This window comes from Phasianus colchicus, chromosome 11 (genome assembly GCF_987193195.1).
Source record: "Phasianus colchicus chromosome 11, bPhaCol1.hap1.1, whole genome shotgun sequence".
NCBI lineage: Eukaryota > Metazoa > Chordata > Aves > Galliformes > Phasianidae > Phasianus > Phasianus colchicus.
Genome location: NC_143446.1, coordinates 7606166 through 7831465, shown reverse-complemented (window position 1 = coordinate 7831465; position 225300 = coordinate 7606166). Strand labels below are relative to the sequence as shown.

General features: G+C 42.3%; 2 protein-coding genes and 3 long non-coding RNA genes across 10 annotated transcripts; 2 read left to right on the top strand and 3 right to left on the bottom strand.

The window, feature by feature from the left end:
- Nucleotides 1-13176: 13176 nt before the first annotated feature.
- On the bottom strand, nucleotides 13177-19139 carry LOC149916424 (uncharacterized). Its single transcript, XR_016470224.1, has 3 exons — nucleotides 18330-19139; nucleotides 14599-14746; nucleotides 13177-14466 (listed from the first exon to the last, which is right to left on the bottom strand). It is a non-coding gene; the product is annotated as an uncharacterized LOC149916424 (long non-coding RNA).
- A 7509-nt stretch (nucleotides 19140-26648) lies between these two features.
- BICD2 (BICD cargo adaptor 2) lies at nucleotides 26649-105715 on the top strand. Of its 3 annotated transcripts, none has more exons than XM_031608443.2 (8): nucleotides 26649-27040; nucleotides 70371-70583; nucleotides 83838-83990; nucleotides 86322-86774; nucleotides 88018-89037; nucleotides 90034-90185; nucleotides 100216-100381; nucleotides 103575-105715. In XM_031608443.2, the coding sequence occupies exons 1-8, from the start codon at nucleotides 26801-26803 to the stop codon at nucleotides 103578-103580; spliced, it is 2403 nt and encodes an 800-aa protein (XP_031464303.2). In that variant the 5' UTR covers nucleotides 26649-26800; the 3' UTR covers nucleotides 103581-105715. The 3 variants fall into 3 exon arrangements, with proteins under 3 accessions (XP_031464303.2, XP_031464289.2, XP_031464297.2); XM_031608437.2 differs by having other exon boundaries at nucleotides 26650-27040; nucleotides 100216-100426; XM_031608429.2 differs by lacking the exon at nucleotides 103575-105715 and having other exon boundaries at nucleotides 100216-103568.
- An 11835-nt stretch (nucleotides 105716-117550) lies between these two features.
- Nucleotides 117551-118236, bottom strand: LOC149916423 (uncharacterized). Its single transcript, XR_016470100.1, has 2 exons — nucleotides 118015-118236; nucleotides 117551-117846 (listed from the first exon to the last, which is right to left on the bottom strand). It is a non-coding gene; the product is annotated as an uncharacterized LOC149916423 (long non-coding RNA).
- FGD3 (FYVE, RhoGEF and PH domain containing 3) lies at nucleotides 117756-218529 on the top strand. Of its 4 annotated transcripts, none has more exons than XM_090148148.1 (19): nucleotides 117756-117981; nucleotides 171067-171237; nucleotides 175957-176125; nucleotides 177075-177672; nucleotides 186436-186525; nucleotides 187213-187349; nucleotides 189166-189322; nucleotides 193288-193426; nucleotides 194257-194315; nucleotides 197430-197576; nucleotides 198150-198242; nucleotides 198704-198783; nucleotides 199232-199262; nucleotides 199789-199890; nucleotides 202620-202679; nucleotides 207167-207289; nucleotides 209137-209289; nucleotides 212138-212278; nucleotides 217189-218529. In XM_090148148.1, the coding sequence occupies exons 1-19, from the start codon at nucleotides 117756-117758 to the stop codon at nucleotides 217411-217413; spliced, it is 2901 nt and encodes a 966-aa protein (XP_090004274.1). In that variant the 3' UTR covers nucleotides 217414-218529. The 4 variants fall into 4 exon arrangements, with proteins under 4 accessions (XP_090004274.1, XP_031464315.1, XP_090004275.1 ...); XM_031608455.2 differs by lacking the exon at nucleotides 117756-117981 and adding an exon at nucleotides 118426-118632; XM_090148149.1 differs by lacking the exon at nucleotides 117756-117981 and adding an exon at nucleotides 147406-147657.
- On the bottom strand, nucleotides 149184-165139 carry LOC149916422 (uncharacterized). The gene is made up of 3 exons (XR_016470099.1): nucleotides 164803-165139; nucleotides 160158-160362; nucleotides 149184-156507 (listed from the first exon to the last, which is right to left on the bottom strand). It is a non-coding gene; the product is annotated as an uncharacterized LOC149916422 (long non-coding RNA).
- Nucleotides 218530-225300: the final 6771 nt, after the last annotated feature.

The following is a 225300-nucleotide window of genomic DNA, read 5'->3' as shown; positions in this document are numbered from 1 at the left end:
ATGTACTGTTTAATTTCTTTCTTTTCTCTGACAGTGAACAAATTAAATGATGTTCAAAGGCACACATAGCACTCAAAGGCACACAGTGTGTAATCTTCATTCCCACAGTGGCACGGGCACTGAGACTTAATGATCCACACCTTAAGAGCTTCTAGCTGACGGATGGATGCAAATAACATAGGCTGGAGAGAGGAGGAGAACTGAATTATTCCAACCCAGTTCCTGTAGTCATCACTAAATATAGTGCTTGTACTGATGCAGCACTTCTGGGGTGGTTATGAAATGTCTGGCATGCTCTGATGTTTAACAATCTTTACACATTTATATTAATAGATGCTGTAGCTGAGATTTAGCAGACAAAAGACGAGAGCAAAGGAAGCATGCTGCATTGCTGTCAGGCAGCAAGGCACTGGCCAGCTGTTTTGCTGAGCATCACAAGCCTGGATCTTGAGGCTTGCCATTGATAAACTGCCTGTTTTGATAATACTTCTTCCTACTTCTCAAGTGGAGGAATTTGTCAGAGGCCAGATTTAGCCACTGTGGTCTCAGGGGCATCTGATAATTACAGAAGTGCTGTTCCACATGCCTAATGAAGCAATGGAGGCTGTTAGTGGGTGTGAGCTCTGAAGAGAGATTGCACTGTGCATGTTTCTGTATTTCCTTTAATTTGCAGTCTCATTTTTTCTCAAATTAAATTTATGCAAGCATCACAGTGGGGGATTAGCTATTCATATAATTGAGAGTAGAAACAGAGATGATTATACAATGCCCAGGATTCATGCAATTGGACATTAGACACCTACAAGGCAGATATCTACATTCAGCACAGTTGTTTTGTCCCCTGCTTGTACTCAGTGAGTACTCATGTAGCTGTTTTAGGGCATGAGCATTGCCTTGTGGATGTGACTACCAATGGACATACAAGCACTGCAGCCCTTTAAAGCTGGGCTACCTGCATGCTAGCAACAAGTCCACGACAAATGGGGGGGATGTCCAGGATTGCATTTAAGAGCAAGGGAAGCGTGTGATAATTCCTGTGTGTGCCCCCTCTTGCCCCTGGGATCTACAGCACTGATGTCTTGAGCCAGAGGCAGTTTTATGTTTAATTATTTCTTGTAGACAAACTCCCGGAGCAAAAACTTAACAGCCTTTCAGCTGCTTGTGAATGCAGACAGTAGTGTCTTTGTAGTACCTATGGTCCTCACAGTGGGAACAGAAATGTAAAGTTCACAGTGTGAAGCCAGAAAGGTACTTTAAGCCAAATTGACTTTTATGACTATTTACATCTCTCAGTCAGATTCTATTTGTTCCAAGCAGCAGGCAAGCTCGGAAGCTTGTCTGAAACTCCCTCCTGAATGCAGGTATGAGTTAAACAGACACTAAAAATTCAGGGTGCTAATAAGGGCTGTTGATTTAAGAGTGGTAGAGATGGAGACTTATATTCAGAGCACAGGTTCATTACAAAGTACCCCAAAATTTCAGACAGCCTTATTGGAACACTGTGAAGCCCAGGCCCTCTTTTCTCTTTGCAGTATTTCCACCTTCAGAAAGGCCATAACACCTGCCTGGGGATTACCATTGTCCCAGGTGTATTACCAGGGTCAAGGCAGTGAATATTCATGTAAAGGTGTTCCTCAATTGCATTGACAGCCCTTCTGAGTGGAGAAGTGGCTGAGACGGTGTTAAAAATAAAACTGGTGACTGTTAGCCCCTTGCCCTCATCTTCTAAATGATTCTGCAACAAGGTGAGAGCTTTTAAGGAAAAACACAGTGAAGATGGAGCAGGTGGTGCTAATTTCACCTAAGAATGAGGCATTCTTAGAGGGAAAAAATTCCTGCTGTTCTGTTTTCTCTGTGGAAGGAGTTCACTTCTGCTCTTGGCTGACTGTATCTTGTTCCATGATGTGGATTTACTGGGACACTTCAGAAGTCAGAGCTGTGCTTCCAGCATACACCAAGACTTAGGGCAGGAGAGGAGCAGCACAGGTCCTGCTTACCAAATACAGTGCAGTAAAGGAGCTGTGGTGCATTGCTCTGGGATTTGGGTTATTTCCTGAGAAATTAACAAGGCAAATCTGAAGGAAAAAGAAAAGGAAAGGGCATAGATGTTCTTCAAGGTATTTGAGATGTAGTTCAGGATCCATCTCAGCAAAAGTGAATCGGAGCAAGAAGTACGAACCAGTATGATGATTCAATATCATTTATTCCTGTTTTTCTTTTTTAATCCTGAGAAAGACATCTGAGCCGTTGTTTCTTTTCCTATTTCTAAATGCATGCAAGGTAACAATGAGTCACTGACTAAAAATAAAAGTAAGCCTCTTATTTTTTTTGCATCCGTAAGTAGGAAGTGGGATGTGCTGCATTAATCAAGGCTTGTTTGGGAGCCCTGTGTGGGCTGGGTGTGCTGAAAAGGGTGACCTGATAAAGCATTCCGTTCTTGGATCATTTTCTATCTCTCAGGAATTCTTCAGTCAGAAATACAGGACTTCGATAAGAATCTTTTACAGTGAATATCGTTGGCTCTTACTTTGTATGTATGTAAGAGCTGGAGATGTGTTAAATTGGGATCTACCAGGGCTTCTTTGTGCCCGTTTCTAATTTTGTGGGTCCTAGTTGCCCTGTAGTGAAGCAACAAAGTTTAATTGCCCTTAAATATTTTCTGTTGTCTATATTTCATCATGAATGGCTCAGGTCAGGTACCAAAGCTTTGTCTCATTCAAGTTACTTTAATATTTTCAAACAGAGGAGATGCCAGGCTGGGTCATCTGCCTTGCAGCCCTCAAATCGGCCAGCTTAGGGGTCCTGCTGCTGGGATTTGTTTATGCCACATCAAAGAGCAGCAGGCCTCTAATGATTGGTAGAAAGCAAGCATGATTCCTGATTATCCACTGCCTTTTCTCCTCCTTTCCTTCAAATCTGTGTCAGTATCAACTGTGTACACAAAGCACCAAGATTAGGAGAGCTCTTGCATGCAATACATGTATACAGATTCACTCATCTGCATGCAGTGGTTTGTCTGTCAGCTAACGTTCAACAAAACTTTCTGTGAGATTGGTGTGGTACAGATGGAAAGCAACACTCACAGTTTCCACTTTTTAAAAATGCTTCCTGTGTCGGAGTTTAACAGATTGTTAAATGGAACTGGTATAACTTGATTTAATAGAGATCCTATGACTTAGTGAGATGCTCCAGTATCTTCTGACTTGGCAGTTTTGCAAGTAAGTATCACACCCTTTGTGGCCTAACTAGTAATTAATCTTAATGATGCATTGTCCCAGTAGTTTGAGTTGTTATTAATTAATGACAGTCTTTAGGTATACAGATCACTACATCTTCACACATAGCAAAGAGAGAACAAAGCAACGTGTGCATTATAAAATAGTGTTCCACTTTGTAAGTTACAGACTATAAACTCACAAATAACCTTGCAAAGGAGCAGCAGTTTCAGTACTTACAGATCAGCTTTCCATATCCTAGAAAAGGGGTATTTTATGTTATTTATATTCTAGCTGTGGTGGCTAATCATGTTAAGTAAGCAATGGGTAAGGGCAGAGTTAATATGAGGGTCATCCAAAACTGCCATTTTGACAACTGCTGTTTAGAAAGGCCTCAATTACATCTTTCAAATTTTCCAGAGTAACGAATTATGCTGGGCTTGAACTGCTTAATTCTGTGCCCAGCATAATGTACAGAGCACAGAATTAGGCAGAGCACGTCTGCTCTGTAGCAAGGGCTGAGATGTTTAGTGCTAGTGCAGCCCTTTTCCTACTCACTCCAGCCAACAACAGAGTGAGGTGCTGTATGTTTTGTTGTCTGTGCCTGTAATTAGATTCTTAGACCACATGCAGAGAGCAAGAACTGAATGGGAAGATCTTGCTTAGTATTCTTACATATGTTACAACACAAAGGAAATAGCACAAAACCAATGCTTTTACTACTTGAATAAAAAAAAAAAAAAAAAAGCTCCAGAACATTGTTTTCTCACTTGGAACATTTGTCACAAATTCATTTTAATGCTCTAAAAATACTCTTGGTGCCATTTAGGATGTTACCAGCACTCTGAGTGACAGGGATGACCAAGACGTAGTGGTCGAGATGTAAGAGGCAAGATACAAAATCTCTCCTGACAGAATCCAAAGAATTCATTAAATACATTGGGTTTGTGTTCTTAAACCAGAACAAAGAAAGATGTCAGAATTTGCTGTAATTTTCTGTGCCTGGTTGAATACTTACAGTTTGGTTCAGCCTACAAAGAACTGTGTGCAGAAAGCATCCATTTGAAACAAAGGAAATTTTTGGAGAGTTCAAATGTGGCCAGGCTGTCTCCCTGGGGTGGAGGAATGGAGGAACATTTTGGGTTCTTGTATTGATTTTTTCCCCCTTTCTCTTCTTCTACTTTTACTTCTAAAGACCTGCAGAAAACAATCAAAGATGAGGAAAAACTTCAATTAATGTAAGATTGAAAAATGATGGTTTCCATGTGTGTATAATCAAATATTATATTAAGCAGTGTCCAGCTAAATAGATGTGTGAAGGCTGTAAGTATAGAAAGATAGCAGTGCTGCTCCCCAAAAAAGCCCACAGAGCTGAAGAGCAAGATTAGGCATTACATCAACTTAAAAAGGTTCGTGCCTTGCTGCTTTGCTACCTTGCCACACAGTGGGCTGGGCCAGCAAACTAACTGTGCAGACAATGGGATGGCTTGCAGCCATTTAGCAGCCTTGACTAGTAAACAAGGGTCTGGTGGTAATAATGACAGCATGAGGAAGAAGACAGGCAGCATCTTCCCCTTCCTGAAGAAGTGATGGCACTGACTCCTGTGAAATGTGACTTGCCCCATGGTTAGCCTCAGGCTTGTGAAAATCCCAACCACCATTCCTCTGTCTCCAGTTTTCCTGTCTCTTTTCCCCCTTGTGTTCTTGTATTTTATTGAGTTAAACACAGCACTTGAAATGTTCGTGGCACTTGCCTAAGAGCATGGCTTGCAGTTTAAAGGGATGGAAATATGCACTTGTGTTATTGACAGTGTTATTTGGATCAGCAGATTTATAACTGATAACAAAACAATACTATTTGTGTTCAGTGAGAACACTTGGAGAAATAGAGCACAACAACAAGGGGTTTTGGTTAAGCCTTTAAGGGTTTTAGAACATACACTATGCGTCAAAGGAGACAATACTTAAGTGGCCCTATGGACATATGCCAAACACCCAGATTATCTGAGAACAAAAACTCTTAATAGCATGGACCATGGGATTTCCTGTGGAACTGGAGCAATTAGGAGTGGGAGATATGCAGCCCTATTTCAAATAAACCTGTTTTGCATATGGAAGGAACATTTCCCAAGAGAGCTGGCAACAGGAAAGCAATAATATCACTTTTGTTTTTGTCTTGGTGCTTTGAGAGGAGATTTTCATTGTTTTCTTTCCTGTCTGCTGTAATCACTTGAGGGCTATGGATTGGCAGTTGATGTCTGGGGTAGCTGTCCTGGAAGGGCTGCTTGTGGGCTTGGCTTTGTGCTGCTCAGAGCTCGGTAGAAGAAAGTTAAGAGGGAAAGGTCATTTGGGAAGAATGAAAGGCAACTTTGTTGAGAGAGCTTTCTGGGATTTCCACACCGCCCAATGGTGCAGATAAATGCTTTAATGTGAGGAGTGCTGGTCCTCACTTCCTGGGTCCAGCCTGCTCACATGTGAGCTTATCAGACATTGGGAATCACTTTCAGAAGACAAATGTGCTCAACGGTGTTTTTGGTAGCAGGGAAATACTGAAAACTCCTGACTTTCAAACACTTGAAACAATATATGTTTGCTTATCATAGAACCTACAACAATTTTTCACTGCCCACTGTCTGGGCAAATGCTTGTGAGAAAAGGGAGCAAATGGTGGTTGGAGAACAGCGTTAGTTGGATGTGATGTATTGACTTAAGATTTAGGTCAGTAAGTCGAGGCTGAAGGCAAACAATGAAAAAATACATATTTTACTAAATTCTAGATCTATTTAAAACATATCTGGCCACCTCTGCTGGGAAGAAAAAAAAAAAAAAAGGAAAACCTAGCTTGGTGTAGGGGATTTGCTTTAGTGTTATTTTTTATCATCACAGCAATTTGTTTTGTCAAATGACTATTGCTTCTGATCAGGCAGGAATGGACCTTGAAAATGTCACCCCTCCCAGCTGCTCATAACTTGAGCAAAGGTGAGTTTAAAGATACTGGGGAGAGTTTTTAATGCTCACATTGCTCTGCTGTGCTCACCTCACTGTGATGGAAATGGGTTTGTTCCATTTCCACATGCAGGTTTGGCAGGAACTTGGAGACAGGAGTTAATGGGGATGCTGAGAAGCCTTCTGGTGCCTTGCTTTTCACCCCAGCTGCAGGCTGCAGACACTGCTGCCTTTGTGCCTGTTCATGCAGCTCTCTGTGGGGTGAGGTGCCATTGCTGGGTACAGGGAGCAGTTCCCATTAGTCTGACCTGAACAAACTTGGCCCACAGAATGGGAAGTTCTTTGTTGTCTTCGGTGTGTTTTGCAGCTGTTTTGACTTTCAGTTCTTTAGAATGAAGCATGGTGAATTTTTTGAATCTTTTCTCCACACCCAGAGGGCAGGAGGGAAATAAGGGAACCATTCTGAGCGAAACCTTCCTTAGCTGGACTTGGCCAACAGAGGATTTGCTGAATGGCTTTCACAGATCTGCTTCAGGGCTCCTCTGTGCAGAGCCACAATAACAGCTCTGGCTGTGGGGAGGGCTGGGAGAAACACTTATTAAATAAATCTCTGAGTGACAAAATAGAAAACCATTTATTCTGATTTTTCAAAAAAACTTGGAAAATTGCCTTGCTGGAAGCAACTGAGGGACATAAAGTAATCAAGTAAAAAGCAATTTCAGGTTATCTCTGGAGAGTCCCTGCTGGGATGAACTAAATCAGAGTCTTGGTTAATACAGCAGGCAATGAACTAAGGCAGCTGAAAAGCCAGAGTGTATTCATTCCAGCTAATTCTATTATAAAAAGGGGAAGAGAAGGCCTAATCTGCAGCAGGACAGGAAGGGCAGCTGGGGAAGCTCATCTGTCCCTCTAAGCACCTCCAGAACTTATTTAGGGGATCCTAATGAAGTAGAGGAGCTCAGGACCAAAGGGAGAGCCAGCAGCTTTGTACTACGTGTTGTGTGCCAAAGCAGGGGCCCTCTAACAGCAGTCAGTCATGAGCTGGGGATGTAGGTACGAAAATACATAAAACTGAAATTAGTTCTAGATTAGAGAAGAAAGGAAAAGATAAACAGCTATGCTAAGAGGCAGATGACTTCCATCTGATGAATGCTTCTTAGTGTAGGTTGCATGTCTTGGGAGTTTCTATGAGACAGGCACATGGAAAAGACGTGTGCTTCAGTCTAAGTAGGTTGCCCCGTGAAAACTTTCATTTCTGAGTAAATGTGTAGAAAGTTCTTGGAGATGAAGTGGAAAAATGATTTATAAATAGGTTTAGAAATACATACACCAAAAGAAGTTAGAAGTAATACTGACTTTAAAAAGTAAGTGGGGGAATTTTGTCTTAGTTCAGAATTCAAGGTAAGGCAAAGAAGCAGAGAGAAAATGGTTGTAACTGTAAAGCCTATTTAAACCATGCCGAGCCACGCTGTATCCCTTGTCTTGCAAGACTGTAGCTACACGATAATCCAACAGTTCTGCTAGTTGCAAAATGTTCTCAGCTCCGTGGATGATGACACCAGTGTGCATTCTCATATATGTATAAAAATGTTGATGATATAAACCTTCCAATGGAACAGGCAGGACAGTCTCTCTATTTGGATGGGTTATCCTGCAATTCCCACTTTTTTTTTTTTTTTTTTTTTAAACATTTCTTGCTGGTGGGTATGGCAGGCAGAACTCTGAGCCATGTTGTGTTTTTGGTAATGTCAGCACAGCAGCTGCTTAGGAGCTGTAGGGGAGAACCTTTGTTTGAAAAACAAGTTAACTGATAGATATGATGAACTAAGTAGATTAAAACCTACTTGATATGTGAAAGTTTTATTCATCATTCAGACATTATTCTGAATGCTCTTGAAACCTTCTCACCAGTAATGGATTATCAGGTTTCTGGAAACCTCAAAGCTAGGTGCAAACTTCTATGGGCCCTGATGGAGTGGTTGGAACTGGCATTTGGCCCCTGGTCCAGCCTTACCCAGCAGCTCTTCTACTGACCTTGAGAAAGGACAAGCCCTAAACACTGATGATCAGGGTTTCCTAGGCCATCAGTTTCTTCCAGATGGTCACTAATGCTCAGAAAAATGTGTGCTGTACCTCAGTTGCTAATGCCTAATTAACCCCATAATAGCAACAGCTCTGCTACAGCTGCAGGTTTCATTTCCTCTATCCCAGCTGACTGTCTAGAAGACCTTGATGTTTTTCAATGAAGGTATATGCTTTCCAGGAGGCACAGCAGCCTGTAACCTATCAGTTGCATCTGGATTGCTGAAGAAAATATCCCTGTGCAGTATAAATATCACATGTCACTCCATATAGCTGAAGGAAATACGTTAGCTGTGAAAAAGAACCTGCTTCTCCCAGGATTGTAGATGTATTTTGGACTGCTGCATACAATGCTCCTCTAGAAACATAATGCAGAGAATATATATCAGCTTTAGTATTCTCTTTTGCAAAACATTCCTTCCCTGAATGCCCCTCAACTGTTGTGCATTGCATAGTGTGTGTTTCCAGGATTCCTGAGAGCTGTTGCTCTCCCACTTGGAGCAGAAATGAGCTTCTGTGACTCAATAGGTAACTATTTTTCTTCACAACCCTTACCTCCTGCATCCACAGTGACAACTGAGAACTTCCAAATCCTTCTGACTGTGGTTTTGGTGCTTCACATCTTATTTTCAGCCCCATGAGGAGAGGGGTTTATTAAGAAAGAAGGAGCTAGAGCAAAGAGGGAGGATTTAATTCACCCTTGCCTTGCGTGCCAAGATTAAGCTTCCCCTGACCAGAGTTCTCTGAACATGTGGCAGGATGTAGCTGTTCCTCCTGCTGAGGAAGGTGAACCCCCCATGCATCCACAAAAAGCTGATACCAGCTACTCCAGACCTTCTGGTCAGCTTTTCTGCCTCAGACAGCTCCTCTAGCATCTCCTCAGCCACACCTACTCTGTCATCAGCCTTCCTCCCATGCTAACCACTACTGTTTGTCAATGTGAAGTGCTGTTTGTCTCCTCTCCTCACCCACATCCTTTTTTTACAAGCCTATGCAGAAGGACTGAAGTGTGCTTGGCTTTATTATCATCTCTATTTTATTACTTCCTGGTCCTCTTGAGATCTATCAGGGATTGTTCCTTGCTTGCATGGGCTGACTGCACCCTGCCACCCTGACTGCATGTGCAGGACCTGGGAGCTGATGTGCTGCAGGAGGAGGCAGGACATGTTGCAATCATGCTGTAAAATGACTAGTTTCTGATTCTTCTTATTATTTTGTAAATAGCTTTCACATCATAATAGCCACCTCAAAATTTAAAGAGAAATGATCTCTCAGAGATACGGCAAATGTACGCAGTTTCTCTTTCCCGGGTATAGAAACTGGGGGTAAGCTAGTTCAAAACATCCAGAAAAGTTACTCTCGCCTCAGCCTAGGGGTAGTATTACCCCTAGTTGTTCTCAGGCTTTTCTGCTATGTTTCAAAGGTACAATAAGAAACTCCTAAACTCTGCTCAAGCCTGCAGGGACTTGCAGGTGAAAATTTACACATACCAAAGAAATCCTTTGCTATCACTACTTGCATCCGTTTATCCTATTTTTATGGTTTGATCCCTAGCTGGTACCAGCCCACCAGCCTGAAATTGTGGTGCAGTTATTTTAGCCATGGGAATCAGCCCTGTGCATCACATTACCTGCCACCGACTCAGACCTGTGAGCATGGCTCCAGCAGCTTGCTCGGGGTGTTTCCCTGCTTATAACATCATCTTTAAAACAAACGTTTGAAATATCAGAGTTCAAAATGCCAGAGGATAGCAGCTCTTTTGACTTTAATTTTGAGCGCTGCACGGACATATTTGCATAATGAAGTCAAGCTGAAGCCTGAAAATTTCTCTGTCACTCACCAGAGCAATCGGATCACTGGTGCCAACTCATCAGGTGATTCAGCTGTCTGTGCAGGAGTTCTCCTTGCAGGTGACAGAGGTCACCTTGAGTCAACTGTCACATGCACTCTGATAAAGCACTGCTTGGAGAGAAGAAGATGGGGATATTTATTCTCTTCAAGGGCTGGGATTTGGGTATTTTGTTTCCCTCAGTGACTGGGATTTAGGTATTTGTTGTTTGACACAGTGGGTTTGTTGTTTGGTTGGTTATTTTGTTTTGTGTTTTTCACTCATTTTCCTGAGTCTACTTGTTGATTTTAGCTTTGAATTAGCTTCAGTGAGGTGGAATTAGACTTAGAAACAGTCTGACTTAAGTTGAAAACATATTCAGATCTATCAGACCTGCCTAAACCCCACCCTAGGATTCCTGGATGAAATATTCTGCCTGGAAAATTCCAAGGCATTGTATCTTATCAAATCGATCTGTTTTAAACTTGGATACTGGCCCAGATAGAAATCTGAGCACTCTTCCTCCAGTTGAGCTCCTCACCACACTAAAGCAGAATTGGATACCACCCGTTTAAGCCTTGTCTAAATCAGTGAGAAGTCAAAGCTGGTGAGCCAAGGCTGGTACAGAACAGCACAGACCTGCCAGACTGTCCACTAGGTGGAAGTGTTACCCGGTCCTGCGTGGGGGATGCACCAAAAGTCCATTGCAGAGGGGACAGAAATGTCACAGAGATGTGGGAGCCCACAGACCTTCCCCAATGCCTTTGTCTGCACACCTGCCATCAACGTGTTCGGGTCCACCGACTAGAAAAGCACAGTAAAGGGACCAACACAGCATTTAAGGAACACATTTGCACGTGGCACACTGCAGTATGATGTGGATGTTTTTGTTCTAGTGCTGTGTTAAAAAAACTGCAGAGACTCAGGTAGTGCTGCATGAATAGCGAGGGCAGGGAATAGAAATGTCAGTGAAAACCCAACAGATAGGGGTAGGACAATGGGGAATGGCCTTAAACTAAAAGAGGGGAGATTTAGGTTGGATGTCAGGAGGAAGTTTTTCTCTGAAAGAGTGGTGAGGTGCTGAACAGGCTGCCCAGAGAGCTGGGAGTGCCCCGTCCCTGGAGGTGTTCAAGGCCTGGTGGCAGGGCCCAGGGCAGCCTGATGCAGTGCTTGATTTAGCAGTTGGTAATCCTGTCCATGCAGGAGTTGGAGCTGGATAGTCTTTGAGGTCCCTTCCAACCCAAGCCAGTATGTGATTTTATTCAGCTGTTGTTATTGCCTGGACTTTAAGAGACCCTTATATTCCTTTGGTCTGCTTCTGCCATCTTCTTCCCAATTATTTCTTTATTCCTTCCTTCGTTTAGTTTTTCTTTCTTGTTATTCACAAGATCAAGTTCTGTATAAACACTTTCTCCATTATCTTTCTTATCAATGCTTCCTTCCACTGGTATCGATCTTCTGAGCCAGCAAACTGGTTCTCAGGGAAAAATGCTCCTCAGGATAACCAGAAAGAGCAGCACTGCTGCAGTGCTTCTAGTTCATGGAGAAACTGTGAGCTCAGGGAGAAGGGGCAGAGAGACCTAACGCCCTGAGCTACATAAGTGTGCCTCATGCAGTGTCCTTGCAGCAGTGTTGTGATTAGCAGCAGGTAGGTCCTCAGCACATGTGCACACAGAAGGACTGACACATGCCACTGACTGGTTTCCAGCATGGGGCTTTGGACCTTTCCAGGGTTCTGTGCAATTGGACCTGGAAAACTGCCCTGTGCTTTCCTGGCATGTTCTGCGTTCCCACACTTCCATTATTTTTTGGGTTTGATAATCCTTCCAGATAAGCTTGACTCTTTGAGCAACTGCTTTTACCTTTGTCTCCTTGTTAATAGCCTCCGCACCCTCTTTTTTTTTCCTGTGCTCTTGTCTCAGGTCCCATCATGTTTAGCTCCAATTGGAAGTGCCCTGAGGCTAGGGAGTATGTGTAGTTATGAAAGGGATGATTAAATCTCATCATTCTGTAGAAATTACAGTTAATAACATTTTTAAAAAGCCAAGTGAATACGTATTGTATCAGTGACATTCTATGGAAAAGGAAGAATTATTATATGACATCTTTGCCTTTAAGGAATCAGTTTTAAATAAAGCTTACTTTAGGCCAAAACCTAGATAAGCCACTTATAATCTTATGCTGCCTTTATTTGTGAAAAAAATCTGCTTGTGGCAAGCTGCTGCCTCAGATTCTTTACCACAGCACTCCATGTACTGCTAAAACTGTGCTTGAAATAGCAAAATTTCAGCGGCGTGGCTTTAAAAAAAATGATTGGATCAAGAGTCATACCCACATACAACTAACGACATCATCAATCTAAGGCAGCTCTTGTTCTAAGCCACTATTTCCATAGTTATCAGCAGGACAGATGCAGTTGTCTGAGAGAGGAGTGTTAAGCAATAAGTCGAAAATATTAGCAAAACACTTTGAAGTCTCAGGGTGCACTGGCAAAAAAGGCTGGTCCTCATCACAGCTAGTGAGGATTAACATCAATTTTGCTGTAAAGTATCCTGTACTTGCCAACTTCTTAGATTATGTTTTTTAAGAGCTAAATTACTTGGAGGAATCATTTGGCACTTTAGTATATGATTAAGCACATTTGCTATGACACAAGGCTTACTTGCTTTCAACAGCGTAGGTGTGGAGGCATCTCTGTTCCAAAGCAGCTGTTGCTCACGTCCTCCCACTTCCATGATGCTTTGTCTCCATCTTTTCACCTGCATTTCCTAGGTGGTGTTGGGTCTCCCCGGGCTGCAGCAACTTCCCTGTCTGAGTGTGAAACACCAGCATCTGTCCTCTCGGACTTTTGTTTCTGCATGTTCCCATATTTTGGATGATGCTGAGGCTGACAGATGTGGGAGAGACAGAAACTGCAGTTGCTCTAAGAGCATCTCTGAGCATCATATTGAGTGCAACGCAGTGGTTTTTTTTCCCCTCTTTTCCTACTGTAATGAAAAGAGAAGACAGAGTGAAGAGTGGAAAGTGGCTGCTGTGTTATGTGGGGGGACAGCCACCTCCCAGGAGAGTAGAAGCCTTGAAAACATGACCTCATTCATATGCACAGGGTGAAAGGTCTGACTGCTTATGGCTCAGTTCTCCTATGCTTCCCAGATGAAGCACAGGATTGATTTAAAAGCTTATGGTGCCGTGGTGATCCAGCAGGAAGGCGTGCTGGGGTGTGTAACACTGCTTGCACAACCCCTCCTGCTGAACCAGTGACAGGGAAACTGAAAACATGTAAAAAAAGGTGTGCTCTGAGATATTTATGTAGCCTAGGTATGGTCACAAAGAGGGGGTCATGCAGTGAAGCACTTGAAGTGGGAACGTAAGGAATGTAAACATGTAGGAGAAAGAATGAGGGCAGGAATTGAACAAAGAGCTTTGATGACAAAGCTCTTGTAAAGGAGGCTGTGGTCAGCTGCTGGTGTTTAATCTCAAGGTGGGGCAGGGCCTGCCCAAAGTTTACTGGATGGCGCTCACATAAGAGGAGGGAAAGACAAACAGCGTGAGAGAATGGCAGAAGAAAGCTGAACAGGAGAGAAATTCAACCCAAGTATAGTTACACAGGATCACCTCGCTGTGAACGTAATAAATCTGCCAGGAGCGGAGAAGGAGGAAAGGGCAACCTCAGCATCCGTTTCTCAAAACACTCTGGTTCCACTCATTCTTAGTTTACATAAGCTGTAAATAATTTAGTAGAGTGCAGTCTCTTGAAGCAGGGGAAGAGGAGGCTGAGGTATAAAGTCTCATTAAGATTTCACCAAGGTACCACAGAAATCTCAGTCTTTTAATCGACTTTCTTATTTCTCACCTCAGTTCTCATCAGGAAATCACACTTTATTTAGGGCCTGCTACAGAACTGGGAGGAAAAGCCATGGAAAATATTTGCATTCTTTCACTCTTTATTTTATCAATATTAGGGGAAATGTGGAAGTTTCAGTTCTGTCCAAGCTGGCACAGAAAAATCTGTACTGGTGATGTGCAGACCTAGCAGTCCATAGATAGCACAGATCCTGCAGGGAGCTTGGAGCTGTTGGTCCATTGGTTTGTTTATGGAAGCACAAACCACTCTTCATTGCACCCTGCCAATGTCTTGTGTGCATGGAGAATAAGGCACACAGGAAGCATTAAGGCTATGTCATAGACACAGTTTACATTCCCAGTTTTGTATTTTATTCTAATGCTACATATAAAAGGTGTGAGTTTCATATTTTTAGTCAAAGCGTTTGTGAAACGACGACTTCTACCTCACCCTTCGGTGTTTCCTTTAGAGCAACACTGGTTTCAGGGATGAAGATGCTCATGATTCAGTCTCAGCTCTTTTCCAAAGGCAATAAATGCAAGCGTCTCTTCCTGCAAATCAGTCATTTTCTTGTAAGTCAGCACAGGAATTTGGGATATCTGATTACAGTTCCTGTATGCACTGGTTTGTTAAAAAATTCTATGACTGTTCTAAAAGTAGGAATCCTCCTGGCTTTGCCTTACCTCCCAGTGGCTGTGGTGAGGAATCCAGTCTCCAGTTTCTTTCTTGAACTGCCACTTAAGCACTACTTTTGTTTGCTTTGCTTGTGTCACAGTGTCAGGATAATAACCACAGCTGTGCAGCTCCGTTAGGGGATATCCTGGCTTTCTTCTGTTGGAAAGAGGTTGTGAAAAGCAAGATATGGAAATTGTATGGGCATCATTTCACATACCTGATGCTATTCACACTGTTTGCCATTTTTCAAGGGAGACTGTACAGAAACAAAAGAGAAGTCAAAAAACTGGTAACACAAGGGCTTGGGAAGAGCCTGAAGGACTAAGGACTGGGCTATTCATGTTGGCTGATCCCAGCTAAGCTACCAAAACTTCATTTCCTCAGACATGAGGAAGAGATAAGAAAAATACTGATAGAACACCAAGGAAAACAAACAAACAAGAATAACCCACAAACCTAGGAACTTGATAATAGAAGGGCAGACATCATGTCTTTTCCTCCTTCAGATGAAATCAGAGCCAACAAAGGGAAGGGTGAGTGCACTGTATTACATCTCTGAGGCTTTGAGGATAGAGCAGTAGGGGAGAGCCAGGTCAGGAAAATTTATTCTGTTTGCTCTTTTCTCTTGGGTCAGTAGGCAGTGGAGTTGGCTAGCAAGAGCTGTTGAAGCAAAGCTAGTTGTGAGCCTCCAGCCTGGAGTGCCTCTTTGTTGATGGCTAGGGTTCCCTGTGCACAGCTGTGGGATTCGCTTACCTTAGGGGCCAGGCTGGGGTGGTGGGCTGGCAGCTTCCTACACAGTGCAAGGGGAAGACATGAAACATACTGTCTGAGGGTGCTTTTAACAGGGGTGCAGATGTCAGCATCATGGTATGGCAACAAAAAAGAGGCTACTGTGGGAGATATTACCCAGAGAGGCATGGGATAGGTGGATTGAGCTATGGAAGACCTGACCTACTGCTGGGAGCAGCCTTGCTTCCAGTGGGATGCTGGGCATGGTCTCTGCAGGTATACCCTTCCAACCTGCCCTGCCCCTTGTACCTGTGGGATAGGCTGGAGGGGCAGCCAGTGCCCTCAGGATCCTCTGCCTGTCAAAGTCCTTGATCCCTGCACCAATCTTTGTATGCAGCAGTTTGGTGCTTTCTTTCGGCCAGAATTACTTAGGGAGGAATAATTCTGCCAGGGCACAACGTCTGCACTTGGCGACAAGCAAAGCTCTGTTAGAAGCTGTAAAACTGATGCATTGTCCAAGAAATTGGAGCAGCAGTTTGCCTCTGTGGGCAATGCCTGTTCTGTCCATTTTCTTCATTCTTTGGTGCTTATGGAAGAGAAGGAAATATATTTAGTTCCTGCTGCTGCAATCCATTAACTGCCTTCCATTTCACAGCGGGCGCTATTTTCCTCAGGGGAAAGAGATGCAGTAAACATGCTTCAAATAATGAAAACTCTCTGCCCCATTAATGGCTTTTTGAGTTATGCCTTTAGGGAAAGATTTTCAAAGGTACTGCATGAGGTCTGATTTCTTCCTCTCCTTTAGAAATCTTTCTTTCTGTACAGGCTCCAGGCACCCAGCACAAATCACAGCAGAACTGTGGCTTTGACCAGGTTTCCCCTCAGATAACCAGGCTGCAGTGTCCAAACAAGTGAGCTGTTGGTGGGCCACACCTGGAGTTACTGCTTGATTGTTTAGGCCAGACCAAATACATGGTGGGTGCAAAAGCTCTTCCCCAAGGGAGCTATGCTGTACAGAACGGAAAGGAGGTACTTGTTTTTCTCCAGAGAATAGTCATCCAACTAGTGCCGAGAACAAGGGATTTACTGTGTGAGAGGTTCAACAAAACAAAGTTTTATTTTCATTTCTGAAACAAGAAATTGTATTGTAGAGATTAGAAGAGGAAATTGTGATTTTTGGACCTCCTCTAGCTGAGTGACTTGTGACTACCTGCCAACCTCCAAGTGCATTCCACATACCCAGTGCATTACAGGTACATGTAATTGCTGGATTTACTCTAGATTGGTGGCTGCCACAGATGGACATCCAGCACTAGGGTGGAAACTCAGTGCATAAAGCACCCAGCACACAGAGCCAGCTCCATAAATTAATGTATACTTCTACGTGAAAAGTGTTATACTTTATAGTTATCACATAGCTACCATAGAGATATCAAGCTATATAAATAGTAGTTATCTACATCAAATATTCAGAAATCATTGTGTAGTTTTGTGAACCTTATCTGAAGGCTGTAACGCAAATGTCAAGCATTCCTTTCAGCAGTTTGTTTTCTGTGCTTTTTTACATGAGTCTGACTCACATTTTCCACAACAGACAAAATCTACTTACTGGCCACTCAAAAACAGATTTCCTATATGGCTTGAGGGATCTTTCATGCTCTTAGAGAAGCATAACCCCCACAAATATGTACCATATAGAAAAATGTACAGGATGTGCTCTGAAGAGCACAGAGTCGGCACCCAAACAATAAAAAGTCAGTCCAGCAGTGACAGTTCATTTGCCTGTGCTGTGTAATAGAAGAATGCACACCAGGTTATACAATTTCCTTTAGGCTAGATTAGTTGTAAGTTATATGCCATGATGAAGTCCAGTTAATGTGCTTTTATCTGGTTATGTTGCACTGGGAGAGAGTATCCCCTTCTTTACTGGACTAAAAATAGTAAAGCAATATAAAACACTTCTCCAGCCACGCTGGCTCCTGTCAGGAAGCGTGATCCTGCAGACAACTTAGGTGAGGAATTGTACTCATGTGAATAGGTTCTTTGAAGTGATGCAAATGAATGACTGTTTGCAGAAGTTGGCCTGTGGTTTTCTCAGTCAGTGCTGGAGTCTGAGACAGATAATGCTGGTCAAAACCCTGCTTTCTTTGGTCTGAACTTGGGCCTAATTTCTGACTTCTCATTGCTCCTAACGATGGGTTTAAAGACTGGTTTGATAACTCCCATTAGTTTATTTATTTTTCTGCATGTTTGTTTCCCTTGAATTGAATTATACTCTAGAATGTATTGCCATTTCACCAAAGTTGCAGGGCAGTATGTAATCAGATGGTCAGTGAAAACAGTTGGATTACTCTTCTTTCCATAGCAGTGTTTTCAGGAAGCGGTGTGCAATTACTTGCACATCTCAGAAAGGTCTACAGGAGCAGGAGTTCAGTATTTGTTGCTAACAGATAAAGACAAGGCTGATGGATGTGGAAGTGCTGAGTGGCACTGTGCTGTGCCTGAGATAAAGATGCACTTTCCTGGTGGCTACTGCAGCCTGATCCCCTTGTGCTGAGCTGAGCAGGGGAGGCTGGGAAAGCAAAGAAAGCTCAGGGAGACTGGAAAGAAACAGAAGGTGCAAGAGCAAAATATATCGATGAGCTAGCGGTAAATGATGTGCTCTTAAAAGCTAATGGCTACAATGACTTCAAGACCACAGTGCAGCTAGTTTTCCTGAACTAATAGGGTGTATCTTTGTTCAAGTATAATTATTGACAGATCTGGAACACACATGGGATATTTATGTATCAGCAGGCTAAAATGGAATCAGAACAATGCATGTTACATTCTGGGCATCAGATGTTACGTGGATTTTCATTTACAGTAACACTTCACTAGCAGACTTCATTGTAATGATGGGCTGTGATTACCATTTGAAGTCATTACCACCTATGAGAACAGCTGCTATTCTGTTCAAGCATATTTTTATACACATATATTTCATTTGTGCTACATAGAGTGACATTACCTGTATAATTCTGTGAGTTTGCTTCATAACAGGGTGATAGCAGGTTGTGGTTTCCCATTAGGCTGTCTCTGGCTTCAAGCTCTCCCATTCCAAATACAAGACTTCTTCCAGATAGATACAATTAAAGATGTGACTTTACACTTTGGCCAGCCCACAGTCTTTCCTGACAGAGGGAGAAAGCAAGACAATTCTTTTTAAGTTATCTTTTGACCTAGACATGCTCCATTTTAATCCTGTGTAGCTGAGCCTGCTTTATCTGATGCTGGTGGTTCCCCTGATACCTCTGTCTCATGTAAGTGAAGGAATGGCAGCCCCACTGGGGGGAGGAGGGAAAGGGGGAATGCAAAAAGAAGGGGGTACAAATGAATAGTGCAGCAGAATATTTGGACCTAACTCTCCCACCCTGACTGGTTTTCTTGTTTTCCTGTTTTATTTCCTTGCTATTCATCTTTCTCTCTCACACTCATGCTCTTTGCAAGACAGCTTGCCCAGAAAACCACGTTCATGCTTGCTTTATAAAAGCAGCATTTTTCTGTAAAAGGGAACTGACTCTTGGTGTCAGCCAGGAGCATCTCCAGTGAGGACAGAACAGCCCTGTATTCACATGGACAACTAACTTGAATAAAAGCAGACCCAGCCCCCTTCTAGGAAGCCTGTGTGCACACTCAGCAGGAACACACCCCCACCTCTGTTCTGCAGATACACAGAAGCCAGTTTGTAACTCAGACATATAGATCTGTGATGATGACAGAAAGCATCCCATTAAGGTTAACAAGGTGCAACTAACTTGGTGCTCTCCATCCTTGTTTTCCTGGACTCACCCATGGGGGCTCTGAACCGAGCAGAGAGGCATTTCAGTGCTGCCCATATCAATTCTTTACTGTCATCTTTATTAATTTTTAAATGTCTGATTTTTTTTTTTTTTTTTTTTTTTACTTGCCTGGGGTGGCCTTTATCTTTTTTTCTTTCTTTCTTTTTTTTTTTTTAATTTCAGGTTTTATCTGATTGTTGGTTTTTTTCTTTTGATAGCAGGTGTTTTTAGTCAGTTACGGAAGGGCAGCATTATCTGAGAGCTGGAGCACTGCAATATAGACATTAAAAAAAAAAAAAACAAAACAGACTAAGACACAAATCTATTTATTTCTAACCATACGTATCAAACAGAAACCTATTATTACAATATTCAATCCACATAATACTATTTCCAAAAATTTGAACCCCTCCTGAATTAGCAGGTGCAGAAATTGTGCATCATAATAAATATTGCTTGGGTAAAACATGTTAGTTATATTTAAAACAGCTCTATTGGAATTCCAGCTATTAGAAATTAATGGAAAAATATATATATAGCAGATGTCAGTGAATTCCTAAAATACATAAGTGGAAGCAACATTAAAAAAATAACCAAAACACCTACCTGCCTGTTCCTTAACTCGTAGCTCTGTGCTGAAAGCACTGATTAATTTAGTGCTGGATCTCACCCTGCCTCCTTTGCGATGCTCTCAGTGAGCTGCCTGTGCTGCAGCTACTTCCATGCATGCTGTGATCTCTGTCTGCCTCTACCAAGAAGCTGGTTCCTCTGTCCAAAATGAAATAACTTTGCTTCTGATTTTTATTTAAACTTGATGTTCTTGTAATTGATGCTTATATAACATACTTAGAAGAAAATGGCAATGAGCTCAGACTTTCTTTGAATTATTTTGTTGATGAGGTTTTTAATTAATGCAATTAAATCCATAGATTTTTTCCTTTATCTAACCTAGAGTGTTTGGTAACAAGGAACACTGTGTTTAGGAAAAAAAAAAAAAAAAAAAAAGCAAAATGAGTAGAGAAGGAACTGCAGTCATTTTGCACCTTGCTTATCTACCTAGCAGTGCAGTGGACACATCTCAGCAGGAGATGTAACTTACAGCATTGCTTTGATAACAGGGGGAAAGTGCTCTGCTTTAAAGTGTCTGTGTCACTTACTGAATGACACTCAGTCATTCACAATAGATCGAGTTCTGGCTGAGACCCGAGGTGCACAGAAGTGTGCTCACCCAGTAGAGAGAAACAGTTGAAAGTGACTTTCATGTGAGCCTTGTCTTGAACGGAAAGCAGATCTGATGCAATCCTTAGGCTCTGGGGCAGTAAACTGAGACTTCTGTGTTCTGTGTTAGGAAAACTGGCATTGCCAGGAAGATATTCTAGCAGTGAAGAAATCATTTGATTGCAGAAATGCTTCCTAGCTCTTTTTTCTAGATAAGCTCTTCAGGAAGAATGATGGAGCAGGAGGTGCCTATACCAGAGCTGGGGCTGTAGCACGAGGCAGGGGTGGCTTAGGTGTTCTTCAGCAGCACCAAATCTGCTGTGACTCACTGGTGTTATCACTGCATCCACTCTGGGGCCAACACACTGATTTTACCCATGGCACATAAATTAGGTGTAATTCAACTAACTGTGATGAAGTTCCTGCCGCTTCTGACTGCAGCCAAAAGCAAGCTCTGGCTGTGCCTGTCTCCTTCCAGAGCTTATGAGAAACATGTGAATGTCTTTTCTCACACTGTCAGAAGTAGAAATTTTTCTTATGCAGAGAAAAGCAAATCTGTACCAGCCAAGTCCACACTGCATACAGTATTACTGCTCCAGAACCTGAGACCCTTTCAAGTTACAACATGAAGATGGAGGGAAAAAGAGAAATAACATTGCAGTGGTTCTTTTTTTTTGTTCTTGTTGTAATTATACTGGTACACTGCTGTGTGGATTCTTGTTTTGCTTCAGTTTAAACATGTGCCTGGATGATTTATCTAAAATGAAATGGGTTTGGCTTAAATCCAAATGCAGGTGTGTTTACCTCATCAAAAGAGAGGGAGCAATGACAGCTCATTTACTGCTTGTCAATCAGGCATATGGACATGGTTTAAAAGGGAATGTTTTCCTCCAAACAGGCAGTGGGGTGAAGCACAAAGATGGTCCTTTCCCACAGGTGAGCTGAGAAGAGATAGCGAGGCTGTTTGGGCTGACACGGCCCTTTGCACTGACCTACAGGCCTGGTAAAGCCATGTCAGTCTGCTGCCTTGGCAGCCAGGTCTGCAGTGTTGGCACAGCAGCAGTTCCACACGCTCTGTGCAGCAGCCAGGCCATGAGCCCCTGGCCAGCCCTGAAGGCACTGTGCTTCCCAGCACCTCCATGCAGACCAAAAGACAAAGAGCTGTGGTCATGGAGAGTCTTTGGCTCTGGTTTACCTAAGCACATCTTTGTGCACTGGAAGAGGCTTTCTCGTTGAATGAGAGCAAAGAAGAGAAATGCTGAAAAGTAAGAGGTGCATCTCATGGTCATGAGAAGCTGTAGGTGATTGTGAGGGGTGATTCAGGCTAGCAAGGAGGAAAAAGGGAAATCTGGGGGAAAAAATCTCCCTTCCTCTCCAGCTTGTTCCATCATGGCAGAATAAGAAAGTAACTTGAGCATCTGGTCCCTGCTACACCTGGCAGATGGCGTGCCAGACATGTTGTTACTTGGACCCCCAGCCATCCCTCCTCTGCAGCTCCTGGCAGAAAGCCAGCACTCATAGGCCTGTGCATCTCAGCACTTGGGTCAGGGAACAGGCTGTGTGTGTGTCCTGTGCTCCCCACACCCAGCCAAGGCATTCTGTCAAATGTTGAAAGCTAAGTCACATTTTTTCTCCTTATGCTGAGACGTTCCAAAAATTTCATTTTGCGATAAGCATCTGTAATTCCTCTGCTTGTTCCTTGCATGCAGACATTCCCTCTGGCAGCTTTCTGCCAGCAGCTCACCTGCTTCTCCTCAGCTTATCAGCTACCAGTGAATATCTGAAGCTTTCAGTCCCTTTCAGGTTCTTATTTTAAAATGTCTTTTGGTTAAGAGAGGTCATTATTGTACCTCACACAAACGTTGATCCTGACCCAAAGTATTTTCTTTTTTGCTAAAGTCATTTTATTTTTTTCTTAGAAAATGGGAAGAAATAGGAGACAATGGTAATTTGTTACTTGTCCATACACGAAACTCGTGGACAAGCTGAATTGTGACCAGCCTCGTGTGAGCATCTTTGCACAGATGGAGTTTAGAGACTGTGAACTGATAACGAAATAGGCTGTGACCTCTGGCTGCACCCAGAGGAGGCCACGGGCACAGGCCAGGCTGTGCTCATTCAGTCATTTCAAATATTTGTTATGCTACATCATTACCTTGAATGATCACAAGAGCCTCAGCTTTGACAAGCCACTCTTGTTTCCTAGGCTGTCCAGAAATGCTTTTGAAATAGTGATATTTACAGTTATGCTGCACATTTTCCTTTGCATCTTGAGCAGTTTAAAACAATAACAAAGCATGAAACCTACAAACAAATCTTGGGTTTAATTTTCACTGGTGACAGGTAACAGGATGAGGGAAAATGGCCTCAAGTTGCACCAGGGGAGGTTTAGGTTGGATGTCAGGAAAAAGTTCTTTACTGGGATAGGCTGCCCGGGGAGGTGGTTGAGTCACCGTCCTGGGATGTGCTTAAAAACCGTTTGGATGTGGTACTCAGGGACATGATTTAGCAGAGGGTTGTTAGAGTTAGGGTAGTATGGTTGTTGTGGTTGGACTTGATGATCTTGCAGGCCTTTTCCAACCTGAGCGATTCTATGATTCTATGAATTACCAGGTTGTTTGAATTATTATCCCTATTAATCTCAAAAACTGGCTAGGTCTCACCATTTAACTGTAAGCCCAGCAGGTTTCAGGAGGTGAATTGAAGCCCCATGCCCTAAGAGCAAGTTGTTACAAGTAAATTTCAGCTTCTGAAGAGGACAAAAAGGTTAGGGCTTGTTTGAGTCCTGATTTACAGCGTAAAGCCTGAGAACAGTGAAGGCTCAGAACATATGAGGCAGAAGAAAACCCAGTATTTCTTATAAATGTGGACTAATCATCAATGCTACTGGTTAGGGGAAGACAAAAGAAAATGATAAAATGCCACAGATTTGAAAATACTTAAAAACAGTGGGCAGGAGAATGCAAGAGACAATGCTTCTATTTTTCTCACTTGGGAAAAATGCTCTGAGGTTTGATTTGGAAGATGGGAATTCTGTTGATTTACTTCTCCTATTTTTTTTAGCTTCACAGTCTGTGGGCTACAGCACTTTAATTCCTGGGGGCACCCAAATAGGGGGATTAAAAGTAACCCTGAGGAAACGTTACCAACTTGTAGAGAACCTCAGTGACACTCTACCTCTCTGCCTGTTGACTTTTTCTCATTATCAGACACACCTTATCCCACTGACGACACCTGTCAGAGGAACTTCTTTGCATCCAAATCTGCAAAGTTTGTTATGAAGTAACTACCTGGATATTAACGGATCCCTTTGGGGTGTAATACTAGAATTTGCCAACACAGCACATTCCTTAAAGAAAAAAAAAAAAAAGAAAAGAAAAAGAAAAAAGGCTTTTGGGTTTCTGTGGAAGATGGAAAATAGAGAGGTGAGGTGAGACAGACCCTGGAGGCAGTGAAGTGCCCACCGGCCTGCCCACAGTAAGGACAGTGCTGCCATGGGGGCTGCTGCAATGACAGCAGAGGGCATGTCGACAACATCACACAGAATGGGGCTGTGAAGGCCAACTAGATACTTAGCTGCCATTAAAAACAAACAAACAAAACCTTTCCCAAGGGATTTTGAAGATAAATAGGTGAAGGAATTTCACACACGTGCTGAGAACACACATGGGCTGAGAACATCAAACTGCTGCTTAGATCCAGGAAACTGTTTGCATGGGATAATTAGTGCTCCTGGGACAAATACATCCCTGCACATGAGGCACCAGGAGCTCCAGGTGCTGCCAAGGCCATGATGAAAAACAGACGAGGCAGCCACGTGGCTCAGAAGCAAAATTCAGCCATGGAGCAGATCACTGAAGGGATAATGGCTCATGTGTACCAGGACAGAGCATGATGAGCACAGACAGAAGTTGAAAGCACATTAAAAAAAACCCTGTGGCTACGAGCAAAGGTGGTGCTTTGTGTGCTAGACCTTGTGGAGTGCTCAAGCGTGTAATTGTTGTTACTGCGTTTGGCATTTGCTTGTCGGTTCACTATCAATTATTTTTGACTCTGGAAGAAACTCTGAACTCTGCTGAAGGGTTGAAGTAGCAGGGCAGTCAGGTGAAGCAGCCAGCTCCTCACCTGAGTATAAAGTGGGGCCCATTCACACTGATGTTATAGAGCTGTTCCCATGTACAGTGGTGCCACTAAGAGAGTTCTTTGGCTCAGTTCTGCCTTCAGCATGCTCTTGAAATGCCCACGGCTGAGGAATGAGGATCCCAGTTACTGTGCCTGCTTACTCTAACTTTGCCATTGTCTTTGCCTACCATTTGTGCAGTGGTATAACCTGCAGCAACATCCGATGGCTTTTTCCTAACAGTTTGGCAAATCCTTTTTTGAACAGTTGCACGAGTATTACTGCCTCACATCTATTTGTGCCAGCTGAAGTTGCCACAATACTTCTCACTACTTCTGTCAAGTAGTCCTGTGCTGCATGAGCATCTTGTCCCTCAGATATGCTCTTTTCAGAGTGATCACAGAACAACAGAATTGCTGGGGTTGGAAGAGATCTCTGGAGGTCACTCAGTCCAACCCCCTGCTCCAGCAATTCCCCACAGGAAAACATCCAGACAGGTTTTGAGTATGTTCAGAGAAGGAGACTGCACCTCTCTGGGCAGCCTGTGCCAGTGCTCTGTTATTCTTCAAGAGAAGTTTTTCCTTGTGTTTGTATAGAGCTTCCTGTGTTTGTGCCCACTGCCCCTTGTCCTGTTGCTGGGCACCACCAAAAAGAATCTGGCTCCATGCACTTCATTCCTGCTCTTTAGATAACTACATGCATTGATAAGATCCCCCCTTCAGCCTTCTCTTCTCCAGGCTGAACTGCCCCAGCGATCTCAGCCTTTCCTCGTATGGGAGATGCTCCAGGCCTCACATCATCGCTGTGACCCTCTGCTGGACTCTCTCAGCAGTTTCCTCTCTTTCTTGGCCTGGGGAGCCCAGAACTGGATCCAGTACTCCAGATATGGCCTCACCGGGGCAAAGCAGAGGGGCAGAATCACCTCCCTTGCCCCACTGGCCAGGCTCTTTCTAATGCTGTGGACCATAGTGCTTTTTTCTCCTGTTGGTGGATAGAGAACTCCTTGATGGACCAATTGCTCTAGAGGTGTGAAACCCTATAAACAAACAAGATATGTGCAGGTCACCTGTGCACATCAGGCATCAGCATTTTTCATGCTCACCTCGCATTCTTTCAATGCCGAGTGTTCCCCGCTGTACGTACATTCATTCTGGCAAGCTGGAACCACACCATGGTATCTGTGATCCTGTCCCAGCACTGCCTGCTATTGGATCTCCTTTAAGAAGGAACTTTTTTTTTTTAACTGCTTTTGAAGCCTTCTGGCTTCTACCCACCGTGCTTGCATGCGAGGAGCCAGACACCAGGGACATACGTGTGGTGGTGAATTTTCTGCTGCTATTGAGCTTGTTCTGGTTAGGTTTCATTTGTGCTGCTGCTTGGTGGGCTGGGCTGCTAATGGCTGCGTTTAGTCTTTTGTAGCACGACTGCTGCTGCAACTGCAAAGCAACCGTTAACTACCGATCTTTTATAGAACTCTAGAATACGAGGGCTGCTCTGAAAGTAACGCCTCTTATTTTACGATGTTGGCCCACGATATCAGAGGTGGATGTCGGTGGGACGGCAGCAGAGGCTGAATCTTCCCACCCATATTCCAGGCCGAGCCGTGTGACGGATGGCAGCAGAGGGGCGGTGTGACAGAACGGGGTCTGACACGGAAGCGTGCCCGAAGCCCCGGGCCCGGCCCTGCAGTCCCGGCTGCGGCTCCGCGCGCTGCCCTCCGTCAGCGGCCCCGTGCGGCGCTCCGCCCTGCGGGACGCACTGAGCGCGGCTGTTCGGAGCTCTGGGCGCCTTCCTGGAAGGAGAGCCGAGAGCCGGCCCCATCCATCGCACGCCGCCGAGACCTTCTGTTTCTCTTGCGCGGCTTCCCGTCAGCGACTGCAGCCCCGTACGAGCCCATCAGGGCGCGGCCGCCCCGAGCCCGGCAGAGGGCCGCTCTGCTCCGCTCGCTCCTTCCCGCCGCCCCTCCCCGCGGGCGGTGCCGCCGCGGTGCATTGTGGGGGACGTAGTCCCGCGGGCGGCGCATCCCCGCGGGGCGGCGGAGCGCGCGGACTACAGCTCCCAGCGCGCCGCGCGGCGCCGGGCCGGCCGTTCGCTTTGAATGATTTCACTGCGGTCGGCGCTCGGGGCGAGTTTCGCGGCGGCGGCGGCGCGGTGCGAGGGGCGCTCCGCAGCGCAGCGCCGCGCCCGTGGATGGCCGCCCGAGCGGGCTCTGCCGGCGGAGGGGGGGCCGTGGCCGGCCGCGGGCCGCGGCGCTGCTAGGAGCGGGGGACGGGCCGCGCGTTCGCCTTTCCGCCCGCCGGCTGCGGTGCCCCCGCCGCCGACATGTCGCTGGGCATGGAGGAGGAGGAGTACGCCCGGCTGGTGATGGAGTCGGAGCCCGAGTGGCTGCGGAGCGAGATCAAGCGGCTCTTCCAGGAGCTGGGCGAGACCACCCGCGAGAAGATCCAGGCGGCGGAGTACGGGCTGGCCGTGCTGGAGGAGAAGCAGCAGCTGAAGCAGCAGTACGAGGAGCTGGAGCTGGAGTACGAGACCATCCGCGCCGAGATGGAGCAGCTGAAGGAGGTGAGGCCGGCGGGGAGCGGCGGGCCGGGGCCGAGCCGGGGCCGCTCGGGGCCGGGGCCGAGCCTGGAGGCTGGATGCGGAGGAGGCTGCGTGCGGAGGAGGCTGCCCGCCTCTCCCGGCGTTGCGGCGGAGGGCCGGGGGGGGGCAGGGCTCGGTGCGGGCCGGCTGCGAGAACGGCCGAATCTGTGCCCCCGCCGAAATGCGGCGGGCTTCAGTTCGCTCACCTTCACGCGGTTCCGTGCTGGCCGGGTCTCGTCTCGCCGTCAGGTCTCCTGACGCGAGACGTTCGCCGCCCCAAGGACGGGCAGCCCGTGCCGGCTGGCTGTGCCGTGTCCCGGCCCGCAGGTACCCGCTGGGCGCTCCGAGCCGTGCGGAGCGATCCCGCGGGACTCGCTCGGCTGCCCCTGCCCCGCTTATTTTGGTGACTGTTTCTATGCAGGCGAACCACGCGCTGCTTTGCAGCTGATGTAGGCCTTGCCTTGTTTGCAAAAGATCTGATGCCGCCTGAAACGTGAAGCCGCGTGGTCGTGTTCGGCCAGTGTGATCCGTGTGCTGTTGGTGTTCGGTTGATGTGATTTGAAGTAACATCGCAATACGCTGTGTCAAAGGGGAAGTAAATACAAATGGATTCGTAGCAATTCAGCTGAACCTGCGAACGCCCTCACTTCCTGCATCCTGTGCGTCTGATTGACTCTGCTTAACATAATAAAAGCAAAATAAGCGTAAGCAGAGGAGGTTCATTATTTTGAGTTAAATATCTGTATTTTTACTAACCAAATGCAGGCTGAACCTCTCTATTCATTGCAGGGGAGTTGGATTAGATGACCCTTAGAGGTCCCTCCCAACTCAAACGGTTCTCTGGCTGATGCCACTTGGAACTGACTTGATTCTGGCAGTACAAATATCAGGGGTAACAAGTGTGTTGGCATCATCAGCCCTTGGAAGTAGAGGTGCTGTGTGAAAGATAAGGGAGTCAGAAGCAGTCTTGAAAAGAAAGAGTGATAGAGTTGTGCTGAAGGGGGAGGAAAATCAGTGAACCCGTTGGGATGTGGAAACGTGGTGAGGAGACTGGTGTGACCTTGCTGAGCTGGAGCCTGAATGCAGGGCGATGCTGGGGTGGCTCAGTCACAGGTGATACCTTACTCCCCTTGGTTGGCTGTGGGCCTCATGAATTTAGTCCTTAAGGCGAGAAAAGGCTGGAAGGCAGCTGCTGCGTGTTCTTTTAGAGCTACATTTCAGAGGCTTGAAGAAATTTGGGAAGAATTAAAAAAAAAAAAAAAAAAAAGATGAGCAATGATTCATTCTTTTTGCTTTGAATATTCTGGAGAATTTGCTTTGTGTGTGCATGTCCTGCTGTAATTAAGTCAAAACCTGGGAGGCAAACAATTCTGGGAACAATCTGAGGACTCTACTAGTCATACTACACAGGGCAAAACATTGCTCCTCTTGTGATGTTGGAGAGGAATCTGGTCTTCATTAGAATGTGTAAACCTTCAGCAGATACACGAGGTGTGTTGTTAAAGGAGGGGTTTATCTTTGCTGTTTATATAACTTCTTGCTTTTCCCAGGCACACTGAGAGGCACTTTGCACACAGGACTTGCTGTATAGCAGTTTGAAGGGATTGTGCCTTAGGTTGCATAGGGTTGCTCCTGGGGGAGGCAGCGGAATTGCTGTCTGGAAAAGGGGTGCTTTCTGTCTCTTGCTTCTTAAACTTAAACTTCATGCAGCCTTTTAAAATACAGACATTGCAGTCTCCTTAAATCTAGTTCTATTTCTCTCCACTACATCTAGAGACATCAATAGCATAAAGCCATGTTATGCATAGAAACACAGCAAAATTTCCTGTCTTGCTTGGTGTTGTAAATTTGGTTATACTTTAATTTGTTTAATGTTATGAAGCATCCCATATCACAGCCTGTTCATCCAAAGGTAAATGGGCTCTGAGCGTGGGAACTTTCTGATAGAGGCTGTTGAAAGTACAGGCTTTTCTGTTGCAGCTGTCAGATCTTGCACAACTTTCCGGCCAGCTTCTCCCTTATGCCCTTGTATCTGTGATTGTGGCAGAATTTCCTAGCAGTAACCTCCACTGTTTTATCCCTTTGATGAGTGTACATGCCATCCTTAGAGCTGGACCCTGTTTTGCAAACCCACCTGCATGTACACAGTATTTGCCATTCAGATCATCCTGGTGACAGTGCGTGGCTGTCCTGTCCTTGCACTGAGGCTCTCCACCTCACCAAACTCTTCATTTGGAGTCCTTGGAGAATTGTAGATTTTTCCCCAGATTTGTACTTCCACTGTTCACGTGCTGGCTTGCATCTTGTACCTCTCAGGGTAATTGTGCCACGTTTCTTCTATTGTTTCCATTTGAGATACCTAGACTGAAGTAGAAACTGTCTTCCCAGGTAAACTTGCTATTTCAGTTATTTCAGTCCCACACCTATTTTTGTGAAATGAAATTGATTTCAAACCTTGCTAAACAATATGGTTTAGAAATACATTGTCTTTTTTCCCCCAGTTTAAAGAAATCAGATACTGACTCTCACTGAAATAATACATCACGCTGTATGTTGATTGCTTTGATTGTTATTTGTCCCCTCTAGGAGATGAAGCAATAAAGAATTGTTTCTGTAGACTGTGTTCAACTAAGAAATCATCCTGTGAGCCTTTGTCTGTGAGGATGCTAATTGTATAAATTATAGGGCTGCCTACCTGCCTGAGCCAAGGTTGCTGTACTCACAGGGCAGGTATGTAGGATCAGCTCTTTGTATGCTGAAGCTCACAGAAGTGATGGGAATTCATTTATTGGCATCCTGATGATTTGTAGGACAGTGTGGCTTGGAAGGTTAGCTTGAAAAAGAGCTTATCTGCTTTGCTTAGTACTTTTGAGTTGCTTTTGAGATGCGAGTTGGATTTACAGCTGACTATTTGGTTAGATATGAAACTGGCTGCTGTCCAAAGCTCCTTTCAAATTAGGTGGTTATGCAGTATTGGTGATGGTAGACTTGCATTTAAATCCCTCAGAATGCAGGGGCATGATTATGTTATGAATTATTTATTTCTGTAGTAATGTAAAAGGGTGCTTGTAGATTGTGGCTGTCCTGAAATTCTAAAAGCATGTGTCAGTACATTGCAGTTAATGCCAAGGCCTTCTTTGCTGTGTATGTTTTAAGGGAAGGGGGTGGGTGGAAAGCTTACAAAGGCAGATAAGAGCACTGATACAACTGGGGTCCTACTTTTTTCTCTCATACTACTTGCCTTCATCAAAATATAGCCTGCCTTTTTTTTTTTAGTTTCCCAAAACCTTTTCCTGTTGTGTGTGATGACGTGAAGTTGTGCTCTTCAGAAAGCATCAAATGTACCTCATATCAAAAGCAGATGCATGGTAGGAGTGTTACATAGCAGTCAGAATGTCCAAGTGTCCTGTGATGAGCAAGCCAATGCAAAGGTATTGTGAACATTAAACACTTCAGAAGAGTACTGCAAGCAGTGTTTTGTTTTGTTTTCATGGGGAGGAGAAGACAAAGGGAACATGTTAACCAAATCTTTGGTTAACATAAAATATTCTTTGGAGATGACAAAGGAATGCCTGGAGAGAAAGCAGTGAGCTGTACGTGACTGTTCATTTCTCTGTAGGGTGGCAGTAGCTCTTGTTACTGTTTTTTTGCCTTTAAGGATCATGTATTGACTTTGTTCCATGACACAGACTCTCTGCAGAGGGCTCCTGGATAGGCTTAGAAGCTGTCTCCGAAAGAAACATGCAAATGAAATCTTGAGCTGCCTCATTTCTCATTAAGATGAAGTGGGGCATATTCTGGAGGCGATACGTGCCCAGGCTGTAATATTTGTGTAGCTTATTTGAATGTATTGCTTGAGTGGAGTGTGTAGTATCTGTGCTCACTCAGGGTGGTTCTGCTTTGGTTAATTCACTCACATACGTAACAATTAATGGGATACGTGATACTTGATCCGTGCTGTTTTAACACTTGTGTATATTCAAAAGTGAAGGAGAAATAGTTCTTTTTCCCATTGGAAAAAATGCAGTATACCTTACAGACGCATAAGATAGTTATCAGGTTTACTGACTTCATTTTACTGCTGTGCTGCTGTATTGCTGTGCTCGTTTACTGTATTGGAACAAAGGCGAAGGAAAGAGTTGGTTGGGATCGAGTGGTAACAAGCCAGTGCTAGGCTGGGATTCAGTCTTGAGTGCCCACAGTGCAACACCTGCTTGACCAGGCCTTTCCATGGTCGATGACAGTGGTCAGCAGCAATACTTCTATGGCCATGGGCATGCCTCTGCAGGCTCCTCCTGACAAATATTCAGTGGTTATATTGATCCCTGTTGAAAGGGAACCTTACTGTTACATCCAGCCATCTGTTAGAACAGAAGGAGGTAGTGCGTAATACACGTGTGATTTCTTTTTGTTTTGTTTTCCCAAATTGACCCTGATAGGCTGGCTGTCATTCTGTCTGTCTGCATGTAAATGTACAATAAGGGACAGCTACAAATTGTTGGGGAGCTCGTTATCAGTTTTGAACATACTGATGGAAAATAGGTAACACACGGACTAGACGATCTTGTAGGTTCTTTCCAACCTTGTGATTCTATGATTTCATGACATCAGTGGACTTGTGGCTTTGGTGGCGATTGTTACTCGGACAGACTTTAACACCTGCTCACTTGAAATGGAAGGAGAGACCAGAATTGCAGTCTCTGGTGTGAAGTTGGACAAACCTGTGGTTGTTGGGGTAAGCAAGGCACTCCCATGAAAACTCATGTGGTTTGGTTTTTTTGGTTATATTTTGATCGATAGCAATTGGTTTACACTAAGCATACAGCCACCTGAAATTTAAATCTGATGTCTGGAGCACTATGGGCACTTGCTGCTGTGCTTTGGAAAAGATACCTTTCTTACATATGACCAAAACAAAGCCTGAAAAGTTGAACATTCCAGTTTTTCCCGCTGTACTGGAAATGAGCAACCTGTACGGATTCATGTTTTCAGCTGCTTTTTCTTTGCCAATGCTGCTTGATTTGCTCTTGTTGAAAGCTTGAAGTTATTTCCTCATGAGAATCCCCAGCTCCTCCTTGTGCTTTCTGCAGTAAAATACAGGGCATGCTACTTTAAATAAAACATCAACGAATGTTTAGGTGAACACTTGAGAACTGTAGATGAAATAAAATTTAAAAAAGCTTGTTACAGAAGTAGTGGCTTTCCTGATGTTCCTGTAGGCTCAGCTGAGAGCTAGGCCTTGATAAACTGTGAAACTCATGTTTTATTTTTGTTTGTGATCCTTGTCTGTGCCTTGGCCAAGAATGAAGGCTGTCCCTGACCATCCAGCAAACATTCATTTGTTTTGAATTTTCTACAATCGATGAAATCCAAGGTTTCATGAGACAAAAGCTTGGCAGCAGCAATCCCATCTGCTATTTTTTCCCTGGAACAGCAGCAACATTTGGCATTAGCTGTGCTGGTGGAGGGCATGTGGTGAACTGCACTCAGGAACCGAGGCACATCAGAGCTGAGGCTCTGCAGATCTGGGGCTGTGCGCTGGGCTCAGGGCTGCCGAGTGGCTTTGCTAAGGGCTTGGGTGAACCCGAGGGGGCTGTGATGGGCACTGTGCCTGAGCAGGGCTGCGTGTTCTGCCATCCCTTTTTGTACCAGCGGAAGTTTGTTCATCCCTGCTGTGTCAGACCTCCTGCCTGCTGCTGGGAGCCTCCAACCCCGTCACAGCATTTTGCTTCGTAGCGGTTTTCTTCAAACCGCTGTGGCAATCCTTGCAGTTGGCCCATTTCAAATCGCAGCTCCTGCTTGCCATTTCAAACCCTGCTGGAACAAACTCACTAGTTTCAGGGGTGTTAATACCTAATTTATCCCTTTGAGTTGAAGAACATATTTCTTCTAATCTGAAAGAAAATTCTAATGATTTGGAAAATTGCCTGCTTTCCTGAGGAGGGGGCGAGGGGTGGGAACAGCAGCTACAGGGCTGTGCGCTGCCGTGGCGTTAATCGATTCACCATTTCCTCTTTCTCTCTACTGTATGTGAGGTTGTGACTAATCTGTAGCAGTGTGGGGCCGTAAGATGACTTCCAGAGGGTGATTCATCCTCCAGGCATTCATTTGCTCTCTTTCTCTGCGTTTGGCAGACTGCAGGGAATGGTTTGTTCGGGTCTGTAACTGAGCAACAGTGGAATATAGCATGGGTTTGAAAGATGATCCACAAAACCTTAGCAGGGGGGAAATGACATAAATAAATGTTGCCATCCAAATGAATGCAGGAGCCTCCATTTTGGAGAGTAGCTGGGTTTAGGTGTAATAGCTGAGAACTGGGACTTCTTATTTTCCTCTCATTCCAGCCCTTTCCTTCCTCGTGTCCATCTCATGCTTTTCCTCCATTCCATTCTCCCCCACTGTCTGCCATACCCGCTGGGACACCCTGTGTGGGTGCTGCCCCTGCACCCTTTCTATGATGAGCCCAGGGGGGACAGCTGGCACCCAGATCTGTCCCCTGCCCTGCCTTGAAGCGGGCAGGCTCGTCTCCAGAGCTCAGGAAGAGCAGTGAACTGGAGTCCTGCTCATGTACAGAAAGCTGTGCTCAGCTCTGTGTGCTGAGTGCCTGTCCGTGAGCTGAACTGGGAATTTTGACCCTATCCCAGCTGGAACCGAGTGCTGGGTTGGATCTGGCTTCTCCTCAGCCCGTGCCGTATTTGGCGCTTGGGCTGGGGAGCAGCCATGCCATATTAGGGCCTACCCAGCTTGTGCAGAAAGAGCGGCGTGTCCTGTGGGCCTGTGCTGTGCTGCAGTCCTTTGTGATCTTTGTTGTTACCCTTCAATTGGTGCCGGCACGCAGCCCGCGCCATAGCACGCTTGTGGAGCGGTGCAGCCGAGCTGTGCTGCGGGCACTGAGGTGTTGTTGCAGGAAATTCACCGGGAGTCTGTCTGCATGTCCTGCCCTGCAGTGCTGAGCAGCTGGCGGTGTCAGTTAGCTCTGTTTTCTAGGAGGAAAGTGTATTGCCTTGATAGATGGATAACCTTATTTCTCCGATACAGGCACCAACTAAACAGGCGTTTGAACTGCCCTCTCACCTACCAGGTTTTATTGCTTCCTACGCGCAGAGATTTTGTTGCGTTGATTTTTAGTCTCTTTTTGAGGTCAGTGCTCGGGGAAGGATGTTTGTTTGGAGCGTGTCCTGCTGCATGGAGGTGGGATACGCTGCAGCTCCATCCCAGGGTGTTTTCCTGCCAGCATTCCCGCTCAGCTCACTTTGGTGGCACTGCAAACAAGCATTTGTTTGTAACCAAGAAGGGGTTAAAACAAACAGCTGCTGTTTTAAAATCTGGAGATCATTTTTAACGCAAATCACCTCTCTTGAAGTGAGGAATGGTGACTGATTGATAAATCTGTCCAGCCCAGATTTTATCTCTCAGGTTTGTAGTCTTGTATATAATATAACATGTCATGTCAATAACAGTGATATAACGAGAGGTGTAACTTTTTCTCTCCTCAAATACTATTTTTTTTTTCCACGTGATTCTCTTTTCTCCTCCAACATCTGTGGTTCAGTCTTTGCCATTTCCCATTGCAGAAGTCCATTTCACACATTTGGTACTGGTTTTCATTGTGTCACTCAGCATTGTGGGGATATTCTCCTGCACCTTACAGCTGCGCTGGTAGCACAGGGCTTTAAAAACACAATTTGCATTGGGAATACAGCAACATTTTTAGTGTGACCAAATGTGTAAGAAAATGCAAACCTTTGTCCACCCTCTGAAGCGTCAGTGCTTTAAGAAGGCTTTGACCTGGCCTTGTCCTCCAGAAAATACCCTGGTTTTCTTTTCTCCCAATCACAATGGAGTGATAAGCTTTGTAATCTTAAATAAATCTGAGCACTCTGGCCTTTGCCAGCCAGCTTTCTGCTCCTCCCTAACAATATGGATGGTCGTTCTGAGATCTGAATGGCTGCTTGGCTTCCGAGATGAATGAGATCCTGTCATGTAAAAATCTGTCTCCTCTGTACGTAACAAGTAAGCCGGGTGTCAAAGTTGGATCTTTAGCATACTGTATAGCTACCTTAAATCGACATCTAAGTAGTGCAAATGAATTAACTCAAGTGTGTGAAAAGCAGAACATTTTGTTAAGTTGGATATCCCTTTGCTAAGCCAGGTTTATTTAGCATGGCTTGTGTTTGTGCGGAGCTTTTTTTTTTTCTGATGGGGAAAAAGTTAAGATAAAGAAGATTGTAGCTTGGATCATTACACTGCATTTATTTTTAGTTTTGTGACACAATTTATTTCCATCTGTATTTTGAATAAAAATTTTATTTTGAATCCAAACTTCTTGGATTGTTGTATCATTGATTCAATCCGTAATCACTTTGGCAAACATTGCTGTTTTTTTTTCCAGTCTACTTGTGCTAGGATATAATGGTTGTTTCCCTCCTGGCATTTCTGCAATGGGAGCTGATTCAAATGGGCACAAAGGCACTCATCTCTCCCCTCTTGTCAATTGCAGAGGTCACAATGAGCCAATGAGAGCAGAACTGTAATGCATTTTTTCTAATTATTAGTAAGATTTCTCCAACATCTGGTTATTCAGTTGTGACAAGATCCTCTGGGACCTCAGTGAGATTAGGGATCATTCCAGTAGGACTGACTCACAGGTGAATTAAGAAAGCACTGCCAGAAAAGCTGTCTGAAGCAAGAGGGAATTATTAGCACGCAGAGGACCTCTTTTCTGCCACGTGCTGGGCTTGTACTGGATGTGCAGAGCAGGTCTGTGCCCTTACTCGTGTAGGAAACCTGTTCAGGAAAGAGACAGCTCCTGGTGTAGTCTTGGAAACAGTTTTCCTTAGGCAAAATCTTGTCTTTCTGTGCTGAATATATACTGGCAGTATTGCCAGAGTTAAATGCCAAAGTAACAGGAATTGTGCCTATTAAGAAAGAAAATATATATATGCCTATAGTCTTTGGAAGCTCAGAGTAGAGGCAGGAGAAATCAAGAATTTGCTTGGTTTGTTTCTCTGTGCAGCCACAAAGGCTACAAAGTCCCTGAGCTGCCCCAGCATTTTCTCTTTTTATTTGGAATAGGAAAAATTCCACGACTCCAGTAGCAGGGTTGTAAGTGCCAGATAGTTTAAAACCTCTGATACTCCCAATATAGTTCTGTGTTTGCATGTATGAAGTGTTAACTGTGCATCTAACCTTGTACAGATGTTTCTAATCTTAAACCCCTAACACAAACAAATGTGTACGCAGCGTCGTGCCCTCAGCTCTGTAGCTGCTTTGAGTTTAACGCGAGTGAAGGCTTGTGCTTTCAAAGAGCCTTTGTTGCAACGATTCTGAAAACAGAAGAAAATATAGGCTGTGTTATAGTCTAATTACTTTCAACATGGGAGATTTAATGGCAGTGCAGACGGGCGCTGCAGTCTAATGACCAGCATGGCGGTGACCTTTCTGCCCTGGCAATGGGGAAATGATGTGCGAGCGTTTCCTTGGAGTTGTGCCGTGGTGTTTGGTGGGAGAGCAGTGCTGCAGCATGGAAGCTCAGTGAGACACCCTCAGGAATACTTGGATTTTGTTCTGCCGTTGCAGCATCAGATTTTTGTCTTGTTTTTCTCCCTCCTTTATTTTAAATGGGTTGGGAATGTTTTAATGGGCAGGAAGTGGGAATGGCTGTTCTGAGAACACAGCTGTTTTAAATAAATTTAAACCAGTGGAAGAGTGTTGAACTCTCTCCTTTAGGAAACAGCCTAAAGCCTCCTGGCACAGGAGTAAGTTGTTTGCTTTTTGAAACAGCAGACTTCATTTTTAAACCGTCCTCTTGCATCCTCAGTTTACAGCATCACAAGTTTCCTTACTGTGTCAATGTTTTCCTCATTAAATTTGCAAGAAAATAAGCTGAAGGGAAAGGATTTTAGATTTTATGCTTTACCGATGGAGTTTAATCTTGGATTAAAATTCATTCCTTCTTTAATTCTGTTTAGAGATTGAGTTCCTAATTCTTTTCACCCTCGTGAGAAAGGAAATGCACCCTGAAATTCCAAGAATCTATTTCCAAGCATACTTCATTCTTGACAAAACAGCCTTAAATACAGTCCTCAAGATGAGCACCTTCTCTCCTATTTGTGGTACAGTGCAGGGCTTTAAACACCAAACTGACAGACCTGGCTAAAATAACATGATTTGTTGAGTTGTGTTAAAACCCCTATTTGAGCATATCAGACCTAATCATCATGAATGCAAATTTCCCCATGGCACACAAGTAGCACAACACAGATTTTTGTTTTATGTGGGAAGTTCATAAAGAATAGATGTACCTCGAGTGGCTTGTGGTGGGAGGTGGACTCCTCTGTGTTTGTTACTTCTGTGTACATACACACGCTCTCCCCTTTTGCTGTGCATGCTGTGTATGAAAGAGCTGTGCTCTTACTTGACCTGTAACAGAGAAGGTGTGATGTGAGCTGGATGCTGTATGGGTGGCAGGCGGCTCTGTCCCTGCTCCTCACTCCCACCCATAACAAGGAGAAGCTGCAGTTGCTTGTTTTAAGGCTTCAGCCAGTTCCAGCTGCCTTCATCTTAGGTCATCTGTTCCTTCCTAAGCCCATGGGAGTTTGGATATGTTTTTTATTATTGTTGATTGTGAAATCACTGAAGTTGGAGAGCAGAGTACTTTATATAACCTTTAGAAAGTTTCCCCTTGCTCTTCTCATCAAGGATTTGTACAGAAAGATCTTCAAAAGTGAAAGTGTAGAATAAAATATGAAATACTGGGAGGTTTATTTGAAATTCAGTGTTACTACTCTAGTACAAGCCTGTCTTGTCTTTCCTAAAAGTTTATGAGTTGCTTTCATCTGTGTGTGTAGATCATTTTTTGGTGTGTGTGCATATATTCCTCCTCCTCTCTGGAATAGGAGACCCCCCCCTGTCGTCCCCCCCCCCCCTCAGAAAAACCCAATTAATGTAATGTAATTATTTACTGTGCTAACATTACAGCGATGCTACATGCAGAAGCATATACACCGCTGGCTTAGAAAATGCTGAGCCATGTCCCAGGCTGCTCTGAGGCACAGCACTAGCAGGAAGGTGTTCTTCCCGGGGTAAGTCGCATCCAAACTGTGGAGCTCTTCCATTTCTCCTTTGTGGATCCAGGAGTTGGACTCAGTGATCCGTATGTGTCCCTTCCAACTCAAGGCATTCTATGATTCCACTGTCTTGCAACTCTCCCTACCAGCATGGTACACATGGATGTTTATCTGTACAAGTCAGCCTCAGTTTGTCACTGGTGGAGAGATGACACTGGTCTTGCAGCAGATTAACCACTCAATGTTTGTGGATGCTTTTCTTGATCAAGTGGTGGTTTATCTGGGGTGACTCATGCTGGGTGCTGTGATGTGCTGGGTGCAGTATGACACATGACAGTGGTGCTGGAGGGATATTCCACTGGGTAACTGCTGTACAGCAGCATTTAGGTGGCCGAAGCTGCAGTGAGCACGTAGTACTTCCACTGTGAGAGAGTATCTCACAGTGGTGTCAAGCTCAGGATGTATGGCCTAGCAGTGATCTTTGACAGGACTGTGCTCATGTGTGTGACTCTTCTTGGCTCTTGTGGTCTGAGGGATGTGAGCATGACATCTGCTAGCTCCCACCTACAGCTTTGTGAGCGGCTTCGTTTCAGCTATGTTGGTTTCGGACCCAACAGGCAAAATATAAGGCAGCTATTTTTGTTGTTTCTTTTTTTGAAAGACAATTAGTACCTTTTTTGAACGAGTGCAGCCAATGTTCTTTATTGTGAGTCCACTTCAGGAAGTTATTTAAAGGTGGGCTGAAGCCAAAATATCTGAACTAATCCCTGGGAAATGAGATGGCTTGCACTTAACTGGCTAAATTAGAATGGTGTTTGGGGAGTGGGGGTGTTCAAAACTTTCCCCCTCCTCCCCAGCCTGGTTAGAATGGAGTCTTGTTCTAAGATCCTTCAGTAATTGTAGAAATATTTTAAGAGCACATTTGAGTCACTTGGAACAATTCCAGCTACGGAGTTGTTTAGTTCAGTCTCTAGTGTATTTGTGTTGCTACAGAACAGTCTATAAAAATTAAAGACCGAAGCGTAGCGCATACATAATTAACCACAAGCCCAACATGCCATGCTTAACTTATTTTCTAATTTTCTTTTCTTTGCTTAGAGGTGGTGATGGAGTCTCTATCTTTGGAACATTTGAAGCTGAACTGGACAGTGTCCTCTGCAACCTGCTGTTTTTGGCTATTTTGTAAGCTGGGGTTGTAATAGATGGTCTCCAGACTTGCCTTCCAGTCTCAACTATTCTGTGATTCTGCTATTCTGCTTCTTTTACTACTTTTTTGTTTGTTTGTTTTACATATTATGCTTAATAATATGTCCCATAGTTTGGGATACAGTTCTGAAAGCTGTATTCATTTTCATGATTCCCCTCCTTTTTTATTTTTAGGCAGTGTTGAAGGATTAAGTAGCTGAACCTAGATTTTAGCAAATGGAGCATGTGAGCTATGTAGTTGTTCGACTGGGTTTTGAGAGGACTGAAGGAATGCTGGCTGCTGTGACACTTGCAGCATTACCTCGTAGGAAAGGAATGCAGAGATGGGTCGTCTTCTGTCAGTGTCTGGCCTTTAACAGGCTTTGTGTGTTTATTCCCACACTTTTTTTCCCCCCCTTTCTTCAGCAATCCTGCTAATTACTCTTATTTTCAGCAGTTTTGAAGTCCATATCTCATGTGTATTCTGTGTTGTTTTACCTCTACCCTCGCATGCTGCTGGTTAAGTCCTTGGATGAGTTGAATGAATTATGGTCACCTTTAATGAGAGTTTGGTAACTTCTGTGGAGCAGGAGAAAATGTATTTTGCTATTGTGTTCCTGGATTAATTTTGACCATATGCAGTCATATGTTCTTGTCCTCATGGGTCCCCAGTGGAGGAGAGCACAGTGGAGGCTTGAAGAGAAAACGTGTACTCAGGATTGTCCATGTCCACTAGAATCAGGCTTGAAGTATGAATCTTGGCTTGTGATTCCTCCTTTCTGAGTTTTTAGGAAGGTAAGAGTGCCTCTGAGGGATGAGGTGTAAGCTGTGCATCAGAGCTGCAGGTACATCTGCACTGAATGAAAGCTGTTTGGATTTACATTAGCTACTGTACTGGTTTGTAGCTGGTGGTTCTAATCTAACCTGTGTGGCTGTCTGCTCTAAAATATAAGTGAGTTATTGGGACTGAAGCAAAAGGACCTCTTTAGCATAACATAAAGCCTGTTAACATCAAAATTGGTCTGATGTTCCCTCTGACCTTCCCACTGTTACCCTTTGCAGTGAACATAGTAAGGCATTGGTTCCTCTCATACCCCCGGCATGTGGGACTGCAGCTGGGGAAGTCTCTTGGAGTTTGGCTCATCTGGGGAGGCTTTCAGGGCCAGCAGAGCCCCTGTGGGGCAACTGTTTGGCTTTAAGGCTCTGAGAATTGAGAGCCAGCCTCAAAGAGTGTTTATCAGCCCTGTTTGCTGTGCCTCATCTTCATCAGGGGAGCTGTGTGTATCCTTACTGTCAGAACAGGCCTGTCCTGTATTTACTCTCAACAGGCCCGAAATAGTATGAAGGTTAACACTGTATCTCTGTGTGCTTCATAAGGAATGTATTTTCTTGTCCTGCTGCCATTGTGACAGGGTCATCTCCATAGAAAATGATGAATTTGGTGGAAATATTTCTCTTGCCCTGGATTTCTTTGTTACGTAGTACCAGGCTGTGTTAGTCATGTGTTAGCTTTGTACTGCTGCGCACAGAATTAGGCTTTGTATGAAGAATGTGCCCTTAATCTTTGGTAGGCGCTGATATACAAGGAAGTACAGCCTCCACAAGATGTGGAGCTTGTCCAGATCTGAGCTTTGTTCCGTTATATGTTAGCTCAGTAAGGCTCTAACACCATCTTTCACTTCTAAGAGATGGCAGGAGCTGTCAAGTGCAGGCCAGTGTGTGGAGTCTGCGTGTACGTGGGTGTTCTCCAGCGTACAGTATTGGATTAACTCTTCCTATTGTAAAATGAGTTTTGATTCTGCCTTGGGAACTGGTGTTGCAGCAGAGTGCAATTATAGTGGCTTCCCATTAGACTTACTGATCTAGTGATCTGAAATTCCCAGAGTGCAGAAAGCCATAATAATGGGAAAGCTACATTTGAGGATTAATATCTTTGGGGACAGCTAGAATACCCATTACTCCCTTTCTTGACCTCTTTGTCTTGGAGATCTTTGCCTGAAACCAGTTTTCATTTCTAATGCAGCAAATAGAACATTCCTTTTCAACTTACAGCTATGAATGTGAAATAAGCTCTTGGATGGATAGGCAGAGAATTCTTCCTTGTAGTCTTAAAAAATAAGACTGATCTGCCTCAGTATGTCACTGGGGGCAAAATAAGGCTCTCTGCTACTCTTGATAATGTGTTTAGATGGTAATTTGTTTTTGAATTAATTGTGCTTAACACATTGGTCCTGTAAAGACTTACCTGCTGTTGTGTTTGAGAATAAAGAGCAGAGCAGCAGTGGCAGTGAATGCACAGAAGAGTAATAATAATGGGGTAAGTAGCATGCTATTTATTTATTGTGCCCTTAGGAAGAGCCGTGTGTTTCCTTCTGAGAAATGGAAAAAGAAACCAAAAGTAGTGGCTGAAGAACATAGCTTTAATTCTTTCTTTGCTCCTCACATGTTCTTCATTATCAACTCTTGCTTGCTTTCCTAATATTGGGAAAGTATTCTTTAGAACAAATGCACCTTTATGTGACCAGAGTAGGGCACATGTGAACAGAGATGTGCTGCAACAAAACATGAAGCTGAACACAGAGGTGTAGCTTAATGCACCCCGTGGCACTGTAAACGTCTCAGTGTCTTTTGTGTCTGTGGTGTGGGGCTGCATTAAATATGTATGGAATATCCGGGGTCTGGTTTCCTTCCAGGCTCACTCTCCATCTGCACGTAACACGTCTCTTAGCACATTATATCTTAAATGCTGCTAGATACTTTCATTCAACTGTTGGCAGCAATTTGGCATCCAGGCCATTGCACCAGAGTGTAAGGAACTGCTTCTCATTCATGATAGAGTGATGAACTTTATCAGCATGCCAGGAATGTGGTACTTTGCAGTGGTGTGTTCAGATAGATAACATTACACAAGTACTCAGAATATGGAATTGCAAAATCTCCCTCATTTAAAAACAAACAAAAAAACCCACCAACAACAGGAACTAAGTTAGTCAAAATCCCAGTTGTTCTTGTAAGGTATCATTTTAGGTATTTTGAGAGCTCAGTGCAATGTGAGGCTACTTAATGTTTAAGGGAAATTAATTCTTTAGGGAAGAATGCTGTGCATAAATGACAATTTTTCAAGTTGGATATTGTTTTCAAATAACCCAGGATATTTCAAACTTATCTGCTTATTTTCTGAAACTTGAGTTTGGTCATCCGTTTGCTCTTCTGCAGCATCTGCCACAGCTGAAAGAAGGTCAGAAATGGGCTGCCTAGTTGCACATGCTGCTGAGTTTCAGATTGCAGTATTTCTTGTCCCAGGAGGGTGATTTCCCTGTCCTATGTAAAGACTTAAGTCCTGAATGCATTTGGTTAATGTGTGATATTCTTAAGGACTGTTATTGCAGGTCTCCTGGAGGCAACGCTTTTTAATCTTTACCTTGGAGACTGGCACAAGCTGAGATGTTGAAAGCAATTACCACACAAAGAGGGTAAGGACTGCTGACTGCCAGTTTGTACCTGAAGGCACGGCTGCAGTCGTAGCCCCTGGCTCCTGTCTTTTCTTCTGACTCCTGTTTCTTCGTACCCTTGATGTTGTTTCTCTCCACAGCTTGTGGTGTGTTCTCTCCTCGGCTGGGTTGCAGTCTCTGCCGTGCTGCTTCCATTGATCTACCAGGTGCAGTTACTCTGTCTCAGTGTCTTGACTTCCCTCTCTCATTTTTTCCAGTGGACACATCTCCCTCTTCAGAAGATTTGCTTTCTCCTTTGATGCTTGTAGTTCCTGTGGCTCCTCAGCAGCCCTTCCAGACCAGCTCTCTTCTCCAGCCTTCTTGCTTACAAGTCTTTCTCTGGTTCCCAGCACATTCTGGTGGCTCAGGCAGTGGCATCACCTTTCAGCTCTGAGATTGCCAGGGATGGTGGGCTGGGATAGAGGGGGAGGGAGGAAGGCTGAGCCTTGGCTTAAAGCCTTGTTTGCACACAGAAATTACCACTTTTCATTGATCTTTTAAAAAACAAAAATGGGTTGAATTAAACTCTGCAGTAGACTCTGGAATGCCTTATGCCAGCCTAAACTGGGGTTGTTCCAGTTTATTGTTTGAGTACAGATGTAAGCCAGGCCCATCTGCTTGAGCAAGATCTAAATTTTCCTGGAGCCTGTTCTGGAAGAGAGCTCGATTTGCTTCAATTAAGGTGGTATTTGCAACAGGCTCCTGCGTGGCTCTGAGCTACTGGATCTTGGCAGAGATCTGGCAGTCCTGCACCTCTTAACATGCTGTGCAGCTGCCCAAAAACTTGGCCCAAAGCCTGGGGCTCACTTCTATATCCAGAGATGAGCATGGAGAGCTGGTACCTGCTTACCTGTTGAGGCTGACACCAAGGTGGAAGAAATCAGCATCTCCTACATGTGATCTCTTCCTGACTAAGAAGAGCTATGCAATGAGCCAGCGCTGGTCTCGGCCCTCAGATTTCTTTACATCTGAGCCCCACGCAGGGCCATGGCTCCTCCCTGTGCATTGTAGCAGCTTCTCTGCCCCTCACCACCACAGGCTCTTCCTGATCTGCACGCTGATGAATGCAAGGTTTGTGTCTTTCCTCGGCCTCTGCTGACCGTGGAGCAGGCGGCAGCTGCAGGGGGACATGGCAGCATGGCTGCTTCCACCTCACTGCCACTGCGGGATCAGGGCTCTTCATGGCTGCCCATGGCTGCCAGCTCCTATTGTAATTAAAGGGTAATCTTTTCTAAATGGTGCTAAATTAAGGCTAAATCCCTCCCTCATGCCACATAAGAGGATGAATCCCCGGTTTTCTAAAAACAGCTTATTGTTTGGGCCGCTGTCCAACCAGTGTAACAATGGGCTGGGTGCTTTGTCCACTGAGGGAGCTCACAAACTTGTCTGTCTGTCTGTCTAAGTCCTACTCAGAAATCTCCTGTGAAGCACATGGAGAGGTAGTTGAATTGTTTACAAACTCCTTGTCAGGCTCTCAGTTTGAAACTTGGAAGAAGTTTTTGCTCGCTGGAGTCCAATAGCTGTGCTCCTGTTGGGGGATGTCTGGGAAAAGACTTTTCCTGCAATTGTGTGCACAGCATAAACATATGGTGAAGAAAACAGTCCTGGCAGCATGGTTGGATTTTTCTGTTTGTTTTAAGTCAGGACAACTGCATCAAACTGTTGCTTAAATCACTGATACTTGACGTGACACAGCCACTACAACATAAAGTGGTGGGTAGGGGGGTTAACTTTTGACCTCTCTTTTGGGATTGCTGATCTGGATTAATAAACATGATATGCAACCAATTTCACCCTCAGGGAAGGAGGAGGCTGCCTTCTGATCGCAGGCTAACACTAGGCTTTTATGTGACTCCTTAGGCAAAGGGTTTTGTCAGTAGTGCAAGCTTCAATCAAAAGTTTGTTTGCGTGTAAATGTGTGGTTTTGCTTTTAAAAGGTTTAGAGAGAAGCAAATGCATTTGAATAGTAGGGAGGGAGAGTGCAAGAATGGTGGCACAGTTTGGTGGCCAACTCCGTCACTGAGTGTACTCTTGTAATGGAAAAAAAAAAGTCTGGAAGCATGCTTTTATGTCTTGTTTTAAGACAGAAATTCCTTAGAGGGAAAAAAAAAATCATCAGGAAAATTCCAGCAGTAGGAAATGAACTTCTGTAATATTCAGCAGTACCATATGAAGGATGTTTTTCTCCTGTCTGTTAATGATTAGATGTACAAATGTCTGTAATACTGCAAATCTGTATTTTGGCTCTATGTGTATGTACAAGTTCCATGACCAGGTAACTCCTTACATAGTTGGGTCTTACCAGCATTTAGAACTGGTTCTTGTTGGGATGGTGGCAGATGGGTTCAAATGTGTCATCCCTTCATGCAGCGAAGCTTTTATAGAGATGTTGGGATGATGATTAATGGCTACAAATCCTGCGTTACATTCTTTCTAAAAGAGAGTTCAGAACTTCAGTTAAAAAATTTCTGGCTGAATTAAACTACGGTAAGTTTTCAGTTAGCAGCGTCCATCTGTAGCAAGTATTTGAAAAGCAGACTGTGTCCACATGGACAGCCTCTGGCTGAAGATATGCTAAAAATCTTTCAGCAGGCATCTCTTGTCCTGAAAAACAACAACACCAGCCCAACTGAGAGAGCTGGCTGACAGTGCTGAGAAGTGGCCTTTGAATTGGTCCTTGCAACAGTTAAAATTTGTTTTCTAACATGTCTGTAACCTAAAATAAAGTTGTACACGTTTTTAGAAGTTGATAATGACATTTGCTTCTTCTTAGTGGGTATGGAAGTCAGTGAGAGCGCTGCTTGGGAATGTAAACATTCCTCCATGCTTCCTGCTGCTCTGCTCTGCTGTCCTGCTGAAATCGGGGTCTGATGAGCTGAGAGCACAAGAAACTGAAATTAGATTCGCTCAGAGGGAAGGAAAATGCTCCCTTCTTATTTTTAAACAATATTTCACCATCCTTTCTTTACTAGTGTTTAAAAAGAGAGAGTATGAGTGTAGCCCTTTTCACTTTTATTGGAGTTCTTGTGTATACATTTCTGGCTTATATTGTTAAACAAGTAATCTGAGATCTGCCGTTTGTGGTCAGGACTTTTTATTTATCACCTTGGCTGTGCTTCCTTTCTGTCATGCAAACCATAGAGTTCTGCACACCTTTATAAAGGGGATGTATAAGCTCACCGAATTTGCATGAGTAGCACTTCCAATCTAAATGTATGGTTGGAGACCCATTACCCACAGGGTAGGGTAGCAAAAGTGGGATTCTTACCTTCTGAACTGATGGAAAGCATGTAATTATTTTTGAATTTGCCTGGAGGAGGGGTGGGAAATCAGTTCACTAAATCTATGTGTGAATTCTTGGTCTCTTTAGCTGGGAATTAACTCTTTTGTGGAGTAAAATTTATGTTTTTGTTTGGATTTAGCTATATATAGATGCATTCTGCCAGCTGTTTCAGGAGCTGGATCTGTGATCTGCTTTCAAAGACTCAAAACTTATGGACTTAATTTACTTTTCTTTAACTTCAGAATGTCTAGACCTCTGGAATGAAATGGCAATGTAGATTATTCAGGTTTCTTTGTCTTAGATAATCTTGAACAGATTGCAAAAGCTTGATCCCCTTCTTTTCTGTGCAGGGCTGGTTTTGGTGGTTGTTTCATTTCAGTTTAATGTGTGTAAATCCATCATGCTGCTTCAGCACCTCTCTTGCTTCTCGCATTCTTTAGTACCTGTGTCACTTCAGGTTTCAGAGCTGGACTTAGGATTTCCAAGGCAGAGGTTGTCAAAACACTCTTCTGGAACTTGCTGTAGTGATCTATGTGTTTATTTCTAACCGGAGTTAAATTGCTCTTTGCATGTATTGTATGTCTTCTGAACAGTTTTTGAAAGGTTTGGCAATTCCAGCTTTTTGTCTGTTATCATTCAAGTCATTTGCTTTAAACAGTGATGGTCGATCTTCAGATGTGCACAGTCACAGACTGCTAAGCTGTGGTCTGAAGGAAAGCTGTTTTGATGCTGCTGTTCATTGCTGCTGATTCACCAACAAGGGCATGCTACAGGCTCTCTTCCTGAAAAGGTTTTGTTCTGTTTTTAAATAACTGTTCCTCTAAGTTTTTTTTCTGAAGTCAGGAATAGAGCACGTTAACCTTTGGCTTTCTCACATTACTTGCAGTCTGCATGTATGCTGATTGCAGATGTTGGGCCTTGCTGTGGTACAGTGGCTCTACAGGGAGCCTCTGGTTTCTCTTAGCAGGTCTGCCTTGCAAGTCATGGGACTCATTTACTTCCTGTTATCTGGGCAAAGTTTAGATCTGTTGTGATGGAACTGAGACACTGCTGCATGAAAGCTCTGTATTTGAAATGGCTGTTTTTGCAAATTGTGAAGTACCTGAACAGGTTTCAGTTTCCTTAGGGCAGCAATTGCTCTCAGGTGGAAGCTTAGACTGTGCCTCACTTGTTATAAGAGAGGTTTACCATTCACTCCTCTTCCCTTCCACAATCTGTTGAAGCCAGGCTGTAATTCTGGGCATTCACACGTGTGGACTGGAGCACGTGAATGCACATCTGTCCTTAAATCACATTCTCATGGCTATCTGCTGTCAGCTTTGAGCAATGAAAGTGGCACTGTTTTGCCAGGAGTGGAAACAGCGATGTCATCCTTTCCAATCCCAGTGGCATTTGTTTGACATAGAAGCCCATCAAATGGAAGATGTGCTCAATCTTAGAAGCATAATCTGGCATTTACTTGCGTGAGTACAAACCTCTGCAATGTGTCCTTTGTGGAGTTGCTTCCTTATGGAGAAAATATGGTGAGTAAAATTTGGGACTTGAACTTGTAAGTGCATGGACAGTGCCCTGTCTTTTATTTAAAAACAAATAAGGAATCCTGAAGTCATAGAAAAGATTGGAAGTCTGTTCCAATGACATATTGCATGTGAAGGGGGGCAGTACCTAAAAAAAATGTAATTCTGCTATGCTACCTTCTCTTAATTGGTTGAGAAATAGAGCAGTTGTTCTAGAAATGGGATCTGTTTTTTCTTACCAGTTTTAGTTATGGCATTCAGTGCAGTTTGAGCATTGACCATTATTTCCAGCCAAAGTGTACGAAATCAATTCTGATTTTTGCTCTTTTGTATTTATGGAACTGAACCCGAGTGAGACGTGCAATCTTCTGCAAATATGAAGATCCAAAAAGTGGCTGCCAGGAATAATTAATTATAGCACTGGTTAACTTTGTACTGGCATGCACTATTTCATTCCTCCTATAATCAAGACTGTGTGGCCTCTCATGGAATTTCAATGAGTTAATTGCTTTTAATTTCCTTTTTCTTGTTTCCACGCTAACTTGTCTGTCACTTTTTTTTCTGTATATTAATAGAGGCTTAAGACTGCAGGACTGATGTGGAAAGGCTTTGTGTGTTTGTGATTGCCTTTGCAGGAGGTGATTTCTGCTGCAGTTATATTCATAAATAGAAATGCAATACTAATTAATAAAATCTTCCTTTTTGTGCATGCCGCACCTGTCTGTGTGTTGTTGTGTTTTGCAGTCTAGCTTATAGCTTCTCTGACTGCTCACCTGTGTTATTCTTACTCTAACCTGTTTTCTTTCCAGCAACCATTCCCTTGTAGCTCAGGCAGGATACGTAAGATAACAATAAGCTGTAATTCCTTAAAGTAATCCATTTGGGTCCATGCCATTTTGTTGTAGTGTCAGGCAGGAGGATGTACAGAAGTGGGGGGGCTGTCTTCTGGGCTATATTTGGCTGCTGATCTCATTGTGGTCAGCACAGACTCCTGTCCCAGGCTTCCTGCGTGCGGAGCACAGGCTGGACATTGTCTGTGGCAGATGACTTCACATTGCTTCAGCTTTGCTTCTGCTGCCAGCTTTGTGCTAGCGAAGGTTCCTTTGTATTTCCAATGGCAAAGTTTTTGTGTGTGCGTGTGTTAGAATAAAGCTTTGTCAGGAAGAGCTGTGCATGTTAGGCACAACAGATGCATTGAGCATTCCCAAGGCCCTGTAAAATGCAGAGTTAAGTAAAAAAAAAAAAAAAAAAAATCATTGGCCAATAACCTTAAGATTCTGTAAAGCAACATTTAGAGTTATTTGGAGACTCCTAATGTATGCTTGGTGTTTTAAACACAAGTAGAAGAGTGGTGAACACTAAAGAATGAATACTTACAATGGAGATCTGTAGTTCGTAGCCCCAGGACTCTGCCTTTGCAGCCTGCAAGTGGTAACTTTTCATAAAATACTTATGAAGTTTATTGAAATCACTAAGAGCTGAAGAATGAAGAACATATTTAATGAATTTTGGTTTTTAGGACTGACCATGGGAAAAAACAAGCTAGCATTTATATCGAGTGAAGCTTCCTGAATGTATTTAAGTTGTTTTACTGAAACTAGCAGCGGCCCAAAGAAGTGGCAACAAGTCACTGCCATCAGGGCACATTTGCAAATCTGGGAAGGATTTCAGAAGTGCTGAGTAGTTGTTTATTTCTATGATACAAATGGGATCTGCCTGTATTTCATGTGCTTGGCACTAGGTATCTTTTCTGATATTGTTTACTCTATGCTTATATTTATTGGTCTAAATCTTGATCATCTTCCACTTACGTTTCTGTAAATGAAAACAGAACATAAGCCCTTGATGCAAAAATTAATGCAGATAGTGGCAACAAGTTCTTAAGTTCTGTTTTTGAGCAGGCAATTATTACTGAGTTGGCAAGAATGGAGTTTGTCAATAGTTAACTACAGAGGCCTTTAAAGTATTCCAGAGACATTCTGGAGTTACTCTGTAAGCAGAGGAAAAATGCCTTTCTCTCATACTGTGGCACAGCTGGTTAATGTGTGGCTTTAACATCCATTAAGCCTTTACAAAGAATGAAAGCAGACTAGCCATGCTTTTAAAATGACATCAAGTTTTGTTTGCAAAAGTTAAGGTGGTTAATGTTATGGATGCCTTTTGTTCTGGCTTCATGTTGAATTTAGTATTGCCTTTCGATGCCCTGACATGTCAAGGCTGAAGCCTTGATGGTAGGGAAATAAGAGTGGGCTTGTGTTAATATTGATAAAAGCCAGATATTAATATCTTCTATTCTGCAGAATCCCAGAGAACTGCAGTTGTTTGTAATAACTCAAGAACCAAATGCTAGTCAGCCAAGCCCAGTGGTATAAGGTGTGGTTGGTTGGTTGTGTCTCACTGTGTGACACCAGAATTGGGTAACCTCCTCAGTCAGTGCAGAGTGTTGGATCTTTATCAGGGATTCCTCCTGAAGGACAGTCTGAGGTCTGCGTGCAGTGCGGGTGGGTGGCTGGTGACCGTTCCATACGGAGCAGTGATGTGTCACAGGATGGCTGGGCTGAGGTGCAGTCTCCTTGGGTACCTGGAGCAGAGCTTGGAGCAGGTCTGCGTGGAGGGGCTGCAGTGGCTGCACTGTGTGTTGTGTGCAGTGTGTCCTTGTGCTACAGCGTTTTAGCAAAATCTCGCGCTCTTTCTGTCTCCATATGTTACTTCTTTGGCAGGCATTCTGTGCTTCCATCTGCAGTGGATACTGTGGCAGTGGCTGTGCAAACATAGCAGCCGTGCATTCGGGATGTCAGTGAGGCTGCCGCTTCCTCCCTGCCTGCATGGCTGCCTGGTGGGACGGGGCTGCAAAGGAAGCCTTCGCTTCCTGTTTGCTTGTGTTTGTAAGTAACGCGCTGGAGCTTTGCTTCCTTCTGAACTTTGTAGTTCCTCTTTCCTAATCCTCCTGTTTGCTGCAGAACGCATCTTGTGGAGGTGTGCAGACTAAAATACATACGTACCCTCTCGTTTTAATTATGGAGAAAGCTTGTTGTTTGTGGCACTGCTATCAGTAGCAGCTAGACATCGGAGCGCTGTGTCAGCGCCCTGGCAGCCATCCCTGCAGCTGCAGGAGCAAGGGGTGAGCTGAGTGCTTTGGATGAATGGTGCACATGATTGACCTGGCTGTGCGTGCCATCTCCATCGTGCAATTGCTCTCTACTGCCTGATGATGGAAATTGTGTTAGGAGAAAGAAGCTATTCGTTTATTTTTCTGCCTTCCTTCTTACTTTTTAATTCGAGACTTCAAATAAAGACCTGAATGTGCTTGTGTCTCCCTTTTTTATTTTCAAACAATGCACAACCATAGGCAATGGTAACTGAGTATGCTGAAGCTCTGTGTAAAGCCTGCAGGTAGGTTGCAAGCAAAAATTGTGCAGTGCAATCAAGAGACTCACAGGGTGTCTGCTTTAATTACTACACTAGCCGGGCACTAAAAGTCTTGTCGCTGTAGGTGGATGAAGTTCAGTAGGCCTTTGTCAGATTCAAGGTAGAAACCTGTAATTCAGATGTGAGCAGTTTTTAATAAAAAGACCATTAAAATAGAGAATCCACTTTTGTAGTGTAGCAGTAGCTGCTAAATGCAGATCTGAATATATGCCTTGAGCTGTTTTCTGTGTCAGAATGATCGAAGACCGCTGAAAAGCTGTGCAGTAAGTTAGCTTTTTGTATGTAAGGTAAATGGGCAGCCAAGTTCACACAGCACAGGTAATTTTAACATTTGCTCTTATTATAGCTATTGGTCTTTCTTTTGCTACTTTGGTGATGAAAAATGTACCTAATAAGCGTGCCTAGGTATTTTATGTATTCATCTCAGACTTTCTTCCCCCTCCCGTCCCTCAAAGCACTTCATGGTTCATTCTGGTGCTGACAGCTCACAGATAACTGTTTGTGACACCTTGTGGGCCAGGGTTTGTTCACCAAGACAGCTCTTACTGCCACATCAGAGGAAGCCACCAGCCAGTTCAGCATGCAGCAGGGTAACGTGCTTTACATTATATATGCTTTGCAGGATGCGACTGACTTCCTCTTCTTGTGTCATGAGTGGGTGGTGCCCATTCAGCAGGAAAACACTGTTTAGTCAGGAGGATCTCATGCAATGAGATCCCATTTCACAGTGCATGTATGTGTATATGTATGTATGTAGAAACCTTGGTACTGAAGGGAGTGGAGCAAGGCTTTAGCTCTGAACTCAGTGCGTGGATAGTACTTGGGTTACCAGTAATTAAAGAGTGAGTGGAAGCTGCATCTTATCTTTAAATGCCCAAACCTGCTCCCTGTTAAAACAATAATCTTCTCACTTCTCTAATTATGAGTGCTGTGTTGGGGCAGAGGAGGTAAGAGGTCCAGTTTGACATCTTGGAACAGGGTGCTAAGCTAGGGAGCAGTTCCCTCTGTGCTGACTTGGATTCTTCATTGATCTCATAGCACTCTGCAATTAAGCACTGGTTATGTAAGCAGGTTGTGTTCATACTTAATAAATAATCTCTCTAGTGTGAGAGTGAGATCTTATTGTTACGTAAATCCATCACATTGAGGGATTCTGCAGTATTATGGGAATAGCTTAGTTGGATACTCAGAATTTCTGCAATATCAGTTGATTTCCTCCCAGTTACAAATCTCTTTGGTGACAGACATCTATCAAGAAGTGACCTCTGCTGCAGGTTTGTGCTGCTGTGATGCTCTAGAAAAACTATTCCTCCTCCATGCTCTCAAGTCTGCAAACTTAAACCACAGCTTTCTCTAATAAGACAATCCAGAATTATTTGTATATTTATTGATTTTTAAATCAAAGAAACAATAAAACATTTTAACAAAATTGAAGCCAAGACAAAGACTAGATTTCTCTTACTGGAGCACACCCAAAGCACATCCATTACATCACCTCTTGGAAGATGAGTTTGGTGACCATGTGTGGGGTGTGATAGGAAATGAATTGTTTTGAAAAGCCTTCTGACTTCCCCACAGATACCAGATCAATGGTGAATTGGTGTTTGTGAATCTCCTGCTGACTTCCTTCAGGTTTACATTAGGCCCTGGGGATATTTGGGTGTGGGAGAATAGGGCTGTTTCCAAACTTGTGGAGCTTTCACAATGGTGAGAAACAGATGGGGAGTTGAGGTCCCAGTGGCTGCACCAATACCCCTGCAGTGGCTGGCTGCAGTCTGGGCACGGGCTAAGCTTTGGAGGCAGCTGTGCTGGCCTGGAGATGGGAGGCTGCGCAGGGGATGAGCTGCTGGAGGCCAGTTGTGGCCACATGTTTGCACTGCATGTGCCCCAGGTTGCAGTTCAGACCACTTGCAGGTGTCCAAATATAGACAAAAAGATGGCTTGTTTTTTTTCTCATGTGAATATGTGGACAATTATTTTCATTCTAGCGTATGTGAAGTATGTAATGCATCTTCTTGCTGTGTCATTTAAGGATAACACCTCCTAAATTTAAAGATTAAATGCAATTGCACACATTTAGAGGTTCTAAATTCGTTTGATTTCCTTGCAAAAGGAAGTGTTTTGTGGTAACAAAAGCATGACTCCGGGAATAGTATAATGGTGGGATACTTAAGACTAAACATAAAGGAGTGAAAAGGTGCATGCAAGGAAGAAAAATGTTGTTCCTTGTGGTATTGAATTAATACTAATCTTCATGACAAGTTGTGTTTGTGGGCTGAATGCAATACCATGAGCAGCGGTACCTCTGTAACACATCTGCTCCATTTGCAGGGCCTCACTGATCAGTAGTTGTTAAGCATCCTCATGCTTAATGCACTTATTGAAAGTTATATCTTCCATGAATCTGTCCATTATGTTCATAACAAAGGCTCAGGCATGCGTTTATAAGCCTTGTATTGTCCTTGGTGAAGTGTGTAATTTCAGTATGATATTGTTAGCTTTTTACTTAAAACTAAACGTTATTAAGAAGATCTAAGGTTTTCCTCTCATTTCTGTTGTACATTACACCCTTTGGATATTTATCACATGTTTTCTCAGGACTCTTTAGTTGAGGCTTTAGTTACTACTTAAAGTTTGTGAGAGAATGTAGTATTTACAAATCACTGATCTTTTTTGGTGTACATGTATTGTTAATCATTATTATTCCATTGTAGGTGATACCTACATCATATTTCTGCACTGTTGTTTGAGATTTGAGTCCTAACAGTTGCTCAGCTCTTGAGTTCCTGCAGAAGAGTGACAGTCTAACAGAATGCTGGTTTTCATAATCTATTTGCTGTCACTTCTTGATTGATACATAGGGGAAGCTGTAGACACTGTGACCTGTTTAACGGGATCAAGCTGACGTTTTGCTGTGGCCTGTATGAGGAAAGCATTCATAGAACTTAATAGAAGATCATCAAAATTTCTGCAGTGTGACTTTTAGACTGAATTACAACAGTGCTTTTATTTTTTACTTTTCTTTTTCCCCTTTTCCCATCAGGCCTGAAATCCTCCTGAAAGGAGATTTGTGTGTTACTGCCCTTCGTCCTTCTACCTGCCCCATGCTCTCCTTTGCTTTGTTTAAAAGGAAGCACATACCCACTCCCCACAACCCCGTGATTTAAGCTCAGCAAAAAGCATTTGGGACCTTCTAATTTTCCTTCCCCACTACAGTTATGGTAATTTTTCTCCAAAAGAAAAAAAAAATCTTGGCTGGCTTCCCGATCCTATTGCTGAGAAGCACGGAGCAGCTGCTGGTTAGCTGCTTACTGCAGTCAGGCTTCACAAGTGGCAGCTTGCTGGGTGGTTTTAATGGTGGTGGAGGTTCTGATGTGGCTCTGATGGTGGGAGTGCTGTCCTGCTGATCCCCCTGGAGAGGAAGGAGGGAATGTGCATCCCTGGAGCAGAGCTGAGGAAATGTTCCACACTGTCAGTAAATGTGTTTTGATGTCAGTGGTTGGGTATGCATGAGTAACAGAGATTGTGTTTTGGAAAGATGTGTGTGCTGATTTGTGGCACCAGCTGCATAACGAAACTCTTTTGCCATTCCCATCTTCATGGCAGGGTGCTGTGGTGGGGTCACTCCCCCCTGTTGGAGGACACAGTGATGAATGAAGTGCCCTCTGGCTCACAGCCCCTGGCTTGTAACTCCCAGCTCTCCAGCCGCTCCATGTGGAAGTCAGAGGGCAGCAATGTGTGCGGGCAGGACTGGTGGCTCACTGACCCCATGGGAGAGGCCACCTACAAGATTCAGTGCTTGTATAGAAGAGTGGGACGTGTGCTGTTCCCTGGTGTGTTTGATACAGAGCCCTGAGCTGAGTTATTGTAAAGAACAACTGAGGAAAAATGCCGTGATGATTTTGGTCTAATGACATTTATCCTTTTTAAAAGAGAAAAGAAAATTGAAGACAAGCATATTGATTAACTGTTGGTTTTTTTTTTTTTTTAATCAGTGGCTTGGGTTTTATATAATTTTTGGTGGATAAAGCTCTTATAAAAGGAGTATCTAGTGATATTCCATTAGAAGGGGATCTTCTGCAAATGCTGCTTGATTTACATCAGACAAAGAGCTGGAATACAACCAGTAGAATGCTCTCAAGCTGCAAGCCAAGCATCCCTGTGGTGTGCTTAGCGACAGTCTGAACGTAATGCTGCTCTCCTATGGCATGCACACACGTCACTGCTCTTCAAACTGCTGAGAAAGGCAAGGGATTATTTCCAGCTAAGCTGTCTCTTAGATCACCTTTCTCCCATCTGTGCCTGCTTTCCTGCTTTTCAAGGAGTTCTCAACTAATTCCCCTTCTTTTTATTATGTCCCTCAGAGGAATACTAATGCCTGTTTCTTGTCTCTTCCACAGCGTGCCTGGGATGATGTGCACAGTGCTGAGCGAACGAAAGCAAGGGTTAATGCCTCATGTTGGCTCATCTTTTGAGTTCAATTAGCTTCATCTAGCAGCGGGTCACTGCAGGAAAAAAAGGGCAGCATGGCATTTCTTACAGGCTGCCCCTCGTTGCCTGACATTTCGGCACTGCGTTGCTGGATGTGCTGCCCAGGATGGAGGAGGAACACACGGCTGGGGTGGCTCGGTGCCTGAGGAGAGGCTTGCAGGCCCACGTGGGCTTCACTTGAGCAGAAATGAACATGAGAGACACTCGTGTCCTATTATAGAAAGGTTAAAGGAAGGAAATGTGCATGGGCATGTAGGCCGTAGGCAGTTCGCAAGGCCCTCACACCTCTGTGTGAGGCCATCGGCTGCAGCCTGCTGTGCCAGGCAGAGCTGTGGGGTTCTGCTGCCAGGGTGCTCTGTGGGCATGATGCTTTTCAGAACCCTCTCATACTTGAGAAGATGACTTTTTATTAAAGTAATTGTCTGAGGAAAGCTGAAATTTGAAGAGTGCCAGAGAAATACAAAGCAAAAAACTCTACATCTAATATTAGCAAACAGTTTTATGAGCAGGGGCTTTTGGTTCTTGTTTGTGGGGATGGTGTTTTGCGGGTTTTTGAGAGGAGATGGATGTTTTCCGTTAAGCTTTGGGAGCAATGAAATTGAGGTGAGGATTGGAAAATTCTGATCTTACTGGGCTGGCCAGGTGAAGTTTGTGGCTCTGCTCTGTGCCTCAGACTGAGCAGGTTGGGGGAAGGAACTCCTGAGCACAGCGTGTCCAGCACAGGAGGGTTTTTCTATCTGCTCCTCTTGGCCCACTCTGTTCTAGCGTAGGTCTTTGTACCTGTGCAAATGTTGAGGTTAGACTTGTGTGGGTGATCTAGCATTATGCAGGTGGGTGTCATCATATTATTGGCCAGTCTTTTGACCTCCTAAAAGATACCATCCTCCTGACATAAGTATCTGTTCTTCAGCGTAAGATTTGGTGAACGAGTATGGTGAAAAAGACCCAAAAAGTAAACTGGGATTGAATTGGTCACACAGCAGGGAGGATGTGCTTATTTAAGAAGGAAAGTATTTTTTTTGCTGGATTTATTTACCTATTTCAAATTTGGGTTTTTTTTTTCTGGCTTATGTCCAAATATGGATTGCTACGTGTTATATGTTAATGGCTGTATTGGCAGATCTTGAGAAGCTGTTTCACATCTATAGCTGTAACTTTTTTTTTTTTTTTAACTTAGAAGAAACCAGGACTTGGCTTAGAATTCATGTGAACCATTCATTTCTTGTCTTGTTTTGACCTTTGAATGCGTGTGTATATATATACATATATACACACACACACGCACATATATATACACATATAAATAAATATATATATATACATATCTATATATATTAATGTATCTGTGCAGAAACCTTAGCCCCAAGCCAGTGTTTAAGTGACAGATCTTAAATATATTCAGGTCTTTTAAAGACAACTTATGTAACAGAAGATTGACTTTTCCTTCCCCGTCTTATCCTCCTCTTGCCCTTTACTTGCTCTTCTATCTGCTCAGACATGATACCCAGCAGAAAGCACACAAGTGAATCCTTTTGCCATATTTTTCTTCTGAGATCTTTCTGAAGTGTTTTGATTTCCTTTTGTGCAGTGCTGTTTGGTACTTCATCACAGATACCATATACATGACCTTTTTTTGAGTGCTGTGCTGTGCTCAATGATGTGGTGACCAAACACGGCTGGATATTTAGATAACACTGTGATAAGGTGTGGCACTTGGGATAAATTCTCATTGTCGGCATTTCCTAGCGGAGCGAATAGGAATGATTCTGAAGGCTGCGAGACCAGGAGACTGGGCTTGCTTTGGGTTTATGGCTTTCCTTATGCTGACTGATGTCTAACTTTGGGTTTGCTCTTTAACCTCTTTGTGTCTGGTGCCTTCATGAAAAATGGGCTGTGACACTTGCTCCTTTGTGTGACAGTAGGATTTCCAGGATGTGAAAGAGCATAGAAATGTTATGTATAGATAGAAAGTAAATTGTCTATCACTTCACTTGCTCTGTCATCTTCAGCGAGTGCGGCAGTCTGAGATGCAGTGTGAGTTACCTGGTGTTACATGGGTGTACTAAATGGAGATCCTACTACAGCCTCATCCAAACATTGGCCATGCAGCTCTTCACTCAGGAAATAGAACTGAGCTACTGAACTCCAGTGTGGATTTGTTAACATGAGCTGTGGTTATTTTTTCCCTCTGCTGTGTCAGAGACACTTAACACTCCTGAAGCCTCTCGCTTTGTATGAAATCCAAAAGCCTTTTCTGATAATTGTGTTTCATTACTTATCATTTCAGTGTAGCTCTATAGCTAATACAATCTATTGCAGTCCTTGGGTAAAAGCAACACATAGAAAGACACAGAGTCACTAATTGGTGACCATTTTTTAATGCTTTCTAATAGCGTGGAGCGATTGGATTGCAATGTCTGGTTTAATCTAAACAAGTCATGGGGAGGCTACTATGAATTATGCATGACAGCCTGACCCATTTGCAGGCAGATCTGTTTGTGGTGCAAGGCAGGTCACGTATAGTCTGCAGGACTGCATTTATGATGAAGCCTCCTGAGTGCAGCAGTGCTTGCAGTGGTGACTGTGCTTGGTTTAAGTCTGTCTATTGTTACCTGTGATAAGAAATGATGGGGAAAGGTTTTAAAACAAAAGTTCAGCTTGCGTAGCCTACGGATCCACAGGTATCATTTCAGAAGGATACTTGGTGAATCTAGCAGTGGTCTAAAATAATTGATGCTTATTTTTGACTTTGTGCTCAAGCAAAAACATTTCTCTATTCCTGCAACACAGCTGAGACTATTTTGTGGCATGATATGTTAAAGAGATGTTGCAACAACAGGGAAACCTATTGTCCTCCTTATATTCTATCTATTTAGCATGAAGAGGGTAGGAACCACCTCAAATTTTAACTCAGCAGCGGGACAGCAGGATGAGAGAGCCCGAAGAATTTCATCTTGGGTCAAAGTGTCTGAAAGTAATTGTTTTTTGATACCTTACCTTGGGATGGATTTGACAAAGGCATCTATGTCGTGGAAACTTAAAAACTAAAAAGAAAGTAGTTTGAATGTGTGAGACTAGTGTGGAATCAGTGCCAAAGAGCACAGCTCCAACTCTAGGGGTAAATCTCAATCATGTTTTTCTAGGCCTGAGGTATCTAGCTCTTACATTTACTGCATGTCAGAACAGCCAGGTCATGCTTTCATCGCGCTACTTTTCGCTGCAGTCCCACACTGTGTGGGTTTTTTGTTTGTTTCACCAGGTAGCTGCCAGCTTTAATTTCCCCAAGTAGGAATGAACATTCTATGAAAATACCATGCCTCTTCTGCTTCTGCCAGCTCTTGCTGTGTAATTTTTGCCTTTACTCATTTAGGTGGACCTGATGGTAACGTTTTGTTGTTTCCTTAAGAGTTCTCGTCCAAGCTTTATTGCCGAGCGAGGAACCAGGAGGGTAACGCTGAAATGGAGGTGAGAAGAATTCCCTGGCTGACTCGGTGCTGAGGCTGCAGGGACGGGCTGAGGAGCAGCTCCCTGCCGTGCCTGAGCTGCCATCTGCGGGGCAGGGCAGGATGGGCGAGGAGGGATGTCAGGAGGAACTAATGCCGCTGATACTCCTCGTGCTGGGTCTTGTGAGCATGTCTAAATCTCCTGACTCAAGGGTTGTCACGGTAACACCTTTTCACATGAATTCACTTAAGAAGCAAACCGAATCTTAGCTGCTTCAGCAGTTTCCACACCTGCAGCCGAACTCTGCTCGAGCAATTCCTTGGGCGTGCTCAGAGCCCTTGACTCACACCTCGGGGGGATCCTGCACTGAATCACAGAGAGCGTTTATGTTGGAACAAAAGAAGTGAAATACTAATGGTTTTCAGTGGAGTGTGTCTTAAACTGCTCTGAGCTATTTTCACTTTTCTGAGCTTATGTTTTATCCCTCTAGCTTATTTCTTTATTTGTTCGCTTATTTTGTGGATCATATCAATGGAATGTTTATTGAGGGGGATGAGGTGGCTATACAGCCCCTTCCCAGCTGCATCCAGTGCAGCAGAATTGCTGCTTAACTATTGATTTAGCCAAGACTGCATTTAGCCCTCAGAACTCTGCAAGTGTCTGGCTAACTAAGCTGACAGGCTAAATTAGGCTTTTATCATCAATGCTTTTCATCCTAGCAGCAATGCACCAAAGCAGGGTATTCTAAATATAGGCTTCAGTGTGTTTTTAACGTTTAAAAAAGAAAACCCTCTAAATCATCTATGGAATGTCCCTCTAATCTTTGAGAGAGAGCACTGTGATCTTCTCAAGCATTTGTATTTCTTCCTGCTGCACTGAAACCTTGTTAAATCTGGTGTGTGTCTGGTGATGCTGAGGGCTGCGTGCTGGCCTAGCGGGCAGGAGGAGCAGGAGCCCACTGCTTGGCTGTGTGATGGTCGGGCTCTGGCACTACTTGGCTGTGGGTTTGAGGCAGGGAAGCCCTACAGCCCTACTTCTCCTCTGCTGTACGGCCCCTGTATCTCAGAGGACATCTGTACCCTCTGCAGTGCCAACGCTGCCATCAGCCAGGTGAAAGAGCTCCATTGTCAGAAAAATACCTCCCTTCCCTTCCTTTGCTTCCCTCAGTAGGGTTTGTTTTGCACTGTGACATTGCTACGGTGTCAGACATGCCATGGTGCTGGGGATGGGCTGCGGGTGGCCTGGTGCACGAGGGCGAGCGGCGCCGTGCAGTGGCTGTGCTGCCCTTGTCCCACTGCTCATGCAGCACCAGGGCAGGAGGCTCAGCTGCTGCATACCAGCTGCCACTGTGGGCCTTGGTGCAGCTGAGGGAACACAGCGCTTTTGTGGATGAGGCAGTGGGAGGAGGAGGTGGAGAAGGAAGGCACCGAGTGGGTCAGTGGGAGTGCAGGGTTAAGTCGTAGAGGAGTCTAACTTCTCCTTCTGTTAAACTTGCTACTTGCAAAGATGCTAAAATCTCTTCAGAGCACTGTTTTTGCAATTTGCTATCGCTGTTTCAGATCATTGTGGTTATAATGAATATATGGTTATTACAAAAAATGGTGCAGTGCTCATTGAAGCCGTGTGAGAATATCTTTTATTTTGAATCTGATTAGAAGAAAAAATTCCATGCTGAATTGATGCAAAGATTTTGCAATTAAATCCAGAAGCTGACAGTGCAGAAACATGAACAAAAATTTGAGTGGCTTTTAGTGCTAATTATTCTTCTGATGCATATTAACACTTCCTGATTAGTTTAATGTTGATGAGATAGATATTGATAATTAAAATGAAGCTGCTAGGAGCAAAATTTGAAAACATGGGATTTTCAGTTTGGGGGAGGCGAATACCAGTATTACTTGGTGCCATTTGCAAAGTGCTTGCAAATGAAATTCTAGCTTGTTTGTGACCTGGCCAGCTTTCCCAATGAGGAATGCTCTTCAGAATAAATTTGAGAGCCAGAATGGAACTCAGATTGCAAGTGGGTTTATGCATGACTCTTCAGAAAAGCTGTGGTCTGCACTTCTGGAGGTAGAGCTGTGCCATGCAGGTGAAAGTCCTGCAAAGCCCAAAGTTAGAGTGAGGCTGGGGAGAGAGGGAACTGAGCAGGGGATTGCTGTGCAGATAGTGCCCTTTCTGCTGCAGCTGTCACAGGGCTGTTAGAGCGTGGTAGGTGCTTGATTAAAGCAGTTCTCACATTTAGCTGTGCAGTGGTAGTATGTGGTGTCAGAGCCATGAAAGATCATCTGTTCCTTCTGTCTAACAAAGCACTGCCCCAACGAATCAGATCTGTCCTCTGTTTAGCCCAGCATATTTCTGCCAATGGCCAGCAGCTGAAAAAAAGGCACAAGGAATGTGCAGAACAATGTTACCATCACAGTATGGTATTCCCTAATGCTTAGAGGCCATCTTAAGCCACAGTGCCTGAACTTCAATAACTTTTCCAAAATACATGCATCTTTGCTTATGTTTGCACATTGTTGCCATATTTGATGTGCTAAAGTGGCCAATGTCTTGTTGGTATTTTCATCTCGGTGTCCAGATCCTGTGCTCTGTGACAATGTGCTCTACTGTACTATTGACGTTTTTGAGATGTGTGTTTTTCCTTTATCTGTTAGACTTTTGAAAAAGCCAGATTTGTAGTTCTTGAGAAGTGCACATCACTTTCATTCCAAACTGGATATAAAATGTAAATTTGTCTACTGCAAATACATTACCAGCATGTTAACTCTTTAGTTGAGGGGTTGATGGTTGAACATTCACTTGAGGCTACAATTTCTTTTCCTTTGCCATTTTGATTTGCCTTTTCCTCTTTCATTTTTCAGTTACAGGTAACTGATAGGACTTCCACTGGTCTTTGACAGCCTTTGGTATCATGCTAGGCTTATGAAGAACCATCTTCAAAATTCAATATCAAAAGCAGGCAATGTCTGCAAGAGAGTTATGATTTGTATGCTGTGGATCTTACCTGAAGCTTGCATTAATTTTGGCTGGAAACCTGTGATAAGCAGAGAGCACACAGCTGTGTCTGCAGTCCTAGCTCTGTATTTATGTGAGTAAAACAATCTGATCTCACCAGATAGTGAAGTAACCAACAGAACAAAGAAGAAGGTTTATACTGAGGAGTTCTGGGAACAAAAGAAGGTTGGGCTCCTCTGGATTTACGCACTCTATGGTGGGGGAAATTAAGTCTCTAAAGTATGTAATTTTGAAAACTGCAGTAATAGCATTTTCAAAGAGTTTTGTCATCTCTGAAGCAAGCTGGAGCTTGCAGGTGCTGAATGGTGTGAATTATAAAATGGCTTGGTTTTTTTTATGTTTTTCTTTTGAAAACTAATGATGAAGCAGGCAGCACCTGACCCATCTGCATGGGGTGCCCAGGCTGTGCGGGTTGGGTGGTCTTGCTCCCATGGCAAGACTGTAAATGGGCATGGAAAGCTGTGGCTTTCAATAAAAGCGTGGGGTGAAACTTGGCCTGTTCCAAAAAGGCTTAAAAACGTAATTTATATTTACTTCAGCAGTAAGATCATTTGGGATATCTGTTGGCAAGTTTTCAAGGTTCTAACCAGGTCTGTGATGGGTAGGAAAATAGAAGGCGAGCTGGATGGCAGTTGTTAGTCTTCTGGTACTGCAGTGAGGTTTCTTGCTTGCTCTCATTCTTACACTCTGGCATGCAAAATCCCAGTAGCATCACTTCTCCTTGCAGCTGGATTCAGTGAGTTGAAAAATACACTTTATTTCCAGTTTTATATCTCTCTGTAATTGTCAAATCTGAATGTCTTCTCCAAGGTTTGGGGTCTTTCTATCCCATCGGTTCTTGTTCTAGGGTTTCATAGGAGATTTTGGTAAGAATTTATAACCATTTGGGGCAAAACTTGAGCTTTCTTTAGAAAGCCTTTCACTGGCAGGCTTTCTGTAGCTAATGTTTGCTTAAACGTGCCTTTGTAAACAGTGATGGTTTCTGAAGTCCAGAGTCTTGTATGGATTCTTGATTTTAGCAGCGCAGGAAGACTGGCTGGTGCCAGTGCCATTTGATGTACTTCTGTCCCTTGGGTGCAGGGCTTCTTGCATACACATAGTCTTGGGAATTGGAGTTTGATGCCCATAGATCTTTCTTCCTTTAGAGCCTCAGGTTTGGACATTCCAGCTGGATCAACTCCTAGCTCTGCTCGCTGTGAACTAGGAAACAGCACTGCCAGTTTTTTTCTTTCTGATGTTCTTCACCTGTTTGTCAACACTGATTTTCAACTCTGTGCTTTGATTGTATGTGAAACACCTAAAACTTTAGTAAATATTGTAATGTTAAGTAAAAAAAAAAAAAAAAATGAACCCACAGTGGCTTGGGCCGTCTGCTCAACAGCTGTGTTTGCCAGCTTAGAAATCTGCAAACTAAGAGTAACCGTGCTTGGGGAACACACACACAGAAAAGTTATTTTACCTGAACTCTACTCTCTCATCCTCTTTCTTTGCCCTTTTAATTGTTTTAATTTAAGGAAATAGAGCTGGTACACAGTATGAAAATGTAATAGAAAAGTGTTGTTCAGTGGAAGATGTGTTACTGTCCTGATCACCAGGGCCTCTCTCCTTTCCTCCTGTGGATGAAGGAGAAAATTCTGAAAAAAACCATCTAACTTGGGTTCATTTAATTGAAATTTGACATTACAAAGTTGCTGAGAAAGGGAAGTATGATAACCTCCCGGGAAGTATGGTGTGTTAAAATTGAGAGCTTCCTCCTGTGAGCTCCTGTTTTAATGTGCCCAGGAGGAGATGGGATGTCTCCTGCTCCCTGCCAGAATGATGCAGCTTGAGCACGGTGCTGAAGCCACTCAGAGGATGAAAATATCTCTGTCTAGCATTTGTTCAAAAGCATTAAAAGCAATTCACTGTTACATGTGGAGTTTCTTATGCTATGTTGTGAGGAGTCCTTTGTGGACTGAGAACCACGTATTCAAAGAATAATCTGTGTGCCTGCTTCGGAGTTGTGATGGAACAGCAGGCAGTTTTAAAAAGGACCAAAAGGTCATTTAACGTGCTGTGTATGAGGAGGTATTGGTGAGCTTGCTATTGCTGTCTGAGAATGATAACCAAGGCACCGTACGTGGCTCTAGGCTACATATAGACTGGTTTAACAAGTACTTCCATCTCTTTGAAATTCTGACCCTTGTTTTTGATGTTTGCAACATTCTGAATATGCCCATTTCCCTTTTGTTAATTATTAACTATTTATGTCCTAGTCATCGAAGGATGTGACATATTCTGACTAAAGAAAAACGTAAACTTTTCTTTGAAAGAAAAAGTCATTTTGACTCGTGTTCCAGACTGAAGAATTATGCTAGCAGAATATATTTTCTGCATCGTGCATTTAATTGTTTATTCAAGTTCTTTGGCTTGCTAGAAATGTGAAGGACTTCTTTGTCTGAAGAAGTCAAATCGCACATGTTACAAGGATGACACATACTGTCCAGATGCTGATTTGTATTAAGGAGCCCTGAGCCCCATTAATGTTTTCCTCCTTTTTTTCTTAATCCTTCAAACCATGTATTTTTATAAGCTTTTTTCTTTTTTTATCTTGGCAGTGTTTCAGTATACTTCAGCACACCAATGATGGCACATAAATGTGTGCAGTTTATCTTACAAAGCTCCTTCACTGCGATATCTCTGTTGTTTTTTCAGTCTTGAGTGCTCACTTAGATGCAGGAAACTCCCCATCACTTTGACTGAGGGAGGTGTTGCTTCTGCTGTTTGTTCCTCTGTAACATCTCCAGGGGTTTTTCAGTGACTCTTCCCTTGGCAGTACATCTGTTTTAAGCAGCTCTGAGGCTTTCTTCTCTTTCCCTTACTTGTTCAGCATGTGCCTAGACTTGTGTACTAAATGAAGATGGGTGCAGATAAAATGCAGGGCCTGCAGAGGCAGCTATGGATGTGTCCAATGCCTGGAACAGTGTCTGTGCAGCTAGTGCTGAACAGGCTGCCCAGAGAGGTTGTGGATGCCCCATTCCTGAAGGTGTTCAAGGCCAGGTTGGATGGGGCCCTGGGCAGCCTGGTCTAGCATTGAATGTGGAGGTTGGTGGCCCTGCCTCTGGTGGGGGGGTTTGAGATTGATGATCCTTGAGGTTCCTTCCAACCCCGGCTACTCTGTGTGAAGCCCCAGAACTCAGCTGGCTGCTGGGGGCAGTGCTTCTTAGCAGAAGTCAGTTGTGGATTTGAGGTGATAATGGGGTTTGCTCTGGCTCTCAGATTTGGCATGCTAAACTAGCCAGGCTCCAGGCAGTCAGTGAATATCTTATGAAATCTTGTTTTCAGTGGGGTAGTTCAGGAAGCCTCAGAAAGTAGGGAAGCATACTCCAGCTGAATTTAATGATCTTTAGGACCTGCTTCTGGCTAAGTAGAGCTCTGGGCTAGCTAATGTGAGCTGCAAACAAAGCAGCACAGCTCTGACTTTCCACAAAACTGAGAATTTTGCTTGGATTTTGGGCATGGCTGAGACCAGGTTTTGTATCTCCTGTATCACAGTGGCACAGCATTTGGAACTCTTTGAGTAGTTTGTTTCAGAAATTCTTCATGTTTCATAAGATCAGAGAACATTTCTGCGTGAAAGAGCTTTTTGAAAAGTTTCAATTGAAAATCTTAACCTGCCTTTTTAAAGAAGTACCTTAGCTAGTAGTCCTAATCTTCGAGGCATCAAGTATACTTTTCAGAGCTTTGCTTCCAAAAAATGTTCTGACAAACATGTGTAATGATTAAATTTAGATGAAACTTCATCTCTGACTCTGTGTCTTTTGGAATTGGTTCTTTAAGCCCAATTTAAGTGGACTTCGATCCAGCACTTCATCTGAAGTGGTCTGGGTTGGGTCACTTTATGTAACATCTGAGTTTTTTGGTGCGAGTCTGCCTCATCTGTTTGCTATTTAAATTCTTTTTCCCATTTGTAAGCACTGTGGAGTGTTTTGAGTCCTTGTGCCTTTAAAGGCATTGTTAGCTGAAGATTAAATTTGCAGCAGTCTCCTCAATTTTTAACAATTAGGTCTTCTAAGCTATTTAAGAATGTCATAGTGAATGTCTTCTAATTGCCTTGAGTCTACTGATGTAAGTAATGCTGACAAACATGAGATTTGATTTAGTAGCATTTCAATTGATGGTAGTTATTTTGGTACACCTTCATCAGCTCGTTACAGTAAAACTCCCAGTTGCTTCAGTGCTGCCCTAATTAGCCTTCGGGCAGCTTTCCCTGGGGTGCCTGGGAAAGCAGGCTGAAGGACCACGCACATGAGTGTGACTGATGGCAGCTTCACAAGGGACAACTTGACAGGATTTCTATTGATTCACAGTTTCAGCAGTGCATTATTAGGAGCTGTCTTACTATCTAGTCCCATTCTGCCCGTCAGAATAATTTGGTGCATTTCTAAGGGTTCAGCATGCTCTCCTTGCTGCCCTGTGGGTATGAGAGTGGCTCAGCTGGACTGTATTTTGTGTTCATCCAGGGATGAGTAGTGATACAAACCTTAAGGCATGGGTGTCCAACCTTTTGGCTTGCCTGGGCCATGCGGATTCAAGAGGGATTATCTTGGGCCACATATACATAGGTAGCTCCAAAAGTAGTGCCTCCTGTTTATTTTCACAGAAATGACAACAGATATAAAGAGCACAATAACACTGTTATATTGAACAAATTTTCAGCTATAAAACACTATTTTTTTTCACAGTCACCACTATTAGCAATTTTGCATATATTTTATGTATTTAAAGCAACAAAACTCATTTTTAATGCTTTTTATTAAAATACATACGAAAGAGAGAACAGTAAAAGTGATGGGATGTTTGGTTGTGTTTTTCTGAATCTGGCACATCAGTCTAGCTCAATGGCAATGGCTGCAATTCTTAAGTGAGTTCTTCAGGTGTTCAGTTGAGGTTTTCGATGAAATGTTACTCCTCTATACTTCATTCTTCAAAACAGTCATTGACAAATGTCTGTACTGCCAAAAAGCAATGACACAAATATGACTTCGTGACTTCATGGTTGTGAAGTGAGTGATATTTCTCTCTGGTATGAGAGGGCTTACAAAAGTCTGGTAAAGAGACATGAACTATATTTCTTTGTTTTCTGTCATCCTAAAACAAAGCAAAAGGAGCTGGGAAGATGCAGGACCTCTGGGTATGTGAAGGTTTATAGGCTTCATGCATATCAGTTAAGTCAATTTGACTTTTAATAGCTTGATTTTAAACAGACCTGGACTGTAGCCATGGGAGGTAATTGCATTGCCCTGTCATTTTGGACAATTTTGTTAGGGTTAAATTTCCTGTTCTGCACAGGCTGTTACAATTATGAAAATGGCTGGTAACATGAATGCGTTGGGTTGTTTCAAAGTACTTCCAGAGATAATGAAGCATGGTTAAGAGGGTGGTGGTTTTGAATTGTTCCTTTATAAATCTACTCAGATGGAGTTGTTCCAGGCTGCCTGCTCTGCTGGCCCCAGCTGTAACAAAGGTGCCTGCTAACTTGTGCAGCTTGACAGTACAGGCTTCCTGCATGACAGCAAATAACTACCTTGTGCAGGAATAACGGCGGCCCACAGTGAGCACTGGCATCCTTTGGAAGGGGTGACCCTTGAGCCTTTTGCCTGAATTCCATATTTATCTGTCTCATACATTGCAGCATTGCCACAGCGGTCACTGGCTGGGCATATTTCTGCAGTTGGTCAAAGCAAGTTGGTATTGGCAGTTCCCGTTGGTTCAGGTAATCTTGCCATTCAGGACAAGCCATAATAAAAGGCACTTTCTGAAATGGGAGCCCAACCAGCATGGAAAATCTCTAAAATATAAAAGTTATGATAGCTCACTGAGCTTCACCTCAGCTTCACTGGGGAATAGATAGAAGCGTTGTAGAAGAGCAACATACCCTCAGGTCCCAGTACAAAAAGATGTTCCCTTTAATGCAACATGACAAACTTGTCAATGACAAAAAAACTGCGTTGTTAGAGTATGATTTAGTATACAGAGCTTACTGCTGTAGGATGTTAGGAACCAACAATGCATAAAAACGTGTTTTACAAACATAACTAAATGTTTATAGTCACACCAAACTTCCATTAAACCTTCTGCTTCAAGGCTTAAGGCAGTCCCCAACTCTGTGAGATTACAGGGTTTCTTGCACCTTTCTCTGAAGCATCTGGCACGAGCCTTTATAGGAGACAGGATATTGGATTAAATAAAAATCTCATCTGCTATGCCAGTTTCTGTGTTCAAATAATCACTGGCAGCAGTGACTTCTGCATAATGACAAAATCCTTTTCAGCTGTTAGAGTGACCCAAGGCTCAGCATCTGCACCAAAAGTTGTAAGAGTAAATTAGTCATTATTCTCAAGAATTTGTCTCCTCTAGAGGAATTGCAAAGCTACTTGATTGAATCATGCTCAGTCTGTGCCGTCTGGCTGATCAGATGTGTCTTTGAGTACCCTGAACCTGCACTGTGCTCTGCTGTGGCACTCCACCCACAAGAAAATGATGCCACTTCATCAGGCAAATGGATGCCCAGAGTGCCTTTCTCTGTCTCATAGATTTGAAATAAGTGTATGTCTATAGAAAATGAACATTAATTCTTTATGGAAAAATGATAGCATGTTTGAAGAGGAGCTTGTATGTTTCTTCTATCCCTTTAACATTTATGGAGATCTTAGGTATTAGGCTTTTAAGCTGCTTTGCTGAAACTCATTTGACAAGGACTTGCACAGATGGTGCTTTACTTTCTGTCTGAAATGTGACGCTTTTTAATTTCCCTTGGGTCATCTCAGTGAATCTGACTATACAATTTCTTCAGTGGATATTTGTCTCCTGTTTCTCTGAGTTGCTTACCTGAGATAAAATTCTATCTGATGGGAGCAGAATATGGGTGTCTCTAACGGTAGGCAAAGCCAGCATACTTGATCATCTGTTTCAGCTTTGGACTATTCAGTAATTACCATTAATGCATCCGGTCTAATACACAGAAGTAATGAAGTGCTGAAATCTGCTTCTGTTCAAAGCAGATTTTTTAGGTGTGTTGACAGTATATTTCTGAAGAGCTAGCAAAATATGATTAACTGTAAATGTAACACATGACTAACAGGGAGTTTTAGGAGATGCTGATCTGTCTTTGACCTGGCTTAATGCCCAGTGTTAATGGTGGCCATGAAAACCTCCCATATGAACAGGAGCATTCTGAAGGATGCTGTGATGCCTGAAGGCTCTGAGGGCCTCTGGGGTTGGTTTGTGCTACACGTGTGTGCTGCAGCATTAAGACGCCATTTATTAGTCTCACTGACTTTGATCTGTGTGCCAGGCAAACTGTTACATATATATACCTGCTTGAAATGTTAAACTCGTTGCTTAATAACATTTATTAGTGAAAGCCACTGATGGCAGTTCTTTAATGCTGCAGCCCAGTGGATGGGGTGTCCATCTGTACAAGCTGCTTGCTTCTGTGTTCAATGCTATTTTTGGAGTATTGCCTGGTAGAGAGTTTCAAACAAAATGAATCCCAAGAATTAAGCAGGTATAAAAAACAACAACAACAAGAAGCACCAAACACCAAGCAACACAAACAAACCAAACACAGACACACAAAACAAGTCAGATGTGAAAGGATGCATGCCTTTCTGAAGAGGTTAGATCTCTGACCCGCCTCTAAGCCCCTTCACTGGCACACTGCTAGGGATAAAGGCTCCGAGCGCAGGAGCAGAGCTGGCGGGGTGAGCATGTGCTGACCTACTTCATCCAGGCTGACCCAGGTTAGCTTAACCTGGTTACACAGCAGTCTGCTAGCCTGGCTCGCTTCTGACTGAAATCAGTGTGTTAGCAGGTTGGAGGGATGGTCATCTCCAGTGGTGAGCAACTGAGAATGGTAGTAGGTTTCTTTTGCTGTAGCTGCATCAGAAGGGGTAGATGTGCTCCCTGCCTGAGGAAAGGAACAGGTTGTTGTCAGTGGTTCAGTCTTCGTAGAAGTGAGTCTGACCCAACTGTACAGAATACACGCATGCAGAAGTTTTTGGTCATCTCACCGCTGTCTTGCTGAAAAACCAAAGTCTTGCTTAAACTTCAGACTCAAGTCTATAGATGGTTGTTCCCTTCTACAGGAGTTCTTGTGAATTTCTACTTAAGTGAAAATCCTGTGCATCATAAACAATTGTTTGGGTGCTGCACGTTCCTTTCAAGAGCTCTGCGTTAGCTACTTGATAGCATTTAAGTGTCTAATCCTGGGAGAGCACAGGGAAAAAGTTGCTTTGTTTTACAAGAGAGAAACATGGGGTAAATAGTTCCAGCTATTTAAAAAGGAAGCTATTTATGCAAAGTTCTAGTTTTACTAACAAAAGATTTTTCTTACTGTCCTAGGCTTTTGGGCAGGCCCATACCAATCACAAGAAGGTAGCAGCAGATGGGGAGAGCAGAGAGGAGACCTTGATTCAGGAATCGGCTACCAAGGAAGAGTACTACATGAAGAAGGTTATGGAGCTGCAGACAGAATTGAAGCAGCTCAGAAATGTCCTTGCCAACACCCAGTCTGAAAATGAACGCCTTAATTCTGTTGCACAGGAACTGAAAGAGGTAAGTGAAGGTGAAAAGTGTGTGCCACGGTTAGTATTGTGGTTGTGTTTTCGTATGCTGTGTAAGCAAAACGAGGAAGATTGTTGAGTTGATCGATACCTTCTTTACAGTGACAAAATAGATTGCCTCCCCTGAGATTTCAGCAAGGCACCCATTTCAGCCAAAGCTGTTAATTCAACAGTATGGTAAATCCAGATTTCTGGATTAACGGTAAAGTTTTATATTGTGTTCTCCCTCATGAAAATAACGTTTTTTTACTTTTTCACAGGGTGATTGACTTATTTTCTCAAGGTACCGTTCATTTTTTATTGCTTTAGGATTGACGTTGCCTGTTTCTGATGAGAAATAATCACTGAGATGTTCATTGAACAATGTAATTGTTCATGAAATCTGTAGCTCAAATGGACTATCATTGGTACTGATAGAGGAAAAGATTGTTTTAAGAACTCAACTCATTGCTTAAATGTAGAATGAGTAAGAGTTACATAGACTGTAAACCACAAATGGATGTGGTAAACAATCCACAGTTATTACTCATCAGATTTCTTTGCACCTTTCTTTGAAGCACTTTGTGTTAGTCTCTCCTGGCCCTGGGACAATCAGCTGTAGGTTTTTCTGCCAGAAAAGAAAGTTATCTAAGAGCCCACATCTTAATCTTGATGTATTTCACTAGGTGAAATTGAAAATTAAAAGTGATTTTACTTCTTTAGAGAATAGTTATGTGGATAATATTTGGTAGTGAAATTCATGAGGAAATGAGAAGTCTTATTAAGAGTCTTTCTGGAAAGTGTATGTTACTTTTGTGGGGTTTTGGGGGGTTCAATTGGAATTGGAATGCAACAGAGAAGTAGATTGGGGGTTGGGGATTTGGGGGTGGAGCGTCATAGGTCTTGAAACAAGCCAGTCTAGATCTACTTGAATTTTGTGGGACCTGGCTGTAGGATAATAGAACTGGAATCAATCCACATGCTCTGTTTAGGCAAGCAACCAGTTGCTGCAGGCACACACAGCTCATGTCTTTATTTCCTAACTTTCATTAAGAGCTTTAAAGCTCCTCACCCCAGAGGTGGCATTATGTCCGTAATGGATACAGAGTGCTGCTCTGAGCATGCTGATCGGCAGATTTTGATCCAGCCTGGTGAGTCACTGCAGTTTAAGGTGATTTTTCCTTCTGGATACTGTCATATTTCAGCTACCCAGACATATCTGCTTGGAGCTGCATTTTCCTTTACACAACCCCTGGATGAGCAGGTTTTAGTGTTCCTTCTTGTGCTTTGTCCTTCCACCTCACCCGCTCAGTCTTGTGTGCTCACACATTACACACTTTTTAAGCTTTCTTCTGCTGAAATGGGAAAAATTTGTTTAGTTACTTGAACATAAATTGGTATTGATGATCAGCATTCTGATTGATTCTAAACTTTGAAACTGAACTCAATTAAAAAAAAAAGTTTTAAAAAATATACATAATCAAAACTTAACATGATAAATAATAACCTCTGCAGTTAGGGGTTTCTCTGTAGGTGACTTTGACAACCAGTGACCGCATATTGCTTTGTCATCTCAACGTGTTCTTTCATATCGCCTTCCCTTTTTTAAATCCTAGCTGTTTGTTCTGTAGATAATAAGCTGTGGTGTAGCTGAAGAGGGGAGAAGGACCAAAGAAAGAGCATGAAAACTTGAGTGTGCAAATGAAAACATCTGGGCCAACTGACCATGTGGGTTGTGGAGTTCTTCCTTTTAAGATGTCTATTTGCATTTTGGTTTGAGTTTTCTTCTGATGACTTGCTTTAAGCAACTAGACAAGGTGTGTGAACAGAGGTGCCAGGGTTCTCTTGGTCTGCAAAAAAGCCAAGTCAGCATGGCAATCCTGAGGGACGTGGCTTTTCTTTAGTATAGTGCATCAGAAAGCGACAGAAGTCCAAATAGTTGTGTTCCAGTGGTATTGTTGGGGAGGACATGCACAAGCCTTTTGTGGTGATATATAGATGTAATGGCAAACTAATCTGGAAATATTCTGTGGGGAAAAATTGATGTGAATGTCACGACTCTTCTAAGCTAGTGAGTGAGCAAGGTGAACACTTGTTTTCCCTAGCCCCTGTAGCCATACTTAGCTCTAGCTAGGTTTCATGTTGACATTAGTCCAAAGAAATGCTGTGCATCTTCTTCTGTGAAGAATGCTTTTGTAGTTCAACAGCAAGAAAGTGCTGAGCTGAAAGTGGAATATGACCTACTGTTTTATACCACAGAGATGGAGTGGAAATTCCTTCTGTCAGTATTTCTGACTACCCAGGAAAGGAAAACTGTGGCTCTTCTCCATCTTGTTGCAGAGATTACTTATAGATGGATCTATCCTTTATAATGTGTGTTTTGGAAGTCCTGTATTGCTGCCTATCAAGAGACCTGACTTGCAAGATGTTGAGAGGAATAAGAAAATACTTCTATTGCATCTGTTCTGGATTTAATCCAGAGGAGGAATGTGGAAAATGCTTGATAATGTCTTCTGACTATAGAAAGAGGTCTTCTGTTGGTTTTTTTTGTTCGTTTTGTTCTTTGTTTTTGTTTTTTAAAAAAAGCTATGGAAGGGCTGAAAAGGCAAGAAACTAACAGTGCTGAATCTCAATTTTAGTTCTAACAGATACTTGCTAGTAAGGGCTGGTTGGAAAAGTTATCTACTCTAACACAGCTACCTGATAGGACACAGAATTTCACTGTTGTTGGAGCTTTGCGGAAAAAAATCTCATATGGTGGCACAGGAAGATGGTTAAGTGAACCAGGCAGCAGCTCCACTTGAGTTGCTTCCATCAGTAGTGATGGTGTGGTATGAAAGCAGATGTCACCTTGGATCAGTTGGAAGTTCGTTGGGGATACTGTTGTTCCTTTCAGGTCTTCTCAGGACACTCAAAGTGAATTGGCTTTGGAGTGATGTGTGATGCACCTGGAATTGCTGGAGCAGACACAAGTGGTTTTGACACTTTCTGGTGAATGATCTGTTGAGACAGGTCAGCAGGGTGGTTACAGATGATGAGTTTTACTGCTGTTATTAGCTAGCTCAGCAGCTCCTGTGGCCTGGAGAGTCACTAGAAGGAGTAATTGGTTCTGAGCAATTGCTAATTGCCATGCCTTCTGGATCTTTCATGCCTCCTCTATTTTGGTGGCACCAAAGAAGATTTCATAGCTGACTGATTTGGTTGTTAAATCATGAGGCAGCCATGCCCAAGTATGCAGAAGATGAAAAATAAATGAGCAATTCTTTCCCAGGGAAGCAAAAGGTGTTGTGATTATGTGAACTCAAGAAGGAAATACATTTTTTGTGTGTGTTTGTCTGCATTAGTTATGAAAAGTAGCTGATATACAAATAATGTCAATGTGCTAAATAGCATCTCTGAAGAAATATGAGTTCCTAGTAAAATATGTAGGATTTTATTTCTTCAAGGATATAGAACGAAGTATTTTTCTGAAATTGACATTGAAGAAATTTACTTGTCTTTCATTTTCTTGCATTATACGCTGTATTTTCCTGATTAGTCGTTGACAAGAAAATGTGTATCAAACTGAGGGATAATCTAGACAATGCAGTTCTCTGGCCCTGCTATGCTCATGGGACTGTTTCCCTCTTACAGAGCTGACTTCCCACCTGTGAGTTTTAGGTCCCTTCTGAGCCCAGATATAGTGCTCTAAATAATATATGTATAGAATGACAGTCTTTGATTTGTTACTGTTTTTTAGAACTGTGAATACACAATTGCTGTGTATTCACATTTAACTGTGAATGCGCATTTAAATAATGCTAGAACATACCTAAAGGGTTTGCTCTGAAGTGAGACGTGTAGCTGGAAATCAGCTGAATATGCTCCAAGTGTAAAAGTAGCTGTTAGCAAAAAGATAAAACTCCATTTCTAAAAGCAAAGTGGTGATGCTTCCTTGGAGCAACTTGAAATGTAGTGTGCAGGACTGGATTTCTTATCCTTTAATGTACTGAAAGAATTCAAAGAGTCACAGTGATTTTTTTGTTTGATTTGTGTTTTTATCCACCCTCTTTCGTCTGTGGCTGGAGCCCAGGCAGGGGTGTCTGGGCAGGTGGGCACAGCCATTGCCTGTCTTGTCCCATGCAGGAAGGTCAGTGCAGTGCTAGCAGCACGAGAGCAGCACGCTGCTGTGTGTTGGCCCAGCACACTGCGTGTGGCTCCAGGTGGCAGCTGTTCTCTTCCCACCTTTTGATTTTCATTGATGTTGATTTTTATACTGACAATTTCCTCTTTTATTAAAAAATAATAATGAGAATTCAGTGGGTTTTTTTAATTCTTGTTTTTTTACAAAAAAGTAGTCGTGTGTCATTTTATATCCATTTGAAATAGAACAAAAATCCGTTGTAAAGAAGAGGAATTGTGGAAATCCAGTTGATGTGCTTCGCACGTATTCAAGGAGACATCTGCTCATGATTCTGCTATTGTTGTTGCTCACTGATATATTCAGCAGAAGGATGTTAACAGCAGCGTTTCTCTTGCTGTAATGGCTGCTGCCTAGAGACTCAGAAATGACTTGATGCTGAAAATCAGGAGTTGGAAGGCTCCATTTGAGCACTGTGTGTCTTCAATTGCAGGTTTTAAAGAAACATTAACATAGGTTCTTGTTCTTCTGACACTACATAACTGTGTAGATATGCTTTTCAGTTTAATTGGCAGTTAAGATTCCAGCGTAGTCTATTGTTTGGGAATTAACCTGGTAGCAGGCTTGCAGGGGATCTCCTCATTGTTGTATTATAATTAAATTGCTTTGTGCCCATCAGCACTGCAGTAATAGCAGGCTGAGCCCTTCTCTGTTGTTGTGGCTCCTCGTGACCTTCGTTATGACCTTGGGTTTGCCCGGGGCTTCAAGCAGCAGCAGTGGAGGGAAAAAGTCTGGTATACACAGCTGTAATCTCCTAAAAGATCAAAAATCAATAAGCACAATTAAAGGAGTAGCTGGAAGTGCTCTAATCAGTGGAACAATGGCTTGAAGTTGCTTTACAAAACGTTAATTAAAGAAGCTTGTTCTTTTTTCCATGGAGAGTGAAAATTTCCGCGGGGGTTTGATGGTAGCATAATTTTAGGATGCAGAAGCAGGGAGGTTGCTTTGTTTTCCCTGTGCTTGGCAGTGCTTCCATTAAAGTAGGTGGCTTTTGGCAGTGTTTCCAAGCAAGATTTATTTGGGTCAGATTGGCTTTTTTTGATAATAAGAGCTCTTATTAGTCTGTACCTCAAAGCAGTACTGTAGTATGCTTGGGGAAAAAACATCCTTGGTTTAATCCAGTAGTTTTGCAGTTGATGAATTGAGTTGGGATTTATTTTCAAGTCACATACAGTTGATTTGAAGAGCATGGCTTGTGAGAGAACTTGGTTCAGGCAGAAGCACAAAGCACTGACCAGGGAATGTGCCTGCAGTATTATAAATAGCATTGCTGTACTCCTGCTGCCCTGACAAGTATCTGTTCCTTTTTTTACCCTGTGTTTTGGTTTTCAAGTTTAGTTTGGATGTACTTTACTGGTATGCCTTTTTGACTTTTTTTAGGTGAATAAGTTTAGGATGGTGATGCATCACACGTACCTCCCAGCTCCCCGTCAGTGCCCAGCAGGTCATTGGCAGACAGAGGGAACAGATTTTTAGGCAGCATCAACTGATTTTCTCTTCTCTTTCGTTAGTAAGTGTAGCTACCTCATTAACCCCTACTACTTGTTAGCATTTGTGCCTGCAGGGAGCTGTCTTCTGCTGTTCTGAAAGAGCAAGCGAGACAAACGCCAGGCAGTTAGCATTGGCCTTGACCCAAAGCTGCCTGCCCTCTGTGTGTCAGATTCATACTGATCTGAGCTGTTTCTGATGTTGCCAAGTGTGAAGGAAAAATACTGATCTGAACTACCAGCTACTGAGAAGTCTCAAGCACTGAAATCCAAGCTGCTTCTGTGTGTGACCCCACAGCTTAGGTCTGGAAGCAGGAGAGGTATCCTTGGTTTTCTGTTATCCCAGCTGCAGGAACTGAAAAAAACAAATGACCGATTTCAGCATGTTCAATTAGTGGTTTGGATCTAGCTTTTGAGAATAGCTAAGGAAGATCATACCGTTGGCAGTTATGTGGCCAATGTGAAAACAGACAGTAGCTCCAGGAGCAGTATTTATTGGGTCAATTTATGAGTTACTAGCAATAAAATTGGCAGTGTCAGCACAGGCACAGACATCTGCTTCTAAGAATGGTCTGCTGTCATGATATTTTGCTTTTAAGTGGAGAATCTAGTAAAGAAGAATGGAAACATGCACTTCTTGTGTCTTACGACAGTATGTTTCTGGTGGTTATTCTAACAGAGCTATTTGACCTCAGCCATTTGAGTTCCTCTACTTCTTGGACAAAAGCTCTTGTGGGAGGAGAAACTAGCATGGGGTCAAAGAACAGAGCTTTCTTTGTGGCAAAGGGACTCTTACTGTAGATTTTTATGCAGTGTAGTTTTAGTTTTGATTTATCAAAACACATGTTAGGAAAATAATCCTTTTTATAGAAAGATTTATAGAAGTGATAAGTATCACTGTTATGTGGTCAAAGGCTGATTATAGGTCAGTGACCATATAACAGGCACAGAGCGCAATTTGTGAGTTGGTTATAGGCCAAACAGTATCTTGCCAATTACAGGGATAACACTTCAGCATATTCTGCTGCTCCATCTGAAATGTGTCCTGCAAGGAAGAGGTTGCTGTGGCTTAAATACATTCAGAATGACTGACCTGGTGGTGCTTTGGGCTTTTTGACGCCTTCTGTAGCTGTAAGATAACAGCTGAGAGGGATGAAAGAAATCTCTGGAAACAGCATTTAGTCATTGTTTGAAGATCTAATTGCTGTGTCCCCACATCTGTTTATTTCTGTAAAATACAAGCTAGCTGTGACACACTGTTTGAAGCTCAACTGGGAAAAGGAAAGGAGACTTCATAAATTAGACATGTGAAGTAATTGTATTAAGTCATCTGAATGTTATTAAAGACTGCCCTGCTAAGTGGTAAACAAGACTGCCGAAAGAATATCTGAGCTGCCTGTGTGCTGCTGCTGCTGCTAACTCATAGTTTATCACTTGGAAATCAAAAATGCAGGCTGCGATGCAGCAGCGAAGGTTATGTGTGTGCTGATCCCTCAACGTCATCCTTGTTTGTTGTCTCTGTTCATTTGGTCCTTCTCTTGCCAGAAGTTCTGCCCGTGGTTTAAAAAAATAAAATAAAAAATGAAATAAAAAAATGCACTAGAAACATTTGTGTAGTCCTTGTGCCTGAACGCTTTGATCTGGGAATGCTGAATGATCCTGAGGCCAGATGACAACCACGACCAAAGGTGGGACTGTGCTGTTAGCACATGCTGCACAGGAAAAAGAAGGGTTAAGAAAATGCTCTTATCCAGAATTGCAGTATAACGCTTACTGTATCCATCAGTGGCACAGCTCCCTGCTGCTGAATGCTTGAGTGCTTTTGATGCCCCATACAGCAGGGGCAAGGCTGCTGCTTCCATGAGCAAGTGGTAACTCGTATACTTTACCCTTAAGGCCTCTGTAGGTATTCTATAATATTACCACATTTTCCTTTATTTTGTTGTGCTTTGTATAAAGGAGTACCACTTCCATAATCCACACGTGAGCAAAATCTTTCATATTACCTTTGCTGCTTATAAAGTGGTATCATTAATTTAGATTAATAACTCCTTTGGGATTTACTTCATTAAAACTGTTTGAAGCAGTGATGGAGCTCTGAGCTAGTGGTTTTGAGGTGATTGTATCTCAGTGGGATTAGGTAGTGTGAAGTAAGCACTTTCCACATCCAGGAGGTGTGGCACTGTGAAAGTAAGCCACTAATATCAGGAGTATAAATTTAGCCAAAGCTTTTATCTCATACTTTACATATAAATTAACTGTGGCCAAATTAAGGCAGTAGGGATTCTCTAGTCTTTTGATAGCTGAATTAACTTCAACGTTTTGTAAATGTTATTTTAATTGTGAATTGTTTCAAGTCTGACAGATCTGTGGAATCCAGTGCTGAAGTCATATAGGCTTCTGGCACGATGCTGCAGCGTGCTGGTATGAATCTGCCCAATAGAGTGACACTGTTGGGAACAGCTAATGGAAACTCTAAAGCAGGCCTTTAATACTGGAGTAAGAGTCATGAGTAAGAACATAAACAAGCCTCCTACAGACCTTGTAACAGAGCAGGGAAGGCTTTAATTAACAGGAGAAGCTTGTGCTTTGGATTATTGAAAGTATGTGGTTTGTGGATGTTTCTGATGAGGCCAGCTTAGCACTGGTATGCTGTAGGTGTGAGCGGCACAGAGCATAGCATGGAGATGCCTTCCAGTGCCATTGAAGCAGGAGTGTTTTGGCCACTGATTATCGTGATTGACAGAAGGCTGAAATCTGAAAGCAGAAATAATTTGATCGACGAGACAAGCAGTAGAAGTTACCATTGAGCTAGAAGTGTATTAGAAAATGCTAAGCTGTATTTGAACTGGGTGAGGAATAAGAGATTCCTCAGGGCCCAGTGAGGAGCCCCAGGCCCATCTTAGTGTCCCTGTGGCTTCTGCACCGTTTCCTCACACCGCCAGGGCTCCTGTGTCGAGCTGTGGGCCTGCTCTGCTGTTTGTGCTTCCCAGCTCTTCCTCAGAGCCAGGCTAAGCCTCACTGGCCCTTCTGCACAGCGGAGATGACAGCTCCCCAGACTCTTAGCTGGCCTCCAAAGAGTTAAGTACGTTCTATGTGGCAGTGAAGGACATGGAAAGCTGCCAAGCATTTAGATTTGGGATTTGAAAAGCAGCTGGAGTTTAACTGCTCTTAGCAAGCAGTCCAGTGCAGGAAGGGGGAGACTGTAATAATAATGTTGCACAGCGCCATTCATAATGCTATCATTAACTTTGGGCCAGTGTTTTCCAGCCAGGTTCCCATGCTGAGCTGAGGCTCAGAGCTGAGGTGCCCTTAGCCACCAACCGCAGACATTAACCCTGCTGTTACCCAGATGGGCAGGGCTTAGAATGTGTGCAGTGCTTTGAACAGGTTGGTAGCAAACTGCTAAGTAACAGGACATGCATGCTGCAGCAAGGCTAGGTCCTGACTGAGTAACTCTGAGAGACTCAAACTGCCCCAGGATACACTGTGGCAGCAGACTAAACTCAGGTTTCTCTAGTATTGTGCAGAAAAGAAGTTCTGTGGTAGGGCATTTCCTCGATGTTGCAATAAACCCATCCTTAGTGTCACAACTTCACAAAGCTTTGTGTAATGGTTTGCAAAAAAATGAATAAATCTTGAGCTCAGTGCATTAGTGCTGGGGCACCACCCTACTAATCACTGCTAAAGAAAGTCTCAGACATGCCCATGCTAAGATGCTTCATCATGGGGGTGTTATGGGAGGACAAGTTTGGTTCTTGTGCATTTTTGCTACCGCAGTTTCAATATAGCTGTGTGTCTTCCATTAATATTTCACAGAGTGGTGTGCTTTCTCAGCTACTGGCCTTTATTTCTCTGCTTTCCGTGGGAAGGTAAATGTGTTGTGAGTTACACCTATTCCATCTAGTCTTTCTTAACACTCATGATTTTTGTTCCCTGCAGGATATTTTTCATCGAGTTCAGCCTGTTTGTGCTTAGAAAGACTTGGCATGTCTCATGTGAATCAGAGCTCTTCAGAGCCTTTCCTAGCCCAAATAAAACAAAAACCAGCAACTTCTGCTTGGAAGGGGGAATCAGGTCAGATTCACTCACTGAAGTAGCTCCTAATACATAAGGCTGGTACAACTGGCCCAAGTGTGGGTAAACCTCAAAAGAGGGAAGATTTATCTATTTATCCATCTGCTGTAAGCTCTCTTACCATGAGTTGTAGAACAACCCAGAAAGCCAACACACGTGTTCTCAGTCTGTATTTAGGAGGCTTGTGTCGTGCTTCTGAGATATGTGACTGGGCAGAGCTGCCTCAGCAACCTCTGTTCATAGTTCAAATTCCTGTGAGAGCAAGGAGGACAAGTGGTATCCTGATGGGCTTTGAGCTTCTTGAGTACTTTAGTCTGCAGCTACCACTGCAGGATTTTTTTTATTCCTAATTCAAAAGTGAAATGATATTCCTGAGAAGCACCTGGGAAGTGAGGCTTTGAATGGGATATGAGTCATCTTTCTTGAGGCTTTTCTTGGCTTATTAATTTTTTCTTTATGAAAAGGGATTAAAGCTTGGCTTCACTTTTGAAAACACACAAAATGCTGTTCTGCTTCTGAGTGACCGCAGTGCTCTGCCTTTCTCTTTCCTTTCCCTGTTTGCATCAGCTTCTGTCAGTAATAGCAGCAAGGCCTACGAAGTTTAGCAGTTTTTTAGCAGATATTCCATGTCACCTTATGAATTGTAACAAAAGAGCAGAGGAGTCTCAATTACAAGTTTAGCCTAATATCTGTTTTTTTTCCAGTGGGTTTCTGTAAACAAGACAGCAAAAACATTTTCTATAGATTCTTGAAAGCATATAGATCTACTAGTGCAAACATGACTTTCTATACTGGTCTGTCTTTTGTAATATCTCTTTTGAACATATCTGTGTTGTAAAACTCTTCTGAGAGCATCTTAGTTTTCCTGGCAGTTTGAAGAAGAGTGCACCAGTTCTGTGTACAGAATCCATGCAGGATAAGGTAACAGAGTTGCATGTATAGCTGGAAGCAAAGAACGTGTATCCAGGTGAAACAGCCTTGGCGTTTCTCTGCCTCTAAAAAGAGGAACTGGTTCTGGCTGCAATTTGCCCTTGCCAGATTTTAAGCAGCTCTATTGAACTGATTTAAGGGCCCCACTGAGAGGCTTTCTCTGAGTCAAAGCCGAGAAGGAAAAAATGCCAAAGACAAGCTTTCCAGCAGCAGGATCAGGGTGGTGTATAGCCTTGGGTGTCACCGCTTCAGGGTCTAGTTTGTGTGATCCATGCTTTTCTGGGCAGGCTGGGGGAGTCTTTTGTGTATGGAGAATATTCTCTGGGTTAACTAGTTAAGGGGCTTTGCCAGGTGAGCAGACACTCAGCAGAGTTTTATGGCCATCAGCATCCACATAGTGATAGTGGTGCTTTGTAAATGCTGTATTAATTGCTTAGGGTGGAGATCTGACTTTCTGTATATCTAAGAGCCTAGCCAGGCATGCCTTGTGTTTCAGCTCCGTCTTTACTCCTAACCTGTGTTATTTAGGGCACAGGAGGAAGGATCCACCAAGGCACTGCAGCAGCAAGAAATGCTGTAATCACAGAAAGGTTCTGGTTTAAACTTATTTGTAGGTCATCTCACCTTTTCTGTGGACTTGAAGAATGTAAAACAACACTTGTGAGAAGATGTGCAATGTACAAGTGTCTGTCTTTAAATACTGAATACTGTTTGGCATACAGATAATATAAACAACTGTTTAAAAAGAAATCTTCACTATAATGTGAAATAGCATTGCACTGATTTAACCTTGCAGCTTGCAAGCATGCACATTTATCTGACAAGAAAATGCTAAGCGCAGAGTGAAGCTACAGTGAGCTAAATAGACAATGAATCTTGGTTATATCTTCCTTCTCTGCTCAGGAAACAAGGGAGTTATTTTTAAATCTGCCCTTCCTGTACTGAAACAGAGTGATTTTTTTTTTTTTCCATGTGCTAGACAGAGCATGACAATACTTTCACATTAAATAATGAGCTCCTAGTGCTGCTCTGAATTAAACAGACAGGATTGGACAGAAACTCTTCTTTATCCAAATGAGAATGGCTCCAATAATTTTTCCAGGCATTGACCTCTGCAAAGATTAGGTCATCCATGGACAAACGGAAGCAAGGCAACCTGAATGGTGGCTGGGGAGAGAAGCTCTGTGGGAGGTCTGCCACTGCATTCCCTTGCTCAGGAATGGGGAGAATTACAGAGAAGAGCTCCTAATTTGTGTGAAACGTGGACTGATGTGAAGGCATTTTGCAGTCTTAACAGTTAAACAGTTTGGATTGTCAGGCTGGAGGCTCTTACTGCCAAAGGTGAGAGGTCTCAGCTCTCAAAGAGGAATTTAGGACATGCATTCATGTCAGTCTGTAGCCTTCAGCTGCCGTGGCGTGGTTTGCTGTAGCTCTGAGTTTGTGCAAAGGTAGAGCCAATACCAGCTCACAGAAACTTGGAAACTTCAGGAACGTTTAACTTGGTAAATAATTCTGCGGCTTTGGTTTTGAACCTAGACTCTGCAGTTAAGGTTTCATTAGACTCTAGGTTTTTTGGTTTTTTGCTTTTTTGCTGGAAGCTGAGTTTGCCAGGAAGCTTCCAGGTGGAATCACAGGGTGAGTCTTAGCCTTGGCTTGGTTTTGCAGCAACATTCTCTAACCACAAAGCAAAAAACATCTGTATTGGAGGAACTGTCTGGATTATGCGCTGCTGTGGTTGAGAATCAGTAGAGAAATGTGATGCACGCTTGGCAGAGTCTCACTTGCATTATGTACAGTAGCGTCTCCTTTCAGTGATTAATGTTTATTTTTGCTTCTCAGTGTGCTGGGAATTAGTGCTCTTTTCTTTGTTGCTAAAAATAAGCAGGCAAGTTTATATAGTCTAATGTTTATCTGACTTGAGAGTCAACTGTAAATTAATTTGTCTTATAGTTGCAGGTAGTTCTGAGGTTGTGTTCAGAACATGCCAGATACAAGTCTTGGCATAGGCTCCCACACAAACGTTTCCTTTATCTTATAGTTCTGTCAGTGCCAGTTGATACCTGTGCTGTATTTCTATTTCCTGCAGCACACTCACAAGGGTACTTGGACCTTAATTTACCCATTTGTGTAGACACTACTGCTGACTTTCTTGTTTCTATCAATATAGAGAACACTAAAGGAATCTGAATTTATGTGGACTGTAACCTAAATAATTGAATTGTCTGGAGTTATCTGAATCTCCTTCTCTTGTGAAAACCCCTTCTCATTTAAGTGTTGATGGAGGCAGGCATTGACTTCCAAACTGGCAAAATTTCATCTGTTGCTTACAGTCAGTGAGACAACATAGGTATGAATGCTGATCTACCACCTTGCTTGTTAACTTTTGAGTCAAAGGTGGAGTGGGAATTTGTAAGAGGTAAGAAAACAAAATCTAGCTACTGTGACTGGGTTTCCCTATAATTTTACTGACTGGGGGAAGAGTTTCTGTTTGAATAGAATAGAAGTAATTGATTAGTGCAATAAGGAAAAATGAACATTTGAAATGTTACTGTGGCAGATCAAATCTCCCTCACTTTGCGGTTTGCTTTTCCAGGCCAATCAGAATGTGGAGATCCAAAGGGCCCGCCTGCGAGATGATATTAAGGAATATAAATTCCGGGAAGCCCGTTTGCTGCAAGACTACACTGAGCTTGAAGAAGAAAACATCTGTCTCCAGAAACAAGTGTCTGTGCTGAAGCAAAATCAGGCAAGTGTTTCAAAATAGTGAGCATTGCTCTCGTAGCACTAGTTAATTCCTGTGTCACAGCCTGGTTCCATCTCCTTGTTTGAACAGACACTTCTTTTCCATATGTATATTATTTTTGAGACTACAAACTCAAAAACTTCAGTACAAAGAGTTGTTCCAAAAATGTTGAAGGTTTTTCTGGCTGTTTCTGCACAGCTGTGAGGTTGTGTTGCTTTATTTTGAGGTCCAAGTCTTTCCATGGCCTTCTTTCCCTTTGTTGGAAGTAGAATTTTTCCAGCTGTGCTTTGTTACTTGGTTCAATCTTTTCCCTGCACTTTTCTGTCAGTACTTACTATCCATTCTCCTCTACCATGTCTGTAACTGGATGTATTTCTGAACATAGATTTATATTGCTGCTTAGTGCTTGCATTACCTGCCTGGTTCTGTTCTTCTTCTCATCTGGCTGCTTTCATTAAATGTGAACTACAGATATGGTTACTCTATCAGTATCAGATAAGGTGCTATCAGACCTTACCTGAAAAGTCACAGCTGGGCTGTCTTTGTGATCATGGAAAAGAAAACTACATTTTTGGAACAACTCAGGAATTTCCCTCAGTTATCATTTCTGGAGATAATTAAATTAAACATGGTCTTCGGCCCAATTCACTATTTTTATGCTTCGGGTCCCTGTTCATCCCATTGTTTAAGCAAAATTCACTGTTCAATTGAGAGAATAGTATAGTATTCCTGAAATGAAAGGATTCTGAGGTCAGCTGTAGCTTTGATACAATCTGTTGTGGCGAGCACTTCGTAAAAGCTTTCCTTGTTTTGTTTTGTTTTTAATTAATTCTCCTCCTGTGTTCTGATTGAAAGCTGCTCTGCCAAGTGAGGTTGAATGTACTTCACTTATTTCCATGTGAACCTTTGTCAGTGTTTGCCTCTTTGACCTCACTGTGCCCAAAAGAAGGTTCCAGGTTGTGCCTGTTCTCACCTGCATATACTTGGTCTAATTAAGCCTGCTGGGGTGCTTTGACATCATGTGGTAGGGATGAAGGAGCAATTATGCTCTACATGCAGACTAGAAGAGATAGTGATCTCATAAATTCTGGTCTATACAGCTGGTTGCTTTTAATTTTTACTATTTTTGTCTCATTCATCCTTTTAGGAGAAGCAGGTGAAAGTTCCCAGCTCTGTCTTCACATTCTAAAATAATGATATTCAAGAATGCTGTCTCTCTGGGTTGAGCCAAATTTAACCTCAGATGTTATCTTGTCAGTTGCTAGTAATTACTGACTACTTTTTGGTATTCTGGAACCTTTAAAAATATTCTGCAGTCTTAGATATTTGAGCTCACTGGGCATATTTAGAACCTAGGGTTAATTTTTTACATGGCAGTGCAATATTTTGTTTTATACCTTGTCATTATCCTACTTGATGAATTTTATTAAGCTTTAGTAATTCCACTGGCATAACTAGAAGAATCCATCAAGTTTTCCCAGACTTAAGTTGCCAGACTGAATTAGTATGATTGGATCCTGTTTTTTAAATTGTGTGTTTCAGCACTTATGCATATTGGCACCTGAATTTTCTTTTATAGCTAGCAAAAAGTAGTCATATAATTTAGCATGGTTTCTTTGTTCAAGGTAAGGAAGGATATTCTTTAATCTTTTTTTTTTCCCAAGAGATTCAAAAGCTTACACTTATGTTTGTGGTCATAATTTCAGTGCATTTAAAAAAAAATGCAGTCTTACAGGTAAAAACTTCTAGCATCCTGTAAGATGTCATTTAGCTGTCTGAGTTGTAGCCCTGACAATGATGTGCTGCTGGAACAACGATGGCAGAAATAATAGAACATTGTATTTTGAAAGTATAAAAGCAGAGTTTGATTGCTAGGTGCATCCCCCCAGTGTTAAGCCCAATGACATATACTAAAAGTAATGCAGGAGAGAATCAGAAGCATAGCTTAGGGGGACTCTGTTTCAGAAATGTTGAGACAAAATTTGTGGGAAGGCTGATCAGGGAATCTGTTAATCAAACACAAGAAAAGTTTGCATAATGTGCTAGGAAAGCCTGTTTTGTGATGCCTCTGTATCACACATTGCATCTTCCAGCTATCTTAATTAAGTTGGAGTCAATCAACTCAGTTGACAGTTTGGATAGAAATTTTATTCTGTGGTGTCTGTGAAGGTAAGCAGGCAGTGATTACATGACAGTGCAGCAACAAGACCTCAGAGAAAGAATTATTTCCTTCTCACCAATTCAGTAAAATCAAACATTCAGAAGTAAAAGTACTCAGTGCTTTGCAGGCAGACGTTTTCATTAGCAGTTTTTTCCCTATTCGTGTCTTTTCAGGTGGAGTTTGAAGGTCTGAAACATGAAATCAAAAGACTTGAGGAGGAAACAGAATTTCTCAACAGCCAGCTGGAAGATGCCATCCGGCTGAAGGAGATCTCTGAACGTCAGCTGGAAGAGGCCTTGGAGACGCTGAAGACGGAGCGAGAGCAGAAGAACAACCTTCGTAAGGAGCTGTCTCACTATATGAACATCAACGACTCCATGTACAACAGTCACCTGAACATCTCTTTGGATGGTCTGAAGTTCAGTGATGAAGCCACGGAGCCCAATAATGACGAAATCATGAATGGATTTGAACAAAATTGCCTCAGCAAACACAGCAATGGCAAGAACAATACATCAACCCCCAAGAAAAATGAAGGCTTCCCCCCAGCCCCAAGTCTGGTTTCAGATCTTCTCAGTGAATTAAACATTTCTGAAATCCAGAAGCTGAAACAACAGCTTGTGCAGGTAAGCATGTTCTCTAAACAACTGTGTACTTACAAATAAATTCTAGAGTTCATTCAGATTGGAATTTCAGTCTTCTCAATATTTTAGGGGGACACCTTACAGTATGAATTGTATTTCTGAAATCTTTGGTTGCTTTAGAACACAGCTGTCCAGGCTTTTGGCTTGCCTGGCCCACATTGAGTGAACAAGTATTGTTTTGGGCTGCATATAAAATACGTAATATAATTAATGTATACAAGTGACAAAATCTCTTTAATATATTTTTGATTAAAACATAAAAGAGGGCAACAAAAACATAAACTAGCTGGTTGGACACCTATGCTTTAGAATTTGAGGATGTTAAATGTTTGGCAGCGTAAAATCTACATTCTGGTATTTTTTAATTATTATTAAAAGAAGCTAAATTTGGTCATGTTTTGTTTGGTGGAATGTTAGAATGCAATATATGCTCTGTCCTCTATGTTACTTGTAGCAAGAAACTTAATAGTGTAAGTATTTTGTTAAAAAAAATGGATAGCTATTCCAGTCACCTTCATCAAAAGGAGTTTTGCACAATGATATCTGTTTTCTGTAATTATTTTTAAAATTACAGGTTTTTAATTGGTGCCAAGCATTTCTTGTTATGTATGTTCTTTCAGGAGGTTGCAGAGCATGAAACCAAGTACATATTTCTGTTGCTGAGAAAAGTTTTAAGGTCATTTTGTATTTTTTTTTTTTTTTAAGAGCCCTATTAGAAAAAAACATTGTGGAAAAATGGATTTCTTTCAAAATGAGAACTTTCTGAGGAGAATCTTCAAAACTTTCAGTGTTTCTGAGACTTTGCATTCTGGACTGTCCTATGTTTGTGATAACTTTCTCTTAGGCCAATTTGGAAAATATTTTAATGGAACTCTGAGCTCCCACTTTTGACTAATTGCTTGCTGTCTTATATTTACTTGAAAATTTGTATTATAACAGTAACAGTAAATTTTAGCTTATCTTCAGCTGTGAGCATGTTTTTACAAAGAAATGCCCATTTTAGAATGAAAATAAGATATTTGGGGAGAAGCACAGCTTGGAATAGTTCCTTGGTGTTATGTTGTTTTTTCTTTTTCTGAGTACATGAAATAGCCTTTTCAATAATGTGCATATGATCAGGCTTCTGTAACCGTGTGGACCTCGACCTAAGTTGCTATCTCTTAAAATAAAGCCACTTAAGTGAAAAAGTTTCCTTTACGTGGTTGTCTCTGTTCATGTGTTTCAGATGGAAAGAGAAAAAGTGAATTTGTTAACGACACTACAGGAATCTCAGAAACAGCTGGAAAACACACGGGGGGCCCTCTCAGAGCAGCATGAGAAAGTTGGCAGACTTACTGAAAACCTGAATGCAATGAAGAAGCTCCAGGTCAGCAAGGAGCGTCAGTCTGCCCTGGACAACGAGAAGGACCGAGACAGCCATGAAGATGGAGATTATTACGAAGTTGACATCAATGGACCAGAGATCCTGGAGTGCAAATACAAAGTGGCTGTGGCAGAGATCACTGACCTAAAAGAAGAACTTAAAAATCTTAAGGCCAAATACAAAGAATGTGAGTCTAAGTATGAGGAAGAGAAGAGTAGATATGAGACCGAGAGCCAAGCTCTTACGGAAAAGATTGCGTTGTTAGAAAAATCCAGTAGGCATGATAGAGAGCAAGTGGCCAGACTGGAAAAGGAGCTGAAGAAAGTCAGTGATGTTGCTGGAGAAACACAGGGCAGTCTCAGTGTGGCCCAAGATGAACTAGTCACCTTCAGTGAGGAGCTGGCCAATTTATACCACCATGTCTGCATGTGCAACAATGAAACTCCAAATAGAGTGATGCTGGATTACTACAAAGAAGGCAAAGGAGGACGCAGTAGTCCAGAGGCCAAGGGAAGGAGGTCTCCTATTCTTCTCTCTAAAGGGCTGTTAACCATTGATCTAGGAAAGGCAGAGAATGGAAGTGGTGACAGCAGCCCATCTCCAGTGTCATCTCTGCCATCTCCTGTGTCAGATCCTCGGAAGGAACCGATGAACATTTACAACTTGATAGCTATAATCCGTGATCAGATCAAACACCTGCAAGCTGCTGTGGACAGAACAACTGAGTTGTCCAGGCAGCGTGTTGCCACTCAAGAACTTGGGCCAGTGGTGGACAAAGACAAGGAAGCTCTCATGGAAGAAATCCTGAAGTTGAAGTCCTTGTTGAGCACCAAGAGAGAGCAGATAGCAACTCTGAGAACTGTGCTCAAGGCCAACAAACAGGTCAGTGGGTCTTACAGATGTGATGGTTATAGGCTCAGGTCATAAATACAGCAGAGTTTATCTTTGAGGACATACTGCTGTTTCTTAAACTCAGAGGAGTTTTTCTTCCTGATACCTGTAGGGAAGCAGGCTGAGAAGAGACAAGCTGTTTCAGGAGAGCTGCACAGCTTCAGTACTGTGAAGCTGAGCACTGGAGCTGTAGATGGCTTTTGGCTGTCATGTACTCATGAGAGTTTTTCTTTAGATATAGATTGAAGCTACCTAATGTGGATTGTATCAGATTATATTCAATAAACATAAAATGAAGAAAGAAGTTATTTTCTATTTGAGAGAATTCTAGAGTTCTTAAGCTTATGTCCTCTCTTAAATTGCAAAGTAAAATAAAGTTTTCCAAAATGAGCATGTGATACAAGAACGTGGTAAAAATAACAAGGTTGAAAGGTAAAATCAGTCTTTGGTGGTTGGACTGTGCCATGCATATTTGCAAGGCAGCGGTATAAATAACTTGCACTAAGGGACTGTGACATGCTTTGTTGTCTCCTGTAAAGTAATACAAGTACAGCATTGTGTAAGAAATACATATGTACTGTCAGCTTTCTTTTTTACTGTATTTTAATATAAAGTTATTCCATAATGTAAGATAAGCAAAATGCTCTAAGTGCAAGTTATGGATGGATGTGTGTAAATATAGATATGCTAGACATTTTTGTTCTTTGTGTTGAAGTATGTAATGCCTACTTTTATTTCAGTAGTTAGAGCTAGGCATTACTAAATGTATACTTCATAACTTCCTAGATGCTGATGCATGTTGGTGGGAGCAGGAGCCCCCCTTATGTTCCATCTCTTTCCAATGCTCAAGGATGAAATTTGATTTAATCTGTTCAAGAGAAGTTGACCAGAAGTTTAAAATCCCAGTACTAAGTAAATGCTTAATTATGTGAAGTGGTGAAGTGTCCCATTAACTGCTATGTTTCTGTTCTTCTTGGTAAATGATAGACTGCAGAGGTAGCTCTTGCCAACTTAAAAAGCAAGTATGAAAATGAGAAAGCTATGGTTACGGAGACAATGATGAAGCTGCGAAATGAGCTGAAGGCTTTGAAAGAAGATGCTGCTACCTTTTCTTCCCTGAGAGCAATGTTTGCTACAAGGTAAAGAATATCTGAACGCTGCAAAATATGTCATTCGTTGCTTGTGTGGGGGAACAGCTGAGCATCCTGGCCACAAGCAGCAAAGCTGCCCATGCAGTAAGTGGCTGGGTGGGGTTTCCTTTTCCACATTCATTGCTTACAGTGTTTGTCTGCAATGTGTTCTTGTTGGCAAGGAAAATACTAGGATTATAGTATGCTGCTACAAAACAGTAATTTGATGTGGGGTTATTTAAGTAATCTGAGTTATTGTCCCTACTGACCATTATCCCTGGTTCTTGAAGTCCTTAAAGCTGAGGACTGACATTTATCAATGCTAAATAAGTGATTCTTATTCAATGAAGATTTCACTCTGCTTGACCTGGAGCAATCAAGAAAAACAAACAAAGATGCTGGCAAACACAAATGTGCATTGTTAGGTTGTCTGATCTGCAGTTGGCATCTCTTATTTCATTTACCACTGTGAACTCAACAGGGTCATCAGAACTTGCTTCTGCTCCTTAGTTGTGCTTTGTGGTGTTAGCAGATAATACATACTTGCTGACACATGCACTGTACAAGTGAGAAATTCATTTTGATGTTTGTGTTGCTTACTGCTACTCCCATTGATTTCTTTAAAAATTGACATGTTTCTCTTTGAGTAGCAAAGTTGAAGTAGCAAACTTATTAGAGAATGCAGCTCTCACAGCTAAGGAATGTGCAGTTGCCTCCTGTGTGCAAAAAATCCTGGAAACCAAACCAAAGCAAACAAACAAAAAGAAAACAACAAAAAACAATGAGAAATAAAGAAAAAGCTTCATCTAAAAGTTGTCTGTCCCAGCTTGGTGCCGTTCAAAGGGACATCCCTAACAATGTTCCTGTGCCTGTATATAACGGCACTGCCTGAAGGAGATGGAGAAAAGAGTGACTATAAAGGCAGCTGGTGAATTAACCTAGACATTTGCTTTTAAGATAACCCAAAGGAATGGGACAGTCTGAGTGTGCTGCATGCTGTATGGTTCTCTGCATTCTCTAATGTGTGTGTGTATATACATTTTTAAACATATAATGTTTTCTTTCTATCATCTGCTAATAAGTACTACAATAGGGAATCACAAGGATGTTTGTTACGATTCCTGAGGCTTTTCTGTATCTTTTTTTGTGGAGGTGGTTCTGCAGCAGCATGAATGTCCCTTGAGTGACCACAGGCTTCCTGGTGATTCAGTCTTCCTCAGCAGTATCTTTGTGTATGAGTAAGATTGGAAAGGCGAAATGTAAACTAAGGAAGCTGAAGATGGAGTTGTGTCACCTCATTATGCTGGAAAAAGCAAAGCCCTGCACAGCATGCATCTGTCCTTCTCTCCTTTTCTGGAGTGTGATCTAATATGCAGAACTTGCAATCTCTTTGTTAGCTGTAGATAGCTTGAAGCTGAGAGGAAAGGAAAAAATACACTATTGGCTTTCAGTTATTTTTCCTAGATGCAGACAGCTAGCTGCCTGTGTTTTCCTACATGTTAATTCTGCTGCCTCAGTGGATTAGTGTGAATGTGGTTTGGAGAGGAAGAATTGTCAGAGAAATACGAGAGGAATCATTCTTTCCCTGCCTTGTTTCAGTGTGCTGTCATCTAGAGGTCGATTTTGTCCTTTTACTGAAAAGGGTTCCATGGCATGAGGAAGGCAGAATAGAAGTTCTTGTTAAAGGAAGAGACTGAAGAGCTCAGTGCCAGAGTTCTTGCAGGGAGCTGTGTGTGATTACAGGCAGGAATGGGCACTGTCTAGGAATGCACAGCCGACCTCTCTGCCTGAATGAACAGTAAGCATTTCTGAACTTCTGTTCTACATAGTAACTGTAGTGAAAGCAATCAGAGGCCAAGAGCAAATCAGGACTCACAAAGCTGAGGTTGGAATGAGTGGAAACCTCTTCCACCGACCTTTCATCTTGTGAGCACTTGTGTTGCTGGTCACTGCAGCTGGGCCTTTGTACTCTGCCTCTAGCCTGTTGCAAAGAGAGTGAGGAACTGCTGATTGCTTGCTGCATGCCTGGTGTTTCAGTGGCTCTCAAGACTTACTGCTGCAGGTAGGGCACTGTCACTCCTTTTCGCCTTGGCCTCTGGTCAGAGAGGTGTAGTAGCCTGATGGTTGGCTGTGTGCATTTCTCTGCAGTGGCTGCTTCATGTAAGCCTTCATTTCAGGTAAGGTAGGGAAGGGGTACTCCTAGGTGCTAGGGCAGAGACGACTCCAAAAAGTTTTTGAAGTTCATATTTAAAGAGCACCTAAAATCTGAAGTATTAACAGCCCAATTTATTTCCCTGCCATCGCAAACAGCTAATGGAGCATGTATTAAGCACCATCAGTCTCATTCCTGTCAGCAGAGATGAGTAACAAGTGCTGGGTCCCTTGCCCCACCATACTCATTTCAGTGTTTTATGTTTGACTGTGGGATGAAGCAGACAGCTGCGTACACCTGTGTTTTCCACAGAAAACCAACCATTTTGTAGAATGCAAGAGAACTGTAACAATGATGTGAGTTGAAGATGGAGCGTGAATAGAATAACTGACCTAATTTCCTTTTTAAACTAGAGTAATCTTACTAATGTGACAATGCTGCCAGCTATTTTTAAAAAGTAATAAAAATGCAGTAAGACCTGAGGCTGGAGACAAAGGAAAGCTTGCAAAACACAGATTAATAGCTTCCAGCATTAAAGGAGCTATTGAGAGACTGTTGGGGCATTCTAGACAACACCGGAAGCCTAAAATTAAGCTGTCACACAAAGGAATAAATCAAGATATGCACAATGTACTATGGAAGTGCATTCAGTAGCTCTGCTGTTGAAGTCCAGATTTTCTTAATCAGCACACCTCTCCCTGTTGTAGGTACAGATGGGCTGAAAGCACTGGGAGCTGGTTTCAAATCTGCCTGATAGAGCTGGAAATGAAATTTACCTGCTTAATGAGACTGCAACAGCTCTTGCAGTCACTGTATTGCAATCAAATACTTTGGTATTTTGTTACTAAATTCTCCAGGAAAAAAAAAAAAAAGATGCAATAATTACTCTGTTAAAAAAAACTTGAAGAGAAGTTGAACTTTTTTTTTGCTTTTCTTTCTTGAATAGGTTTACACTTGCTAACAGGAGTCCTTGGTGGTGCAAAATATAAATAAACAGCAAGGTCTGATGCATGTTAGGGTGTGAGGGTTCATTAGGGTGCAGCCTTCAGCTTCATTACAAGGTATGCATACGTACTTCTTTCTCTTTCATGGATGCCACCTGGTTCCTGTGCTTTACCTGTTATCTGAAGCAGCTGTTTGAAAGAATATTTCCCAAGGAATTTTTCTTAAAACTCTTCACACAAAACAAAATAAATTATGGCTGCCTTTCTGATCCCTGTAAGGGTGAGGTTCATCTCAGTACTATTAATCATGTAAAAACTAGGTTGTGCCAAAGTGAGTTTTCAAGGCTGTCTCTAAAGTCAACAGACAGAGATTGCCACTTCCCAGGAACGATTAATCAGGATGTAGAATAAACATCTGAGGGCACTGGCTGAGTCCTTATTGAAGTTCCTAGATCTATTCCTTGATAGAAAAGGAGAACTCTGACTGAACCTGCTTTAGCAGAGAGGTTGGACTTGATGATCTCAGAGGTCCAACCCCTATGACTGTGTGATCTTCACCCCTCTGCAAAAAGACAGGATTCTGCAGTTTGCTGTTCACGTTTCTGTTCCAGAGGCTGAGAACAAGCAAGGACAATAAGAGAACAGGCATTTCTCGTTCCTCTGAAATAAAGATAAAACACTGAGAAATCCTGCAGAAGCCCGAGGTTTTTACAAGTAGAGAACAAATGTGCCCAGATGTAACTAATGGCTATCCCCACACCCTACTGTTTTCATAAACAGTAAATAAAGGGAGAGACAAGCTTGGCAACAAGTCAGCAATGAGGAACAAGTGACGAATGTTAGAATGTACTGGAAAGAGTGGCAGGATGTAATATGAGATGAAAATTGCAAGCTAGTGAATGTAGTGAAGAAGCAAAGCTATGGCTACAAGAAACTAGCTGCTCTTCATTAATGGAGAGTTTTTCAAATGAATAAACTGTGTCAGATTGTTTTTTCCAAGTATCCAAAGTATTTGGGAAAGTATTCCTGTGTTCTTGATCATCAAGGGGCTGCAGAATATGAAGCTTAAAGAAGCAGATAGCAGTGTAGTCTTCACCGGATTGAGAATATAGCTAAAGGGGCTTCATGTTGGACTCCACACAGTAGAATATTGAGCTTGTCTAAAAATATCCTGTAGGATAAATACTCAGAGGAATCAGACACTGAAAATGGGACTTTGAAAATTTTCAGAATGTGAATCCCAGACAGGAGTAAGAGTTTGTGTCCTGTTCCTGCTGCTCAACCCAGAGCTGATGAGGGATGACTGGAAAGTCTGGGCTGTGACGTATGAGGGCAGGACTGAAGCATTCAGCTGTGTTACCCACAGAAGAAGACATAAGTAATATCTTATTCATAGTGGTTGATGCCCTGTGCCTGCCTGTCATTGTTCAAAGGCATTTGGATAATGGATAACGCCCTTAACAGAATGACTAAATTTCTGGTTAGCTCTGAAGTGGTCAGGCAGTTGGACTGGATGATCCTTGTAGGTCTTTTCCAGCAGAACTATTCTTAACAGTCATGTTTATAACACTAACATAACTGTAACATTAACTCTAGACTCTACATAGTATGACAATTAAAATGCCTAATGCAAGTAATACTGGATATGTCAGCACTCAGCCTTGGTGAAGGCATTCCCTGTAGATAAATCCCGGACCTGAGTTGCAGCAATGAGTTCAGTCTTCTCTCAGATATCTTTCAAAGTAACTGTGTCCACCCCACGAGTTCCTGGTGCCCTGGTGCTTTGTTTGAAGCCCAGTAATGCTGAATGTTGAGGAGAGCAGAACACAGCAGATATCCCTGTGCTGTAGGCATTTGGGGTAAAGATGACGCCAGCTCTTGGCTTGCAGCTTGGTCTGCCCCTTTGTTTTTAATCAAATTATGAAGTGGGTTATTTGAAAATACCTTATATGGGAATACCACGGCAGCAGCTATTTGTATCTGTAGTCTTCTAGTAGCCATGTAGTTTAGCTTTTTGTATAGTGTTGATAGGAACTGAGAGTTCAGGATTAGGTCTTCATCTTTTGCTACCCCCCTTCAGTGAGGACCTGGGAAAAATGTTCTGCCTGGGTGATGGCTTAGAAATTGCTTCTAATCTAGTGGCATAAGGTCATTTCATCTTCTAAAATAGGTCTAAAAAAAAACAAAAAGGAAAAAAAAAATTATTTTGAATTCTAGAAGAGGGAATTTGCCGTAAAAGTTTATGATCTGTCCTTGGGAGTTTTTATCAGTGGAAGTTCAGGGCAGTACCCAGCTGTGTGAGGCTGACTGTTCCCCCACTGTGCAGGAGTGCAGGTCACAATCCTTCCCACGTGTTTCAAATTATAAGAGATTTATGGTTTGATTACTTCCTTTAATAGCTTTTACTAATGGACATTGATTATACATGGCTGATTGTAAACATTTTAGAAAACTATAGCTGGTTATAAATTATACTCTGTTTACAGTGCAGATGTCAGTGATACACACATATAAAGGCTATAGATTTATTCTTTTCAATGCACAACTCAGATGAGTTTCTAATGCAAGGCATTGAGGAAGGAATTGCCAGTGAGGAATTTACAATGAGTGAAGTTTCACCAGATCTATTTGTACCTGCTTACATATAACCCTGAGGTATTCTTTCTTCTGCCTTCTTCAGGATTCATGTTTTATTTGAGTCCACGTGTACAACTGTGCACATGAAGGCAAGAGATGGGCTTTGTGTACTTCCCAAAGTCAGTCAGATGCTGACTGAGCAGAGGGTCCTGCAGTTGGAGCTGGGTGAATTTTCTGTGTAGCTGAATTGGGACTGGTGTGTGCGACAAGCTTGCTTGCCTGGAACAGGCTCGTGTAGTGTTTTTTTTTAATAATTCTGCTTTGAAAACCCTTTTAGAAACAATTTTTTTTTTTTTAATGGATATGCAAATCCCTATGCAGTGTGAGTTCCTCTGGGGGAGACCAGCGTGGGTAGGTTAGGTGGGGTACTAGTTATGATTGGTAGTTCCTGAAGGCTTGGTTTGGTGGGCATGGTGGTGTGATGGGTTGAAAGTTGTGGTGGAAGATCTTAGCAGTCTTTTCTAACCTTAATAATTCTATAATGCTCAGGTTTGGCTGTTTTCTGTTGTCTGTATATAGTGACAACCCTCAGTTTTCTGTCTTTTTGTGGTGAGCTCGTGACAAGTCTTTATTTAAACCTTGGCCTTGCAGTTAACAATCTAAATGGTATAAACTGTAAGCCTTGTCCTCAGTCCTGGTCCTTGCAGTATCCATGGAACTCATCTGCATCTGCCACCAGCACAGAGCAGAAGGTCGCCTTTGGAGGGGGAAGGTGAAGGAAAGAAGGTGTTAAAGTTCTGTCTTTAATATTAATTTCTTACACAAAGAATCAGTTTGGAAGCAGGTGGCTAATATCCCTTACAGCTGAACTCACTATTCATTTACATGTCATTTTAACTGCTGCTCTACTAACACATAGGGAGTTTAAATCTTCTGTGCCTTAATTTCTTATGTAGGCTGACAGCTTAATCTCTCCATGTAGAAGTGAGAGCAGTCGATGCTCTGGAAGCCTCCTTCAGTCACACCTCAGTCTTACTTTCTTGGAAATAATGTTATGGGCCTCATGCTGACTGCAGAGGAGGGGGGAGAAGTTTAATTATATCCAGGTGCTTTTGGTTACGTCACTTATTTGCAGAAAGATCTTGAGTCCGTTGTGAGTTCAGCTGCAAATGGTACCAAGTATGGTACATGCTGAAGTTTAAAGAAAATAATATGTAGAAATATTATGGCAGTTGTCAGAGGTAGTGATTTGCAGCTTTTGGAAATGAACCAACTCGTTATATTTGTCAAAAATTTGACATTGAATAGTTTTAGAGGATTTTGCTTTTTCCCATCACAATATTTAATGTTTGAAACTCTTATTTCCTCTGTGTAGATATTTGTTTTTGGTGGTGGTGGTCTTTAGAATCAAGTAGGTGTTTCCTTAAGCTCTTTGTTCTGTTGTTCTAATTATCAATCCTGAGAAAATAGGCAACATCAAAGGATTCTGTTCAGTATCCACTTAAAAATGTGAATGCGTTCACAACGCAGCACAACAGCCTTGTGCTCATTTCAGTTTCTTTAAAGCGTGAGAGCTCAATTATATTTTCAAAAGTGTTTTTAAAACAAAGGTACTTTGTGTTCTGATCTTCTAATGATTTTGCATTGAGTCTACAGCTGGGAAGTAGCCGAGCACATGGCAAATGAGATTGTGGAAAGGAAGGATATTTTATTGTTATACCTGCAAAGCAGCAGAAATACAGCTACACGTATCACAGAGGCACGCTGTCGAAGCTTCTGCTACCACTGGTAGCTCTGCACTGAGCAAAGCAGCTCTGAAGGCTGTGTTGTGCTGCAGTGCCTAGGGAAGCTAACTTCTTGTGTGAGGAAATGAAGTGGGAAGTGGGCGAGCAGCAGAAGTACAGCACATCCCGATCCACTGCGCACACTGTGTCAGTATTCCCATCCACTTTTCAGTCCTCACCTGTTTGATTCAAAGGAATTGTTGCAGTGTTTTGCATTATGTATTGTTCCCCTGGCTGAGGGCAACCACGCTTGCACCAGAATATGGTTTGCTTTTGAGGCTGTATGGTTTCATCTCACTTAAAGATGAGGAAAACATTCAGGATGCACAAAGGTGTGCAGCCATAGTGGTTAGACTTCCTGCCTCTCCCATGTCCTCCTGCACACAAAAGAACAGTTATTCAAGTATAGTAAAGATTGCAGCTGTTTGTATGCTATTGATAACACTCCCTTTTGCTGCTCAGGAAGGAAAAGCTGCCTTCATAGAGTAGTATGGAAAAAGATGATGGAGGCATTTGACATACTGCATGCCTCATTTTTCAAGGCAATCACTGGATATTTTGAACCTTTGCACTACATAAAGTGTGTTGAGGTACTGACTTGCTACAGTAACTTTCTGGAGTCAAATTCGTGGCTTTAATTATAGCTCAGCTCACACACCAACTACTTTATGGCTTCTAGCCTGACAGACGCCCGTCCATGCTGTCAGGTTTGGCACAAGTGACCAGGCTCAGTGCTTTTCACCGTGAGTGTCACAAGTGTGTAAAAACTGGAGGGAAACCCAACAGCCCTCAGCCTTCTGTCTTCAGTCTACACCTCGTTCCAACCCGCAGATGATGGAAATGCATTTCTAACAAATTAGAGCAGTAGGACACAGGGTGAGCAGTGATGTTATGAGCCATGCCTTCCTGCAGCCCCGGCCTCATTTGAAGCTGGTGCCAAGTGCCACCTTGCATAAGAGAGCAGGGAGGGCTGGTGTGGCTGCAAGACTTATTTTTCCTTTTCTGTCTTCCCAGGGCTATTCCTACATGTCTTCATCTCTGCTTGTACTCACAGAGGTGCATGAACTTGTTTTGCCTTGTGATGTCCCTCTAAATCTGAAGAGGAAATGACAACCAATAGGATTGTAGCACTTTTAGGGATCCTGTTTTTTTTTGTTATTGCTTTGTTGTTTTGTTTTTGCTGTGGTCACCATTAACTCACATAGGGTTTCCACTGTGGTTCAGCAGCATGCAGAGATTTGTGTGGAAGCTCCTGCACACAGCAGCCCTAAACTCACATCCTTCTGCTAGGCTAAGCTACGTTGCAGTCTGCAGGTTTTACATACACGTTTCTGGGTTACTGCATAATCTCCATATGTGTTCCAAAACAAAATTCAGTTTTTTTCCTTTCCCTTGTTCTCTTCCCAAGAAGAAATTGGTTAAGGATAAGGCCTAATCCTGCTGCTTGAAGTCAGGGACAACAGAATGGGGGACTTCATTGTATAAGCACAGCTGACAAATCTGCATGTGAATGTGGTTTTATTCAGTGTGGGTGTTGTTTTTTTTCCAGTCCTCTTTATGTTGTTTAATGATGGTAAATGTCCCGTAACCTCGGGGGCTTTTCCAATTTGGCATTAAAAGGAACTTCTTTGCAGATATTATTGCTTTTATGAAGTAGTTGTTTTTTACAGATGTGGCCATTGTAAATTCCAGCTGGTACCTATGATTATTCTCTTTCTACCCATATTTGTAATTCTTTTGAGTGCAGTAAAAGTGCATTTACATACATGTAAAGATAGACACTTCTAAATTGTTTGTGTGCACCGTGCTAGCTAAGTAGTTTCCAAGCAGGCATCCGTATGGCCTCCCCTGAGGGGCTCTTAGTAATACCCAGTTCTGTTGTTTAATTGGGTCAAAATTAATTTTGGTGGCGAAAACTATCATATAAAGCAAATTGCTGTAGAAAAAGCAGTAATAAAATACTAATTATAATTTTTTTTTACATCAGGAGATAGAGTAGATTAAACTAAAATTATTGAAGATGCATCTTCATAACAGTGCTGTTCAGTCTCCATTGGGAATTGGTTCGTGTACTCCCTGGGTTACTTAACAGCCTGTGAAGCACAGGGGCTCTTTGAACAGCATTAATAGGTGCTCTGGTAATGGCCATATTACAGCACTCCTAACGCTCCCCTCTGACTGCCTTTGCTGCCTGGAAGTTAAAATGGATGTGGTCTCTGTGCAAGTGGAGACAAAAGTAAATTGCTGGCATTATGTGTGTGCACTGTGTCGGGCAGATGGGCTGTAGGACATCCTGCTCATCTTATACAGGAGTTCTTTCACACCAGGCTCCATACTTCAGTTATCCAGGGACAGCCTTTGTTGTGCTGCATTGAAAGGCATGAATGTAAGTGCTGAGTGTGGGACTGTAAGAACCCCACTGAAAGCAGTTGTGATTTCCACAAGTTGACTGAATTTCTTATTTAAAGCTGTATGCAAGCGACCACAAGATTATAAGACTGTGCTGATATCTGCCAGGCACGAGGGATTCATGTTTTACGGATGGAAACGGGATTGCTAAAGATTGATGTATTTCATTGCAGATGTGACGAGTATGTCACACAGCTGGATGAAATGCAGCGGCAGCTCGCAGCAGCTGAAGATGAGAAGAAGACTCTGAACTCCTTGCTTCGGATGGCAATCCAGCAGAAACTGGCACTGACCCAGCGCCTGGAGCACTTGGAGCTGGACCATGAGCAGTCCAAAAGGGTGCGCACAAAATCTGCTTCCAAAGCCAAGAGCAGTAACCCTACTGTAAGTCATATTCGCTCTTGTGGAGACAGGCCTGAAGGATCTGTCCTTAACAACCAGGTGTTTTGTAGCGAAAAATATAAAATCTATTGTGACTAGGAGAGGTGTGTAGAAAAAGCATATTATGCATCTTATTTTATGCTGTAATTGTCAGCGTAAATCCCCACTATCTAACGTCGCGGTGAGTTGACTTGTACTAGTAAGTTGTTAAACCAGGTAATACAAGTTGTATTATGGTGGTCTTAACTGTAACTAATTCGTAAGTACGGGGATGGTATTAACAAGGTAATGGTGGAAAGGAAGTAGCTTTTTCCACAGTTAAGGTGTGTGGGTTTTGCTGGTTATGGTAAGTGTTAAGAGTACACCTGATATATTCTATCTGGTGTTACTAATTGTAGTTTGTATAGCACAAATGTGATCCTTTCTCCAGGGTTGCAGCATACTTCAATAAATGGTTTCACAGACATAAACGAACAGAAAACCTCCCTTGCTGCTGTGGCTAGAAGTGGTGAAAAGCAAGTGTTCAAATTAGAGTTATGTCTTGAAAATAGAGAGCATTTTGAAACTGGAACCAAAATTAAATCTGCCTGTTGTGGCAGATAATAAGGACTTGCAGTTATATCACCACTTACCAATGTCCTAAAGCTTTTATAGGCCATAAAAGCTAGGAAAAACATGGTAGGATACATTATTTACACTCTGCTTCCCTCACTTTAGAGGATTAATCAGAAGAAACTTGCACATTTATATTAAAAATATGCAATATTTACCCCCATCTGGTATAAAAGCTAAAAGTTTGAGAATTGGGATCCTACCCAGTAGGCAGTTCCACTTGAAGTTATGCTCTGGAAAAGTCCCGTGTCGTGGAAGGATCTCTGTGGTGTCCTGATGCTCCTTGCAGCACAACGCTTGGGAAGGAATCTGTTTGATATATTATTGTAGCCACACGACGTATCTGTGTAGAATTAATGTGACTATGGTCTAGTATTGTTTTTCTCAGCTTTCAGTATTAATCCAAACAGGATGATGCTTCAGAGCTCTGATCATTTTTTAAATACACAAACGATGTTGCATTCCTTATGCAAGAACATGTTCCACAGGGCTCTACATTATAGGCACAGGAAATTGAAGCAGATCACCCACTAATAAATATTTATGAAGTAGCTTAGTATACATATTAATCTTTAAAAACAAACAAACCTTTGTCTGCTGTTGAACTTCTAAGAGGCCTTTTTAGCCACTTAATTTAAAAATGGTTGAAAATACAAAAGTGTACTTCATAATTGGTGCCTATATGGAAGATCAAGATTGAAAAAGTTGTTTCTAAAATTGTGGAAAATCTGTGGAGCACAGTAAGGCACGCTTTTTTTCCCCTTCAAACCAGTTTTCAAGTGCCTAGCCTCAGACTTTATTTTAATGTGAAGCCCTGTTCATTTTGTACTCTTACAAATAACTTTGTATGCCTGTAGTAGTACTTAAAAGCAAGGCGAGACTGCACAGCTGCCTGCTTGGTAGTCCTGTTTTATAAAGCCATTCTGATATTCCCGCTGTGGTACCGCCTCATCTCACTGCCATTTCTTATAGATGATCAGCAGCTTGCTTCCTCTGCATTGCCGCTCTGCCTATAAGTAGTCAGGAGATATCACAGGTAATAAGGAGCACAGCTTGTTTTCCCAGCAAAGGGAAACCGCTTGGGAGTTTGGCTTCCCAGATATTAGAAGGAAAAAAGTAAAAAATGAAGTCCCATATAATGAGACTTCAAACCAATGGAATTGTGGAAAACTTGCTATGAAGCCGAGAACACGAGGATGCCACAGCCAAATGCCAGAATTGCATTTCCCAGTATTGAGAGCAGGGGAAAAACCCAGGTTTGTTAATTCTGATATGTTGCTCAAACAGCACTGCTTGCCAAATTGGCACAAATAGCAATTCTGGCCTTAGAAAATAGGCCTTGTGCATCTGATATTACTTTTTTTTAGAAAACACTGAGTTCTCCTGAATTTGAGCTTTAATAGTGCTAAGTAGCAGGTTTGATATTTTAGAAGCAAGGCATCTTTTAACAATTTTCAATCCTGCTTTTCTCCTCTTTGCTGCACAATCTTCCAAAAGGCCTTTATTCTTCTCATTCCTGCATTAAGTGTAATTTAAAAATACTTGGTAAAGGAGGCATTGGCGTGCTAACCTTCTCTGCTTCAGTAGAAACAGAAGTTTGCTTCCACTATGGTAGGGAGCTGTAATACATTTCTCACTGCGTCCATGTCTCTGATTGCAGTATTTTCACAAAATACTGATGGCAAAAAAGTACATTTGAGAAACTAATTGAATTAATTGTTAGGGTTTTTTTTTCAAATTAGCTGCAACTTTCTATAAAGATTTTAATGTTATGGTGACTATTACTACTGGTCTGAGCTCACGCTCTTCAGTTCCAAGCATGAACAATTTTGCTATCAGCACAATAATCCTAGTAATCATTTCTACCTTCTTTCATTTCTGTGGATCTATAAATTAAAAGACAAACCTCACTGCTATTTGAGCTTGTTAAAGTCATGGTTAAACTTCTTCTAGCATCTATTATAATTTAAAAAAAGAAAAGAAACGAGCCATGGTGGTAAAGGTGACTTGATCCTGCTGTTTGTATTTTTAGATAATGATTATGTTTAAGATTGAGGCTTGATTAACCATTTCTTAAAATGTATGTTTGCTGTAAGTCTTTCATATCACGTCCAATGGGTTGGGCTAAAGCATGAAAAATTTCTTAAGCCGTCACCTACCTCTGCAAGCAGGCTCTTCTGAATGATGCTCTCTGCATTGGCCTGCATGACACACTGACCTGCATGTTTCTGGAAAGTGTTTCTTGCACATTTATTGCTGTTAACTTGTGCTTGAACAGCAAAGCTTTATTCAGTACTTGTAAGAAACTTTCTTTCTGCAAAGCTATTGCTTCCAGGCTGAACTCATAAAGCACTGTTTCATCAGCTTGGAAAGCATCTTTGAGCTGAATTCGCTGCTTCAACCCCAGCAAGCTAACAGACTCCCTCAACAACTAACCTGCTCTGGAGCTTTTGCAGCACGTTGTATTAAGTTGTCAGTTCTGTGAGAAATAAACACTGTTTTTTTTCTAATGCTATTTTATTTTTTTTCCATTTTTCAGCTGTAGAATAGTCCATGGAGAAGGCCTTTCCAACAGTGCAACAGCATTTCTTAGCCTCTTTCATTATGGTTATAAGTGGTAGCCCATTGCACAAAGAATGCAAACCACTGCCCCGATCCTAACTTTTGAAAACATCTTTCCCTGTGTACTACCTGAAACTTTCCTTTTATGTCTCAAGCTATAAAGCAAACGAGCTTTACCTATAAGTGCTGCTGCAGTAAGAAAACTTACAAGTGCTGAAGAAACCTACTTCAAATGTAACGATCACCACATTAGTTTATGATCTACTAGAAATGTTTGGATGGGGGAATTTCTTATTTCATTGCAGACACTCATTGTTCATCTGATCATTAAACCTGTGCACTTTTGATATTTTGATATTTTTCTTTAGCTTCTTTAATTCCTTATGTAGAAGAGTTTATATAAATGCAGTGGTTTGTGCTCATAGTTCCTCTCCAACTTCGACTTCTGATGGTTGATTTCTACATCAGCATGTGGCAGAGATTTTTTTTTTTTTTTTTTTTTGGCTCTAGATGTGTTTAGAAAAGAGTTTCAACACAAAACAGGAGCTCTGCTAAACTATATGTGTGCTGTGCTTCAGCAGCTTTTTATTATTATGAAATGTTAAGCTTTATATGTTTAAATTACTGATTTTTTTTTAACTGCCATATTCATTAAGAAATCCAGGGTATTCAAATTCTGGGGTTTTTTTCATATTGTATTATTATTCTTAGGAATAGTTCAATGTAACAAGAAGAAAACTTGACTTTGCTCTGGTTAAAACAGTAATAGGCACTTGAAAAATATAAAATAAGTAGTATTACCTATAAATTCCAGAATTCCTGGGTTTTAGGAAGTTGAAGTATTATTGATTAACAGAATTTTATACAACTGTACCAGTTAAATTCCAAATTGGAATTGTTTTGTTACTTTTTCATTTTTATTGTGCCAAATTATGGTACATTTAGAAAGAAAAATTCTAAAGTTGTCAATGATAGGGTGTTATCTATCAGCGCCTTCTGTCATTAATTATTGCCAGTAGTGCCTTTAATCATTTGAAGGGAGAACCTTAGAATAGCTTCGTCTGTACAAGAAGAAATGGAATGGCTGTTTGGAATTTAGTGACGGCGTGGAGCAATAAGTGCAAAGTGAACTCCCCTTTCGCACATTTTTAATGGGTAGTCTTACTGTGCTAGAGATGGTATATTCAAGGAATTGTAAAAAATTCTGTTAGTCAATGATATTTCATCGTGCAAATCCTTACAAATTCAGGGGAATAGAGGGAAGAGAAAAAAACAAAACTGAAACAAACCCGAATACGCTTTGGGAACCAAATGGACTCCTAGCAAACAAAGCAAGATGTAGAAACACATTTGTGTAACAGTACGGAGGACGTCTCGGGAGTATTGGTGTTATGTTAGCTTCGTATGGTGGTGGATGCAGTTAACCATAGTATTGTTTGCAAATGTGGACAACGGAACACGAATAACTTCTCTTGCATGTTATATCTAATCATTGTGATTCCAGGAAACAGAAACAGAGGAGTGCATCACCAAGCTGTACCTGCCTCTCGGGTGCTGTTTGTTGAGGCTGATGTGAACGATTAAATTGGTACTTGTTGGGGGGGAATTCCCCCTCCTCAAAAAAAAGTACAAATTGAAATAATATTGACAGTAGTGAAAAGATTTCTGTTTGCTGGAAAAAATAAAAAAAAGAACAACATTATTCTTCCTAGATGTGGGGACTTATATTTCCATCTTCTGTTACAGTATTGATTCATAAGAAATATTGTTGCATTTAAAATTACTACATTTGTATGTGGGTATTTATTTGAAATGATGTCGAAGTACTGTATTATGTTCTATGTGCATTACCTTTTAGTGGTGGATTGGTCTCCATTTAATGTCCTATGCATGTATTCTTGCCAAGTAACCTTTACCCAGATCTGAAAAAAGTGGTTGTTAAAGAGACAACGTGGGAACTGATTCTTAAAAGTATCATTGTGTGTTAATTGGATAACCTTAGGAGGCATAGAGGGAAAAATGTTACTTCCAAATTAATACAAAAAGTGTTAATGTAGGAAAGCAATCTGCCTGCGTAAAGGTAGTCACATTGGCAGTATCAATAAAAAGGAAAAGGAATCATGTTTTCTGCTTGTGCTTTTTGCTTTCTTGTATTTTTAAGAAGGCACCGTGCTGATTTGTCAGTTTTCCTAAGCTGCTTTTACAGTGGGACCAAATGAATACACTTATCTGAGAGAAATGCAGAACTTACAGCTAAGTTTGCTGCAAGACTGCAGAATTAATTCTTTGTGCTCATATCTGAGGGTTCTGCATCAGAAGCTGCATCCTCAGCACAGCTTCACCAGTGTTCCCAGGAGTGGTTCTGTGGAAGATGGGCTGAATCTGTTCCATTGATAGAGGCAAACACTGGCAGCAGCAGAGGAAAGGGCTCACGTTTGTTTGTCACCGGTGTGGGAAGGTTAGGGCCGATGCTTGTGGTGGCTCCTGGTCCTGAGATGACACATTCATTGCTCGTGTGCTGTTCAGAACACAATAAGAAAATGTTTAGCCAGTAGAATTATCCAACAAGCCCACAAACAAAAAACTGGTAAGCAGTTTTGAAGTCTGAGAGCACGGCTAAGGTTTGCTGTGTCTACAGAAGGATATTCCTGGAGCAGTTAGTTGATACTGACTCGCAGGAATATTAAATATGGTTCTATACTATTTAACTCTCACTTCCCTAGGTGGGAATCTTACAGCTGTTCTACTTAACATTTGTGTCACTGGTAGCAATCAGGTTTATTACACCAGCTAATCATCATGGTGTGTAACTCGAGAGTGGCATAATTTCTAACAAAACCTCAAAAAAGCTTGCTGAACTGTGTGCGTTCCACCAGCAGAGTGTGTATCTGCTGGGATGTGTGGCCTCACTGTGTAGTTCTGCTTTTGCTATAGTGGGAGCTGTATCTGCAGCTTGGTTTGAGGGAGAAACATAAATATGTATGCATGCAAGTGACAGAAGAACGAGAACAGACCTGTTTAAGTACTAAGGCAGCAGAATTAAAAATGCTTTCATAGGAAAATAAAACAATGGAAGTAGAATATTCAGCTTAGAAGCTATAAATTAAAGCAGCAATTTCTTTGTCTGTTTTCTGTGTAGAAAAAATTCAGTGCCTGCAGGGGGATGGTGCTGATGCCGAGTTGGGAGGGTGGGTCACCAGCAAAATTCCAGAGTACAGATGTTGCTGCATTTAGTTTGGGGGAATCTACCAGCTCTAATGTAACACCCTTGCTTGCCATGGATTCAGTAACTCAGTAGGATCCTTGTTTCTAGGCTTGAAAAAAGCTACAAACTTGCCAGAGGAGGAGCAGGGCAGCTTTTCAGAACTACTTGGATGCTTAAAGATAAAGAGAAGCAAGCCTGCAAGTCTCCCTGTTCCTCGTTTAGTGGGATGAGGGCAAGGCATGACATACATGCTTTTGGAGACCCCTCCAGATAAATGGTAAAATTCAGTTGCAAATGTTTACAGAAGTTACATTTAAAAAATACATTTACATTCTTGTGTCAGTAAAGGCTGATGATAAAGATTGATGTTCAGCGCCAGGTAAAGGTATTTTTGCAGCCCAGGTACCTATTGGAAACAATGGAAACCTGTAAAGGTCTGTTCTGTGTGCTTGAAAACAAGCAAAGCAGCTAATAAGTCTGGTAAACTTGAGTTCTGTATTGAGCAAGTAAACATTCATTAGTGGTTGTTGGGAAAAACATTCATGTTCAAACTACTCCAAAGATGATTTCATCTTCTTCCTTTCACTTTCCCAAGAGTGTTGCAGTCCTTTCAGTAGAGGACACGGATTGCTGATTCTCAGTACAAAGGCAGATTTCCACAGAAAGGAGTTACTGCAGCTGCAGAGGGGGTTATTTTCCCTTAGGTGCTACACATGGGATCTCCAAGGTAATCTGAGACCTGATTTCATACACGGAATCTGCATCACTGTACCATATCCAACCCTGTGATGTTGGGATGTGCTTCTCCTAAGTCATTGGATTTGACAGCTGTCAAGTGAAGTGGCTGTAAGATGTCAAAACTTACATATTATAGATGCAGTTAAATAGGGATTAAGGAAGAAAAAGATTCTGGGCCTGGTTATAGATATTAAAATAAACTACTTCTGATGTAAAGCCAACACCAAGCTGGAGCAGTGTAAGTCTGATTATCCTGGAGAAAACCTGAAAATTTAAAGAGTACTTAAAACCTTCTATATGTATTCAATAAGAGTTTTTATATATACTCGCACTGAATGAATGCATGATAATCATTTCTAGTGAGGAGACTGTGCCTAAGACAGCTTGTTTCCTTTCTCCAGATTACACTGAGTAAGCAGGCAACTTCTACAAATCTCAGATGTGACTGGTCTTTTCCCTGTGTGGCTTCTACCGTAGGACTCAAATTAGTGCAGCTCAAGGCTTCACGAAGGGACAAAGAGTATTTGATGCAGAAGTGGAATGTTAGCATCCTGTTGTATCCAAATGAACAGTTATTTGTAGCATCACAGAACGGCTTGTGTTGGAAGGTGCCTTAAAACCCATCCAGTTCCATTTGAGACACCAGGTAGCAACATTCTCCCTTCAAAAGACAGAAGTCTCTCTCAGGGAGAAGACTGATGAACCTATAGCTTCAGGAGGAGGTTTTTAAATATGTAAAGAATAGCCTGAACTTCTGCCATATTAGGATGGGGAAGGAATTCATTTATTTTAGCTAGTGTTTGTGTGGTTATTTAGTAATGGCTCTCAATAATCAGGTTTTGTAAAGGCAAATTCCTTGTGGTTTTGTCTCTCTCCATAGAGACAGAATTCCTAGCTATCAGCTATCTCCAGCCTATGCATGCTTTTCATGCTTAGGGAAACTTCTTAATTAGTGCAAATACTTGAATCAAACAGCAGAGTTCAAGCGTGACTGAAGCAGCCAGAGCCAAGAACCTGGTGGCACTGAAGGTCACCTGCATGGCCTCAGCTGCTGCTGGTTCACTTGGCACTGCTGGCACAGCACGGCATGCCAGAGGTTTGCCATGCTTCAGATCTGCTGGCAAAAAGTTGGGAGTTACTCTTTATTTCCTGTCTCCAAATGCTTTAATCTGTAAAACCAATCAGGGGAACTGGGCAGGTGCCTCATGGCGTGCAGTTCTGTCAGCATGTCTGACTGTATGGTGGTGTGGGAGGAGGAAGCAGCTGCCCAGGCGAGCAGGAGGTGAAGCAGCACATTTTGTGGGCAGTAGGGGCCAGGCTGGCAGAAAGCTGTTTCAGCCCGAGCTCCTTGTCTGTATTTCATCTATTCTCTCTGACCAGGTCTTGGCCTTCAGGTCTGACGTGCTCGACCTCTTCCCAGACACAGGCAATGGGGCTGCATGCCTGAACTCTCCTCACCAGCGGTGGGCTTTAGAGTTCGGGGTTTTATTAAGTTCCTGTTGTAGGAACAGTACTGGAGCAGTAGGGGAAGAGAGGAAAGGTTTGTATCTTTGATTTTTTACCTCTTTTCCTTGGTGCTGCATGGACGAACCCTGAGTATATTTCCTTTTCCAAAATGTCTTTCACCGACTCAGTGAAATGCACAGCTAAGATCTTGGTGATGTTTACAACCCCCCATCGTTACCAGCACCCCACTGCAGAACTACAGTTAGAGCCCAGGGAATGGCTGAGCGCTGAAGATGGCTGTTCATGTTCTGTCTTTCTAATCCAGTCTCAGTGAAAATGATAAGAATATAAACTTTTTTTCTTCTTTTTCTTTTCTTTTTAAATCATTTTAATAGCCACTGTTGTCACGATCTTTTCTGATTCCTTTTCTGAGGTGAACTCTTCATTGTAACCTAAAAGACTGTTTCCTGAGGAGTCGTGACTTGTCACTCGTGCTGCTTCTTCGTGTCTGTGGGGATCAAAACTCTTCTGAGAAGACCTGACAGAGCATTGCCCAGCAAAGGAACAGTGAATATTTCTTCTTACATCTCCCTATCATCTGTAGGAGGCCCCCTCAATTCCTCTGAAGGCAGCTTCCACCTGCGTTGTTGCACAGGAGATGTTGCTTTCACAGAGGCATGAGAACAGCAGCAAAAGCAGCCGCTGGTCCTATCCCAAATACCTCTTTGTAGGGTAACTGAAGTGTTTTTGTAGGGGTGGGGAGAAGGAGGTATGCAAGAATATGAAGGAGGCAGCTAGGAAAAAATGGCAGCAATGGATTAGGTTGGACTGTTGGAGCAACTTGGAGCAGCTGGAGCTGCTGTGGGCAGGGATTTTTTGGCATAAAGCCTAAGAACAGCTCAATTCCAAAAAAGCAGCTGGCAAATTAGTGCAGTCTGGTAGTACAGACTGCATAGTGTGCACTTCTCTGTCTTAAAGGGATCGACTCATGCCTTTATTAGCCATTGGGACAGGAAAAGGCACATGAGATTACAGAAAGAAGGAGCAGTGTAAGATGAGAAGGTTCAGGAAAGGAATATATTGGTGTGTGTAAATCCAGAATATTTCATGCAAGTTTCCTAGGATGCAGCAGTTGTCTTCAACTGAAGTTGTTAAGTTTTCTATTGAAGCAAGGTATTAAGCTACTTCTAATTAATATCTGAGTCAAATTAAATACAGGTATGCTTATCTGAATGTGAGTATCAAGTTTAAGCAGATAAATTTGACTAGCTCCAGGTTAGGTTGCCTTTGAACATGGTTTAAACTTCATTTGTTCCTGTAGTGTTGCATTAAGAGAACTAAGTTTGCTTGAAGACCTCTCCTACACACCTGCTGACTGAGGCCAGGCAGCAGTGCCAGCTCCCTGCCCATTGCTAACTGGTTTTATTGTTTTATTCTCAGTGCCCAGCACATGAAGGTATACATTTGGACAGATGGCTTAAAATTTGTACTGGTTGACCAGTTCATGCAGAATGTGTGGAGGATCTGGCCAATATAAAGTTGTCTGTTAAATCATATTCTCTGCCAAGTCTGGCCACCAGTGAAGGTTTATCTGTTTTTCTTCTGTGTGGCATCGGTGCTATAAGTACCACATTTCCAGTCCAGCCCCCTTGTGCTTAATTAAAGAACTGCTTAAATGCCAGGAATGTCTCAGTAATCTCAGCTCTGTGAAATACCACTGCCTGTGGTCTAAGAGGAGGGGCAGGGGGACCAAGTATGGAAGATAAATCTTCTTCCCATCTTTCTAGAATTCTCTTCCACATACTAGGGTAGAGAAAAAGCAGCAACAACAAAACACCCATAGAAGTCCAGTGCTTAAATGCAGTGCCAGTGTCTGGTTTTGAGGTCTTGGCTGCAGAACATTGCAGCGTTTCAAAAGGAGAACCTTGAGTAAGTTCGCTGCAACTTGCTGGGAAAGGACTGGATGTCCCACAGTAATTCTTTTCTTCTCTTTGGTTCTCTACAGTCTTATAAAGGGTCGTTTCATTCTCATTAACTCTTTCATTCCAGATTACGGGTACGTTCCTGCGATAAGCATTTAAAATTCATTTCTAAAAGTTCTGTATCGAGCTGGTAGCTCTACGTGACAGAATTCCATTCATAACTAAAGGGTAGAAAATGTAAAAGGGATGTGCTCAGTACGCCTGGGCGTGCAAACACCATCTCTTGCAACGGAGTTCTTTTGGAGACGGTCTGTGAAGAGAACAGTAGATGGCAGTGCAATACAGAGCGGCTCCTCGCTCAGGCTGCCCGCTCTCCTTGGCTGCCTGCAGAGAAAACGTGCGCTGATGGCAAAGCAAAAATCAGCACGTTTGTTCCACGCTAAAAGATTGGACTTTTGTCTCAAGAATTCTCCCCTTCCCTCCCGCTCCCCTTCCTTCCTTCCCGTCTTTAGCTTTGCCAGTGTTCCCCGTGGCTTTTCACAGCTCATCTTGAATGTATTTCTTGCTCTTCTGACAAGTTTGGCAGGTTTGGAACATAAAGCTTTATGAATGGTTACCATTGCTGCAACTGATTACCCTAAGAATCACATGATAGACAATAAATGGAACCACAAGTTCTAAGGGATTTTTTTTCTACTTTTTAATTCCCTCTGCTAACTCAGCTTGGTTCTTGAGCACTTGCCATCTGTCACTATGCCACATAATCAAGTATTTGGGGCTTGTGCTGGACCTGCCACGACCGGGAGCCTGCCCTGCCTGCTAATTGTCATCCCTTGTAGGGTGGTGGGCCAGCACAAGTGATTTCTTTCCAGCTGCACACTGGTTGAACGGGCTTCATGCAGCAGGAGCTCAGCCTGCATTGTCCCTCGGCCTCTCCTCCACCAGGAGTTTGATAGCACTGTTTCCAAGCAGCGTGGCCAAGACCTCGTGATAGTGCAGCAGACTGTGGCCAGTTTAGTGGAGGCAGTCGCAAGCAGAAGAACACTTCCACGTGCTTTCATCTTGCCACTTCCCAGCATTCCCACTTGTGTAGGGTCTTTGTGAAAGGCAATGGTGAGGCCAGCACTGCTGAGGCTCTTGCAGCAAATGTTGAGTCCTTGTTGTAAGGAAAGGAACAAAGCAAGAACTATTGAAATAAACCATAAATCTCATTTCCTAACGGACAGCATGGCCACACATGCATGGCAGACAGAGTGAAGTTCAGTGTGCAGTTTTATAGAGGCTGTCGTGCTTTGGCTCTCTTCCCTGTCATGCCATCGCAGTTGGGGATCTCACACTATTTTTAGGAGTCAGAGAACCAGGAACCTGCTCCTGCTTTGCAATTGATCAGCAGGAGATTTAGAGCTGATGGGAGAAGTTCACTGGGCTCCACACCGCCCCCGAGATACTTTCTGTTAAAAAGCAACGAACTCCTGCATCTTTGATCTCCTCACTGGCTGTTTCTTGCTGGTTCTGTCAAGCTTGCTTCAGCACTTTGGGAAAGGCATACCTGTCAGCTCAGGGCCATCCCATGCCCTCAGTCATTCAGAGATAGCGTAGCTGTGTGATGTGACGTGCTTTCGCGCTTTGTTTCCATTTTTGTCTCCTACCTATTATGCCTTCAATAGCAATTTCCTTTGTTACGGATATTTTCTGCCCTTCTTTCAATGGCTACAGGACATGCCGGTGTCTGGTCCCAGCATGATCAACTGGTCTGAAATGTAATGAAGAAACAGGCTGATGGCTCTGGTCTGCGCTGGACACAAATTCATGGTGTACCTTTCTAGATACTATCGTTCTTCACATAAGTGAAATAGTCTGATAGATGCTTTTACCCCCTGGTACAAACAGCTCCCAGCGCCAAGCAGCCCCTCTCTATGGTAAGACTGAATGAAAACAGACTTCACTGGGGAGCATTAAGGTATGAAGGCATGAAAAGGAGGACACTTAATCACTACTGAATTGTGGTAAGATATGGAGGTGCATGCAGATGTGGGGAAACATTGGCCCCGAGCTCTTTCCAGTAGAATTCGATTAATATACAAGAAAGACCCGCGTTAAATGGTTTGCCCTCATTGTGCCATCTCTTCTTTTTTGAATGGTTCAGTCTTCAAAGAGGTTGAAGAAAGAGGCTTCTTATTTACACAAAAGATGAAGGCAAAACTTCATGGAGGCTGTGATAACGCGTGGTCTGTGAGAAGAGCAAGTGGTGATGGCGGGTTTGAAACTTTTATACGTGATGGTTGAAGAGTGGTTTTTGTATGAAAACTTAAGTAATCACTTGAAGGGTCAAGGAATCTTATTTTTAAAAGAAAAAATGTTTGCATTAATTCTGTAAATATTGTACTAACCATTCCGATGATTTTTGTCAGAGTAAAGCAGTTTTAAATGATTTGGCTTTAACTTCTTTGCAGGGTCACCCATAAGTTAGACAAATACTGAAGTAATTGATTTGAAGTATTTCGGTAACATTAGGAGAATGCCATTAGCAAAACTCAGATCAGCATTGGTTTCTGCACCCAGATTAATATTGGCTGGGATGACAAAATCAAGTGCTATAATTCTCTCTTCTTGATGAAAAGCTAAGCTAAGTCTGCTGGACCATCATGGCAGGTCTTAAAAGTCAACATTTCTAGTGTTTTTCAAACTGGAGTAAACTTCTAATCTAACTGTGTCCAGAAAAATACTATTTCCTTCTCTGTTTCAGAGATTCCAGTTTAAATACATAACCTATCAAAGCAAAAATGGATAGAATTTCACTTTTACTGATTTTACTTTACAGAAAATGTTGGGGTAAAAATATACAATGCCATTTACATTACTTACTTCCAAACTAATAATTTCTCAAAAGGCTTCATCCAAGTGCTGCTCAAAGCCAGGAGCATTTAGGGTACCTCAGTCCTTTTCCGTTTGAATAATGGAGTTTATGTTCCTGAAAGGCTTTGCTTTTGAAAAATATCAACCTCAGTGTATCTGTGCCATGTCAGATGATTACATTCATAAAGCATATCTTGTTCCTGAGGTAGTATAAAAGTCAGTTTTGTTTGAAAACAGTTAATCAAATGGTGACAAGCTTTAACTCCTCATTTACTTTACAACGTGATACAAAGTAAATTACAAAGGTGGGACTGAAAGGACCCTCTGGGTCACTGAGTTCATCCCTAATTCTGCAGATGGATGTACATGGCTGACGAGTCTACACCTTTCAGTAGTCTAAAAATATAAATGCAGAACCACCGTAAACACAACCCAGTATATGCACAGAGGTTTCTGCAACACTGCTGTGTTCTGTCTTAATTTCACCTTGGTATTCTGGTTGTGGCTAGCAAACAGAGCCGCACTCACTGACAGACCAAGAGTCTGCTGGCTGCCACACATGTTGGCTTTTAGCTAAAGAGGTCAGTAACACCTCCTCCTTCTCACTGTCAGCTCCTGTGACTGTGGATAGTTGCAGATGAAGTGTAACTGGTCAGGACACGCAGAGTCCTCTAGTGATCCAGGGCACTACCCTTGTTTCACACTTAGAGACACAGAAGATAGGAGAGAAGCAAAGCGAGCGAACCCAGCATTCTTGCAGACCACTGATATCAGAGTAAGAGCAACAGGATTATTGTTTTCGCTAGCTCAGCATTTAAAAGATGAATAATGACTCTGTTGTCTTCCCTGGGGACTCCAAGAAGAATATTTTTCGTTCCTGTGAAGATCAGATTCTGGAAAGAGAAGGTGACACACTGTGATCACAGCTTATCTATGATATCAGCCTACTTCTGCTTTCAGAGAGTCCAGAGCACAGCTTTATGTGTATTACCATCCAGAAGACCTGAATCAGTTTATGTGAAAAAAAAGTTGTCAGGCTGGTGTATATCACTGAGATTAGAAATTCTAGGATTTGAAATCCCTCAATGTTAAAGACTACAGTTCCTAGTACAAATTTCAGTCATTTACAAAGCAGGGATTAAAGACGAAGTATTCCACTCTGCTAAAAAGTCTCTGACACGGCTGTACAAACAAGCTGCTGCAAGACCTGTGTCTTGGATGTCGGACTACTTCACTCTTATCTGCAGTTCCTTATTTTTGTCTCTCTGCTGCTCTGTTCTTTATTTTTCTCTGGATTCCTTGCTGCTCTGGTAACCGGTGTTGGTGAATATGGAATTAACTTGTTTATGCCTAAGGTATCATTAAAAGAAAAAACAACAAACCACCCTACCTCAGTGGGGTTCATCTCAAAAGTATTTCCCCTCGAAAGCCACCTTTGATGAATCATTTATTCCCTTTTTTTTTTTCTAAATATAAAGTGAAAGCAACAGAATCAGCCTCAGTGCTGCCATAAATTTTAAATTTGTATTGCAATTGCTGGTTTAATCTCACTGTGAATGAGAAATAAAGCAGTACTTCTTTCTCTGTAATTGAAAAGGCTCGGTTTCAGATTCATGAAAATGAGATTGCATAAATACTCAAAAGACAAGTTACATTCATCTCCAAATCTTCATCTTCAAATTAAAAGTGGTCTCTTCAAAAAGAAAAAATACTAATGCTCAGATCAAAATTCTGAGAGTTATAAATAAGGAATCTGTGCACAAAGGAACTTTGTATATTCAGTAGAGGAGTGTCATATGATGGCAAAAGCACATGAGGGTCACCCTGAGGATTACATCATCTGGAAGAGAACACAACATGCATCTCTTATATGAAAAGCATGTAGACAAAACCGTGTATTAGCAAAGCCTTAGCTTCTTGGTCTCCAATGTCTTATTAGATGTATGAAAGGTTATTTATATCCTCTTTACATTTATCTTTCCTGGACATGCAATATTAATCCTTACTTAACTGCACAGCCTCCCATGTGGGAGAATTAATTTGTGTAGAGAGCACTCTTCTTGGAGAAGAATTTTAATGCATTGTGACAGGTAACTTTTTTCTTCTTGCAGGGAGAAAGAAACGAGTGTTTGTGTGAACTTCACCAACTGCTTGTGCTGTGCGTATCGACCCTTTTCTCTTAGCCTTGTATATATGTGCATTAGACACAAAGGGTTTGAAAACAATAGAAAATATCCCGCGATAAAGGGAACATTCAGTGGATGCTGCCCAGTGCTTCGAAGCTTCAAGGATGGAAGTATGCTGTACTAAGTGCAATCTGGAGTTGTAAGATTTAATAAAACCAGGACTGGTGTTACTGAGCGCTATGATGCTCAGCAAGATGCAGTTTGGTGCAGACGACAGCCAATCGGTGTATATTCTATTTAGCGGAAGCTCTGACTTAGAAATGAAGCCTGAGGACAGCAGAAGTGACAGAAGTGTTGGCAAGACAAACTTGTTCCTATTATGACTTCCTTCATGAGAGACGGAAGGGAGGCAGGTCTGACAGTCATGTGAGGAGGAGAGGCTGAACATAGGCGGAGATGGATCTACAGCCTGCAGGTCAGTTGAAGGTTCAGCTCTATGTTTTTACTCCAACTGTGCCCCAGAGCCCCCTCCCAAGCTTCGTTCCCCACACTTTTAAAAGATGGGATGCTTCTCAATTCAAGAGGAAAAAATGCAACTAAGCAACATTCAAAGGAAGCATCCCAGCAAACACCTTCCTGTTACACAACTGCTTCTGTGGCTGGTTTGCTTTTTGCTGGTAGTGGCGGCCTATCTTCTCAGCAGCTGTTATTCCTTCAACTCCTTTGCAGAGCTGCAAAAAAGAGCACACCTTTCTTTGTTGCTTATGTACTGAAATTGCTCTCTCTGACTGCAGATTACTTACCTGACTTGAAGAAATGGCTTATTCTTAGGTGTGAAGAAACTTACACTGGCCCTCTGTTATACTCTTAGCTGGCCAAAAGCAATGGCCACAACTTAATATTTGCTTAAATTGTAAATTTCCTTCAGAAGTATTCATTGAATTCAACAGATTCAGATCAGAGGTGCAAATTAAATACTGCCCATGCCCAGACTGTAAGAGCTGAGAGCACCTACAATGAAAAATTCCCTAACACTTTGAGAAAATACAACCAATCAAACCCAAACGCTGGGTAGGGTGAGGAAAGAAACGCACGGGAAATAAAACAACCCTTTTAAAGAATGATGGTCATTTGCTCTTACGGTGCCATGTTGAATATGTTAACGTAAACAATTGTTTGTCTTAGCTCAATACATTACAGCAAGGACCTCATTTGCCTGACAGCAAAGAATTTGGATATTGTCAAACAATTGTTAAGTCTGTTTCTGCTGAAGGTGGGCCGTGTCTGACAACTGGGTAACAGTAACAGGTAAGCTGGATCTGCTCTGATGAGAAAGTCCTTCAGAGGTGATCAGTCTTGCTGAACTAAAGGACAGGACTAATTTCAGGGAGCTGTGACTATTTTGAATAGCAATAAATACAAAGAGTTTAATCTCTGAAATGGCTGGTTGCATATTACTGTCGTATATGTTTAACAGTGCTTTGAGGCAGGAACTTGAATGTAATAGATGGGATTCATCAAAGTAGTGTCAAGAAACCCAGGTTGGCTCCTTGCTGGTAGAACTTTTTCAGATGTCCTTCCCCTGGTTTAGCTAGACCTTATTCGTACTTCTTTCTCCAGAACTAGCCCTTGTATTCTGAAATAACTAGTCCAAAGAAACCCATTTTTATGAATTTTATCACAAAACTGTTCAAGAAACGTGTAGATGTGGCACTGAGGGATGCGATTAGCGGGCGTGGTAGGGATAGGTTGATGTTGCTGATGATCTTCATGGTCTCCTCCAACCATTCCGATTCTTTCGCTGACAAGGCGCAGAGCAGCGAGTCAGTCCCGGCCTGGCTTTTCAAGCAGCACTAAAAGCCCTTATGGTGCGGGGTGGTTTTCTGGGAGGAGAGCAGCAGCTGGGCTGTTCGAGAGGACAAAGCACCAGGGCTCATCTTCTCTCTGCTCTCCACCCTGCGAGCGAAGGACAGGACAGCGGCGTTGTGGACCGTCTGTGGCCATGGAACGTGCTGCCGCCGCTCGGCCTCGCCACGCGCCCTGTGCCTCAGCAGCTGCAGCGCGGGGACTTGGCATCGCGGGCGACAGCCGGTGAGGCTGCCCGCGGCCTTTGGAACTCCGTACCATTTTGGTTTTGTACGCAGGACCGCGGGGCTTCGCCCAGCAAAACGCACAGAACCCTCCCTGCTACACTGAGGGCCGCTCGCCCGCGAAGCCAGCTCGAGGGGCAGCGGCGGCCGTCCCGTCGGCACCGCAGCCTCCTGCCCGGCCGGCGCCCCGCAGCTCCGTCCCCTCGGGCCCTTCGCTCCCCTGCGGGGCTCGGCGCGCCTCCAGGCTCGGCGTCCGCACCCCGGCCCCGCGGCCTGCAGAGCGGCTCGCCGAGCGCCGCGCTCCCCTCCCCCGCCGCCGCCCGGGCCGGGAGCCGCACCTGGCCGCGGGGCAGCCGGCCCCTCCCCGCCCGCGGGTCCCGCTCGCCGCCTGGGCCGGGCCGGGCCGCGCCGGGGCGGGCGGCTCGCAGCCGAGGCGCCGCGAGCCCCTCCCGCCTCCGCCGCCTTCGGGGGCGCCTCGTCCCGCTCGCGGCGCCTCATGGCGCGATGCAGCTGCAGTGGGAGGGAGAGGAAACCCACCCCCCTCGCCCGGCGGCCGCCTTTGTAACCGCTCAGCCCGGCGCGCCGCCCGGCCCGACTCGCTGCAGCTCGGGGAGCGCCGGAGCGCGGCGGCGGGAGCAGATGGAGCCGGAGGGTAAGGACGCGGGCGAGGGCGGGGGGACGGGAAAGGAGCGGCGCCGGACCCCGCGTCCCCGGGGAGACGCTTCCCGCTGCCTCGTCCTCGGCGGAGGCCGGGGGGCGGTCGGGGGCCGCGGGGAGCGCCCGGGCTGGGCGGCGGGGGCTCGGCGGACGGAGGCCGGCCCCTGGGCGGCCCCGCTCCAGGTGCGCGCGGCCGGAGGGCAGCGCGGCCCGCCCGCCCCCTTCCCCCGGCGGCGCCGGGCCCTCGCCGCGGCCCGGAGGGGGGCGGGGGGCGCGGGGCCGAGCGGGGCGGCCGGAGCGGCGTGGGAGCGTCGCGCTCCGCTCCGCTGCGCTCCGCTCTTCCTCCCGCCGCGGCGCAGCGCTCGGCTGCAGGCCGGGCCGCCCCGCTCGCTCCGCACCTTTGTTGCGGCTCGTCCCGCGCTGTCCGGCGGCCGCCGAGCTGCGGCCGGGTATTTTTAGTTCTCCGAAAACCACATAAAACCGGTTCTGTGAAACGCTCCTTCGCGTAGGGCTATTATTAACTGAGGAGATCAAATTTATTTCCTGCCGATCCATATTTAGGCGTCGCGAAATGCCAAGTTTTTGCTCCGCTCTCTCCTTTTTAAATACCTTTTGGAGCTGTTCGTGCTTCTAATGTAAACCATTTCTAGTCGCAAATTGGAAACCTCTGAGCCGTAGTGGGCTGTCGCGTTGAGCTGGCCGTTCCCCTGAGCGCTGCGCTCTCGTGCAAAAAGAAAAGGAAAAAAGCCCCAAAAATCCTTATGAGATTCGTGTTTAGAGAGTTGGCCGCATACATCGTAGCTGTTTTTTAAACCTCGGTACCTAAGTCACATTTTCCATTCCAAATATTAAGAGTGGTTAAACTATGTTAAAGGGATACACTCTACCTTCGTTCCCGTGCAGGCTGGGGGGAACTTCAACACAAAGGAAAATGGCTCTACAGTTGGAAAGAATTGGAGGCAAACGTCTTCTTGCAGTGCCTGAAACGCAGCAGCACCGAGGAGTGAAAGAGACTATTGGCAATTGTTAGTGAGCAGAGCTGGGTCTGTTGTCCACGCAGAGAAGTGGGCACAATGCAGATGGAATATGTGTTGGTAAACACACTGATAAAAGTGTTTTTACGCTCGTTATAAGGTGTGTGTTTTAGTTTCCATCCTGTTTGTGAGGATGCTGTAGTTACGCAGATGATGGTCTAACCAGGAGAGCTGTGTTTGTAACGTCACGGGCTGACATGAGCGAGCTGGTTTTGTTTGTATTTCTCCTTACCTTAATAACGCTAGAGATAAGTGATTAAAATTAAATTGAGTTCAAAGGAAATCCTTCTTTTGAAGAAAAAATCCTAATATTTCAAAAATGGAATTTCTCCTCTGCCGTGCTTCTTGGGTAGGTAAAGGCTGGAAAAACCCAAGGAAGATGACGGTGAGTTGCAGACCTGCTGATGTTCCCCCTCTGCCCTGGCTCCCGGGACGCCCAGTCTGACCTCCAGCATCTCCTGAGCAACTCGGGTGCTGGGTTTGCAGACGGGTCCTGCAGTGCAGACTGACACCTGCAGGAGGTGGTGTGGGGTACCTGTGTTAGCAGCCTGACTCCATTAGTTACAGGAAGAGCCAAAGGTTTCTAGTTAGATGTTGGTAGGTAGGTACTATAAATACCCCCCCCCTGTGCACAAACATGTAGTTTTGGTGACTGTGGTTGGCTTTGGGGAGTGAGTTATTTCTGTTTTCAGAGTTAGAGCAGTTGGAGTGTGGTGATTGGTGTCAGTGATGTCTGTAGATGCAGAGCTTGCTTGCTCTTGTGAGTTTGATCAGCTGTGTCCTGCTCGTTGAGCCCAGGCTCAGTCCAGACTGGAGGAAGTTGGAATCGGAGTACCTTCACTGTGGCACCGTGCATGTCTTGCCAGAGATGAATGCAGGACCCTGCCTTTCCAGAGGAGCTCTGCGTCTTTACAGATGTGTAGATACAAGCCTGCTGGAGTATCATCCTCCACAGAGGTGGGAAGAGAGATAGGAGATGGCAGTAGGTTACCCTTTCCTTAGAGAAAATCCATTGTGGTCTGGCAGCCACAGGAGAGGCTGACCTGCAGAGCTCTTGTGAGTGTCCCCTGTACCACGTCACTGGAGGTGATGATGTGCAAAGCAGTTGAGACTTGAAAGTGTTTTTGATCTTGAAGTCTGTCAGAGATGTAGGAATGGATTTTCTGTTCCAGCCAATGGAAGTGGTTAATTCAACAGAGCAGTGATGGTCCTCGTGGCTGCTCATGTGGGATGAGCTTCTGTAGCATAATCAAAGAGGAGGAAGAGTCCTAAAGCAGTAGCAGTGGGAGCAGGTTATTGGGACCCTGGGACACCAGGAGGAAAAGCACGGGAGGTCGGAATCCAAGGCGATAACTTCTCACTTGTGCATTGTTTGCATTGCAGTATTTTCAGGATGGGCTTTGTGGCTGCTTTCTGTTTGTTTGTTTTCAGTGCAGCCCCAGGTTTTTATACTCCAAGCTCTACGATTAAGTTCTCAGTTGTTTGTTTTTGGGAAAGCTTTGTTCTCAAGCAAGCTGTGTGGGATGGGGCGATCTGGAGATTGCAGCCTTCTGAAATCCTTTCTAAAATTCATGCATTTCCCTCTGGTTTTCAATGAAAACCAAACAGCGTCCTCGGGCTGTCCTTGGAAACAGTTCTGTCCTTCTGCATGAATCGGTTGGATGGGTGAACGTTCTTGTTCCTGACTGAAGCATATCTGCTGCTGCTGACCCTGCTGGATGGCAATGAATGTATTGCCTTCAAATTGTTTGTACCTACTTGTGATGTAGGAATCCTGTGAAGACCACCAGACATGCTGGTGCAGATGGTCCTCCTTTGTTGATGTGCCCACATAGTCCTTATGTGAATCAAAAGGACGAGTGTTAATGTAACTGTGGTGTGATTAATGCTTTGTTTCTCTTCAGCTGTAAACTTTTCAAATGCTTATGAATAAGATTCATTTGCTTCCTCGGGCTGTTTTGCAAACAATTTAAATATTTTTCTTTTACAAAATAATAAAAACTTAAAGATTGTAAGACTATTAAAGAGAGGTGGTTGATAAAAACCAAGTAATAAATGCTTCTATTTTGCATGACTGATTGCAGATATTGTACTGGGGCTTTGTCTTATTGGCTTTGTGAGTGCAATAAACAATGTTGTAGATTAAAAGTAGTAATAACTACTGTGGCATTTGCTTTTGTTGGCGTTATCAAATTTTAATGTGAATGTTTTGCTTCAGAGACCTTGGTTTATGATTATTGTCTGATGACGAATGTTGATGCCATTTGCAAGATATCTCTCCTATTCCAAATTCCCCGAACTTCCCTTTAAATGAAAAATTTACATCATATATTTTTCAGACGCGGAAACGGAGAGAGTTTGAGATAGCCAGAGATAGGGTGAACTAAAGTACAAGTGGGAGAGAGAGGACGGATGACGAGGGAGGTGGTGGAGCTCCACAGCTGCTGTCCCTGTGAGGTGGCTGCCATCCATCCGTGCTGCTCTCCAACCCCCAGCTCTCAGCACTCAGCTTCCTTCTTCCCCTCCCCAGCTCCCTGCTAGGCACTGAGCCCGGCTCAGCCAGACATGGCACCCCACACCTCCACCACGAAAATCCGCCATGAAATTGGGGCTAGATGTTTGCACATCAGCATTGCATTCTCTGGAGCACACGGTAATCGGGAGGCAGTCGTGGCAAGCACTGCCTGCTTTGGGGGTTATGAGGAGTGAAACATGAGAAGGCCTTTGTTGGTGTAAGTATTGTGGAGGTGTGCTGGGGACTGCTTGAGGGGAAGTGTTCTGCCCCTCCTTCTACCCCCGCTCCCTATCCCTCTCTTTCAAGAGGTTTAGTGTAACCACGCTACCATATCTGCATTTTACTCTCTGCAGTGTCTTAACATTTTTTGGGTCTTTGAGTTTTATTCCTCAGTCAGTGGCTCTGCACGTTATGTGTACTCAGTAACCTTAGGATACTGCGTGCTGTATTGGTGCTGGAAGGCCGTGCCACCGTAGAGAAGTGCTCGTGCAGGGAGTCCTCTCCTGCAGCACTGAATGGAGGCAGGGGCTGATGCTCCTCTCCATTCCCTCCCTGGCATGGCCATTGCTTCCTATGGGCAGTGCTGGCTGTGTACTTCTGTGGGAAGCACCCAGGGTGCACTGTTGTGACCTGGCTTCCCAGTAATGACAATATTTACAGCACGTTGCCTCTGCGGTCCCTGACCACTACCTCTCAAAATACTTCCTGCTTTTTCTTCTGGTGTCACTGACTTTTGTTGCTATTTTGGTCTTTGTGCAAAATTGCAACCCTATTTCATTTATTGGTATTCCCACTTCCTTGTTTCTGGGGCTGCACTGAATTATTTGGCTTCAGTCAGTGGTGCGGGGCAGCAGGCTGGTGATGGAGCGGGCTGAGCGGGGTTAGGGAGAGGAGGAGGTTTGCACAGCACACAGGATTCCCTGTATGCTCCTTGGGGTTCTCAGGGAGGTGGTTACACAAACTCACTGCCTCCAGAAGCTCTGTTAACAGAGGGCTGAGCTGCCTGCCTCAGGGCCAGGAATGCTGCAACCCCCTTCAGGGTGTCTTTCAGGAGCATCTCTGCATGATGGCAGCAGATTGCTTCTTCCATTTGTGTTACTTGGTCTGACATGCTGGCCAGTGATGTGCTCGATTGCAGTATAAGACAGCTGCCCAAGTGTAACTTTCCTTTTGCATGAATGCACTTAATAGTGCCTGAGAGATGCAGTGCACACTGGTGGGAGGAGCAGGGAAGCCTGGGCTCAGCGTGGCCGGCACCCCGAGGAGCTTGGCAGCCTTCCTGGGCTCCTCTCTGTAGCCGTGTCGTGCAGCGATTGCCTGGGGAAGGAGTTTTTCTGTCTGGAAGGAATCTGTCAGGCACTGAGACAGCCTTTGTGACTTCCTTTAGATGCTGGTGACTTTCTGGAGCGCACAGAGTTCTTAAAAGCGAGAATGGCCATTTCTAAGTTTTCACATTGCACGGGTTTGTACAGTGCACTTCAGTGTTAGAAGTATTGATTGCAGTTCTGGGGCAAGCTCTTGACGCTGAGTAAGAAGCTGTCATCGGGCAGTGAATGGAATAATGTACGATTCATGGTTTTCGAATCTGCTATTAGTAGTAGGAAAAGGCATTTCCTTGGATGACAGAATCTTGAAGGCGTTAACAGAGAGGGATGGAGCAGACCACAGGAAACGGCTGCGAGAGGCGAGCGACTGTTCAATGGTTTGGGTGCTCGTGAATTGCAGCATGGACAGAAATAGCGACGTGACTCAAATTATACATTAAAGGCTGAAGCTTCTCCTTTTGAAATGTAATTCTTCTGAAGTGCAGTTCTTCTGAAATTCTTTGAATTTCCTCAGAGACTGATTTAACACATCTCAGAAATTCTTTGAGTTAATAAAGATGGAAGTACAGAGCGTCTTTATGCTGAACTGCTGAGTGATTTTTCCATGGTATTTGCTGTTTTTCTCTTGATGAGCATTTTGAGTTGCTGAAGTATACAGAGCCACTGTGCTATGTCTAGCTGCATCTGCCATTATTTATGCTGCTCATTGATCTATTTAATTAACGTGTAAGGCTGAGACACTGGGACTTTGGACTCTGGTTCAGCATCAGCCTGTTGTGGAAAACCCAACCTACATCCTTTGGACGAGCACTCAGGTACAGCGTGCATGCAGCATGCACTTCTTTGCACATCATCATGGCAAGCTGTATGGAGATTTCTGGAGCCTTTCTATTTCCAAAAGCCCAAAGAGCCCAGTAGTCCCAGTATTGTTTGGAAGGTAGGGAGGCATGTAAATGTCACTTGGATGTCAGAGGTTTCTCCAGCTTGTTTTAGACTTCTGAAAAGCAGGCAGGTGTCTAACTGTAATGAAGGAATTTAACACTGGGCACTAGTTTTTTTAAACTCTTGGCCCCTCTTTATTCTTTCTTTTTGAGCTTGCAGGCTCTGAGCAGAAATTCTCTCTTGGTAACTTAACCCTGAGCAAATATTTACATTCATGAGATTCTTGCTACTTCAGCAATCGTTCTGGGCCTTGAGGTTGGAACGGGGTGAAAGTTACTGTACCAAACATTGGGGATGGGGAAAGAGAAGGGAAAGGAGGCCTGAAGAAGGTTCCAGATGTGCTTTTACCATGCTTGGTAAGAACCACCTGTTCAGCATGTTTTGGTTGTCGCTTCACAAACATCGCAGTGTTCCAAAATAAGTTCTGCAGAGATACGATGTCACCTGCTGCCATCCCTGCGTGTATCTGAAGGTGCTTTGAGTGTGGAATTTCACCCACATCTTCAAAACAGTGAATGCAAATGTTAGTGTTAAACTGAAGTGAATGGAATAAAGGGACGACTGAGGTGGAAAAGAAGGAAAAGGTAAGTAAAAGGTATAATTTTGGAAAGGGTGGCTGTCCCCATGAGGTGGCTGCCATCAATCCGTGCTGCTCATGGTTCAGTGGCTAATATTGGTGGTAGGTGAATGGTTGGACTAGATGATCCCCGAGGTCTTTTCTTTGAAGTGCAGAAACCATTGAAAAAAGGAGGAAGAGATTTTGAGGAATGTACATTTGAAATTAAACCTATGGACACCACAGAAATGAAAGAGAGATGCACAGAAGAATAGAGAACTGAATAAATAAAGTGAAAACAGAATTGTGTATTTGTAGATTTCATCCAGACCTCTGGCTCCTATTCTTTTGTTTTCTGGATGCTGCTATTACCCTGCAGCGTGCCCAGTGCTGCCTGTATTGATCTGGTAAAGAGTGAGGAAGGCAGTGAGCTCGGTTCTCTCACATGCAGAGACAGGCAGGTTCCTCAGGGTGCTTCAGCATGGCTGAGCACCAGCATAGCTTCCTCTCTGCAGCCTGTCTCTGCTGTCCTCTACCTGGCATCAAAGCACGAAGCCAGCACAAGCGGTGCATTGTGTTCCCAGTTAAATGTGACAGCAGTGGGATTGTGCCCCTGCAATCAGATTTGTGCTGGAGGCTGACGCGGTTCTGCCCAGAACTCCTGGAGCTGTGGCAGGATCTGCAGTTACTGACACTGATTAAAGGTCTGGCCCCTGGCTATAACAGCGGATAGCTACATGTTGGAACTGTTACCCTTTGCATTGAAGTAGCGTATATGGTTTTTCTATTTAAATATTTTCCCCTTTTTTCCTGTTTGTGGAATATCTGCAAAGCCCTGAGTTGGGGGTGGATGAATTTGCCTAGAGGAAAATCTCAGCTTTCCAATTTCCTGCTGGAGCCAGGTGTGCCACCTCCGTGCATCGCTCGCGCTGGCTGCGGGAGTCGTTCTCTTGGTTGAAGTTTCCCATGGAGAAACAAACAGTGCTGCCTGCTGAGCCCTTCTGTATCTGTTTTATTAATCGCTATTGAAATTCTTACAGCCAGCTTCTGAGCTGTAAAAGTGTGGAGCCAAATACGGAAGTTGAGGGGGAACAACAGCCCCTTGCTATTACGCAGTTCAGAAATTAATTTCTTAAAAGTATCTCCAACTTCAGCAAATACATGTCTTGCCATTCCTAGTTTTCTAATGAAGCTGCAAGCGTTCACAAGAAGTGACCAGCCAGGGGAGGGTAAATTTTCCTTAGAATAAAAAACTGGTAATAAAAGCCTGCCTCATCCCTGGAATGGCTGGAATTGGGTATTTGGTCGGAGTTAGAGCTGCTTGGTTTTGATGATTGTGCAGTCAGAGGAGTTGCTTCACATGGAATGCAGAACAGATGCTCTTCTATTCACTTGAAAGAGAAGACACTGAGACAGTTTTTTTATGTGTGTTTTCCAGACCATGGAAATCCTAAGAGTTATTTTAAAAATTGCTCATCTTCTTGTTGGGACAAAGAATCTGCGCAAGTGAATTTTGAGGCTAAAAGAGCTGTTTTGTTTATCTTTGTTTTTGTCCAGTGTTTGTGCTCTGCCAGTGGCCACAGCCACGCTATCCCTGGGGAGTAGGGTCCACCATTGGTGTTTGCAGGATGCAGAGACATAAGAACAACTTGTTGCCTTCATTTCTGGTTTGGCTCTGATTTGTTAGTTTGATTGTTCTTGGTAAGCAGATAGCACCTGAGTGGTTCCACTGTTTCACTTATATGCTCAAAGTCTTAAAACGTTGAATTTTGGCAACAAACATAAGGAGATGGGGAATGTTCAGCCCGGCTGCTGTGTGCACCAGCAAAGTACTGCATTTTGAATCCTGACTCTCAAAAATAAGAAACCTGCAGGTAAGTCACCTTCAACTGCAGCACAGCATGTACTGTTCTGATGGCTCCTTTTTCTTCCTTTTCTCCTTGTTCAGCTGGGTTATAAAGAAAACCGCTGTCAAAAATAGGGCATGACTGTGTTAAATAGTGAACTGTGGTAATAGGGCCTCCATAAGGTATTGTCTTGTTTTATGTTCAATGTGGGGTTGGAAACCCAGGAGCCAAAGATGTTGTCTGTAATTTGGAAATGACGTGGTGAAATATGCTTTAAGATAACAGTACAGGCTGGTTTTAAGCTTTGCTCTTTGTTTTCTGCTTCGTCACCTTTGCACGTACGTTGCTCAGGTCTCCCAGGCCCAGCTATCAGCTGCTAAGAGCTCGCTCCAGGTTGGCCAGACACATGGGGTTGTGTGCCTTCACTTCCTCATTCACTCCATAGGTTTCATTGGATGACACTCAAATCCTGTTGATTTTTCTGAGCTTTCCTGTTCACCTCGTTGTCCCACTCCAGGACCGCTGAATACCCTTGTTTGCTGCTGCTGAGAACTGTCAGCCTTCCACGTGCTTTTTCCATTTCCTTCTGTTCTATGTTACCTCTCCTCTCCCCACATGGTTCTGTAGTACTGTAGGTCTTCAGGATATTCATGCTGGAATCTCTTTCCAAGATGTGTTTTTGGTGTAGCATCTGCTTGGCTGACGGTATGTCTTAAAAATTCATAAAAACTGAGCTGCTGCAGTGATGGGCTAACATGATGTTGATCTGCATATCCAACTGGTGACCAGATTGCAAAAATGCACGTTGGTGCTTGCAGCCTTTTAAAACTTCTGGGTTTAGATCAGAAATTCATAGTTTAAGTGGCTCATTTGCACACAGTTCATTAGCTGCATCTTTGTGCTGCTGCTTCGCCTGGTTTCTTTTTTTCCCCAGAATTTAAGTTCCTCTATCTTGCCATGGAAAAAAAAAAACAACCTTATTTGTTAAGTCAGACTGCTGAGCATGGAGACCGTGGGTGTAGCATGCAGAGCCCTGGGTGTGGTGATACGATAAGCAACGAGGCCGATCATCGCTGTCATTCCATAGAAGTGCACATCATATATGAAATCCCTCAGGGGCTGCCTGAGGAGGCACTGGCGCTGAAAACTGATGGTGGCTTCAAGCAGTGGGGAAAAGAGATGAAGCTCCATCTAATAGACATGTAGTTCATTAATAGGTGTTTTGTATGGATCTAACTTTTGAAGTGCATGAAGGATTTCTAAATGGTGTGTGCCGTAGTTTTAAGATTGCTGTGAACTCATCATTTGTACCGAAAGCCTGAAAATATATTTCTTTGGAATATAATTTCAGTTTATTGAGTTTTTTTAAGCATTGGCTGGGATTTGCAAAACATATAAGGGGGGCAATTCAAATGTAACTCGATTCTGTAACTTCCATCATGGCTTTAGATTTGAAAAATCTAGTGGTGGAAAAAGTGTGCAAACGTGCTCAAAATGTATGTCAGACCTTCACATCCAAATCATTACTTTTCAGTCTGGCAAAATAATGCAGAAGACTGTCACTTCACTTACAGCAAACTATGCTGAGCGCTCTGGTTTTCTTTTGGCTTTTCAGCAACTTTGGTGTTAAAAGACACGGCCTGAAGGAATATTACATTTTTACCCCCGATGCTTCTGCAGCCAGATAGTGAGGGGAGGTCACACGTAAAGTGATTAAAAGGGGATGGAGCAAGATAAAGCCTTGTCTGAACAGCCCGAGTAGGCAATACTTTACATGGGGATTGATTCCTCCTGGATGTCTTTTAATGGCAGGACCAGAGCTGATCAGCCATATCGCATGCCTGTAGAGCAAAAGAATCTGTCTGACAAACACTAATGGAAAAGGGAGTCTTGGCTGGAAATGGTGGTGGTGATGTTCAAGTTACTGTTGGGTTTATATGCAGAGTTCTGTTTTAAATGCTGCTTCTTTACGTGTTTCTGGCTGGCGCTCGGCTGGATAATCAGTTCATGGAAATGTTTATAGTAAGTTAATGTAATTTCTGCTGCTTATTATGTCAAGAATAAAAGACGTAATTGATTAGATTTTTCTTCATAAAGGCTGTAGCCAACAGGTTTGATTTTCTGTGTTGGAAAGTGCAGAAACTGGATGTAGATAATGTTTTCTTGGTTTGGTCCTGTCTTTTTGGTTTTTAGTGCTGTAAAAAGTGCTGTTGTGCCTTTAGCTGACACACTGGCTGTGAATTTGTCCCTGTTCCCTGCACCCAGCTGGCCTTTTTGAATGGTATGTAGATCCAGATTCTTTATTTAAACTTGCTGGTGTTGCTGATGTGATTAAACTGCAGTGTCTGAATTTTTCTTGCTTTCAATCTTGATAAACCTATTTTTAAGAACCCCATGCTGGACCTCACAATTGCAGGATTTGAGCGAGTTTGTTTAAGCAAAAAACCAACAAAAACTGGAAGTCTGCAATTTTTCTGTATTGTTATTTTTTCGTTTATTTAATGGCAGTCTTGATAAAGTCTGATTTATGGAGGGTTTGTAGCACAGACATTGCTGTGGATTTCTGCAAGCAGAATTTTCAAGGGGCTTAGAAGTGTTTGTAGCAGTTAGATAGTGACAGCATTTGGTGCTGTGCCCTGGCTGAAATACATGGTGCAGGGATGCTGAGGTACGTGTCCTGCTTGGAGCTGGGCTCAGTGGGACAGCGCTGCTGTTTGCTGTTCTGGTGCACTCATTAAATCTGTGCTCCATGTAGCCCAAATTCAAGGGCTAAAATCAAGTTCAGCACATCTTCAAGTTTTTGTTGATATTTGAAATGAATCTCTTAGTTTTCTCTTAATTTATTTGATTGCAGCACCATCCCTTCTTGAGAGCTGTCATGATAATGACTTCCTTCCAGGCTGAGGATGTTTCTTCAGTACTGGCAGATCTGCTCTAAACATTTGGTGCAATCCAGCAGACCCCGTGCTCCATCCAGCAAACCTGTTTCCGAACCCTTTCGAGGCACGGTAACTCATCCAGAATGTTAATGCAAACACCTTCACTTTCTTCCTGCCCTCATACGCTGTAACAGCGCTCATGTAAAAATAACTAGTTGTGTTTAAATCTGAACAACTGCTTCCTTTTGCACGTCTCCAAGTCTAGAAGCTCTCCTGAAGCTCTCTTTTCAGAAGTGGAGATGACTGTGGCCTGGCTGTTTGGGGCTGAATGCTCAAAGTGTGCTGAAGAGTGGCCAGGATAGCTGAGGGTCTGCTGCATGGGAGGAGGGCTACGTCTCTGTTGCCCATAGCTGTGCTGGGGGGCTGTTGCTGTCTTGGTTGGTTTGCTTGCTTTTAAGACGCTTTTGAAAATAGCATAATCTGTTGTAGCTATAATAGAGTTCATGGTGTACGTGTTGCCAGAACCTTGGATGGATTTGTTATGAGAAAACAAATGTTATCCCCTGAATTCAGATTAGCTAACCCACTATTAAGTGAGGTTATGTGGTGTTTGTAGGCTAGGACATGCCATAGTCACATCTTATCTAGCCAGGAGTATTCAGAATTGTGAAACACACTGATTTTTGCACAGTCATCTTTAACTTCATGGGTTTTAGGATGGCACCTCAAAAACAAGCAGTAGCTTCCTAATGTTGTCAGCTTAGTCAGTACTGAGCAGATCCTGTACAGCAGAGCATAAAATGCTTACCAAAGTGTTGTCAGGAAATACAGATTCTGAGAGTTCATGGAGATTCAGTATATTCCCTTGCAGTTACATCCAGTTTTGCAAGAATATTGTTATTTATTTTGCTGAAGTTGGGGTCAGAAGTGTGCACAGAAATCTGTAGCAGCTGCACAAGGAGCCAAGGTTAGAGATCCTGTAAGTCGTGTTGCTAGTTTTCCCTCCTTTGTGGCCAAATGTTGGGTAATCCTTAAATTATTTAAAAATTATTTGAAGATGCAGATAGTGAGATAATATCTTGTTTAACATGCAGGGTGCTTAACAGTTAATTTTTTTCTTCAACATGTCAATGTCATAAGATAAAAGCCAGGCTATTCTAAGTTGTTATTTTACTGTCTTTTCCTCTCTCTAATTACGAGCTTGATAGGGGTTTTATCATCTAGGTGGTATGATGGACTTTGGTCAGTAGCAGCAGGAAATGAGAAGGACATGCTTTTGCTCTGTGCTACACCCCTCTGTTCCACTGGGAAAATAAATGTAGGAAAAAAACTGACTGTTTTTTTTTCCTCTATGGGTGAGAGTTGACTGCAGTGGAAATCAGAGGCTCCTCTCGTGATTCTGCTTATGAAGAGCGTGGGTGCCTCTAAAAAGACTTTGAACTTGGGAGATTTTGTTTTGTACTAAACCATGCAGAAGATGGGGGAAAGTGCAGCACTCAGAGGTATCTCATTCTTGTGAATATATCATGGCACGTGATCAGCAACTCAGGGCTTGTGCATGTGTGGGGGCTGTGGGAGAAGTAAGGTGCTGGATCCTGAAAAATAGGAAGATGTAGATTTTGTCAAAGTAAGGAGCTTTGCAATGATCTTATTTAAAATGGGAAACAAAAGCATGGACTGCCCTGCACCAGTTCTTGGGATCTTGCAGGGAGTCAGCCTGGTAGCACAGTCTGCCTTGGCATTGTGTGGCAGCAAACAGTCTAACAGAAGAATAACTTTTTTAGCTGTACTGCTGCTGCTGATCACCAATGCTCTGCTGGTGTGTTGCAAGAAACTCCTAATTGCTAGTTTTCTTAGGAATGGGTTTTTTTGGTCTTTTTTTTTTTTTCCTCCTTTCTTCTTATTCCCTCCCCTCCCTCTTCTCACATTGCAAGCCTGAATTACTACCGTGCTGGCAGACAGTGTACTTGGCACTAACAATAAGGCAGCACTAGAAAGATTTGTATTTAAGGAATCTGTAAGATGTATGTCAGAAGATTTGTTAAGCTGGAGCTGGTGCTTGGTGGAGTTCCGTCTGCTCCTGTTGACTAAACTGGCATTTAGTTGAATCCTCAGAAGACCACAGATCTCTTCTGCTGGAAAAAGTGGGTGTTGTAGGAAACTCTAGATACAGCCACGCTAATTCTCATAAATCTCTCCGCTTCTTTCCATGCCCCTAAACATAGGGTTTGCAATCCTTAATGGGGTATGAAGACACCGCATTGAAGTGGCTTTACTTGGCACTAGATTAAGACATTCTGGGGCCTTGAGCTGTAACATGACTTGGTGCTGGCACCGGCACTGCGTGCAGCTCGCGGCAGAGGGCTCCTCTTATCATGTGAGTAGAGCTGGGAGCTTTTTATCCTGCTAGAATAATGGCAAGGGCTTATCTTCACCTCAGAGCGAGAGTGGGACGCACATGGAGCAGTACAGTGATTAATACCTGACTTTTTGTTCTTCTTTTTTGGATAAGAAATACATTTTCCTTTGCAGTTGGGCTGCAGGTGACTGAGGTTACTGAAGACTCTGGCTGCTCCTGTGATTCTTGGCTTTTCTGCCATTATGTAGATTACGTTTTGCGTTTATCTCTTTACAGTATTTAATTGAGAGAACCAGAAACTTGCTCTGTCTTAACTACTGGCTTACACTGTATAATTCAAACAACGGAAGCCTTAGATGTCAGCATACAGTACTTGCACTTAATCTGGCTGTGGATCAGCTACCTTTGAATTGAGCCTTAAGGTAATGCTTTTTGGGCTTTGTCAGCTCAGTTGGACTTCTGACAGCTATTGAGAAAGTCAGAGAAGAGGATTGGCTTTGTTTCCTCTGATCTGTTGAAGCTTTTTGTCTCTGATTTACCTCAAGTGGGGCAGTTGAGGACTTTATTTAGAGTCTGAAGAGGAGAAGAATTGGGTAATTTGGACTGCCTGGAAAACGCTGCTGGACATGGGTTTAGTTTTAAGGCTACCCAAAAGTTGTTGGGACCACTTGATACTGATAAGACAGCTCTTTGCCTGAAGAACAGGATTTATTATGTTCTGGATAATCCTTAAGGTTTGAAACAAGCGGTCTCCCTTGCAACCAGGTGGGTCCACACTCAGGTGAGTGCTGTCAACACCTGCCAACAGCTGTGCCTTGGGGTGCTGAGGGAGCAGTGCCCACAAACATTCTTCCATTGGCGGCTGCCCGTCAGGCATCTGGTGAGATGCTTCCTTCCCTTTTCATACAGAACCTGGACTTTGCTTAACGTGCAGCAGTTATTGATTTCCCTCTGCCCCAGGTTTGGGAGAAGACCGAAAGATGTTCCCCTGGGGTTGCAGAGAAGCTGTTTGTTTGTATGGATGAAGGCATAGGATAGTGAGGTGAAACTCTGGCTGTGCTTGGGGACAGATTGCAGTCCGCAGAGTGATATGGCCAGCCAGAGGCTCTCGTGCAAGATGGGCTTTGTCAGTGCTCATCTAGCTAGCCTCTGATTTATGTTTGAACTTATCTGAGGCTCACTTCTGCAGCGCTTGGCGAACAAGCTCATTTGCTCCCTGGTGAGCAGACATTGCAGTGGCCCCAAACCATGCAACAGCAGCAGTGCTCTTGTTGGGTTCCTGCAACAGGTGATGAGGTCGTTGGAAAGGCTGCCTGAAGATACACCTGATTGCTGTACTTCAAAACTTCATTTATACTCTTCTATTTCCTAGACACGGGGATGCTTCCCAAAGATGTCTGCCCCATGGTTTGCATACCAAACTTACCAGTTGTGTAATAATGTATTTCAAAGCATTCATGTTGGGGCTGGAGGGATGAAGATGCTTACTGCAGAGTCAAAGCATTAACTCTGTGACAAGAGTTAATCTTTTGGCAGTGATCCTTGCAATGGCTATTGTGTTTTGTTTGGTTTTTCCTTTTAACTTCCTTAGCAGTTTGTTGCAGTCTCTCTACTCTTTCTTGCTCTCTTACCCATACTTCCCTCCACCCATGAGAAAGGAGATGTACGTTTGTTAATCCTGATGTCAAAGGTCAGTGCTGGTTTAGAGAAGAGAGACCAAAATGTGCTGAAAATTCACAACAGGAGAAGGAAGTTTTGCTTTGAGAAAGTATTTGCTCTTTTCTTTAGAGCATTGCAGTGCACTCATTGGCCTTGATTGAGGCATTTGTATTCTTCTCCCTCCAAACCCCCATGAGGGAAAACAGCTTTGACATATCACTGAAGGCAACTTTTCCTTTAAAGCTTCAATTCCAGCCTCAGGTAGTTACTTACAGATCTCAGATTACATTTAAAAAAAGAAAAGTAATTTGAGAGTTTTTTCTTGTGTTTGCTGGAGACACGCGGCACCTTACAGGCTCAGGAAAAGAACATTCTCACACTTATTTGTACATCGGATGTTTTTGTTTTAAATAACCTGGGAGGTTACTTTAGCCTTATCCCTGAATGGTGAATGCTTTTCAGTAGGTTTCTGACTAAGCTGTAGTTACCTGGAGTTTCCTGAGCTTCACCTAGGTAAGGCAGTGAAGTACCTAGGTGTGTTCTGGGAGTCTTATGCCTGTGCTCATTGTCACCTCTTGCACCCAGGAGAGCTTTGTACTTGTATTATTTGCATCTCTGAGGTTATAGGTAAATAGGATCTCTTCTTTGGTTATTTTTTACTTCCCTTTGAAATATACTCTGAAGAAAGTTTACTTTCAGTGCAGTTCTGTGTCAATCCACCAGATGACACTTGATGCTTGAAGATGAAAAGAAGATGAGTGGTCTTGTAGTAAGAATGCTCTATTTCTTTATCGATGTGGGAAAGAATCAGAGCATTTAATTTCCAGAATGTTTTTGTATGGAAGTTTTCAGTGCCATGTATCAAAAATGCTTACACACTGTAGGGGAAGAAAATTGAGAGATTTATATGAAGGCTTTGAACAAAATTGGTAAGGGCAAAAGATAACAAACCGTAATCACCTTCTGATGAGCTGGTATTAAAAATGATGCTCTTGTTGAGTGTGAAGTTGATAGTAGGAGCAAGGACAGACACTGTAGGTTGTGTTCTTAGACTGCTCAGCTCAGGGAAGCGGAGTGCTTTGTGACCCTGCTCTGTGCATAGGCTGTGCTGCAGTACTGACTGCAGTTTCAGATGTGCAAATGGCACAGGCACGGCACTGTCAGGGCAGCATGTCTTGAAAACATACCTGGCCATGCAAGCCGTGATGTGGGGCTGAGGACAGGTGGTTCTCAGTGTGGAGCTGAACTCAGTGCGCTGAAGTTGTGTGATAAAACTGAGGGTTAAAGTCTGAGGCCTTTATAGGCCTTATATAGATGTATAATGTATAGATGTATATAGATATAGAGGCCTTTATAGGCCTTATATAGATGCCTATCTCCTGTGTGCTTTTTTGTGCGTGCAGAAGACAGTAGACAAATGAGCCAGCAAACTTTGCAGTAGAATTATAAGTCAACAAAATACTGTGGTGTAAAGGGTTCCTTGTGATGGTTTTATAAAGGTGGGCTCACGCAGTGGGATGCTGACCACGGGGTTGCTGCCTGAGGGCTGGTGAGGGCAGAGAACCAGGGCTGGTCCCACAGGCTGTGGCATGGAATTGCAGCTCCATGGTGTTCTGCGTTGGACTTAGCAGTGCTTTTGTCCACATGCAAAGGTTTCTCACTGCTGCTCATCTTAAAAAGGAATTCGTAAGTAGAGCGAGGGGACTAAGAAGTGGGCCTAGCCATCACATTCAAACCATGTAGTATTTAGGAGGCTTATGGGTGTGTGAAAACAGTATTTGGTTTAAAAGTAGTAGAATGCATAATTGCATACAAAGTATTTGCTTTTTACTAAGTAACTTGGTTTGCTGTAGATTTTGTTCCCATCATGTGGCTTTGCCATTTGGTGAACGTGCCACTCAAGTGTTGTGCCTAATCCTAATAGGATCCTAAATAGGATCAATCGCACTGGTTTTGGGAGTAACGTGCCTCACTGGTGCTTTTAATCAAAAATGTCGAGATTGGTATTTTCTTGATGCTGTCTTTCAAACAATAAAACTTAGGCAGCTTGCAAGTGACCTGCTTTTCTTCTGCAATGGAAATCATGTATCTATGGCTTTACCTTCCCATGTGGTCAACTGTGTTTCCTTTGTTGTTTACTAACAACCTGTTTTACGTTTCTCAGCAAAATGAAGCACTGGCTGTTCAGGATTGCTGTGTGTGACCCTGACCTGGTCTGCTGGTTCAAGGAACTTTCTTGGAGACACCTGACATTCTTGTTCCTGTTCACTTACTGCCATTCATGGGGATTGAAGGAGCCACAGTGGCTCCTTCTGTGCGTGAAAGTTTCACTGGGGCATTTTTCTGTACTTCGACACATGGAGGTGTATCCTATGTTCCTCACAGTGTGCCAGCATTTGGTAATTGTGCTGGATTATGTGCTTTGTTTTGCTCTTCAAAATTTACGTTTTTGTTGAGCAGTTACAAAGTTTGAAGAACAGGAATTTGTGGGGAAATTCTGCAGTGTCAAATTTGGTTCCGTTTTTTTTGTTTGTTTCATTATTTAGTTAAAGTGAATAAAAAACAAATACCTGATAAACGTTGCTTACCTCGTAAATTTTAGTCTAATATAACTTATTAGTCTGTCCCCAGACAACGAGTAATGGGCAAAAAAGCTGCTGTACATGAGAAGCAAGGAGGAATGATGCTTCTTGCTGAAGATCTGGGAATCATCTGCTTAGCAGATGTTTAAAGTATGCCTTGCATAAGTTCTGCTAATAGATTTGTGTGAGTGTGGCTCATGGATTTATGTACATTCTTGATGTAATGACTGAGTTCCTCTGAAAAAAATTCCCAATAGGTAGTGACACTGCAGTATGTATGCTGGCAAGTCCACCTGTACTTGAAATCTGTCCCACCATTAATCTTGGGAAAATCGATGGGTCGTTTTCATTAGCAGACTCTTGGTCAGGAATTTAGTTAGTCTGCACAGTTGGAAAGATCGTGTTGCTTGTCTGTTCACTACTGCTAATTTTTAGGAGCTGCAGATTTTTGCTACGTGGCCCACCCTGTGGGTTTCCACTGCTCGCTTTTTCTTTTTCTTTTTCTTTTTTTTTTTTTTCCCCTCTAAGCTGTAGAGAATGCAGAAAAGATTTGGAAAAAAAAAAGCCCTTGAATATTAACCCAGCATTGTGATAGGTTTCTTCCTAAATCATGGTAGAGGAAAAAAAAGGTTAAAAATAGAAGAGTTGTACAGTCTGTTAGCCAAGTAACGTGGCTGAATGCTTGTCCTGAAATCCTGGAATTGGGATGTGAAGCAGTGGGGCTGGAAGCACCTCCTGGGAGCAGAGCCCAGCAGCACAGCAGGGTGGCTGTCCTGGAGAGCTGCTTCTCAGGGCTGGAGTCAGAGCTGCTGCAGCTGAAGCCTCTAGCTGCTCCAGGCTTCCTTTAGCACCAGGTTTGCAGTGTTCCACTATGGAGAAAATGACCCATATTTTATTTATAGTAGCAGGATTCAAGCTAACTTTTCCAAGGCTACAATTCTACATTTTCCAGGTAGTGTGTATTGGCTTTAGGTCAAGCAGTAGTTCATATGCTCTTACTCAGTCAAAAGATCAGTCTGGGATCCATTTGGAAGTGGGGCTAAGAGTGCATCTTTGGTAAAGCTCTGTGGTCTGTGTGGGGTTGGCATTGTTGGGGTGCCTCCATTCAGATGGGAGGTGGGCAGGCCTACACACAGCTTGGAAAGCTCTTCAGTGGCAGGATGAACATTAAGGCTTGTGTTTGGAGGGCTGGCGAAATTGAAATTAATAGTTGTTAGCCTTTGTGATTTAAATTTCAGTCTTGCTTTGTCTTTTATCACAGATTAAAAGCACGTCTGGCTTCTCTTTCCCTTTAGCTTTCTTCACCCCAATACCTTGTCAGTATATTAAAATGGAGAAATTCCATGTCCAATCTCAACAAAGCTAAGCTGGCATGAAATAGTTTATAGGACATTTGTGGGATTCCCTGCTGCCCTCCCCCTTCCTTCTCCATCTGTTATCCAACTCTTTGTTTCGCACTTCACTGTTTTTTATTCTCTTGCATTGCTTGTGGTCAACCTTTTGTTATTCTTCTCTTCAGCTTTGTCTCAAAACTCCATGAAACAATTATAAAGAAAACATAAAGAACCAGTTCTCAGACACACGCCTAACTTTTAAACCATGTTCAGATGAGATTTGAAATGAGGTGATGGGAGTTCATGGATCCCCAATTCGAAGCAAAGCCAGGCGAGTGTGATGAATTTATTGTTGATAAACCTCAGCCTCAATTAAACATCTGTTGAAGCTCAACTTAGTAATTTACAGCAGATCATTGCTGCCTTAGGTGCAGATTCTGGGTCTTCCTGGGCTCTGGAGGAGAGTGTTGCACCACGTTGGTCCTGGGCTCTGTCCTGCCCATGGCTCACTGCAAGATTAAGAAAATTCCCTCATCCTTCTTAAAATCAAAGCATCCTCAAAAGTCTTTTCAAGGTGCACCTTGTACCACTGAGGGGGACAGGGACTAAAGCGTAAAACTTATTTTTCTTTTTGATTAAAGAGGATCTGAACTGATTCTGGAGGCAGCCAGAAGTCTGCAAAGTTCCTAAGGCAACAAATTAATTAGCTTAATACAAACTTGACCTTACTTGTGTAGAAAATCGTGTTTTACAGGTTCGAGAAGAGCGTGGCAGGACAGCAGTCACACGATGGCTCAGTGAAACTCTGGATTAAAACTGTTGCAAGTAACCAGAGGGCATGGGTAATTTGTTAGACTCCATGGTGTACACATTTTCTCACTGTGGGAAACCTGGGTATTTCTTTAATGTTGTGCCTTGCCTTTCTTTGCTTCACTTTTGCCCAGCTTTTTTTCTGGAGACCAATAGGTCCAATTTGCTTTGTGTTTTATTTTGTAACCAGTACAGTTTTCCACCTTTTCCATATAGGGGTCCTCTCTTTCCTATCCACTTAGCAATATGGAAAGATATTTCCTCGAGAAAATAGGTTTTTCCAGCCAAGAATGCATTGCCAAATGTTTGTCTAAAGCATGTCATTAGTATGGACGAAACAAATGATAACCAGCCCAAATCCAAACCTCTTGGCAGCCAGCTGGAACAAAGGACTCTTTTGACTATCTTGTGCCAGACATTTAAACCCATGCAAGAGGCGGTGCTTAGAAGAACAGCATTCAAAATAGAAGCCCTGGGTGCCGTAAAATAGGCACGTTGGTGCAAGGCAAGAGGGCCTGGTAACTTTATTCCTCAAGCCAGGATGTAGTTTCATGGCTGTCTGAAAAAAATGAGAGAACAAAAGTAAATCCTGCTGCAGGAACTGAGCTTGCTTTGGATCCAGGGCAGCTCTGGTTGGTCTGTTTGAGCAGCAGTGGCTGCAGCAGAGCGGCAGCTGGCCAGCAGCAAGGAACTCAGCCTATCGCTTTGGGTTCCCTTTGTCTGGTTCCTCTGAGAAAAAACCTGCTAAATCTCAGCTGGGAGGTGATTGCAATTTCTGTCATTGATCAGTTATTCCACGTCAGTAGAAGTGTTGCGTCATAAAGTGCTTTGGGGTTTAGAGGGAAGAAGTCTTTTGTGATAATAAGATTATCATTAAGCCTAGTTAGTTATGACCGAACACATTCCAGAATCCAAGATGAAGGCTCTAGAAACTGCAGGCTTCTCTTGATCATCATGGTACAGATCTTTGTGTGAGCACTGTTTTTTGATTGATGTAATATAGAAATTAACAGGAATGCTCAGAATTTTTTTTCTGTGTCAGTACAGCTCCAACTTCTGCCTTGGCTTACTGAGCCATGCTGGCTTGCCATGCCAGGCAAGTATGCTGCTGCTTGTTCCTGGCAAGGAATCTAGGTCATTTGTACCTCTTAAGCCTGGTAGAGAAGTGAGCAATTGAGTGAATTGTAGTCTTTCATTTTACATAAAGTGAAAGAAAATGTGAAAGAGGAAAAAAAAAAAAAAAGACTTTCTTTTATGCAAAAGCATACACAGGTACAGATGTTTGCAAAAGCTGCAGAAAAAAAGCTGTGAATGCAAGAGGTTTGTCATAAATGAGGAGCAATAGTCCCTACAAAAATTGCTGATATAACAAGTCTTTTTGTTGCTGTGCAACTTCGCACAGAGCCATTTGATTTACACCATTTTTACTGTCTTTGAATCCATATGAAAACAGAGTAGGTGAAGCAGGAGCCCCATGCTTCCCTTTGGGTGTTCTGCTGAGGAAAGCAGCCCCAGCAGGAGCTCTGAGAGCAGCTCAGCACCACGACTGCTGCTCTGGAGTTCTTTTACCTTTGCTTGTGCAAAATGCTCGTTACTGCACAGCTGCCATTGCTGAGGGTCTGAACATTTCCCTTTCTGTGGCCCAGACTGTGGTTTTTTGGCCACTGCTTCAGAATGAGAATTGGTCTTTCTTTAGAGCATCACGTATTTACGTGTGCATTCTTATAAACGTGCATTTCTGTTCCTGCATATTATTACTTTGATAAAAATGTATGCGTGAGCCAGGCTGTCTCTTCCCATGTGTCTGTGGGTACATCTAGAATCAGTATTTAATAGATTTGTGATAGTCAGTCCAGCACTTCTACTTGCACAGGACAAGGCCTTTGGGTCATTAAGACTTCTAATGGCAGCTGTGGAATGAGTGCTCCAGCATAGCATGAAGAGGAAGTGAGTGCTTTGAAAGCCTCGAAGCTTTGCTTGGAAGCACCAATTTAAGTCATTTAAGGGAATGATTTCTTAGCAGATATACTTAGTGCCCAGTACAAATGAATCTGTATGGCAGAATACTGTGTTCTTTTAACTTCTTCTTGCATGAAATGCCTTTATGGTGCTAAGTTCTTTGCACTGTGTCTATTCTCCGTGTGCTCCTTCGCATTTTTTTTCCCCTGCAGAATTACGCATTCTGCTTCCATGGGAGCATGACTAATGTACGATTTGATTTCTATAGCACTAGTGATGTTGTGCCAGTGTTTTAGCAGGGGATTCCCATCAAAATTTCCCTGCTGCCCGTGTGCCAGAGAGGAGTTGTGTGAATCCAAGATGTGCTTCACTTACATGCTTTGGGGGGAAGTCCGAGGCCCCACTTACTTTCTCACCTGATAGCTGCTGCTGGAGGAAAGCGGGTGCTGAGCCCTGGCCAGGGGTGCCTGCTTGAGCTGCGCCTGCTGGGAAACCTTGGCAACACAGGACTTTTTTCCCTTCTTTCACTTTCAAGCATTCCCTGTTTGGACTGTGAACAAAGACTATTTTAGTAAGTGTTTGTACAGTGCCTATCTCACTGGGCTCTGCTTTCCTTTGGGATTGTTAGGTGCTTTTGTAGTAATAATGAAATTAAAGCTGCCCACTGGTCCAACAGGCAGCTGTCAGAGTGCTTCACCCAGGGCAGGGGCTGGTGCTCCACATTGCAGAGCTGTGCACGAGAAGGAAAAGCCATTGAGCCTTTTTCAGCCTGTCTTCATAACACCAGGAGCACTGCAGAGCTCCGCACCTGAGCAGTAACAGTGTGCCTCTCTCCTGCACTGTCCTCTGTAGGAGCAGTGTGGGAAGGTTTTGGAAGAGATTTCTTCACTGTCAGGTTGTTTGTGAATAACAGTTTATTCCTATCGCTCTTAAACAGAGGATCTGTGAAATTAATTGTGAGAAATTACTGTAAGAGCAGCAAACTACCTCCTAGTAGGTTCCTAGTTATTGAAGGGAATGATTGGCAAGGCACCTAGACAGTCATTCTCATGTATGTGCTTGTGCATTAATTAAATATATATATTTAATTTTTATATATATACACACATATATAAAATTAACAAAGACTTGGTCTGGCTCATGCTCTTGCTGAGCTGTTCAGTGTTATGCACCATTCAGAGCACACAAGTGTTTCCCCTTGTACAAAGACTATCTTTGTGTTTTGTGTGAAGTCACGGTCTATTTAAAACTCTGTATTTTAATAATGGTTTTCACTGGAAACTGGAGGAAATGAGTCCCTGGGTTTTTGTCCTGATAAACCCAAATTGGAAATTGCGAAGTCAACTGTGAATAAATATGCATGTTGTATTTTGTTGCTTCTTCTTTCCAGTTTTGTTCCTCTTTTCTGAATGTTTTACAAGTGGTTATAAATTTCACATCAGTGATCGCATACAAGTTCAGGAGTTCATGGAAGAGCTGAAGCATACGCTGACCACATAAATAAAATGAGAATTGAAATAGTTTAACTGTACTTCAGTGTTTGTTGCTGAAGGTGGTTATCAGCACTGCCTTTAGGTACAGTTTGTGTACGGCGAGATCTAAAGCCTGTATCGAGTATGTGGTGTAAAATGGATGTATCAAAGATCTTTATATAAGGACCAATGCATCTAATTTCATTGCAGAATTGTTCTTTTTTTGTTTGTTATTTTTTCTTCTAGAACTTTCAGTAGCTGAATCTGTTGGGATGTTTAACCTTCTCTTGATACCGGTTAAACCCAACAAGTGATATAACTTTTTTTTTTTTTTTTTTTTTCTTCTGCAGGATTTTAAGGGGAAGTGTCTAAAGTAAGTTGCATGAATCCATAAGACCGGGGCAATACTTTCTGTTTAGTTTGCTTAAATCCAGGAAAGCAAAGATTTAGTTCGTGGAGATCATTTGGGCAGTTGAGTAGCAATTATCTGAAATCATAGAGCTGTATGAGTTGGAAGGGGCCCTTGGAGGCCATCTGGTCCAACCCCACTGAATAGGAACACCTACAGCTCCATCAGGTGCTCAGAGCATGTGCAGCCCGGACTTGGATGTCTGCAGGGACGGGACATCTAGCTCTCCTTAACTGTTAGCATTCAATAGTTTAATTTCCTTCTATAATAAGAACGTTGCAAGCATAATCACTTGCTTTCAACCTTTAAAGTCTTGATTTATCCTTCAAAAGAAAAAAAAAAAGGAATCTGTGGGAGCAGCCTCTGCAATCCTATGAGGTTCAGCTGGTGCACCTGAACTTCCCAGCAGGAGAACAGCAGGTGGGGAGGGAGCCAGCGGTGGGTCCTGCTGCTCCCAGCCTGCATCCTGCTCTATGCAGTACCACTCAGTCACCCCTTCCAATTCAAGGATGCTCAGCTTGAAAAATGCTTATCTTAGGCAGAAATACAGCCTACTGGGTTTTCACAGGGATGTCTTCTGGCAGCGGAGCTGACTGACAGCAATGCTAATTCAATTTTCTCAAAATGTATTTAGTTATCAAAAATTTAGCTTGCAAATGAACACTGATGTGACCCATTGCTGCCAAAGAAACTTCAGGTTGCAAAAATCATGCTTTAGAGTTGGAAATGCAACTCTAATAATTGCAGATTCAAGGAAAAAAATGACAGTGTTTCATGAAGATTTTTGATTAATATTTTAAAGCAGCCTTTGTTTCTAGGCAGCATCTGAAAGCCTTACGAGCTCATATGAGGAATTTTCCTTTTCTGCACAAAGGAAGTGCTAGCACATAGCAGAGACAGGTTTTTAAATGCTGGAAACATAAGAAAGGTTTTGAAAAGCCAGCTTTTAAAATAAATAAATAAATAAATCACTATAGCCTCATTTCTAGTGACTTGGACTGGATTAGAGAGTGTGGAAAAGCTGAATGGCTTGTGAAAGGTATCCTGAGTTGTTTCTGCCAACACAGCCATCTTTGATCAGGAAAGAATTACAGAAATACATGTTACAAACTGCCAGCTGTCTCTTGAATCTGCTTTTAGGAGCTGCTGTATCATTTGGCTCTTAGTTGTTTTATGTGGGCAGCTGCAGTGTATTCGTAGTGTTTGCATAGCTCTCAGATGCAAGTATGATTTTTGGTGGTTATTTAAAAGTTATTAATATCTTCAAAAAATGGTTCTTTAGTGCAGCGTTACTTTCTGGTTAGAATGAGTCACTTTGTCTTTGGGTTTTTTGTGACTTTTTTCTGCAGTTGATGCTATTAATTGATGCAACTGATACTGATGCTATTAATACACAGCCAATCATAGGTCTGTATCAAATATATGATGTTGCAATTAGGCAAGCTAACAGCTTTCCTTTGTTTTACTCACAGGTGGATGTGGTTACCAGATTATTAAATAGGTGGTGAACAAATGTCAGGGATCTCCTTGTTCCCAGTTTTGCTGTGTACATGATATGAAGTGTTAGTTTATCCTTAACAATGGCCTCTTTTTTCTAATTATATACCTAATTTTTTCCCACCAGGAAGAGGTTATCAGCAGTCTGAGGGCCGCCAGCAACCAAGAGATTAATTCTCCATTTCTTTCAGTGTGAACAATTCTCATAAAAGCTTCAAGCAGATTACAGAGTAATAAATAGCCATTTGCTTGTCATTTTTGTTCTACTTTGTCTTTCTCAATAAAAGACTGAAGTCTGTTGTTTTTTTTTTCTTTTCTCAGCTTTGCACATCTGACATTGTGCCCTGTTACTAGGAGACGTGGCATGATGCATGTTACTTCATCGGAGCTCAGTGATACTAGCCTCTTAATCACGGGAATGCTGGCTTGTGGGAGTCTTGCTATTTAGCTGCTACAGAGGCTGGAAGCAGTAATGCTTTGTTATTTGTTCAGGGAGTCTTTAAAGAAATGCCCTGGCTATCATTTCCAGACATATCTGTACAAATGTGATTTTTATAGACATGTATATAGATATATTTTCTTGGACTTCTTAAAATATATGCTCTTGCAGCAGTTTCTTGGCCTTCTGCTGTGCCTCGGTTGCAACCTTTGTCTCCCTGTGCCAGTCTACCTTTTAACAAAAAGAATAATACATCTGAGCTACTCCCAGCCGAATTCCCCTGGGCTGGCTGAGCTTCCCTTGTATCAGCAGCAACTCTTTAATCTGACTTCCTGAGGAAGCAAGGGAAGCAAGGCTCTGCCGTTGTGCTGCCTGTCCCTCACAGCTCTCGGAACCACAGGCTCATTTCAAACCTCATTTCAAACAGGCAGATGGATGAAGGACTTAAGGGCTCCAGAATATATGTGGCTTTTTTGTTTTTCTCTCTTTTTTTTTTTTTTCTTTCTTTCTTTTTTTTTTTACTTTCAGCTTTATAAAAACTTGCTAGCCAAATAGCCTGCTCTCCCCACAGAAAGGAGACGTGGTGAAGTCATCGGGCCATTGGATTGTGTCTGCCACTGGGCAGGGGAAATGGAGTGCTGCAGACTGACAGCATCCGGAGCTTACTGGCAATAAGGGAGGGGCATGAGAGAGAGTTGGCATCAGTGGCAGTGCAGGATGAGGCCAGAAAATTGCAAGATCAGGCTGCGTGTGCTGAGCTGCGTGCTGTTGCTCTGCACTGTTCTGTGGGGCTACGACCCAAGAGTGGCTCTGTTGCCTCTTGGCTGCAGCAGAGCTGAGCTATGCAGGTCTCTGGTTGTGTGGAGTTAAAAAACCTTTTGCTATGTTTGTGCTGGCAGATTTACTTCTGAGTTTGTTTAGAGATTAGGATTTTGCTTTGAGGAATGCTTTGCTACTAGTGGTTATGAGGATGCAGTGGTGGGGAGCTGTGGGAGCATGGGAAGGCATGGAGTTGTGCTTGGTGCAAGCTGGGCACCGTGTGATCGGGGAAGGATTCTTAGGGTGATGTCACAGAATAAGACTTCCATTTTATTCCTATAAGGGTTTTTGATTTTTGACATAGAGAAGAAATGCTGAAATCGTATTTGGCTGGGGAGGAGAATCTCTACAAATGCACGGATCAGGCTGTTTGCTGCTTACAGGAGGATGGGCTACCTTTCCTTTACAGATTCCCCATTCCTGTTTCAGCAGTATGCATTTTAGGAATGATGTATGTATACATAGAAAATTGTTTCATCTTCATGCTGTGAAATGTTGTTAGAGAAAACATTTTTTAATTCTCAAAAAAAAAGTTAGTCTTGCAAGACCAACAAGATGGGTTACTTTAATTTTTTCACCTCAAACCAAAGTTGAAATCAGTGCAGTGACCAGAGTCAGAAGGGGACCCAGGTTAGGGGTTTTCTCCCCACAGCAGTGGGAGAGACCACCTATACCTCCTGAGGAGCACAGGCACTCCAGTGCCATCTGGTTTTCCCACATGGGACCCAGAGGAGGAGCAGGGAGATAAGAGAAGGCAGCTGCTCTGGGTGTGTTGGAGCAGCTGTGGGACCAGGACCAGCTCCAGCCGGGGTTTCTGTACATGAAATTCCTGTAGCCAGGCTGGGCTTTTCTAGCCTCGTGCCCAGCTGGCTCTCCACTTTTCTCACAATGTCTTAACCTTGACTCAACACTGCAGCTGGCCATTCATATGGCCTCAGCTCCATTCTGTGCTTAACTTTCTCCTTTTTAAATAAGCCTGCTGGAAATGGTAAGTAAACATAACGTGGAATTTAGAGCGGATTCCCTTTAGCTTCTGTGCTGCTGTTTGCTGTGCTTGCAGATCCTAAGGGGCCTGGTGTGACACAGGTGTCCCGATGCCTGTGCTGAGATGCTGAGGCAACAGATCTGGGAGGTGTGCCATTTGACAGCTGTTATTGAAAGACCTTCAGCAATTCCTGCACGCTCAGAGGTAGTGAATGGGTATTCCTTAGCATGCAGAATTGAAATACATTACTTTAGTAGTAGTTAATAGTGAACTGATGCCTGTAGAAGTTGCTGTTCTCTGGTGAGCAAATATGTCAGTCTAACACATCGCTCTGCTGTCACTGCATGTGGTGGCCGTGTGCATCTGTCTTGTGTTTCATTGTCTTCTGAGATCATCATTGCCTGAGATCATCATAACAGTGATATTTAGAATTGTATGTAGTGAAGGCTGTATGTACACGAGCCCAACCTCAGCTCAGTATATCCACCAGTATAGCTGACACGAAGTGTCATCTATAACTTATTTATAAATTTTAGTACATTAACCAGTGCTGTAAATGCATAGCAATTAGACTATGTTAGCCAGCCTTGCTGGGATTTTAGTGCCAGGCTTCAGTTTGCCATGGGTTATTTTGGCGGATCTCTAAGGGGAGCTCTAATGACCCAGTGGGAACGAGTTGGGGTCTCACCACAGCACTGGCACTGCCCTGCAGTCACTCAGTGCTTCTCCTGTCTGCTGCCACCAGTAACAGAATCACTGACTGATGTACTTCAGAATACACTCGTAATGCCAGCAATGGCACCGCTCACCGTGCTGTAGTGATAAGCTGATGCTCCTTATTGAACCTGCCTGAAACTGGTCATCCCTGCTACAGTCTTGGCTCTGCAACAGGTTCATCTTTGCCAGCAAATTTTTAATTGCAATTGAATGGGAATTGCCATCAGTGCAAATACCAGTATGTGAATAAGTTCTTTCCCAGTTCTTCAGCTGCTCCTCACAAGGCTCATGTGCCTCAGCCAGCGTTCCCCATCACACCCCACAAGTGCTGCATGTAACGAGGTGCAGTTCATCCTTAGGAGATTCAGTGAATGTGGAAGAACACAGGTGCTGGTGGTTCTGGTGGTTCTGGTGCTGGTGGTCCCCTCCCTCCAGGCCCCGCGCAGCCATCAGTGCGGCCTGTCAGCGCCTCAGCCCCCTCCCCTCGCTCCCCTCCGCCTATTGCCATGGAAACCCGGGGCCGGCTTTCGGCAGCCTCCAAACTACTTTTGCTCTTTCATCATGCATGCTGGCATTGTCAAGGGCTGAGGGTATTCCTGCAGCTTTGAATGAATAAAAAAAAAAAAAAAAAAAAAAAGCTGAATTTGGATGGGCGTTTGTTATTTGGGAGGCCCTACAGCAGGAAAGAACGGGCAACCTTCAAGTGACCTAGTGTCCGTACGGTGCCTAGTAAGGGAAAACAGTCTCGCTTCATTAATTGATTAACTTGGAGGGTGGGGGCTATCGGAGCGATCCTTCTGTGAAGTGGACGTGGCGGTTTCCTTCCCAGCTCGAGGTGGCAGCGGGCAGATGGCTGGCCGGGCTGTGCGGGTGCGCCGCTGGTAAGCCTGCGAGCTGCTGAAATCGTGCTGTTTGTGGGCTCGGTAATGTCTGCTCAGGTATCACTTAGAAAATGGTGCCTTAACAGATGTCTGCTCTTTGGCTTCATTGTGCGTTTACCGCTGCTTGGTGTCGATGCACTTAGCAGTGCGTGTTTGGTGGGAGCAGTTGAGAAGCTGGTGGTAAAGCACTCGCTGTGTTTGCTGCTGTAATGAGCCGGATTGATTTTATCATCTCTTTGCATGCTTTTCTAAAATCCGTATTTGTGTGGCATTTGTGTGTAGATTTTGAGAGGATTTTCTTATATTTGATTGCTCTGTGTGATAACAGCACATGTGGAACTGGTAGTACTTGTTAAAGGAAAACCAACTGCTTGCGAAGAGCATCTGCAAATGGGGAGGAATGAAATGGTGTTGTAAGTAATGATGTTTTAAATATTCTGAAGGCAGAAACCTGTCTGATAGAAGCATTGTCAGAAACATTTCAAACAGCGTCTTCATCCTGCTCGAGAAAACCGATTTGGCAGATTATTAGTTCTGGTTTTCTGCTTATATCCTTTTTTATGCTATCTGAGTACATGCATCACAGTGCAATGAAAGTATTTATTAAAATATTTTAGGGGGCCCCGAGCAAAGAATCGTGTTGCCATTTGATTGACTTATGACAAGGTGGCTGGATTTTTGTTTCTTCTTGCATTATTTGGTTGGGGAGGGGTAGAAATGTAGCTTTCCTCTAAATGTGTCTGAAGTACATAATGGCTGTGAAGTCACCATGACAACATGGGGACCTGGATCAGATTCTCCCTTCACCCCTTCTGTGTTTTGTTGTTTTCTAAATATTTATTTGTGCATTCTCTGAGATGTCGGAGGGAATATCTTACAGCTCCTGTTGGTTCAGTACTCAGTGTTATCCAGCTTTTAGTGTACACTGTGTCTGTAGGGCTTTTTGGGTAATATATATAATTCACAATGCAGCTCAGATGGAATCTAAACAGGGACATGAGGACCTGCAGCCAGGAATTAGATGTCTGCATTTCCTGTGATTCTGGTGTTGCAGCCCCCCAAAACTTCTGCTGAGCTCTTGTGTGGTTCTGTGCAGTTGTGGCATCACTTCTGAAAGTTACCTGTAAACTGATGTATGTAAGAACATCTGTGTTGAGATTAAGGCTGGAATATAGCATGAGGCTATGGGCTGTGAAGGAGAAATCAGATTATGGTGAAGAGACAGTTATTTTCTCTTCTTTGCTAAGTGGAACTGGATGCACCTGGTGCAAGGGAAGTGCCTGGAGGTTTTAGCAAGAAGTGATGCAGGCTGCTCCTCCCCACTCACAGAGACTTGCTAAAGACACCCTATCTGGTGTGAGGTGAAATTTGTCTTCAGTTTCCCTCTCTCAGGCACTTCAGTTTCACCTTGTACAAATTTTTCCAGCTTGCTGAGGGTTGGACTGTACAGGGCACTTCAAGCTCTTCTGAAGTGCTGGCATTGTAGGGAAGGAGCAAAAAAACAGGTTAGAGGGGGTGTACAAGAAGAGAGGGTGTGCAAAAAAGGCAGTGGCTGTGGTCTCCACTCCCATAGCTGATGGCATATGCATTTAGACAGATGCTTACATTAGGGTTAGTATTTTGGGCTCTTCTAAGGCAATATTTATTTTGGGAACTAGATAAGTTATCTACAGATCTTTCTCTAGTGCTATCTTTGCAGGGCTTATAGGGTGGGAGGGAAGGTACTTGTTTCTTATTTGTAACAGCAAGCTGTGTAATTCGTAGTGTATTTAATGAAGTAACATGTGGATGTTCTGTGGAGATGATGGAGGTGACATTTCAGTATCAGTAGAGAAGGGTAATTAAATACTTTTAATATATCTGCATACTTATTGAGGGGAAAAAAACAACACTGTAATTTGGATTCATTGAAGTAAAAATTGCAATTGTTTCTTGTGCCTTATCATATGTGAATCTCAAGATGAAGTGTATTGTCTTTGACATCTTCCTAGAACATATGGGCTTAGCTGCTCTTGTGGCAGAGTTGTGAGCATGTTTCATTATTAAGTCAATTGAAAAGCAAATACAACATGACTTTTGTCTCTGCCATGTTACTGCACTTGCCTGAGAAAACAAAGAGCTGGAGGTTTTCCCATCTATTCCTATCAACCTAAAGTTTTACTTGCTGCTACACAAGTCATATAAAGACTTTTTTTTCCTTAAACTTAGAAGAGTACTGAATTCTGTCTAACACTGAAACTGAAGGTCCAAGTAGAGGAGTATCTGGAGCTGAGTAGAATGGTGGCCTTTGAGGAACTTCATGTCTATGTGACATTATTTCCCCTTTTCCTTACTGTTACTTGATGTTATCATGTCAAATATAGCAACTGTGCAGAAAATCCAGTTTTTTGGAAATACACCTTGAGTATCTGAGAAAAGATTTCATTTGAACCGGAGGCCCAAAGCAATGAGATAAATCAGTGATGAGAACAAGTAAGAACAAGAATCTACTGGAGTTAGGTTATACAGATTTTTGTGGTTTTACATTTTGCTTTCAAGAGCCTTAAAGTTAGGAAACGTACCTTAAATGCTAGAGGCAAGAACTTGAAAGTCATGAATTTGGGAATAGCATTGAAAAGAAAAAAAAGATCAGATCAGAAATAGATTTCAGCTACTCCTGTCACTCTCTTTCCTTCTCATGTACTGTGCGTACCTAGCGATACTGAAGTTAAATGTGGTGATTGTGTCAATTGAATTCTTTGCTGAGTGAACCAGGAGGATAATTGTCTTTCTTCTAAGAATAAATTACTTCCCCTTATTCCCATGTCTTGAGACAGCCTTGATGCTGTAATGGAATCCAAACCCTCTGGATGTATGAAGGTCCGATGGGAGTAGGGCATATAGACATCCCCAGTGGCTTGCAGCATTCTTGCTGTTTAAGGATCCTGGAGATTGAAATTACATTTTTTACTTCATGTAAAGTTAGCAGCAGTACTCTGAGAGCCACTGGTGCCTCAAACCAAGATGTATATATAGAGAGAGATATAGATAGATAGATAGACACAGATATCTTTCTGCTCATTTTGTCAGTTTCTTTGTGGAGTAAAGACTTTATTTCAAGCTGTTCAGGTACTGAATGCAATCACATTTTTTGCAGTGTGTTTTTAGGAACAATCTGTATGTGCTCTGTCCAAGACTGGTGCAGTGCAGTCCTTCTGCTTGGTCTTTTCCCTGGTACATGGGGAGTGCTGGTATGTGGACTGCCACAAAGCACTTTGTCCCAGGTCCAAAATTATTTAATTTTATTAATTTAATTCCTTAAGATACAGGGTGTGTGCCTGCTCCCCCACCAAAACTGATAAATTCACTAGCATGGGTAAATTCACAATTTGTTGTTAAAATGGAATCCCATTTTTATGGAACTGTTTAGAAGAGAAAAAACCACAAAGTTTCTGCAGTTGTGTGTTCCAATTGGAAACCCAAACAGAGCATCTCCACTTAAGCATGGGATCCGTTTGAGCTTTGTTCCTACTAAAAATGCAGATGTGGCATTAAAAACCCCTTGCCTTCAAAATGATGCATCTGGAGGAAATGCTTCACTGAAATAACTGTAGGTCTCAACCTGTTTGGTTTATCAAAGACAGGTTGGTTTTAATGTGGGTTGCTTTCTTTGAACAACTGACACTTTGGTCTGAGAAAGCAAGAAGATGAATCTGTGTTGATTTGTTTGCAGAGGTGATTTGTGCTGCGACTGGGCTCTGCTGGGTGCAGGCTGCTGATGTGCTGTGCATTGTGGCAAGGTGGGAAAAGCATAATGGCTTGGTTCTGCCTTTTGGGGGCTGTGGTCTCGTCTTGCTGGCTCCCATCAGAGTGTGGCCTTCTTCCACAATGCTTCCCCATGCAGTGGATGAGCTACATCAGGTTTTGTATAAAACTGCATCACTAGTCCCACAGCCAGCACCTGTGTGAAGCTCAGCCCTCTTAACACAAGTCTTTCATAGAATCATAGGATCACAGGGGTTGGAAGGGACCTCTGGAGATCATGAAGTCCAACCTCCTGCTAAAGCGGGGTCCCTACAGCAGGTTGCACAGGAACCTGTTGGCATGAGAAGCAGTTGTCATGAACATACTAACATGTAGGTTGGTATGTGATGCAGGGGACTAACGGAGCTCACAGCCTGCCTCTGTGAGATGGTAAGTCTCCCTTATAAAGGAACAGTGCTCTTAGTTCATTTTCAGCAGTCTGGATGGAGATGCAGGAGGTTCAGTTCTTGTACGATTGGGTCCTTGAAGAGTTAAATGCACAGAAGTGCTAATCAGTGAATATTTAGGTCATGGAGGACCGAGATTGGAGAAAGACTGAATATTCCTGACAGTTGGTGGTTTTTAGTTTGGTAGTGGAGTACTGGGGATCTTCTATCTAACATTCACACCAGATTTTGACTTCCTGGTTGTATTTTGTGTTTGTGTTAACTTTGCTTTCCAACAGGTGAGGTGTGGAATGGGTCCCTATGTGGGCTTTTTGCAGTCATTATTTGTGTCTTCTGTCAGATGCTGCAGCTGGGTTCCTTGCACCCCGGGCAGTGTGGGTGCAGGTGGGCCAGGGGCACCAAAGCTCTTCTGCTGCTCCAGCAGTGGCCGTGTGTCCGAGAGGGTGAGACTGTTTGGGAACTGCTCGTTTCATGCCTCTGGTTATTGTGCTAGAATTAGTAAATTGGCATTCAGTGAAAGTAATTCTCAGTAATTAATTTTTTTCTCATCACTGAGCTTCATGTTTATAATTAGTTCTCTTGTCTGCTTCAGGAGATGAATATCTGCCTGTTGGAATGAGTTCTTTTTTTGCTTCACTTTGTTGAAAATTGCTCAAACTACACTTATTGTCATCGGTGTTCATGGGAAATGAAAAATCACTACGGTGGAGGTTCAAAGCCCAAGAAGCTCTCAAGCACCCCTGTACTTAGGAAGGTAACTTGAAAATACCAAGAAAAGGCAGGCAAACGTTCCCGTTAATGGTGTGTTTTCTCCTAATGCTTTTTTTAAAAAAAACCTTTATGGTAAAAATAGAAAGCAAGTACTTTACTGTGTAACCTGTAACTTGCATGTCTTCCTGCTTTTACAATGATCTCATTTGGTGATCTTCTGCATGGATAGATCAAGGCAGGGGAATCACACTAGATTACATGGTGTCACCTTTGCTGTTGAGAAAGACAAAATGTTCACAAAATTCAAGTGTAGCTGTATAGCTGTATCTTGAGTGTTCTTGAAACAGTTTCTAGAATGTATGATTTGAAAGATTGCTCTTTCAATGGAAATAGATCATTTTTACATATGCTTTTTCAGAGTAGCAGTCTTTGTGCCTGTTCTGTGCAGTTATCCAATGAAAATGTTTCATTAACTTTTTCTGTTATTATTTTAAAATGTAGAAATGCAATCTGACCATCTAGAGTCCTGAGGTAGTCATTTGACAGTGAAATTATCTAAGCAATACACCCAGATTTATTCTTGCACTTGCGTGCCCAAAGTACAGCAGTTGGGTTGAATGTTTTTCTTATGTTTGAGGTAGACCGAGCAAAGAGTAAGAGAATATTTCAAAGTAGAGTTAATCCTGTTTTTCCTTCATCTGTCTCTACATGAGAATGAACTAAGGAGTTCTCTCCAATAGTATGGGAATCTGTGTTGAATTAATGTGATGTGGCTTTATATCTTAACTACTTACTTAACTCCTGGGGGCATGTGCAAGTCTCAGACTGTGCATCTACTGCTAGTTTGAATCTTACCCAGAGAAAAAGAGTGAAAGCTGTGGTTAGAAGGCAGCGTAATACAGTGTGTGGTTTGGGTCACAATGCTCTCAGATAATGCTGTGCAAATGAAGAGTCTCCTCCTGAACACAGTGGCAGCTGCCCTGGCCCGTGTTGCTGCCATCTTCTGCAGACACCTGTGGGGCATTCAGGTTGCTTAGCTGAGGGAAGCAGGGGGAGGAAAGGTGAGGAGCAAAGTATACAAGTTGTACATGTCACTGGTTTATCAACATGGCATCAGTGGCTTCAGTGGTGAGGCAAAAAGACATTAAATCTGCTGGTGGGAAAATGACTTGAAAGGTATAGACAGATCCACGGCGACATGTAAAGCAGCTCCAAATGATCCTGTATAGCTGATGAAAAAGTAGAAGCTTGGTCATGTGAAATACAGCAGGTATAATCATCCTTAATGTACAGGAAATTTTCTTTCAACAAAAGGAGTATCTGAATACCTGCAGAAATTGAAATGTTTTTCCGTTGGCAGAGCAAATGAAGGGAACCTGAAGAAAGGCTGAAGAAATAAGATTCTCTCTTTTTTTTTTCTCCATCTATGTTAATTTATCTTAAAAACAAGCCAAAACGGTAAGTTCTTTTCTTCCTACAAAAACTTCTATTGCCCGTGTCTTTTGGCCACAGCAGTTTATTTTCCTGGAAAGGTGTTTGTGCCTTGTGTTCTGGGTGTGATTGGCTGGAGATTAGCTTTCCAGTTTGTGTTTGCTGGGAAGATAAACGCTAGACTTACTCATCATTTGGGAGTACTCGGATGGAAGGCAGGAATGCACAGTGCGACTGGGATGAAGTTCTGGGATCTGGAAGGTGAGTGCTGTTGCTGGCTGTGAGGCAGGATGCAGAGCACTCGGCGGGCCATCAGAAGTTGTTCTAGGGCTGCTGCCTGCAAACTGCCTGGTAGTAGCCCAGAATGAGTCCTGCACTGCCAGATCTGCTGAGCTTTTGGGCAACATTTTGACTAGGGAGGTCAAAAGGGAGGAAGAGTTCAGGTGCTTCTTTTGGAGGGATGAATAACTTGCCACCAGTTTGCTTGTAGTAGTAAGAGTGAGAATTAGATTGATGTGAATGGAATAATAGTAGCCACCTAAGGGTACCAGATTTCACATTTTCATTAATCCTCCGTAATGAGTTTTCTATTTAACTGCTTACTATTTCTCAGCATAGTGGTGCATTATGTAGGCAATTGGGTTTTGCAGATCAGTACTTTTGTTTCTTGTAATGGTAAAATATTGCTTTCTTGTTTATCCTTCACTGATCATACTGCTATGAACGTTTTCTTTGGTGGTATAGATTACATTCCTTTCAAGCTTGGTAATTGCATCATCTTCAGCATGCAGTAAAATTTAAGCCATTGTGCACCCACTGAGTGAGGACTGTCTGCTGATGAATAGCTGCATTCTCTGATACTCAAATTCGCTCCAATTCATCTGTGAAGAATTGGATTTGGGATGTTAATTATCCAGACAAATCAGCAATTGATTTAAAGCATTGTCGAGGACAAAGCGAAGAATAAATAGCTTCTGCAAAATATAGCATTGTGAAAGGGTTCTGATACTGGCTGCTATAATTTGTCTGCGTACCTCTGAAAGCATTGTGCAGAAACATGAGCCGAGCTTTTTGAGATAATTATCCACAATGAATACTAACCTATTTCTTCCTCTGTATTAAAAGACAAAAGCAAATTTGGTTATGTGCTTTGTAAAAATAAACAAAAGCAAGCTAATTAAAGCTTGGTGATCCTTCTCAAAACTTTCTCTGACTTCTGTATGCACATTCAGGGCTTTATGCTATGGAAGAAGTGTTTGCAAGATGAGGATTCGGTGCTGAGAACTGTGTTAAGTAAACTGGATGTTGGAGGAAGTTTGGGAGTTGGCATGGAGGCTGTGTATGTGTGTAGATGTTTTTTAAACTACAGTTATTTAAACCGTAGTATCAGCAGCAGTGAATCCAGCTCATGGATGTATTCTGTTGGGAAATGTTTGTGAGAAGGGTGAAGGCATATATAAAATAGATTTCTTCACCTTACAAGTGCCTTGGTGCATGGATTTGTAGATCATAGAATCATAGGGTGGTTTGGGCACCTTTAAGATCATCTCATTCCAGCTCCTCTGCTATGGGCAGGGACATCTCCCACTAGACGCGGTTGCTCAAAGCTGCATCCAGCCTGGATAATGAATGTGTTCTTGTTTGAGACATATTTCCTAGTGTAATAATAACGTGTAAAGTTTCTTCATTAGAGAAATGCATGTGAGTGGTTATTTGTCATGTTCAAGATCTTTTGGTTGTAGATGAGTGCCCTGTATGAGAGTTCCGTTTTCACTTAGTGAGACTTGCCTCTGTTCAGTTCATAGAAAAACTTCCATTTGTATTAGAAAACAGAACATCTGAAAAATCTCTAGGAATGACTTTTCTTTCCAACTTTAAGCTCCAAGTTAAGTGAGAAAATGGAATTAATGCTGCTTCTGCAGTGCAAGGGATGGTGTTCTCTGCTGTTGGACCCTGGATTTCTTTTAGGTAGTCTGAAAACGGCAGTTGAAGTAAGTAAGGGAGTGACTTTAGGCAAGCTCCTATTTGTCAGACATTTTACTCCTGCCTTTTAAATTAATTTTACGTGAATTAGGAACATGCTTGAACAAAATAAGAGTCTAAGAATGCAACTGTTGGCAGTCACATTACGGCAGAAAAGTAAAGCACCACCGATCTGTTTAGCTCAGCAGTGGTTAATGTGTGAGCTGCTAGCTTGCCCCAGTTTTGAGATAAAATATGTCAGATTGAGGTTGTTTCTTCTCCATGATGACAGAGGCAGTGAGAGCAGGTTTTCTGAGGAGGCAGCACGTTGTCAGGCTGCAGTGACTGGGGGTGCTCCTGCTTGGAGGGAGTTTCTCAGTGAACCCAAATTCTGGTGCTCTGGCCTGCCTGGAGCATCAAAGGGGAAGGAAGCTAGTGATTTTTCTTTGTGGTAAATGTTTGCCTGTGTTTTTTTCCCATTGCTTGCTGCCTTCTGGAGCTGTTATTGCTGGTATCCATCTTATGATGCCAGCTCAGACGGAGTATGGGTTTGGACCTAATGAAAATAGAATGAAAACATGATTTGACTGTTCAACAGATGGTTCCACGTTGGGCTGACAGTCTGCATCTCTCTGAAATAGTGCAAAGAGACACCCATACACAAATTAAAATGTTCATTTCTACAGCCATAATGCAAAGGAAAATGAAAGACATCAGTAAAGGCTAAGTAGGAGTGGGGTATTTAATGCTGTTGCTGGTTCACCTACTTATTCCACACTGCAAGTTGCAGGCTGACCTTCCTCTGCAGTCCTCTCAGTCTGATAGCCTGTTATCACTTACAGGTACTACTGCTCAGTGTTGTGGCTGTCACTGCAGTGCCTGGATGTTTCCAATGCATCACTGCCTATTCCAGACAGAGCTCCCAGATTTGTGATCTCTTTCCTTCCCAAAACAAGGGGAGAAACTGGGCACTGGGGCTGGTGCTGGTCATACAGCTTTGCTCTGTCCTTGTAGGTTCTCATTTTCAAGGGCAGGGCTTCTGGTCTTTTATCTGTCTGTAAAATGTCAGTGCCGTGGTATAAATAATAAAGATAATGATGGTCTCACAAGGCAGTGTGTCTCCCTGGGGAGGACAGAGGCTCCTGCCCCCACCATTCCCAGTCCCCCAAGTCCAGATGGCGATGCCTTAATGGACTTGTTCACATCCTCTTTGAACACCACAGCCACTCAATTTGGCAGCCGTGTTACTTCATATTCAGATGTTGTGAATCTAGCAATCTGCCTTTCAGGTAGCTTATTTTTTTTAAATATTTTAAAATGGTATCATTTTCATATGCCAAAACTAAGGAATTTTAAAGTAACATTATAATTTGTGTTTTCAACACTCTTTCAACACAATCACTGAATAAATTGAGATTTTATGCCCTTACATGTATTTCCAATATTAAGTTTAAGTATTACTTAATGTTTTTAGATGACATTTAAAGAATTCTAAGATTACAAAAAATGTATCAAAATCTAAGTCAGCCACACTTCACTTTAATCAAATCCATCTCCTTCCTTTAGGAAATGGTAGAGGAATTTAGTAGTTCTCTGTTGTACATCTTGTGCTCTGTGCCGTCCTCGTAGTGTTAACCTGGTCTGTTTATTTTCATAACACTTTAATAACACAGTATTATTTTCCCATTTAATACCTGGAAACTAAGATGTACAAAAAAGATTAACTCCAAAGATTAAATCAGCCCCGAGATACGTGCATTGTCACGGAGTGTTTTGACCTGATGGTTAAAGCCGTGATGGATGAAGCCCACTTTGGGTGGTGATCACAGAGCAGTAAGTGCTCAGGAAGGTGAAAAGCACTGTGGGCTGGGAGCTGCCCTCAGGTTTGGTTCTTGTGTTGGGCATCTGGATGCTATTCCCGCTGGGCTGATGCCTTGGGGTTACAGCATGCCTTGGGGTCTTGCTTAGAGGGAAACAAGAACCTGAGCTTGGAGCCTGTGGCTGTCATCTTCCTTTTGGGTTTCTCAAAAGGAAGCTGTCACTCCCTACTGAGGTGGAAGATAATGCACACTTTGCATATATTTATGAATGCTCGATTTGGATATAGGAAGGGTGAAGCCTAAGCTCTGAGCTTCTCCTAATTAGCCCCAGTGAATTTATGAGCAGAATAACGTAGCTTAAGGCGCTTTCCGAGTGCTAGCTAAGGTGACAATCACAACATGTTTCAGGATGCAAAGCGTCTTCTGATCCCACAGGTCAGTGGTTGGTGAGCGACCGTGCTGCCAGTCGGTGTCAGTCACTTGTGGGTGCTGGGCAGCCAGGGGGCTGGAGCAAACATGAAGGCATAATCAGGCTTCGTTGCAGCTCATCTGTGCGTGTGCTTTCTTATGCCTCTTTTAATTGTTGTTATTTTTTGAAGGGCTTCTGAAGTCTCAAGTTTGCTGACACTGAGCAGTGTGCTGCTAAGGAAGCACAAAGTGTACTGGCAGATTTAAAGGTGTATATGTCACTTTGGTTGCTTGATGCTAACTCAGTTGTTTGCTTTGGGTATAAAGTTACTGTTCCAAAAGGTGACTCATTCAAAGGTGTTTTTCTGTGTGCTGTGATATTTGCAGCAGTTTATGCTAGCTGGAGCCAGTAGATGATAATAAATCCAAAGAAAAAGTGACAATAATGACAGAACACATTTATCCATAACCTGTTCTAAAAAACTGATAAAATTGTGACAATACAAATTAATTATAGTTAGTCAAGTAAAGTAAGAGATCAGAATTATAAATTCATTACAAGTTATTCAGTATCTGAAATAATCTTTCAGTAACCTTTTTTTTCCTCTTTTTTCTTCTAGTATTAGATCTCTTTGTGTATTTCTTCATGGCTTCTAAGTTTCATTTATCACCCTTATTCTTAAATCGCTCTGTTATTTCCAGTTGTCCTCTCCCCTTATTCAGCTTTGCCAGCAAGTATATATTGTACATATTCAGTATTCTCCATCAATAAAAGGACAATATGAAATAACAAGGCAGGAATTTCCTGAAAACCACTAATTATTGAAACAATTACTGCCATACAGTAAATGCTATTTTATGAAATAAAGTTTTATACACAATTATTTAGATATATCCTGAGCAAGTAACGTGGTTTATAATTGTCCTTATCATCCAAATAATTCTCTTTGAAAATGCCAGTTGCATTTCATGTAATGACAGACCAGACTCTCTTGTTTCAGGACTGAAGATTGTCACTGAGCAAGAGAAAATGTACATTGTTTCCATGGTATTAATTTGAATGCACAGTTTGTGCTAATGATCTGATTCTGAAATTGTAATGTGTGTATATATATATATATATATATATATACACACATATATATATCTGTTCATCTTGAATTTCATTTTTTTCCTGGATTTCTTTTAACTGTCAGAGTTGTAATCCAATTTTGAGATCCTGTGTGGTATGTTCTTCTCTTGTGGACAAAGATGTAGCTGTAAGTCACCAGGATTTTAGTGTTTGTGATCTACAGCTGTTGTCTCAGATAATCAGCTAGGTGCTTGCAGAGTGTTCTTAAGGCCTGTCAGTAGCTACTGATTTGATGAAGATGTGATTATGAATAGCAGAAAAGAAATGGTTACTACAGATACAGTAAATTAGCTAGAGTTTTGTTGGGAAAACCAACAATAGATCTTTTTACTGTAGCTTTTTTTGCACGGTCCTTGTTACAGGCCTTTGAGTTGGTGCACTTTCTTTGGTGCTTGCCAGGGTGAAGTAAATATAAAGGAAGCTTTATCCTATCCTGTCTGCTCTGGGATCCAAAATACTGGAATCAGTTCAGTGATTTTTAGTCTCTTCCAGTTTACTAATCCCTGTGTTGTTTATGTGGAGCACCTTTAACCTTTCGGGGTTCTTTTTCCTGCTCTTGCTTGAGTCCTTAGAGACATAGATCACAGTCTGTAAAAGCACTTATCTAGGCCAAGATGATGTTAGTGCAAGCAAAATAACACTTGATTCTCAGTTCTTCCATCTGGAAAATATAGAATATGCTTGTGCATCTCCTTGGCAATGGAAGCAGTGCTGAATTTGACATCAGGAGTGCCCAGTGTTGCTTCAGTTTTGGGAAATGGCGCCTTATCTCAGCCACTTTGCTTCATTGAAGGCTTTTTTATTGTACCTGATTGCGATATGTATGTCCAGGGTTTTTTATCTTACCTCGTGAGTCACTGGGCAGGAACTGGGAACCATCAGACTCTTCTGTACAAGGCAGCAGTGAGCAGGCAGGCCTGAGGTGGGCACAGCGCATGGGCCAGCTTTGCTCCTGGAGGTTTTGCTGACAGCCCAGATAGGTGCAGCCACAGGCTGTAAGCCCACTGCTTCTTGTTGCTCAGGGGTCACGATTCTTGTTCTGGTTAAAGCTCTGTTCCAAAATATATCCAAAATAGTATATCAGTTTAAAAATACTCATTACAGTTTTCAGTAATGAATTTAATTTTGCTTAAAGCAGATACAACGAAATGTTTCTCACTTTCTGAGGGAGATACTAATGGACAAAATGATCTGACAACCCAGTGTCTTCCATGCGAGTGTTATCCTCCAGCAGACAAAGCAGATTTGCAGCATGTGTAGACATTGGAGGTTTGCTTCCAGTCAGCTGAGATGCGCTGTAGCTGGGACCAAAGGCCCAGGAGATGTGGGCATCCAGAACTTCATGGCCAGACCTCTCCAAGTCCTGTGCACAGAGGTGCTTAAGATCAGGTTGGATGGGGCCCTGGGCAGCTTGACCTGGTGGGTTACAGCCTTACCCATGGCAAGGGTTAGAACTGGATGAACTTTCAGGTCCCTTCCAACTCAAGCCATTCTGTGACGTCTCCATTGTGTTGGCTGTACTGCTTCTGAAGGAACTGAAGGTCAGATATACATCTACTCCAACTGTACTTGTAATTGCAAATCCCTTATTTGTTATTGAATTGCAAAGGGAGAGGAAGACAACCGAAGCACCTCAACCTTCAGATTTCTGGTGGCCTAGTGTGACTGCTTTGTTTGAGCTGTCCTAAGACTACATGACCCTGCTGTTTTCTGAGAAGGCAGGACACTTCCAGTAGGGTTAGAGCTGAAATATGTTCTACTGGAAGTGCATTACTGCAGATATTTTGCAATAAACAGCTCTGCTTCCAAAATAGCATATCAGTTTAAAAATACTCATTACAGTTTTCAGTAATGAATTTGATTTTGCTTAAATGCTGCAGTATGAATTGACAGCACCTTATGGTAATGGAGAAAAGCTAGCCTCTCCTAGAGAAGCTCAGTTCCTTAGCAAAAAAAACACCTGTTCTGCCTGGTTTTATTTATGACCTAAATAGCCTTTTAAATGAGCAGAAGATAATTATCAGTTTACTAAAACCAATAAAATATTTCGAGATTAAAAAAAAAAAGACAGTTAATTGGGACACTGTTGGAGATGCATTATATTGTCATTAAATCTTAAGTGAAGGATAATCTCTCGTTATTGGCTGAATGAGAGTTTACCCACTGTAATGTGTGCCATTAAGAAGATTCACAAGCACATCAGCAGAGCAGTGTGAAAGAGTCTTGCATGTTGCTTTTGTCATTAGCAAAAAATGTAAGAAGCTTCAAGTAAGAGGGAAAATAGATGAAGCCTTTTTTTCTGTGACACAGATTGAAAAGAAGGTTGGGGTCTCACTGATGGTTCTTTGCACCTGGCTGTGTCCTGGCCTTCGTGTCAGCCCTGTAAATCACTGGAGGGTGGGCAGCGTAATGCTCTTTCTCCTTCTCACCGTATAAATAACTCTGCAAAAGGCAGATCTGCCATTTTTCTCTTTGTTCTAGGAAAAGAATCCCCAAGACAGTAAATCACTCAGATGCAGGTAATCTGAGAGGAACAAATTGCAGTGGCTTTGGCTGGGATAATTTGTTTGTGTCTAACCTGTGTAAAATCTCTTTGGATTTTTACAGTAATGGATTGTTCTGGTGCTGTGATTCCTGTGTTAAAGCAGTACAGATGTGAACTCCCGGGAGTGTTATTAACTTGAAATATACCCTTTGATTTGCATAATCAGTGTAATTCTAAATCAGGACTCTTTCATCATAATGAAAAACCTGTTACCTGTCAAGGGAAAAAAAAAAAAAAAGAAAGAGTTGCACCGAATAACTGGTGTTCCAGCTTTCCTCAGGGGGGGGCTCAGTGTGGTCTCCGGGATCAGTGAGGGCTTAGAGATGGATGCAGTGGCAGCTTTCATTTGGGAAATCTGTGGTGAAAATGAGTTTGCAGTTGCAGCAGCATCCCGCGCTGTGCCCTTCGGGACCTTTGAGGTAATGGCTGCAGATGCTGTGTGCAGGAGTCAGGCAGCACTGGGTGGAGTGGAGCCTCTGGGGCGGCCAAGGGGAAGCTCCCAGTGATTGCATGAAACAGTCAGGCTGTATCTGGGGACCAGCACTGAACTGAGCTCATAACCAGCAAAGGGGGATCAGAAGCCTGTTTGGGACTGCAAGGGGAAGGGGCAGGGAAGGGTAATCTGAATCGCTGCTGTTCTGCTGCGTGGTGTGAAGGAAGTGGTAAGTCAGGAATAAACTAGGAAGAGAGGAGCATTATCTTCCATCTTCTTGCAAAAGAGAAAAAGTAAAATTAGGTTTTATGGATTAAAGAATTCTGGATTTCATTATACTTGTAATAAAATATATGAACATAAATCTGATTATCTGTAGTCCAAGTGGGCACCTGCTGTGACTTAAGCAGAACTTCTGACCCTGGACCTTGCCTGCTGCTGGAATTAAATCTGAAACCTGGTACCGAAGTCCGAGGAGTTGCTCTGCGCTCCAGGAGACAGAAATAAACTAAGACTGGTGTGCACTGAAGAGATGAGCCTGGCTGCCCCTCTCTCCCTGGCTGCCTTTCTGCTGCAGAGGATGTCTCTTGCCTTCCCTGCGAAGTGAATGGCATCCCCACACGTGCTGTTGCTGGTGGGACTTTTGTCCCTTGTAGTGTCACTCCAGCTGACATCTGCCCCAGGCTGCTACCCCTTTACTTTGTCACTCTTTAACCTACTTTCTTTACTAGATACAAGAATCTCATTTTTTTTTTCTCCTTCTTTTTCTACCTTTGATCTTGGTGTCACGGAAAGTTACTGTGCCTATTATTTTAGCCTAGAGTAATTCAATTATACCATTCAAGGGGAAAAGCCAGGCAAATGGTTTCTCGAGAAGAATGAGTTTGTCTTAGCCTGTCCTTTTTACTTTGATTAATTGCAAAAGTTCATAGCACTGCCTTCCAGCCGTGGGGATGTGGGTTCAGTATCCTGCAGCGTTACTCTCTGTATGCCTGTATGAAAAGCAAGTTAAGTGTAAATGTTGCAAAACTGTGACCAGACTCAAAAATTGACTGATCTCTGAGTAATCACCAGCACTTGAGTGATAAATTAAGTGCGTTTTAAATTGAAAAGCTGTTTCCTGTATCCCATGAGGGATTTTCAGTTGGAATTATTTTGCCAAAGTTGGAGCAGGGTGGCCAGCACCTTGAGACCTGGCCGCAGCTCCCTGCCTGCCCACTGGTGTGACCGTGCCTGGGCCAGGCTGAGCAGGCAGCTGCTGCTTGTGCCCCCGATGGCCTCAGACAGCACAGGTAAACGAGCACTGACTGCACTACCACATCCTGTTTCGTACAGGAAATTAAAATATTTTTGTGTTTGGGCTTAACATGCCTATTGTTAGTCCTGACAGGGGAAGATATTCTGTAATGCTTTGCTTCAGTTTCGTTCTTTCTTACTTTTAAAGTGAACCTAGTTTTATTTTGTTTCAGGCTGTTCTCAGTATGGCTTTTCTGGTCACTGCTTCTATTCCTTTTAACTCACCAGCGTCAGGAACTAGGCCTTGCTGCCTTTCCCCTGTTCATTTTCTTATCTTCATTCCTTCTGAGGAGGACTGGCTCAGCAGCCTGGTGTAAAATGACTGCTTTTTGCTAGGGAAAAGTGACCTTCCACATGGCTAACACAGATTCATCTAACTCGTCCTGGAAAGTTTAAAGTGTCTTTGCTGCAAGCTGATTTGAAACTGAATTACACCCAGCAGATCTTGTTGATTGGCTGTGGTGTGAATTTGAAACATCCAAGCAATCTTTTAGGAGTCCTTACTTTGAGTTGGCTGGGATGGGATGATGGGCGCTTGTATTCAGAGCAGAAAGCCTGCAGCTACAGCTGAGTGCCTCTTTGCTTTGGTGGGCTGTCCTCTCGCTTTCCCTAGCGCAGGGCTGCGTGCAGTGGTGTTCTGGCAGCTGGATTCCTGAGGTGTGCTGTGCTTCTGCCTTTGGTTTGTGACATAAGGAGTGTGAGGGTCTCAGTAGGAATGTTTTAGGCACATATTTGAAGTAGTGCAGAGGAGAGAATTACATGCGAAACTCCTCATTTCTGTCATTTGGAGATTTTCTCTCCACTTATGCACATCTATAATTTATGAAATATACACGTAAATGTAGAGCGAACATTTACCTTAGGAATATTAGGAATTTATAGTCAGTACCTAAGGGTTTTGCCAGCTCACCCTGTCTGTGTGAGCACTGGTGAGGTGGCTGGGGGAGGCCAGGACCCGCAGGGACAGCAGTGCTGCTTGTCCTGCAGCCGCAGGCCGGGGTGACCTTACTGTGTGAGCAGAATGCTGTCCTAGGCACGTGGGACATCACACTGCTGGGTTTTTAACAGTACTGAAAAGCACTTGTAAAAATGGAGAGGCACTGGAAAGGGTTATAAATCAACAGTGAAATCTCATCCCGTCGTGAAGACAATAATGAACTATTCAGTGGTCAAGTATTAACAAGTATTGTTAATTGCAATGAAAGCAATGCACCTACCTCTATTTGCAGATCTTCAGGACTGACAAGCGCATGTTGTACCTCTGCGTAGTGAGTTCATTTTTGGGACCTGTGCTCTGACAGCTGTTGGCTTTTGGAAGCAGTTCAGGGAAGAACAACTCAAGACTAAAAACTGATTTCTCAATAACACGTTTGTTTTGATTCAGATGATGAAAGGCAAGGGGCAGAAAGCGTGTACCACTGCCAGTGAAGCATAGCCTTGAGTTATTTGGGTTAGCATGCAGTAATTTGCTTTAAAACTAGTCGATGATGTTAAAGGTGGGAGATCTTCATGCAAATTTATGTAAAAACTGTGACAGTGATGTTCAGTGGTAACCCTCGGTGTGTTATTGAGATGTCTGTTAAAGGAAGTGTCCTCACCTGAGGCATTTAAAGGAAGTCCGAAGAGGGTAAAAGTACAATGAATACAATGAACCTGAGAGCAAAATGCTGTAGGTGCAGGTCTGGGGATTGTTGGGCATTTCTGTGCATTATGTGCACAAATCTGTTTGTTTTAGCTGTTTTGTTCTTTCTGGAAGAAAATCTCTCTTCTGGATGTGTGTCTATGTGGTTGTAAGTTAAACTCAATCTACATGATTTCTCACAGCCCTCCTCAGTAGTTTGCTGTGGTTTACAAACTTTGTATTTTTCTCATAAGGACACAGGCCACCATTTCATCATTTCCCAAGAGAGCATCCCGCTGTGAGAGCCGTAACCAGAAAGGGAGAGAAGGAAGGCTGCATGTTTTCAGGACTTAAAGAAACCTTTTGACCAGCTCTGTCCCTGCTGATTGTCATTTCTGCAGGTTGTTTCACAGCAAACTTTAATGCTGTTACATTCAGGGGCTCCACAGTCCCCCCGAGCCGGCGCTCTACATCCTGTGTGTTGTGTTTCAGAAACGTAAAGCTAAGTGCCTATTTCTGCAGATTGCAGCAATCTCCTTTAACTTCTGCTTAGTAAAGCGCCTCAGCTCATACTTGCCACGTTTGTATACTTTGAGTCACCTAACCACACTGATCATAGGAAGTGGGATGGGGGAGGCCAGTTCCTGTGAGCATGGCATTTTAAACCATGAAACAAGAGCTGCAGCAGGAGCCGCTCTGCCTTCTTTTGGTTGCCTTATAGTCTGAGCAAAGAAGAAAAATGCGTGTCTCTCTGCTTGAATACAAGTAAGTGATATATATCTCTATTGGTATAAAATTGCTTGCTTTCAAATATAATATCTTCTTGATTGTTTCTGAAAGCTTATGGTGATAGCTTTGCTGTCACTCTTCTTACTGAGGCTGACTTTTTGGAATGCCAGAAGAATAGATGTCATGTGCAATAACCATTGTTAATGTCATTGAGCTTGATAGAAGGACACGTGTGCAGCCCCATCGCATGCTGCCTTTTCTGCAGCTCTACACGGTGTGTCTGCGAGCGCTGCTGGTGGCACCTGCAGCTCTGTGGGGACTGGAGGCAGGAACACATGGGGACAGAAGGCAATGCAGGCTGACCTGGGGAGCCGTGCGTGAGGCTCTGCCAGTGCTTCATCTGGGCCCTGGGCAGGAGGAAGAGGTGAGTTTTTAGTGGATTTGAGGGAAGGACTGGAGTTAATTAAGCGGTGTGAAAGGAGAAAGAAGGATATGCCAGATGGCAGCGTGGGGACAGGCCATTCCTGCCTCCAACTCAGCAGGGGGTCAGGAGCAAGACTGAGGCAGGGCAGTGTGAAATTGGAGAGGGGGTGAAAGCTGCAGGTCTCCGGAGCCCTCTGAGAGTGCTGCTGGGTGCTCTGTAACTGGCTGCAACAAGCAGGGTAGTGTCATGCCATTGCTAGAGGTGATGCCTTTCTTTTGATTTGCAAGACAAATTTCACTGCAGCTCATTGCACCTAAGGCTCACAAAACTGGGTTTCCATCCAGCATGGTGAATGCTTTAGTTTCTCTAACGACATCCTTAAACAACTGTGTCTGTAACACTGCCTGAGTGTGAAGGGCAAAGTGTTAAACCACTCAACAGATTCCCGCTGACATGAGGAAGACATAAGCAACACCTTCTAATTTGTGACAGGGCTCTTCTTAGTTTTCTCATTCACAGCATTCATTTGTTCTGCCCTTGCAGCCCCTTGCTTTCTAGCAGTAGGTTTCTGCCTGAAGGACAGCATGAGCCTCTGCTCCTTGAAAGGCTTTTACGAAGGAGGAGGGAACAAAGAGAGAACCTATCAGAAACAGCGTCAGGGAATGCCTAAGTGGATGTTTCATTGAAAATAGAGATGTTGGAACTGGGAATAATGAATACCTTTTAAGAGAGGCTAGGGGTCATTGTGTATATGCTCAGTTTGTAGCCAGGAGGTGGAAAGAGCTGTGTTCCCATTGCAATACCTAGTGAAAATAGCTCTGGTTATTAATATTGGAGAGTTGCTGTTAAATCTGCTCAGTTCTGGGCATGGAGTGGTTACTTATGCCATTACCTACATTCTGGTTTGTTTGTCTGAGTTTTTTCTCACAGTGTTTGGTCAGACTGTTGCTGGTTGCTCACCCGCTTGATGTGTGCTTTGCAAAACAGCATCAGGAATGGAGTCACCACGACCAGATGCATCTGTGCTATAACAGCTCATTTCCATCTGGAGCAGTTTCCCTTTTATATGTTTGAAGAAAGAGTAGAAAATTATAATGTCTTCCTGTGCTCTTAGAGTTGGACCCTGTGGATCACATTACACTGAGTTGCCTTTTGTAGCTGTTGACTTCAGTGACAGCCTAACTCAGCAAAATATTAGGAAACTGGAGGCTGTGGGAGCCTGAGGAACTTGTGGGCAACAGCAGTGGAAGCACTGTCAGCAGCACCAGGAATGGCCTCACCCTGACTGCTGGGATCCCTTCTTGTCCAGGAAGGGGTCTGAGGAGTGGAGGCAGCCTCACCCAGTGTGATGGGGATGGTGTTCCCTCTTGGTCCCTGCACTGGTTTGGGCATGGCAGAGGGTTGAAGGGCTTTATATAGAATCACAGAATAATTAAGGTTGGAAAAGACTATTAAGATCATCTGGTCCAACCATCAAACCACCATGCCCAGTAAATCATATCATCAAGTGGACATCTGCATAGTTCTTGAGAGCCTGCTGGGACAGTGACTCCACCACCCCCCTGGGCAGTCTGTTTTGTTTGGCCAAATTAAGATAGCCCACCCAGCAGATCGTGCCACTGCCCAAAGCATGTGGATTGTGCATGTCCATGGAGGTGTGGGACTCACAGTATGCATTATATGTTCAGCATTGCCATACTGCCATAAGAAGGGAAAAAAAAAAACAAAAAATGCAATGTCATGCAATAAAATAAAGTCAGATTCATCTTTATGGATGTCTGGAAAAATCCTCTGATGATATTAATTCTCAGAAAAAGTGAACTTCTAGAGTAGGTGTTGTTTATCATTGCCTTTCTAGTGTGCGTAGTTTGTAGAGCCCTTTTCTGCAAGTCCAGCATTTTTTATCCCTTCTAATCCTTGGTCATTCTGTGTGGCTTTCCAAGGAGAGCAGGAGGAGGGTTGACATGGCGAGGTGCTGCTGTGCCCAAATCTTCCTCTGGAAGAGTGCTGGGTGAGTCCTCTGAGCTGCCACCTCTTGCAGGGTCTGTGGTAGAGATGCATTTTCTCGCTCTGTGTCCCTTCCCTGGAGCACCCTGGCACAGTCCTCCAGCTGTGGGTTGTACTTTTGGAGAATTCCATGGGAAACAATCCAGTAAATCTTGTTTTCACAGATCATTTTATAGTGCTTGAAAAAATATGTGAAGAAAGTGGATTTTTGTCTTGTGTGCAAAAAGCAGTCCTTAGGGGCCACATCAGAGATGAAAAGAGGGAACCATCTTGGCTGAGATTAAATAAAAAAGAATGAAAGCCACTTTTGTGGTTTCATCCATACATATTTTTCTTGATGTAAGGCCAGCACTACATTTCATGTTTTAGGTGCTTGTGGCTTTCCAAATTTCTCTTCTTTTTTGGTCCTTATCAATTTTATTTTCTGCTTTGCTCCCACACTTGCCCTTTGGATGTGTCATCAATATGTGCATAGGTTAAGTGCAGACAGTAGGTGAACAGCAGCAACATATAAGCAATATACAAGATGGTACAAAAATACTGTATTTTTGGAAGAAGATATATATATATTTTTAATGGGTGTTTTTAATGGGAAGTAGTAAGGCTTTGCAAAGTATTTGCTATGGAAATGCCTCTGAACACAAGTGCTGGAGCAAGTGGAGCCAAGTTCAGAGCTTGCTTTGGACAGGATGAAGGCATTTGCCTTCATCAGGAGATTTTGTACCATGATTGTTTGCATGGATTCTGCTGTAGGAGGGAGCTGCTGTAGGTACAAACATCCACTGAGAGTTGGGTTGTTCAAGTCGTTCTTAGGAACAAATGGACATGCAGAAAATACAGGACTGCTGGATTGCTACCCATCCACCATCACCAGTTCCTGCTGAAACACTTGGGGCTCTTTTGTATACTGCTGTTTGTATTTTCTTGAATTACAGCTTTTCTCTTGTGTGTGATTGTAATTTTTTGCTGTGTTGAGCTACTGAGAATGGGGAAAGAGATTGTTCTTTCCCTGACAGCTGCTGCATCACAGCATGGCTGTTGTCACGGAGAGCTCTTGGTACCCAGAGCTGGGGCAGCTGCATAAGCTCCTTCTGTGATGATTTGTTAGAAATAATCTATTAATCTGCTCTAACAATCTATTCTGCTTTCACTGCACTTTCCTGATAAGTGAAATCATATTTGAATAAAACCTAGCGCTTATAAATGTCTGGTTTCTAATAGAAACGTGTCTTAATAGCTGATCTTAAGTGTGCTGAAAAGCAGATTCCGTAGTGGAAATGCTAATGAAGCTTCAGCAGCAACAACTGGCAGCCGTGACAAGGAATTCAGGGTTGTATATTTGGGTGGCAGAGGTTGGGAAATATATTTGTGCTGTCTGTATCTATTTTTGTCAGCAACATTAATATCTTATGCCTTTTTTTTCTTTAAATCTGTACTGCTGCAAAAGTTTCAGCATCAGCTAATCTTCCCAAGCAGTCCGTGAGGCTCAGGTTTCAAAGTCATTATCCGAAAGGTCACATCCTGATTTAATACCATTAGTGTAAACCCAGGATCGTTTAGTTGATGTGGGTGGAGGTGCTTGTCGTTTCAGTTTTTTGATCTTACTATAAATCTGACCAAGAGTAGGTTGCATTTGTGAGGCTAATGCTGTGTTCTCAAACACATCACAGGAAGGCTAAGATTGATTTTCACCTTCAGATGAATCCTTTCTATGCGGGGCAAGTCAGCTCCTTCTCCTGAAGGGTGCTGGGCAATTCAACTAGTCCACTTCAAAACAGGAATTTGTCAAGTTCCCTTTGCTATTGATTTATGGATTGGCATTCACATTTTTACATCAGATAGGTTTTCCACTTCTTCATCCTGCTGGAAGCATATATATTCTGGCGATCATTTGCAGCAATTTTAAACCACAGCCTTTTAAAACCACTTTTATGCCTTCTTATATGACACACTATGAAAGGTAGTTTGAAGATTTGATGTTCTTGGAGACTTGTTACAAGAGAGGTGGAATAAGAAGTATCCGCCGTGTGGAAGTGAACATATGGGTTTTCCACAGTACCCACAAAAAATGAATTGAGAATGTGAAATTAGAAGGCAAGCAAACATTCATCATGCCTTTCTCTCTTTTCCCACTGGATCATATCTTAATGGGATCTTTTAGACTGTAGCCTTTTGGGAGCATGTTAATATTTTGTGTAAGGACGAATAGTAAATAGTGGTAAAATACAGCTTGACTGATTACATCTCTGAAGGAATGGAGCTTGTACCATTCCCACGCACATGGGACACATTCACCATAACTTAGGTGATGCTTCTTGCTTGTTTATGTTTGTTTTACCAAATAGCATGATGTTATACCTCTATAATAGAGGTATAGAGTTATACCTCTATTTCTGACTGGAGGAATCTTTCTGAAATTGCTTTTTTATATTTACTCTTTTATTTTGGGTGTCTGTAGTAAAGAAATAAGTAAATTAATTATATATAACTTCACCAAAATTCCTGGTGACTGGAACTAGGCAACTACTTGAATATGATTATTAAAACTGGATAAACTGGTTGTCTGAGTGAATGGCTTGCACTTCTAGCTCCTCTCCTTAGGATATGATGAGAACGATATGCTTCTAGAAGCGGCACACATTTTCTCCAGGATTAACAGAAGGAAATAAATGTTGCCTTTTTTCTTTTTTTTCCTTCTAGGTTGCCCTTGTTCTCCTTTTCAAATCAAATGTCACATTGACTCAAATCCAGCATTGGAAGCATGTGGGGAACTGCAGCATATCAGCCCGGCACAATGTATCCATCAGACTGGAAGGAAGCCCAAAACCAAAACTCCACTGGCCAAAATGCATCCTCTGCAGAAACCCCAAGGCAAGTGGCTTTGACCTCTTAGCAATTCTGCAAGCTTCTATCGTACATGACATTTTAAAATTATTTTTTCTAAATTTTAAGTCAAAGCAAAGTACCTATTCTATGTTCTGAGGTTCCAACACAGGTAGGAGGGTTGTATTATCTTTGGTTTTCCAATTTTAGAGGCATCTTAGGGAAGCCTTCAAGAAGAAATTGATTCAAGAATAACTGATTGCTTAACTTACTGATTTACATTCCCTTTACTATTATTATACCTCACATAGCTGTGAAATCTAAATTTAATTTAGCAATATTGTTTTCATTCTTTATCATTAGTTTTTTGAGAAGTATTTAGAGTAGCTTATTATTTAAACCTGGATCTGTTTTCCATTCATTTTAAGAAATATATGTAGCAACAGGAAATGCCAGAGTAGAATTAATGTATTTTAAAAATGGAAAATAAACTAAACTCATCACTTCCAAGAGATATGTGGGCTGTGTTAATTCCACAGTCCTGCCAGACTCAATGAAGTAGATGACCCAACGGTAAAATGCTTTCTTCAGTAGTTATTCTTGCTATTATTCTTTTAGACAGAACCCAGCTAACTGGGCTTCTTTACGCTGCTGTAGAAGTAACCCAACATGAAACAAGTCCCACTCAGAGTTCCCATGGGAATCTATCACACAGTGCCCAATATTTGAAAATCAGACCTAATGGCTCAGAGTGTGCCAAGTTATACAAAACTGCAAAGTATTTGTATAATTTGTGTAAGTATTACAAGATCTGGTTGTAGATGTGCCATTCATCTTCCTTAAAATTTCTGTGTTGTTACTATTTCACTTATATTCTTTATAATAAAATTACTTTTAAACAGTATCTTTAGTTAACTTATATGTAACAATAGAGAACAATATGTAAGATCTTTTGCAAGGTAGGTTGATGGTAAAGGTTTTTTTTCTTCACTTTTATTGACTTTGTAAATTTGAAATGATTTCTGTCCCTTAATAGTAATAGTTCATTGGTAACCTCTATAGCCTGTATACCAAGTAAAGATAGGAGAATGCTTCTTGCCTCCAGATAATAATCAAAATAACAAATACAAAAATAGTCATGGGACAGAAACAGTTCCCCAGGCTGTTGTCAGTGTATTATTAAATTGCCTGCGTTTAGGTTGACATTTCTCCTGTAAACTATCCTTGCTTACTCTTGGTGGTCATGTCTAAAAAAGTAATATTAACAGTGTAATACATTCCCTTTACAATACATGAATCTTCCCTCCAGTTTTTGATGGCATTTTTAGGCAAGAACTTTTATTCCCAAAGCTTTTACCCTGGAGTTACATGGATTGTTCATTCAGGCTCTTTCTTGTTGATTTATTGAGTGGAACGTGCTGGCATCACTACCAGAGACTCCAGGAACAGCTCTGCTTTAACCCCACCTGAGGCTGTGTGCTGTTGACTCATGTTTTCTTTTCTTTTTTCTTTTTATTTGCCTGTATTTGCTTTCCAGGGAGTAGCTCTTCATAGTCTGATTTATCATATACAGATACATAAAATTATAAATGTAGTTTATGTATTTATGTACAGACACATTTGAAATTATACAAACTATATATATTTAAGTGTCTGTATTTAGATATACGTATATATCGTCTAGATATACATATGTGAGTGCAAATCACAGCACTGCAGATTAAGTTCTTGCAAGCCATGACAAGCCCACCATTGCCGGGATGATTTGCTAGGAATGCCTTCATCAGATCACCTACCAAGTGTGTACTGGCCCTTGGCATTATTGTAGAAGAGGTACTTGTGAGATGGACAACTTATGGGCTGGGAGGCCTGAAGTAACACGGTGGTTGAGATGCTCTAGTCATGCTAAGGGAAGGATCCTTATTCCCTGCCATGAGGTGAGGGAGGGGTCCTTACTCCCTGCTCTTACAGGTCCAGAGCCAGCCCTGGTCTGTAACTTCTCCCGGATATTTAATCTTGTCTTCCCCTTTTCTATTTCTGTCCCTCTGCTTCTCGTTATTTCACTTGTTTATTCTGCAGCAAAGGCAGTGTGTCTTGCTTGGTTTCTGCTTCCTCCACGCAGCACTGGGCTGCTACGTAAAACCTTCAGGAGGAAGACTGGGGAAGAGCCATTCTAGCACGTGGCTTCAGCTCTCAGCCACCACCTGAAACACATCCCATGACACTAACTCTCTTCCCCACAGCTGCCTTTCTTCCCTTTCTCCACCATTTTACCTGCCTGTGTGCAAACAGGGCACTGGGAGCTTCACCCAGCATCTGTGCTCTGTGGCTGGGTCTGTGGAATGAGGGTGCAAGGCAGAGGGGAGTTCAGTGCAGAGAGACAAATCAACAGTGCTGCCTTTGGAACGGGACAGGCGAGCAGTGCTGGTTGTGGCTGAGCTCCATCTGTGGGTCCTGCACCCACACGTGGAAGCATGAGCTTTGGTTTTTATAGGATTGACTGTTCTTTTAGTACTTATGCCAGTACTTACCACAGTGCACATACAGAGGAGTTCATCTGGTGTTATGTTTTTTTTAGTATGCAGATCTATCAGTTACTGCTGTTCTAGGAGTTTAAAATGATTTTTGAGTTGAAATGTATGTAAAATGCGTGAGGGGTAACAAATGTTTGTCATGTCATTTAATGGACTTCACAAATGTTTGCCATGTCATTTAATGGGCTTGGGAGTGCAAATCAGCAATATGGTTTGAATGCTTTTTGCAGATTGATGTAATGTGGACTTTAAAAAGCCTATTTTGTCTTCTCTGCTGAATTACGACTAGATACCTGCTTGTTGAGTGGAGGGGGAAAGCTGCCTGGCTGTTGTGATACTGTGACAAGCAATGCCATTTCCTTGAAATTCTGGATGTAGGTTCTTTGTGTCAACTTTTCAGTAGACATCTGTGGTTAAAGTTTTGCTTTGTAAGCAGTGTTTAAGAAAGGCAGTAACTTTGCCTCTGTGCTGATCCATCTTTTCTTCCAAATTACCTTGGTAAATACCAGAATTCAGAACTAACCAAAGGGACTACTTTTATTTTCCTTCTTTTTATTACACCTTATCATAACACAGATGCAGTGAAGTTCAACTTCTGAATGTTGTAACTTGAATAAGAACTGAATAGGAAATGTAGGATAGGTAATTGTGTAGCTGTCTGCTGCGTGACGCACCTATGTAATGCAATAGTAATTTTCTTTTCCTGTTTGACTTTGTGTGTGTGTGTGTGTGTAAGACAGATTTTGTGGTGAAATTTTCAAAACTGAACTGTAACATCTTCATTTTAAGACAAGAATGTTTTTGCACACTGCCTAGTCAGTCATCCTATAAGAAGCATCCCATTAGAGCTCAAATCATTAGATTTGATCTTATTCTTTGGTGCTGAAATGACCTCAGTAACTTAGATAGTTTTAATGCTGACTGTATGCAGAGCTCAAAGGCTCCAGCCGTTCATCATCACTGACCTCAGACAGTGACTGTCCATAGCCAGAGGAGGGAGGACCCATAGGATGATCTGGAGCTTGGAACAGTCAGTATTCTGCAGAGTAGGGACAACAGAGGTTGACTTCTTGGGACCGTCCGTTTCAGCTATAGCCTCCTCAAGAAAGTAACCCTGAAATTACGCTCTGAACAGTTGCTGATTAAAGCTTCGTTACAGTGTTAAATTAATCTCATAACACCCATGTACCATATTGACTATTTAAAAATTGGAAATGCTTGAAATACATTGTTCTTGAAAACAGTGTTTAAGAAAACGCATATGTAGAGTTCCCTCATTTGTGTATTAACTCCTTGAATAGCCCAGATCAGATCATTTGGCAGCAGTGCTGCAAGTAGTGCACATTTGGGAGTAATCATGCTGCCGGTTTTCCTACCTTCTACTGTAAAGTCTGCTACTATGAAGCTGCTTTCTCTGTCTGAAACTGTAGCAGCATGTGAACCTGTTGCCATGGGTTACTGCTTACGTATTTCCAAAACCCTTTACTCTGCAAACAATGTAAGGGCTGAATATACATTTTTTTAATTACTGTTTTTTTAAATACTGTATTTAACTTTGCACCTTTGCCTCCCAATGAATTCTTAAGCAGAAAGTACACGTTCTCACAATGTGTTTTATTTATATAGTATATAACTCAATGTAGAAGCAAAAGAGGAAGGAAATTTATGAAGACTACACCACGGAAGACATGGGGGAGGGAGAATGAAAGGAAGAAAAGCTATTATGTTCTGCTTGTGGGTTTTTTGGCCAAGCAAATACAAGGCACTGAAATCCATGGTGGGATTGTTTCTGTGGTGGTTTGTTTTGGTTCAGCTTTTTTTTTTTTTTTTTTTTTTTCGACATAAGAGGTTGAACAGAGTGCTGGAGTCTTGAAAAGTCATGGGAGGGGAAACTCAGTGGCGTGGTTGAGATGGTAAGCCTATTTGCAAAAACGAAGTGCGAGCTGTGCATCCTGTTTGGTAACAAGGAAGCAGTAAATTTCAGCGAGCCGCACTGTTCGGTAACACGTTTTATACAACGGGAGAGATGCAAAATAGAAGACCATCATTTTTCTTTAGTGTACAACAGTTTGCTTTTGCATAAGGAATAGTTTGGGACTGCACCAAGTGTAATTTATGAAGGTTGAAAGAATGGATATCCCTCGTTCTGCATCGCGTGCCTGCATTTTTTTCTCCAGTTTAAGATAAAGAAGATGAAGATTTATCCTCCTGTTTTTTCCTCCTGTTTTATTAGTACCTCCTAAGCCTGTCCACCTCAAGCCTGGGCAAGAAAGAATTCCTCCTGCACCTTCTCGGCCTTTACCAGCTGATCCCAAGTCATCAAGGAGCTTAGTGCCTGGAGAGGAAGAAATACCAATATCAGCAGGTGTCAACACTCTCATTGAGAAATTTGAAAGTATTAGGTAAATATTGTTGTTGTACCTTTTAAACTACATATTGCAGTGGTTATAACTTGTAACTTGGAGTTTAAGATGTGCTGAATTTGAGTGCTCTCCCACAAGAGAGTAGCTCAGAGTCTGCTTTTAGTAAGTTGACTTGTTTTTGCATTATAGGAAATTGATTATTGTTATACAATATAATTGAGTTGTCTGCTTGAGACTCAGTAAATGTCAGGCTTACTGTTGCATTGCTTCTTGGAGGCGGGGGATAGTTCAGTGTCTGTGTGTTTTGAAATGGGATAATGTATAACAGTTTCCTTAGAAACTTTAAGTATGAAACATTAAATGGGGTCAGAGCTGATGTATAAAACAGCTCATTTCAGAAACATGTGAAAATCCTCTTCAAAGACCAGACTTGGCTGATGGACCTAGATGATTGCTTTCATAAAAAGGGAATGGAGACAGAGACACTGTACTGTGCCCTTTAGTGTGTTACCACCTGGGTAAATATAGTAAGGTCTCTTTCAGATAGGAAGAAGTAATGCCTTCTTGTGCTTCAAAAAAGGTCCCCTCTCTGACGGAAAATAACTTGCTGCAAAGACTTTGTTCTCTTGAAGAAAGTGAGTTCCTGTTTAAACAAACCCATAAACAAATGCTTTTTTTAAAAGGTGATTCCTCTTGCCCCAAATGTTCAAACCAAACTGTACTTCAGGGCAAGGTGGAGTGTTAAAGATTTGGGATTCTAATGGTATCTTTTCAATTAAACTTACGGTTAGGAGTGGTGCATTTTTTACCTGAATATTGGGTGAATCTTGTTACAGCAGTGTCTGTACACATACCTCCTGATATTGTCAGGGGGCTGTAAGAAATGTAGCTTGAAACAAATGATAATCAGGCCCAGTCTCTTTTGAGGTACTTTTGAAACCTCTCATTGTTAATGTGAATGACTGGGGTGCTTTCTCTTCACCTGCAGGCAACCCGTACATATCCTTCAAAGGAACCAGCTAAATTTAGCTCTTAAGATGGAACCAGGCCTGGACTCCTCCAAACAGTCGAGCTCGTGTGACTGTGACATGGTAGCTTCCAGTGGCTGTTCAACAAATGAAAAAAGTGAAGCAGATGAAAATGAGCCAGACGTGCCGTGCGGTGCGGATCTATCTAACACAGACATAATGAAAATTAAAGAGCTAAGCATAGGCGATAACAAAAGCCATGAAGACTGTACTGCTGTGAATGTGAGCAAAGAACCCTCTAGAGAGCTTGGCAGTAAAGACTCAACTGCAGAACTGAATGGTAATGGTAAAATTCCCAACAGAGACAGTGGCATTGACAGCCCTTCTTGTAGCGTGGCAGGGGAAACTTTTCCCAACGAAGAAGGCGCAGAGCAGAAGAAGCCCAGTGTGTCTGGGAATCCGGGGGAGATGGAACCTGACAAAAAGGGCACCAAATCTTCCTCTGCAGAGCAGAAGAGAGACTCCACACAGGATGAAGACAGTGACATTGATGAAGGAAGTAGTGAGGAACAAGAAACAGCAGAAGTGCCAAAGTTAGAGTATATGGATATAAACAAGGTAAGGTAGTTTAACGTTACTTTACCTGAAGCCTGTTTCTGACTCTTTCCAGAGATCCCTTGCATCACTTTTGTGCGTTTGGGATTTTTTCTTTGCCCCTATGTCAGAGGATCGTGCTCAGTTTGGATCATAGCTTGTTCCTGTTCTAGACTATATCTGTTAGAAAGGTTTCCAATCTTAATTTAAAAGGTTTCTTCTTGTGAGAGTGCATCAGAGGCAGAGACAAGTTGTTAAAACTGAAGTTCCGTTTGTAGGTAAAGACTTGGACCCTGTGTTTTTTGTTTGAATTTGTGCAGGTTTGGCTCCTACTTAAGAGATCACGTTGTTTGCAGTAGGACTTCATGACATGCAGAGGGCTAATTGGATAGTTAATCTTCCAGGGTCAGGCCTTATATTCTGGAAGGACATGCATGTTGGAAATCTCATTTAGCAGTGTATATATATATAATTTTTTTTAAAGAAGCCTGTGATTCTTTTAGTGTGACTACTTTTTGAATGCAGATAGTTATTTTAAGGGTATTCTGTGGAAAATAATGGGGTCCATGCTGTTGTATATTTGCTGCATCTGTTTAGCATTAATGGCATTCCTTTGATTATCTGCTTATGAGGACAGTTATATTTAAAAATAGGTTAGACTTTTCATTAAACAAAAACAAGATGCTTCAAGCAATATGTCTGCAAAATATTCCCCTTCTTGATTTTTTTTTTTCTTTGTTTGTTTGTGTTTGGGGTGTTTTTCATTTGGACATCATGAGAGTACAGTTTGTGTTTAGAACAATACCATGAGCACTGACAACCAGGACTGGCGAATTGTAGTGCTCACATCTCAGTTCATGCAAATTGAGTGGTACTGCTGAGGTCACAGTATAAATCCTGAGTTATGTACAACAAGAGTTTGTCCCTTTGGGAGAGGTGGCAGTTTAAACTCATTTGGTAGCTCCTAGGTCAGATCAACCAGAGAGTATTACAGAGTGGTGAAATTGTATGCAAGTATGTGATGTGCTTGAAGTTCTGTCATTCAGTGCTGACAGCTGTAACTTTAGAGTACAATTAATGCTCTGTGGTGTCCCCCTTTTTTCCAAGAAGACAGTGTGCTGAGACAAACACACCTCCAGGAAGGTACGAAAAAGCCCCGGAATTTCTCCAGTGAATGCACTGCTTTATGCTGCTGTCCTTTTTCTTTATTACAAGCTCAGGCTTGTGTGACTAGAGTCACATTCCCTTCACATGGCTCAAACACCAGCATTGTTGCCTGGGACAGGTGTTGCCCATGCAATACTTAATTGCTGCACCTTCTGCAATTTTGGTGTATGTCAGACTCATTGAAACTGACTGGTTTTACCACCCTAGCTTTACACTGGTGTTTCTGTTATACAACAGAAAAAAGTGAGACTTAACATTGCCAAAGTGCTGCATAACTAAGAATCAGTCTCTCAAAGAGGAGGCCCATCTCCTGCTGTCCAGTTGCTGCCTGGGTGTGCATGAGGTGGGGGTTGCTGCCTGCCTGGAGCGTGCTACGTGTTGGCAGACCCAAGTTCCACAGGCTCGGATGAATTCCCTTAGGTCTGTCAGGTGCCAGGGGGAGTTCAGCAAGAGGAAAGGATAGAAAGTCTGATTTTGGTGTCATGGATACCATTGGTGTCACAGAAATAGCTGACCTGAAAGCAAAACTTGAGAGTTTATTCTGGCAAGTAGTCCTTGTCAAAGTGAAAGTTGTTTGTATCCCTGTAAATGAACTGATACTTTCCATCTTAATTGTACCAACTTCCATTTGTGCAGCTAGTGTTGTTTTATCCTAGAGGCTCCAAAGCACAGCAGAGCCTCAGCTCAGGTGTCAGGATCTCCAGGGTCTCTTTGATTCCATCCAGGAGGGAGCCTGAGCACGGTTCTCATTGCTCATCCCTGCCACCATTTGTTAAGACTTGTGGACTGGAACGCCATAAAGCATCCTGCAGACTGGGGAGTAGTGAGGGCCATGCGAGCTGGGTCTGCTTGGCAAACCTGGCTGCTTGCTGTATATGGAGAGGATGTGATTTCATTTGCCTGCCTGCAGATCTGCAGTCTCACCTGGTAGCTGGTGGGGATGGCAGAGGAGCAGCCTGTCAGCTGGGCAGGAAGGCTGCAGGGCAGGCAGCCTGAGTCCTGCGCAGGAATAATCCATGGCAAGATGAGATGGGATCCAGCAGGACTACAGGTCTGCACTGCCAAGGGAAATATGTGTTGTATGCAAGAAATCAATGTGGGGGATCCTCCAGAAAGCTATTAGTGGGAGAGATTCTTATTAGCATCTGCTAGAACTTAGCTTGTGTCCATTAACATCTGGTATCTCTTCAGTATTCCGCTAGTGTAAGCTCATTTTCATCTCACATCACAGGCATCACCATCATAGTGCATGGCTTCTGGTCTGCTGCTGTTCACTTTCCTTTATGTGTATCTTCATACATAAACACGTTTACTATGAAATACTTTAATTATTTTATCTTCGTAATATATGTGTATAGGTATTTGTACAGCTGAAATATTATTTAAAAGATTATTAGTTGCAACATATCAGCAAGAAAATGATGAATAATGATTAGAATGATTCTTTAATCTGGATATTAGATTTCCTTTTTGAGTTAGGCATGCAGTGCCAAAACAGTGCCAAGTGGAAGACTTTACAGTGTCATTGAGAAGAGCTTTACTGATAAATACTACAAATAATTACTGGTCTAAGACATCAGAGTTTTGATGGCTGTTTTTAAATAGTGTTCCTTAGGCTAAATGTCCATATAGTGTGAAATAATGCAATTAAACACTGAGTTACGTGGTCATATTTGTCAGTAGGGTGCTTAATGAATTTATAAAAGGGCAAGATCTCTAGAGGAGGAAATGCTCTGTTTTCTTGTGTTCCTTTTCTTCCTATTGGGACTTCTCATCTAAATTAGTATGGGAGGACAGGTGTGACATTAACGTGATATGCTTCAGGTCTGTCCTTGCATTTCGGGTTGATTTGCTGACCACAAGAAGCAAGCCCAGTTTTGTGGCCACGTGTGGGGAAAGGCTTAAAGACATGCTGCCTCTCCTTCCGTGTAAGGATTGTGCCCTCTTCTGGGGACGCAGTGTGCACCAGCTCAAGGTCAGGTGAAGCCAACTGGGGTGTTACATGTTCACAGCACCCTCCCATTCTGCCCTTTGGTTCTGATGCAAATCTGGATACAGCAGAGTGAGTCTGTAAGGGTACAGAGCCATGGCTTCCAACAAGCACGATTCAATTTGTATTTGCCTTGTTATGTGGTTGCACTGAGTTCACATCACCCTTAACAAAACGGACAGTTTTCCAGAAAGCAACGTGCTAGAATGGCTGGGAGGAATAGCCCAGTGAACACCCATAACACCCATATTGGTGTGTGAGCAGGAGGGACCCTTTCCTCCCCCCAGCTGTCCCAGGACAGGCCATGTGTCAGGGCTTTGTTCCTGCCTCCCCCTTCCCGCTGCCGGTACCGGGCTGCAGCTGCACAGCGGAGGTAACCAGCGCTCTCATTAAACAGTCACGTTTTCCAGAGAGCTTTGTTGTAGTTGGAGGAGGATGCATGGGAAGTACAGCTGCAGAATGATTTAACGATGGCTCAGTAATTCCTGGGATATTGCGTTAAGCGAAGTTCATGAATAAACATTAGTAGAAAAAGAATCGTATTTGCTTTTCTCCTCTCTAGATTTCTACTTCGGAGTGCTCTCCGTCTACCACCCGAGCTTTCACACATCCCATGGCTGGTGAAGTCATGCTGCCTGATGGATGACTTGCATTGTTTTATTTAGTCTAGGTTCAGCTCTGCAGTGTGGTGTGGCTTCCTTTGGGAGTCTGCAGTGCGAGCTCACAGATCTCACTGTTAGCACACAATTATTGAGATACGTTTTAAATCGCAAGAGTGACTTGCTGGGATTTCCAGCAGTCTTTTATCAGAATGAGAATGAACAAGGGGAGCTTATTAGTTTTGATAATGTTTCAGAAAATGTCAGGAGCTCTGAGAACTGAGGCATGTCAGCCTTGATGGGTACAAAAAAAGCAATGACAAAAGCATGACTGAGGAGCTGTCATGCTTTGCAGCCTCTGTCACCCAAGGTTCTGCTGAACCTGGGAGCAGTGGAGTGATGCTGCAGAGATGGGTAATACTTTCTCGTGTCCTTTTGTTCAGATATTTTTCACTAACAGTAACGTGTGCTCATTAATAATCACAAAAAAATGCCTTTCTCCATCTGTCCTACTTCATGAGAACCTGCTGTGTAAAATAATGCTGATAATGGAGAGCCCCCCTGGGCCTCGTACAGTCATTGACGTGTTCCTGTTCTGCCTGTACCTAGCTGGAGCTGTGCTTCTGATTTCACAGTGCAGTTTGTGTTGGAAAACGTGACCTGCAGTCCTGAAAGTCAGACCTCTGGGTAAGATTATCTCCACGTGTATTTGGGAAAAAAAGATTTTGACTTGGCCTTGAAGAGGATATGAAGTGATTATCTTCACTTCCTGATTTGACACTAGGGAGTGTGGCCAAAGTAATCGTTTTCTTATGAGAATCTGTGGAGGCCTCCTGATTTGGTCCATCAGTTGGCTTACAGCAGGTTAGTGGGGGAGCTTTGTTTGGGGACTTTCTGTCTTGTTTCCTGACTCAGTGATACTTTCCAAGCCTTTAGATGAATCCACACAAGTTACCCACTAAGCAAAACAGTGGAGCCAGTCATAGAGTGCAAGTTAATAAAATCAGATATGTTTTCATCTTCACTTTTATCGAATATGCTGAATAAAGTAAGATCTCAGCACTACAAAAAAGCCCTACAATACAACAACTTTTCCATATTGGTTTAACATTTTCACTTAGGAAGTTGTCTATGATCTTTTTGGGACCTTCTGCAGAGGAAGGAGGGCAGCAGGTTGGCCTGAGCCCACCACCCTGCCCCAGGCAGCCACAGCCTGAAGTAGGGCATCCATTGCCTGCAGCCCTTCTCCCAGTGCCTGGCATTTGGTGGGCAGCTGGTCAGACTCTCATGAAGCACTGATGTGCTTGGGGCCCTTCATTGCATAACAGTGTCTGCTGTTACCCACTTTGTGTCTGTCATTGGCACATTTACATGTTTGCAGGTGCAGATGTACTCCCACTGCAGGTGGGAATCTGCCTTTTTATGAGAACCTGATGCTGGTTGTGTATTTCCTTTATTTTAAAATGTATTATGGATACACGTGGAGCTGAAAACGAACTTTGGGACCTTCAACGCAGAAGTGAAAGAGCATCACGCAACTGATGTTCCAAGCAGTGCAGTGAGCTTCCTGTGTCACAAACAGGCATTGACACTTCCCTTTTCTCATCTTCCTTGTCACTCCGCCAGCTCAGCTGCTCTGAAAAGGTCCTGCAGCAGTTGTATGGCTGTCGTGTGGGACTGTGGTCCTGCCGCGTGGTCATGGTGGGCAAAGGAGGAGGAAAACGCATTTACGAAGAATAAAACAGCTTAGAATTCATTTTAAGTGGAAAGCTGGGTATTTTATTTGCCATGTCATTTACATGCCTTGTAAATGGCACATTTTTTTCTGCAGGGCTCTATTTGCAGTGCTAACTATGCTTCAGCAGTCCCCTGTAGCAGTCACTCAGATCATGTGCATTGGAAGCCTACTGTGTTCTGTGTTTGATAAAAGACACCTGCACGGGCAGAGGCCTGGTTACCAGGTGCTGCTCTGAGTAGGCTGGAGATGGTGACGGCCCCACATACCCGTCCCCTTTGAATTGATGCAAAGTTGAGCATGTGGTGAGTTCTGCTGTGAAGAAAGGTTGAGAGGACTGGATTTGTTTAGCTTAGAGAATAGAAGGCTCCAGGGAGACCTCATTGTGGCCTTCCAGTACTTGGAGGGAGTGTATGAACAGGAAGGGGAACGGCTATTTACAAGGGTGGATCATGATAGGACAAGGGGGAATGGTTTTAAATTGAGATGAGAGGTTTAGGTTGGATATTAGGAGAAAGCTTTTCACACAGAAGGTGGTCACACACTGGAACACGTTGCCCCAGGAGGTTGTGAATGCCTCATCCCTGGAGGCATTCAAGGCCAGGCTGGATGTGGCCCTGGGCAGCCTGGTCTGCTGGTTGGCGACCCTGCACATAGCAGGGGGTTGGAACTAGATGGTCATTATGGTCCTTTTCAACCCAGGCCATTCAATGATTCTGTGATTCTCCTTGCTACTCGTTCAATTCAGCGTTAGTGATGTTAGGGGTATCTCAGATCTCCTCAGGTTGGGCATGCTGTGTCTCTGCTGATTTCTTTGTTACCCAAGGACTCTTTTCCCCCAACCATCTTTGTTGCCAAAGTCATTAGGATGAAGCCTATTTACTTCAGTCGAGCAGGGCTCCTTCAATTCCTGTCAGACTGTAGTTGTGTTAGTAAATGTGAACAGAGACTTACGTAAATCTGTTACATAAGGAATATAAATGTGTTTCAGTTTGCACACTTCTTTTAGTTTTCCTTCGAAACAAAGGAAACACAGACCATGAAATATGTTGTCCATATCCCCTGCTGTACAGCTCTGGCTGTGTCGAATCCGTCCTTCCAAGAGCATACAGCATAGAAGAGTTGGAGCTGGGCTGTCCTTGTAATTCACTGTATCAACTATTTTAAGTACGTTATGTCACTTGAAAGGTGAATAAGTTACAGATCAGTCTGAAAAACACGCCTGTCTGCCACTAGCAGAAGGAGCAGCTGAAGATGATCTTGCCTTAAAACCTAATGCTCAGCTCAGGCTGATATTGTGCTCGGCCGTGGTTTGGTCTTCGAGCAGATGTCAGCAAGATTTTTGTAAGTGTAAACTCAGTTGCAGATGGTAAAGGTCAGGAGGTTAGAAAGTGCCTGTGCTATGTAAAGATTTACTTTTCAGAGCAAATGTATTTGGTTGAAAATAATTATTTTTCAAATTCAGAACTCAAACAAATCAGAGGATGTTCTGGGTGCTGGCGTGCCAGCCGGGTGACATCAGTGCCTTTCATTCAGGCACTCAGCAAAGCTGGCAAGTAAATTCTTTCTCAGCGAGAGATCCCAGTTATTGGAATCTTAATGGCCAGCAGTGTCTTTCATTAAAATCTAGAAGAAACTGTATTTCTCCATAACAGCTTCAAAGCATTGTGCTATGTCTTTTTTTTTTCCTCCCAGAATATTAACATATAACATATAGTCACCCAATCCATCATTTCCAATACAGCAAAAGTCCTCACTGTCCCTTGGTTGCTACTTCTGTCACAGAGCTGTAGGTACTTGGGCTAAGTGGTACTTTATTTCATGTAGGGTAACTGTGGGCCTGGTTTGCTTGGATTCATGGCTAGCTTTGAAAAGGCTTTCAGTTTTCTGGTTGCACAGCAGTTTGCCTGAATGTGTTTTTTAATTTAAATTTGTTTCTTTTCGACTTTGTATGTAATCAAAACAAGATGGCATTAAAGAAGCTTAAAGAGAGAGTTTCAGTGACACTTTCTAGCCATGTTATGTGCCTAGTGAGGGGCTGGCAAGCAGACGGAGATAGGTGTTGGGGACAGAGAAATCTCTGCTGCTGCTGGGGGCCCAGGTGCTTCCTGGAGCAGAAACAGGCTTTGTTTTTAATTGACTTCAGCTGGACTCATTCTCTGCAGATTTGACCGGTCCTTTTGTGAGCCTGTGGGAACCTTTGCTGCCTGCTGCACTGTGTGCTCCAGGGCTGTGCACACAGGGATGAGGTGCTCAGGGAAGCAGCTCTCGGTCTTGAAGCAGCACTTCAGTAGTTTGATTTGATGCACTCAGTTCTCCAGTGCAAGGAGTGGTGAATAATTGCACCAAGTTGCTGTCTGTTTTGTTAACCATTTATACATCTCTCAAACCTACATCACAGTTGTCTTTTTCCCAGCTCCAGCCCATTAAAATTTCCCTACCCTTTACCATTCTTGCTGCCCCTTTCCAGTGTTGTACTCCTGTTTCTACCAGCCAGCCCTCAAGTCTGAAACACAGTTTTGATTTGATTACATGTAGACATGGAGTTTGAAGTCTAGACCTTCAAAGGTATCTAGAGTTTGTCAGAAAGCTAGAGCTGATGTCACCCTAATTCCAGTATTTCTAAACACACAAGAAAGCAAGAGTCTCTGGGGTCTATGCAAGTTCTAGCTAAATGGTGAAGTAAGTTTGCGCCTCTTAGTTGTATTCAAGCTTTTGATTTAGTTCTTATTTATTTATTTTAGTGAGCACAGTGTAAGGCTTTGCTGGGTAATTTCAGTTACACTGCTGAAACTGGTGAGTGTTTAAAGCTGCACAGAGCTCATAGAAATATAGCAGAGAGTAACCTTGCACTGGCTGGGGAATGTAATGCGTGGCCAAACAGGTCTTTTCTATTTTCCGATTGTTTCTGTATGCATGACACAAATTAAAAATTGAGAACTGTTAATTTGCAGTCTAATTCCTCAGTTACAAATAACTGAGATATATCTCTAGATTTAGTGGATCTTTCCACACATGTGTGAAAAACACTGAAAACACAAAGAAATAAAGTGATGTCCTCTTCAGCTTTCAGAAAATGGCTTAAAATATCTCTCTAAAGCAAACTGATCCTTTGGTGAGAAATATGGAGCAGATTCTGAACTGTGTTAAGCTCATTCACTTTGGGCTTCTGTATTGGCAGGGCGTTTGACCCATGGAGAAAATGGGAGGGAGGACGGTTGGTGAAAGTTAGTTTTGCTGGAGCAGATGGATTCTGTTATTTGTAACTTTTTTTTCTTTTTTTTTTATCTTTCCAGTGTACAGAGCCCCAAAAGCTATTCAACATTGCAAATGAACTGCTCCATACAGAAGAAGCGTATGTTAAAAGACTCCATCTGTTGGATCAGGTAATTCAATTGGATGGTATATGTAATTATTATATAAAGAAAAACACGAATGTGCAGTAAAAGCAAAGGAAAAATGAAGATGATTAACGTTGCTTAAGAAAAAAAGAAACAGAGCAAACTGTCACCTTGCTAGAAATCTTGTTAGAAGCTGCAGCCTTCAGAGAGTCATCTACCCCCATCCAACCCTACAACCTCTGTGGAAAGCTTTCCAGTGTTTGCTTTGGATGAGCAAAGGCTGTTTCAAGACCCTAGAAATCCAGGGAGTGTCTTTCACTTTTGTTCAGTACAGTGTGATTTTCCTACAGAGAAACAAAATAATCAAAGGGTTGATCTTCGTGTGAATACCAGTAAGTGCTCTTCAGGGACTGATTGTTCTTCGCAGCTTACACTCCCAAATACAAGATGTCTCATCTTCTCAGTAGTTTCAATCTCTTTGACTTACAACCACCCCAGACATTTCTGATGGAGAAGCAAGCCCTTATGCATAAATCTGACCCTGTTTGACAATAGGCTTCTGTTTTGTGAAACTCCTGAGAATGCTCAGGGTGGTGATCCCCAGGGACTGAGTGCCAGAAGTCAGATGTTGTGGCTCTGTTCTGAGGCAGTCAGCTTTGTAATACTACAACCTGATGCCGCTGTGTTCAGGTTTTTTTAAACTCTGTGTCGGTACTGTCTTGTCTCATGCAGGTGTTTTGCACTAAGCTGTCAGAAGCAGGTATTTCATCTGAAGTGATAACGGGCATCTTTTCAAATATTTCTTCTATCTATTGTTTCCACGGACAATTTCTTCTTCCTGAGCTCAAAACAAGAATTACACAAGAATGGTGGGTAACTGTCAGTACAATTACATTTAAAATATATTTTCAAGAAACTTTAGTGACCCGGGCATCTAATTTTATTCCAGCATTTTTAATTTGTATGATGCAGTAGTTCACTTGTTATTTAACACATTAGCATGGAGTCTCTTAAACCTCTTTTATCTGTATTGTTCCTGAAAACAGGAGTAGATCTGAGTATTTAGCATTTCTAGAGTACTTTGTGAGAATTTTATTCCAGACCAGAGTATTATTGGAGCTATTTTTCTTACTGTATTTCCACTTTCCTTGTTTTGCAGTACTGTGAAATTGTAGGACTAGGAAAGAAACAAAGTGCTTATTTTAGCTCCATGGATGAGTATCTTGTGTGTGGTTGTTTCCCAAAGAAAAACACATCGTCCTATCATAGTCTAGACTCTGCATGCCATGTTGGAGACTTCATGAGACACATCCATTTGATATTTTAATGTAGCAATTATATAAAATTCACTTTATAAAATTAGCATTTTATCAGCCAAACAAAGGAAAATCTAGAAAGATAAGATAAGCAGCTTTGTGCCCATGAATGAGTTTACATATGTTACACAGCTGTTTCTATTGTAGTTTAGTACCACAGCATTGGACAAGATCTCACCCAATAATTTGCTGGCCTTCTGTTAAATGATAAATATTATTTGTTACGCTGTACGTATACTTTCTTTAAGAAAATAGTTCTTTTTTTACCATTAGTAATAATGGTCGCATATCAGTTAAAAGTTGGCAACTGTAGTAAGTTTTAATCTTTCTGCCTTTTTGCCTATCACTCCAATTAATTGTAAGGCAGATGTAGAATCCCTGACTTGGGATGATGTGCTGGCTGTAAAATGTCCTGTAGTGGAAAGTGCTAATAATGCTGATGCTGCACCTTATTTCATATTAAAGTCAACAAAGTTGACCTTTCCAGCTATCCTAAATGATGAAGTCAAGATATGAGCTCCCATCTCTCTTGCTAGAGTCCAGTCTTCTTCACATAGGTCGTTAATATCCAGAAGGAATAAAAAAGCGTCAGCACCTTTGCACTTGACCTGTGTCTACAGGGACAGCTGTAATAATGGAAAGGAAAACTGGAGAGACTGGAAGTCAGGGCAGGGCATGAACTCATTCCGTGGCTAAAGGGCACTGGTGTAAACAGACTGTGAGTCAGGAGTTCAGTGAGAGAGGAAAGCTGGGGAAAAAATGGAAGGGAATCATAAACTGGTTCTGTCAAGGGGACTGGAACATGAGAAAATTGGATATTCAGCTTTCATTGTCGTTTACACATCTAGCTCCCATAGAGGCCCTCTGGAAGTCTCCCCATAAATGAGCTTCAACTTTATGTGGCTCTTCAGTGGTGCAGGCTGTGCTGCTGCATGGGGAAAGAGGGTGCAGGGTGGCTGTGCTGCCACAGCTCCCCAAGGATACTAAAGCATCTTTGTAGTATGAATCCAGCGAATCACAGCAATTGTTTTCTCCTATGTGCAGTTTAACTAAAAACGCAGATCTGCAGAGGAAAGCAAATCGATTTCCTTGTCTGGGACTGTGAACTTGGACAGAGCTGTTGATAGTAATGGAGACTTTGCAGGTCTCCAGGTTCATCTGAACTTCCTGCTGCTGCTTGGTAGTACCTAGGGACCAAACACAACTAAGGGCCACCTTGGGAAGCCTGGCGTGGTGCTGGGCTGGGTGGTGCCAGACCAAATGTGTTCCATGGGTGGAAGACAACAGTAGAAGTCTGTTATTGTGTATTCTTTCTTAAAATAGAATTGATTTTCACAGATTTCTATACTTAGCATTCTCTTTCCAATAGGAGTGTGAACCCACGGTTAGGAGACATCCTGCAGAAACTGGCTCCTTTTCTGAAGATGTATGGAGAATATGTGAAGAACTTTGACAGGGCAATGGACATGGTGAATACGTGCATGCAGAGGTCATCTCCTTTCAAAGATGTTGTTCAGAATATACAGGTATGTTGTTAACAAGCTTGATGTGGCATTAAATCCTCATTTATTTTATTTCCAGTGTTTTTCTACAGGGTGGTACTATTTTAGAATTAAAAAGAAATACAGTTTTAGTGGCAGACTTTTCTTCTCTTTGCTGTGCAACACAGAGTTTTCACATAGTTGGCTTTTTCTCCCACTTGAGTTTTTAAGAGGAGAAGTGGAAGTTAAAGAATGAAACTTAGCCATTTGCCTGGCAGTTTTGACTATGTTGGACTTCCTCAGGATTTCTCTATTTGTTACCTATGTATGTCCTGTATGTGAGGAGAATGGGGTGAGTTCTCTCCTTAAGGGAGAGAGTGAGATAGCTTTGCCATACGTTGTATTTTCTGTTCATATTTACACAGCAGAATGAATTATTGGTGGCTCAGTCCTTCCTGAGCACTTTTGTGCCTCTTTAGTGGGCCGCCTTGCCTTATGTGCTACCTTATGCAGGGCACCCTTTGCTCTGATACCCAACATATCCATTTGTAAACTCATTTTCTCATTGCTAATTCTAAGTGTTGCTTTTTAACGTGGACATTTTCCTTCTGAGGCTGGTGCTTTTGACTTTGCCTCATCACTGGTGGCAGCACCTGGAGGAAGCTGTCGGGGTTTCTGACACCCTTGTTAATCTGGTGTTTCTGAGGTTCACTAAGTTGTGCATGGTGCTAGAGGGCCACAGCTCTGCCATAGGGTGCTTAGCATGGATTTTCATGTGATCATACTTGTAAGGAAAGCTTTATGGGGAGGAGGAAGAGCTCTGCTTACACTGGTGTGTCAATAGGACCTGTCTGAGGCACTGGTCCAGCTGCAGGATGCAGCACGCTGAAGCACGCCTGCAAGCATCTCTCCATAGGTTCTGGAAGTGTGGACAGTCCTTCAGAGGAGATGAGGCCTGGCAGGGAGAGGGTTAAGCTGAGCAGGGACCACAGCTGCTGCCCTAAATGGGAGCTTGTCGGCTGGCCAGCTGTCGGGAATCAAGTAATCCCAGCAAGCTGGGAGAGGAGAGGCCCTGTGCAGAGGGTAAGGGCTGCCGGCCGTCTCAGACAGAAGCTCCCTCTTGGAAGAGCAGCGGAAAGGCAGCAGGAACTGGGAAATCTCTTCTTCTACTAGACTCTCACTGTATGTGGCCTTTTCTTAACCTTTTTCTGTCTAAATCCAGCCTGTTCTCACTGAGGCTCTGTGCAGCTAAGTGCATCTGTTGGCTGGAATTTGAGCCCAGGCACTGCTGGGCCCCTGGGGCTCTGGCTTCCCTGCAAGGGGCTCCGTGGCCCTCCTCACCTGCCTGCTGCCCCCAAGGACTCTGGCTGGGCTCCCAGCACTCCCTGCGTGACCTGGTTCCATGGGAGGGGGAAGCAGAGGCACAGCTGGGCTCTGGAGGAAATCGGGCCTCTTCTGGTGCAAACGCTTGTAAGAACTTGTGCTTTCAGTGTGCGTGGGCATTTTGCTGTCTTTGGTTTAGTGTCAAGCTGCTGACATGCCTTTCTGAGGAATGATTCAGTTAGTAACTGTTGTCTCTACAACACAGAGGGCTGCCCTCCCTGATATTCTGTATCTGCACTGCCCACCATCAACACAAATAATTCCTGTTAGCTGTCAACCTGCAGAACGTATCAGCAGCTGCCCAAGACCACGTGCATTTTTTGAGCAGAACTTTGACAGGCAGCGTTAGGGCAGAGGATGCAACAGGAGATTTGATTCTGAAGCCTACTGATGGCAATATTTCATGGTAGGTTATTTTAGCTATGGCATCACAGCACCTCCTGCTTCTGTTGTGACTATAGTGAATTTGGGAAAGATTTGTCCTGAAAAGCTTAGTCAATTCATCTGGCCTATCTCTGTGCTACCAGGAGCCACAGGTACTTTCCCAGACAACAGTTGTCCTTTGTGTTCTCTCTCCCCACTACTCTGGGAACTGCTGTAGCCTCTGTTAATAGAACCGCAACAGAACTCTACAATGTATCAGAAAGTGGTGGTTTAGGGTATAGTAAACTTCAGCCCGGTATTCTGGTTGTGTAATTTGTATATACAAATGATTTTGCAGTTGCATTTCTGTTTCGGTGGAGCTGCCATAGGCTTTTATGTATGTCCATGGCATGGAACAAGTGCTGCAGGGTTCATACAGCATACAGAATTACATACAGGATGCAGAATTACATTTATGTGACTCCTCTTGTGACCTTCAGCTTTACTTTTCAGAATACCAGTGGAAGCCTGCTGTGATCCTGCAAGAATGCAGTGTCTACCCCAGCTGTTATTGGAGTACTTACACAGGCATTCACAGTTATTAATTACATAATACAATGAGAGCAAATAGAAAACAAAAAATCACATAGGAGTTATAAGTGAATGACTGTGACTTGTCGAGCTTACTGTAGTTGTTCTTAAAGATAAACGTTTTTTCTGTATGTTTTGCATCCACTTACTGGGGTGAAAACCTGATAGCTGCTAAGTTTATTAGGACTCTTCTTTTGTCAGTTTTCTAGTTATGCCATCAAAAAAAAGAACTTTTTCAATCTATGTTTGTGTGTTTCGGATTCTTATGTGAACTCATTAAATGCAGAACAAAAGTTTATCTTCCCTCTTGTAAAGTCTTTTGGATTGTAATGCAAACTCTGTAAAGTTTCAGAGATCACGTAATATAAAAGTTCTTGTATTTGGGACAGTTACTTTGTGTTTGCTGGCTTTTTGTAGAAGATTCATTTGGCACATTTATTCCAACTGACATGAGTCTGGAATTGACGTCTTCCTCTGCTTCCCTGTTGTTCAGTGTTAGGGTTCATTGTGTTGCAGGAATAAAAGACAATGGAGGCTATATTAGTAAGTGGATTAGGGAATATTATAAACCAGAGACTAAGGCAGTTGTGCAAATCTGTGTATCTGTGCTTCCTGGAATCTGAGATTCTTTCCATCCCAGTTGTATTTTCTGGGAAATGTGCTGTAAAACTCAAAGAGATAATAAATTCACTTAATCTTCTATAAACAGAAATACTGTTCACTATGCTTTTTTTTTTTTTTTTTAAAAAAAAAAAGCAAATTTATATCTTGAAATTTCCAGAAGGATAGCTAATGTTTTTTTTTTTACCAGACAGTCATCTCTTTCTTGAAGCAAAGCCTGAAGATAACAGGGCAAGTCAGCGTTGTGTCTTGGACTGTGATATTTATGTGGAAAACTACACATACCTGAAACAAGTGCCTTTTTCTGAGAGAAGAATACTGAATTAATGTGGAGGGGCTGCTTACACTGAAACAGACCAAGACATGGCATTAGTGAGCTGACTTACAAATAATGGCCTGGAGAAGATTGTGTGTGTATGTGGTTCAGATGCTGATGTAGGATTCAGGAATGAGATAGTATCATTAAGAGTAACTTTCTGTCTACTTAAACGCAAGTTAGTTATTTTTCAACTGTGTTTCTCATTTCTCCTCCCACTCCTTATAAATAGAAATATCACTTCATAGGGATTCTATGAGAATAAGCACTGCAGCACTCAGTGCTGTTTCAAGCAGAGCAGTTCAGTGCCTTATTGGGTAATATTTAGTGTAATCAGTCCTAAAGCTAACCCCTTCCTTGGTCAAGTGAAAGGAGAGAATTTGGGGTAACTGCTTCCAAGATGGTGTGTGAGCAGCTTATCTTACAGTAAGTTGTAGCAAGCACTGTGTCTCTGTGGAGGTTCTGGTTTTATTTAATCCTTGAGGGCAGCAGGGGGAGGGAATACCATGTGTGGGAAGGACTTTTCTGAGTGTGCGAAGAAACACACAAAATGTAAAATATAAAATGTTGTGTATCTGCAGAAAATGTCAGAGAGATGAGACGAAGACCTGCCAGTTCTGATAGCTTGGAAAGTTTTTTTGTGCTCCTCTAACTATACAGGTCGTTTTTCATTGCTGTTTTACACCAAAGATGACCAAAACCAAAGCCTTCTGCAGTTGTTTTCTCTCCATTACAGAAACAGGAGGTGTGTGGTAACCTGACGCTGCAGCATCACATGCTTGAACCTGTGCAAAGGATTCCTCGTTATGAACTTCTCCTGAAGGACTATCTAAAGAAACTTCCAGAAGAATCTCCAGACAGGAAAGATGCTGAAAGTACGTGTAAACTCCTCTCTGTCTAATGAACATAATAAAATCTTGGAGAGTGTTCTTTTCTTCAGATGTTCAGATACTTCAAGCTAGGGCTGTGGTAGCAATGGAGAGTTGAATTTATCAAATTATTGTCCAAATTAATAAAAAGGGATTTTGGAATTCTTCTATAGAAGAAGGGTGCTGATATGTCAGCTCAGGCACTAAATGAAGGTTTAGCAAGTAAACAGTGACAAAGTATTGAAGCTTGTAATGGTAGAACATCTGGAATTTTTATTTAATCAGTTGTATATCCAAAGACAAATACAGGAGGATATCCTTGCAATAGCTGGAAGAGGAAAATATGAATGGTTTTATAAATATATATTCTTCCAAGGAATGCAAGTTAGACTGTTAACACGGAGAAACAAGAGGGATGTATTTCTGTTGGTTTCTAGGAGTTCTTGTTTCTTTCAAGAGAAGTCTAAACCAGAGTTCACGTTACTGTAAGCACACAAGCTCTGCTTTAGGGCAACACTCTTAAAGTATGCTTGTGAGGACTTGAAGAATTAGGATTTAGGTAGTTTTTTTTTTTTTTTTTTTGTCACGTGTGATTTTAAGAGAGAAATAGCAAATGATTAGATAGATATCCATGTACCAGTTGAATATGCAAAAGCGATTATGTATGTAACTGCTTGTAAGCCTTTCCTTTAGTTTAGTGAGGACAGAGTGTAATCAGCCCTTGCTTTTGCAACAGCAGTTCTGAAGGAAAAACGCTAATCAGGGAGAAGAAAAAAACAGCTATGCTATACCTTCTTTTGATTGCATCTGATACTAACGTGCTTTCTTTATTACAGAATCACTGGAGCTCATATCTACAGCAGCAAACCATTCGAATGCTGCCATCAGAAAGATGGTGAGTAGAAATTGTGTAACAGAATTGTGATTTGATGGAAAAGCTAGTTTGAACTGATCATTCTCCATTGCTAGAGGCTCTGCAAAGCAAGACTGGAGAGGATTTTCAAATATGGTGTTATGGGGCCTCAAACATCAGTTGGATATCTGAGTTCTCTTTATCATAAATTTTCCTCTTACAGTTACCGTGATTTTTTTTCAGCCCAGATTTTACTTTCCCTATTCTTAAGGGGACAATGCATTGGAGAAGAAGGTCTTCACAAAATCATTACTGGCTTTTCACTGAAAATGTTTAAAGTATCTCAAATCAGTCTGTTCATAAGGTGTCCTTGCAGATTTTCATGCTGTTTTTAATTTCTTAATTCCTTTATGGCAAGGAGGTTGTTTTAGTTGAATTTTGGCTTGTTTTAACTGCACAGAGGAGAGATTAGAATGTGTCAGTAGTAGCCTTGGTAAGCCATACTTCAGGTTGGCAGCTTAAGATAATGGAGATTTTGAAGCCAATCTTACAACACAAACTCTTCACTTTTTTTCTTATTTTTTGAGGCCTTTTATGCTGAATATTTGTGTATGTTTTGCATACAGAGCTGCTACAGTGCAGCCAACAAAGTAAATGACTTGATAGTTACAGATATTACCTCGTTTTTTAGACCCAAGTGCCTCAGGGCCTTCTACATCTTATAGATCTAAAACACCCCTTATCAGGCTTAACACTCTGTGATTGTTCATAGATTACAAGGTTTATACCCTCTTCCATATCAGATCCTTATTTCTTTGTTCTGTCCTTTCAAAACATTGTCTTTATCAAGAAATGTCATAGGATAGAACAAAATTAAAAGGAATATCTTTCCTATTTTTTTGTCCTTTCCTATTTTTTTGTCCAATTTTGGTTTGTTTACATACATTGTTTCTTTTCCTCCCATCTTCCCTTTCAGCCTTTTTATAAATTCTGCTTTAGAAACCAAGTGGTTTGAGTTGTTCTTGGTATCAGGGCTGGGCAACAGTACACGATTCTGCCCAGTGCCCTCTGGGGCTGTCAGGATGCCATGAGGCTGCCCTTCCTGGGGCTGTTATGGGAAGTAACCAACTGGTGTCTGTTTTCACTATGTCTCAGAGAAAACCTATTTTGAAACTGTCTACTTCTATTTAAGACTTGCATGTTCTCTTGTTCAAGATAGATGTCAGTGGAAATTTTTCTGGTTTTGGGTCTTGAGCAAGTCCTTAAGTAATGACTGTGTTGCTGGGTCCTTTCCACAACACCTGCACAAGCAGCAGGTATATGAAGCTGCCAGGCTGTTGCATTCCATGTGGGATGCTTTTCTGGTAGTATGCAAAAAAGGAAAGGCTGCTGTGATAATTTTGTAGCCCTTGCTGATGAGAACCTGAAGTCTCGTTTTGATTTTTTCTGTAATTAATGGATTTTACCTGAGCAAAGACTCAAATGAAAATTATCCAAGTAAGACTTTCAGGTTTGACTTTGTGGTTGCCCCATTCCTGCTCTGCTCACTGTCTGCCTGAGCAGCCCCAGCTGTGGGGCACATCCTGCATACACCTCTGCGAAGCCCTGGGATGGTGTGAGCAGCTGCATGGGGCCAGAGCCAAACCAAAAGAAAAGCAAGGGCCGTAGCAAAATATCTGAGAGCTAGCATTCATGTTGGCTGCTTCCTGCTGTTGTGGAAGAAATAAATCATGCTTCTGAAATGAGCTTTTTGAAATATCTTCTCCTAGCTGGACAGATGTCCCAGTTTTGGACCTGTTCTTAGTATCCCAGTCATTCCTCCAGAAAAGTAGTTTGATGCATTACATTTTCTTTGAATTAGTGGAACCTTTGCCTCGTCTTCCAGTTTGTTGGAAAAAGTCCACTGGGCCTCAGGACTTAGGTGCTTTCCTTGTTGGAGTCTACCCCCACCTCCATTCCTTTCTGTTTTGCAGTGTGATTATTTAAAGGGGTATTATTTGTTTAGTTGTCGTTTTGGTTTGTTTTGATAGATGAATTGCTTAGCATAGAAATTAATGTGGTGTACATTTATAGTGAAATAGTTTGTGTCAAATGGGAATTAAAGAAGAGTATGAAGACCTGAGATCCAGCTGAATCTGCATATAGATTGAGGTGTGGTTTACAGATGTGTTTGGTGGTATTTCTGTGTGTATTTGCATAGATCTGTCCTCACTTTCTGACCATTTGCTTGTAGTGCAGTTTGGAGCATATCTGTCCAGCCTGTGGTTGAAAGCAAAACGTTTCCAAATGCTTTTGCTCAGTAGTAAGATTTAAGCACTTCTGCTATTTTGACTTGTTAAATCTGCTGCATTACTTAATATAGCAGCTGCAAGTGGGTTACTTTTATCCGTTTAAATTCTGTGTAGAAGAACTTTAAGTCAACTAAACATTAAGAATAAATATTGCTTTGCTGAAAAGGAAAAGCTAACCCCTTTCATAAAGACTTTTAGCTAAGATGGAAGGATGCAGAATGACATGAAAATATTTTAAAGTGTATTTAGGCCTATTTCATAAGCTTACTTTTTGCTACAGGGCACCTGTGTAGGACTGCAGCCATGGCACTTAGGTTCCCTGTGGAGCTGAGGTTTTACACATAGGTTATAAATTCAGAATGTGGTGGTGCTTCTTAAAGGAGCCAGCAACAGTACAAGAGGTGAAATTTCTCAAAAGCTGAAAAATGATCCTACTGTAGCAGAATTCTTACTCTGAGATGTTGAGTAGAAGCTGAACTAACAAATTCAGGCTTGAAAACAATTTGGTAACATGCTTGCCTTCAGTTCTTCAAGTGACTTTACTGGACCTCATGATGTTTCTTCCAGTGATATATATTTATTATTGATTATCTGAAAATATCAATTAGATTGATACCAATATGTTGTTTAAAAAAAAAAAAAATCATTAAAGTAGTGTAATCCAATTATAACTCATAAGTGACTGAGAGGGAAAGAGCATTGAGGCATGGAGAAGATATTAATTCTTCAACACAAAGCTATATCAGAACTGAAAGAATGTTTTCTTTCCTGCTGCTTTACTCTTACTGCAGAAAAAGATGCTGTGGGTGATAGGCCAAGTAGAATATATGTATAGATTTTAATTTCTGGGGTTCTGTAATTTCAGGAAAAGATGCACAAGCTTTTGGAAGTCTATGAGCGACTCGGTGGTGAAGAGGATATTGTTAACCCAGCCAATGAGCTCATTAAAGAAGGACACATTCAGAAACTTTCAGCAAAGAATGGCACAGCACAGGATAGGTATTTATTCCTGGTAAGTTTTTTTTTATTGCTGCTTTTATTTTCAGAGTTGTGCTATGAATTGATATGTTTCCATCTTTCTAATCACTACACAAAAAGCTTTCACTAACAGCCCAGCTATTCCTTCCTCTGAGCAGCAATTTGCTCTTGATGCTTTTTCCTCAAGGATTTCCTTCCTCCTTCCATGCTCACACCTTTGCCAATGTCAGGCTTAAAAGGGTCTGTGCCACGTGAGCCTTTCAGAGGCTGCACTTCTGTGATGTGCTTCTGAGGGGGGATTTCAGCTGTCCCACACTGCTGAGCGAGGTGGCCAGCTTCTCTGACACTGACAGAATAGATCATCTTGGCTTTCAAGACAGCTGAATTGGTACCAGAGTGATCACATAGTGTCAGAGGAAGAAGTGGGTGGCTGGCATGTTTCTATTTGTCCACCTTTTTCAAGTAAGGATATGTGACTCCAACCTACTTCTTAAATTTCTCGCTCTTAATTACATTATAGAGTAAGGTATGCCAGAGTCCCAAATTGTCAGAATGCTGTTTATGTCGTACACGCAGCTCTTCAACTTAAATATCTTCCTTGTTACAGTTTAACAGCATGGTGCTGTACTGTGTGCCAAAACTCAGGCTGATAGGCCAGAAGTTCAGTGTTCGAGAAAAGATGGACATTGGAGGACTGCAGGTTTGTCTCTCTTCTTTTCACTGTTTTTAATGCTTAGATCTGCTTCTCTAGTAAATAGTGCCAAATCCAAATCTCATCTGAATCTACCAAAAATATGACTGTATAGAAATATATAAGCAATTAAAATCTGGCTTTGATTCTCTTTTTTTAGAGTTGTTATTACCAGGTAATAAAGTAAAGGTAAGAAAATAGTGATTTGGTTGAAAGCCTTCATTCATTGCCTAGCTGACTCGGGAGCCCCTTTTTTTTTCCTTTCTGTTATAGGGAAATATTGCAGGTTCAGAGGTTTTGTAGTGAGACAAGTAATTACGAAAACAATCCTTTGTTTTTTTTCTACCTTTGTATTGTATTCAGAGTGATCTTTTCAGCTAAGCATTTCAAATAACTAATATACTTTTAAGTCATTAAAATGACTGAAAGAAGGTGAAGACAAGTAAGAAGTTGATGTGTTCTTTTGGCAGGTCCAAGAAATTGCCAAGCAAAATGTGGCTCATACATTTTCAATAACAGGAAAAAAGAGATCGCTGGAACTACAAGCCAGGTATGGTGTTTGTTCTGACTTTTGGGCTTGGTGGATATTTATGTACAAATGTATGATGTAGGTTATGTGGCTGGGCTAGTATGGTATAGCTTTAAACCAGAAGATGAGCATATGAGATGATTCATTTATGTGTGCAAGAGAGTTTGTTGGCCTTCACTCAGTCAGTGTGTTAAAGTTTCATGCTGATTGGCTTTGTTCAATGTGTAAGATGTTTATAGTAGCGTTTTTAGATTCTGCTGTAGGAATAATTCAGACATTTTTGGCAGTTATTTTGTCTGGTAATAATTAAGGTCAATAACTGCTAATAATTTTTATGAAGTAGAAGATATAAAAGCTAAAATATTTGTGCATATAAAGCTGTGAGGATGTCAGTACTTGGACTTAATGAAAATATTGAGAGTAGAATATTGATGTTTTCTGATTATTTTTTCTTCTTTTGTCTTAACAGGACAGAAGAGGAGAAGAGGGAATGGATTCAGGTTAATATAAAAACAATACTAAATGGATGGAATCGCCATGCAGTCAGCACCATCTGATTTTAAAATGATCTTTTGAGTTTCTGTACAAATGAGCTGTGTGAGGAAGCAGAGTAGTCCCATATGGAAAAGCTGATTACAGAGAATCTAGTGCTCCCCTCAGTGTCCCCTGTTGAATACTGTCTCATTGTAGTGAGCAGAGGCTTCAAATTGGTTCCCATGTGCTGCAATCCTGAAATGCAGTGAGAGAAGAAAATGGAGAGTAAGAGATTGTATCCTTGCAGTCTGACTTACAAGAAACACTAATAGTGTTCTTAGTTTCTGAGTTCATGCTGGTGAATTAACAATGCCATTCACAGTTGTTTTAAAAATTTTAAATTTCAAATTTCATTTCAGCAGGTGAAAGGGGTTTTCAATAGAATGATGACCCTAACCTTCTCCTATCATAATTTTAAAATATTTTTAATATAAGTTTTTCTAAGGCTCCTTTTGTAATAACATTTTGTGTTCTCTCGCATGTTTATTTCAGGTCATCCAAGCAACAATTGAAAAGCACAAACAGAACAGTGAAACCTTTAGAGCTTTCAATAGCTCTTTTTCTCAAGAAGAGGAACATCTTCCAGATTCATCAGTAAGTATGAGTGCTTAATTCTTCTTTGCTGTACCAGTTACACCGACAGTTAAATTGCATTTACTCAGCTAAGTTTCATACACTGTCGTCTTATTTCTTGGTTTTGTTTTACATTACAGTACAGTCAGCTCTATTTCTCTGGCTCTCAAATGCATATCAGTCATAGTTATTCAACCATGCAGGTATGGAATAAATTACCCAGTGTAATTCAGTGCAAGAGACCTATCAGTCATGTTTTCCAGATGAGTGGCTCATTTAGCATAACAGGTGTAATTCTTCAGTGTTATGAGTGGTTGGCTGCCTGGAATGATGTCTGTGTGCCTGAGAGATTTCCTTCATTACCTTTCCCCATCTCCTTAGAGATGTATTTTTTTACTTATTTTTTTCTTCGTCTTTTCTTATTATTGAAAAAGTTCTAAGCAGTTGAAAGGAAATAAATGCATTTTATAGGAATCTTAACAATACAATTTCAGAAAGGTTCAACTCTTCAACCACATATGCAGAATAGTCTCAAATGTTCAATAGTCTTGAAACTGGAGTGAATTCTCTGTGCTGCATTTGCTAGGAATGTTGCTCTTGGAAGTAGTCGCATGAGGGCAGTGACAATATCTTTTCATTTAACTTCAAAATTATGGTAATAACCTAAACCATAATTGCTTAAAATCTAAAGAGGAAAGTGTCTGGTAGAGGGAAATTTTGGGGAATTTGTTGCAGAGCTGCCTATGTTGATAGGCCATCAGTGGTCAAACTTGGAAGATCTTGGAGCACAGGATCTATCTGGAGAGATTAAAGCTGGGAACCTCTTCATCTTTTTACCCCTTTCCTCCCCAACTTTTATATTATGTGTAATAATCATAGGAACCTTCACTTTCCCAATCTGCCTCAGTCGCTTTGTAATGCTGGATTTTTGTTTAACTGATTTCCCAGGGGACTCGAGAGAGCTGTTAGATATTGCTAGACGTTTCTTTCATCCCAGCACAAGTCACAGACTGGCACCATAGATCTTTGCAAACCTCCAGAGTTTATGATCACATCACTTACAGTGGCCAATGATAGTGTGTTTTCAAAATGTGCTGTATAGCTTACTGATCCTGAACTATTTGTCAGCTAAAAATACTCTGACAAAATTGCAAAATAATCAGTCTGTGTCTGTATTCTTAAGTCCTGGCTGCCTTCAGAACTATTGATGCTCTGATGGAAAGAAATCTTCTGCTAATAGGCAAACTAATAGGCATACTTCTCTCTATCTAATTAAGACAGCGTCTGTTCAACTTCATAACTTATCTTGCTTTGTAAATCCTGTTTTATTTTGTTTCTGTGTTAATGGTGTAGCCTCATGTTTATACCCCAGTCGTTCATAAAACTGAGGCAGGACAGAGTTCTGGTTTATCTCTTGGCTGTGATATGATCATAGTATGCACATTAATTTTTTTTATGTCAGAATACTAACCTGTATTTGTAGGAGATAATCTAATCTGGATAATGAGCTTTGAAGACTGATGTCAAGGCTAAAAGTACCGGAAATTGCTGTCAGTTAAAAAGAGATGGATGTAATTCCGTAAGGAAAACTGGACAAATTGAGAGCATTCTGTGTAGCGGTATGCCTCTGTGAGCAGCAGCTACCATACATACCTCATCATCTTGGTAGGATACTGGGCAGCATGCTTCAGAGGAAAAAATGACAATAATGTTCCTTTTTCACTCTCAAGAGTCAAGAAATACAGATGCTCTCGTGAATTCCAGGCTAGATCTGTAACAGCTACTAGAAATGGGGCTCTGGTTATAATAAGCTTGAAGAAAAATTGCCAAATTGCTTTTCTCCCATCCTTGGCCGTACATTTGATATGTTACAGGGCTCTTGATTAGTTTCAGTTGTGTGTCTGCTGCATGCCTTTGCACGCAATCCTTACGTGCTTTTGTTTTCCCTACTGACTTACATAGTATTGTACAGCCATTGAAGGTTGATCTTTGCCTGTGAATCACCTACAGAAGATTTACACTTTCTTGTAGGTATAAAGCTTTAGCGGTTGACATTTGGACCTGATTCTTGAGATTATCCCTATGCAATAATATACAGCAGTTATGGTTCCTGCTAATATTTTTTCACTAAGATTTCCTTTAAAAAAAAGAAACCACCACCCAGAGGCTGTTGAAAAGAGCATGTCTCTGTCACTCCCTTGCTCTCTCTCTTTGCTGTGCATTTTCTGTTTTTCATGGTTACTGCTTACCTCTTACATAGTCTGCCTAAGTGCAATCCAGTGAGACTGTCAGTTTGGACACTTCTACAGTACATGTAAGACGAATGGTAATAAAGTCCCACCTGTCAAGAGGGAAATAATTCAGTGTCATTGCCAGTCGGTCTCCAGCAGGGTTACTGCCACGGAAATCTTTTGAAGACATCTTTACAGAAAGCTTCAAAGCTCTTTGTGGTTTAGTTCCTGCAGAAAGGGGACACTCATTTCTCTGCACTTCATTTTCATCTGCAGCATTTCAAGAAAAAGTTTGTTGTTGTTATTTTTAAGTGTATAAAATTATTCCAAAGGAAAATAACCTGTTTTACAACTGCTTGATCTCAGAAGAGTGGGGGCTCATAGTATGTGGCAAGGAAAACATGTGGAGAACTGAGTGACATCCCTGAGATACGAGAGTTGGCAGTGCTTCTGTTAATTGAATTGTGATTTTTAGAATGTCTGTGTTCAAGTTGTTCTGTGTTGTTGTGTTTCCCTCAGATAGCAAGTACGAGCTCTGTGGAATCGATGCCAGGAGCAGACAGTGGTGCATTTGGAGGGGTAAGTAATTCAAAGCTAATACTTTGGTAGTCTGGGGTGTTTTATGTTTCTTTTCCATCAGGAAAAAATCAGAAATATTTTATAGTTTATATCCCATTGTTAGTTGGTGCAGCTGTGCTGTCCTTAACTTCTTGTCTGAGTTATACTCCCGGCTATTCGCAGGGCTTTGTGCCATCAGGGAGTGTAAATCCTCCTCTCCTGGTACGTGCTGCACCAGTGGTGAACCTAGCGTGAGGGATGTTGATTGTTACTGCTGTAGATTGTGGTGTGGTTTTTTTAAGTTCTGATGGGGAGCTAGACCGAATGCTTGTGGGGATGAGAACAAAAGGAAGCCAGACTGGTTAACTCTGACATTTTGTACAAGTCAGCATTTCACCTCCACAACCAAATTTTGATGAGGATTTCTTCCATAACATGCTTTCTGTATTTCTGGCAATACAGAAGAGTAGGTGATAGTGCCTTTGTACATCTCTGGCCTTCCAGTGATTGGCTACTGCAAAGGCGAGGTATATTTAGAAAAAAATATTTTTCATTTTGCTCTTGTAACATCTGTGATTGCTTCTGAGCAAGATAAGCACTGCTTCAAAAAGAAGATTGAGTCCTTAGTAAGGTCATCTTCTATGTATTTATTTTGTTAGCGCTCGTATCTTTTACTTCTAAAGTATTTTCAGAGAATAATAGATTTTCAGGAAATGCCTTAGGGTCAGCTGAAATTTACTGAGAAACACAGAAACAACAATAACAAAAAACCAACACAAAGTACTATAGGATATTATATATTAGCTTGGAGCTACTTAGAAGGCTCCTCTGAATCTCTCTCCAAGGCTGTGACCTATTGGTAAAGTTTACAAACTATCAGTGAAACACTGTTAAACATGCCAGCAGCCTGACCTGTTCTAACAAGAGTTTATTACAAGTGTATTCATCAGTGTACTTATATTAAGTTGCTACTTATTATTTGTTTACACTTCTACAATTTTTACAATTTTAAAGTAAAATTAAAGTAAAATTTTTACTTTTACAATTAATGGCCCTGTTGATTTAGTTGCAGTTGCTATAGGGAAGTAACTATGAAAAATTGCCTAAATAGTACTTAAACACTTCTGTTGGCCTGTGGGATAAACACACTTCAGTTGTAGCTAGATAACATATTTAGATCCTTCTGGTTGATTATAGATGTTTATGTCAGTGATTTGCATAGTGTATCTTTTTTGTTAAGTTGCATATGAAAAGAAAGTTTTAATTCCTGAAATATAAAAGTTGCATTAACATCTCAAAGCTATATATATATTTATATATATGGATCGTGTTAGCATGAGCAATGAATTCAGATGTAAGTTGCAGTTTAAAAAAATAATAATAATAATAATTTTTAATGACATCCCTTTAAAGAAGCATTTCAGTGTCTTTATGAGCAAGTACATTTTGAGCTTCACAGCTTCCACATGCAAACCACTTGGTGGTAGTGGTGGTCAGCAAACTGATACCTCCTTCCTGTGGTTTTGCTGAGTCTGTTGAAGAATCTGCTGGCACTTCCTTAGCATTGCACGTTACATAATCAGACAATAAAAACAAAGCAGAAGGTGTAACCTCTTGTTGTGCAGTATGTGGTGGCTGTTTGCTGTAGTGCACAGTTCATATGGCTTAATACTAAACTTTCTGTTTGCAAAAGGAAAGTACAGCCCATTGGAAGATTGTCTTGCATGTATGACACTGGCATATGAGAAACAAGCTGAATACTTTTGTTGTCGTGCAAAGTATGAAATACATGAAGGATTTTAATTTCTCACATATATTCAGCATTTCCAGAAGTACCTGATGATGTTCTGCCCCACTGTGGGTGTCTGCAAACATGTAATTTATAACTGGAAAATATGCAGCTATGTAAGCATGGAAATGCTTATGAGGAAAAAAAAGATTGAAAACATCTTTGGTGCTCGTGCATCTGCCCATATGAGCCTCATCAGCCTTGTGTATGTTGTGTGTGCAGCATTCAGCCTGGCTGTTGGAACAAATTGAAATACATTACAAGTAAAAAACAACAGAAAACAGTCTGCTGAGCCCACTGTGTTTCCTGCTGTTCCTGTGAGCTCTGGTGTTTCTTCTCTGCTTCTCCACATCACACTACTGATTTGATGTCTGCTTTCCTAAGCACTCCAGCCACAGGCCCTGACCTTGCAAACATTACCGTCCTAGGCATGAGTTGTACCTATCCAGTTTTTCCACCAGAACTTTAAAGCTGAGGAAAGTGAAAACATTTGCCATGATTTAGAGAGTATAATGCAAATGAGTGACCAAAACAGCTCAGTCTGAAATAAACTGGTGTAGATTCTGGCTCTGAACAGATTTTGTGTGTTTTTTTTTCACTGACTTAAAAACAGGACTGGGTACATCAAGAAAGACAAATCTAGTGATTCAAGTACGTTAGTATCAAGAATCCAGTTGAGGCTAGGGCAGCTTTAGTTTCCCTTTCAACATACATCAATGGTAAATGTCATTTGTGTAATAAATGACTCATTTGCAAAGTGACTTTTGACGAATTAAGCTTGTGAATTACAGTGCATTTCCTTGTTTACTACAAAAAACCTCTCTTTTCAGATAGTTTACATGGAGGTGTCAACCTCCTGGATGAGATGGCTGATTGCCTGTGCAGCAGAGTCTGTTGCTTTCCACAGGGATTGAAAGTAAAGCACGTCTCACTTCTTTCCCAGTGTCAGCAGTTAAATAAGATGTATTCAATGTTTTTCTTCTCAAATTTGTCAAGTTTTAAAGAAAATACGTTTTCATTTTTGTTATTAGCAATGTTTCAGACTCGTGTATTCTTACTGTATTGTCATAATGTTGGGAAGTGTTAAGAAACATGGTGGTATTTATCAAACACCTGGGGAGCTCTTCATACAGGGCCTTTTTGGATCAGTGAAATTTGTATCAAAAGCTTGCTGTATGCTATGGCACAAGTTAAAATCTGTCTAAAATAAAATCTGTCTAAAATAAAAGCCCAATGCATAGCTATCACAACATAAACCAGACCTAATAGAATAGCTTTTCAGTTTTCTTTCCTTTGACAAATACATGGGTCGTGTATTTCTGTAAGTGAACACTGCCCAGTGTTTCACGTTGGTGAGAAGTCAAAGATGAGAGCCCTTGAAGGAAATATTCAACTGCAGTCATTTCTGTATTACAGAAGCATGCACAGGTGTGCTGATGGTTATTTCTGTTGAAGTTCAAATCAAGTAAACCAGTTTCCACATAAGCAGTAAATTCACTTCATATTGGAGAAGCTTCAGCATTTTTCCTATGCAGGCATAGGAAGGTATCAATCAAAAGCCAAAAACTGATTTTTTGGTTAGTATTCTTCGAGATTATCTTCTAGTAACTGCTCACAAGCTTAAATGGTGGCTTCATTCATGGTCTTGCAGTTCTAGTAACACAGATGAAATTGTTAACAGAAGAATCAAAAAGCTTTTTATTCTGTGTTCAAATGTTGACTTTTAAGAAGAGGAGAAAATAACGTTTGTCAGTGATGTAGTGTTCTGATCAAACAACTTAAGGGGAATCCATTCCCAGTCACTAGAAGGAAAAGCAGTCTCATAAAAAATTAAATAGCACTGTCATCAAAATTGGAATAAGAAACAGAAGAGGACTGGCCAACTTCTGTGATACAAATAAAAATTATGACTCTGTAGATTGCTCTTTGTCAGTAAAAGAAAGATCAGGTTGCCTTAATTATGTGCCTCACTTGGAGGGCTCTAATAGTGTCTGAAAGGAACATTTTGCCAGTGAATCACCCAAGGCATTGTTCAGTTGTTGTAATTCAGTGTTGTGCTGGTTACATCTGGTTCTTTACAAGAAAAGTGAAATTCTTCGCTCTGCTTGTGTGTGTGTTGGATTTGCAGGCATTTTGCATTGCTGAACAATTAATATGTATGTGGATGAGGGTATGGTAATTTTCCTGAATGAGCAGTCCCATCTGACTGTGCTTCACCAAACTGAATTGCAAAACATCCCATATGCTTGTATCAAAGTTTGAAACGTTGCAATAGCAGCTGTTGTAAATTTAGTAAAAATTAAAAGATCCAGTCTAATTAGAAGTAATTACTTGTGGTTTTGTCCCCATTACAAGCCAGGGTGATTGCAATAGCTGTGCAGAAAGATGCTGTTTTCCTCTGTACCCAGGGAACATCAGGACAGAGACTCAGAGAGGCTGAAAGATGTAGGAGTGGTGTCAGCAGTCAGGCTGGACGTGGAGAATTAGTTCTGGCCATCAGAAGTCACGAAATCCCACACCAGGAGCACCCAGTGACTGAACCAGCATTTCCACCTTCGCCTTTGGCCATTAGCAGAGTTAGCATGAATTCTTTTCTAGAATTACTTGAATACTGTGAAACCCAAGGAGGATCTTTGCTCTCTCAGCGTGAGAGCTCTGTGAGTTATGCTATGATGTGTATTTTTTTCCTTCAATCATATAATTGCATTTTTCATTTCAGAGCGATTCCTGTAGGAAATCTTCCAAGTCCAAGCGGGACAAGGAGAAGCAGGCATGCAAGAGCTGCAGTGAGAGCTTTAACTCTATCACTAAACGGCGGCACCACTGCAAGCAGTGTGGAGCAGTAAGTTGCAGAATGCACTGAGGCTTTTAATTTCTTTTGCAGAGAGCGTAGAAGATATTCTTTATTTTTTCAGTGCAGGAGCTAAATAGATTGTTCATGGCAGGTTGTTGACAGAGCAGATCTTCCCACTTGCTTTAGTGCCTCAGAGGCAGAGCAGAAAAGAGCAAATGTCTGCTGCTGTTTTCAAGTGATGTAGTCTGTGCTACTTTACAGGCATGTACTGCATCAGTGGTTAAAAAGAAAGGTGATGCATTCTCTGGGAACGTGCATATGTCGGGGAGGCGGTTGCCAACTTTGCAGAAAAAAAAAATGGCCTTCCAGTGGCCCTGCTAGCTCTTTCTGGGATGAGCAACTGAACATACAGTATTTAATATGAATAATCTCTTCTTTTCCTAAGGCAGAATTGTCACAAATTGCTTGTTCCAAAGTGCTTGGAAAGTTTGAAAAAATGAGTGCTGGAGGTGCAGGGCCAGGTTACAGAGGGCACTTAGCTGCCCTTTCCCAGTGCCATTCACTGACAGCTTAATGCTCAGATTTTTCTGGAAATGGCATCCATAGCCAAGATGAGATTGATTTCTGTAACGTGACTTCAAACCTCCCTTCTGTTACTTGAGTTTCACAGTTCAGTGTTTCCAGTGTTACGAGTACAGAATAATGTTATTTAAATACCGTTATTCATTTGGGAAGTGGAGATAAATTTTCAGCTGGAAGGAGATGTAAATGCATAGCTAAGATGTTTAGAATACTCAGTCTCAGCAATCGAAACAAAATTACTGCGGAGGAGACATCTTTGCAAAGAGCTGGGATTTTCAGTTTTCCGATTTTTTTGTTCTGTTTTAATAATAGCTAAAATCATAAAATGTTTCTGTATGTTTAAAATGCTCTACTGTAAAGCTGAGTATTATTTAAGAAGGGAAATAATAATTTTCCCCTATAGACAGAGAGATGATAAGAATTACATTATTAATAATTTATTGTTAAATGTCTTCTGACATGGCAATAGCAGCAAATGAAAGAAGTTAAATTGCCTCAAGGAAAGACTATCACGTTTCTAAAAATGCCAGCTTGTTTTTGTTTATATAACTTGGCAGAACGGCTCTTCACTTAACGCTTGCTGAATTAAAGCAGTTACCTTCTTTCAGTCCTGCAGTGAAGCATGTAATAACATATACTTGTAACCGAAGGGCATTTGCAGTGTATTATTATACAGTAACTTCTGAATAGATGTTGAATCCGTCTGACTGCCCTTGTGTTGCACCCCGGAGGACAGTTTTTCTCCTTGTGCAAAAGCTAGTAGATTTAAGTCTGGAAGCAAGTTCCAGAGCTGCAGATCCATCACTCTTTGCAGGCACTGATTTCATGGGATGATGTTTCTTTGCGTGTTCTTGGAATCAAAGGCTGTTAATTTGGCATCAGACAAAAATTGTAATGCATATTGTATTGGGCTATGTTCATAAAATGGTTGGTAATTTTGGATGCCTCAGTTCTTTCAGGCTGAACTGCCTACTAATGAGGAGGTGCCAGCCACCTTCACTCCAAAACTGTCTTATGATTGGTGTTGAGAAACACTGATTGCCTTGTAAACCTAAGCTCTTTTTAACTCAATTATAAAGTATTCCCCAAGAGGCATGTGTTTTGCTTGATGGGTTTCTTGGGATGGGATCACAAAGATATTAATTCTTAATGTAGGTAAATAAAGTAAGTATTGTAGATCGATCGCTTTATTTTATATTTACAAAAGTTTTCAGGATTTTACTTCAGTAATGTCCATTCTGCAATTCAGTTTTAGAGTATAGATAAGATTACATTTTAATATTGACTAATACAGCACCATCCTTCTGATACAGGTGATCTGTGCAAAATGCTCGGAGTTCAAACCACTTGCAGATAATAGTCGTCACAATCGAGTGTGTAAAGAGTGTTTTCTGCAGCTACCACTAAGCCCATGCAGCCCAGGAGTGGAAGCAGTAGGAGAACAGAAGAAAAGACAAGCTGCAGAGGTATGATGTTTAGCTAAGAAACATCTGGTGTGCTAACTGCCCTTGTGTGTCTATTACCATTATTATTATTACTGTTATTCAAATGCATTTGTTTAAAACAAATCAAATCATTTGGTTGCTTTTTTTTCCTACAGTGACATTTGAACGTTCATGCAAACTGAATCCTGTTTGTTAGTGGGGGTGTTCCCCATAGGATGTTTATGGTATAGGGATGCACACAGGTTTTGCAGATAAGCTTCAGCTTTCAAAGTAACAAAAGATAGGAAAAGCTTCTGGTTACTTTTTGTTACAATGCATTTCCAACCTTGAGTTTCTCACTGTAACTGTGGCAGAGCTTGGCAAAGTAGGGTTAGGGGGTTTTTTGCACTCTTGCCAAAATATCATTAGAACACGTTTTTCTTACTTGATTGTGCAAAAACATGAGATCCTTTTTGAAAGACTGTCAGGACTCACCGAAATATCCTTAACCCTGCTAGCAGGCAGACTGTTTTCTCCAAGACACAACTTCTGCAAATTGTACTGCATAAGCTGTTGCTTCACAATTGCTGTGGATGTCACCAAGCTTTATACTGTGATAGCAGCATCACTTACCTTTATTTTTACAAAAACAAGAATTGTGTTGGCAAAGTGGTTTGTTTTCATCTTCCAATAACTGAACCTTCTCTTACCAATGCTTTTTTTAGACTACAGGAAGAGCTGTGAGTACTATTACATGCAATGAATTTCATGGGTCATCTTGAAGAAAAGATTTTTATTTATTTTACCTTTGAATTACAGCCAGAAGTCATTCAGAAGTCACTTCATGTATAAAAGGGGCCATTCATTTCAATTGAAAGTGGACCCACAAAGGCTTATCTTCAGAGAGTATATCAGATTTTGGAAAGTGCTACTGAAACACCAGGAGATCTTAACTTCATGAACCATCCTTCCCCCGATATACTGACATATGCTAACCTGGCTTGAATACTGCGTGGAAAACCAGCAAACAGCTGCAACCTATGCTGAAAAACATCAAACTGAAAAACCTCTTTCTTGAAGCCTCTCTTTATAGCCTCCAGACTGCCTTTCAGCTTTGTTATACTTCCTCAAGAGAAGCAACCTGCATGGAAAAGAGCTAAACTGTGCAAGAAATACAGACCTGTTGGTGCGCATCCAGAACTCTTGCAATGAGTGCTTGCTCAAATAGAGCCACCTTGGCCCTTGCCCCCATACTTCCCAGAATGTTCTACTTATTTCTAGGCTACTAAATGTCTCGGAGGTCACCACATTGATAAAAACTACTGCTGTGTGCCAAATTGAACTCTGCTACTCAGATTCTTTTTCAGCTTTGTGCTCCCCAGTACACCTAGAGTCTCAGAAATATAGAGTAGAGCTACAAATGCGTGTTGTCCTTCCCTAAACTCACATCTCCACAGAGCATGGAGAAGATGGAGCAGATTCTGGATTCTGAGCTTTACACCGTTGAAAACTTCATGTATTCGAAATAGCTGTGCCTAAAGATGAGGTGCACTTAATACGCTTCAATACAGCCTGAGGTATCTCACGATAAATTTTCCAATACTGTTTCAGTGGAGCTGTTTGCCAGTGAAGTGAAAACCTACACATACCCAGCAGTGAGCTACGTTAATCTGAAAAGCCAAAGAGCAAACCAGTGAAATGTGACCTATGGCTTTACTTCAGAAAGCAGATTACAGCAGAAAGCTGCAAAAACCGAGGAGAAACACTTATTTTTCCTTTATACACTCATGCTTCTAGCCTTGTGCTAAGTCTTCAGAGGATCAGGTAAAATGCAAGAGAATATGGATATGAAAAAGAAAGATCAGAGGCAGGCTTTTTCTTTCCCTCCTATTTACATGAAACTGTCTTCACAAACCTAATAGCATCTGAGGAGACTGCTGCTTTTCAAATGTTATTAGCAGAAATCCTTGGGAGACTTCCGTGCAAAGTCTGATGTGAAAAGGAATTTTCCTTTTCTTTGCTTTTTATCAAAAGACAGAAATTTCTTCTTTTTTTTTTGCCGTAGCACTCTCTGATTTGGCTTATGTCTCTGCAGCCATGCACAAGAGTGTCTGTTAATCCCAGCGCTGAGAAGATGTGAATGACAGAAGCACAAGTATCTGCATACAGTTCTTATTCTTAACTCCAAACATTTCCCATCTCTCTTGCAGCAGTAATCTAAAACAAGCGCAGAGCACTTGGTGCACTGCTTCTGAATGAATGAACCAAGTACACTGTCTACACAGTAATTCTAAAATATAGAGAGGCACCAGCTTTCTCTTTGCTCTCTCCTTTCCCAAAATACTTGTTTCAGATATGTAAAGTGTGATCACTGTTGGCTGTGCAGTGAAGCAGATTATGAAAGTGGGTTGTGGAAGATTGGCACTCTGTAGGGCAGGTTCCAAGCAACCATTATTTCTTATTTCTAGGCTCGTGCTACTTTACCAGTGATATTAGAGGTGTCTTCTGTACAGACTTGCAGCAACACCATCCCTTACGTACAAAGGAGACTCACTGATGCTGAAGCACATTTTTCATTAATTTAAAATCACCTCCCAGTCTGCTTTGCTAAGCAAGAAACTAGCAGTGTCATCTTAATTGCCATTCTCAATTTACTTCGTAGAAGTGAAATTTAACTTCCTGTCCACTGGGAACAGCAGTTCAGCATCTGCCTCTATTACATGGAATTCTGCTATTTCTTGATGGTATATAATGATGATTAAACTTTGTTTTAGTTATGGTCTGTCCAGCATTTGTCCTTCGGTATTGTTTGACTCTGGAAAACTAAGTATTCTAAGTATTTTTATTCTGTAAACATGATAGAAACAGCTCTCTTTTGTTCTTTCTCCAGAAGCAAAGCTTATTAGCACCTGAAAACAGCCTCTTCAGCAGCTACCTCCAGTTCCTTGAAAAAGGGAAGACTTGGTACAAAATGTGGGTGACCATCCCCAAGACTGAACCTCTTGTTCTGTATCTGCAAGGAATTAGCCAGGTAAAGTGACATTCATGAAGGTTATCATACAGCAAAAAAAAAGCATAAGTTTAGTTGAGAAATAGGTCAAAGGATTTGACTTGGTTGCAACAACAGAAATGAACTTGGTATTCTGAATTCAGCACAAAGCCTTGGAGATCTCAGATTTCCTTCTTATCTGTAGTTGCTACTGATACAGTTGTGAGCAAATGTTTCAAGTCCCAGCTTTTTGAATTTAATTTTTTTTAACAATGAAGAACAAAATAGGGATAAATAACTTCTTGTTTTGTTTTGTTTTCCAGAGGCTTCAGATTCATGTATTCAAAAGTTATATTACCTTAATATTAAGGAAAGCACTTTACTATAAAATTAGTAGAACTGTGAAGCAGTCCTAAACAATTCAAGCTTTTTTTTTTTCTGTTTTTTTCTTCTTTTTTTTCTTATAATTAAGGCTCTTCTATGTTGTATTACAGGAGTTTGTGGAAATAAAGATGTTCTTCATCCTCAAAAAGGGAGTCTCTTTTGTAAGGCTTGTCATAGCACCATGATTTTACCATTACTACAAATAATTGCTGTAGGAAGCTTTTTTTTTTTTTCTTTTTTCAATGAACTATTGAAGCTAGCTAGCATTATTGTGTGATAAAATAAACTCAAAGACAGAGATTCAAATCATACTTCCTTAGCCCTGATGATGTCATGTGACAGTACTGACACTAGATCCCTCACTTCCAGTTTTGTATTTGGAATTTGATAACATTTATATACAGCTTCGCTTCATCTTCTGGATGGAATAAAAGAGGGGATGGGGCTCTCATTCAGCCTGCTACTACCGTGCTGTATGTGTAATGATATGAGGGATTTTCTTTTAATTAGCATCACTTCATATAATTTGGCTGGCAGTGGTCTGAAAACTAAATATTACCCATGATTTTATAAGGTATTTGAAGTAAAGTTTACCATGTAGCAAAGGTTCAGCTAGAAATACGTGTTGTCTTTGGAACTGTATTCATTTTGCTTCTTGTCAGAGAGAACACCTCTGGTTTTGAACAAGTATGTCTAATGTTGTAGTGCTTGAGAAGCTGAATGCTTAAATTTAGAGCTCCAGACAAAGCCCACTTGCTAAAGCCCTCACTGGCAAAATATCCAACTTCTCCCACGGGCAGTGAGCTGCCTGGGTTCTCTTCCAGTCAACAGGAGATGCATGACTGAAATTACAAGTTGAAACGGCAAACTGCCTCAGACAAAACACTAAAACTAGTGCAACAGAACCAATCTTTAGATCTTTGTGAAGTCAGTCAGGGGAAACAAAAAAAGCTCTAAGAAGCAAAGCAGAGAGAAGAGATTTACTGCAAAACTTCAGTTGATGTGAAAATTACACATCAGCAAAGCACCAGTGCAAGCCCTGTATCCCATGTAAACTGTGCCAGAGTGTCTTTTGCTCCTTGGAGAGCATCAAATATTGATGTGAGGCCTGATGTCAGGGCCAAGAATCAATGTCCTGACTGCAGCAGATATTAAGATAAATCCATTCTCAGACCTCTCATGTTTTTCTTGAATACATTAATTCATCCTAACTTACAGACAAGCTTGGGCAAGGAGAGCAAGAGCAGGAAAAGAGAGGTTTGAACTCTTTGGCTTTCCTCACCCAGGAGCAGTGTATGTCATCTAGAGGTGACTGGAACTAGAAGTTGCAGGAATGCAGCATCTCTTACATGGTGTGACCTAGAAAGAGAATTTCTCCTAGTGCTCAGCTGATTGTCTCAGGACAGCATAAGTAATAACCCAAGAGACGTAAAACAGATATATTTAGCACAAGCAGAAAGATGTTCAATCCCCCAGACCCTCTTCTGACAGTCATGTAAAGCCATGGTCAAAAGCTGGAGAAAGTTCTGTGCTTCATATGCTGTATTCTTTCTTCTGTGTCCTGCCAAATTTGATCTTGAGCCTCTTCTGATATTATTAGTAAGATCCCATATTTTAGGGGAAAGGGTGCCTTTGTCATTTGATTGTCAGTTTTATGACAGTTGAATATAGTGGGTAGTGTCCTCAGCTATTTTAGATGCAAGATATATCACCCAACAGAACAGCAGGAAAGCATACAGGACAAGGTTAATCTGTTTTACATTCAACAACCAAGCCTGGATTTACTATCAGACACCAGAAGTACAGGCTGAGACTATAAACAACATCAATGAGTCCTTTCTTCAAAGGACTGCTGTTCCCATTCACATACTTGCTTCATCTTCCCTTTAGCATCCAACTGAAGGGGAAAAGTTACAAAGTGAATCCTTAACATTAACCCAGTGTTTCTACTAGTTTGAATTTATGCAAAATACATGAGAAATACAGCTCCCAGAAGAGGTACCTTTTGGGAATAATATTGCCAACAGTGATATTAAAGGTCTTGAAACGCAGATCAAGTGAAGCATGACTGTGGGAGCATTTGTGAAAGTTGTGGGATTATCTTAAAAAAAAGATAGTTGCCTCTTGGGAAGGAGGAATAAACCAAACCCAGTCTGGAACTCCTGGTACACTAATGGTGGCCCTGACAGCATTTACACTGTGTGCTGCAGAAGGGATTTCATGCAAATAGCAGAATGACTCTCAGGCTTTAAAATAGCAAGAGCTGTGTTCTTTTGCTTTATACACTTGTTCCAACAGAATGAGTAAATCTCCTGGGTGTTCACAGTTTAAATTTTGTACAGGGCTTTATGCATGAGGATAAAATTCACAGTTTATTTAGGTATGGAAATCATACCAATTTTATCTGTCCTCAGACCGAGACTGGATTTGTGCAGCTGTTTGTCATGTTTATCCAACTAGGAGTTTGCTTGTAAGCACAAATCACCTCAGGCTTAAGGATGGCTGGTTTTGCTAAAATTGGGCTCTTTCCACAGATCCTGACTGGAGCTTCTCATTCTTCTCCTGTTGCCCTGTATGGACAGCTGGCTCCAAGGCACCTACACTAACTTCTGTGTCATTGAGAAATGCAGACTTAAGGAAGCACAGCTAGCTAGAGAAGCAGTTAATTTTGGAGAAATGCAGAGCAGGAATCTGGCATAGCCAGGTGCTTGATCCAAGTGAAAACTGTGCTTTATAACTCCCTAAGAAAAATCCTGTATTTGTCACTTAAATGTGGTTTACTCCTAGCGAATGAGAGAGTAGCTGATTTTGGTTCAGCTTGGGGTTAATAAATAAGAGATTTTTTTTGTAGCTCATTAGTTGACCTTGTTGAAGCTTTAATTGGTTCTGCAGAAAACAAAGCCTGTCCCTTTCTTGTGGTTCTGCAGAGCTGTATGTCTTGGTCTGTGATCCGGTCAGAAGAATCTTTCACTGATTTGTGCAAGTTTCAGGTTAGGTCAGAAGTGGGTAAGGTGCTCTGTGTGATTGTGCAAGAGGGCTTATACAGTACAAAAGGAAGTGTAGGAAAAGATGTCTGTATTGAGGGTGCCTGGAACAGACCTTCCCACAGAGGCTGAGTGCTTCACCTCTTACCTGACAGCAGTGCACTTCTAAGAAACTATTTAAATCCCTTCTTTGTGGATCAGGCAGGTGCATAGGAAGTCACAAGCACATCATATTAAGAAAAGGCCAAGGGCAGTCTGTTTAATTTGTGTCTGCACATACTGGGTAGGTGTAACACGTACATTTCAAACATCAGTTTGCTCTTATACAAACGTTGCAATTTTTCACTGTCGTGGGCAAATTCTAATTTTCCATGTGATAAGGCTCAGTGTCTATTTCTTAAAACTTAAATACAGGATCTGCAGAGCAGACATGGTGGAACTTGCTTGTGCTTTTGTGCATTCTTTGTCCACTGTGCTGTCCTGTACCATTTGCTTTAGCTATGCCATATAGCCAAGTCTAGGTCTACTCAGTATGTGCCAGTTCTGAATTCTGCATATGCAGGACCTGGAAACTGTATGCTAATCAACACAGTGAACAGCACTTCGAAGAGGAACTTAATTCTTCTGTGAAGCTGCTTTAAATCTCCTCAGATAATGTGTGGTCTTCAAGCATATGGCCCTGACATTTTTGTATTATCTACCATTTTGTAAGAAATGGTTGATAAATTAATACAGGCTTCCTGATTTAATAGATGTTGTACATGCAGGTTTTTGTTTGCGTTGATGTGAGCAGTTGTGAGACATGCATTATTTTAGCCTGAGTGTTAGAAAAACAGATTTTTAATTGCTATTGTTCTCAGCGCTCTGGCTCCCTTAGAGATGTATTAAGTCATCTGTATTCAGTATGGGAAGAGGAGAATGTTGTCAGGTCTGATGCAGACATTGAGTAGGCTGCTACACACGTAGCTGCAAGAAGACAGCGTCTCCTTACAGATGCTTGGTGTCTGACTGGTTTGGACTTGAGATTTGGGACCTAACACTGAAGGTGCTGGCATCATGTGAAACAAGCTGCTTGCTCTCTACCTGCATACAGCTTAGCAGAGGAGTTGCTTTATGCTCAGGATGTGACTGTTAGAGAGCTTTATTGCTACCTACATCTGTGAGTCAGTCTGGCTTTTAAAGGATGGCAGAAAATCTGAGTTTTGACTTTCCTTTGCAATCCTGACAGGGGTCATAAATAACCCAAGGCCTGCTGAGAAGATTCGCTGATTGATTTGAAATTTGAAATTCTCTTTTATTTCCTAGTCTCTTCCCTGGTAGTTGTCGTTGTGGCTCTCAGTGTTCAGCTCTGTGTACTTGTCATCCTTTAACAAACTTTCAAACGTTCCATGGGGTCCAGAGGTCTACATGCAGCTGTTTGGAGCTGGACACGATTGCCTGTACCTAATGAAATGATTTTCATTGAAAGAAAATGTGTAGCTTATGTAAAGTTACATGAAAATCCCCAGTAATCACACTGCTGGACCTGTATTCAAGTAGAATTGGTTGCAGGCATTTTACATTTTCCCTTTCCTCTTCTTTTAGGATGGACGGGGTCCGCGTCCTATTCCTCTGCCGGGATACGAAGTCAGTTTTCCAGGTTCTGGTGAGAAGTTTGAAGTGAAACACGTTTTTAAGCTCTGCCAGTCCCAGCAAACTATATATTTCAGTGCAGAAGATGAAGAGCTGCAGCTGAAATGGATGGAAATTCTCGCCAAAGCAGCCAAAGGGGAAACTGAAGATGTAGCTGAAGGGCTCAGCAACCCGTAGAGCAAGTTCCATTTAGTTTCTTTTGTACATGCTATAAACCATCACTTGAATTTTGGTATTCATGGCACTTTGAAATCTGTATGGCTTTATATTTTCATGTGTCTGCATAGGAAATTCAGTGGTTTCTCTCCTTTTATTGTACATTTCTCACGTACAGTAGTTATCTGGCATATGTTATGTTAATGGAAAAGGTAGTTGTAGTTGTTGGTGGTGTTGATGCTGGTTTAAAAAAAAAAAAAGACAAGGAGAAAAGCATTAATTTTATCAAAGGTAATGGAAAACCATTGGTCTCTTGTTTTCCTAAATGTATATTTTCCAGTCCTTTTGATTGCTGTTCAGTGCAGGATGTGTATAGTCTGTGATTAGTTCTATAAATGCTGCCTCTTAAGTTAAATGTTGTAAAGGCTTGTGCTGGCCACTGACATTCCGTTCACTGTCCTCTCCCTCCTGGTAAAAGGTCTTTGTGAAGTGTGAGCAACGTACTGAATATTTTCTTTTGCTAAAACTGTGTCTCTGCTATTTTGAGATGACCTGTTCACAAGACAAATACTGTAGAAGGGACTTCTAAAAGTGACTGCAAAACTGTGCAGGGAAGAACATTAAGAAGCCTCATTGATTTTAAGCATTTATAATATTGTTTTGTTTTCTTTTGAAACCAATACCTTCCTTACTTCTATTTGAACCCATTTTAATGTAAGTGAACAAATGTTTTATACTGCCAACTGGGATACGATCAATAAACAAGAACATTTTTAGTACACACAGTACAAAAAGGTGACTTTTTTATTGCTGTACTGGTTAATTTAAAAGTGCCCTAGGATTTATTTATATATTTTGTAAATAATGTTTCATAAGTATTTTAAGAATTTCTAAAAGATCTGAGCTAATTAACAGGATTTAGTGCTTAGAATAAGACATATTTGTATGAACTGAATTTGTAATTTAATTTTCCTGTTCACTTGTATTTGTCTAATTTTCAAACTTAAGTGCTTATCTATTTAAATAAAAATTCATGCAGTTAACTCCTGAGCCAGATCTCCAAGGCACAGCAAGCTTTAGGTTGGCATTTAATATAGGTTAAAAAGAGGGAAAATAAAAAAAAAAAAAAAAAAAAAAGGACTGTGTGTTCCTAGTGGTAGCAAGCATGTAGTTCTGATAAAAATGAAATAAAATCTGTCACAGTACTATAATTTTTAAATGGTTTGGTTTAACTTTTGTTTCCTCTTCAGCCTTCTGCATTTTGTGATATTGGTAGAAAGAAAGAGCTGCTCCATACAGCCAGAATTGGTTAGAATTGCTGAAAATTAGTGATCTCCATCAGTGAGTGTATTTCTTACCTATAGAGAAGGATTTGCTTGTGGGGCTTTTTTCTTTTGTTTGAAACATAGATATAATCAGTTATCTGAAGTCTGCGATGCTAAAAATTTAGAAGTTACGTATTTAATTAGCTGTTGGTAAAGTATCAATGATTTGAATATTCCCTGTCCTCCCTACCTCCTCCCCTCCAATAAGTTAGTGTGAAAAATCTTCCTTGCAAGGTGATTTTTATGGTATAAGTTATGAAAAGGAATTCTTTTCAGCGTGTGTTATTCGTCCTCCCAAACCCCCCCATCCCAGGCTTCCTGCCTAAATGTAATGATTTAGGATCCTTGCCTTGAAAATTTACTGCTTTTGTAATCTTAGTGTATTTTTTTCTTTTATCCATCCTCCTTGTTCTGCTCTTTCTTTGTTACCAAGAGAGAAATAAGAAAGAAGAATGGTAAAGCACAACAAAAGGAATAAATCACTCATTTTCTAGTTTTATTAACCAAAAGCAAACCTTGTTAGCACACTTTTTTTTTGCATTTTTTTCCATTAGGATCCTCATTTCCTCATTTTGTTTTTTGGTTTTTTTTTTTTACAAGTAACTTTAAGTATGTCAAGGCACTCATCTAAGTATTACCTATACCTCAGATCACCTTCTGCTGAAGATGTTCTTTTTTAAAGAACATTATTGTAGCCTGCTTGGAATGGTACCACATCAGCAGGCATCTGTGCCATGGTTCCTGTGCAGTACCTTTGTTTCATTTCCAGCTCATCTCTCCATTTACAAGGGAAACAGCATGGCCCCTGCTTAGAGAATCTCCACTGTATGACTAAGCTCTGCACCCATCAAGAGCTTTTGTAGCCTAAAGCTGGTAACTTAAACCTTGTCTGGAGGGCTGATGCGTGTCCACTGCAGGTCCCAGAGCTCTGCTCCTTTTTGATATAGCATGAAAACACTCAGCCTACAGCATAGATTGAAACAGGTAGTGATTATAGAGGATGAGACCTCATGCCTTCAGCCATGGTCAGCAGTGTGGCCTTGGTCTAAGTCTGTGATGCTTACCCAGTCAGCTTTTTCCAAAGCCCAGTTAAATTCCCAGTGAAGCTGACAGAATAGTCTCCATCAACTAGGAGTTGCGTTGTATTCACATACAATGAGATACCCCATTCTTTTTTGAGGCAGTGTAGCAGAAATGCTAAGTCATGGCCTGATGAGCACCTGGTGGCAAGGCAGGGCCAACCCAGGGGATCTCAGGTGTTATCAATGCAATGCACCTGAGTGACCAGAAGGGATGGAGCCAGGATCCTTCCCTTCCCAGAGCTCATTTAAGGGTTGGCAGTGGAGATGAGGGTATCTCCCTGGAGATCCCTGACTACGTGAGGCCTTCCAAAGGTAAGCAGTTTTTCTTCTTTTGTTTCTGGGGCCTCAGCTGCTGCGTTTCAGCTTGTCCTCATCTACACCTAGGATTGTACCACCCTGCCACCATTGCTGTCCTTTCCATCACAGGCACTGTTCAGACTTTGGATTGTTATTTCTTTTCTTGGGACACGTGTGAGTTGTTCATTCAGTGGTGTGAAGGTTGAGAACATGATGAATTTCAAAGTGTGAGTGCTTATCTTCTAAGAATGCAAAGAGCAATCCAGAGCTCCTTGAATCCTGGGTAGCTTGACACATAAAGGAAGTGGTTTTTTCTTTGTTTTGTTTTTTTTAATATATAAATGCAAAAGAAGACAAGATTGCAATCTGGTTCACGTGATAATAAGCAGGTATACCAAAACTGCAGTCAGCTCAGCCAAGGGTCCCTGAGCTCCCAAAGTCTGTTTCTCTCCCCGTTTAGTTTTATAATTATGCTCTCAGATTGTAAGCCTCAGTTTGTCCTGGCTTGCAAACTAATGTGGCTCTGGGGGAGGCATCAGTAAATGTTTCCTCTAATCCAGTGTTGTTTCCTCATCACTTGTGTTTGGCTGCAGTCAGAGTGCTGGCTGTATGAATCTGCAGTCTGCTTCATTTCGGTCGTGCCTCTTTCTTCTCAGTGAGACCTGAACGTTTGGGCCTGTTGGATGAAGAGTTGTAACTGAGAAATACAACACTGGTTAGTGAGGATGAGGGGCTGATGATGAGTCTGTAGTATTAGAAGACAAAAGATCCTGCAAATACTGAGCATGTGCTCAACTTAGTGAAATATCTCCTCTGCTGTCTCCAGAGCAAGGTAGGGCACGTGTAAAAACCTATACAATATTGGGGCTATGATAAGCAATGAGTCCAGTAAGCTTTACAGGTATTAAGAGGTATATGAGCAACTATAACGAGCTTATTTCTTGGTTTTAAACTTTGCTTTTTTTGTACCATCACTTCTGCCTGCAAACACTGTTCTGCAGATGTCTTAGATGTGTACTTTTTCCCATAAATAGTTGCATGTGCAAGAGAGGGGAAGAGTTCTAAGTATTACATTTATAAAGGACAGACAGATACAGCACCAAACCTCCCATCACTTTCCCTGATCATTCCATGATTTTTTTTTCTTGAATTTACATTGTTTCTGAGAATACCACATTGGGGAGGAGCAGCCATCTGTATAAATGTGTTTTTTTCATGAGCCCAGAGGTGCGTTTGGTGTATGCATCTCTGAGAGCCACACACAATAGAAAGAAATGCTTCCTACGTTTTTGTTTCTGCACTTGTCCTTCCAGTAAATGAACTGCATGAGTAGCATGGGCATATGTAACGGAGTAGCTGGGGAGGTGTGGCAGAATATATTGCCATGCTGTTTAAAGTTATTTAAGAAAGAATAAAAAAACCCTCTTTCTTCTTGTGCAGAACACTGCATTTCCAGCAGTTTGTCTCTTAATGGGAAAGAAACATGTCAAGTGGTAAAGCTAAGAGTATTACTTCATCCTGAAAAGAACACAACAGGCCCTGTTATTTTCAGTGATGTTCTGAAATGGAGTGTTTTCTTCATTTATTAGGTTTGAACAAAGACAGTTGAGGTATCAGTTTAACAGGCACTTAGCAGTGCACAAAGAGAGCTGGGAGTCAGGGAGAAGGGAGAGAGAAATGTTTCCCTTTAGTAGACCTTAGGCCTGAGAAGTGCAACAACATTTTTCTTGTTCTTTTTGTTGAGGTAACGCAATTTTGGGTTTTCCGGCCTGTTTTGCATCCTGGCATAGTTTCCCAGAAGTGGCTGCCCAGCAATGCTGAAAACGTAGATCAAAGCTTGTGGTTAACCTACCTGACACCCCTGTTACTTGTCTTGGTCTTGCACGAGCAGCATGGAACATTGGCTGCTAAATATAAGCGGCTGCACATCCTGTAAACAAGCACCTTCCCTTTTTACACACCTACCGTTTCTCTTTTTCTGTTCTTAGGTCTGTGTGGGGATGGCAGGGTTTTCATTTGCCTTGCACTTTGTGTTTTCACTTGGCTGGGCACTCTGCAGGCCCAGGGAAGCTTGACAGAGTTGAGTGATTACCTGCTGCTGTAAAATGAAATAGTGATAAAATTGGCTTTTCAGAAAGCAGTTGCTGGCTGCCCACACAGACATTGTGTGATCTACGACCATGAGATTAGACTAAAGGAGGAATTCTGTTTGGAGCCTCTGAAATAGAGTTTTGGGAAGCTAAAACTGGCTTACATAGATGACTTGCTCAAATACAGCCAAACGAACTTCCATTTCTGCTGTGTGCACAGTATAAAAGAATGGTATCCAGACATGTCTTAGCAACGTGGTTCAATCTTTGAGTAACAAACCCTCACCTGGAATACACGACTTTGATTTCACCCATACATTTGAATGATCTTAGGACCTGGCCTGCAGTGCTGAGTAATTGTTGACTGACAGTAGCTTTCAAAAAAGTTTTCCCTCTACTTCTCCCCCTTCACTGCCTGCGCTGCCCTGCCCTGCAGAAAGCTTATTTAAAGCTAATTTCAGCTCAGCGTGTGCATACGGTGTGCACTGAGCAGCAGTGACTCATGTTCAGCTTGATAAGGAAATGAATGAAAATCCCTACAATGTGAAGAGACTCTGTGTTCCCGTGTCTAGACTATGCATGCTGTGTTGGAAAACTGTAGTTCTCAAGTCCCCAAATTGTTTCAGTCAAGTGGGCCTGTTTTCCCTGCAGATGGCAAGTAGTTTTCCTGTATTTCAGGATGATGCTCCGCTAACATGGAAGTTTCTCACTTTGCTGTTCAGATCAAAGAAATTTCATACATACACTAGCTATAGAATGTAAACTTGAAAAGGAATAATCAGTTGTCCCAGCATCTCAGAATAGAAAAGAATCTGTCAAGACTTTTATACTGTTACGAGTGTCCATGTGCTTGTAAGATCTTGGGCTGTAGTGCTCTGCAACTTGCATGACGATGCTGAACTGGGAAAGGTGATGTTGTCCCACTTCCAGTGCTGAAGAAGTTGCTTTCGGATTCCAAGTTGAAGATGACAATGTTTAGTGTGAAACTGGTGACAACAAGTACCAGCTGAGTTCTGAATTGGATAAGAATAATCAAGCGCTGTGTATTGGCCTATGCATGCATTATAACTTTCACACTTCATAGGGGGCAGCATGCTTTTGCTTTGATAAACAGCCCAATATTAATTCAGAACGTACTGAAGCTGTAAGGGAGTCTCAGGAAATTTTAGTTTTCAATGCAGAAGGTTGCCTGTGGTGTTGGTGTAGTGGCTGGGTGCATTGAGCAAATGTGAAAAGATTGGGACGTTTCCACAGGCAGTTATGGGTAGGTGAGTGATTCAGGAATTCCAGTGCCTCTGAGCTGTTCATAGGGTGGTCGGTCCATTTAATTTTTCCACAAAGTACATTGATGTTTTAGAAATCTTTTTTAAATTGCAATAAGTACCACTGAAACCACGGCAGGGAAAAAAAGGAACAGGGCTTTCCTTGGTGGTGGTGATAAAGTTTTTCTAAATGTAGAAAGAAGTCAAGAAGTTGCCTCCCTGAGCTAAGAATTAAAAAAGGAAAATCTCTGCACTAAAATAAAGTGAGGGGAAATAAATTTGCTTTGTTGTATTAGGCTTAGAGCTACGTAACACCTCAGGGCTGGTATAATCAATAGCTGGGAGCAACCCTGTACTGGTTCTGTTAGTAAAGCTGCGTACCTTCAGAGAAAATCTGCAGCCTGTGCCAGAAACACCCTGTGCTCAAATAATGACCAGCCCTGCACACATCCAATTCACTATGAAGGAGCTTGGTGTATTTCCAGCACTGAGCCTCTGGAGAGAGGGTATGGACCATGTGCTGTCAGTGCATGTGAGGAAATCCCTTTTGATAACAAGCTCTGAGTCCCTCTGTTAGCCAGAGTCAAGAAGTACCACGTTCTGGGAGGTGGATGACAAAGAGTCTCCTTGAAGTCATGTTAGATGATGGGGTGACACAACTGATTTAATCAGCTATGACAGACGTGTCTGTTCAAGTTCGTGTGACACAGTGCAGTGTCTCTTTGTACTGTTGTTTTATCAATATGAAGGGGGCTCACCAAATTCACGGAGGCAGAACTTAAATGTAGGTCCTCTCCTACAAGTGATGGAGATAGCAGGGGAGATGGTTGGATGTTTTTTGCTTGAAAAGGTGAATTCATCAAACATTTAAAAATAAATAAATACTGTCTGGCTCCACATTGATGGAGCTTACGTTTTCCTGGTTGTACCTTAAGGCAGGAGGATGTGGGAGTCCAGAGCAGGTAACAGCACGTGGCTGCTGTCCCCAGATGTATGTTTTAGCATCACGTTAGGGAGTATATTGCAAACTGAGAAACCACAACATGACTTCTGCTTCCTGCAGTCTGGTCATCATCCGCAATTACTAGAATCATGCGTGATTTTCAAAGAAGCAATCCCCAAGGGCTGCGAGAGAAACATAATTAAACGATGTTCTGAGAGAAACAGGGCAGAACTGGGTTAAATTAAATGGGGGGGGGGGGGAGGGGAAAGAAAAAAAGGACCTGAGGACAAAGGCTTACTTTATGAAGTGCATTTGAACTGTGAAGAAGCAGATTTGTCTCACACCTTGTAAAGTGAGGGGGGGAATAGCAGCGTGCTGTGGGCAGTGCTGTGCCTTCCTGCCGGGCTGTCAGTCCCAAAGCATCCTCACGGGAGGAGCTTCTTGTTGGCTGTTTTCGTCTGGGAGTGCTGAGGGGGCAGATACCAACTAATGCAGTTAAATGTGAATTAGACGAGCAGGATCATTCAGAGAACTGTGGCAGTTTGTGAAGAATTTCCATTTTAGTACAATTCCTTCCTTGCCCCGTCCTTTGGATACACCTTACAGCCTCCTTGTGCTTCAAGTTCATCCTTTTTCCTGCATCTCTGGAGCACCTTTCCTCCCTTTTAAATGCTACTTCAGCCTTACTCGTGTGTTTGGTTGACAGGAAAAATACCATCTGAAAGCATGAGCAGGGTGCATTTACTCTAAACTGAATTCCCATCTCCAGAAGCACACCACGCTGAAGCACTCGCTGTCTCACAAACTGGAGCTGTTTTGACAGGCGTCTGAAGTGCAGCAGGCGCACAAATCCACGCTCAAATGTGCTGAGACTGAGTGCAGTGCAGGGAGATGCAGCCTGCCTGCTTT

Coding starts and splice junctions, on each gene's coding strand:
- BICD2 (XM_031608429.2), top strand. CDS start 26,801: ATGTCGCTGGGCATGGAGGAGGAGGAGTACGCCCGGCTGGTGATGGAG. Junction 27,041..70,370: donor AGATGGAGCAGCTGAAGGAG/GTGAGGCCGGCG, acceptor TTACTGTCCTAG/GCTTTTGGGCAGGCCCATAC. Junction 83,991..86,321: donor CTGTGCTGAAGCAAAATCAG/GCAAGTGTTTCA, acceptor GTGTCTTTTCAG/GTGGAGTTTGAAGGTCTGAA.
- FGD3 (XM_090148148.1), top strand. CDS start 117,756: ATGGTGCGGGGTGGTTTTCTGGGAGGAGAGCAGCAGCTGGGCTGTTCG. Junction 177,673..186,435: donor AGTATATGGATATAAACAAG/GTAAGGTAGTTT, acceptor TTATCTTTCCAG/TGTACAGAGCCCCAAAAGCT. Junction 212,279..217,188: donor ATCTGCAAGGAATTAGCCAG/GTAAAGTGACAT, acceptor CTCTTCTTTTAG/GATGGACGGGGTCCGCGTCC.